This window comes from Natator depressus, chromosome 2, assembly GCF_965152275.1.
Source record: "Natator depressus isolate rNatDep1 chromosome 2, rNatDep2.hap1, whole genome shotgun sequence".
Taxonomy (NCBI): domain Eukaryota; kingdom Metazoa; phylum Chordata; order Testudines; family Cheloniidae; genus Natator; species Natator depressus.
Genome location: NC_134235.1, coordinates 46,194,118 through 46,482,475, shown reverse-complemented (window position 1 = coordinate 46,482,475; position 288,358 = coordinate 46,194,118). Strand labels below are relative to the sequence as shown.

Sequence of the window (288,358 nt, the reverse complement as noted above, 5' to 3'; positions counted from 1 at the left end):
GAGGAAGGGCAGACCAGAGAACCTAGAGGTAGCAGGGAGGCCCAGACCATGAACGGCAGGAAAGCAACCCAGGGGAATCCGACGGCGGACCGGTGAGTAAGCCGAAGCCTTGAGTCAGCGTGTTTCGGTAGGAACCTTTCCACGCTGACTCAGTGGCCCATGCTGTGGCCACTACCAGGGCCGTGGGCTGGGATACAGTGGAGAGGGAGGACCCAGATCCCCTTGCTGGGGGGCACAGAGGCTGCTAGACCTTACTGCCCTGCAAGCAGGGGCTAAATTATTGACTTGGGCCACTAGGCCTTACTGCCTTGTGAGAAGGTGCAGGTTTCCTGACTCTGGCCATTAGGCCTTACTGCTCTGCAAAAGGGGGTGAAGTTATTGACTTGGGCCACTGGGCCTTACTGCCCTGCGAAAAGGGGCAGATTGATGGACACTGGCCCCTAGGCTTTACTGCCCAGTGACAAGGGTGAATGTATGGACTCCGGCCACTAGGCCATACTGCCCTGCTGCTAAGAGTGAGCATATGGACTCCGGCTGGGAGGGATGTAGACGTAAGATATGTATGCTCCCCCCCACTTCCGTAAAAGAGGTGGACGCACTCGCCCCACACAGGATGGGGTTCCCCCCAACCCTATCACAGGGTGCTTTTTATGTTGTGCATTGCTGATGGAAGGAACGGGAAACAGCATACAGCCTAAAGTATGGGAATCTGTCTCACTGAGCAGCACCATGTTTGTTGCTGCACCAAGGTAAGAAATCACTAAAGAGGAAGAAAGGAAGGAGATGCCAATATCCTATTACAGAAGACAATACCCTTGCAGAAGCAACATCAAAGGTGATGAGGCACCACTGTGGGCTGCAATGATCAAAAGGAAGCACATCCCCAGCTACCGAACTATGACATCTAGCTTTAAAACAAGCCTAAAATCTTCTTTGCCTTTTCAACAACAATTTCTGTGCCAGTACCTTACATACATATATTACACACTGCAGAGTTTTTCAGACATGCTAAGAAACTGTAACTGATGATATTTATAAAATCATGCGTATGCACTGTTACGTACATACCCAAAATTTATTGGGAAAAGGACATAGGGTCTGATCTTGCTCAGCCTGACATCCTTGGGAGTAGGATTGAGCCCATATAGCAGGGATTGGCAACTTTTGGCATGTGGCCCACCAGGGTAAGCCCCCTGGTGGGCTGGGCCGGTTTGTTGACCTGCCATGTCAGCAGGTTCGGCCAATTGCAGCTCCCACTGACCGCGGTTCACCGTCCTAGGGCAATGGGGGCTGCGGGAAGCAGCGGCCAGCACATCAGTTGACCTGTGCTGCTTCCTGCAGCTCCCATTGGCCTGGCGCTGCGAACCATGACCAGTGGGAGCCACGATCAGCCGAACCTGCAGACGCGGCAGGTAAACAAACCAGCCCGGCCCGCCAGAAGGCTTACCATGGCAGGTCTTGTGCCAAAGCTTGCCAATCCCTGCTATATAACCTAGTTTTGGAAATATTTTCCTTGTCATTCATAACACATCAGTGATTAAATTCTGTCTTTGGCCCATCACTCAGATCAGAAAAATGAATTTTAGAGTTCTGGATTAAATTCTTCGCTATGTTTAGTTTTTCAGTTAAAAGTATTTTACATGAACTCCTTGCTACCTCGACTATGATTTTAATTTTTAAATAGTAACAGAATTAGTTCAGGCTCTTCAAAATTATTTGAATATTCTTTGAAAATTTATTTCCAAGTTACTCTAAACTACATTCTAATTGACCTATACTCATAATAGTAGAGCCATTATGCTCGTGGAGGCATATAGTTCCTGAAGGCAGGGAGTGTCTTTATTTTCATTTTCTTTTTCTTTTCTTTTTTACAGGAACTCTGTGTTACCCAGTGAAATTCACCCTGCAGGCAGGAAATCCCCTGCAGAACAGTAGAAATTTTCAAGCTGTACATAGGTTGTTGTACCCATTCATTTATTTGTTCTGGTCTCTGATGTCATTCTATAAGATATAGAAAAAATACTTCTTGCAATATGTTGAGCTCCAGATGCACTTTAAAATTTTGATAAAAAAAGTCTCTAAACTTATCTTATGCAGCTCACTTTGGTTTACAAAGTATATTAATCTTTTATCTGTCAGAGTGTTTTTGTTCATTAACTCTAACTTCGGTTACTGTCTACAGAGGCAAGATATATCTGATTTCATTTGGCAGATATTTTATATAATGGACTTCCCCCCAATGTTAATATAATTCTCTTTTTTTTTTTGGTTTGTTTGCATATTCTTGCCTAGATAGCTCAGAAAGTGCTTATTTTAAACCATGGTCAGAATATATAAATGTTTATGCAAATAAGATTACTTATCATCCTCGACTAATTAGGTATATTTTTTCAAATGCTTACATATATCAGAGCAAACTTATGTTTGCTGCATTTTTCTTAGTCATAAAACTCGCAGGACAAAGTGTATCCGATTCCATTTTACACGAAGAGCTTTTGGTTTAGGCCCAATATGTCACAGAAGAAGTGACTAATTACTACTAAAAAGTACAGTTAATGTACAAAATGGAACAGACTCTTCCATTAAGAAGTCAGCCTGTAGTGCTAAACAAAAATTAGCAGAAAGCTTCCCCCACTTTGTTCAGTCAAGTTTTTGAATGTTTTCTATTGCAGATTTCTAGATATTCACCCTGGACAGAATCCCACACCACTAGATTCACCAGGGAGCTGTTCCCGGGCACTAAGCCCACTGGACTAGCCTGTCCAATCACACAGCCCAGCATCCAACCTCTAGCAGCATGAGCCAAGAGGGAACAGAAAATGTGTATCAGACAGGAACTACAGAATGACCTCCTACCCAGAAGTACCTCACTTTATTAACACAATTCCAGAGCCCACATGGGGGGAATATAAAATCTCCCAGAAGCCACTGAGCTCCAGCAGCATGAACAGGGTAGAGAGCAGGGTCTGCCAATATTGCTCCACTGATTCTACCACTTGACGCTCTAGGGCACTGGCCTCAGTTATCTGCAGCAACCTCCAGGGGTGGCCTGTAAAGATCCAGTTCCCAGAAGCCATTGCACTTTAGTAACTATCATTTGGAGGAAAGAGCTGGCACAGCCTCAACCACCTCCTAACTACAGTTGGGTGAAATTTTGCAGCCAGAAAGGGGGGTAGGGGGGAGGAGGGGTTTGGTGAATTCATATCAGTTTTGCCAAATTGTTCATGTAGAAAAAAGAATTGCAAAAAAGTTTAAACACTTCATTTTGACATTTTCAAAAAGGAAACATTTCAATTTTCATTTAGAAATCCCTTTTTGTGTCAACATTTTCTTCAATGTTAATGAAAAAACAAAAATGTTAACCACTCAAAATCATTTTCGGGTCAAATAAACCATTTTGTTTGACCCAAAACTATTTATATAACTTTTGAATTTACTGAAAATTTGGGAAAAAAATCATTTTTGCATTAACAAAAATGATTTTTTGAAAGGAATTGCCTGTGGTCAAGCTGTCTGAAGTGGCTCAATCATGTGAATACCAGCCTCAGGGCAGACTGTTACAAATCAGGGCACAAACTCCAAACTGGCTGTACAGTCTATACTTAGATTTCACCAACCAAGCGTCAAGTATGAACTCCTCAGGCACTACAACAGACTTAACACAGAGTCACAGACAGTCCCCTTGGGTAGTCCAGTTTATCTTGCCACCTAGGCAAGACTGCCTTTATGATAAATGGCCCCTTCCACCAAAAGTCACAACAATATTCAGGTTACTCTCAATCCCAAGGACCAGTCACTTACCCAAGGTGAATTGCACCTTAGATCTCACACCAACGACAACGCTTGTAGTCAATCCTATAATATATTAACTAAAGATTATTAGCTAAGAAAAAGGAATCGGAGAGTTAGTTACAAGGTTAAAGCACATAGGCATACACATACAAATGAGTTACAGTCTTAGGATCCATAGGGTGGTAGAAGCTTCTATGATAAGCAAGTTCTGTATGTCCGTTAGGGCTAATCCAGGCCAAGCACAAAGGATCTTTTGCTTATGCCCCTGAGAGACCAAGGAGCATGAAGACACAGTTCCTGCTTGTCAGGGATTTTCATTCCCTTCCCCCAGAGTTCAAGCTGATGGGACGAGTCCACCTGTGCGTCTCCTCTTCATGGATTTGCAGGGGAGCAATCAACAGTCTTTCTTTTTAGATGTTTCACAATGGCTCATTTAGTTTCAATGGGACTTCTTGGTGGGCAGGATGTAACCTTTTCTGTAGGAAGCCAGCATTTGAACGCTCCTTTCCTGTTCAATGACTTACACAATCACAGAAGATTACAACACAAACATGTAATATCACCTTATAACATGGGGTACAGATGTTATAAGTGAGATTACTACCTGCAGCATCCTACAAGCATTTCATAAAGTCTAAACATTAAACACATCCTTATGAACATAAGATCTGTTTCAACAATACATACACACAGGTGAGCCAAACTTGTTTCCAGCTCTTCATTTGTCACTGTTCAGTTGAGGCCTAGGAGCTTCTGCCAGGGTCGCACCAGTGAGCTGATGTCAGTTATTCACACAGCTCTAGTCCTAACAATACCTACATTTATACAAATATTGAACTTTTCAACATCTTGGCTTTGGCAATTGAGTTGAATCTATTGCCATTAGTTCCTGCATTACTTCTTCATCTCCTCCTACTGCCCCTCTGTGACAGATCCTCCGCTGTGCCGCCTCACTCTTTTCTCTTCCCTGAGCATCACAGCCTCCTCTTCTTTATTGCTGCCTCCATCCAATCTTGCCCATATGCTCATTGTTCAGCTGATCGCCATATTTACAGTCGGGAAGGAATTTTCCTCCAGGGCAGATTGGAAGAGACCCTGGAGGTTTTTTGCCTTCCTCTGTAGCATGAGGCACAGGTCACTTGCTGGAGGATTCTCTGCTCCTTGAAGTCTTTAAACCACAATTTGAGGACTTCAATAGCTCAGACATAGGTGAGAGGTTTTTTGCAGGAGTGGGTGGGTGAGATTCTGTGGCCTGCATTGTGCAGGAGGTCAGACTAGATGATCATAATGGTCCCTTCTGACCTAAATATCTATGAATCATCCCCTCCCTTACAGTTCTCTGCCTGGCTACTCTCCTCCTCCTCCTTGCCTCCATCTCCCCTTTCCTCCCCTCTTACCGTCTCCTTTTGTTTCCACAAACCCAGTCTGACCCTCTTCAATTCCCTGCCCCAATTTACACAAACGCCCCCAAAAGGTTAAACAGTCAGTTACAGCATCAAGAGCGAACAAAGGAAACCACAGCAACTATTTTCTTACTGTTGTAACCCTCCTCTCTCTTGCCCTTGTGCCTCGCTGTAGTCGCTCACCAAACTATGTCTCAGTTTAGACTGTAAACTCATCAAGGCAAGGGCTATTTTTCATTTGCCTAGAAAGTGCCACATCCGCCTATTGCAGCAGATGAAGATTGGCATACATGTTCAGAAGTGACTACTCATTTTCTGCACCTCGGTTTTCAGGTGCTCAGCTCAGGACAACTTAAAAGGGCCTGATTTTCGGACGGTAGGTGCTCTGCATTTTCTGAAAATTAGGGCCCTTTATGATAGCTCATTTTGGGCATCCAAAATCGCTAGTCAATTTGAAGTATTGGGTCAATAATAACAGTAATCCCCTGCCTTTAGCATATGCAAATCCCACTGGAATCAATAGACATTTTTTGTGAGGAAGAGGGGAGAGGTAGGAGGAAGAGCAGCCCAGAACTGGGAAAGAATTCACCCTCAAACAGTAACTGCATAAAAAAAAAAATCAAATTTGAATTATTGATCCTCCAACTGGTAGTAAATGTCTTGCTGGGAAGGAGCATCATTTCTCTTTCGAGCAAACACTGGAGACCACTGACAGGGCCTGTAAAGCAGCTTCAATAATGTGTTACCACTTTAAGGAAATGTTTAATTTGAAAACATTAGATGCACTGATTGTTAAATCAGAATAGAAACTACAGTAAACTATTCTCTCTGACACTGAGAGCCCATTAAGAAGATGATAGAAATGGATGCGATGGCACTTTATAGAAAGAGAGCTGTCACCACGGCGGGTGGAACATTCAGAAACGGTGCTGCCACAACAGCAAGTTGGTTTGTTTTTAAATCGGCTACAATTCAGAATAAAATATTCAAGATGGAAAGTGATTCTCACCATGAGAATTTTCAGAAAGCTGCACAGAGGCAGAGAGGTAATGCTTTCTTTTGAACAGATCCAAAATAAATATTTTACCCAGAGACAAGCAACAGCATACATACGCCAAAAGAAGTGCAATTCTCAGCAAGTTCAGCAAATGCTATAATTACGTCTGCATCCAGTAAATACACTAACTGCAAAACTCGAGGAGACAGTGCCACTGCAAATAATGCAAGCTTATCTAAAATGATAAAGTAGGATTACTCCATGGACATTGTCCCTGAAACTTTATAATCTTAGGTACAAGAGTTCGTTCGGATAGTTTTACACTGCCATTTCATTAACCTGATTACTCATAGTTTTGCTGAAAACTGGACAAAATATTTACTCTTTTATCTATTTGAGACCCATCCTGAGTCTTTATAGGTTTTAGGTTTGTTTGTTTTTTTTAGTTATAGTTTAATTATAATAATGAAGTAAAGAACAACCATATACCTTAGGGTTAGATGATGCTTGTTAGGCACAGGGACACTTTGGGAGTGGTGCAGAGATTCACTACTTTGGGAAAGGTTTGAGGAGTGTCCTCCCCTTTCTCTGAGGGATCAACTCCCTGGCATCTCTGATTCCCTCTTTTGGGATTGTTGTCACTTCAGTGGTGCTGAAGAAGAAGTTCTTAAACCCAGGAAACAGCAAGGACTGCAATTGTGACTGGCCCCTGTGTAGGCCAAGAGTGACCATTCTTCCCCTCCCCCCCTGCAAGTGTAAGACAATCTGTCTCTTTTTGCTTTACAATTAATAAGATTTATCCCATATAAGAAGCTCTGTATGAAAACGGTGTGGAGAGCTAGGCTGCTGCTTGGTGGCACATACGAGATAAACATATCATAGACTTTAAGGTCAGAAGGGACCATTATGATCATCTAGTCTGACCACCTGCACAGTGCAGGCCACAGAATCTCACCCACCCACTATTGTAACAAACCCCTAACCTATGTCTGAGCTACTGAAGTCCTCAAACTGTGTTTTAAAGACTTCAAGGTGCGGAGAATCCTCCAACAAGTGACCCATGCCCCACACTGCAGAGGAAGGCGAAAAATCCACAGGGCCTCTGCCAATCTGCCCTGGAGGAAAATTCCTTCCTGACCCCAAATATGGCGATCAGCTAAGCCCTGAGAATGTGGGCAAGACACCCAGGAAAGAATTCTCTGTAGTAACTCAGATCCCACCCCATCTAACATCCCATCACAGGCCATTGGGCATATTTACTGCTAATTGTCAAGGATTAATTAATTGCCAAAATTGGGCTATCCCATCATACCATCTCCCCCATAAACTTATCAAGCTTAGTCTTGAAGCCAGATATGTCTTTTGCCCCCACTGCTTCCCTTGGAAGGCTGTTCCAGAACTTCACTCCTCTGATGGTTAGAAACCTTCGTCTAATTTTAAGTTTAAACTTCCTGGTGGCCAGTTTATATCTTTTTGTTCTTGTGTCCGCATTGGTACTGAGCTTAAATAAGTCCTCTTCCACCCTGGTATTGATTCCTCTGATATATCTGTAGAGAGCAATCATATCTCCCCTCAGCCTTCTTTTGGTTAGGTTAAACGAGTCAAGCTCTTTGAGTCTACTTTCATAAGACAGGTTTTCCATTCCTCAGATCATCCTAGTAGCCCTTCTCTGTACCTGTTCCAGTTTGAATTCATCCTTCTTAAACATGGGAGACCAGAACTGCACACAACGTTCCAGATGAGGTCTCACCAGTGCCTTGTATAATGGTACTAACGCCTCCTTATCTCTACCGGAAATACCTCGCCTGATGTATCCCAAGACCGCATTAGCTTTTTTCACGGCCATATCACATCGGTGGCTCATAGTCATCCTGTGATCAACCAAAACTCCAGGGTCCTTCTCCTCCTCTGTTACTTCCAAGTGATGCGTCCCCAGTTTATAACAAATTTTTTGTTATTAATCCCTAAATGCCTGACCTTGCACTTTTCACTATTAAATGTCATCCTATTACTATTACTCCAGTTTACAAGGTCATCCAGATCTTCCTGTATGATATCCCAGTCCTTCTCTGTATTGGCAATACCTCCCAGTTTTGTGTCATCCGCAAAATTTATTAGCAAATTACCACTTTTTGTGCCAAGGTCAGCAATAAAAAGATTAAATAAGATTGGTCCCAAAACCGATCCCTGAGGAACTCCACTAGTAATCTCCTTCCAGCCTGACAGTTTACCTTTCAGTGTGACCCATTGTAGTCTCCCTTTTAACCAGTTACTTATCCAACTTTCAATTTTCATATTGATCCCCATCTTTTCCAATTTAGCTAATAATTCCCCATGTGGAACCATATCAAATGCCTTACTGAAATTGAGGTAAATTAGATCCACCACATTTCCTTGTCTAAAAAATCTGTTACCTTCTCAAAGAAGGAGATCAGGTTGGTTTGGCACGATCTACCTTTTGTAAAACCATGTTGTACTTTTTCCCAATTACCATTGACCTCAATGTCCTTAACTACTTTCTCCTTCAAATTTTTTTCCAAGACCATGCATACTACATGTCAAACTAACAGGGCTGTAGTTACCTGGATCACTTTTTTTCCCTTTCTTAAAAATAGGAACTATGTTAGCAATTTTCCAGTCATACGATACAACCCCTGAGTTTACAGATTCATTAAAAATTCTTGCTAATGGGCTTGCAATTTCATGTGCCAGTTCCTTTAATATTCTTGGATGAAGATTATCTGGGCCCCCCTATTTAGTCCCATTAAGCTGTTCGAGTTTGGCTTCTACCTTGGATGTGGTAATATCTACCTCCATATCCTCATTCCCATTTGTTATCCTACCATTATCCCTAAGCTCCACATTAGCCTCATTAAAGACTGAAGCAAAGTATTTGTTTAGCTATTGGGCCAAGCCTACATTATCCTTAACCTCCACTCCATCCTCAGTGTTTAGCAGTTCCACTTCTTCTTTCTTTGTTTTCTTCTTATTTATATGACTATAGAACCTTTTACTATTGGTTTTAATTCCCTTCGCAAGGTCCAACTCTACATGGCTTTTGGCCTTCCTCACTTTATCCCTAGATGTTCTGACCTCAATAAGGTAGCTTTCCTTGCTGATCCCTCCCATCTTCCATTCCTTGTAGGCTTTCTGCTTTTTCTTAATTACCTCACTGAGATGCTTGCTCATCCAGCTTGGTCTACAACTCTGCCTATGATTTTTCCCCTTTCTTGGGATGCAGGCTTCTAATAGTTTCTGCAGCTTTGACTTGAAGTAATTCCAGGCCTCCTCCGCCTTTAGATCCACAAATTCTTCAGTCTAATCCACTTCCCTAACTAATTTCCTTAATTTTTTTAAAGTTAGCCCTTTTGAAATGAAATAAACCCTTGTCACAGATCTTTTTTTGTTTATCCTTCCATTTAGTTTGAACTGAATTAGCTCATAATCGCTCGAACCAAGCTTGTCCCCTACAACCATTTCTTCTATGATGTCCTCACTACTCACCAAAACCAAATCTAAAATGGCATCCCCTCTTGTTGGTTCAGCAACTGCTTGGTGAAGGAATCCATCAGCTATCGCATCCAGGAAAATCTGAGCCCTACTATCGTTACTAGCACTTGTCCTCCAGTCTACATCTGGAGGACAAGTCTCCCATAAGGATTAAGTCTCCCATAATCACACAATTCCCATTTGTATTTACTTCATTAAAAACATTAAAGAGGTCTCTATCCATATCCAGATCAGATCCCGGTGGTCTGTAGCACACCCCAAGCACTATCCCAGGGGAGGCTCTAGTAGCTTTCTTCCACAATGTGATTTTTGCCCAGACAGACTCTGTCTTATCCATTCCATCACTTCTTATTTCTTTACAGCCTACCTCATCATTGATATACAATACTACTCCACCACCTTTGCCTTTATTTCTGTCTTTCCTAAACAGCACATACCCTTCAATACCTGTAGTCCAGTCATGACTACTATTCCACCATGTTTCTGTTATCTCTATAATATCTGGTTTCATTTCCTGCACCAGTAGCTCTAGTTCCTCCATTTTGTTACCTAGGCTCCTCACAGTGTACAAACATCGTAATTTTTGCTGTTTGCCTTCTCTCACATTCTTTACCTGATTGGGCATGGACATTCTACCACGAGTATCACCTATTAGACTGGTATCTACACTACCCTTCCTCCTTATATCCATTCTCCTACCCTCGGCTGTATCTTTTCTTATTTCGTTTTCTTCCCTTCAATGTTAAAATCCGGCATGGAGATTACATGGACATCTCCCAACCATCTCCCCCAAATTCCTAGTTTAAAGCTCTCTTAATCAGTTGTGCCAGCCTCCATCCTGGAAGTCTATTTCCCTCCCTACTCAGATGGAGTCCATCCTGAGAGAACAGACCTCTGTCCATGAATGCTTCCCAGTGGCCATACATCCCAAAGCCCTCCTTATAGCACTGCTGCCTGAACCATCTGTTGAGCATCATAATCTTGTCACACCTTTGTTGCCCTTCTCTAGGAACAGGCAGAATCCCTCTGAAGATCACCTGAGCCTCGATTTCCTTAAGTGTCTTCCCCAGCCTTGCATAGTCTCCCTTGATACATTCCAGTGAGAATCTAGCTGTATCATTTGTTCCCACATGAAGGACAATCAGTGGATTCTTTCCTGCTCCCGTTAGGATCCTCTTCAGCCTCAGGTCCACATCCTGTATCTTAGCACCCGGCAGACAGCACACCCTTCTGTTCTCTGGATCAGCTCTTGTTACAGGCCTGTCTATTCTTCTCAGTAAGGAGTCTCCAATCACATAGACCTGCCTTTTCCTGGTGATGGTGCGATTCTCCGCTCTGTCCCCTGTTCCCTCTGGCTGCAAGTCCTCACAATTCCTATTGTCCCTTGCAATTCTCTGCAACCCATCCTGTATCCTCCTGGGGCTCATATTTGGTGTTAGCTCCATTGACTCTTCCCCTCTTCCTATAGCACTAGCTGCTCTTCTCTTCTTCCTTGCCCTCTCACTTTCAGTGACCACCTGCTGTGCCCCTTCTTCATTTTCCAACTCCACAAACCTGTTCCTGAGCTCTATTTCTCCTTCACTAGCCTGTCTTTTCCTCTGCCTGGTTCTCTTAGTCACATGCTTCCACTGTCCACTTTCCTCACCCAGCAGTCTCCCCTCAGAGTTCTTTGGTCCTGCTTCTATCTGCAAGTCTGAGCTTTTCCCTTCAGCCTCCTTATGTCTTTGCTCCAATATATGTTAAGAGCACTCATATGCTTTAATGGTGGGTGCTTCAGAAATGCATATAAAAATGGTACACAAATAGAAAACAAAGTAATTCTAACATTTTAGTATTATTAAGTATTATAATTGTATGGCACTCATTGTGTACATGTCATTTACTTTTCTCAGTATATTTCAGCTAATGGTATTTGCCTATATTCTTGTCACTAGGCCCTTTCAGAGGTGGAACCATTTTGAGTTTTATACTTCATTTAGTTTTTCTGCTACCAAAATTGATATTTCGCTATCTTAACATCAGATTATTTTACTTACTTTTGAGTAACTTTTCTGTTTATGCAACTGCATGCACCCAAAATGTATGTCTAGTGCTCAGGTTAAATGCAAATGCAATTGTTTGCTTAATTTGTGTGTGCAGTTATTGTAGCAGCAAACACAAACTGAGCCTTTACATATGCTAATGACTCATTAGATAACTAGAGGGACATGGTCACATGGAACTGAGTTTTCCAGTTTGTTACTCAATTGCAAGTACATTTCCAATGACTCTCTAGCCCTATGAATAAATTTGCTTTACAGGCAAATTTTACAGGCAAATTTTAGTCCCTGGGCCCAATTCACTATTGATTACATCAATCTAACTATTAATTTCAGTGACCAGCATAATACTGAAGGAATTCAGTAGTCATGTGTCACACAACTATGTAAATCATCAATTAGTCTGTACCAGAGACTTCTATCGGAATAGCATTTGCTTATACCAGGCATGTGGTGTAAGAATGTGAAATAATCGCTTGTCTGAAGAAGAGAAATAGTCTGAGTTAAAAGATGCATAGGGACAATGCAGGAAAGTGCTTCTCTGCTTTTAACCAGAAAAAGGTCTTTAGACTAAAGCCTTAAGAATATTCCAGCATATTCACTGTCCCGTGAAGATAGAATAGTTTGGAGCTTGTTCAAATGAGATCCCTAAGTCTTTTGCTCTCACCACTCTCTCAGGAATGTTCTTTTCACATATACATGTTTTTTTTCCAGGTTCCTCTCAGCCTACAGCTAAGAAAACAGACAGTTTCCAGGACTCAATAACACTCCATAAACAGCTACTGGTAAAGACAATTAAGTTTCAAATATGATCTTCTTTGGTAAGGATTTTGAATGGAAAGCCTGTAGTCAGCCAAAGTAGTAAGCTCATTTTTTATATAATTGTCAGAGGCTTCTATTCCAGATGAGCCAACCCCATAATAAGTGCTCATTCTTATGAGACAGCTTCAAGCCTTTAATGGATGCTTAGGTTTACATCACAATGATGTAGGCTTCCTTTTTGATCTTCAACATAAAACATGGGGTTGTTATTAAAAACAAAAACAAAAACCCTCCTATTTGTCCTGCCTAAGGAGGACTCCCATAATGAGCATTCACTGGAAGTGAAGAATCATGCCAAGCATAACCTCCCTGAAGTACAGTGCAGTCAAAAAGGACTTTAGACCTGGGAGTCTCATTCTACACAGTGCTGAATGGTCTTGAACTTCAAGGGGAGGGGAGAGGACTCAGATCCTGGAAGAATCAAGCTCATAACATTTATTTTACACTATTTTCAAGATCAAAGCTGTCAAAAGAGAATAAGAATAAAAAGGATTGTATAAAAGACAATCTCTACTGAAAAGTAACTGAAAGGTCACGCAGATAGAGGGCCAGTTTCCACCAGCTGAGTCTATGGCCCATTTATGGCCCAGGATATTCTCATTAAAAAGGAGAGTTACAATCTTTGCAATCTCATCTCTGTAAAGGTCAGGGCATCTAGGGGAGAGAGCAACACTTCACCAGATACTGGTGGGGACAAATGGTGAGCAGGGGAACTGAACATCTGACTTTTATTAAAAGGTACAGCAGAGAAGCTGAGGGAAAGAATTACAGAATTTATGTATTGAGAAATAGAATCAATCAGCAAATCAATTAATTTGGGAGATAAAAAATGATTTCTGTGTGGTGTCAGAAATACTGCTTTGGGGCACAGATACCAGCTATCATTGGCTCTATGGCATTAAGTTAAGAAGAGTTATTGCCATTGTAACAACATTAGGCCAAATGATGTCCTTAGGCACATTTATGCAACTTCTTCTGCCAATATGGGGAATTGAGAATGTTCATATGAGAGCAAGATTTGGATGTGTCGACCTGCAACAATGTTAGATCCTGTGGTGTGTTGAAAATCACTCTTTTTCAGAGAGAGAGAGAGAGAGAGCATACTATGATGGGATCTATAATGCAGTGGCGATCCATTCAAAAAAAAAAGGGTCATTACATCTTCACGCTGACTTTTGTTGTTCGGTTCTGTACTGCCAGGCTACCATAGTGCCTAATATTCTCTCATCTTTTCTTTTCCTGCTGTTGACTAATTCCTGCAGTCTCTGCTTGCAGGAGGATGGTTTCTAATGGTAGAAAGAAGCAATTCCGTTTTTACCTATATACTTCTTCTCACAGCTACAGTACTTATCAGCCCAGAGTGCCCCCCCCCCCTTCTGTGGAGAGTTTATCAGGCATTACATTATTTCAAGTTTCTATTACTGGATGTTTGAAACTCTTTTAAAGTTTCTCCTCAGCATATGATGCAATTCAGCCACATATTAAGGGAAGTCCACGTTTCCAGAACTTTCCAGCAGAGCTGCGTTAGCCAGTGGCCATGACTAGCTTTGTTAGTTTCCACCTTCAGGTTGATGGATTTTATAGTCATGAGAAACAAATTTACAAGTAGGAACAAAAGGCTAAATCCACAAAAGGACTTAGGCATTGCAATGCTTAGTGTTGCAGTACCTAACTTTTAGGTACCTAGCCACCCAGTAAAATCCACAACCCATGGATTAGACACTTAGGCTCCCTATACAATGCATGGAGAGAGATAGGCATCTAAGAGTGGGATCTACAAAAGCCAGCATGCTGAGTGGGGAGCTGCCTAAGTTAGCCAACAGCAGAGGGTGAGAAGAGGAGTGGGTCCTAGCACCACCTCTCTCAAGGCAGGTTGGCACCTACATGTGAGCCTGAGTGAAGGGCCTATCTCCCTTGAGATGATCAGGTGCCTCAGCCATTTGTTGCAAAAAGGTGGTCATGCATGCCACCTAAGTCCACACAAAACAGCTCAGGGAGGATGGGGGGGTGCAATATCCTCCCTCATAACCTTTTGCCTGATGGTTAGGGAACTCATTCAGGATATGGAAGCTTTCACTTCAGTTCCCACCTCCACCCCTCCATGTGTAAAAGGGATTGGAACTAGGGTTTTCCACTTCTCAGGTGAGTGCCATAACTACAGGATGATAGAGTTATTCTGACTAGGCTTCTGGCCCAGTGCATATTTAGTTATTTAAGTATTTCACAGTGGAACAGCTTCAAGAGAAGAGACTGAGAAAGACTCATGGCAGGCTGTCCCATTGCCCAGTAGTTAGGATGCTCATTTAAGAGGTAGGAAAGCCTACTTCAAATCCCTCCTGAAAGGGGAATTAAACTGGAGTCTCCTACATCCTGGTTGAGTGATCTAACCATTGAGTTAAAAGTTACAATAGTGGCTTATTCCCCACAATCCACTCTGTGTGGGTTCGGCATGCTCTGAATGGATTAGGCCACACAAGCAAGATAGACATGGCAACACTTTTAGTTTGAGGATCCTGCTGGGGCTTATGCATGAGACGAGTGCCGAGCTCTTTGGCAGGGTCAAGACTGAACAAGCTATGCATACGCCCAGGCACCAAGGAGAATTTTACAGCACGGTGGGAGGTGCCAAGGGACTTTAGGCTCCTGTCAGGTTAGGCAGCAGCTAAGTATTGGTTTTCAGGATCTCAGTGGCACCTACTTATTTTATGGACCTGGCCCAACTGCTCTCAATCTGGCACTAGCACACTATGGCATATACTAACCTTTGTCTGCACTGTGACATGCAGGGTGAAGTTCTGATGCCATTGAAGACAATAGCCAAACTCCCAGTGAGAAATCTTTCCAGAATGCAATTCTGCAAGAGTACAGTCCATTTTAGCTGTGAACTTTGCTAACATGCTGTAATTATTTGGAATGCATTCTTAAGGACTGTCTGCCATCTGGAACAAAAATTATCAAGTGTTTGCTTTGAAAATTCAAAAGGTGGCAAGCTGGATGGGAAATAAGAACAAGATTTGCCTTCAGCTACAGTGGCCTTATCCAGGCATCAGTGAAGATAGTACAGGCAACACCCAGTTATTTCGAATTAAATGCCCTGGTAACCATCAGCCTCGTGTTACCAAAACCTGGGAGAAGCAAGGTCAGAGTTTCCTTTTTGACTGATTTGTTTGCTCATCACAAACAACAGTTGAAGGAGGGATGTGGTCATTTTTTGTTTAAAGTATTTTTCACTGCCTCTCTCCTTAATTACAGGTCTCTCTTCCAAATTCTACCAGCTGCTGCCCTGCAATGGCTAAACAAATCAACTTGAGAAGCTGCTTAGCAAGATGGGTTCTGAAAATATATATGGATTCTAAGGTAAGAAAAATCTTACTGTGAGGAGAGTTGGTGGCTCCATTTTAGGAAAGGTTAAGACTGCCTTTTTTTAAACAGATGTAGAACATTAATATATATGACAAAATCAATACATGTATGAAGTATTACTCATTATTTATTCTCATAGGGCAAAGTACCTTAAAGTCACATCAAAATGAACAGTAAATACAACACATGGGAGTTAATGGCCAGCAATCTTCTTCCACATTTTGTGGTCTTCATACAGCCTTGAGAAGTGTACCATACCACATCCTGCTAGTCAGCCAAATCATCAGATCAAATTCCCCATCATCGCCCTTTGCCTCTGGCACCTGGAAAATGTTTTTCAGCCATCTTCCTCCAGTGATCTGACCCACATCTCCCACAAACTCAAGATTTCTTCTTCTGATTCTCTTGATGATATCAAGTATCACTCCGGTTATGCTGTAAATTTGGTTGATTACCTCTTTGTTAGTTGTGTGCAATGTATAGCTAATGCACAGCAAACACACGTACCATTTCAATTTGGAGGCAGAAAGCTTCTTTATGTCCTGTTTCCTTAGCATCTGTGTCTCACATGCATATAGTAAGATGCTGAAGACAAGCTGAAGTAATTTAATTTTACAATTCATAGTAATATCTTTCTTTGTCCAAAGGTGGTTGAGTGTTGCTAGGGCAGCAGTCATGAGTCCAATTCTCTGTTGGATCTCTAAGTGATCTTTAGCATCCCTTACATTCATGCTACCAAAATATTTGAAGTACGCAACACACCCCAACACCTCCTCAGATTTGAGTAGAGATATCTTCACCTTTTCAACAATCTTAGATGTCACCATTTTCCTTATCTTTTTGTGTGATATCATTAGAAGTATAAATTGATAAAACCCTGCATTCTATAGATACCACAGATTAATACTCAAAAAGTGATGTTCAGTGTCTAGCAGTCAGTTGAGGGTCTAACGTAGAGATACTAAAGTTAAAGAGCCAGAATTCAGTACTCTCATTCATACTGAATAGCACTTCTACTCCACAAGTTGACCCACTTGGAATCCATACAACCTGTGACACAATCAACCTGTACTCCATATCTGTTTTACAAATGGCACCCCCCATCACACCCAGACCTCCAGTTCTTAGCTAGCTGTTGATGCTCTGCTGAGGTGGCTAAACTGTCAGCAAATATAATTAAGTAATAGAACAGCTGATATGAGACCCAATTAAAAAAAGAATTAAAGTGGGGTCATATAAGTAATCCCAATCAAAATGGATTTATGGAAAATCAATCTTTATTTAGCTTATCAAAAAGAAGATTGAGAGGTGACTAGATTAGTGTGTAAGTACCTTCATGGGGAGAAAATACTAGGTACTAAAGGCCTCTTTAACTAAACAGAGAAAGACATAACAAGAGTCAGTGGCTAGAACCTGAAGCCAGCCAAATTCAATCAGAAATTAGGCACAGATGTTTGTCATTTATGGTAATTGGCCATTGAAACAACCTGCCAAGTAAAGTGGTTGATTCTCCATCTCTTGATGTCTTCAGCTCAAGAGTGGATGCTTTTCTGGAAGAGATGCTTTAGTCACACACCAGTTGTTGGGCTTAATAGAGGGGTAACTGGTGAAACCGAATGTCTTGTGATACACAGGTCAGACTAGATGGTGTAATGGTCCCTTCTGGCTTTGGTTTCTGCACAATTCTGTGAAATACTGAGTCACAACTGTCCCCCACCCCCATTCCAGAGTTAATCAAATGAATCCAATGGGAAAAATCTTCCAGGCCTTCTCAGACTACAAAACTCTTCCCCTGTTTGCTCAAGGATTATCCCTGCAGAGCTACAAAATATCAACCTTCACTGGATACAATTCCTCTTCTGGACTCCTCCTTGTCTTGCAGAACACTTGCCCTGATGGCAGAGGGCCAAAGAAAGAGGAAATCCTCCCACCATTGCTGACAGTCCCAGTCTGGACCCGTAAATAAATGAAGTGTCAACTCCATTCAACATCCCTCTACATTATCTTGCCCAGACAGACCTATATAGATAGCTCTTCCCAGGTTCTCTCTAACCCTAGGTCTCCTGCAGGAGCCTGCGTACTCCCTGCAGGTCTCCCTCAGTGAGTTACTTGTCCACCTGCCTTCCTGCCTCTTTTCTAAAGATCAGGTGACATACAGGGCTATCACATGACCCATGGGAAGCTCATAACTGAGCACAGGTGGCACTGATACTAACTCTCTTAAAGGACCAGCCACCCTGTGACACTATCCATTGTATTGAACTGGACCAATGTGATTTAAAACCTGATAGTTTGATTAGTTCAATTTACATATAGATAGTAAACAAGTTCCTTGGGAAAGCAAGGGTTAAGGTTAGATACCAAATCCAAAATATGTCCATTGATGTCATTGGGAATTGAGGGGATTCAGCATTGTGAAAGTTTGGCCCTTAGTTGTCAAGGAGTTTTACCTTACTAGTACATCCTGAAGTCACACAATCAACACAACCTAATGTTATTACATAGTAGAGTTGGCCAAATAATGCAAACATTTGATTGTATATCATTAGTAGGAGAAAAATGCCAAAAATCCCATTTAAGATTATTGTCACAATTGTTATACTTAGACTGTAAACCATCTAGATTGTAAACCTTCTGTTCTGTGTTTGTACATCGCCCAGCACACTGAGGTGCTGGTTCATGACTGGGGCTCCTAAGTGCTATGCTAATACAAAACTAATAATTAATAATAATAATAATTAATAGCTCTTATACCCAGTTAACATTCCCCCTAATCAGATACACTCTCCCAGATCCTTTCACATGTACTCTACCAACTTCCCAAATACCAACATAACAAAAACTCAAAAGACTAATAATACCCATCCCTCCAACTTCTTGGATGCTAGATTATGACGTTCCTGCCTGGGTGCTTGTGGTGGCGGTGTGTATGAGGGAGCGGCACAAAATAGAGATTTGAGAGTGCCTTCCATCTTGTGCCTCCCCCACCCAGTGCCAGGGACAATTACCCTCTTGTGTGGTAAGGCAGGGGCTGCTTCCTCATAGCACTCCTGGGGTACAAAGCAACCCTCTCACCACGCACCAGCTGGCACTGCTGGCCTGACTTTCAGAGGTGCTGAGCACCTGTCCTTGAGGCCATGTCTTTGGGTATTTCTAAATAGGTTTAAGCACTCAATTTTGAACACATTGGTTTATTTTCTAATTAAGTATTATAACTGGGCCAAATCATGTAGTCTTTAACTGTTCTACCTCCCACTGAAATCAAGAGTAAGGCCTGCATAAAAACTGAATAGGCCTTAGAACTTGGCCCATTGTTGTTATTACTAGGGCGTTGCACACTTAGATGCTTTTGTAGGCTGAGCTCATTGAACCCACCAATGATTTCTCTTTCCCCCATACCAGTGGCCCCATTCTCTCCCCCCATGCTAAGAGTTCTGTGTGCTCCCATTCCCCCTTTCCCCGTATGCCCCCTGCAGTCCCCCCACCCTCAACAAGCTTCCAGTGTAACATCTCTATTTCAGGGACTTGCAACAACCCACTCCCTTCTTGTGGGTCAGGGGCTCTGTGTGCCCCCCATTCCTCCCTCCCCTCTACCAAGTCCCCCAGCTCCACCTACCCATGGAGGTTTTTGCGCCCACCCCCAATTCCTCCTCCCACTACATGCCAGGGGCTCTGTGTGCCCCCTAGTCCCCTCCTTCTCCTAATGCTAGAGAATCTGTTTGCGCCCATTTTCCCCTGCCCCCATGCCAGTGTCTGTGTGTGCTCTCCACTCCATACCAGGGTCCCCCATCCCCCCCATGCCAGTATCTCTGTTTGCCCCCCATTTTCCTTTCACTACATGCCAGGGGCTCTGTGTGTCCCCCACTTCTCTTGTGGAGTGTTCCTTTCAGCCTACCCATGTCTAGAAGTTTACACAATTCATTGCTTCAGTAGGCCGACATCCCTGGACACACCAGAGGCTGCTTGCATGCCTCCACTCCCCCTACAATTTGTAATTTATGATTTTTTTCCCTTTTTGTCTGGGAGATAAATCATTCAGGGCATCAACATTTTAAACTTTATTGGGACAACAGACAGAGCTTAAATATGGGAAAATGGTATGCTGGAGGTGTCAACGGCTGCCATCAACTGGTTCTTGGATTTACAGACAAATATATAACTGGATGAAGCTGCTTAGTCTGCTAATCAGAGCTGAGGGGCTCCATATAGCCCCCATTTCTCCCTTCCTGTTTTCTGATTTTCTCCCAGATCAATGAGAGTCTAGGGCTGACACCTAGAAATTCCCTGAAATATTGGAATTGATTGGATGCAGCATTCAAAAGTTATCAAGTTACATCCAGACAAACAAGTCAAGAAATGCTGTTGAGTTGAGTATAAAGCCTCAGTTCACTCGACCACTTATTAGATTTTTAGCTGTATTATTTTATGGTTAAAGGGAGAATTGAAGGGGGATTTTTTTTTAAAAATCAGTCATTTAAAAGGAAAAAAAAACTGGTTGCAGATGCCCATTAAATGGGCAGGTTATCCTCTAACATCTGAAAATCTCTGTTTAGAAGGAAAATGTTGACACACTCTAAATAAAAGCTGTAATGCAGTTAGGTAACTTCAGAGTGTGCAGGTACATTGTTTTTGATTTAATAGAAGGCTAAATGATTTATGAATGAGACTACTCAGGCAAGGCAAATATAAATGGCTTCCTCAACAATCCGTAACATCACAAAGTCCCAGACTTTACTTTAGACTTGGAGATTACTCTACTCTGTGGTGAGATGCCAATTTTCCACCCTAGAGATATGATCTGCAAAGGATATTTTTTTCAGCTTTTTAGGATGGGAAAATATATTTGACTATAACCCAGATGTCTGAATGTATTTGACATTTCATGGCCTTGGCCTTTCCATGTTTTCTCCTCCTTGCTGGATCTGTCCCTCTCTGTTTAGCTGCCAGAGGAATGGAGCTGATATGTCTAAGTCGTTTCCTTGTTGTATCATAACTGCTCTGATTTACGACTCACTACTTTACCTGATGAGATCAATCTGCCCTTTCCATAGACACAAAGTAACAACTTTTCCCAATATGCTGGAAGCAAAATCATTCCAGCTTCTCAGAAATGCTTATTGTCGGCTTCTTTTCGATAATATGCAGCTGCAATGTGTTTGAACTATTTTCGTTTGCATTTACCTAGCTAATCCACAGGTTTGTTCTAGCCTATAATCCTAAAAACCTAGCTCTCCCTCATTATTGCAGTTAGCACAGGGAAAAACAAACGGAACATCCTGTACCTTTGTGGGTGTTCTAAATCTGGTATACTTTACGCAGATGTCAGCTCATATTTTCTGTGCCATTTAAGTGACAGTGTCATGGAATATGCCTTTCTCATTTCAATTTCATGAAACTGTTAGTCTTCAATTCAGGTTATTCCATGTTACCCAGCTCATATTACATTACAGTGAAAAGAATTGCACCTGAAAAGAAAGAGGGATCAAGCCAAAAGGAATAGGATTGGACCAAAAGAGCATTTTATACACATTCTCTCCCTGGAAAAACAAGCTGTATGCCAAAAAATTCCAATCCTGTAAATTAATGTTGACTCAGGGCATCTTTACCTTTTGCAGCCCTTTTGTTACACTTCATAATGGTGGAGCAATTCCTTATTTTTTCATGAACAGCTAGTAATCTCTCTAATCTTAAAGGAACAGTCATAGACAATCAAACATGCAATCACTCACACACTCCTATATAAATAGTGCCAATAAAAACAACATAAAAACATGTCAGCTACAACCGTTTTGTAATCCTAAATTCAGCTCTAAAAACATTCTTTGAAATGAAGTACTCCTCTCTCTTCTAAAAAATAACCTGTTATAAAAGCAATAATGTATATTTATGCATAATATCATGTTAAACTGCTACTTTCCCAAGCATAGGGATAATGCCAAGCAAAAATATAAATTATTTTCAAGTCCAATATACTGTATCATTTGGTTGTGGACTTCAAGGGTACTACAGGTTCAAGCCCCTAACTCTCTCTGGATTCTTCCTCTCCTTCTGAATTTCATAAAACAGAACAGATATTAAAGAATTTGATCCTGTCTCCACAGAAGTTTGTGTGTTGCAATTCAGTTCAGTGGGAATATGACCAGGCCCTAAGATATTACTGGAAAAAGCAGTGACACAAAGAATGGCTACTTACAGACAAAGTGTAAGACTTCGAAACAATGGTAGGAAGAATTTTCTTATCTAGGTTTCTTAACCAGAGGAACTTACTAACATTACTTACTATTAGGGTCTGGAATTGTTGATTCTAGCAGCCAAAAGGAGAGACAGATTTCCTGGTTTCAACTTTTTTTTCTGGTCAGGGGACCAATAGCATAGGTTATGATGAGACAGGGAGGAAGACGAGGTGAGTCAGAGATGGTTTTGGCTTTATTACTCTTGGTACTTCTGTCTGTCTTCTACATGACATAATGAAGTACCATTTGCTGTCATGATTATGCATTATGGCTCAACTTGGAAAGGTTAACAAAGGGTGGTTCTGGGCTCAATCTATACTTGGATGAATACCTAAGGGTCTTAGCGATCCTACCTGCCATTAGAAGACTATGGGTAGATATCTGAATCTTACCCTCACAAAGAAGCCTTCTTCTGTTCTAACTGGACCTGAGGGGCTGATAAGGATCTTACTTGGAATGATGTAACTTTGGGGGAACGCCACATAAATTACTAGAATGCAGCCCCATGGCACCATCGGGAGAGAGCGGGGAAGAATTGAGAAGAAATATTTTCACCCCTATTTCGGATTCATTATGTTCTCTTAAGTCAAAAACCTGGCAAAGCTCTTAACTTTGTGCCAAATAGTGATCACAAGAAAAGAAACAAGCAACAACAGACATAGAAGTTGTTGAACAAAGCCAAGCTGAAAAGAATTATCTGGGCTACCCTCCCTCATAAACACACTTCATGCTTACACGGCACACATTCCAGGTGGTTTTGCTCATGCAATTTTGAAAACTATGTTTACTATGAAATGGTTTGTTGTTCGTCTGTTTCAGTACTGACCAATCACAATACAACAATTACAGTGGGAATCCTGTTGACCCTAATTGCCTGATTTTTCAGCACCTCGGGCACATAACACAATTGCCTGTGCAAATCATATAACTCTGTAAATGATTATAGTGGGTCACTTGTATGAACAATTACCCAGTCTTTACCTATAATCACGGTAATGGCACATGCACATTTAGATTGTGCTTTTGAAAAGCACAAAGTCAGTAGGAGTCATGTGCCTACCTCCCTTTATCTATGCACCTAACTTGTTATTAAAACAATCAGATTCTTAATGTTGTCCACGTTACTAAATTAACATATATGTGTGACACAAGGACCACGCTATGTGGATTTAATTATGTTAGCAACAATGTTTTCTAGAACAGTGTCAGGCAAGATTCTGCTTTGGTGCTCTTTGACTCACAGCTGATTTCCAAACTGGGTGTGGCTGCTATGAATGTGGCATGGTTTCCCTGTCCAGTATTGGCAGATATTTTTGTAAAGAACAATGCTAGTTCTAGCTATGCTCTACCCTCCATAGTTACTCATGGGCATCATTATTCGCTCATTCATGCTATGGTTTATATGTTTGTTAGGTGTGGATGGAAATCAGGTTAAAACTCTGTTACGCAAAGGGCAAACCAGGTTTTAGATATTTGTTTGGCATTTAAGTTATCAATCAATATCTATCTTAAGGTTTTCTACTGCTGCCCACCACTGCAGTCTCTGAGCACACTCACACTTTGTGACATCCTATCTTAGGTTCACAGATAATGCAAGGAGATAAATTCCTTTTTAAACTAAGCCCTGAGCTGTTTTGAAGTCACCACTTTCTCAGAAATACAAATTAAGCTAGTTTAAAGCACATGCCATGAGACTCAGTGTCACAAATGCCGATGAGCGAGCCTCTTTATGTTGTTTGTAAATCCTTTTCTGCTGCCATAGTGATTCACGTCCCTTTAATTTATACTTCGCTTGGTTTTTCTGGCTTTCCTCAGTTTGGAGGGAACATGCACAGCTGATGTATGTGTCATCCCCCCCAGGGCAGCTTTAAACAGGCAACTCAGGACCCATTAAAATTAGTTATCCTGTTCCTTCCAGTCTCAAACCAAATTGACATATTTGTTGGATTTCCTGTAATTCATTTAACAAACAAACAAAAGAAAAAGTTAACCTGTAGGATGAAGACACCAAGCAATTGAAAGCTGATGGCAGATGTTCTTAGTTGACAATCACAGCAAAATTTCACGTAAACCAAAAGCAAAGTTTTAGGTTTACATGAGGTGCCTCTGTGTCAGTTTTATATTTAAAGTGCAAAAGATTAGGGTTGAACTTGTATTGCAAATCTGCACCTTTCCAAATAAAAAGGTGTTCTCAACTTCCAACTTCTCTGTATGGATATATATATCTTCTTACTATATGTTCCATTCTATGCATCCGGTGAAGTGGACTGTAGCCCATGAAAGCTTATGCTCTAATAAATTTCTTAGTTTCTATGGTGCCACAAGTACTCCTGTTCTTTTTTGTAACATGAATGCTGTTCACCTTAGGGCCTGCCTACATTTTTGTGGCTTGTGAGACCCAGGTCATCAGTATGCATATAGATGAGGCTGACCCAGGCAGATTTATAGGCCTGGCATTTAGATTAACTTTTTTCAGGATGACAAAGCATAACCTATTGTTACAATTAGGTAAATAGAGTGGCTTTATGTGCAAAACAAATTTTTCATCCTTCTGGTATTTGTTATGAGGTAAAATTCTTCAGGCTACTGAAGAACATTCCGTAACTTGCATTCAGCTGTCACTTTGGATTATGTAAGAAGACTTTCACCATTACCAACTACAGCCAGCGATTTAAAATCAGTATTGTGAGCTGTGCCCGGTTCAGCTAAATGGAGTCTAGAACTATGTACACAGCATAGCAAGCTTGCATCGTAAGCTAAAATTTGGTACTGTCATCTTGGTGATGCCATCTGTCTCCCTGAAGGACAGCCCTATTCAGTCTGCTGAGCAAATTTAGAAATTAAATCTAACTTCGAGGAGAGAAGCATTCAAAAGGATCCACAAATCATCACATGCAAAAATACCCCAGAAACTTCAGGGCCTATTCTTTCAGGGCAGGATATAAATAATTTGCACTGAAAGCAGTGGGAGTAACTCTTGAAGCCTCCTTACCGACTGACCATCTTTGCCTGAAATACCTGACCCAGTTAGCAGTTGTTGATCTGGCTCTGGAACAGTAAGTGGGACACTCTGAGGCAGATGTTTCAACCAATCCTGATCTAAGGTGAATGGGGGAAACAAAATGCAAAGGGAGAATTGGCCAAGGATGGGTATAAGGTTTGAGCTAAACTTTGTGTTATAATATTTGTTTTAATAAAACCAAACCTCAGGAAAGGTAGGGATTGGAGCCTACAATTGGCTGTTTTTCAGAGAGGTTTGCAATGGTACCTCCTCATAGAGGCTTACCTCTTTAAACTGGAATTGAAATAAATGAATGTAGCCTGAATGCTTTTTTAGGTCCAGAGTTCAGCCTCTAAAATGCAGGCTGAGAAATTTTTTTTCTCCTAACTGACAAACTTAGGCTTTTCAGACCAAGAACAGAGGTACATTCACATGCATGACTGACTTCTCTCTTAATATTCCAAATCTGAAAAAAATACCCTATGTTTACTGACAATAGATTCATTAGAATTTCTATCCTGATGCTAACAGGCACAGGAAAAAAAATAAATTTCTCTGGCTAAATATCTTGGCTGCTTCTAGTGTTGACGGAAAAACTGAAATGTCTTTCAATAGCATCCATGGTAAAAGGAGATCTTTGTTCTCTGTTCTGTTGGGTCTGAAAACATTCATTTTAAAACTCAGAGGTGTGTATTCTAGGAAGTCTTAGGAGACATTTGTTAATATAGTGTGCTCCAACAGGGGAAGTTAGGTTAACTGTGTCACCATTAAATTTATGATGAGTTCCAGAGGCCCAGAGACTTTTCATTTCCATGGAATCTTGAATTAGTGCCGAAAAATTAAGGAATTTTTTTTTCATGCACTTCACAAAAGTAGATTAATTGGCTGCACACTTCTACCTGAGTACAACTTTAAACTATACAATTTTAATTTTGAATATTAGGAGCACCATATATATCCAAAGTATAGCTCACAATGGCTCTGAAAGGATTTTTTTTCTATTATTCTACGAGACCCCAATCCATGTATGGTTATGAATATTTCTTTGAATTGCTTGCAGAAACTAGTAAATATCTCCAAGTATTGCAGCTTTTTTAATCTGTGCTTGCGATTTGTGCTTTATTTTTAAATTGATAATGGCATGGTTTAAGGAATGGTTTTCATGGCACAGAATGGCTACCTATTTTGTTTCCAGATCCATTTCAAGGTCTCTGAACTAATTTTTAAAACCCTATATGGACTGATTATACAAAAAGTTATAGTGTCCTCAACTTCCATTGACTTTAATCAACATTAATGGGAAATGAGGGTGCTTAATACCTCAAAGGAGGTTCCCAGCACATTGCAAGCCTTAGTGCAATAGGATGTAGAGGACATAGCAGTTTTAGAGATTGTTTTGTCTTCTGTGACTCACTGTAACAGCTACATTTGTTGGCTGAAACTCTCACGGGTCAGAAGGCCTGGGGGAATGGGTCTTTTTGGTATGGGGATCTCAGCTATCCTCCTCACCATGAAGATCAGGATGAGCCAGAGCCAAACAATCTTCAGACCACAAAGCAAGGCTACTCTTCCTGAGCAAACCTTCTCAATCACAATGGCAGTAGAATGGCAGTGTTTCTCATTTTTAATAAAATAAATAATAAGTGAAAATAATAAAACATTGCAGGAAAAAAGTCGGTGAAACAAAGTTCAGTGGATTCTATGTCCTTATTGGAAAAATGTATGCTTTGGTCTAATTCTGCATTTAGTACTCAGTGGTACTTAGTACCACAATGAGAGGCACACTATAGATGGAATCTGGCAAGGACATAACACAGTTCTTTACCAGATATTTGGCATGTTTCGCTTGTCTCTCAAACGCAAAAGTTGCTAAACTGTGTAATACTGTATTACCTCTGGGTGATGTTTACAATAAATGCAATCTTTGAGAGATAACAGTTTGTGATGACACTAAGAAGAAAACAAAAAAATTCCAAACTCAATTAAAGTTTCTGATATATATAACTTTTAGCAACAGTATGATGATAATCAGCATTTGGTGTAGTATAATCTTCCAAGTGACATATAATTTCCTGCAGTTAGATAAATCAGTTTTCTGTGAATAAAATCACATCACACTACAGGTTCATGGTCAAGATTAAGAGGCATTGTAGAATACAGATATGGATTTGTATTATTGACTAATCCTTCTGCAGTACAACCAAATACCAAAGGCAAATGGGTCACAATTCAGCAGTCCATCCCTATTCAGCAAAACACTTAAGCATATAAGTGCTTTACTGAATAGGGATAGATTTAATCACTGGCTTAAATGATTTTTGCTGAATTGGGGCCATAAAGGGTCAAAATAGGTGCATATGGATTATCTATCTATTCTCCCTTTACTATGTGTGTATGACTCATTACCCCTTCAAAATCAGCTACTGCTTGTGTGCATAGCTATTTAAGCACACCCCTTTTCCATTCTATGATATTTTAACTGGTTTCAAAATTGCAAGTATATAGCCTTAATGGGTGTTTTGGGGACCATTACTGAAATCATTACAATGGATTCAGTTAATGAATGAGGGTTTCATATGCAAGAAGTCTTGTTTTGATAATCAGTAGTGTTGGTCTATTTGGTGTTAACATGGAGGCATATATACATGTCCAGGAAATAAACCATCTTTAAATTAAATAAATGCTTACATTATTTCTCATTTAATATTTAAAACTTTTGGGATGCCTGTTATTGACAAGAAATGCATGTCTTTTTATATTCTCCAATGCTGACAAGAGAGGAGAAGGAACTAATGCTGGAGCTATTTGTCAGCAGTGTCTTTGGACAGACTCATTTTGTTTTGATTTTTATTTTGCTGTTATTCTATTTCGTATGTAATATGTAGTCTACTGACAAAATCAATTTTTCTTGGCCTCATTCAAAGTACTGGCAAAAATATGAACCATCGGAACAAATGCTGCACTTTCACTCAAAGAAAGACTCTTTCAAATTTGTTGACAAAGTTCATTCTTTTAGGATTAAAAATGTGTCACCCACCACCTGCGTCTTTCTTGGCTCTTTTTAGTGCATCTGTCCGTGAGAACATGTCAAATCACTGAACAGCCTTTAACTGTTTAAAGCAGACACTCAAGACACCCCCATGCAAAATATGCTACTGTTATCATGGAAGCTCCCAAGGGCCAACATGTTTTTGTGGCTTATTCCATGCTGATCAGAGTGTACCACCATTATTAAATCCATTGCAGCGTCTCTTTGAAAAGTCAAGGACTGAACTCATAAGGGGATCTTGCTCTTAAATTCACATCTAGAATGAAGGACATTGGTAAAACTGGGTGGGAGGAGCTGGTCTGTTCAACATTTTTATACATCATGTTATCTTGAAACATTTTGTATTTATTTAGGGGAAAATCCTGCCTTGTTCTTCACAACTCTGAAGAACAACCCTCCTCCAGTGGAACTGGTGTGGTTCTCTGTACCAAGGAGAAAGGGTTCACAGAGATAACACATAGGATAGACACCTCTTGCACATAGCTGTACAGCTGCAGTTTAGGTGGGGTGGGGTGGGGATGGGGGTGGGCTGCATGAGGGGTGGGAACTGGGTACTAAATGAATCCACCTGCTATTACCCCATGTCAGGGATGTGCAAATAATATGGAGGCCAATCTATGTATTACTATTGATTTTTATTACAGTAGCACCTGGGGCGGGGGCCGGGGGGGGCGCTCCTTGTGCCAGACACACAATATACATGGGACTAGATGTTCAAATATACCTGGGAACAGTTTTAGATACCCATGGTCTCATAGAATGTTACTTTATAGCAGGCCTGTTTCCACTGAAGTCAGTGGAACCACTTGTGGAGTAAGGGCATCCCAATCTGACTCATAGTAAGAGACAATCCCTGCCCCCCAAAACCTTACATTCTAGACAGACAAGATGAATAAAGCAGAAAGACACATAGATATAAAGTGATGTACTTGAGTTCACACAAGGCTTTTGTGGCTGTGCTGGGACTTGAATTCAAGTCTTCTTATTTCCAGAGTTAGTCGAGTGCTTTACCACATGGCTAGCCTTCCTCTCCTAGTTCTCACTGCACTCCCAAGGCTGCAGAAGCAGCTGTGGAGAAGCTTCAATGCCACATAGTCTATGTGGAGGGAAGGTTCTTAATCCCCAGGCCCAGGAAATCTCCCCAGCGTACAATCTGGCTGCATGGCCTGTGGACCAGGACTTTTGCTATAAACACTATAAACAGAGTTTGAATGGACAGATAAGTGGAGGGAGCCTGATTTCCAATGTTAAAATAATAAGTTTAATATATAAGGAAAGGAACCCTCCATGTAATACCATTAAAGGCATATTTCCATAAATAAAGAGGCACACATAATTAAGCCCCTATAATTTAGAGCGAGATGTGACTTGAATCTCAGTCCCTTAAGGAGCACCTTCTCTAGCCCAAGCCAACAGAGACTCATACATAATGCACAATTCCACACACCCTGACCGGTCAATGGAATAATTTAATCTTTAGAAATTTCAATTTCTTGTCTCTCTGAACCACTTAAATTCAATTCTTTTAATTAACATTTAAATGAGATTACAATTCCCAGTTTGAGTTTTCAAAGGCCAGTAGGGCATTACGGCATTTGGCAATGTCGCTGTCGTGGCATAGGCTTTAAGCAATCTCACACTCAGTCGTTTTTTGACTTTCCCAATAACATTGAGCTAGATTATATTTCCCCCCTTCTTCTTTAACTGCTGGATGTACTTGCATTTAATAAATAGCCTGTCTGGGGGAAAATTGCATAGAGTACAAAGTCTCACTCAAGGGAGGCATACAACAGCGTCTGCTCTCCGAACATCTTCCTGCAACGATGAAACGAAGCTAAAAAGCTTTATTTCTACATAGTGCTATTCTATGCTTTGCCCACCCTGCCCCGTTTTTTGCAGAATGTTTATCACTGTAGCATTTTCATGTTCCATTACTTTACAGCAAGATCGGTATTCTCCTTCATGTGTCCACACAATTGCAGTGGACTGGTGACATGCAACATAGCTGTATTTCTTTATTTGAGCCTAGCGAAGCTGTAGGTGTAGGCTAAGATGGAGGTGGTGCAGAAACCCGCTGCCCTAGGTTGTCTCCATGCAAAGAGTTGTGCTCACTGAGCACATTCATTCCTACACCCTTTATGCTCCCCCATTCACGTGTCCAGCTCTTCGTGATGGTGTGGGAAGAAGGCAGGCTTATGTCCCAGGCTCCACCTTGCCCTTACTGTAGGGTTGCCAACCCTCCTGGTTTCACCCGGACTTTCCTAGAATTGGACTCTATCTCCCGGAAGCTACTGAAGCCAAACTGGGAGATTTTAGGCCACTAGAAGTCCAGTGGTGCAGACGGCTAAGGCAGGCTGCCTGGGGCAGGGGGGATCAGAGGGCTCAGCATGCTCTGGAACAGGGTCTCTGCGCGCTGCCCTCACCCTGAGCACTGACTCCATAGCCCCCATTGGCCAGGAACTGTGGCCAATGGGAACTGCAGGGGTGGTGCCTGCAGGCGGGGCAGCACATGGAGCCCTCTGACCCACCCTGCAGGGGCTGCAGGGATGTGCTGCCTGCTTCTGGGAGTGGCATGTGGAGGGGGCAGTGCACGGAGACCCCTGGCCCCAGTCAGCAGCACAGCCGGCCTAAAGCAGGCTTTGCCCCGCAGCTCCCATTGGCCGCAGTTCCCGGCCAATGGGAGCTGCGGAGTCGGCACTCGGGGCAGTGCGACTGCTTGGAGACTCCTCCCACCCCGGGGCCACAGAGACGTGCTGGCCACTTCGGGGAGAAGCACAGGCCAGGTGAGGCAGGGAGCCTGCCTTAGTCCTGCTGTGCCACCAACCGGGAGCTGCCTGAGGTAAGTGCTGCTGGCCAGAGCCCACACCCCAACTCCCCTGCCCCAGTCCTGAGTCCCCTCCTGCACCCAAACTCCCTCCCAGAGCCCACACCCTTGACCCCCTCCTGCACCCCAATCCCCTGCCCCAGCACTGAGCCCTGTCCCGGAGCCCGCACCCTCTCCCACACCCCAACCCTCTCCCCAGCTCAGAGCCCCCTCCCTCTCTCTGAACCCCTCAGCTCAGCCCAGAATCCGCACCCCTTCCCGCACCCTAACCCCCTGCCGCAGCCCGGTGAAAGTGAGTGAGGGTGGAGGAGCACAAGCAATGGAGGGAGGGGGAAGAAGTGAGTGGGGCGGGCCTCAGACAAGGGGTGGGGCTTGGAGAAGGAACAGGAAAGGGGCGTGGCAACGGTGTTTGGATTTGTGTGATTAGACAGTTGGCAACCCTACCTTATGGTGTAATTTGCGGTCGAGGAGGTGCTAGGAGGAAGAGATTCCCATGCTCAAGAAATTTCAGGGGCAGCAATTGTACCTCCCCCCATCCACCCAGGCATGGTCCTTTCCCAGTCTGGGCACTGAAAAACCTTGAAAGCCCTTAAAGAAGAAGAGGATATAGCGCAGGCTGCTAAAGTGAGGTGAAGAGACAATATGTATCTTGGCTGAAGACATCTGAATACTGAGATCAGTTTGCTAGTACCAAAGGCACCGTTTCTAAGAGCGCAATTCAGTGTAATATTTACAAGAAGCTTCACTGCACAAATAATTTTCAGGACATCATCATCTGCGTGTAGAAGTAAGGTTGACATAATATAACCTACTTAAAATAATAATTATGGCCCTTCGTATTTACAGCTAGATTTTGGAGGGCCCTAAGACAAGGCCCTTACTGCTGCTAAAGCCCCAACAATGCAATTAATTAACAACGTCTGCAAACGGACACTGCAACTGATTCAAACAAACAAAGTGGAGAAAAGAGCACATCTGCACTGGGAGGAAGTGCTGCATCTGGAAACATCACAACATTTCCTGTCTCTGTTGAACAGGAGACTCTGGGTGAAATCCTGGCTCCATTAAAGTCAGTGGGAGTTTTGCCATTGACTTCAGTGGGAACAGTATTTCACCCCAGTGTCCAGCTGAGTTGCGTTAGCATAGTGTTCCAGTGTATTCAGGCAAGCAGCTAGATGACTGATATCCTAGCACTGAAAAATGTTTGTGGAGGTTTCTTCCTTCCTTCCTCTCTCTTTCTGTTATTCTCTTTCACTCTGGTTATTCTTTCACTCTCTTTCACTCTCTTTCTGTTATTCTCTCTTTCACCTAACCCCCGCATTCCACTAGTATTCCTGACATTCCTCATTCCCTTTATCTCAATTACCATGAGGCATGAAGCAGGATCGTCTAATTCTGCTAGTGTAGTAGCTGCTTCTGTTGTCCCTTTGCTCCCATGCTCTTCAGGGATTCACTGACTACAGTAGACTGTTGCACTACAAGGAAGAACTGCTAGGGCTGCAGATTTGGGGGAGTTCCAAGTTTGAAGCCCCAGTGATATTTCATTGAAAGGCTGTATTTTAAGAAGAAACCCCCTTATTCAGGCAACCTTCAGTTGAGCAAGCCACTAGGTAGTGAATATAGAAATGTCTTACAAAATGAATGAGGCCAACAGAACAAACACTGTTTCATTATCTTCTAACCTGAATCTATGACCCAAGGGGAACCTGATAAAAATGACTACGTGCAAGGACATGTAGAAGGATGATGCCAGGTGTGACTAAGCTACAGTTTCCTAATTTAAAAGCAGAGGACATGCAGGCACAGGTGTCTGTTGTGATTGTATGGACAACCTGTTCTGTATCAAAAACTAAAGTGTCAAATACCCAGAGACCTCAGTGCAACAGGCAGAATTAAACACTGCACAAGGACTCTTCTATCAGTGATCAGACAATAGACTAGCAAGTCATGGATAACAAGGTTGCCTCTACATGTCTCTTCAGGGGAGCATTTAAAATAGAAGAGTGCTGGAAAACAGAAGAAACATAATCAATACTGTGATTAATTACGGTAATTTTACACAAACAGCTTGGCAATTAAGCATGCTCTTTAGGAGGTGTTTCTCACAGTGACTCGTGAAAGGATGAATGAGTTTCAAACCAAACTTCACATCAGTATATTGAACTGTGCAGCAGTAAAGATGACCACCTTGGGTTGGAAACTTTCCAGCAACCAAATATTCATTTAAAACATCTCTGAAAAATTGGGGCTCTTGAAGTGCTCTTCTTTCTTGGATGCTATTTTACCTTACAGGTTACCCACTCCTCTCTCCTAATAATTGACCGCTTTTATAACAGCAAAATTTTGGACACCAAATAAAACAGAAGACATGCACAGGAACATGATACTTAAGTTACAATGGTCTACACTCTGGGCCTGACCCAATGCCCGCTTAAGAAAACAGAAGTCTTTCCAGTAAGTCTCACTGTGATCCAGAAGGTTGCATGGAAAGTGGTAAACTACACTTCCCTAAGCCTGAAAACCTCCTCACTCCTTGGGGTTTTCCCTCTGTCGTCCTGCCTCAGGTTTTCCACTGAGGACAGAAGTAGCTTTACCTCCTGGCTGAAGCTCGGAAGGGGGCGGAGCTGTAGAGGGTAGGCATTGAATCAGTCCACAGCCATCCTCCTTTCTGGACTCCACCACCTGCTTCTCAGGCAGCACTGGCCACCTACGGGGCATTCCAGACACATGGGAGGTTACGGTGTTTTGTCACAATGTTATGGATTATCCAGTGTCAGATCTGTTTACTAACAAAAACCCATTATCACTACTGTCCACACTGTACAGCCAATGTAACGGGGGGAAAGCATGCAGCCTTGTATGGGTTTTTAAATTTGGAATTGGATACAGTGTTTGTTAAAATGTGTCCCACTTAAATGAGCCATAGCTCAGGCAGGAACACACAGTTTTGCCATTGCGTTTAATATCTGACCTGCAAAACACTCCTGTCATCCCAGTCCTAGGCTTCCCCTCAGGAGAAGTCACCAGTGTGCAACTAGATGCTGCATAAAGCTGGAGAAGCAACTAATAATAAATCATTTACTCCATAAATTTAGCCTCTTTGGAAATGATTCATGAGCAGGTGTGGTTTTTATTAATTTAGTTACGGTTTGTAATTGTTCGAGCAAGTTGTTTGTATGAACAAATTTTAGCCCGTGGGTTGCTGGAAAACTGTTCTATAAATATTTATTATCACAATTTATTATTCACATAGTCTGACTGGTCACCTAATTCTTATGGTGTTGCTTCTTTTTCCTGATTGGGAGACTTAAGCTTTAATTTAAAAAAACAAAAACAAAAAACAATTCCTGAAGAAATCACACACAGTTGTCCATACAAAGCTCAGTAGCAGTGTGGAATGGCCAACTTTTCCCAGTAACACTGGACAGTGCTCCACATGCACGCTAAAGCCCTATTATTAAATGTCGATGCTTGACTGCCTTTCCGTTCACAAAAAGATTGAAGACTCCTAGGAGCTGAGGGCTGCTTCTTCAGTGACAGGTGCTGAATAATTTGCTTTCAACAAAAACCAACAAACAGCCCTTTGCCAGTGCTAGATGGCTACATCCTGGCATCGTCTGGAGAGCAGTGAGAGTAGGAGAGTGCTTTTGCCTACTGATACGTAACCTCATACTAAAGCCACGGATCATCAGAAGTCTGTTGGCATATACTATATCAGGCTGTGCAGCAGTAGCAGCTCACAGCATGAGTGAGGCCCACTGAGACAGGCTGGTGGACTTGGGCAAAAGACTTGAAATCAGGTTTGGAGATGGAAAGGGGAGATAATGGATCCCAGATGACTGGCATCCTCAAATACATTCTTAACATTCATCAGCATACACAATAATAATTAGACATTGGGCGGTGAGCTGCCAATTATGAAATACCAGATCACTTCTTGTCCTCTAATAGCTCAGCATGAACTGGACCCAAACTGCTTGAGACCTGAAGGCAAGCAGCTATAAAATCATCCAGGTTCTTCCTCAGTAAACCAACCATAGCCTCGATTTGATTAGGACACTGGATGATCCGTCAGTGTGTGCGGGCATTTTCTTGGATAGAAGGGAGAAAAATTGAGTGGGGATGATAGTGGTAGTGATGAAGTCTGTGAGGGAGATCATGCTGGTTTGAGAAGGTGTTCTGTGAAATTGGTTTAAAGATTTATTTAATGTATTTTTTAAAAGTATGTGTTTTTAAATATACAAAGGTCAACTTGAAGGTTGGGACACATACAAGTAAGTGCTAATAAAATTAATTATTTTACAAGTCAAATAATTTGTTTTTCTTTTTCTTTGACTGAACATGTAGTACCCACAGGTCTCAAATGCGACTGGGGTCTCATTATGCTAGGCCTGTACAAATGCAGTCTCTACCCTGAAGAGCTTACAATCTAATTAAGGCAAGACACAACCATTGAGTGTAACTCAGAATAGCAGGGAAGGAGTAGGAGGGTCAGAATAATGGCAGCAGCATTGGTAACAAAATAAAACATAGATTTTAAAAAGAAAGTTTAGTATTTTCAAAATATTGTAGGATGCAGCAAAAATGCGAAGAGAGGCGACATCAAATAACAGGCTACTTAATTTTATCACTGATTATCTACTGTCATGTTCAAGGAAGGTATTGTTGGGAGGATTTTACTCTGTTTTTATGGAGCCACTTACAATAACCCAAAGGCACCTTGCTCCAGCAACGTCTTAAGAACAACAACCAAATCCCCGGGTCAATCCAGGAAGGATGGGCATTTTGATATCACAAAGGAGCAAGGTCACATTAGGCTTTGCTGAACTCTTCACAAAAGCCAACTGAGCATGTTCAGAAGTGATTTGTTTCCAGTCTCGTGATATCTTTATTTTTAATACTTTTCTCTAAAGTTGAGAACAGGCTCGGCTTTCATCCCGAACAAGGGAAAGTGTTCTTGCAATCTCAAACTTTTTTTTTCTGTTTGCTCTGTTCCAAGAAGCATGGCTTGATTTTTTTTTTTTTACACAATAGGTAAATTATTTCTCTTATTCTCCCTACTGTAACTCAAGTACATCTGAAGGGATTTTGCCCAAACATTAAAATAAAATCCCATACCACCTGCAGGCATACTCAAGTCTGCCAAATTTCATCATTAAAAGATGACTGTTTTGGAACGTAATAAGCATATAAAATAGGATTAAACTGGAAACTGTTTTGCAACCTTAGCATGATATAGTGCGCCAACTATGGATCACTAGACATGTAACTAATAAGGTTTTCCTCTTCTGCTAGTGTCCTAAACTAGCTAAAGGACATTTTGTTTTTAACAGATTTGAGTTCCAGCAACTTCAGGGTTGATTTATATGATCTCCATAACATTCTGTTCAGACTAAGTTGTCATGGGATAAGAGGGAAGATCTTGTCATGGATTGAGAACTGGTTAAAAGACAGGGAACGAAGGGTAGGAATAGATGGTAAATTTTCAGAATGGAGAGGGGTAACTAGTGGTGTTCCCCAAGGTCAGTCCTAGGACCAAGCCTATTCAATTTATTCATAAATGATCTGGAGAAAGGGTGAGGTGGCAAAGTTTGCAGATGATACTAAACTGCTCAAGATAGTTAAGACCAAAGCAGACTGTGAAGAACTTCAAAAAGATCTCACAAAACTAAGTGATTGGGCAACAAAATGGCAAATGAAATTTAATGTGGATAAATGTAAAGTAATGCACATTGGAAAAAATAACCCCAACTATACATAATATGATGGGGGCTAATTTAGCTACAACTAATCAAGAGAAAGATCTTGGAGTCATTATGGATAGTTCTCTGAAGACGTCCACGCAGTGTGCAGTGGCAATCAAAAAAGCAAACGGGATGTTAGGAATCATCAAAAAAGGGATCGAGAATAAGATGGAGAGTATCTTATTGCCCTTATATAAATCCATGGTACGCCCATATCTTGAATATTGCATACGGATGTGGTCCCCTCATCTCAAAAAAGAATATACTGGTGTTAGAAAAGGTTCAGAAAAGGGTAACTAAAATGATTAGGGTTTGGAACAGGTCCCATATTAGGAAAGATTAAAGAGGCTAGGACTTTTCAGCTTGGAAAAGAGGAGACTAAGAGGGGATATGATAGAGGTATATAAAGTCATAAGTGGTGTGGAGAAAGTGAATAAGGAAACGTTATTTACTTGTTCCCATAATATAAGAACGAGGGGCCACCAAATGAAATTAATGGGTAGCAGGTTTAAAACAAACAAAAGGAAGTTCTTCTTCACACAGCTCACAGTCAACCTGTGGAACTCCTTGCCTGAGGAGGTTGTGAAGGTTAGGACTATAACAGGGTTGAAAAGAGAACTGGATAAATTCATGGAGGCTAAGTCCATTAGTGGCTACTAGCCAGGATGGGTAGAATGGTGTCCCCAGCCTCTGTTTGTCAGAGGGTGGAGATGGATGGCAGGAGAGAGAGAGATCACTAGATCATTACCTGTTAGGTTCACTCCCTCTGGGGCACCTGGCATTGGCCACTGTTGGTAGACAGGATACTGGGCTGGATGGATCTTTGGTCTGACCCAGTATGGCCATTTTTATGTTTTTATGACTTTGATGTTTTACGTGTCAAACTGTTCCCAGACCATCAGTGAAGCTTTCCTCTCTCTTCTAGCCTGGTCTAGGCTAATTCTTATGCTGGATCCATAACTGCAGCATTTTTGTGCCTTCCAGTCATGTATTGAGCGACAGGCCTAGCACCTATCACATATGGTTCTTCCTTCTCTCTCTCTCTTCCCCTCTCTGCAGGTGGAAAGTCATAGTTGGATTTCTTGTTATGATGCTTATGTTTATATACTAGCAAATGCAAAGGTCGGAGATAGTTCAGAGCTCTGGAGGCAGTTTGCTTTAGAGTCTTGGACCAGCCCCCAGGAAAGCTCTGTCTATGATTGTCAGGCATTGTCATGCTGCAAAAGCACCAAAGCCCTTCATGTTATTTCTAATTTGTTTTTGATATGTTCCTGCTTTCCACAGTGAATGTTTTCGAATGCACACACGTCTCATCCGGTGCAATACTGAGATCTTTCTGCTGTATGAATTGGGGAAGGCTCAATATCTCCTGACACAAGGGGAGCTTAGAAAATGGCAGTAATTATACACACTGAGTAAAACCACAATGCCTTTACGAAACTTTTTTTTTCCTGTTCTCTTATTTATTGACAGATTTTTTTTTTAATTACAACACAATGAAACAATGGTAAGTACATAAGATGCAATAGTATAAAAAAGCCATTTTAACCCTTCCCTTGGTTAAGACACTTACAGCAGACAAGAACTGCCCCACCCCAAACCCCCCCTCCTCAAATGAAAACAAAAATAAATATAAATTAATAAATATAAAACAAATCACTGCACAGCCCTTAACTCTTTGATTGCCATGGCAAGAACCATAACGATTCTAGCATGTGACTTTTTTTGTGGTTAAAGGTTGCCGCAGCAGTCAAAGGGTTATAGTGTTGTAAACATAAGTACTTTGTTGAAAATGTTCAGTTATGTTAATGGTCTACAGCAATGAGATTAATATCATGACCCCTTGACCTTTAATGACGCAATGTTATAAGGAGTTAAAGAGATAATAGCTTGGTGAGCTGTTACATAGAGTAATTCACCCATTTTATTTAACAATGCACAATGAGGCCTTGATTTACTAATAAAGAACAACTTGTGTATAATAAAACACTGTCCAATGTATTGATCAATAAAATCAATGAAAAAATCAGTCTAAGCACCACAAAATTTTGCCTGATTATATCTGACAGACATAATACACTTTAGCACCATTGAGTCAGCCTTGCATTTGCACACAAACTCTGTGTTTGTCAGTAGACGCTACCTGAAAGAATAACATATGTCCGTTATAAAAAGATTACGGTATAGAATGCTGTGTGAGCAATAGAATAAAATAAAATAACAATCATGAAAAGAAAGTTAGTTAGAGAAAGCAAGTAAAAATGCTCCAGTTATTTTGTTGCCAATACAGAACATAATGAGCAAAACTCTGGCATGAAATGCATGTGGGGCTATGCAGCAAAACCAGAATAAGGTGGGAAAATGCACAGCACACACTGAGATCGTTACACCTATATTCTGGCTTATTTGTAGGGCTATCTAAAGTCACATGACCAGTTGCAGTATGTGGTTCAGGGTGCAAAGCTTGAAAAGAGTTTTGGTTTCTCCAAATGTGGATTATGTCATGCCTAAAAACCCATCTAACATAGTCTAAGCCTAAGTATTGCACCAAAAGCCATGTATGCACATGAAAACCCCATTCATACATCGTATTCTATCTCAAAGGTGGAGTAAAGCGAGCACACAGCAATGTGGAAAGGGCCACTAAGTTGTAATATGCACTTCATCACATATTGGGACCAAATCAGTTTCTACAGCAAGTATAGAGAACAGCTAATGGCAGGAAGAAGTGGTATTTAGATGGAAATCTGAAAAGGCTATTGAGATCAGAACCAACATAGAATCACTCGAACCGAAGCAGCAGTTGAGTTATTGCAGCTACTAGGGCACAAAGCACGGAGAGTAAGCAGGACGCACGGCATTCAGGAGAAAGAACAGTTGAAACAAGATCTGTGTGACGCATCAAATACAATGGACCCTGATCAGTGTATGCTTGCCAACATACTAGGGAAAACAGCCCCAGAATCAGCTTTAGCAACAGACAGCACTAACCACAGACCTGGCAAGGAGCAGACATCCCCCCCACACCACTCGGCAATGGCTTCTGTGTGAACAAGCACATCTCACTCACACAACAGACCTACAATGTCCAAACACGTGACTCTTCCTGAAAGCCATAAGTTACACTTCCAGGGTTTTAAACCCTGTGCATGGTAGCATATGTTACAGAAACCTGTGCATAAATGTGCTATGAATAGGTATGAGTTAGTGGAGATTGGAAACAAGATAGTAACATGATGCTTAGGAAAGGGTCCCACTATTTAATAATGTTGGCTCAATAAATTATGATACAAGGCTGGTGGATATGTGTGAATGAACTGAGGTGTCGGAAATAAAATACCCCAACACCTCAATAGTATAACTGTAGATTACCTACTCTCAAGAAGAAAAACAACATTAGAAGGAGAAAATGTTAGAGCACAACGTTTGCAGCTGCCAAGTATTGGTAGCATGATAGAAATGATGGGCGTATGTGCAGAACAATGCTAGCATTGTTGAAATACAGCCTCCTGGACAGCTCAGCCATCACAGCATGAACACATGTGGACAATGCACATGGGCTGACACCAAGATAATACACTACCGCTGTAACACCATTCACAAAAGATGTACAAAACCAGACGTGATAATCTGAGCAAGCAGTTTGTGATGCTTACTGCAGGCTGTGCAAACATTTTTATCCACAGTTTAGGAAAGAAGCAATGGGCAATGGTTGAGGGAGACTTTAAAATTCATGCCTGAATCCCCGGAAACTTGACTGTCCATGTGAATATATGGATGCAGCAAATCAACCCTGTGGATAAGAAAGATTGAAATACTAAAATTAGATGTGTAAAAGATGTTGATGTCTAGCGTCATTTTAGTGAAAGGTGTGCACAAGATGCCTCAAGTATGCACATGGAATGACTTAAATAATAGTAGCCACCATCACATCAGCAATAGACACAAAAGGGGTGGACTTCCTTGTGACTGATTGCAACTCTGGGTGTCTGTGTCAGAGTGACCAACGAGACATGGACAACAACATTTTAACACCTGCTCCCAGTCCGCATAGTTCACTTGTTACTGCTTGCTAGTCTAGCTAAAGTGGAGAACATTAGGCACCACCCTTTTCAGTAGGAAACTCACAATGAAGAGAAATGATGGATCAGAGGCTTGCATCAGCATACATGGAGAAACAAGCAATTCATCCAGTAATTGTAGCCATGCTTCTACCTATCACCGAAACATATACGCTGTGGCTGTCATGGAGGCAAAGAAGTGTTTCTTCTCTTCCATCATAACATCTGAGAAGTCTTATCCAGTGGAGCTTCACATGGCAGAAAACACAAGTGAATCTAGGATGCCATCATCTGAAAATAGAGTTGAGTACTTTTCACTGTGACAAATTGGATTGGATTCAGAGTGGTTTTACCATATCTATGAGGAAAGATGAATGCTAAGTTATCTCCAGTAGGTTTTCAGTTGGTTTTACTGATTGAGAGGGCAGGGTTCCAGTGTCACTAAGACAAGCCATCACTAGGCCCTTGCACAAGAAACCTTTGACACTGATTATCTCTCTCTCACATTTTCTCTAGCCTATTCTTTTTGGAGTAAGGTTACTGAGACTGGTTGAAGGCAATTCTGGCTGCACCTATAATCCTAGGTCTCCTCTATTCCAGTGAAACTGCTTTCAGGTTTGGGTATAGAGACTGACCTGTTCTCATTTGTTATTGGTATCTCCTCCTAGAGATGAACAGTGGTCAAGTGCCTATGCATATATGGTTATATCTCTCAGTAACCTTTAATCAGGAGGTTGATTCAACTGTGGTTACTGGCAGTGGTGGAAGGGACTCCTCATGAATAATTTTAATTATTTCCTTTATAAGAGATGTAAGTGGGTGGTGCTGGGTAACTGCATTTGTCCTCACTGTGAGCCAAGGAATGCCTCTGGCAAAGCCAACATATACAAAGAAGGTGAGAGCACATATATCTTGTGCAATGTGAAGAAGACCACAGACACAGATATAATCCAATGCGATGGTTTTCATCCTTACACAGTAAAACAGAAATACTGAGTTACATTACGACTCAGATGTATAAATGGTGAATTGAGAGGAGATAGCCTCATGGCACTAAAACTATGCACTAAAGATGGTAGTAAATGGGTGCTAGACACTTAGTTAATAGAAGATGTTTTATCAAATGTATTATATAGAGGAAAAGGTGAAGAATGAATGTAAATGATGTATAACTGATTGACACTATTACAGGCTTGTTGAGTACTGGATTCCTTTCCTAACTAAACATGCATGCTCAACATGAGGATGATGGTTGCATGGGTATAACTTCATATCCGTCTGATATTTCAGATCACCATGGATATTGACAAGCAATGAACTCTGACAGGACTGGCCATGTAGAGTTATACTAGTGGTATCATCTAGCTTTTGGCACGTGGCCATGCCATAATTTGGTAGCAATTGTTTACCTGCATACAGTAGTTAGCTGTCAGGTATGTTGATAAAAACCAGAATCTGTATCATACCTAGCAGTGAATATCAGAGTTTGACAAGATCAGTTAAAACGGCAGATGATCATGGCAACACAGCAGCACTACCAGCTGTTGGCAATGCCTACTGAATGTATCTCATCGAGAGAGTCTTCCTCTGAAAGCATTTATCCACGTACACCTCCAGACAGCTGACAAAAAGGGAATCAAATCTATTGGTGGTGCCAATATGTAATCGAGAAGAGCATCCACTGTTCTTATGCCAGTATCCAAGAAGCGCACATATGCTGGGCATAACCGTTTGCATTCAGATTCACCACATGCATAGATTTGGGATTGTCTCAAATTATTAGTCAGGATATGCGGTCCTATAATACTGCTTGCTGGGATATGCCCAAAAAGCATGTAATGGTGCACACTGGAAAACTCAAGGGCACTATCAGCAATCACTTTATATTGCTGACTATTCTACCACAGCTCATACCTGAGCATAGTAATGGCAGTAGTGGATTCATAATTTGTTCATATAGCACAGGAATTAGCTTGACATGCACGTATGTATGTTTTTAGGGTGACTGTCAGTTCATCACATGGATACAAACTCGTGGTTTATGGGAGTATAGGCAAATGTGTCTCATCAGGACAAGAGCTGCATTATGCGAGCACACTGGAATGATAATGCAAGCAGAAAATTGTTATTATATGACTTCACACCCCAATGCTTGCAAGTGCTTAACCATTATGGGAATGGTACTAATTTGCAGGGATACATTATGCTTTGCCTGCTGAGTGAAAGATGAAGTGCTTCACCCAAGTCACTGATAAATGTGGGTTTATACTGGTGAGGGTCAATGACCAGTTGTGTATAGAATTATGTGACTATCTGACCTTGGCATCATGTTGAAACAAAAGGGAACCATAACTGACAACTGTATTGTGTAAACCACGTGTGAGGAAGGATGTTGATGAACATACCATTTGAGGCGTGTCATGGATTCAGCACGATCACTATCTCTGCACTTGTATCACATGATGAAGTATGGCAACTGATCACTCTGCACTATTGTAACAGCGAGAGGTGACTAGGTGACTAAGATTGTGAATTCAGGTTTGTCCCTGAATATGGGAAAAAACAGAGACTGGCTGGTGTGCGACCATGTGCCACTGCTGGTGACTGAATGGGGCAGCAATTATGAAGGAGGTGGTATGTGGTTTGATGGGGACATCTGGTTCAATGGGTTTAGGGTCATTGTTGACTAATCAGGGCTTCACAGTTAATATGGATCACTCACCATGATAATAGTTTGTGAATGCTGTCATTCTGCATAGGTTTATGAGTTCATGCTGCCTGACTGCAAGGCTGATGTATATCATCAATAATGGCTACACTGTGTAACACTTATCATGTATGGGTTTTTGCTGTGATGGCAATTCACACTATAGTGCATACATAGAGAACTGTGGATAGCTTTTTCTTTAGGATGTCATCCTTGTTTCTGCAGCTATCACTTGCACAGGTTTCATTATTCTGTAGCATTCCCTTGACTGTCTACACATTACAGCAGTGTACAGTGGTGTCTACAACCACGTCTACACACTGTATATGTCATATACTCATCCCATATACTATGGGATGAGATATCTAGTATACATAGCATCTGTGAATGCACACATAAACATTGATGAAATGAAGACAATTGGTGGCTGATACGCTACAGCTTATCTACGTTAGGAAAACAAGAATTTTATATCATGTATCCTTGGTTAGCATAGTGTTAATCAATACTTTGGAACAATGTTCTAAGGTAGTGACAACATTTACTTGCAATGATCATGTATTAATGTTACTCAAACATCTGGAACCCTATTTATTAGTGAGCTATTCCTTCTACATATTCATCTATAAAATAACATTGTGCCATATGGAATCTACATTGTATGATACTAGATGGCCCCAGGGTCAGCTGTTGCATGGGGTCAGCCATTGCAGTCTATGATGGTGATAAGCTGATTATGACTGTTATATGAGCTCAGTTTCTTTGTGCCAGCTGGTAGGCAAAGCACAAGAGTGGATTAGAGAAATAGGAACATGATCATGTACTGCCACGGTATTTTGTCATGAGAACTTTGAGGGATACTGTGATGACTTTCATGGGCATACACAGATTGTTACTTTTATGTATATATGATGTACTTTGGCTGTGTTTTTGCCCCTGACATGGCTCCATGTAATCAGCCTCACCTCAAAATAACATAACCACTGTTTTGGCCCCACAATCAGCGTGCTATGAACGAATAGTGTTGAGTGTTACAACAGTGAGGTGCCAGTCATGCTTTTATCGCTACACTATCTGTGCTCTATCAGTTCTTTAGTACACACAGAGGGACTATTTGCTTTACAGCACAGTTCAACACCCAACTAGACAGGTGGTCATTTGCACCTTCCACTGATGAAGGTACCATTCTCTGGTGACTGTGGTGCTGAAATCATTCATTCAAGGGGCTGGAAGCACAGCAGCCAAAAGGCAGACAGGGCCACAAGCACAGATAAAAGGCAGATACTGATCCCAGCCTTGTCTCCTTCCCCTCTCCTACTGCCTGTATGACTGAGGCGGTGCTGGCTGTGCATAGCTTCCTCCACCTCTGAAGCCACTGCCAAACTAGCAGATAGGTCAAGCCTGACTTTGAATGGGAGATAGGACCCACAACAAAACAAGAATCCTGGAAGCTGTTTCCTTGTGCTTCAGTCTGTTCCTCTTTGCATGGTTCCAACTTGTGCTACTATGTGTGTGGTAGTTTGGGTCCCTACTTGCTTTAATACATAATGAATGGACCATGCTCTGTTTGATCTTCACTATTTGATGATGTGTCTTTTCAAGCCATGCCCCCACCAATAATACAAATGTGAAAAGCTAGAATGAGAGTGTAACGTTCCACTGTTTATAGGCACACCTATTTTTCTGCTCTATGCACTTTTTCCTACCAACAAGCCAGAATTTGATTCCATATATTTAACTAAGTACCAAAAGCTGCATTTAACTAACATCAGGACTGCATCATAAGCCAACAAAAGCCAAGGAATTCCGAGTTAAGTCTTACACTCTGTTCTTAACCCACAGTATTATAAAGTCAGGGGTTCTGGGATGGGCGGGTGGTAGAAGGGATCCACACACACACTGCTGTGGGACAAGGGAAGTTTGGTCCTCCATTTTGAAATTTCCTGGCTTTCATCAGTGTTTCACAATCTTAATCTTTTTTTTAACCTACTCCCCAACTCAACTCCCAAAAAAAGAAAAGAAAAAGAAAAATCGTTTACAGGATGTTACAAAATGTGTATTATATTTATTCAGGGGATTTGACAGGGCTCATTTGGAGCCATCTGAGTCTCTCCATTTCAACCTATCAAGTAAATATACAAATACATATTCTGTTAAATTTATTTTCTGATAAAATTTAATTTAAATGTTTTTCTGTCTATAGGAAATAGCTTTTTGTTATTCTTGACTTACACTAAACCTGTATAATCAGCTTGCCAGATTTTAAGAGACTGATGAAATCCATATTTAGTATTGTATATATTCACAGTGTAGACTGCGACAATACTAATATGGGATTATTAAAAACAGTAGGAAAAAAGTTACTGCACATGAGCAGAAACCAAACGTTCAAAACATAGTTCATCTGTTTTATTCTATTCTTTGTTGACACCAACAATTATTAGACTCTACTGAGGAATAACTGTTTATCAAATTTCATTTTCTTAAATCATAAGGTGTTTTTGATTTATATGAGTTCAAAACTGAACCTGGGAAAATACCTCATTTATTTTGAACTCCTATAATTTAAAAGCAACCAAATATACATTTTTGAAATTAGACTGAACATAAACTGCTCCTAGATCTTTCAGCCTAAAGCAAATGTTAATGGCTGTGTTATAACCTATTGAAAATAGAAATGTATAATAATAGAAATGCTGACACAAACTTAACCTGCACGGCATGAACATGCCATACAACACTCTTTTTATTCTTCCTCTCTCTGTATATAATATATGTGTACTTTTACCTAAAAGAAAATAGATTAAGAATCAAGTTATTATGCATTCATGTATCTATGATGTACCATATATCAAGCACTAGATTATCACACTTACCTTCCAGCGTAATTACTGTAAGTTAAATTCTCCAAATACAAACATTTTTTGTTACCTTATCAATGAACAACAGTCAACATGCTGAGCACTTCATTATTCTCAGGGAAATAGTTGCACAAAAAGTCAAAGCTGCCATGAGAGAGACTTTGAAAATGAAGTGAAATAGTTAAGTGAGTAAGAAAACAGATGAGATGCTGTTCTGTTTTAAGGATAATATCAAATTGTCTGGTTCTCTTGTTGCAGAGGAAAATCAACTGCAGGTTAAATAATTTTGTCAGTGGTTTCCACCAACCATCCAAGGGACAAAATCAGAACAAAAACATGAGTCCTTTTGTTCTATCTGTTGCAGAACATAATTTACAGTTGTTTGTGGACAACAAAAGTCACCCGGTGGATTAAAAAAAATGACAGGCAGGCATAGTATTTTGAATTCCCTAAATGAGCTGATGTGTAGTAAATATTATCCTATGCTCTGTAGTTGTGAATGCACTCTTTACATTTTCAGCAACAGCTGAAATGAATCTACTGAAGAAATGCTATGGGCTGATACTGGTGCACTTCTACCATACAGCATACAGTACCTCTACAAAACATCTCCAAAATGCCATCTGCATTGCATATTTGCTGTAAAACTATACCTTTTTTTCTAACTGTTCTTTTTTGTTAGCCGTACGTATATATATTTCTGTTTGTGTTCTAAGAAATAACAGTTTGCGATGCTTTATAGCATGCCACACATGATCATAAAATAAGTCTTCAAATCAAAATCAAATCATGTAATTGAACAAAAAAGCATACTAATTTTTCATGCTAGGCTCAATACAAATATAAATTCAAGGCAGTCAAGCTATCCATTACCAAAATAATCATAATAATCATCATAATATATTTATATGTATATATATACCTACACTCTCTAAAAAATGATCCAGTAATGTATATTAGGAAATCCGTAAGAAATCTGTTGAATCTAGTATAAAAATCTTGTTTTATGTAAAAGCCAATGCTGGCTGTTTCAAGTATTTAAGTACTTTTCTCATAACTTTGTCACTAATAACTAGTTATTTGTAGAAATTACTAATTTTATATTGAAAATTGTATTCAAGTTAAATAAAAATTCACTTCTACTGTAGTTCATTTTTAGAGTGTGCATGTATACATAGCAAAATGCCCATCTACAGATCTACCGTAAAATTTTTTGTTGCTGTCACTTCTTTCCTAAGAAAACACTTCAATGCTTTCCTGTAATCTTGGATAATGAATATCAGGCCATTTAAAAACAAAAACTAATCCAAACGGATTAGCAACACCAGATTATCTTCAGTTTGTGCCCGTTTGCAAGTTAAAGGTCAAAGAGCGAAGACATAGGACAGTGCAATTTAAGGAAATTCAGACAGTGAAGCTTTTCACAGAAGACAATGTTTAACTTGGTAATGACAGTCAACAGATCAATAATCGAATTCAAGGCAAGCTGTTCATTATTTCAAAAGCGACTCCCCTCAAATCCTGGCTTTCATACAAAGCCAGGTGTCTGACTCATGGGGTGCATTCATTCTGACCATCTCTAATAAGTTCACAGCCCAATGACTGTAAAGCCTATCACTGCAAGAAGCAGCTCCTAAAATCAATAAAGAGGTCTGTCAGTTCTGACTTTTCTCTAGGAAAAAAATATTGATACAAACCTGCTCTGCAGGTCACATGAAGATGACAATACTGCTGTTAGCACAAATTACACACAATGACAAAATGCTTTGGTGGTCCCTTGGCTCTGTCAGTGATTTAATGTACAGCTAAATGCCAGAGATCTGACTAACCCTTTGAGAACTATATTAAACATGCAATAGGTAATTCACCCGATATTCATGCAACATCAGAGTCATCATTTTAACTTTCCTTTCAAACTGTAACACTATCTTCATGTATTCATGTACCAAGGCAAATTGAATTATCATGCAACATAGTTTAAAACAGAAATTCAATATGTCTAAGATAAAAGGCTAAGTAGTAAAACTATAGCCAGTTCAAAAAATCCTATGTGAGTGCTACAAGTTATTAAAATAAGTATTTATTGAACCAGAAAGTAGCTGTTTCTGTTCATTTGTTATAAATGCTTTTTATCAATAATGCAAGTAATTAAAAGCCCTTACTTACACTTACAGGATATCTGTTTTAAAAACCTGAATTTCATTAACCTGTATTTCCACATACCGCTTCTGCAGTTCTATACTTCCATGGCAACCAAGATTAGCGTCCTTCAGACTCTAAAAGCTAATCCTATAGTTCTCAAAGGGTTACACCAATGTAATGCTAGTGTCAATTTTCTCTATAACATGACTGTCACTTTAGTTCATTGCAATCCACTTCAGAAACATGCTTTTTTCGCTACGCTTTGGAATGAGTGTTCCTGACAGACCTATGAAAGGCCTGGGGCAGTTGGCCTGGTACAGCTTGGGAAAAAAATTGATGCAGGAAAATCAACAAAAGAAAGAAACAATAAAAAGGTTCCGTTTGAAATATAGTAATGAATATAAATGTGTTAAAACATTGAGGACGTAGCTCAGAACAGCTGTATAAAACACAAAATGAATGTATCATTAAGGCTGTTACTATATTGCAGATATTTTGGCCCCTTGTTTGTTGGAAAATGGCTGTCCGAACAGTCTGAAGTCCTGCATGTCATCCTGGTCTCCCACTTGACAAAAATCGTGTGTAGGAGTATATAACTATATCCATTGCAGACAGAAAGCAATCCTCTTTGGAGACAAAGCTGTTTGGGTCTTCACACTTTCCTGAAAGTTCAATGTGGGTTGTTGTGTTGTTTTTAATTAAAAACAAAACAAAACAAAACGTTTACTTTCAGCAAAATTATTTTCAAAGGGGAACAGGCTTTAGGGGAAAAACAGTAGAAACACTGGATTTTTCTTTTCTTTTTTCCTCTTCGTTCGTTAATCCTGATAGTTTATTGGGTATTGAGCGTGCAGAGGAAAGGCCTGGAACCGAATGACAAAGAAAGACAAAGGACTGAAGAAACGGCAGATACTGTCTATCATGGAAGCTTCCCAGTAGAGTGAATCCCCACTCATGTGCAGGACAGGCAACCCCCTGGGTTTTAAAGATCAGCTCTGATTCAGGCTGACAGATTCCTGCTCCTAGCTAGGAAACCACACAACAGCTCTTATGTTGAATCTCAAGTTACCACAAACTCCTGGGAGACAAAAAACCCCCTACATCACACCCACTCTTGCATAGAGCGTTTGCAGTACAGTATGTGACGGGGTGTTCCTTTCCTCTTGAACTGGAACACAGTGTAAACCAAGACAAGGAGGCACAAGGCCAGGATGCAGGGAATGACAATGGCTATGGCTTTCACAGTGCTGGCTGTGTTGTCCAGTTTGATGACAATGTCCACGTCATCTTGAGGGCTGTGTCGGTCTTTGTCCCGGTCTGTTGGTCCATCACAACCCATAAAATCTTTGAGGATGGATCTGGGATATCCAGGTTCCACCCTGAGCATCTGGTTATTGAATTTCCAATACTCCTTTCCTTTGTAGAAATATGTGAAGCCTGGGAAACAAAAGTGCAGTTATTCATGGTCATGTCGACAATCTGCTTATAAAGACTGAAGTTAAACAGTATTCACCAAATGACACTGAGCTATTTTCTGAACACCGGAATCTATAAAGTTAAAGTAATATAGGTTATTCAGGTGCAGACCAGGGTAGGAAGCTTCCAGATCTTCTTGGCACTAGGTATATGGCTCCTAAGAAAGCTCTTGTCCAAACTAGCCTCCAAGGCAGAACTTCACTTCCTTCTTGTCTTTAAAAAAACCTTAAACCTCGAGTTTCCCATATGAATAAACTCGGATCTAGTCTTAGTCTAATACTGTGACTGTGAAGAAATGCTAGAGAAAAAGAATTGAGGAATTTAGGGGCCTAACGAGTCAACCGTTAATTGAACACTTGACCACAATTAGAATTATACCACAGTGCCAGGGCTGAGTCCCAACAGTTCAAGGAGTCAGAGTCCCTCTCAGGATGGGAGATCAGTTTAAATGAATTCCAACTCTGTGCTAGACCAGGCTGAAATGAGAACTGATTCTCTTCAATGCCATTTTACCTTGCTGCTGTTCTTCAGATGGAGGAAACACTATATGAACGAACAGCAGCCTTACCAAGAGAGAACAGGTGTACCCAGCTTCACATTTTCTTCAGGGAACTGGTATTTGATCATTCAGATGCAATCCAATATAAATTATGAAATATGCCTACATGAAGAAATCCTAGTATCCTGCCAAAAACCTAAATTATGTTGCTATCCCAGCTGAAAAATGGCATTGATCTGGCATGAAACAAACCACAATGGGTGCACTTCCTCCTATTGTTTATGACCTGAATGCATACAGTTGGAGGTTTCCTGAGCTTTACTTGATAAGCCTCATGTTCTTTCCTACAGTGCTAAAGGCCACTACAAGCACTAAGACAGATTGGGTATCACTTGTCATACTAATAATGGCATACTAATAATGCTTGCTGGAAAGATTGGTGGACCAGATATTAGAGAGAATATTAATAATCTCTTACTCAAACAAAGGTCAGGCACTTTCAGTTGTGCAGAAGAAGACATTTTAGTCTAGTTCTTTTCCAATTCAGAACTACACACAAAAGCCTTTGTCCCTCCCACCTGCACATTTATCAATGTGAGGAATTAAAAAAAAAAACTTTTTGCAGTCACTATTTATTTCATTCTAATTATTCTGCAGACAGTTGAGTAGGTATTATTTGACATTGCACATGGTTCCCTTCAGTTTTATTGTCTAAGACTATGGGCGTATCTGTATTTCCATATCTATAGGTCTAGCTAGAAAGGTATATGATTGGCTGAAAAAAAGAAAAATAGTGAGCTATATCAAAACAACTGTTAGGACATTTGGTCATGAAATGCCTTCCATTCATTGGATCAAAGCATAAAACATCACTATTGTTAATTCTGTGCCATCAAATTTGAGTTGCAAATGGTGAGATTTTCAATAGATTAAAAAGATCTGAAAGGAATCTGTAGTTTAAGCTTTGAAGCAAACAAATGTGTTCATTAGCGAATGGAAAATTACAGGTGTCTAAACCATAGTTTACAACAGGGAACTACATTTATGTCTTCCATAAAATAATGTGTTTTTTGAAAAGCACGGCACGTGTTGACTCTTAATAAGACTCCACCTTTGGCAATGGTAAACAATATGGTTATTAACAAACTTTATAGACTTGCATGATCAAATGAGAGGGGATAAAACCACAGGGATTCAGGAATTGCCATGCTGTGTCACACCCTAGGTGCATCCAGTCTAGCACCCTGTCTCTGGCAGTGCCCAGAACCAGATGGTTCAGAAGAAAGAGTAAGAACCCTGCAGTATGCACCTATCGACAGTCTGCCCCCCCTCCCCCGACCTGACTTTCGGTCTCATCCTGATCTCTAATCGAGAATGGCTCAAGCCCTGATGCCTGAGGTTTAATATCCCTTCCAGAAAATTCTGGTGACAAGTTTATACCACTACTAGTCTGCAAAGACAGACAAAGCTATAGGCCTTGGCAAAGTTATTACTCAAGAAGGCTAAAGAACTTAAACAGAAAAATAAAGATGTACCACTCAGAAAACTAACTGGCTGCAGTCCTCATGGCCCCGGCATTAATTGCTTGAACCTATCCAGCCCCCACTCTTTGCCATCCTTCTGAATCTCTCTTCTCTCCAGCTACTGCCTGGCTCCTCACCCACGCAGCAGGGATCTCTGGGGGCAGAGGTGCTGTGTTGCACAGGAGGCAGAAGGAGCAGCAACTGTATGTACTCCGTGGGGTTGAACAGTTCTTGTGAATGCAGGCCACGTGGGAACAGAGAAGGAAAGTTTGCTGCTTGCCGTGTCTGCTCCTGCCTGATAAGGGTTCCTGCTGCTGCACTAGAAGACAAGACCTCAGTGCAGAAGCAGCAGGGAAAGCTTCACAAGCATCACACATGGCTTACTGAGCTTCTAGATCATCAAATGAGTCAGAAAGCATTCAAAGTGCTGAGCTGGCAACAGCAGAGGATCTGAGATTGCCAGCTTTTACACACCCCATCTTGGTGCGATTCTACTCAATTTATTGTTGTTGTTTTGTATAGTTTTTTGGAGGAGTGGATTTAGCGCCACTCATCTGCCATCTCTAGCAAACCCAACTCCGTTTTTAATAGAAACTAAAAGAATGAGGATGAAAAAAGATACATTCTTTCAGATGATATGGGTTAAGTGGCAGAAATTCTTCCTAAGTTTTCTCCCTAAAGCAATCTGGTAAAATTTCATGTCAAATCTTTATCTAAGCAGTGGAAGGAAAATGGTTTGGGGCAAAATGTAATCAGAATTCTTTTAAACTAAGCTGTGGTTTTTCTCTTTTGTATCTTTTCTAGTTTCATTATCTCCATGTGCAATCGCCAATGTAATCATGCTCTTTAAAGAAATATCTGTTATCCTGTCTTCAGGGACTTTCCTCCGGGTCTCCTCTAAGGCTCTCCAAGAATCCTGAGCATCTCTTATTTTCCCTCTTTTCCCTACCCCTCCCTGAAGAACTGATGCCATGTTTCACTGCTCTTCTGGCAGTTGCATGCTAGGGGAAAGTTAATCAGTGCTATTCTTGAGATGGGCAGAGGGTTTGATGCAGGGTGACTCAAAGAGCTCCCACTGCTCCAGGGATAAGCGCTTTGTCTCTGCAGCACTTTCAGACCGCATCTGTCTGTGTGTGAGGGGAAGACAACTTTCATTGCTAATAGGAGATACATGTATAATCCACTGAGCACAACACTGACACTTTACATGTGATGGTGAGTCTACTCTATCCAGAAAAAAATATGATTATAGTTCCATGAAATAAGCAAATATTAAGAAGCAAGTCTAAATGATCATTTGTTTAAGGGAGCAAAGACTAAACCCATTATGTATATATGTATACACACAGAGAGCGAGCTATTGAGTGTGATATATGCAGAATGTCATCCTGCCTGACCTACTTTCCTGTTTAAAACAAAAAAAATCTAGCCAAATGCCAGAATCAGGAGAGAGTTTCTGTTGATGGATGAAACAGAGACAAAGCAAGGAAGTGATTTAGCATATTTCCCCAGCAAATTATAGTTCATCTAGTTATAGGAAGAAATGAAGACTCTGAAATGAACTATACCAGGAAAGCAAGCTTTATATTTATCTACTAAAGGGAAATGAAAATAAGATAGCAAGAAATATGTGCACTGTCTGAAAAAACAAACAAACAAAAAACCGCAACCTTCCATCACAAATAAATTAATCCCACATGTAGTAATACTTGAATACTTGCAGCAATGAAAAGTTACTGCAAGTGCATATTTTTGTTTACATCAAGGACACATCTAACTTCATGCAGCTGAGGGCTGTGCTGGCAAATTGCCGTTAGCCTGAGGGCAGCACTTAATTTGCATAAAATGGAGCAGATTTCAGCTGCTCTCCTTCATATGGAGGTGCGGCCAGTTAGAAACTATGGGTTGCAGGATGAGATACTCCATCTTGGTGCAGGTAATACCATGGCATGCTGAATTTCAAAGTCTCTGTGAGCTGCAGCTCTGCAGTATACATTTACGCCATCCTTGATTTACAGATTCTTCAGGATACTTCTATTCACATACCAAAAGAGCCTGGTTCTGGACTACAGTACAGCAAAGTGAATGTAAAAGCTTTTATCCTATATGAACCATTAACAACATGGAGATTCAAACAGATGCATGTGGATAGGAGACTTATTTTATGAAGTACTAAAATCCTGCAAAACCAAAACAAATACCCTAAACCCAAATGAAAGCTTATTCCATAAAAATTAAGAATCTTTTCTCTCCCTCATTGTGATTTAAAATAGACTAATCAAACAATTATATGCAACGATTTAAGAAGAGAGTGAGTTCCACAGCATGAAACATCCCCTGTTTGCAAAATAATGAGAGGTCAGCCAGCCCACCAACCTGATTAGCCAATCATTTCTAGACATCTCTACATCATGATAACAGATGTTAGGAAATGACTAAGCTAGGAAAGTGCTTGCATACCATTTTCTTTGTGGACAAAGGCTCCCTGAGGAGATTCTGGGATACCTTTCCAGATCGTGATTGGTTTGGGATAACCAGGGTCCATAGACCTCATTTCTTCACTGTATCTCCAGTACCTACATAAAAAAATACAATAAAAATAGATAACCAAATATGCATTTATAAAGATAGCTGAGATGCTAATTGCATGCTGTGTTCTTCCTAACAAAGTGCTGCGTTTAACAACTGAAACTGGGGCAACCGGAGCTCTCCTGTTTAGCAATACTACCCGGGAACAAAGAAATGTAATCCTGCTTGCTGATTGGACAGCTGCTTCAAGTATGTACACCGAAGATAAAAGACTTCTCCAGCTTGACAACTAAATCAACATGCACCTTATTTATGATCAGAGCAATTCTGGTGCCTAGGGCCTCTGCACAGCAACACAAGGAGATATAATATATGCAAAAAACTACATTATGTTTCAACTGAGTCTTAATCATACAAAAGCCAGTGAATTCAGAGTTAAAGCTCCCACAGCAAGCTTAACTCTACTCCTTTAGTGTATTCACTACAATAGTCTTACATTAAATCTATGATCATATAATATGTATAAAATAATAGAAAATGCCATGTACTTTGTGTGTCTCTTTGGTCGGAAGGAAAAAAGTTCAATGTAGAAATCAGAAGCACACACGTTCAAGGCAATCTGAACTTGTGAGAAATACGAATAAATAATTGATCTTATTTACACTGACAGAGCAGTGTTAATATTCAGCGTATGTTTGGAGGCAGCAATACAAAATAATGTATGTGTGCATCTTCGGTTATAAAAATATGTGGTTTCATGGTAATACTGTATCATATCATAATAACAATGGCATCTTATTTTATGTAGACCTCCCTCTGTTTAAAGATCTAAGCTTGTTAGGATGTATTAAAGCTTGCTGTAGGATCCCCAGGTCTGAACTCCTCTTCCCTACTCTTGAATAGTTGCTGTTTATGTAAAAGATCAAATATCCCCTCCTGAACATTTGGAACATGGCACTTTTGTGCATGCTATGATCATTAAGAAAAGTTCAGTGATTTAATGCACATGCTCAGTACACTATAGCATTTGTAAGTGATCATAACATTGTTATTTCTAAATCAAATTATCTTATGCAAAGTTCCTACAGTTTAACAGAGAATCATCCTATATATATAAATATAGTTTAATGTATTATATTCCAACTATATAATTCTATAGGCTGATTAAATAAAAAACATTAAAAAGGATTCTCTTTTAAATTCCATGAGTTTTTGAATAATTTAAATATTACATTATTTCCATACATTTTTCATATCTTCCAGAGAGGCATCCAGTCTTGATTCAAAGACATCAAGAAATAGAGAACCCTCCACTTTCCTTAGCAGTTTGTTCCCGTGATTAATACCCTCGCTGGTAAAATATATACGTAATTTCTTATTTGAATTTGTTTGGCTTCAGCTTCCAGCCATTGGTTCTTGTAAAGCCTTTCTCTGCTAAATTAAAGAGCTGTTTAGTGCCTGGTGTTTTCTCCCTGTGAAGGTATTTATACACTCTCATCAAGTCACCTTTTAATCTTCTTTTTGATAACTAAACAGGCTGAGCTCTTTCAAACTCTCACTGTAAGGCTTTTTTTCTAGCTCTTGGCAGTGAAATTAAAAGGTGACAAATTTAAAACTGATAAAAGAAAATAAATGGCGTTCATAAAAATAAATTTTCTGACTGTGTCATAAAATATTTTTAAAAGCCTGATCCCTTAATCTAGTTACATATTCACCAGTAATCAGACTCCAACAAGTCCCATTAGCAACATCATTCTGTCCCCTCATATTAACAGAGCTTTTGCATATCCTTCAGAGCACTATAATAAATAGGGAAAACAACATATAGAAATAATCAACACACATCTAAAATATTAAGTGCATCAAACCTTTTTTCCTTCACCATTTTAATGGTGCATTCCTTAGTTTTCCATTTTCTCTTCCCCATTTTTTTTGACCAATCCGCTTTTCTCTTCCTTGGCTTGCTGTGTCTCTGAGTTTAACATTGCAATTTCCTTTTTGTATTCTCTCCCTCCTCCCTTCTATCATCACTGGCTGTCTGACCTTTTCACTTTATTCTATGTTCATTTTTTCTTGACCCTCTTTTTTCCCCTCTTGCTTCTCTTTCCTTGTTCTTCCCTGAATTCTTTGTTGTCCTCTCTGCCTTTCTTCCTCCTCCCTCACTACATAATTCTCTCACTGCTTCTGTTCTTTAGTATTCCCCCTCCTTGGGTTCCTTGTCCTTCCTGACAGGATGTCTGAGATAGGTGGTCAGTCCTCTTGAGCTTTCAAAAATAGGTGCTCTGGTTAAAATAGGTTTCAAAAATAGGTTCCGCTGGAGCACCTAGCTGGTGTAGGCCTGGCAGCCCTGTGATTGCTGACTTTTCTACATTGCTAGGAACTCTCATTGTATATGGATTGATTGTAGTTATCTCTTAAGGTCTGTATTGGAGCAGGGAATCTATCTACAGTGTGAGGAATAGCTCAGTCCAGGTCTTCCTCAATACTCAGTGGCTCTCTAAAATTTTAATATTTTGATTTTTTTCACCCACAGGAATTAAAAATAAGTTTTTTTCTTTTACAAAATCAGAACCTCTGAAAGAAAACCCAGACTTCCCAAATTCCAATAGGCAGACTCCCTCCGCCAGTGCCAATTACGTGCCTTGATAACACAGGACAGGCTGGGGCTCCTCAGTGAATGGTGGATTAGCAATTATGGGGGTTCACTTAATGGAATTCGAAAAGGGAAAAGACACGCACAAGGTAAAATAAAACTGCACATTTGCTAACGTACTTTATATAATGCTGGTTATTTAGGCATTCAGCCATTTCGAGTAACGTTAAGATTTTTAAAAGAAAAAACAGTTAAACTTTACAATGCAGAAAAACAATACACCTGAGTTACTGTACACCTGAGTTACTGTAAACAGGGTCATGGGTCAAAAGGTGTCAGCCTGTCATCACCTGAACAGACACTGTTGCATTCCAATACAAAAGAAATAGTTCATTGAGCTGTACGCTTTCCCTCCTCCTAGCTCTCTTATTCAATTATTCAGGAGCACTATCTCCCTTATCTCCATGGCTCACTTAAAAATACATGTTTATGGCAATCCCTCTCTCCCCACACATAGGTTAATTTGGACATGTCTTATTCTATAGATGTTTTTTTTAGTACATACGTTCTATTAACAATTTGGGTTTAAAATAATCTTCAAGTTGTCAAAAATTTGATAGCTGATGTTTAAGACCTCATAAGCTACCATCCTTCATACCTTTTATTTATATCACCGTCTTGGGACTTTTAAAACTATGTCTAGATTCTCTTATGCAGCACATACACCACATATTACTGTCAGGACAAAAACCTAGAGCTCCTTGTAATACATAACTTGGAGAAACATACCTTCCTACTTTGACATTGGCATAACCTCTTGCCCGTCTTTTCATTCCTACCTCATGCTACAAAAGAAGCAATATTGTGTTGTACCTAGTTCAGAAAAAAAAACTATAACAGGCTTATATATACAATTAAAACCAGCAGGAGAATTCAACCCTAACATTACATTAAGAAAAAATTGTGATATAAACAATACATACTGAGAAGCTTAGTGGGATACGGGTTTATTCCCACTGGTGGTCAATATCCTATAATAGCTCAATTATCTCTGCAAGGCTCATGTTCTTTGATTTTCTCCTTACATACTGTACTGCATTTTCTATCCTGCTGAGCCTCATTATGCTTGTTATGGCTCTAAGTAGCAACTTCTCCATCAATAGAAGTTTCCTTTGATAGTTCTCTGGTTTGTGTTACTGCTAACAGGATTTTTAGGAAGGTCTTGACTTGAACTAGCTGTCTATGCATGGAAATCTATTATGTAATGTCTCTTTTGAGTAAAGCCGAAAGAAAGTATAGCTCACATAAGACTCTTAATGTACATGTTTTCCCAGAAACATGCAGGTAGAAAACTATTAACTGATAATAAGCTTAAATAAAAAATCTTCTCAGCCACAGGATGCAAATTGTGGAACTGGTTTTGTTCACAGTGGAGACTGATTGTTTGGAATACATTTGAAAGAAAACATATGTTTCAAACACCAGAAATTTGGTTCAGTTGCCTGCGTCCTTTCCCATGAATGCTCCAGAAATATGAAGATTATCTATATATTTTTTAAAAATTGTGGTGTTCTTTAGTATACTGTTAACCTAGTTCCACCAAAACAAACAAACAAACAGAACACCAGTATGGTTAACAGCAGTATAACTGACATGCTATACAGCATATTAAAACATATGTCTTAAGATACCCAACAACACTTTTAATGTCCTAAAATACTGAAATCCAAATGACACAGAGTAATAATAGTAGTAGTTATAATAATTTGTTTTGTGAAGCGAGATGCTTCAAAGAAAGCAACAAACACAAATATAATTTTAATAATAGTAATGTGTTGTATGTCTACAAAGTCACATCACTTAAAGTGCTTCACAAAACAATTACTCCTCTCGATAAATATTCTAAGCCTAATTTTATAGATGTAAAAAGCCAGGCACAGAGTCGTTAAATAACCTGCCCAAAGTCACATAGCAAATCTGTTTCACATCTGGAACAAAACACATATCTCCTACCTCCCAGTTCTGTGCTTTATTAACCACAAGAACATGTCGCCTCCTGTAAAGGGACTGTAAAATTTATTTAACAGTAATTCAATTAAAGCATGATCCTAAACTGCTCAAGAAGTTCTCTGACTTTTTTCCCTTTCCAACCTCATTTCTAAACAGTAGCACAGAAGCCATTTTAATGAACTTCAACAGGCTTTGGATCAGGCCCTTCCTGCTTACATGGTAGGGATTAGAAATGAAGGGAGGGGAAGCATGAGGAAAATGGAAGTTAAGATTGAAGATCAGAGAACTATGATTGAGAAACTGAAATTACATTTTAATTACATTACTTTGAATATTTAAGTTTAAATTAGTTGAAATTCTGAATTTCCTGCTGATTCTTAAAAAAGCTTGCCCAGCAAAAAAGGAGACCCAACATTTCAGTGAGCTCATACAAAAACAAAAATTTCTCCTGGAAAATTCAAAGAACAATATAAAAACTCAGAGAAAAATAATCTGAAAAGAAGCCTCAAATTTGAAGTGATTTCAAATACCCCCGTCCCACCCCCAATCCCCCAGCATTTTGGTGAAATAAATTACAGACACTGAAGAGGAAAACATATAGAGTGAAACTCAGCCCTTTGTAGAAGGATAGCACAAGTAAAGGCACCACTTAAGTCCTCACAATAGGCGTTAAGTAATGCATATGTTTTGTTGATGGCCCTCTGTACCAGGGTGAATTTCACCCACACTTCATATTTAATAGTTTAAATGGATCAAATTGTTTCTTTGGGGAAATATGAGGAAACAACAAATATGTCTTGGCTGACATTAATCAATCAAATAACTTCCTTCTAGGATTCCTCTACTAACCTATCTCCTTTGAAGAAGTAGGTTTTCCCAACGTCCTCCCACCAAATTGCTGAATCAATACCATGGGGAGGAATTCCACTTCCAAGTGTTATCAAATCATGAGGGTACCCTGGCTGGAGAGTGGTATCCTTGAAGACCCAGAACTGGTTACCTGAACAAAAGCAGATATATAAGTTAACTTCCAGAACTTTCAGTATTACAATTAAAATACTCTAAGGAAATAAGAAAGACACTCAAAGGAATAAAGCAATATGCTGATTCTGCTAAATATATTAAACTGGAAAATGTTTTATTAATGAAGACACTGCAAAATAAAATGAGGTATGGCTGACAGACATCTTATATTTGTACAGCATTTTTTATTCAATAGTACCCCAGAAAATTGTGCAGACAATCCATACTCAGACTGAAAATGAAGTCACCTCGGGAGGTGGTGCAATGTAATCCATTTTACAGGAGCAACACTACACAACAGATTTGTTTTTCACAAGGGCAGCAGGGTGAATTTTAGGGTAAAATTTATATTTTTTTAAAAAAGCATAACCCCTAGAAATTCTGATTTTCCTAGACACCATATACTCCTATTACCATGTGCTCTATTGTGATACAGAGAGTTAAAATGTTTACACATGATATACTAGTTCATTTTTAAAGTATTTTAGGAAAATATTTGAACATAAAATCTATCACTTTTCTTCCATTGGGCAAGCAAAGAGAGGAAATGAGGCACTAAAGACTCTGGGGGACATCCTGGCCCCATTTAATTCAATGGGAGTTTTGCCACTGAAGTCAATTGGAAGAAAATTTTACCCTTTGAGAAAAATTTTCAGATGCACGAAAGTGACTTGGGTGCCTAAAACACATTAGCACTTTTAAAAATATTATAATCTGTGCTCCTTTTCCTCACCATTCAATCTTTTCCACCAGTCTACAACTCCAGCTTCCTCCATGCATCTATTTCCTCTCAATCTCCTCCCAAGTCATAGAAGTCTGGAGAAGGTCCAGGGAGGATACTGACTTCCTCCACTACAAAATTGCCTTTTCTTTTTTGTCAGATAGCTTTATTTCTCTTTCCTGATCAACTTCTACAAACCCCCCACCTCTCCCTGCCTTGTCAGGCCCCTTCTGAGTTTTTTGGCTCCCTCTGAAACTTTACCTCTAGCTAGAACATTTTCTGCAGGTGTGGCTGGGCAGGGTCTTTTGGGCCCAGAATTGCTCCTTAACCTCTTCAGTTCTAGTGTGGGGTTTATACACAGGGCTCTTCAATCTAGCAGAGAAAGGCATAATATGATCCAATGACTGGAAGTTGAAGCTAGACAAACTCAGACTTGAAATAAGATGTACATTTTTAATGGTACGGGTAAGTAACCATTGGAACAATTTACCAAGAGTCATGATGGATTCTCCATCATGGGCAATTTTAAAATCAAAACTCTTTTCAGAAGAGATGCTGTAGGAATAATTTAGGGGAAGTTCTATGACCTGTGTTATGCAGGAGGTCAGACTAGTTGGTCACTAGATTTCTTACCACAGTCACTTCAATAATGGCTCATATTCTCATGGCAACCTAATACAATCTGTGTTAATTTTAAAAGGTCGGGGAGGAGTCCTAATATGATGCATACCTTAGGAATAGTAACATCCCAAAACCTTAGTTTGTTCAGTGTCTTCCCTTTTCCTTTGTCTTATGTCATCTGTCCCTGTGTGATGTCATATTGTGGGTATGCTAGATTGTATGCTCCATTGGGTAGGGACCATGTATTTATCCTCTCTCTATATAACATTGTGGTCATGCATGTTGCTAAAAATGTTATTACTAATAACAATATTAATCTCTGAGAGGAGTAACTATTACTTAGAAGGCCTGTCAACAACTTGACAATCCTTTAGACTGGCATAATAGAAAAGGTCCAGAGAAAGGTAATGAAAATCATTAGACCTCTTGGGCCTTCCCGTACAAAGAGAAAGAATGAAGACCAATGGTCAGGGACCTGGCATAAAACAGGTGGAATCCATCTGAAATTCATTGCAGCTCCCCACAATAAGACCCTCTCAGGGGAGCTGGTGCATCAATGGACTTGCCTGTGTTGAACTTTATTTCCACCAGTATCTCCCTTTCTGAAGTCATAACAGTCCTATTCATCACTTCTAAGTTGCCAATAAGTGGAGTTTCAACCATGACCATTAACACTAGTGTAAATTTGAATAAATCAGTGGTGAATCTGATCCAAAAAATGTAAATCAAAAATGGGTCTCTCCCAACCCACTATATCCAGAAACACCCTTATTTATGACCGCCAATGGAAAAGACATTTTAAAATGCATTTGCCTGACTACACGTCTACGCAGATAGCCCAGTGGCACATGACAGATATAAGAGTGGCAGTACATACTATTCATTGTATGAGCTATGTGGCTGGGCAGGCTGCTTCACAAACACTTATCTATCCTTAGGCATTCTCTTATGTAAATATTTTATGAGGAAACTTAACTTTGCCCCACAGACCTAGGATCAAGTCTATGCCAGAGTCACTGGGATGGAAAAACCAGAAAGCTGTATTCACAGTTTGTTTTATATTTTAGTTATCCCTCTGTGGTATTAAATAAGGGAAGTCTTAAAAAAAGTAAAGGAAGGCTTTATCCTGTCACCTGTACCTCAGCAATTTACAGCATGCTTTCCTTTTCATCACATTTTTAATTAGGAAAGGGGATACAGTTTTAATCCCTCCCATGTGGGTTTGCAAAGTAAATCTTTTATCAGTGTCTTTGCAGCTGCTTGTCACCCTCACTATCAAGCAGAGGCATTCCAGCTTGCCTGAGGATACTTTTCCTGGCAAATCTCAGAACCATCCCTTTTTCACATGCAAATTTCCTATCCTTCCATCTTCTGCCCTATCCCCAACACTACTCTTTAGCATCCTTCAGGTGACACAAAGTCCCAGGTCAGTAGTGGTGCTCAAGAAGGCATTTATAGAAGCCTGGTTCAATACATTTTCCAATGTATCAGACCAGAGGAAAGAAGTGTGAACATATGAGATTTATAGGTTTCAAGAGTAGCAGCCGTGTTAGTCTGTATCCACAAAAAGAAAAGGAGTACTTGTGGCACCTTAGAGACTAACCAATTTATTTGAGCATAAGCTTTCGTGAGCTACAGCTACAGCTCACGAAAGTTTATGCTCAAATAAATTTGTTAGTCTCTAAGGTGCCACAAGTACTCCTTTTCTTTATATGAGATTTATAGTTTCTCTAGGAAATTCCTGTCATTCTACCTAGTTTTCTCATATTCTCCATTGGTGTGCTCCTATACTGCGAACCTAATACTGCCTTCCAGTAATGAAAAGAAAGACTCTCTGAAAGGTGTCTTACAGAAGATTCTCATGGAAAGACTTCCATTCATTTCATGTCTGGTGGAGAGACCTAGGCACATATAACCAGACTCTCTCTCTTCTTAAGCAAAATGTAGAAAACTCATCAGGACCATGTACATTAATGTGGCCTTAAAAATACTGAAGCAGCTATTAGCACCTTTGCGCCAAAAGAAATCATAAGGAAAAGAGTGGTGAACCCACTTGTATGTTCATCATAAAACTTGAACTTTTTACTGAATTAAAAAGATAATAAAGATAATTTATGTTTAATTTTCCAATATGCAATAAGACAAGAACCACAATAAAACTCTTTTTGAGTTCAGATGTTCAAGCTGTCAACTGCATAATTTGGTGTTTTCTCTAGAAATTTCCTAGAAGGAAGTAAGCCATGATTACATTTCCATTTCAAGCAGGGGCTGCTGCTCAGTGTAAAACAGGAAGGTGTGGTCAACTCTCTTTTCTATAGGTTGTTAATGTGTATTTATTTGGAAGATGAGGACATGAAGGTGATGTGATACAGGCAATCAAAGACACCAGATTTGACATTATACATTGAGAAACACTGATCCTCTTCACAGTTATTGCATGTGCCAGGCAGGAGGAAGAAAGTGTTCAGAGAAGACCTACAGGGAGCTTTGTAAAGTACAGAAAATAAAGAAGTGCTAGCCTATGAAGAGTGATCCTTTGAAATGCACAAAATATTAGGTCTGTGATGACCTAAAGGCCATTACATTTAATTTAATTAGGGTGTTCTACAAAACTTAATCCTAGGGAAGATAAGGCTCTATCCTGAGGGTTTCAGACGTTCATTTCAGGTGGTCACACCTTTAGTATTTCACAGTTCTCCTTCTCAGCTGAATTATACCTCTGAGTCTCAAAACTACTGGTTCACTTGGCTGTATATAAATAGATGGCTTCAGAAAGGCATCATAGTTGCAAGTTCAATACTGAGAGAAGGATCATGCTTTTTGGACCCTTCCAGTTGGTACTTATGGTGCAAACAACAGATGGTGTTCAATGACCAATATTGTGCCAGGTCATTTCTGTTGTAGAAGATCATTCAAAATGACAGTTGCTGGGCAGCATGAAGAGGCATGTTCTACAATGTATGCAATATTACTGTCTATTTCCATGTCTCACAAGGAATAAAAATAAAGGAAGTTGTTAGGAAATGATATTTGCCAGCTGTATCCAATGAGTCAAATTTTGCCCTCACATATGCATGATCAACCATTGAAATAACCAGGCTGAACATGAATATTATAAAAGGACAGCATAACTGAGCCCAATATCTTTTGTATATCCAGGGGGTGTTGGAGCAGGAGCACATTTGAAAAAAGTGCAATGTGTACCGGGAATGCAAGACTAGACTGAGACTCTTAATTAAATCCTCCTTAGCAAATTTCTTACTTCTATTTAAGCAAGTTCATTGTTGAGGGTAACTGGAGAGAACTTAAACCTGAGACTGCAGGACACTGAGCACTTTAGCAATTATAGGCAAGACCGCTATTGACTGTAACTAGACATCATTTAATTTTTGCATTCTGAGATATGTTTAGTCCGCTTTAACTGTGACCATTATTAAAGTGTTCTGTCTGGCTGCAGCTTTTTGTTGTTGTTGTTCTTCCCTCACATGGAGAAATGATATTGGAAAGTGGTTGACTGTTGGTCAGGGAAGCATTTTGTGGGAGGAGGACTGCAGTTCAGAAGAGTCTCAGCAAGAATCTGAAGCTTTCACACTCAGAACTGAATACTAAGGGGAATTTAAGTTACAGATCAGAGCAAAGGAAGCTTGATTGTAACTAGGATTAATTCCGTCTATTTCTAGTTTTAGCGAGCTAATTTGAAGTGACTTAAAAATGTATCCAAAATGAGGACTTAAGTCACATTACTCATTATTTGCTTTCATTTAGTTTATATCTAGTTTCTTTAATAAGTTATAAGAACAATGTATTGAAGACCTGTTTATTCATGATGATTATAATAAAAATAAGGAAAGAAAACCAGACATTATTTGAACGATAATGGTTTGATCCTTCTTCCAGATACATGGTCACTCATATAATAATGCAAGTGATGCATCTCCTTGGCAGCAGCAAGCACTACATTTGTTTTACAAAGTTGTTCCTTTCAGGTCTGGTTTGTGGATTTATTATTCTCAGATTTTAATAAATCACCATGTTTCATAAAGTCCGGTCAATTTTCTGAATGTTTCATTTTTCACCATCTATTCCCTAATATAACAACAAGCAGGATGGCAAGGTCACAGGCTGAAAATGAAGCATGTGATAAAGTCAAAGTGTTTTGGTTTTTTTGCGATAATGGTTAGCTAAATACCCAACACCACAGGGAAACAACTTGAAAAATATGGACTGTGATTGTAACTACCTCAAGTCTTTGAAAATCTATTGTTGACATTCTGAAAATTGGTGAGAAATACAGGACACACACAATGAGTATATATGTTTGCTGTAGCATACTGAGGTTTTGATAGTAAATATTGGTTATTTTGGACTTTTTAATTATCTACTGACCATTACAACCAACCACACAGAAGATATCAACTATACTACATCCCCTTTTGTATATAATCAGGATGTAAATTAATCAAAGGTTTCTTGAGTTCTCAAGAACTAAGTGGAGTATTCTGTTCATGTTGTCATTATGCAAAAATGGAATTATGGTATGTGCATTTTATAAGCACTGTGTACAGTATTTAAAGTATTTAATATAATAAATATTAAGAAAAACTCTACTCATGGCAATAAAATCCATTAAAAAACCTACTCTCGTGTCTCTTTGTCTTCCTCATTCACATTCTGGAACTCTCTTCTCCCCAATATTTAAATATTTTGGACCTCAATCCCAGTATGTTTTGTCCTCCTCCCTTTTTCCTCTAAGCTTTTCTAAGTCCTCCTATTTATCTAGCTGGCCCCTGTCACTTCCCTCTTTACTGCTTCGTCATGCCGCACTACAAGTAAATTTTAGCTTTCAAAATGAAACTGTCAAGTAGTGGGATAAGAATTACTGAGAGTTATGGTGGCAGTCGTAGTATGAATTTTACAACAGCTTTGCCACTGCTACATTTGGCTGGCGATAGGTTTCAACAATGCAGATGTCTTGACAGTTTCATTTTTAACACTATTTAAATTCCAAAAGGTACACAGAATAAACTTTACTATCTAGATTTTTGCCATTTTAAAAATATATATGTACCTTTCTGGTGTTATTTTATTATTATTATTCAGTGTGGATGCCAGTACTGACTAACAATAAGAATATAAGCATCTGTTTTTTATAAGCAGCCTTCTATGTTATACCACATACCTTGCGTGCATTATGAGCCACAAGAAAGAAGGCTGACTTCAACTCCCCAAAACAACAAGCATTGCTTTATAGCCATACTCTCCAAGTGTACTACTGAATTTTTACAAATGTTTTTCCTTGTATAAATAAATATTAATGTAAATTGAAGGGACATAAAACTAGTTCACATTGAAAACCAAAAAGTCTCAATGCTCTTCACAGAAAGGGAGACTTGATTCCACAAAAGCAGCAAATTTTTTACAAGTAGCCATAATTTATTAAATATGCCCCTAAAATCAGTGGTCTCCACAGACAGACAATACAGAAAATATACAGATGTGGTGGTAGGATTTATTAGTATGAATTTGGGATAGCAGAGCTATAAATTATGAAGATTGTCCTAAAGGAATGAGAATAACACTTGCATACCATACCACCATTACAGATCATCTGCATGTGCCTTGTATTTAACAGCACAGGTCTGCTGGAAAATGTAAGCTTGTTTTAAAGATTTTTATTTAGTTCCTCTTTTATATTTCTTCTTCTTTAAAGTAGAATTGCCTTAGTGCCATTAATCCAATTGCACAGCTGGTGGGAGAGATGACTGAGTATGAACAAATAAAACCAAACCCTCAAAACCTCAAAAAATTATCTTTTTTTCTAGGTTTTTCTAGGTTTTTTTCTAGGTTTTCATAGCTGGGCTTATGAAATCCACTGGGCCACTGTTAGAGAGATGTTCTAAATAACACAGTGATGGGCAACCCTATAGAAACCCAGACAGAAAACACCTAACCAGGGACCTAGATAGAACCAACACCCTACAACAACATGGCTAGGCTGAAAGGTGGGGAGAGGAGGAGTTGATATGCAGCACATTGGTCGATTCCTCCCTGATTCCTTGGTTCCTGGATGGAAGCAGAGGAGGTAAATCTCTCTCTTCTGCTGCTTTACTCTCTGTGTAACTGGGGCCCTGGAGAGAGCAGACACGGGAGAGTTGATGTCTCTTTTGTGCTGCTTTTTTCTCCCTTTCCCTTTATCCTTGCTTCTATGCTTCTTCATCTTTTATTGGGCTAGAATAGGAAAAGAATGAATAAGGCAGAATGAAAGAGAGCACAGCGGGTGAATTCGGAGACAGCTGTTGCTCTACCCTTCCAGCATGCAAAAGGCAAACAACCAGGAAGAAATGGGTAGACTGGTGCTTATACACTACTTGTGACTGACAGATCTTTGCCTCTTGCTCGCTGATTAGTTCAGTCATAATGCCCTCCTACAAGTGCTTTATTCGGAAGGATGGGAGTAGAGGGATGCATGACAATTTTTTTGTGGTACAGTACAACCTTTATATTAGAAAATGCCAACTGTTGCTTGGAGGTTTTGAACATTGTTCATAATGGAGAAAGATTAGGAGGCAGAGTGTTATTGAGAAGGTTAAAGTGGAAAATAAAATTCAGTTTATCATATGGTATACATTTTATGAGCTGGCTCTAGAATTTAGCACATGCATGCATGCAGACATAAAAGGCATGTGTTGTGTGTTATCATATGGTAAATAATATAAATACAAAGACCTGTAACTTCTACATCTCAAACAAGGTGCAAGTTCTTTTTATTAAGTTAACACACTATTCATCTTCATTGCCTGTATTAAACTGTTGTGTAGTATTTCTGCACAATTACAATTACCCCTTCACACTCCAGAGGTGACCATAGTTCTACTACATTACAGGTGGGTCCATTTTTTGACCTGATAACTTTGTTCATATTTTGAAAAAATGGCAGGGAAAATGTCTGCATTGTTCTTCTGCCTTTCCATAGGCACAATTATATGAAAAAGGACAGAGCCAGTTACAATCCAGATAGCTAACTCTAATAGCTTCACAACTGGATTCCTCATTCTCAAATCACATTCTCCTTTGTTTTCACAATTCTTACCTTATAAGTAATTACATTTTACATTGGTTTCATTCCCAATGAACAGGTTCCAATGATAAACTACTATTTATCTAACATAAAGTATAATTTTCGCATTAAATCTAAATTAGATGCATATTTAAGAACTTTCATTTTAAAGAACAGCTGATGCCTGGAGTAAAACTTTAAAAAAAACCAAATTGCTTAGCAACAATTCAATCCACATAACCTTATTTTCTGGGATTTTTCCTCTTCTTAAAAAATGACTAGGGACATTTGCATGAAACAGGGATATCTGTTAATAATTCATTTCCCACCTCAAATTTGTAGCATCATAATTTCCAGACCAAATAATTAGAACGTGGCACAGATAACATGATAAAATATATGCAGCAGGAACAGATGCCACTTAGAAATATGCAAATACCCTAGTAATAAGAGAGATGAAGAAAGAGAACTAGAAAAAATATAAAGAATCTCACTCATTCGTATTTTCTTAATCCAGACAACTTGTAGTTCACACACACAAAGTGTGAGCAAAGACTTAATAGCAGATCATTGCTGTATGGTCTTTACTAGTAAGACTTCACTAGTTTTACAAAATATACCCCAAAATTACAAATATGAAGCATTATCATTAATAATAACCATAGTTGCCAAGTGTGCAAAGTATGTTAGATGCTTGTTTTTTTATCTGTTCACTTATTTGCTAATTCTCTACATTCTGAATTTGCAGTGGGTATGACAAGCCACTAGTGAAAATAAATAAGATTTTACTTCACTATAAGAAGAAAGTTTTAAAATGTTTCTATGGGGTGTCGGCAGGCCTGTAAATGTCACCTAGATTTCTTGCCCTTCTTACCTTTAAAGAAAACAAAATTCCCTTCGCTGTTTTCATAGACTGCATCGATACTTGGAGGCAAACCCCTCCAGAAGTAGGTAATCTGCATGGGGTATCCATCCATCACCCTGTTGTTTCTAACACGCCAAAACCACTGATCCTGGAAAGCAAACAAATGCATCTCTTAGCACATTGGAGGCCTCTATCCTTGTTGATCTGTTTCTGACAGATGGAAAAGCCATTCAATGTCAGTTTAGGACAACAAACTTTCCTATTTGTCTAACCATATTTGTATTAATATTGAAGGAGCATAGAACTGAGTTTTCCCTCAGAGGAGAAAAGGAAGGAAAAAAATGTCCCTGTTAAAGAGTGATCTAATGATTTCTTAAAAACAAAAATAAACAAAGCAAAGGTGCATTCAAAGGAGAGGCAAAAATTTGGTGATAATTCTTACCAAAGAGCTGACAGTCCTATAACAGATGTCCATTTTGCTTAAAGATGAAATGTAGGAGAGTGTGTGTACTGCAAAATACCACTGCTCGAATTCCACTCAGTTACACTGGTAGAACACAATGGAACTATTTTAGGCTTACAATGGGGTAGCTAAAAGCAGATTTGGGGTCTACGTTTCCATTGAATTACAGCATTAATTTTAGAATATCTGATATATTTTCAATGTCTAAAAGTAAGATGTGCATAAAACACCCAAGTCCACTCTAGTTAAATTTGTTGTTCTGTAGGAAAGCCCAGTAAATTTAACATAACCAGTCCTTTGTCAGGCATTTGTTTAGGAAGAGTTTATAATAAAAACCCTCTTGGTCTGTTTCTTTTCAAAGTCCCTAGTTTGAGTGAACAATCAAGGCCAGATTTGAGCCCTCAGTACTTCACTGCATATTTCCGAATCCTGTATTAAGTTATATGAGTGAGTGCCTGGCAGCAGCCTCATCATATATTTGGCAAACAATCAATTTCATGTCATCTTCCAAGACTGCAGATACCCAGATCTGTATGTTCCCCATGATGTGAATTTATTATTAATCTGAAAAGTGTCAGATGGACATCCCTGGAGACTGAAGCCCTCTCTGCACAGAACAGATACAGCCTAGGAAGAATCACTGTGATCTGCCCCACCCCATCCTTACAATGGGCCTAAAGCAAAGCTCAGGGCAGTCAGTGGAATGAAGCCTGCCAATTCTAACTGGATTGGGCTCAGTTATGGTGTGCGAGCCCTGGTATGAATGGACTATTTCCAGGGCTGTGTGTATAGTTCATTCTGCAATGTGATTCACTTCTTCTCTGCAGTGACTGAGAACAAGGAGACCAGGATCAACATTTGTGATAGGAGATTTGGAATGTTGTAGTCTTAGTTCAGTTCTTAGTGGACTGGTGTCCACATTGCAAATCTACCATCAAAACTGTTGGCCCTGGCCTCCCTGTTAGCAGTCATTCCACTAAGAATTGCACTAAGACCATCAACTCACAGCACACGGATCATCACGTGCAAAGACTTTCTGTCCGTATATGTGATAATAAACAGCATCCGAGCTGGTGAAAGGTTATGTTTCCCATGGCACAGTCAATACTGTAGACTCTCAATTCTCTTGTGTTTTCATTGTTTACAATGGCATATCTTTATGGGCTAAACCAGCGTTTCTCCAACTGGGGCTGGAGTGAAGTGGGGGTGGGGCCTGGGGCTGAGCAGGGGGGAAATTTTTAAATCAAAATGGGGTCCTCGGGTTGCTAAAATTTGAGAATCACTGGGCTAAACTATGGCTGCTGAGTGACTGAGCCAGGCTGAGGGTGCACTGCCCAAGCTGGGGAATGTATAGAAGTCATTTTGTCAGCCTGAGGGGAATGCAGGAAAAGCTGCCCTTGCTATATCTCTTCAACACTGTAACCACAACTTCTTCCAGTGCAACCGTATCAACATGCCGAGATAGGGGCCCTGATCAAGTGCTTACCCCTTTTGTGTGTGGACTGCAAACCTAATTACTCTACGACAGATGATAGCCCTGAAATAATGAACACGCTGAACCACCTTCCTGGGACAAGTAAAGGTTATCCCTCTTCTTACCCTTTATTATGAAATCCCAACGGTATAAGAAATAATACAGAATTAATATTACTGGTGAAAAAACGCAAAACAAAACAGAAAAATATTGCATCCTGTCACATCTCTGTTGCATGGCAGCCCAGACATTCTCTCTGAATAGGTCAGCCTGTCAAGCAAACCAGATCTGTAGTGTTCTGGGAACTGGTGCAGCTTTGAAACCAAACTAATATTTTTGCTGGAGCAGGCATACAATGGGTTGTATTCATCATCCTTCTCAAGCATAAGTTACATCTCTCTCTAGTTCATTTTCCCACTGATGCAACTATTCACAAATTTGTGAAGAAAATATTAACCTTACATAGACACTGCCTAAGTGCATCCAGAATAGAAAGGGGTGTTTCATTGTACAATGCAGGAGAGGAGCCAGTGGTCATAACACATGTAGGTACCAATGATATAGGGAAAGGTAGGAGAGAGGTCCTGGAGGTCAAATTTAAGTTACTAGGTAAGAGATTAAAGACAAAATGCTTCCAATTCCACACACAGAGCCAGTTAGATAGGCAAAACTACAGGTACTGAATGAGTGGTGTTTGGAGGAGGGATTTAGGTTTATTAGGAACTGGGAAAACTTTTGTAAAAGGAAGAGCCCACACAAGAAAGATGAGCTCCACCTAAACCAAAACAGAACCAGATTGCTGGCATATAAAATTAAAAAAGGCTGTAGAGAAGTTTTTAAACTAAGGGCTGGAGGAAAGCCGACAGGTGTGAAGGAGCACATGGTTTGGACAGACATATCCTTTAGGGGAGGATTTACTAATGGGGATTCTCTATATCCTAGTACAGAGGAGAAGATAAAAGTTGATAATGTGCAGATAGTATCTGAAGAGAAACAATCAAATGAAAACGAGTCCCACTCACTTTCATCACATGAATGCAGACAGCTAAATACTGACAAATTTTATAAGCATACATGTAAACTATACGTAGAAAATGATGGGGTCTAAATTAGCTGTTACCACTCAAGAGAGAGATCTTGGAGTCACTGTGGATAGTTCTCTGAAAACATCCACTCAATGTGCAGCAGCAGTCAAAAAAGCAAACAGAATGATGGGAATCATTAGGAAAGGATAGATAATAAGACAGAAAATACCATATTGCCTCTAAAAAAATCCATGGTATGCCCACATCTTGAATACTGCATGCAGATGTGGTCACCTCATCTCTAAAAAGATATATTGGAATTGGAAAAGGTTCAGAAAAGGGCAACAAAGATGATTAGGGGTATGGAATGGCTTCCGTATGAGGAGAGATTAATAAGACTGGGACTTTTCAGCTTGGAAAAGAGACGACTAAGGGGGGATATGATTGAGGTCTATGAAACCATTACTGGTGTGGAGAAAGTAAATAAGGAAGTATTATTTACTTCTTTTCGTAACACAAGAACTAGGGGGTCATCAAATGAAATTAATTGGCAGCTGGCTTAAAACAAACAAAAGGAAGTATTTCTTCACACAACACACAGTCAATCTGTGGAACTCCTTGCCAGAGGATGCTGTGAATGCCAAGACTATAACAGGTTTCAAAAAGGAACTAGATACATTCATGAAACACAGTTCCATCAATGGCTATTAGCCAGGATGGGCAGGGATGGTGTTCCTAGCCTCTGTTTGCCAGAAAGCTGGGAATGAGAGACAAGGAATGGATCACTTGATGATTACCTGTTCTGTTAATTCCCTCTGGGGCACCTGACATTGGCCACTGTTGGAAGACAGGATACTGGGCTAGATGGATCTTTGGTCTGACCCAGTATGGGTGTTCTTACGTTCTTATAAGTGTTGTATACAAATGCTAGAAGTCTAAATATTAAGATGGGTGAACTTGAGTGCCTGGTATTAAATGAGGATATTGATATAACAGGCATCACAGAATCTTGGCGGAATGATGATAATCAATGGGACATGGTAATCATAGAATCATAGAAGATTAGGGTTGGAAGAGACCTCAGGAGGTCATCTAGTCCAACCACCTGCTCAAAGCAGGACTACCCCCAACTAAATCATCCCAGCCAGAGCTTTGTCAAGCTGGGCCTTAAGAACCTCTAAGGATGGAGATTCCACCACCACCTTAGGTAACCCATTCCAGTGCTTCACCACCCTCCTAGTGAAATAGTGTTTCCTAATATCCAACCTAGACCTCCCCCACTGCATTGCTCCTTGTTCTGCCACCTGCCACCACTGACAACAGCCGAGCTCCATCTTCTTTGGAACCCCCCTTCAGGTAGTTGAAGGCTGCTATCAAATCCCCCCTCACTCTTTTCTTCTGAAGACTAAACAAGCCCAGTTCCCTCAGCCTCTCCTCGTAAGTCATGTGCACCTGATCATTTTCATTGCCCTCTGCTGGACTCTGTCCAATTTGTCCACATCCTTTCTGTAGTGCGGGGCCCAAAACTGGATGCAATGCTCCAGATGTGGCATCACCAGTGCAGAATAGAGAGGAATAATCACTTCCCTCGATCTGCTGGTAATGCTCCTACTAATGCAGCCCAATATACCGGTAGCCTTCCTGGCAACAAGGGCACACTGCTAACTCATATCCAGCTTCTCATCCACTGTAATCCCCAGTTCCTTTTCTGCACAACTGCTGCCTAGCCAGTCGGTCTCCAGCCTGTAGCGGTGCATGGGATTCTTCTGTCCTAAGGGCAGGACTCTGCACTTGTCCTTGTTGAACCTCATCCGATTTCTTTTGGCCCAATCCTCCAATTTGTCTAGGTCACTTTAGACCCTATCCCTATCCTCCAGCGTATCTACCTCTCCCCTGTTCAGTGTCATCTGTGAACTTGCTGAGGGTGAAATCTATCCCATCGTCCAGATCATTAATAAAGATGTTGAACAAAATATCAGGTTATGCAATATATAGGAATGACACCATACATCATGCTGGTGGGGAAGTGGCACTATGTGTGAAAGAAAGAATAGAGTCAAATATAGTAAAAATCTTAAATGAATCAAACTGAACCATAGAGTCTCTATGGATAGAAATTCTATATTTGAATAGCAATAATAATATACTACTGACCACCTGACTAGGATACTGATGGTAACTGTGAAATGATCAGGGAGATAAAAGAGACTACAAAAACAGAAAACTCAGTAATAATGGGGGATTTCAACTATCCACATATTGACTGGGCAATTGCCACTTCAGGACAGGATGCTGAGATAAAATTTCTAGACACCATTAATGACTGCTTCTTGGAGAGCTGGTCCTGGAATCCACAAGAGGAGAGGCATTTCTTACTTCAGACTTAAGTGGTGCACAGGATCTGGTACAAACTGTGAATATAGCAGAACCACTTGGTAATAGCAACCATAATGCAATTAAATTTAACATTCTTGGGGATGGGACGGAATACTAAAGAACCTACCACAGACTACTACTAACTGTGATATGTAACCTATTGCTTAAATCAGCCTCTGTTCCAGATGACTGGAGGACTGTTAATATAAAAAGGCACTAGAGGTGACTTCAGTTCCAGGGAAATTAGTTGAAATGATAGTAAAGAACAGAATTATCAGACACATAGAAGACCACAATATATTGGGAAATAATCAACATGGCATTTGGAAAGGGAAATCATGCCTCACCAATCCATTCAAATTCTTTGAGGGGGTCAATAAATGTGGACAAAGGTGATCTAGTAGATATAGTGCTTTTGGACTTTCAGAAAGTCTTTGACAAGGTCCCTCACTAAAGGCTCTTCAGCAAATAATGAGTCATGGCATAAGAGGGAATGCCCTCTCATGCATCAGTAACTGGTAGGAATAAATGATCAGTTTTCACAATGGAGAAAGGTAAATAGTGGGATCCCCCAAGGATCTGTACTGGGCCTAGTGCTGTTCACCATATTTATAAAAGATCTGGACAACAGTGAGGTGGCAAAGTTTGCAGATGATACAAATTTACTCAGGTAGTTAAGTCCAAAGCTGACTGCAAAGAGTTACAAAGGAATTTCACAAACTGGGCAACTGGGCAACAAAATGGCAGATGTAATTCAATGTTTATAATTGCAAAGCAATGCACATTGGAAAACATAACTCCAATTGTACACACAAAATACTGGGGGCTAAAATAGCTATTAACAGTCAAGAAAGGGATCTTGGAGTCATTGTGGATAGTCCTCGGAAAACATCTGCTCCATGTATAGCAGCAGTCAAGCAAGCTAACCAAGTGTTAGGATCCATTAGGAAAGGGATACATAATAAAACAGAAAGTATCATAATGCCACTATATAAAACCATGGTATGCCCACACCTTGAATACTGCATGCAGTTCTGATCATTCCAGCTCAAAAAAGATATACTAGAATTGGGAAACGTATAGAGAAGGGCAACAAAAATGATTAAGAGTATGGATCAGCTTTCATATGAGGAGAGGTTAAAGACAGTGGGATTGTTTGTTCAGCTTGGAAAAGTGGCAAATGAGGGGTGATATGATACAGGTCTATAAAATCATGAATGGTGTGGAGAAAGTGAATAAGGAACTGTTATTTACCCCTCATACTCCACATAACATACAAACCAAGGGCCACATAATGAAATTACTAGACAGCAAGTTTAAAACAAAAATATTGGAATAATACTTCACACACTGCACAGTCAACTTGAGGAACTCATTGGCAGGGGATATTGTGAAGGCGAAAAGTATAATGGAATTCAAAAAATAATTAAATAATTTCATGGAGGATAGGTCCATCAATGGCTATTAGCCAAAATGGTCAGGGATGCAACCCCCTGCTCTGGGCGTCCCTAAACCTCTTACTGGTAGAAGCTGGGACTGTATGACAGGGGATGGATCACTCGATAAATGCCCTTTTCTGTTTATTCCCTCTGAAGCATCTGGCACTGGCCACTGTCAGAAGACAGCATACTGGACTATGTGGACCATTGGTCTGACCCAATATGGCTAGTTTTATGTTCTCCTGTTAATCCCAGATTTATAGGAGGAAGTTAACCTAGCAAAAATTACTCAAATAGATTTCTCAGTATGAAAGGTTTTCTTCTGAAAAAATTATGGTTGGCTGGAAATAGTTCTATTAAAAAAATCCTTCTAATTTCTAGCTGTGTCATCGCTCATGCAATACTATTATACATTACAGTTTCACTATGCTTGTCTGACACTAGACTACTATTTTCAGCGTTAGCCACTTTATATTGTAAGATATATTACGACACTTAAGGAAGGGCAGCAAAACAATTTTTAGGATTAATTGCCTAAATTCCAGTATGAGAACAGGCAAAAGGAAAAAAAAATGAAATGGTAACTGAGAGAAACAAGTATGTAGGAAGACCTAATTGAAGCATGTGTTCTGAAAGCCAGTGCAGAGAATGTCAGCTTCAGTTACTTTTTCATTATAGCACAATGCTGAGACAAGAAAGCTTATTGTAAGTAAAAGTTAAGGAAAAACATCCTCAAAACAGACTTTAGGAAGCACTTTTTCACTCTGACAGTAATAAATGCTTAGAATAGTTTTGCGGGCAAGATTTCTGAGGCATCATCAATCTAAGAATGACTAGGTGCTGTTTTGGGACAAATGATGTAACGATAAGTCTCAACAGGCCAAATGGCTTTTCGTCATGCCCAAATTTTCTATAAAACCCTCATAACACAGACAATTTCTCAGAGATCAGTTATTAAAGAAGAAGAAGAAGAAGCAAACAAGCAGCAACAGTTTGGAATTGCTATATTTCTAATATCTTTTGCCACATTTGCTGGATGGAATTTTCCCACCTTGTCATTTTGCCTCACAAGCAAGATATTTCAGATTGTTTCTCTGAATTTAGTAGTAAAAATAAATCTTAGAAAAATATTGTATTTACACTACAGGCCTGAGCCAACTTCCATTAGCTCTCCCAGAAATTGGTCCATTGACTTTAATGGGTATCGATTCAGATATAAGCAAAGCACATCAGGTTAAGCAAGTGCTTAAAGTGCTTTGCTAAACAGAGATGGAATTAAGTGTGTACTTAAGTGCTTTGTTGGATTGCAGGCTCAGTGAGGTCCTCAGGCTTCCAGCCGTTTCCCAATGGGAGCCTCACATTTAGCAAAGTTTGGACATACCTTTACAGGCAAAACTTATAAAGTTTTAGGGTAGCTAATAAAGCTAGAATTTCAGCTGGTACGCTAAAGCATATCTTGTAAATCATAGTCATGCATTTTAGAGAGGACTTTACATAGCTCTAATCTCCTTTTGCTTGGACTTAGTCTGTAGCGTCAAGCTGCCAAGAGATACAATTTACAAAATTCCAAATATATTTTAATTTTAACAGAGTTTAAAAAAATAAGTATGAAGAAATTCAGTCAAAACATTGGGGAATGGTGAAAGGTGACTCTACTGCAACAATTTCTATAAATTTCTGTTATAATAGAAAGGGAAAACAATCCTTTTCCATAATAATAACAACAACATAAGGGCTAAATACTATGATGATGATGATGACTGAATCCCGTGGCAATTTGCAAATATTCAGTGGAATCATGGCTCAGACAGACAATGTTCTATTTTCTTTTAAGATTCAAACATAAAGAGAAATATAGATAACTCCAGGCAATAACACAGTCCTGTCCAGCACCACTTTCCAGACTATAGGGGACAGTCTAACTCAAATGAGATTCTTCTGGGATCCATATAGGCCGTTGTCAACAAAAAAAGGGTGATAGTTCTTTGCCAAATTGAACATTTGCTTCTGACAAAAAGGGAAGGATGGGTCACAGAATTTCCACTGGCCTACAGAATGCAGTATAAGTAATTGCCAGACTCCTGGGGGACTTTCTGAGTTCAGCACAGGGACGACTCCAGTTGTTGCCATATCTGGGGGGACTTGCACTCGTTAGCACTACTTCATTACTTTATAGCAGTATATTTAAAAAACAAAAACAAACCTACCACTACCCGAGATTGTTTTGTCCTCTTATCTAGCTTATTAATTTTACAGCTTGGTTCAAGAAGGTCAGTGTGCTGCTTTCTACCCAACATAGCACACTTTTGTAATAAGAAGAAATAAAGAGCAATCCAAGCCTTTAAAATAACACTGACAACCTATTTAGGCACCTGAAACTACCTTCCATTAGGTAAATTGTATTGAACATCACTTATAAAAATCTTAATTATAACCATCTTAGGACCTGGCCTTGAGTTTCTTCTCCAGCAAACTCCCACTGACGTCATTATTATTTTTTTTTTAAAAAGATAGGAGTACCCCTTACTCCACTCAATATTCCCTGAGTTTTCAAGCACTAATACAGCTGACTGGACTTGCCAGGTATAATTTTTTTTTCTAATTTTGCACTGGCTACTGGCTTTTGTCATTTCATCACTGCCGTAGTCATTTCTGGTGTAATACTACTGTAGCCAAAGGAATTACACAAAGGATTAATCTGGATCTGGTTCTTTAGCTGAAAGGGCTAGTGAGCAGTTGCCTCCCTGGTCATCACAAATGCCACAGTTAAGATCAGCTTGTTAAATCACAGAAAACTGTACTGAGCCAGGGCTTTTTTATTTTACTAGTGAAAATATTAGGCTATTTATTGTCTAAGTTATTTAGTGAGGCAATAAAGGATTATTATCTTGCTATAATGTGGTGCACATCATTACAATAGACATGATTATGGCAAAAGCAGGACAGTTTTCAACCATTTGCACAGTATATAAAATTGCACAAACCCCAGGAGGTTATATTTTTTTGTCATAAGTCAATGCGAGACATACACGCTTTCTATGTCTTTTTCTCAACAGATAATTCACTACGGTCAATTAGAACTTAATACATCCAGAGTGTTATTGTTCATAAATATCAAAACTTGATCTGCACAGAACTTTTCCCCTCAGATATTAGAGACAAATGTCTCCATTCTGTGCTAGACTTATTTTAAAGAGCTGCCATGTAAAAGAGGTGTCCTTAATTGAGTACATTTTAAAAAAAAACTTGCTTCATATTACCTGAATTGTTTGATCCAGTTTTTAATATCTCGCTAATTCTATTTAGGAGCAGAGGCTACTGCTTTTAAATAGCTAGATGTTTGCTGCTTAGTGAGTTGCACAGCTAGTTTTCTGCTTTTGACTCTTGATTTCAGAGTCAATTATCACAAATTAAAGTAGGCATCAGCAGTCTCTGAAAGCCATTAACTTGCTGTTTGTGGTGTCAGGCCTTTGTTGACTCCCTTCTTCTTTATCAGGACATTCATTGCAAGATCTAGTTCAAAATTGCTCTTCATGTTCTTTAATCCTCTCTAGAGTCTTGCTCTAACCTATCTCATATGCCTTGTCTCTTTGCTCCATTCTTCATCTCCTCTGCATATCTAACAGCAGCACTAGACTCAGTTATGTCATTTCTTACATCTGGCCACTACAGGTGCAAAACAATCTTCTCCCCTGTTGTGCCTACCATCTGGAACAACCTTCTTTGCCTCAAAGAGTATGTCTCTCTTTTCAAATCTCAACTGTAAACATACCAGGCCAGCTTCTGACTGGTGTAAATTGGTATAGCAACATTGAGTTCAATGACATCAGTGGAGCTACACCAATTTATGCCAGCTGAGGATGTGACCCATATTTTTTCCCCTGTTTCTCGTAACATCTTTCCCTGTGCTATTATACATTATTCAACGGTACAAATGTATTATTGAACTCTAAAGCTTTCTGAAACACCATTCACATGAAAGACAGTAGAAAACATCAAATTATATTGTATCATGTGGCTTAATTTTCTTCTTTGATATAGACAGATAGCTTGGTTTATTTAGAATAAAATAAACCTCGTCAATGTGGATCAGGTGATGATTCAAGTTCTCTCTCTCTCTCTCTCTCTCTCTGTTTTCCTTGCCTTTCCCTTGTTAAATGATCAAGGCTTGCACTTAAAAACTCAAACAAAACTTTTTACTTGCCTAAAAAGCATGTTAGAGTGGATTGCCAAGTTAGACTGTGAAGTGTCACAATTAAAGCAAGCTCTATTCCTACAGTCCATGTTATGTGAGAATGTGACTGGCACACTGAGGTCTATGCTTTTTAGTAAAAGCTATCTACCTACACGTTACCAGTTGTGAAGCTATCTAATCAATCTTACTGACAACTGCCCTCTAAGAAGAGAACACTCAGTGCAGAAGTAAACCACACATCTAGTGTATCACACTAAAGTCTAAGAACTTGAATCCAATTTTACCTCTCCAGGTATTTCTTCTTTAATCACCAATGGCAGTGATTCACTGACACACTCCAACAGTAGGACACTGAAAGCCTCTAATTTTCTGTTCAAACCTCTGCATTTACATCAACATTTGGTTGTGAACTAAAGACACTCGGTGTACACATCATGCTAATCCGATCTTTAGGATTATGCTTCTCTTTTATTTGCAAGAATAAAAACAAAGAATGTGCAATTACATAAAGCAGCTCTCACTTGATGTATAGTAAAAGTATTTATTTTATAGTGACCATTTCTCCCTTAGCAGCACTTCAAGGGTAGTTATGTTTAATCTGCAGTTGCCTGACCTTAAACAACAAGGATTGTGGCAAAATACATAATCATTTAAAGTTTCTTAACCTTGGCTTTATTTATTTTTCAGTTCAGTTGGATTCCAAGAAATTGCCCACAAGCAAGGGGCTTGCTGGTAGAACTCTTTAGGGAATATGGTTTACTGCTGGAGCTGGCTGCTGGGAGCAGAATTGCAACCAGAACCATTTGTATCATGGATTGCAACATGGGAAGAAGGAATACATTGTGTGTGTGTGTGTGTGTAAGTGCACACACATGCATAGACAGATACGCCTTAAGACTAATTTTTCCCTGAGAGAATACAAATCCTATGAGAATCTACTTATGTTCTCTTGTATTTGTGAACTCAGATACATCTCTTTGTCAATATGAAGAAGCTGCAGTGGCAAGCAGCAAGATGTATCTATTCTTTCTATCCTTCAGATCATTGAGTCCTCTCTGCACCCAAAATGGCTCTTTCTGGTCCAGGCATGTCATAGCTTTGGAGGGACACTGACTTTCTTACACACAAGGAATTGCTTTCACTGCACTTCAGCTCCTCCAAGGTCAGAGTTCTGTTTCTGATGAGCGCATCAGAAGGTAATAGCCTCAAAATTAATAATGGAATGACCCAATTTGTTTTAGCTTAAACAAAGTTATCTGACAAAGTTTAGTGGTTTTAAAGTTTACACAGAGGCAGAATATTCACATAAAGTGTCTTCAGTATGATTTAGGTAACAGAGAAATGGGAAAGTGATTTGCTCCTGAGAAATGTGAATGTAGTCTAGAAAAGCTCCCAAATACTAAAAGAAAGTTTCCATCTTTATTGAACCAACTTCTGCTGGTCAGAGAGACAAGCTTTCAAGCTTACACAGAGCTCTTCTTCAGGTCTGGGAAAAGTACTCAGTGGATATGTTTGCACTACAATTAGGCACCTGAGGCTGGCCAGGGCCAGCTGACTCAGGCTTGTGGGACTCAGGCTAAGGGGCTGTTTAATTGTGGTGTAAACATTCAGGCTTCAGCCCAAGCTCTGGGATGCTCCCACCTCCCTGGGTCCCCAGCTCCAGCCTGAACCCAAAAGTCTACACTGCAATTAAACAGCCCATTAGCCCAAGTTTTGTGAGCCAGAGTCAGCTGACACCTGCCAGCCATGGGTTCTTAATTACAGTGTAGACATACCTAGAGCGTCACAGCTAACTACAAGGTGGAACAACTGTTTAGGGGGAGGGGGAGAAAGGAAGGGGTAAGGAAGACAGCTTGAGGGGGCATTGTTAGTGGGTTATAGATTGTTGTAATAACCCATAAATGCAGTGTCTCTGTACAGTCCACATTTATTAGTGCCTAGCAAAATTATGAATGCAAGCTCCCAGGCTTGTCTTTTGAAATTGTTATACTTTGAGGTTTCCTTTGAGGATGAGGACTGATAGGTCATAGATAGAGTGATCACTTTGTGAAATTAAGTAAAATGCATCAGGTACAATTTGATTTGGGGAGATCAGTTATCCCAGATCACACAAAAGCAGAGTTGAAATTTTATCAGGGAAGTGGCAATGGGAATAATATACATTAGAATTGGAAGAGTGTCAGCATTATAGGAGAGAAATTCTTTAAGGTGGCTCAAGAAACAGCAAGAAGAATAATTAGAAATTTTAAGGTGAAGTTGAGGAATGAGAAATTGCAATTGGACATTAGGGCAAATGTCCTATCCATAAGGGTGGATGTAATATTCTTTTGAGAAAAGAGAGTAAAGCCTTATGGGTAGTTACTTAAAAGGAGACTGAGACAAAGACATTATATGCTAATCATCCTGCACTGGCAGAGGATGGACTAAATAACCTTAATCTGTTTCTGTGAGCCCTAATACTTAGCAATAGGGAATATGAATCAGTAAAACAAGATTCTATTGTCAGTTCTGCCACTGATCTGTTAGGTGATTTGAGGCAAGTCAATTGACCACTGTATGGCTCAATTTCTTTATCTATATATTGGGTATATTAATAACATATTCTTACCTCTCTAGAGTATTGTGAGGATTGTTTGTCAACAGTTATGAAAACCTGTGAGATGAAAGGTGTTACATTATATTGTTCACCACTAAAATCAGTATTTCCCAATAGTTCCCACACAATGGTATTAGATACCTGAGTTTCCTCCTATTCTTAGAACAGGCAAAAGGTAGTGTCTCAAAGACCATAGGTGAAATGTTATCTTTTTAGGAGGTATCACAGGAAGGGCACATTCTTCTTATTATTTAACTTTATGAACATTAAGTCTAGAGCTTTACTGAACTCTTTTTTTAAACATTTCCAAATGCAAGAGAAGAGTTTGCTGTCTTCTTTTTCTCTATGTCCATTTGCTACCTACAAATATCGCTATCTTCTCATTTTAAAAAATGAGCTCACTAATCTGTATTGCTATGAATATTTTATTTCAATATAGGTCTTTATGCTGACCCTAAACTGTCCTTCACATTCCTTTAGAGACTCATAACAATGCTGATGCTGAGGAGAAATAAAAGCCATTTGCAGATCTTTCAATTCCTCTGTAATAAAAAATCCAGTTGAGTTTTCAGGGCAAATTAATGGAGCTTTTTTGCCTTTCAGCACATCATTTTCTCCTTCTCCTCTACCAATAACCAACAGCAACAGTAAAACATTAATGTACTGTAAAATCTGTGGAGATTTGCCCTTTATTTTTTATACCTAATCAACTCTATATATAACTGTCTCTCTATGAATTGTACCCTGAATTACAGTAATAGGAAAACTACCATATGCAATAGACATTAAAACCATGTGCACAGACTTGGGGGACAGAAAGACAGGTGGAAATCTTTAGACCAGCAACTTTTGTAGCTACTGGCATTCAGTAAAAATACTTGTTACGCAGGAGCAGAGGGCACATTTACCTAATACCACATTAAGAAAAATGTGTTCACTCCCAGCACAGTGAATGGGACACAGAATGATTTTCAAGACTCAGAAAGCTGAAATTATGCTCTCAGATTTGCTAGTCTTTCAATTCCAGAGAGGAGTGCCTTAGTTTTAACACAGAGAAAAAGAAGACATAAGGCCTTGTCTTTGTTTGACTGATGCATATTCTTCATTCTATGATGCTCTTCCATGTGACTTGCATGATATTTGGTCCACCGTAAAAGACCAGTTCACAGGCACAGAGTATGCCAGCATCAAGGGAGAGAGAGGGTGCGTTTGATTTTACCACTAATTTTGTTCAATACCTGCTTTTCACCTTTGATGATCTAGAGGCTAATCCAAATGCGCTGACTGCAACAGCCCTTTCTGTTCACTCTGGATAAAGTTCACCCTTTAAAATAAAGCTTAAGGTGAATTTCAGTGGTGCATATGTAACCCAAACACCTCCTGGGTGTGGTGTTTTGTCCCATTTAGTGGCACTGAGACCACTTAGAGAGAGAAATAAAATTAGTCTGCTTTACAACCTTAGCTAAGAGGCAGTTGGCTTTTAGCTCATGCTGTAGAAGCTCATGCACTAAGCTCCAGAGGTTCCCCAGTTCAGTCCTGCCCAATGGGGTTTGTCGGTGTTACACATAGGTCTTGTGCTGCTGCACTGGGGTGCTATGAATATGCACAGTAGGATGGAGGCAGTCATCAAGCCATCTCCCACGCAAATTATTTATATCTTGTATTACAATGATAATAAATATATATGCTAATATATGCACTATATATGTACTAATAATTAATAGTATGTGACTATCCTAATAAATTATAATGATTTTGAATACCTACCAGCAGAAGCAAACAGACAGAAGTACATGTGAATATTCTAATACAAGGTGCCACACAAAAATGGACCCAATTAAGTCAATGGAAGCTTTGCCAAGTATGTTGCCAATATGATTGCAGGGACAACAACAGCATAATCCTGAAAATATCAGCCAAGGAGTAATAAACCATCAATAATGAAGTAAGTTGTCTCCATCCAAATAACACATGGAAAGCATTAAATCAAAAATGGATTGTAATACATTTGGATCATCAAAACTTTAGTGCTAAAATACGGTAACGTTTGTTCTTTCAATTATCAACTTTGAAATTATTTGTTATGAAATAAACAAAGCCAGTTAACTAGAAATAGAATCGTGTCACCAGTTTATTTTTGGCTGATGTTTTCAACTAATCCTGTTTACCACTGGATCAATGATATAAAATTAAGAGACATATTTATTAAAAAACGAATCATGATCCTACTCATCAACAAGCTGTATGGCTTATATCATAATTTTTTTATTGTCTTGCAGCTATGCTGCTTGTCCTCTACATGCTAAACTCAAACAATAAGCAGGGTAGGCTCTGAAGATTACTTGGATGTGAGATATTCAGGGAAAACACAGACTACCTCAGAAGTAATGCTGTGATTCAGTAGGGATACTCTTCCATCTGAGTCAGGACTGAGCCCGTGCTCCACCATGATGTTAGAGTGCTGCCAGAGGTAGCTTCATTCAGGAAAGATGCAAATCTCAGATACTGATTATTTGCAGCTATTAAGGGTCCCATGGCGTTTTTGTAATAGCAGAGGTTTCACTCCAGTGCCCTGGCCAAATTTGGGTAATTTCATTCCGCGTATTTAGCTTCCCGCAGTAATATCAACTCATGCAGCATTCTTCACTTCCTGTCCTGAACTGTTGTATAATATTGCTATTAGTCAACTGCTGAGTTCCAAACCATATTATTTATATATAAACATATATATTTCATACACGGCCACATGCTCCCCCAGCATCCACCTCTCGCCGTGAGCACAGGGGAGCCTATGCCAATGGAAGATGGAGTTTGCCACTGCAGCATACTCCCCTGACCCCATGCACGCTCCTCCCGTAGGCTTTGCAGAGCTGGAGGGGGCACACTGTGCTGAGGAAGCAGACTGAACTCTTCTGGAGTCTCCCCATCTGACACAGGCAAGAGAAACCTGTGCAAGTTTACAAAGCTGAAGGCTTAATACATTGTGCTCTTTACATTATTCCCTTAAGGGGATAGGAGAAAACCCAGCTGTGGATGGAGGAGCCCCTGGAAGACAGCCCCTGCAGAGATTGTGCTTTCAGGGCACCAATGGGACTAATGAAAGCCCTTATTCCCCTGCAGAGCAAAATGTGATTACTGAATTGCTTCCTGTACTTTGTGAGTGAGGATTGTCTCGAAGGTTATTAATATAATGCAAACAATGGTAAATTAGGCAAAGAGTCCTGTGGCACTTTATAGACTAACAGACATATTGGAGCATAAGCTTTCGTGGGTGAATACCCACTTCGTCATATGCATGGTAAATTAAAAATCTAGCAGCCTCCTTTTTTTCAGGGTCATATTTTTTTTCCCTGTGTAATTTTCCTCTTTATGTTCATAATCCTACAGTTAATGGGAATTTCACCAAAGGATTTCTGTGGTGGTAGTCTTGGTCATAGAATATCAGAGTTGGAAACGACCTTAGGAGGTCATCTAGTCTAACCCCCTCCTCCTCCAAAGCAGGACCAATCCCCAATTTTTGCCCCAGAACCCTAAATGGGCCCCTCAAGGATTGAGAACTCATAACCCTTGGTTTAACCAAGCTAATGCTCAAACCACTGAGCTATCCCAAGTCCCTCCTATAGACCTGTAGTGTTAAGGCTTTGTTGTTAATCCTTTCAGCCTCTCAGACATTTCTTTTGATAACTTCTATTTTCCATATTGGAAGTTCTGAACATTTAGCGTTATACTCTAAAAGGCAACAGAGCATGGAATAGGAATATGAAATAAAATAATTTTGAGTAACTAGTCTGCAAAATAATTTTTATGGGGCAGAAGAGAACAACGTAACAGCCTAGAGGGCTTAAATATAGACGACATAATGAGACAATTCCGTTATTTGAGGATTTCACTGTTCTGGGTGGTGGTGTGTGTGTGTGCGTGTGTGTGTGTGGGGGGGGTTGTGGTTCTCTTTTTAATCTCATTCAGAATTTAAAGCCTGCTCCTACTTCCACGGAAGTAAATAGCAAGGAACCAATTGACGCCAATGAAATCAGGATCAGGCCTTGCTTTATCTTATAAAATGCATGTGACAATCTAGATATCACCCAATTTAATTCAGTTTAGGCAACAATGAAATTTAAGAGTACATGGTACCCTTTTCGAGTCACTTTATTGTAAAGCTGTTTCACACTGAGGGTATTTCTACACTGCAGCTGGGAGTATGTGCCCCAGTGTGGGAAATGTACTCTCTCAGCTCAAGTTCGCACTCTAAAAATAGAAGTGTAGCTGGGGTAGCATGGAGAGAGGCTCAAGCGAGGTACTGGAATATGCAGCCAGGTGGTCTGGGCAGGTTTGTACTCAGGTGGCTAGCTTCAGCTGCTGCCCATGCTATCTCAGGCCACATGGCTAGTTTTAGTGTATCAGCTCGAGCAGAGCTAGTGCATGTCTATCTACCAGTGCAGGGAAGCCAGCTCTCAGCTGCAGGGTGGACGTACCATCACTCATTTATACACTCTAATGTACTTTAATATAACTGTAACTAGTATCAGTTCATTAACAAATCAATGTACAGTTGATTCCACATGATGTATCTAAACTGTGGAGGTTGAAAAAAAATACAGCTCTTCCAACAGGTTTGAGACAGCAGAATGTGTATGGTAGGTTAGTAAATGAGGGGCAAGCCCTGTGAGGTGAGAATTCAGGGCACTGAGCACCTCTCAGGAAGACCACAGCATCTAGTTATCTGATCCTGACCGTTAAGCTGCAGGGGCTAAATGCCCAAATTCATTCAAAAGGAAACAGGATGCAAATACGGCATCCAGAAACCTGCCATAAACTCCCACAAACACTGAATTTATTTCCCTTGCAGTCTATTAATAGCATTAGTTACATTTCTGCCTGAAAACGACTATTCAGCAGTAGAAACGGCTCAGATACTGAGGCAGTCTTCTTATAAATGTGAACACATTAAATGCATTATCTGTTATAGATTTACTTAAATTCCTAGCAACCATCTTGTGTTGTACTTGTGTTAACATGACACAAGCAGCAGAGAAACTACTGGTTTTATATACCAAGAGATGATTGGGGTAAATAGCTCCTTCAAGCACAAATGTTATTAAATGATTTTATCCAGGAAAGGCCTGTTCAGGAGCAGTATAGGATTATCAGCAAGGTCCATTCTTTTACCTGCTTTTCTACCTGAGCTGACTGAGGTACAGGAGAATCACATGGTTTTTCCAAGGCCAGAAATGGAATTCAGTAGCTTAGTTTACGTTAGAAGCCAAGGCTTTTGGGGGTCCCTGTTCCATAACCCAATCATTAGACTATATTGCCTCCTTAGCACATTTGAAATATATGCAAAATTCTTTCTCACTGCTTAACCTGGACATTTATAGTCTTCTTGAGAGCAATTGTAGAGACATATGGTTTAAATATGAGCAGCTGAGATAAGGAAAGCAGGGTTCAAAGACTAAGGAAAATGAAAACAAATGAAGCTTTTTGTGAAAGGAATGCGGTAATCCATCTCCACTTTGGCTGCCTGCTTCTTTATAAGTACAAAAGAAAGCATTTTTTGCATTTTAAATCTCTTGTATACATCTCTTTTATAAGCTCCAACAGAGGCATAATGGTAACATACACTCCTGGTCATCCAAAGTCTGAATAGCTGATTTCTATTTTGTAAGCTAGGAAGACGAGGATGTAATAGAAGACAATATCACTGAAGTTTCAACATGAGAGCCTTCTCTATACAGCAAGTTTCAAAGAATGCTCAATTAGCCAAAATTTTAACAATCCCCTGGAAACCTCTTTATAGTAACTGCAATAAAACATTATGCTCGTCACATTCCAGTTTTTCTACTTCTAGTGATATATGATATTGGGTCCAAAATACATGGTTGTACGTTCCTTTCACCATCTTGTTCTCTGCTTCCCGCTCCCCTTTTATTTACATTCTGCTCTTCTGTCTCTTATTTTCTTCATTAAAAAATGGGCTGTTTTCTTTCCAGAACAGTATCTTATCTCTGTTCTGTGCACTTCCCTGTGCCCTGCTTGTTCTGTGTTGTCTCTCTCGTTGCCTCTGTGTCCCTTTCTCTCCCCCCACCCCATTCTTTGGTCCTCTCTCCTCGCTTGCTGGTTCTCTCATCGCTTCATCTCTCTTCATCACTTTCCTGGTTCTTCCTCACTGCTTTCTCCAGTGGTTCTCTATCCCACCTCACTCTTTCATGTCATCAGGTTCCTTTCTTTGTTTTTATTTCAGTTTTTATTTGGCTCTCTCCCCTGCGTCTCTCGCCTCCTTCTGTAATTTTCTCACACGCAGGGTGCTTAGCCCTCAGCAGTGTGTAAGAGATTTAGGAATTAGAATGAAACCCTAGGGATAGTGAAGACTCACTGGATATCAGCAAGTAGGACCGCTTTTTAGCCCAAATGGCCAGGAGCTCAGCCCCACTAAAACTATCCATAACCTTCCCTAGTATGAAAGCTCTGCAGGACTGCAGATGCTCTCTCAGTGATGGGTCCTGCACACCAACTCCAGATCTGGCTTCTGGTCAGCAGAGGTTTTGTTTTTTTTAAAGAGTTTTATGAATTGTTTATCTATTAGTATTTTTCTAAACAAACAAGCAGAGCCGGATTTATATGCCCCTAGGCACAGCATCTTCATTCCTCCCCATGTCCCCCACCTATAGCAGCTTTTGTGTTTTCCATAGAAAATGAAACTTTCAGACCACTTTTAACTTTTAGGTGCCCCTAGAAGACCAGCGCCCCTGTGCCTAATTGAAAATCCATCCCTGCCATCAAGTAGAGATTGAGTTTAGAAAATTTCAGTCCCGAGATGAAAGTTTTGGAAATGCATGAGCATGTCATTACAGGAAATTATATTGTAACTAGGTGCCTGCTATGTTATGGCATAATTAGCACAGCCTCCCAAAAGTTTTTGCTCCATCCCATACTTCAAATTGCTTGTCTGGTGCATGTAAGGGCTTCACTCTTTCCCCGCTCTCTTTGGATTCTGATATAAATCTTTTCAAATCCTTTCCTGGGTGAGTGATATATAATTAACTGAGGGGAATCCCATATTGTATTATGACTTTCCCAGGAGCATACTTGGCAAGTATATGTTTATTGGGCTCAGCAGGCACAAAGACTGCACCCCTGAAGTATTAGGGAGAGACTACTTCCATTTAGAAATAGGGAATAACCTCAGCAGCTGCAAAGACCAGGAGGCCCTTGTTACTGTGTGAATAAACAAAAACTGATTAATTGACTTCACAAGGAAAATAGTGAAAGTGACCACACCCTTATGGATGTCAAAATGCTAGGCTTCGCTACTCCAAACACTCTTCTGGTTCTATGCTATCCATAGCGTCTGCCTGGTGGAGAACACCTGCTGCAGGAAACAGGCCTACCCCAGGAAAACTGATCTCTTTCCCCTTTAGACCCCATGGTTGGGAAAGGAAACACTACTACTAATTTTAGGATAACAATTACTGAGTATTATTAGATGAGCCTATGATGTGGACACCTTATAAAATCTGTATGGACAGTATTTAGCACTAGCTGGGGAGTAAACATATGTCCATCAGCTGCTATCCATGCCAGTCATAGATTTTCAAAAGTTCTTGCTTTTTTGTGTTTGTGTCTGGAATTTAAAATTCTTGGGATGCGAGTTATTTCAGTTAACAGGGGATTTTTACTATAGCACTCTTCACATCTGTAACAGTGGGTTGTGATCCAATAGAAAGCAATCAGAAATTTCTATTTCATTTACATTCAGAATGAACCATCCTAATACTATATTTTCTACCATATGGCAATCCCTATATGTATATTATCATGTACACTTCATCTAGGACACCTATATTTATATATAATACACAGATGACTGTAAAGCTTCTGGCAAACAAAATATTCAGGAAATATGCAATTCTTCAACTAAGCTCTCAGCACACCCACACATATTTAGAAAATATTCCATATATCATCTTTTGTTTGTACACCTGTCACATCTGCAAGACAAGATTATTTGTTCAGTTTGTTTTTTTCATTTTGTTGAGAACCAGCAAGACTAAAAGGACACTACCCAAATAATCTTTTCAGAATAAGAGATTGGAATGGGGTGTGAGATTTTATTTTTGTTAAATATATTGTATATAACAAAGTGTATTTTCTAAATTAGGCACACGGTACCTTGAGCCTACATTAGCTGTGCCTAACATATACAATAAAGTACTATGTGCAATTTGGATATTTGCTGATGCATATGGAAATTTGGGCATCTGATTGGCTGTAAGTGTGCACAGATACTTGAGTTGCCTATTCATATTGGGTATTTGGATGTATAAATTACATGCACAAAGTAATGTGCATAATAAATCTGAAAATCACGTCCTTAGAACAACATCCAGAAGAGGTCATTAAAAATCTTTCTTTTTTAAGGAAAATGTTCCCAGCATTTTTCATACAGGAATGTCAGAGAAATTAATGTTTTTAACAGTGGCATATTTCCAGAGAAATGTATGGTAATCCAAACACTTCCAAAGTAGAAGGGTACATCACTCACTATTTTCTACTAAATTAATCAATCAACTCTACTTAGATGTTTTTACTGCCATTAATTCATTTAGGAACATGTTCTGAAAGGTGTGCTCTCCTTGATAAGTAATCCTGGGATATTTTATCCTCCCTTTTCTCCAGACCAGGAATCTACAACAAATGCCCATTGTAATTCAACCTTTGTAATTTCAACCTTTCCTTGTACGTTACTCAAAATATTTAGTTGATACCTTCTTCATTATCAAATTGTATCTCAGCTTTTGAAAATGTTTTTGACACATTTCCACTTATCCTCGCTGGTTATTTTTTCTACATAGACTGTATCAATGACATTTATACACTACAGCACTTTTTATCCAAAAAGATTCCAAAGTGTTTTACAAACTGCAGTAGAAATATTTTCACTGGTCACTGATATACAGGCCTCCCAGCAATATTACAAAATATTTTAGGAGAGAAAGTAAAAGTGCTGTATCCAGCTGAAACTGCAAGGGGATATTAGTTACGCAGAATACCTGCAAAACATGCCACAGCTTCTTTCTTTGCGCAGGTGCTACTGGATATTGCATTTTATTTGAAAGTCAGCACATTCAGCAGTACAATGGGCCCCAGCAACATGCTGGTTCAATCCTGATTCAGAAGATTGTCACCTACTGCGTCATCAACAGTACTTCCAATCACACCTGGCTCTTCCCAAAAGGTCTTGCCTACAAGAACTCACTCAGCCTAACTGCTTAGTTTCTGAGGTCTGACAATATTACAGACTTATAGATTCATCGATTCATAGATACAAAGGTCAGAAGGGACCATTATGATCATCTAGTCTGACCACCTGCACAACGCAGGCCACAGAATTTCACCCACCACTCCTGTGAAAAACCTCTCGCCTATGTCTGAGCTATTGAAGTCCTCAAATCGTGGTTTAAAGACTTCAAGGAGCAGACAATCCTCCAGCAAGTGACCCGTGCCCCATGCTACAGAGGAAGGCGAAAAACCTTCAGGGCCTCTTCCAATCTGCCCTGGAGGAAAATTCCTTCCCGACCCCAAATATGGCGATCAGCTAAACCCTGAGCATATGGACAAGATTCACCTGCCAGATACTACAGAAAATTCTTTCCTGGGTAACTCAGATCCCACCCCATCTAATATCCCATCACAGGCCATTGGGCCTATTTACCATGAATATTTAATTACCAAAACCATGTTATCCCATCATACCATCTCCTCCATAAACTTATCGAGTTTAATCTTAAAGCCAGATAGATCTTTTGCCCCCACTGCTTCCCTTGGAAGGCTATTCCAAAACTTCACTCCTCTGATGGTTAGAAACCTTCGTCTAATTTTAAGTCTAAACTTCCTGGTGGCCAGTTTATATCCATTTGTTCTTGTGTCCACATTGGTACTGAGCTTAAATAATTCCTCTCCCTTCCTACAGAAGCACAGCCAGAGACTGTACTCATCAGTGCTATCACTTCTCTACTTACCATGTTGGTATCAGAGCACATTATTGCTAATGTCCCAGCTGTGAGAATTATCCCAAGTTTTATTTTTGCCAGCTATGTAAATCTCTCTTCTCTTTTTAGTAACTAGCTTGTTGTGTGTGTTCTCCATCCCCACAATGTAATTAAATATTTCTTTTTACCCTTGTTTTTTTCAAATAATTTAAATGACTAAATCTCAATAAAATGCTTCAATTATCCCACGCTGACCATTCAACATGAACAAGTAGACAGACACAACGGAGACACTCTGAAGGCAGAAAACCTAGGCTAGCAGCAGAGTGTCTGGAATGTTCCCATTTCCTCTAAGGCTCTGTAGATAATGGCTCATTCACCTACGGTACAAGATACAACACTTCATCAACCTGAATATCAGGAGTTTTCCGAGGAGTTGACTATTTATTTCCAAACACAGTGATTGCCTTTTTACATAAGAGATGCTGCAAATTTCGCTGAGCCCAGTTCTGCCACCTATACACATACATGTTCATGATTTCATAGCTTTACCTGGGACTATTCCTTGAAAAAAATGGCATTCAGCATGAGGAAAGGTGGCCAAACTGGGCACATCTATACTAGAAATATATAACACTTCCTCAATTAAAGTGGGAAAACTTTTTCCTGGTCTGGAACAAAGGGCCCTACTAAGGTATAAAATATATTGAGGGCCAATATAATCTAACAGTGATGCCTATGATGAAGCCACAATTTGTGCAAGCACAAAGCTTGAAAATGGGCATAAAATGGGTAACTGGAAACCTAAATAATATCTCTCTGTGAAACTGCATCTCTTGTGGGACATTTTACATTGCATTTTCATGTGCATATGCAACAGCCCATATTTGAAACTTGTGCCCATGGGCAATACACAATAGAGCAGGCCGCAGGGGTCTGGGAGCTCACTCAGTGGCAGCATACAGGGTGGAGCTAGGGGATCTAGTACTGTGCAGCTGTTCTCATCCATGGGAGTGTGAAGTGGGAGTGGGACTAAAGGTTCCCCTGTATGGAAAAGTTTAACACAGATGAAATCAACAGCATGCAACTACAATTAATGTAAACATCCCTCGGCCTAAGCCACTTCCCGCAGCCCCCTTTGGCCTGGAGCGGCAAACCGCGGCCAGTGGGAGCTGCAATTGGCTGAACATGCAGATGCTACAGGTAAACAAACCGTCCCGGCCACCAGCAGATTTCCCTGATGGACTGCGTGCCAAAGGTTGCCGATCCTTGTTGTACACTTTTAATCAGTCAAGTCAAATGAAGTTATTCAATTTTTGTTTACAAATATTCTTATTTTCCTTCACCGTTTCAAAAAGATGCCCATTTCACCTGTATTCACCATTATAGAAACCATCTCCTCAGATCAGTTATATACATACCTCTGATGTACACTTTTCCTCCTTTTTACTGGGCTTTGCTGGTAAAGGGTGTTGTGAAATGGACCCATCTGTTCCCAACCACCTCAGCGGGAAACAGGGTGGTGTTTAGACTGCCACCCTTTGGGGCTCCACAATGGGAAGACAGCTTTCATCTTTGGCTATGGCTGCATATGAGACCTGCTCTTGCAAACTTCCTGGGCTATGTGCTGAATCTGTTCCAGCCCTTGGCCAATCTGGCCTTATCCTCTCTCCAATCTGCACCTCCCATTTTTGGGTGCTGATGGTGTACAGACCCCCTGTACCATTACATCACCCTCCAGGGGAGCTTTCTGGGAGATCTAATTTATCCTATAATCACATTCAGGCCTGGGGTGTGGGTGTGTGTGTGTACAGATCAGCATTCATGTTGCACTCCTGATCAGTACCCAGCCCAAGCTGGGGAAGCTAATGATCTAACCAGCAGACCAAATTCAGTGATGAATCCACCAGAGGCACGTTGCACATACACTAGATTCAGACCTTCATGTTAATTGCTTGTTTAAATAAAACAATCATGTTGCCTCTTAATCGTGTCTCAAAACTAGATAAATCTTACTGTCATTACTCTTGTCTCATAAATTAGGCCTTCATTCCACAAATCAAATGTGATATCCTATGTTGTACTTTCTTCAAATAAAACAGTACATTACAACCTCTTTAGGGAGAAAAAGATTAGCCAGGATACGGAGATTATCCTTCTCTCTCAATGAAAAGTGTCAGAAGGATTTGAAAACCTGTGCAGAAAAGATAAAGATAGGAAAAGAAAAGATAGAAGGACATCAGCATAAAAAAGCTTTCAGAGATACACAGCCCCTAATTGCACAACTTCCCCTCAAACTACTCTGTGCTGGCAGGGCCCATATTAGTAAAGGACCTATAACAGAAACCTTCTTTCTCATAAAAAATGAGAGTGCTGCCAACTAAGGCACACTGATAATCCTCTGGAGAATGAGAAGGTCTGCCCCACTGCGTTCCTTCCATAGGTTTGTTGCAGTAAACCCTGCACCAGTAATGTGTCACATGGACATTAACTTTCATTTATCACAGCTCTTTCTTGGGTGAAAAAACTACTTTCTGAATTTCCCCAGCTGGGTCTAGGACCATTGGTGAAGCAGCTTATGTTGCAGTGCATGTCTTCTCCCACTCTTTGGCTGAACTTTTGCCACCCAGGCCCACAGCCTATTTGCCACTATAAATCAGTCTTTATATTTGAAAAAAAAATGACTTTGACCAAGTAACAGACCCAAGCTCATATAAACATAGAACAGGTTTGCACTCCTCAGGCCTACTTGACTTGCAAATGTGTCTGAGTCATCACAGAGTGGGTTATGACTCAGAGACATTTGTAGTAATAGATAAAGAAAGTAGCAGGCTCATCTCTCATGCTGGAGGTAAAGCACCACACTACAAGTGAAACAAATGATATGGGCAGACAGGTAGAGAAAACCGCAATCATTCTGATTTAGCTAGTATGAAGGTTGGGCAAAGATATCAGGGAGAAAAACTGACAATGTCCCAGCCAGCCTCCACTCGCAGAACACAGCAGGAGCCCAAAGCTACTTATCCCTACCCAAACTCCTACTGGAGGGCAATGGGGAAAGTGGTAAATCCATTTGTTGTAGAATGGCCTTGACTGCAGCAAGTTATACATAGAAAATATATCTGGTTATTGAGACATTAATGGCACACTACGGAAGGGGCACTCGGAAATATACTTTCACAAATGCAGGTAACACGATGTTCACTATTTTCTATACAACGGCCTTTTCAGCCTAGAAATTGCTATTATAATTATTATTATGTGCTATTAATATTAATGTTCATATTACTGATGTTAAAAGGAGTTTCATATTTTACTATATACACAAATACGTACATATCTTTACATCTAAATATATATTGAATATTTGTGACAATAACTGGGCTGACACAACACTCCCAAGAATGCAAGAAGAAACCATTCAAAGACTTTGAAGGACAACTGAAAGCTGTGCAATATCTCCAACTGGGAAAAAGGGGCAAGCAACAGAGCTCAGAGGAGGCCAGCAATTTCCAGGGACACCATATAATCTGATCGAAACCACATAGTACGTGTCACAAACAGAAAACAGTCCCAAGAAGAATTCCACATCAAATACAGCTCTGAACAAAGCTGCAGTTGTACCCTTTGCATTGACCTAGTTAGCTATCTGAGGGCCCACAATAGGTATGCTCTTCAAATTACATAATAACAATGGCCAGATTGATGGTTTGATAGACAACAATAATTAAATATACAATCCAAAATATATTAATAAAGAATGCTAAGAGCAGTTCTCTCTCTCTCTCTCTCTCTCTCTCTCACACACACACACACACACTGTATCTGTAAAACAAAAAGGGTTAGTCATCTAAATGGCATGAGTTCATCCAGCCATACAGGACAGTGAGGAATCCAGTGCGGGATGATTTGGAACACTGTATCGTTGTTGACCAGAAAAAAATACAGATTCAACAGCTATTTGATCAAGTTTGGGGTAGTACGGAGCCAGCTGAAAAGCTGTGGGTTTCTTTAAAAACTTTTGAAAATCTAGCTCATCATAGTTAGCAAAATAAAATAGTGGCTTCTTTGCAAACCCAACAAGACACCTAGAAACAATGTAAAGAGTTTTTTTTTTAAATTTTTTTATCTATCAACCAGAGCACAGGAAGATACTTTTATGAATGCAAATAAATAAATAAATACTTCTGCTTTGTTTATGTCTTTGTTCTATACTAGCAGCAGTGATGATCTCATCAAAGATGACAGCAGAACGGCATATCTAAAGTTTGCATGTTCCTAATTCTGTTGTTTGGCTGGCTTTGCAAAAGACATTGTACCACCATCCAGCTACATTGGCTATCTCATGAAGAATCTGGAGGATTTTAGGTTAAAGATGAAAACGCTTAAAGTTTGTTCAACCATTGGAACCAATGTACCTGATATTATAAATGACATGTAATTATACATAGAGCTGGTAGCATTTCAAAACACTAATTGAACACAAGCATTCTAAAGAGCTAGGCCCACATCACTTTCAAAACAGCAGTAGCAGCACCACCACCACACCATCGCACACTTTACTGAGAATGCTTGAGAGCTGCTAGAATACTTGGAGCAGTGAGGGTGGGGGAAAGAGCCAGGTTGGGCCAGGTTTCACCCTCTCCAACCATACCACTGCACTCAGCACATAGCCGGAGAATCCCATTCCCCTCACGAGCTACCACATGGAGAAAGAGTTCACCCAGGCCTCACTGGGGAAGAAAGCCTCCTTGTTTATATGCATCCAATATTTTACACAAGTCCCATGACCAGTTGACTACACAGGCTAGACACCAAGGGGGAACAGAATTAAGGTTGCGTGGCAACCATAAAGCTGGCATTTCCTAATTTTTCAATGCTTGACACTGCTTGGCTTTTGTTTTAACATAGAAATTACATGCAAAAAACTGAGTTTTATTTTACATAATACATGTTGTTCAAAAAGGTGTTTGCTCCAGTCACACTAAACATGTTCGCAAACAATGGGTGCAATCCAGCTCCCATGAAGCTAATGGAAGTTTTGCCATTGACTTCAACGGGGCCAGGATTTCTCCTAGAGGGCTGCACAGCTCTCCAGAAAGATTATGCGTCCATATCATTGGTACCATGTATTTTTGATTACCCCATTCATGAGGTACCAATTTCCCAACTGGATGAAGCTTCAAAAACATTTAAACCACACACATACCACTAGCATTTGGGTGAATATATATAAAGTTTCTCTGCTATGTGGAAATAGGATTTATAATAACACTCAATATTTGAAGAACAAACATATAAATATTGCTCTAAGTTACCATGTGTGACACCAAATCCTTCCAAAGGGAGAGAGACTGGAGAGGAAGATAAATAATTCAGAGGAATACATTAACTGAGTCTCTTTTCAACCCTGTTGAACAATACCTGCACTGTCAATTGCCTAACACATTGAAATGCCCCCTCTGCCCCAATAAAGAGCAAATGCAAAAAATGAAAATGTTTAGAATATAGAACTTTAGTTGTAATTTCATGTTACACAAATATTTTCAGAACAATTAATACCGCTGTTGGATAAAGCTTACATTACAAGCAATTCCAATTGTTTCCCAAAATGTTTACCTAAATTAGTTGAAAGGCCATGATTTTGTGCAACAAGAAATTTTAATTAAGCCTTGTGCTTGAAGTGTTTTTGCAATTATTCCCTTTGGTTCCATTAGACTGTAGCCCCAATTACAATGTATTGTTAATATTACAAGATAACACTTGCTAGTGGTACAAAATTGAAGATATGTCTCAGTGTAATTTTAGATTATTCCTTGCTGTGAGATTTTGTAATTATTTTGTCAATGATGCACTTTTTTGTTTTCCTGCCAACAAAATATTTTTAATCAGTTCACTCAGTTAAAAGTGTTGAAAAAAACCTTTCCCTTAGGTCCCTAAAAGAAGGCAAGTTCCAAAGGATGTAGCATCTTCTGTCCGCTAAATTTGATCTGTATTCAACTAGAAATGTTGTTTGTTCGTTAATTTCACCAGTTTTGTGGAAGTTATTTTGTGAAGAATAAATTATGCTAGCTAATTACTGTATTCCAGTAGAGAGCTGTAAAAGGATGAAGAAAAAAGTAAGGGACTGATTCTGCAACTTCTAGTCCTGTGATTAAGCCCATCGGTTGCTTAAAATGTAAGCATTACCTATGAGTGGTGGTTGCAGGATCAAGCCCACAATGTAAATCAGTTAGTCTGTATTTTAATCTTTTTTCTAACTCTTCCATAGCACTCTGTTGTATTATATCTGCTTTATTGTCTCTCGTATTTGGAATTGTGTAAAATATGCAGTTTGAGCCTGCTCCAAAGCCCTCTGAAGTCAACGGGATTATCTCCATTGATTTAAGTAGGCTTTGGATCTGACCCTTTGAGAAATGGAGAAAAAAAATAGACATGACAATGAGTAGCAACGTGAATAATTCTAGCTACATGTACCTTTATAACATGTACCGTTTTTTCCCCCCACTAGCTTGAGTCTGGAATTTGCATCCCGTCACTTACTTCATTCTGGAGTTATAGTTATGGCTTCTGGATTTTACATCTTTATTATTTCTGATTTTCAATGCTTATTTTTTCAGGTGCATAATTCAATTTTTAATCAGTATAATAAAAAGAAAATCCTTGGAATACATTAAAAAATGGGCCCTTCTGTATTCCTGTGCTCCCAAGGATAAAATGAGTTTGGGAAAGAGGACCCACCAGCCCTTCCACAAAAATAATAATAAAAAAATGAACTCTAGGAAAATGATAAATTTCTGGTATTTTGGGTTACATTTTATAAAGATCTATTCTCAGATATTTGCTTCAGTGGGGTTTATTAGCTTCAAACTAAATAAGGAACAAGGCCTTGCTAATGTGCATGTTTAACACCAATACATATTTTTAACTCACAAGACTTTTATGGACAGTAGCCCCAATCCTACAAACATTTACACATATGAGTTTCTTTAAGCACTTCAGTAATTCCATTAAGTTCAGCGGAACGACTTAAGTGTGAACGTTTTTAAAGGGCCTGTCCTATGCCTCGTTCAGGGCCGGCTCCAGGATTTTTGCCGCCCCAAGCAAAATCATTTTTGGCCACCCCTGCTTTTTTTCGTGCCCCCCTGCTCCCGGCTCTGCCCCAACTCCACCCCTTACCAACCTCTTCCCCAAATCCCCGGCCCCGCCTCCTCCCCCCGGGCGTGCTGCTTTCCTCCCCCCATTGCTTCCTGCGGCTCCCACGACCCTCCACCCTAGCTCACCTCTGCTCTGCCTGCTCCCCTGAACATGCCGCCGCTCCGCTTCGCCCCCCTCCCTCTCAGGCAAGGGAGAGGCAGCGCGTTCAGGGGAGCAGGAGGAGCAGAGGTGAGCGAGGGGGCGAGAAGGGCAGGAAGTAACGGGGGGGGTAGAGGAACTGCTCCCCGCCCCAGCTCACCTCCGCTGCACCACCACCACCTCCCCCGAGCGTGCCGCCACTCGGCTTCTCCTCCCTCCCTCCCCGGCTTGCCGCGTGGAAGGGAGGGAGGGAGGTGGGAGAAGCGGAGTGACGGTGGCGTGCTCAAGGGAACAGGCAGAGGCGAGCTGGGGCGGAGGAGGAACATTTCTAGGGGCGGCATGGCTGGCGCTGGAATGCGACCCCTAGAAATGTGCCACGCCAAGCACCTGCTTGTTTTGCTGGTGCCTAGAGCCGGCCTTGACCTTATTAATCTACTCCACCAAGGCATAAATTGGGAGCCCTTTCAGTTTCTCAATGAATCTTCCTATGATCTTCTCACTGTTGCTACTGCTGCTGGAAGTGGTTTCATTGCCTTTGTAGGTAGTACTCTCCCTTGTGAAACAGAATTAAACCAACATTTCCTTGTGGTGTTAGGAGACACAGGTTCACAGTTCATGTTAAGTTTACATTTATAAATATCTTTTAAAGGGTTAATAACTGATAAATAGATGTTTTAATACATGGTTAATCAATTTTATAGATTGTTAATGAGTCCAACAGGTTAATAAGCTGCTTATAAACAGCTATAACAGATACACTCTTAACTGTGACATTCTTATAACATCTATTAACCATTTATGAGTCCTTTTAAAATGTTTTATAAATAGAACCTTAATCTAAAGTGTGACCTGGTATGGTATTGCTAGAGTTGCCATCTCTGGTAGAGACATAAAACTGAACTCCTGGCCACTTGTGTGACTATCCTATGACATTTTAAAAAATAAAGAGTAGGGGTTTAACCTCATTGTTCTGGCCAAAACATAACTCAGGTAATTATAGTCCGCTTACCTAAATCCCCCTGAAGTTTGATATGGGATACTCCCACATTTCCTGGCCTATAGCTTTGTTGCTGGGCAGAGTGATCACTCAATCCCTTACCTGTCTCACATGTGTGTGGAAAGGCTTGAGTAATACTGGTAGTGGTGTGAGATCTTCAAATTAAAAAAAACTATATAAGTGATAAGTATTATTAATATTAACTGCTGTCCATCATTATTCCAATGCAGTTCCACCCTATTCTTCTATTTCCTGGATCCCTTACCATTTATTCTGATGCCAATATTTCTGGCACATCCCTTGTCTCTTAATTTCCAATGGTCGCCTACTTTAGATGAACTAAAGGCTAAGGTCCCTGCTGAGTTTTGTTTTGCACTTCACTTCCTCAATGCTATTGAAGCTGGGGTTACTTGAATTACAGCTGTCCTCTTCATTACTGAGCTAACCCACCAGAGTGTTCTTTCTAATATAATAAAAGGAAAAGTAGTGTACAGGAGTCTGCTGTCTACAGCTTTAACTAATCCTGACCTCTTGCTCTCACTCTTTCATGGCTGAAATGTTCAATATTTTTCCCTTCTGGACTCCAAAGTGCGCTCTGCTGAACCTTCCCAGGCTGCCATTGGCAGTCCAGACATTCACAATGCCATGTGACACAAAAGAGTTACACAGGCAACCCTGGAGACCTTTGTAAAAATATCCACTCTCACATACAGTCAGGTCCACTCTCTTATTGCTGTTGTTTCTTTGTCTCTTCTGTTTAATATTAGTTTCCCCACCCATATACTCTTTTCTTTCCTGTTACTACCCAAAAATACCAAAGGCTATATATAATGCATGGTGGATTTCTTTCAGAATTCCTCACTTGTTTGCCACAGATTGGAAGACAGATTTTCTTTTTATTTATCTGTGTTTAATAGGGTACTCTATGTAAATACACAATTCTGAAATGGAATTTTAATTATATCGATATAGTTTCATGTGAATACAACTGTGGTCTAGTCTAATGTCAAGGGGTAATGACAGCTACCACTTAATTACCAGAAAACCAAGCACAATATTGTTTATACTTTATAAATGCTTTTTTTCAATGTTTCTCAGGATGTGAAGAGTCAGAAAACATATTTCTACAAGTTGTGAAGGAGGCATTATAAGATCATAAAACACAGCCCATTTAGTCCAGCCTAAAATCCATCTTCTACCATCCACCACATCAAAATTTCAGAAGATAAGTTTCTTAGGAGTACATGATATTTCTCTCCCTCCCTAATTAAATGGATTTACACCTATCTTGCACTTGAACGGACACAAGCAACAAATGGAATAGCAGAATTTTTAACCACTTACTACAGATTCTCTCAAGGAACCTGGTACTATTATAGTAGGTAGGAGTATGTAAGGATAATTTTACTGTTTCTTTAAAGCTGTTTTATTAAGTGAGGCAGAAAGGGCTGGAGAATTGTCTAGCCAGAAGTTCTGAAGTGAAGCAGAGAGAGGCAGAATAGCATTACAAATAATAGCGTGGTCCTTATTCTGATCAAGTTCCTTTTCCAGAACTTTCTGCAGCTTCTTCTGCCATTCTTTAACACTGTCACATAGTGATGGGGAGAGGACTATGTCCCCTATATGCTTTGCAGGACAAAGTCCAAAAATATAAGTGTAACCCTAGTGTGACCTTCCCTGGTAACCACAACCACCTATTTCCAGATTGAGCTGATACAAAAGCCAGGGATTTTGTGAAAACTCATGAAACTGAGAAGAGGCCAGTGAGTACAGTACTGATGATGAGGATGAGGATGATGGCAGCAGAGCTGGTAGGCACTCTTGTTGGTAAGGAATAACCATGCTGTTGAATTAATCAAAAGCCGTGAAATTCCCCTGAGCAATAGTTAGAAAAAATGACTGGGATGGCTCCATCTGGAATCCCTGGGAAGCAATGAAATGGTACAGCTCTTTCAAGACCAGGACAGATCTGTCCTCTTAAACATTTTTTAACTATGAAATAGTTTGTCTGAAGTGATTGATCATCATTGATCCCACAGATCAGAAATACTGGACTAGCTTTAAACTCTGGCTCTCTGCTTCAGAAGACTGAAAAAGCAGAATGAATGATATAGAACAGGGGAAGTAAAGGACATTTATAAAATAACCACCTGCAATAATGGATCTTGCCAAATGATCTGAGAAAATGAAGTTCCTTTCAATGAAGCAGATAGCCCCAGATGTACTGACTGTCAGAGGATTCTTTCTGCTGAGACTGAGGAGCAGATGAGACTGTGAAATGCAGATACAGAGTGCTACACACAGTGACAGAGAGATTCTGCATTAAAGGCAGAGGGAAAATGGTGTGACAAGTTGCACAGCTTCCCCATGAGAGAAGTACCAGTTTGTTTTCTTTTGTTTTTCAACCATTTGCTACATCCCTGTGGGAGGCATAACTAAATAGGGAGGGGAAATTAGCTGAAATAAAACACTGAAAATAAGAGTGAAAGCTAAACACTCATCCTATTCAGCATAATTGTGGGGTCTAACAGGAGCTTCTGGATAAAAACTGTTGGTGCTCAAAATTCTGCTATCCCATTTGTTGTTTGTAGCTCTTCAAGAATGATTAAGCAACTCCCACAAGTTAGAAATCGACTTTGTCCATATGAAGAAACTACTTAATGAAAATGTCATCTATAAACTCATAGACTTTAAGGTCAGAAGAGACCATTGTGATCACGTAGTCTGATCTCCTGCACATTTCAAGCCAACTATAAATGTTATTCCTATGCTTCCTTTAACTAAAACATGTTTTTCCTTTTTTCTCAATAGCAAACTTCTCCCCCATGTATCAGAACTGGCAGGGGTATTCTAAGGGCAAGGGGATTCCCTAGTGTTTTGAGGAGATTTCCTTGTGGAACTATACATTTATGTGGCTCTAATTGTAGTGTATTTGAAGAATGGTAATTTGCTCTCCCCAGAAATCTAAACATTGTTACTAAAAAGGTTCGTCCACAAAATTAAGTACATTTGCTGATCTGTGGGAAGTCTTAAACAAGTGAGCTGCTGTGCTCTTGTGTTTATAGTTCGAGTCAGAGCAGGGGCAGCTCTTCTTCTTATTTGAAATCATCTTTTAAAAACTTTACAAATCTATCAAATACTGTTAGTTGGCAGAATGGTTATATTGTAAAAGTAATGATAAAACTCAATAAAAAGGGGTGAGAAAAAAAATCTTTATATTGTACTTTTCTCTTAAAAATAGTTTTATTAACTTTCACTCTGGAAATATCCAATTAGAAATTGATGTTTCTAGGATGGTCTTAAAAATTGCAAACAAAGATCATGAATTTGAACAAAAACTCTGATGCCCTTGAATACATCCTAGTAGCTGAACTTAAAAAAAATAAGTTTCCTTGAAATTAATATTGCTTGTAGTTTCCTATGAAAATACACTGTGAATCTCAGACTGTTTCCTTTTACATCTCAGTTCTACTTTTAACTTTCTAACAATCAAGCCAAATTTTCAGAAGTGTTCAAGTTCTGCAACTGTGTATCCAATCTGTATAAGCAATTCTGAGAGTACACAAAAAAAATGCGTATTTTAGTTTGCCAGTGACCAACTGGATTATTATTAACTGGCAATTTGCAAGCACAATTATGCATATTACACCTGTCATTGTGGGGGTAAAAATTGCATATACATTGTGGAAAGTCAGGCCCCAAATATGAACCTATGTACTCTGCTGGTTATTAGAATTGTTGGAATGAGCTTTAATCATGTTTTGTCACTGAGGCGCAGTAGCGTGAATAGAAATCTGCTTATTACTGAAACATAAAACCATCTTTGAGTTGATGATGATGATGAGTTGAGTTCATAATGTATGGTAAATAAAAGATTTTAAGTTAGTATGTGAAACTGAATTGAAATGATTTTCTCTTAACTGCTACAACTTTTATTTTCACATATAAAGGAAAAAAGTAGTTAGGGATTATGTTGAATCTATTTGTCTGGAAGTACAGGCTTAGCTAGACAGGCAATTCTGTATTAGTGGTAGATCAAGTCAGTATTTATTGACACATGTCCTCAATAAATGAGAGTATATTCTGTTGTTCTTGAGATGGATGATATGAGATGAAGTAGGTATTTTAATATCCTGTTTAATGTATTTCAGAAAATTAGATTCTTCCTTAACCTTTTCGTTTTATTCACAAAGATTGATGGTATAGCACTTCCAAAAGAAAGGCACACAATGTTTGAAGAGAAGCCAAATATTCAAATGATAGGTTATTTCCTTTTTTCAGAAGGACTGACAAAATCCTCAGTCTTTTATGGAAAAATAATTCATTTCTTGCCCTTTGCTTGTGTAGAGAACCCAATAATCTGAATGAATTAACATAAAATAATCAGCATATAAGTAAATTATTTTTAAAGAAGTCTTAAAGCAATTCAACGGCTGTTGAGTACTGATAAAAGGTTCTTTGGAGAAGGTATATAAGGGAAAATGTGTTGAGTATTCTATCAATCTCTGCAAAGACAGGGCACAGAAGAAAAGCAGACAAAAGCTATGGCAAAATATTGGATTTGTGGACCAGAAGGTCAATCTGATAGGACAACTTAATCCTGTTGCTAATGTTTTCCCCTAGGGCTTGGCAGAAAAACTTCATGGAGGAAAACGCCTGTTCTCACTAGGTATAATTTTGAAATCAAGAAGAGTCATAACATATATTTACAAAACAAAAATCTCACCTAGTCCATTGTTCAGCCAAATTTAGGACATCTCAGTGGATTCCAAGATAATATACTACGTTAACATTACCTATCACTTATTGCTGGCAATTTGCACAACAATAACTGTCAGCAAATTAATTTACTTAAAAGACTGAATAATGATTCTGTTATTTCTGTAGCCTGCAGTGCAATTTGGAAATTATACAAGGTGCTCTGCTAGATCATTCTTCTAACAAATGGCTTTGCTTAGATTTGTCGTCTTTGAACCTTTAGTGAAGCCGCTCCATGAAAAGGCTAGTCCAGTTGGTGAGAGATGCACCATATATACGCAGCTCCAGACAAAATCATGAATTGAAATAAACAGTAAAACATCTGCAAGGAAGTTCTTATAGCAAAGACCTTTACTCAAACATGTATCAAAGGAACCACTACACTATGACAGGTTTCAGAGTAGCAGCCATGTTAGTCTGTATTCGCAAAAAGAAAAGGAGTACTTGTGGCACCTTAGAGATTAACCAATTTATTTGAGCATAAGCTTTCGTGAGCTACATGAAGTGAGCTGTAGCTCACGAAAGCTTATGCTCAAATAAATTGGTTAATCTCTAAGGTGCCACTAGTACTCCTTTTCTTTTTACACTATGACAAACATCCCGTATAAATGACTGATCTAATTATAAAGTTAAATTACAAGGTCCTTGTAAAGAAGTGTGTGCTGAAGACACAATAACTGCAATGTGACTGGAAGTGGCTAAGTTCCCAACAAAATCATTTCTATCAGCTTCTATTCATGCCTTGAATTATGCAGTATTTTTAATCTGTGCATAAGATGCTGCATTTATTTACCCTTAAATTTTGAGGCATTATAGCTTCTGCTGACATGAATGTATTCCAAAAATAGAGCATTACAGCAATGCTCTGCTAGACATTTAAGCCATTTGTATGTTTATTCTTTAGTTTCTTTTCTTGAACTTTCTAACTGTGAGAAGGCTGGGAAAGTGGAGTCATGATGAATGAAAGCTTGTTTCCTGAAAAAATTAGAAATGCAGACACTTGATGTAACACTAAAAAATTCACAGTGTCCTACCTTGAAAACAAACATTTCCCTGCGAAGAATAGCTAGCGTGTTGAAGTTCCCATCACAGATGTTTGGTTTGGCTCCAGGATAGGAAGGTTTGTCAGCAGTGGGCGGCCGAGGTGGTTTAGGCTGCCTGTCATTCTTCCGAGGGTCTGCTGGAGGGACAGAACGATGCGGGGGCACTGTTGGCAGAGGTCTTGTTGGTGGTGGGATCTTGTCAGGTGGACCTTAAAAATGTCAGCAGCAGGACATTGTTTAGATCACTGTAAATTGCACTGCAGACAGCTCTACAAAAATATACCCCAAAGAATACTCCTGCATTGGCAGAGGAATGGCTTAGTTGGTGTAATATGCTCTTTTCCAAATTCTGATCTGTGAAGATATATATATAAGTATAACAACGTGTGCTTTGGATCCGTAAAGTCAACATACTTATGAAGAAAAAAATGACTGCTGGAATTCTGATACCTTCCTCCTTTATTCCCCAACAAGCTTTCAGACCACAAAATCCACCACAATTTAAGATTACACATGGTAAAGAGTTTGTGCTTCAACAACAGTGTATAGAACTGTTTTGGTGAGAACAAAACTTTCATTGGTTATATAAAATGTGGGAAATTTGTCCTGACAAATGCATTTAATAATTCTACCATCAACCCATGTTTTTGAACATTCTAATACCTACATCCATCCATCCATCCATCCACACACACAGCACATGTCGTGGTTATGTGATTAATGATACAGGCATGTGATAAATTGCATTTATTATGCACCTTTGACAAATTAACCTGCTGTCTTCCCACTAATCTATCTTTTCTTGAACTACTTCTAATAGACAATGCTTCTGAGCTGCTTCTGTAGCTGCTTTTTGTTTTATAAACCAACCAGACTCAAAAATATTTCCTTCTTAACCGCAGAGGTGGAATTTCTCTCCCGACCCCTCCAACTATACTGACCTAAGTTTCCAGCCCAGAAAAACTGAGTTCTGCACTAGTGATAGGCTTGAACCATCAGGGATACAAAGAGAAGGTCACAGGAAAGGATATTTTCCCAGCTCCTGCTGGGGCACAAAGCACCTTTCTAGCTATGGAAGGTCTTGAGATTGGGCTTTAAATGTTGGGCATTTATGTATATAGAATGCATATTTAGATTTTTTTAAAGAAATGTTTGAAATTAATTGTTAATGTTTTTCCCTATGAATCCTGTAAAGTTGGACTCATGGCAACCCTGACATTTGATTTTACGGGCAAATGTATTGAAAAGGTTGTCCAAACTTAAAAATAGTGCAACATAATAACAATAAAAACCCTCTGTGTAACATTTCTAAAATATCTGTGCTATAAACTATTTGACATATACAGAATAAATCATGATGTGGTGCAATACAAAGCTTTTAATGGCACTCATTTAGGATGATCTGATTAGTCCATTCATAGTTTTACTATTTGTAAGTAATACCGTCATTCTAGGTTCATGCTGTTAAAAACCCTTATGTGTAATGGGCAGGCTAAGAAACTTCATTCCAGTTCTAGAGATATTATTGGGTCTAGTGATATTTTCCATTTTAAATATATGACATCTCTGTAGGACCAGTAATATCTCTGGAAGTAGGACACACTTTTTAAGTCTGCCCATTCTGTGTAGCTATCTATCTAGATCAGTTTAACTGCAGTGTCTATTTGTACATGACAAAACAGTCTGCTTTAATTCATCTGCATGACAGTAGGTTAAGGAGCATCTTTGCAACCTGAGACAAAATTAAATCTAACATAAATGAAATCTGAATGTCCAGTACTTGATCAAAGAAAGTAAATTAACTAGGATAAATGTTTACTGATTGAATATTTAAGGCAACCCAAACTACCATCAGTGAAATTTAATAAGACATTTCCTTCATAATTTTAAGGAGCATGACATTCATAATTTACAGTTAATTAGGCTGTGATGAATAGTGTAGCTCAACATAGTTACTTTCATAGGGGTAACATTTTTTTCAGACATTCAGTTCAAATCACCTTTTGATTTTAGTACAGGCAGCAAAGAAATTAATTTGCAATGGATAATATTTGAATGATTCTAAATCCAAACCAAAGTTTCCACATGCAATTTGGTAGTGTTGTCAGGCATCACTTCCCAGGAGCAATAAAGTCAGCATACAGCTGTTAGAGCTTATTATTTAGTATATGGGCAAAATGTCCTTGTCTAGACTACCAACTTATGAGTTCATGAAAAACAACCTATTTTTTTCGGTTAACCATATACAATAAATTTTAACAAGCCAATCACTTTGTTCCCTTTCTGGAACATCCAGAGTATAACATCACTTAATATAATATTTAGCATAGATGTATTTGGTTTCTAATCAGAGGTGCACCATTATTCTTTACGAACTCATCCGGCTTTCCTAACAGCAAAAGATCAGCAAGAAATGTGACCTTGTTAAAAGTCAGTTTAACCCAGAGAGAACACTTACCACTTAGACATTTAAATTGGAAAAGCAATGAATGCAAAACAAATTAGTGAACTTAAATGACATCGTTTGCACATGCAAATGATATCTACCAGTCACTTAGCATTAACATACAGATAGAACAGATTTTTCACTGTAAGAATGTAAATGTAAATGCTCCATTAATTTAGCAAAGCAGATTCTTTAATGGTTAACTGTGTATGTCAAGCTTTTTAAAACTTATGTACTACAAAAGTTGCCTGTGGAAATGTCAGAGAGAGTCCTGTGTTACCTTAAACCTGAAATGAGTAAACTGCTTTTTTTTCTTTCCAATTATGTTTCTTTCTTTGACTGAATACAATAAAATGAGAAATTATTTACAGTGGATGTTTCTTTCATTTTAGGCCACAATAGCCAAATCTGATATATATTTTAAAGAGCAGGATTTTCCCTCTCCTCCCCACCCCCACTATGCCATGTTGTGCAAAACCTTGGGTTGTTAATAACAAGCTTTTGAAATCAATTTGCTATATTTATTGCAATAAGAATGGGGGGAAGAGGGGAGGTGCTGGGACCACAAAACTGCTTTACCAAGGGAACTGCACATTTTTATAACTGATATATTGAGAACCAACCAATCCTCCAGTTATATAAGCTGGTGCCACAGAGCACTTTGGAAATGAGCAGGTTATGGTTAAGGCCTGCGTTTCTTAATATTTTAATAGTTTGGGATCCCTTTATAGATATTCTTCACTAGCAGTTTAAATATTTAAGATTATCATTCCAGCGGAGTGCAGATTTAGAGGCAAACTGTGAATAGTGTGGGACTAAATAAGAGAGCTTCATCAAAATCCATGGCTTTCTCACAGCAAGAAATCAAGGCCTCTGGGACTACAGCTGACAGAGTGTGTGTGTGTGTATGTATATATATATATATATATATATATATATATATATATATAATTTGTCCTCAAATATGTTCTTAAGCAAACTATTTAACATGTGTAATAAAAAAATGACATACCATATATCTTCTGAATGCCCTGTAAATCATCACTAGGTAGTTTGAAGTTGTCTGTTTCCATATACTGGTAAAATGGAGCCATGATTGCAGTAGGGTCATTGGAATGCTCCAAGCCTAGAGCATGCCCCAGTTCATGCACTGCAACTAAAAATAGATCATTTCCTATGGAAACAAAAAGAGGAAATGCTTTAGAATAATATGACCAATAAAGTAATACAAATACAGAATCCTGGACACTGAATGACATTTTAGTGGGTTCAGATTTTACAACAAAAATCAAGAGCCAACATATGAAAATGAAACATAAGGGGAACAGTAGAACCGTAGTAGACTTTTTTCTTTTAAACAAGTGAAGAATTATTATCACTGTGTGATGAAAGAGATGTGGTGATTATTTTATGGATTCAAATGACTGTATTAATCTTTGTTCAAATAGCCTTGTAAAGAGTACACAGTGCAAAAACATATTACTGTACACAAGTCTTGATAGTCATGGCTAGCTTGCATGCTATTTCAAATTCTAATTGAATCTTACAATGAGACTGAATAAAAGCATTTGCATCGGGAAGTAGGCTTGAGCTCAAAAGGAGAATATTGCTGCCATAAGTGGTAAATTTCATAAACTGTACACTACCTACTTAGGATAAGTCCTGCAGAGAATTTTAGTCTCCCAACTGCTTACAGTCGGACCCCTGCTGCTGACCTGAACATGGATGTCCATTTCTGAATCATCCTAAGTTAAATCATTAGGAAGATAAAGAAAGAGGTGGGTGTCCCATTATCTCTCTCAAACCAGGATGCTACCTCTATGTATATATTTTACAGTGGGGTATTAATAGATTCCTCACTGTGTGATCTGTTTACAGAAGTAAGTGGTTATATAAAAATTAGAGCTTTTTATTTTAGGTAGGTCTCAATAATACAATTATATGCAGTATTTTCACTTAGTAAAAAGAAAAGATTAAAATCAGTTAATTGATTTGTTGCATATCACCCCTTGATTAACTCAGACGGTGTTATTTACTAGAAAACAAACAGGGAAGCTCACGTTTTGTTTGTGCATTTTTGAAAATCCACAAAAGAAATCAGAGATGTGTGAACTGATTTCACTTCTTAAAGTCTTTCCCTCTGCATAGCAACGTTCCATTTTTATTGCAAAGAGCTGAGAATAATTAGAAATGCTGATCTCTGCAAGTATTGCAGCCTTGCTGAAAACTACAAATATGGGCCCTAATTCTGCAATTCCACCACAAAGTATATTGCAGTATCAGGACTATACATTGCTTATTGTTTAATCATCTCTCTCCCCCTCCCTCCAATCCCCCATCCACTCAAAAAATTACTCTGTGTTTCTTCATGAGCTTTCTTTTTAAAATAGAGACTTAAGCCCTAATTCTGCAAACTTCATGCAAATAGACCCATTGAAATCAATGAGACTACTTGTGTAAAGTAGTAGTGTAAAGTGTCCCTAGTATCTGGCTTCTTGTAGCAACACCACCACCAAGAGAGCCAGAGTAAATGTGAGATGTAAGGGCCATATTGTCCCTAGACAGGCTAGTCCCAGGTAGGGGAAAGGAAATACCCAGAGTCAGCACTTGTCACAGAGTGTAAGATCTTTGGAGCGGGTCCCTGATTCTCCATATATTTGTATAATGCCTAGATCTTCCAGATGCTACTCCAATGTAAATGATAAATAACAGAGAGACAAGGTGGGAGAGGTAATATATTTTATTGGACCAACTTTTGTTGGTGAAAGGGACAAGCTTTTGAGCAACTCAGTGTAGCTTGGAAATTTGTCTCTCTCACCAACTGAAGTTGGTTCAATAAAAAATATTACCTCACCTGCCTTCTCTCACTAATATCCTGGGACCACCATGGCTACAACTACACTGCAAAAATAATAATAGTAGAAGTTCCTTTTAGTTTGTCTTTGCCACCTGCCCAAAACATTGCTGGGGGGTTAGTCCCCAAACTTAGTGGCTTTCCATCTAAAGAGACCTGTGATTCCACACTGCCTCCTAAATTTCCAAGTTTCAAGAGTCTGTCATACCAGCTGCTGTTCTTGGAATCCTCTTTAACAGGAAAGGGTTTCACATCATGGAGGGGGAAAGAATGTTATTGCTGAACCTGTTAGCATTATCTTTCTGACTAGTCTGAAGGCAATGAGGGGTACACTGCAGCAAAGAACAACCACACAATGGAACCGGTGAAAAGTCTTCTTCAGGGACAGGGATGGGGGAGTAAGAGTGATACCAAGGAAAATGCTCTTCTCTGTCCCCGTCCCCCCACCTTTCTTTTCTCTTCTGCCAAAGGAAAAGGAAATCAGAAAGATACTGAATCTCTACAAAGAAATCCAATCAAGATGCAATACTGGTTTTCAAAACAACATAGCAAAAACAAAAAAACAGACAGACAGACAAACAAAAAACCCCAACCACACACATGCACACAAATTAGAATGAATAAGAAATATTTCTAAGTATCAAGTTGATAGCACCTTCAGTTTTTCAAATATTGTCTACTGCTGCCATGTAAAAAATAAACCTTATCCTGAGTACCCATGACAATATGAACACTTAACGCTAAATACCTTCCTGATATATGGAGCTATTATAGAATCACAAAATCATAGAAATATAAGTCTGAAAGGGCTCTCAAGAAGTCATCTAGTCCAGCCCCCTGAGCTGTGGAAGGACCAAGTAAACCCAGACCATCCCCGACAGGGGTTTATTCAAGTTGTTTTTATAAACTTTCAAAGATGGGGCTCCCACAACCTCCCTGGGAAACCTGTTCCAGAGCTTAACTACCGTTGTAGTAAGAAAGCTTTTCCTAAATCTCCTTTGCTGCAGATTGAGTCCATTGCTTCTTGTCCTATCTTCAGTGGGTCTGGGGAACAACTGATCACCATCCTCTTTATAAAAACACTTAACCTTCAGTTTTTTTTTTCCTGAGACTAAACATGCCCAGTTTTTTTAACCTTTCCTCAAAGGTCAGGTTTTCTAAAACCGTTGATCATTTTTGTTGCTTTCCGCTGGACTCCCTTCACTTTGTCCACATCTTTCCCAAAGTGTGGCACTCAGAATTGGACACAGTACTTGAGCTGAGGCCTCATAAGTGCCAAGTAGTGTGGGACAATTACCTCCTGAATCTTGTTAATATACCGAGTTACAATAATAATAACTATAATAATATAGTAATATATAGTATAATAATATAGTAATAATATAATAATAACTAGCCAGTTATTCCCCCCTTCTAGTTGTACAGGTGCTTTTTCCTTCCTACATGAAGTACTTTGCACTTGTCTTTACTGAATTTGATTCTGTTGAATTCAAATCAATTCTCCAATTTGTCAAGGCCAGGCTAATCCTGTCCTCCAAAGTGCTTACAAACCCTCCCAGCTTGGTGTTATCTGCATAGTTCCCACTCCATTATCCAAGTCATTAATGAAAATATTGAATAGTTCTGGACTCAGGATGATCCCTGCAAGACCTCACTGGATATGCCCTCCCAGTTTGACAGCAAACCATTGATAATTACACTTTGAGTACGGTCTTTCAACCAGTTCTGCACCCACCTTATAGTAATTTCATCTAGACCCCATTCACCTAGTTAGCTTATGAGAATGTCATGTAGGACTGTGTCAAAAGCCTTATTAAAATCAAGATATATCACATCTATAGCTTCCCCGGTACCCAGTAGGTCAGGCAAAGAAGGGAATTAGGTTGGTTTGGCATGATTTGTTCTTGACAAGTCCATGCAGGCTGTTGCTTATAACTAAGGATACGATTTAGTCATGCAGGTCACGGCAGTCACAGATACTGTGACTTTAACGGACTTTTGGGATTTCTTTGGCTTCAGCTGCCAGTGGCTGAAGCCAGGACTGGAGCCGGGGCTGTGCACCATCATCCTTCCCCCACCCCCACAGCTGCCACCAGGGCTGTAGATGGGACTGTGTGCCCCTGCCCCGTGGCTGCAGTTGCGGCTGGAGCCTGAGCTGTGCACCCTTTCCACACAGCTTCAGCTGTGGCCGGACCTGGGGCTGTACCCCCCTCCCCCCATGGCTGGAACTGGGGCTGTGCCCCCCACAAGGGCATTGGGGTTCGAGCGGTCAGTCCCCACCCATGGGGCTCCAGCTGTCATTCCCCACCCCCACCCACCCTGGCCACCAATTATTTTTAGTAAAATCACAGACAGGTCATGGGCTCCCATGAATTTTTGTTTATTGCCCGTGCCCTCTTCATGACTTTTACAAAAAATAACAGTGACAAAATCTTAACCTTACTTATAAACCTATTAGTTTTTTGGTGCTGACAAGCTGATTATTTAATAATTTGTTCCATTATCTTTTCAGGTATTGAAATTAGGCTGACTGGTCTATAATTCCCCATGTCCTCTCTGTTCCCCTTTTTGAATATCGATACTATGTTTACCCTTCTCCAGTGCTCAGGGACCTCACCCATCCTCAGGAGTTCGCAAAGATAACTGCTAGTGTTTTTGAGATTGTGTCAGCTAGTTCCTTAAGTACTCTAGGATGAATTTCATCAAGCTCTGCTGACTTGAATACATCAAACTTATCTAAATAGTCTTTAACCTGCTCCCCCTCCCGCCCATTTTGGCTTGCATTCCTTCACCCTCATTGTTAATAATAATTGTGTTCAGTATGTGGTCACCATTAAACTTTTTAGTTACGACTGAAGCAAAATAGGCATTAAATATCTCAGCTTTCTTGCTGTCATCAGTTATTAGCTCTCCTTCCTTGCTAAAGAGAGGACCAATACCTTTCCTTTGTCTTTCTCTTGCTCCTCATGTATTTAAGGAACTACTTCTTGCCCGTTACATCCCTATACCTTTTATGTAACTCATTTTGTGCCTTAGCTTTTCTGATTTTTTTCCTACGTGATTATGTCATACTTTTGTACTCCTCCTTAGCAATTTGTCCAAGTTTCCACTTTTTGTAGGATTCCTTTTTGATTTTCTGGTCATTAAAGAGCTCCCAATGGATACATATTGGCCTTTTACTATTATTTTGGTCTTCCTTCACATCAGGATAGTTTATAGTTGTGTCTTTAATATTGTCTCCTGGAGAAACTGCCAGCTCTCCTGAATTAAATTTCCCTTAGATTTTCTTCCCATGGGATCTTACCTACCAGTGCTCTGAGTTTGTGAAAGTCTGCTTTTTGGAAATACATTGTCCTTATTCTACTACCCTCCCTCCTTCCTTTCCTTAGAATCATGAAATTTGTCATTTCATGATCGCTTTCACCAATGTGCCTTCCTCCTTCATATTTGCTAGCAATTCCTCCCTTTTGGTCAGAATAAAGTCTAAAATGGATGTCCCATTTAGTTACTTCCTCCATTTTCTGGAACAAAAAGTTGTCCCCAGTGCATTTCAAGAAATTATTAGAAATGTTGCGTTTTGCCATAAAACTTTATCAACAGATTTCCTAAAGTAGTTTAAAACTGAATTTTAGCCAGGTCAAGATTCATTGTTTGTACCCCAGTGCAAACAGGACTTAAGTGGAGATCATAGGACTTTCATTAGTGGCTTCATTATCGGCCTCTTTTTCCTCTATATAATCATTTTTTTCTAATCTGTAGCAACAGTTTTTACTTTCATATTCACCCTTTTGCGAGCAGACAGTCACTTCCAGAGTCACATAGTCACTGTGACTAGCTGACTAGCCGATGAGAGTGCAAAAGGATAACAGAAGCTCTGCTCTTTCCTCTTCTCCAGGCCAAGTATCACTTTCCAAATGTTTCCAGCCTCAGCCAATCTCAGAAGAGTGTCCCAAATCACTTAACTCCTGACATGCATCAATTGGAAGCAAGTACTTCAGTCCACTTGCTGATTGTCCACTTGATGTTCACTGCTCAACTATTGTATAAGTATTTGCTGGAGGTTGGAGAAAGACTGCATAGCACATGTTCTCCCCTCCAAAGCAATAATATTATTCATCAGCATTGCAGGGACTGGAAATATTCCTGCTCTGAGTAAGAAAGCCCCCCAGATTAACAGTACTGACACTTTTCCTTCCAATGCACTGTTCTCTGAGACCCATCGTGCTCTCACTGCAACTGACTGGAATTTTGCATTGACTTCACTGTGAACCACTACAGGACCTTGAGAAGAAACGGTACATAGGCCTCTAAGTTTTCCTATAATTAGTGATAATGTAATTAAATTGTACATGCAATTTCATAACAGTACACACACTGTTACATGTTAAGTAAAGCACTATCCTGAAAACCGTAATTTTAATAGGAGCAAAACTTGTCAACAGGCTATGAGTACCTGGGAATTAAAATAAGCAGGCTACACAATGATATATAATCAGTGCAATATTCTCAGTTATAGCCACTGTTCTTATCCTACAATCTGTTGCAAAATATATTTCAGAGATCAAGAATGCATGTGCCCTCTGCCCACTGCAGATTTCTTATGGTATGAACTTTAGCTTTATACTATTAGATGCCCTTCTTATTTTCCCTATGAAATCAAATCTATACAAAAAATAAGAATGTACCTGTATGCAAGTGGTTGAGACAAAATGCTTATTTTACATGGATATTCTTGTATGAAATTATATAACATTGTAGGCTTTAAATCTGCTTTACTTTACAATTACTGACCAAACTCCAGATTAAAAAAACAAAATGAAAAACTATTCATAATATTACCTCAGTTGCCAACACCGTGTGGGATTTGGGCCTGACTTTTTTGTTTGTTCCAATAGCCATTATTTTTGCAAGCCACATGATAAAACAAGCTTGTGAATGTGCGAGCAGCAGATTATTAACCAACCCCATCTCCAGAGACTAGCTGAGGAAGGCAGTGAGCTTGCTGGTGTAACAGTCCCTGGATTCATCACCTGGACTTCTTTTTGGAGCAACAGTAAACCTCTCTTCATGCCCTCAACTTTCCCCAGTTTTCCTGAGCTATCCTGGCAGGATGGCTTGGTCTAGTGTAAAAGGCTACCATTAGCTCTGTTCTTCTCTTTGGTAGATGAAAGTCACCCCTATAGAGATGAGCTCAAGGACTATACATCGCTTAAATCCCACCTAAACTCTATTTTAAATACTTAAGTGGTTCATAGGTCTTGCATTGATCCTCTGCATGGTGCGGGAGGGTGGGAATTTTACACTTTTGGGAGTTAGTGAAAATTTTTTATTTTAAAACCCAAAGGAAGTTGAAAACTAAAAAAATAGTACCAGAAAAAGAAGCTTATCTGGTAAGAGATCACTAATCTAAAGGAAGCCCTATTTTTAAGTGAAATGCCTTATTTTTCATATGCCTACATTGATAATTTCAGATTAAATCCACACTGTGCTGAAAAGTAAATCTGTACAGGACAGACTTCTACTGCATTCCCTGTATTTAGCAAACAACACCCCAAGTAATGTGTTACTACACTGAAGAAGGAGTTTAAAACTCAGAGCACTGTGAACCCAGGTTGGCAACTTTTTCAGCAAATATTATGTGTGCTGACCAGGAACTTATATTTTGATATATTTACTGCTTTAATTTTCATTGTTCACTTCATTCTCACTATGGAATGATCAGATTACGGTTGCCGAACTCCAGCTGGTTTAGCTTCTGAAAAGCTCACAATAGGATTCTTGCTTTTACATAGCAACCAGAAAAAATGTTATAAATCTACAGTATTAATATTTCTGGTTATTTCATCAGACAATAATATCACAGATGTTCTCTCTCTTTATTAGATTAACTTTTGGACTCTTTTCAACATTGAGAAATTAAACATGTGTCTGTCTGTCTATCTATCTATACACACACACACGCACAGAGTGGACCTACATATAAAACAAGAGTGGCACAAGCAGAAGCAGCAGGTTCACATGGCTGTGATGTAGCCATGGTGGGGCGTGAAAAGGACTCCCATCTTGAATGATCCCTTGCAAGTCTTCTTTCTTCCACAAGGGTCAGTATGGGAAGATTTAGGCTTTGTAAATCCCTAAACATTGCATCTTCCAACCTCATTTGTGGCTGACTTCATGCTCTGCTTCCTTCAATCTCAGATCAAAACTGTTTCAATTGCTTATTAAACTATTTTGGTAAAACATAGGTAGACAAACACCTATCGTGAAGGTTTCACAAGTGTTTTCAATCTAAGATACTGTTTTCAATTATTTGTAACTCAAATTTTTGCCACTCTCAGTGAAATCTGGCAGCCTCGATATTAGTCTTGGAGCAAATTTTTGTGGAAAGTGAGAGTCAAAATGTTTCAGCCATTGGGAAAAAAATAGAAGAGTGAACTGACTCCCCTCCCCACTTTTCCCATCATGTATATATTAAAAAAATAACTATTGTTTTAAAAACAGGCCAACACGTCACTAGTAGATACCTGAAATTTGGCAGAGACATTATTTCCTACGTTGCAGATGTGCCTTTCAGTGATGATTGTTTTTGATTTGTTACAGCGATACGGGTTTAGGAAAAAAAACATGTTTTACACATATGCACTAGATATTTTAAAGTGATTTTTTAACTGTCTGCCAATGTTCTGTTGGTTCTGCACATGACTGCATCTATTAGAAAAGCTCATTAGTATGATTAGTAAAGCTTCATATGAAAAGAGGTAGACATTTGCAAGGAGTTCACCTTCTCCCATAGGTGCATGTGTACTCGGCTCTTCTGAGTGGAAGGCTAGTGTCCTAACCTGTGGACCATCCTTCCACTCTTTCCTGCCACCACGTTAATTACATTTATTACACAGTGCAGAGCATTCCAGTGCTGCCTAGTAAATAGTTCAAGCATGGTGGTATTTATTTGTTTCTTCATTTTTTATTTTCCAAAAGCACTGATGCAAAGGTCTTCTCCTGTTGTCTCTCTACAATCACAGTCATTGCACATTGAGAGTCTAAGGACTCGTAAGATTGGTCCCTAAACCAACCTCAACCTGCCCAGAAACTGAGAGGTGAAGCAGAGCTGATACCATGAGGGAGTGAAAGCAGAGGTGAAGCAGTGGCTGTGTGCCCCCTGCATTTATGGAGCTCTGGAAGCATTGCACTTGCCTTAGTCTCAATGTGTCGAGGAACCCTCGTTGGGGTGGCAAACCTTCAAACTGATCCTAGTACCAGCTCTGGCTTATGTATACTACATAAGCCACCTGCCACACATATATAGCCCAATCATCTGGAGTCAAATTGCTTACTATATAGATCATCACAAACAAAGGTCATTACTGTTTAACTCATGCTATTTTTGTTTGTATATTGTGCTTGTAAGAGACGTAGATCCACAGTCACTGTAAACTTCCAAGATTAGCAGGTGCACTATGCAGAAGATCACTAATTCAACGAAGCATTATATTTTATATGTTTTCCTGTGACTCAGTTGCAATCATGCTGTAAATAGTCCAGAGGCTAACTTCCTCTGTAAGTACTGAACTTTTAAAGTCCCATTTATATTCTGCTAGTAATAAAATCTTTTCAAAGAATAGTTTTTAAAGGTACTTCTTTTATTCCAATACAGCATAGCAATGGATATCTTTAGAAACTGCAGATTTAAAGTAGAACTGGTTGAATTTTTTCATCAGACGTTTGCATATTTATGAGGGAGAACCAAGAAAAAACAAAGGAGATTTTCATGAATTCCCACCTTTCAACAAAATTACTTTAAAGTGCATGCCTTTAAAAAAGACTTGGAAACACACTGGTCTCCCATATAAAATTACAAATGACTAAGTAACTAAATAATGTTACCTCTCCTCTTGCAGTAGTCTCAGTGCAACAAGTATTTCAAATACTGTAGCAATCGTATCTAATTATACTCTCCCCCATCTTCTCTCTTCTTTGTTGTTGGTTTTAGTTGTTGCTGTGAGAATGCTAAGCCAAATAAGTGAGTTTTACACTTCATTCTGAAGGCCCTGAGAATGAATTTATGCTGGGATTGAAGATACGGACATACATATGAAAAGAGCATGCACCACTCAATTCTCTGCTGTCCTGCACTGTTCTGTTTTTGAATATCACTCATGGGAATGAAATGGACAAATTATCAGTTCCATCAATACAAGGCTACTGGAGCATGCAAGAAACTTTAAGAGTTCCTGTGCCCCTGCTAAAATCAAGCTTTTGACTTCAAAGCCAACAAATCTAGGCTTGTTTTTAGGTCACCCAACTCAAGTACTGGGATGTTAAGATTCTGGCAGTCCTTGTTTTAAAGGGATGACTTTTTTCATTTAATATCCAATGAATCCTACTATATGGAGAAATATATGTAATTTTTGGCAGAAAGGTCAAACTTCTGCTGTCAACCTTCACAGTGGGTGAAATTCACCCCTACACAGAGGACCAGTATAAGGCAAAGGGATCACCAAAGTCTCCAAAACTAAGCGGAATTTAATATGCACACAAGTCTTGTGCTGGTCCTATGCACTGAACTGAATTTCATCCACTGTTTCTTATGTTAGTCTTCAATTCAAACAACACCCAAATCGTCAAACATGGGTTTCTCAAACCTGCTCTATGTAATGAAATCTGACTGCCAATTGCATATTAGCTAGATTTTTTTAAAGTTAAAATAATATGCTCTAATAAATATTATGGCATTTAATATGATCAGTCCTTTTCCTCCATCAGTTCTATATTTCTTTAATTTCCTATTCAATTCATATTAAAAAAGTGTCATGATGGAATTGTCTGTATTTTTCTTTGCCCTTGGCCAAAAGATAGGAAAACCTGGAATTTAGCTTCATAACAGGCAAAGTGTTTAGAAAAAAAAATTAAAAATACTCTAGTCTGAAAAATAGATACATTTTCTAAGTCTGCTGACTTCAAATAAAATGGTACAAATATCTATAATGTTCTAAAATCTAGGCAAATAGATTGAATGACAAACCTATTACTTTTGTTTTCACTGTTTTATAATTTATTAATGTATTGAATGGTGTGATCTGGTTAAATGTACATGCTAAATTTGCTCCTACCAAAGACATGTGAGCTCATGAAACGAAGGTTTTTTTTAAACAAATGCTGTAATACATTTATGCTGTAATACATAAACTATTCTATTAAAACAGGGAATAACACAGGCTAAGATTCTGAAAAATAGGCACCTAAGGGCATGTCTATACACAAAAACTGTATCACTTTAACTATGCTAATATAGTTCAAGTGGTTCAACCTCCTTAGTGTGGATGCAGATCTTCCAGTATAAAGGGGCTTAAACCAGTATATCACATTCTCATATGAGAAAGGGAATAAACTATGCTGGTATAAGGCACCTTTAAATCAATAGAATTGTGTCCATAGTAGTGGTTGTGTAATGCCGACAGACCCCAGTTGCCATTGGGCGGGGTCGAACCTGGGTCCTCAGAAGCTTAGTGTATGAGTCTCTATTGCATGAGCTAAAAGCCAGATGGCTCTTAGCACAGATAGCACAATGGTTAGCAAAGATAGCACAGGGGTATACGTACCGCTGGGGGTACGCAGAGGTCTTCCAGAGGGTACATTGACTCATCTATATATTTGCCTAGTTTTATAACAGGCTACATAAAAAGCACTAGCTAAGTCAGTACAAACTAAAATTGCATACAGACAATGACTTGCTTTTACTGTTCTATATTCTTTACACTGAAATGTAAGTACAATATTTATATTCCAATTAATTTATTTTATAATTATATGGTAAAAATGAGAAAGTAAGCAATTTTTCAGTAATAGTGTTATGAGACATTTTTATCTTTTTTTGTCTGATTTTGTAAGCAAGTAGTTGAAACTTGGGGTATGCAGGACAAATCAGACTCCTGAAAGGAGTACAGTAGTCTCGAAAGGTTGAGAACCACTGCTATAGCAGACTCATCCATCTCTAGATGGTCTAGGTGTCACTAGAGGGTGGCAGAGCACCACACAAGCAGGCATAGGTTACAGTTAAACTGATAAAACTATTTAAGTAAAAATCATGCCTCTAACTTAAATAGTTTTATTAGTACGAAATCTGTGTGTGGGTCAGGCCTAAATGTTGGCTTCTAAATCTATATTTAGGTTTCAAACTTAGGGCTTGATCCTACACTCATTTAAATCAGCGGCAAAGCTCCTATTCACTTTAAAAATGCAGGATCAGGGCCTAAACAACCTGATATTCAAAAGTACTGTGCAAGCATCAATTATCTGAACTGGAGTTCAGAACATGCACACTAGCAAACCGTGAAAGGAACAGCAATAATGCAGGAAAAGTGTTGTTTTTCAATTACCTTGTTCTGATCTCCCTGCTCTGATCTTCCTAAACTGCTGGTTTAGTACTAGATATAGTCAGGCAGTGATGCCAGGTGCTCAGAATTTTTGAAAGGTGAGCCCCTTGAAAGTCAAGACCTGGTATCAATCAGGAAGCTCGAGCCCTGCAGGGATCTCAGAGAATTTATGGGTTTGTGGTGCTAAACCTAATGCTCATTCCAAACAGAAACAAATGCCACTTCCCCCCATAATGAAACAATCTGGGGATTCCTAGAGATAGTTTCTCCCTTTTTTGTGCCCTCCCATTAGATTGAACCATCTTTTAGTTACTAGTAAAGCTGCCTGAACCATTCATTTTAAACAATTTATGTATCATGTCTTTTAGTTGTGAACTGATCATGATTGTTATGAGTGTGTTCTAATTATAGAGGAACTTTTTTAGCAACTTATCTGGGTCTTTCACAAGCTTTCCTTACCTAATAATTAGGGTTGCCAACCTTACAGGATGGCCTGGAGTCTCCAGGAATTAAAGATTTATCTTTAATTTAAGATTATGTCATGTGAGGAAACCTCCAGGAATGTGTTCAGATGAGGAAAGATAGAAAATGTTACAACATTTAAAATAATTTCTTTTCCTTTTTCATCTTAGCCAGGGCACTATATTTGCCTCTGTCCTGTACATGAACCCAGATTTCAAATTAGCTAGGTCCTTTAGGACTGAGGGAAAGGTATGATACAAGCTACCTTTATTTATAGGCAGTATAGTAGATTGGCCTCGCCATCCAGATCACCTTAAAGACCCTAGCCAGAGATCAATACGGGGGGCTGCTCAGTCTGCTCAGAGGCCATGCTCATGACAACAGCATATAGTAGATTTTCCATTCATTTTTCTCTTGTTACATTTTCACACCGTAATTGTGGGTATAGGGCCACGTAAGATCATGAATATATTAATGAAAACACCTGTTTACGTCACATATGCTCATTCATTCTTTGCGTGAATAAAACCCCCTTCCCCAATGGTTTTTCAAGCAAAAATCAGTCACAGACATTTTTGGAGAAAAGCAAACAAAATGATAGAAACGTGGTTGGATTCAACCAAAATTTTGATTTACCAAACGTTCCAAATAAATCTTTCCACTTTTCTAGATATTAGCATATGATTAAATAAAATACAGAGTTTTACAAGGCAGGGTGGTGAAGTCTCCTCTTCCCTATAGTACATCCAATTATGGGACAAAGAAGTATTTGGAAAAAATATGTTATCTGCTCACAGACACTAGAAAGAACATTCAGAGTATTGGGTCAGGTCTCTCTACCTTTCTGGTGCATTGCCCTGATAGTGACAATCTCTGTTTGGCAATTAAGCATCCGCATAAATACCACCTGGCTGCTAAAAAGGCTAAATGCTTAGTGTGGGATGACCACAGCAGTTTACTTTTTTATTGCTTTAATTATATTATTACAAGTTCCATCTAATTCCTGACATGTTCCATTTTAGACCAGGAAGGGAGCAAGGGACCAGGAAGGGTTGCACATTGACAGACCCTGGGATACGTTAAAAGCAGCCAACTAACTAAACATCTAGAATACTGTACTAGATTCATCCACAAGACTCCGCCTTCGCTGACTGTTGGTGTTTAGCAGATGTTTTTTTAATGACATGTAAACAAAAGCACTTTTCTCAAAGCTGGAAGAGCGTTCCATGAAAGGGAAAAAAATCAATAAAAATGAGCTCATACCTTGCCAACTCTTAATATTTTCCATCGTCTGGCTTCCTGACAGTAAACAGAGTCTAGCAGACAGATCCTCTTCTGACTGTACAGACCTATGCCTAATGACTGAGTCCTCACAAACCAACCAGCATAATTTTTTTAACAAGTTTTCCATTGCTTGAACGGCTGAAGTGGTGTTTCTGTTCGCAAGCATAGCTTTATATCCCAGTGGTAATATTCTCAAGGAGGAATTTTATGCAGCAGACACTGAACACTTCAGAGTCACCATTTCAAGTTAGATCTTAAGGTATTTGGACACTGAATAAATGGAGGCTGTGTTCACAATGTGTAGGAAAATCCAGCCAAGGGGAGACTCAGGAACCTTGTGAATAGATTACTCTATGAGGAAAGGAGTACCTGTGGCACCTGCCACAAGTACTCCTTTTCTTTTTGCGGATAAAGACTAACACGGCTGCTACTCTGAAACCTGTACTCTATGAGGGTGCATCAGCAGAACTTATAGTTGCTGTGAGAGACTGATTTGCATTTTCATTTCCATCATGCAGGTCTCATGGGTGCATTTATTGCCAAAATTGAATTTTAGTGACAGAAAATATTGTCTCATGGCATGAAGGGGTTCAAACTTTGACGGAATTGGATAGTGACTATCAGCAGGATAAGAAGAGGTGAATTTTTGGGGAAAGGTATGAAGAGAAAAGAACTAGTAACTCCCTCATTTCATCTGCAACTTCCAAAGTCATTTTTCTGTTGGTAAGCAGCTCATTGAAATATTAGCTTGGCATCATCATCAACAAATGTCATTACTGTAATAGCCAGTTTTGTTTTTCACATTTGTACAGTATCATCAATAGTTTAGCATTACACCATATACACCTTCTGTTCTAAGTGTACGGTACATTTTTTTGACCATGCCTTTTCTAACAAACATATAGCAAGGTGCATGTATGTATATAATAAAAACAAAAACCCAAAGCAAAGCACTCCACTGCACACCTCTCCCTTTGGGGAGAGGATGGGAGAACAAACTCTTGACTGATGTTAGACACATAGCTTAACCCATTACTGGAAGCTGCTCAGATACTATGCTGCAAAGTATGGTATAAATACCTATATAGAAAAGGACCAATTAAGTAAGAGCAGCATGCTATATGAAATATCAGGAGTGCAGATACTGTAATTTAGAGCATCCATTAATCTGAGGTCCTGGCTCTTATTATAACTGAACACTGCACATGACATGACCATTACTGAGACAGAAAGCCCCCTCAAGAGACTTCTTTTTCAACTCCACTAGTTTGTGTTTCCAGCAGCACATATCTGCTTCACTGTGCCAACCATGCTGGCAGCAAAGTGAAATTTACTAGAAGCTGATCTCTGCAGTTCAGAGATCAGGATTTTCATCAATTTCACTTGGCTGCTAGCAAACTACCCAGGGCAAACTGACTGTGTGCAATCTATGTACTAAATAGATTCTAAGTATGTTTCACTTGACATTGTATTTACATCATGTCTGAAAAGCCTTCGCTTGCGAATCTACAAACCATAGGCATAGGCAACTCATTTTTGTGGCTAATAGTTTGCAAAGGATCAATAATTTTTCAGAGAACTGAAGAGTTAACAAGGAATAACCTAATCCCTGCAAAGGTTTTCCCATAAAACAAACTTTATGTACATATAGATTGCAAATGTTCTCTCCTAATGCAAGCCCGTTGCAAACATATTTTCCTTGTATTTCAATGCAAACAGTTAGCAAAACATCTATTGCTTATCTACTGTTACTGTTTAAAAAGTCTTCACTGTTGCTACTTCTCAGTATCCTAGCTGTATCTTGAAGGATGAACTGACTTCTGCAGGGCTTCATTATACTGCAGTCACGGTATTGGTGAATCTGCAATAGGACAAATTTTTTTTCCTCAGATCCACATATTCAACTTTGACTCCAAGATTCTGGTTCTTCACAGGTAAGAACTGCACACAGCGAGACTAGATTAAGAGAGCTGAGACCCACCATATAGATCTAAGCAGAGATTTGAGGGCGTCTGCGCTCAGCTTTTGCCTACAGTTTACCATCATTGCTACCAACAGTAGGAATGCTAATGTAGACAAGTCTCCAGGCAGCAACTGACATTTTAAGCACTATACCTTGTTGTCTAACACTGTTCAGCTAACAAAATACAGGAAGGGAAGGTTTCCCTATTTTCCCTGAGCAAGGTTTCTAAGGCCTTGTTTATATTAAAAAGCTACCCTTGGGCGACTAGACCAATTTAAAATTGACCTAGTTAAAGTGGTGCACATCTGCAAGGTGTATGCACTTAAAGTGGTTTACATAAATTAGGTAATTTACCAAAGCAAATTAAACTGATTTCAACAAAGGTTTAAAATAGTTTAAGTGCATCTACATTAGGGACATGAACCAGTGTAATTAGGTCAATTTTAAATCAACTTAATTAAACCAGTGCAACTTTTCTAGTAGAGACAAAGCCTATGTTTGAAAGTTAGAGGCTTTTCTTTTCTGGCAGAGAACAAAAAATATTCAAATTCACATTGCTGAAGAGAGGAAAGCTATAAATTAAAAAGGCAAAAAATGTAAGATAATGTGAATTAGTGATGGGATTGTATCCAGAAAGGCATTTCTAATGTAAGTTTCTTTATTAAAAGTTTCATGGTGTGTAAGTCTTTATCCATGATGTCCTGATCTATAAACATCTTCATCTCTCTTTTGCTTACATTTATCTTTAGGATTTTACCTAAGAACTTGTCCTATTTAATAGGAATTATGTTTACAAGAAAACATGCAATCAAGGTAGAAAAGAGATAGATGGAAAAAAAGATGCAAAAAAGATGCAAGAGAATAGTGTGATGGGGCAAGGCCAGATGGCTATAGAAAAGTAGTGGGAGATAGATATATTAGCTCCAGGCTAAACAAATCCCTGCTACCAGGATAAGTGAAATGGCAGCTGCTCCAGGTCAATTAAGACACTTGGGGCCAATTAAGAACTTTCCAGAAGGCAGGGAGAATGCTAGGTTGATTGGAACACCTGAAGCCAATCAGGGGCTAGCTGAAACTAGTTAAAAGCCTCCCAGTTTGTCAGGTGGGTGTGCATGTCAGGAGCTGTGGGAGGAAGTTGTGCTGTTGGAGAGGCTGAGTAGTACACACCATATCAGGCATGAGGAAGGAGGCCCTGAGGTAAGGGTGAAGTGGAGCTTGAGGAAGTGAGGGCTGCTGTGGGGGAAGTAGCCCAGGGAATTGTACATGTCATGTTTCTAAAAGGTCAGCTACCATAGCTGATACTATTAGGGTCCCTGGGCTGGAGCCTGGAGTAGAGGATGGGCCCGGGCTCCCCCCCTTTTGTCCCCTGATTAATCACTGAGACTGGGAGACAACAGAGACTGTGCAAGGAAGGATAACTTCTCCTCACCTCCCTCGCTGGCTTATGATGAAAATGGCTCAGTAGACTGTGACCCTTGTCTCTAGAGAGGGAAGGGTTATGTGGAGGGTCACAGTGACCCTCTGAGGCTAGTGAAATCCACCAGGAAACGTGGGACCCACGGAGGCAAGGACAGAGCTTTGTCACAACAGTAAGGAAGAGAAACTGACAAGAATACTGTCAAGAATACTTTAAATTCATTTTTGGCTATGATTTTAAATACACAGAATCTGTTACCTATAACTGCTATTTCTGCATCTTAGTCATCATGACAGCCCCACCAGAAGAGGCTACCTATAATATGTGCTGAACCAACATATTTCTTGTATGTCCTGGTTATGCTCCTGACCCAATCACCACTCCAGCATCTCCCACATTCTGGGCTGCACTTAATGGTTCTTGGACCACTACATCCCTCTCCCTTCAAATGACTTTTTGTCACTGTGGGCACTAGATAGTGAAATCAAGCCTAGTGACCATTGAAAATAATATCTGGAGATGATTAATGGAAATATTTTAAAATATTTGCATTATTCCAAGTGTGTATGTGTGTGTCTAGAGGAAGACGTAGCTACTCTCAGTACTATCTTTGCCAACATATTATATTCTCTTAACCGGGTAAAGTTGAGAGATGGGTCTCTGTCCTAAGTTGTGCCACTGCATGAATGCGCTCTTCTTCTTTTTAAAATTTATTTTGCTAATTGTAAACTTACAAGAGGGACAAATTCACAATTTTAAGTAAATGTTTTGCACAGATTTGTAAAGACTGTCCGCCCCTCGTTTACACGGACAGCACTATGTAGGTGAACAGAACTTAATCCTTCCATATCTTAAGGACATGAAATCTTCTGTGTTGCAAGCATAGCACTTGGCTTGTATGACCATACCCATGCATTGGAATATCATGGAATAGTGCTCACAGAGGTGCGTCAGGAACAGGGGGCTTTGTGATTCTCGAGCACAGCAGAGCTACTACAGAACTGGCTCTCTAGTGGCTCTACTAAGTAATCTCCTGCGACCTCAACAGTGTTGATTTATTGTGGCTCAGAGTGCGTCAGAAACGTCCAGTCTATGGATTTAACAGTGGCCAGAGGAAGATGTGTTGCTGGAAAGTCCTTCTAACAAGAAACAAGACATCAACAAGAAATATGTGATCTTCCGTTTCAATGTGAAGACTGATAAAAATCTTCAAATGTATTAAGGGCTGTTAAAGAGGATGGTGATCAATTCTTCATTGTTCTCCATGTCCACTGAAGACAAGACAAGAAGTAACTGGCTTAATTGGCAACAAGGGAGATTTAGGTTAGACATTAGGAAAAAAGACTTTCTAATTGTAAGGATAGTTAAGCTCTGGAGTAGGCCTCCAAGGAAGGTTGTGGAATCCCCATCACTGGAGGTTTTTAAGAACAGGTTGGACAAACCATCTATCAGTGGTGGTCTAGGTTTACTTGTTTCTGCCTGACATTAGGGTGGAGGAAGACCCACTAGATGACCTCTGGGGGTACCTTCCAGCCCTACATTTCTATGAATCTATAAATACAGGGAGCAGTGTACAGTAGAGGATTTTTCTGACAGCAGCAGGAAAATTTAGTTCTTAAGGCACCTCTTTTTCTTGTCTTGTGACTTTAAATTTCATGACTGCAGTTTGATATTTGTATAATTAGATGAATTCTTTGAGATGGGCTCTTGTTGGGGATTTTGACAATAAGAACATAAGAATGGCCATACTGGGTCAGACCAAAGGTCCATCCAGCCCTGTATCCTGTCTACTGACAGTTGCCAATGCCAGGTGCTCCAGAGGGAGTGAACCTAACAGGTAATAAGCAAGTGATCTCTCTCCTGCCATCCATCTCCACCCTCTGACAGACAGAGGCTAGGGACACCATTCCTTACCCATCCTGGCTAGTAGCCACTAATGGACTTAGCCTCCATGAATTTATCCATTTCTCTTTTAAACCCTAGCCTTCACAACTTCCTCAGGCAAGGAGTTCCACAGGTTGACTGTATGCTGAATGAAGAAGAACTTCCTTTTATTTGTTTTAAACCTGCTACCCATTAATTTCATTTGGTGGCCCCTAGTTCTTATATTATGGGAACAAGTAAATAACTTTTCCTTATTCACTTTCTCCACACCACTCATGATTTTATGTACTCTATCATATCCCCCCTTAGTCTCCTCTTTTCCAAGCTAAAAAGTCCTAGCCTCTTTAATTTCTCCTCATATGGGACCCATTCAAAACCCCTAATCATTTTAGTTGCCCATCTCTGAACCTTTTCTAATGCCAGTATATCTTTTTTGAGATGAGGGGACCATATCTGTACGCAGTATTCAAGATGTGGGCATACCATGGATTTATATAAGGGTAATAAGATACTCTCCATCTTATTCTCTATCCCTTTTTTAATGATTCCTAACATCCCATTTGCTTTTTTGACTGCCACTGCACACTGCATGGAGTCTTCAAAGAACTATCCACGATAACAACAAGATCTTTCTGCTGATTAGTTATAGCTAAATTAGCCACCATCATACTGTATGTATAGTTGGGGTTATTTTTTCCAATGTGCATTACTTTACATTTATCCACATTAAATTTCATTTGCCGTTTTGTTGCCCAATCACTTAGTTTTATGAGATCTTTTTGAAGTTCTTCATAGTCTGCTTTGGTCTTAACTATCTTGAGCAGTTTAGTATCATCTGCAAACTTTGCCACTTCACTGTTTACCCGTTTCTCCAGATCATGTATGAATAAGTTGAATAGGCTTGATCCTAGGACTGACCCTTGGGGAATACCACTAGTTACCTTCTCCATTCTGAAAATTTACCATTTATTCCTATCCTTTGTTCCCTGTCTTTTAACCAGTTCTCAATCCATGAAAGGATCTTTCCTCTTATCCCATGACAACTTAATTTATGTAAGAGCCTTTGGTGTCGGACCTTGTCAAAGGCTTTCTGGAAATCTAAGTACACTATGTTCACTGGATCCCCCTTGTCCACATGTTTGTTGACCCTCTTAAAGAACTCTAATAGATTAGTAAGGCATGATCTCCCTTTACAGAAACCATGTTGACTTTTGCTCAACAATTTATGTTCTTCTATGTTTCTGACGATTTTATTCTTTACTATTGTTTCAACTAATTTGCCCGGTACTGACGTTAGACTTACTGGTCTGTAATTGCCAGGATCACCTCTAGAGCCCTTTTTAAATATTGGCATTACATTAGCTATCTTCCAGTCATTGGGTACGGTAGCTGATTTAAAGGACAAGTTACAAGGACATAGTTAATCGTGCCGCAATTTCACATTTGAGTTCTTTCAGAACTCTTGGGTGAATGCCAACTGGTTCCAGTGACTTGTTACTTTCAAGTTTCTCAATTAATTCCAAAACCACCTCTAGTGACACTTCAATCTGTGACAATTCCTCAGATTTGTCACCTACAAAAGACGGCTCAGGTTTGGGAATCTCCTTAACGTCCTCAGCTGTGAAGACTGAAGCAAAGAATTAATTTAGTTTCTCTGCGATTACTTTATCGTCTTTAAGTGCTCCTTTTGTATCTCGATCATCCGGGGCCCCACTGGTTGTTTAGCAGGGTTCCTGCTTCTGATGTACTTAAAAAACATTTTGTTATTACCTTTTGAGTTTTTGGCTAGCTGTGGTTCAAACTCCTTTTTGGCTTTTCTTATTACATTTTTACATTTAATTTGGCAGTGTTTATGCTCCTTTCTATTTACCTCACTAGGATTTGACTTCCACTTTTTAAAAGATGCCTTTTTATCTCTCACTGCATCTTTTACATGGTGGCTAAGCCAACTATTTTTTTTAGTTCTTTTACTGTGTTTTTTAATTTGGGGTATACATTTAAGTTGAGCCTCTATTAGGGTGTCTTTGAAAAGTGTCCATGCAGCTTGCAGGGATTCCACTCTAGTCACTGTACCTTTTAATTTCTGCTTAACTAATCTCCTCATTTTTCCATAGTTCCCCTTTCTGAAATTAAATGCCACAGTGTTGGGCTGTTGAGGTGTTCTTCCCACCACAGGAATGTTAAATGTTATTATATTATGCTCACTATGTTGATGCCATATTTCCCTAACAGTGCCACACTCTGGAAAAGGTATTTTTTCTGGTTTTGGACCCATTGTCCAGTATCTAAACTTTCCATTAGGAAAATGAGGTGATATATAGCATCTAAATGGCATGGAGTCATGAGAATGATCCATCTCTCTCCAGCAGAAGGCTCAAAAAAGTCATATTTCTTTTTTTAAAAGCATCGAAATCCATATGGAATGGGGGGGTGGAGAAAGGGTTTATTCTCTCTTTTGCTTTTCTCTTTCTTTGCAATTTCTTTATCCCATTCTTTTTCAGTGTTGGGTATTTTCCTTTTAATTTTTAAATCATGTTTCATCTTTTTTCCCTTTAAAAATCTTGCCTCATAGTTCCCCCCCCCACACACACACACACTTTCTGATTTGACCTCCACTCTATTTTTTACTTTCAGTGTTTCTTCTCTCTGTCACTGTCTTGCCCATCATCTTCTTCTACACCATTACTCATGTTTGTTTTAGAACCGTATGCAGAGGTTTAATTAGGGTTAGGGCCCCATTACACTGGGTGTGGAATAAACATACATGGAGTCACTGTTCTCAGCCCAGAGAACTTAAAGAAATCTAAGGCCCTGATCTGGTACTGTACAGAGAGACACCAGAAGTAAATGGGGCACCTATATGAAAGGGCCCACTCACATGGAACAACTGGAAGAATGGAGGCCTAAAATAACAAGTGACACATGAAGGATGGGTGGAGAAGGATACAGTCCAATATATAAAATACACAGACAATCATATCTCTACCCTTGGCTTCCCCCCCCCCTCGGCTCTCCACACACACAAATTGCTCTTGTTCCCATTCCTCTCCCTTAACCATCTGTTCCACAAATGCATTGCCCCATAGAAACAAATGGTCTTAGAGACATAGCTACTCTTGAGTTGTGAGAGAGGAGGACTTTGTCTAAGTGGAAAGCCCATTTGCTCCACGAGTCTCTCCTTTTCTTCCTTCAGAATGCAGGTGTGGGGAGGGTTGAGAGTGCAGTGCTCCACACAACATGTGCGACTTGTTAGCTTTGTGGTCCATAGTGATATACCAGTGGGGTGAGAATGGAGATAAGCAGCACTAAAATACAGGGAAGTCATATTCCTTTGGATGTGTCATTTCAGACTGTGACATTAATAAACCCATACAAAGTGAGCATAATGAGAACTCAGAACACCAGGACATTAAAGGGAAAAAAAAAACATGATTGTGACAATCAGGATAAAGTAACATTAGAATATAACCACAGTCAGAGCGCTGGTGCAAAGAATTAATTTGTACATGTTTCCTTCAGGTCAGATTTTGGTTTCTAACAAAACTTGATTTTTCTCGTTGTTTTTGCATTAACTCAAGGGCTTCAAAAGTAGGGGTAACCCAAACAAAATTTATAGAAAACAGAATAACAATGTATTAAGGTTTTACTAGCACTCCAAGAAGTTGTTTGTCTCTTTTGAGGTAGACAGAATTCAAATTGCCTTCATTAGCAGTGCAATATACTGTGGAAAACGAGCTTGGTACTTATCAAGAGGGTCCCTGATTTGCATTTTTGCTAAATAACCAAGCTGTTCTGGTTTTTTTTCCAAACCACTCTAGAGCAGTAGAACAGGAGAGAGAGAAAAACTCATTTAGCTAAGTAATACGTGCAGCATTTTGGGGGTAGATTTTTTACAAAAATCTGTCACTGAAGTTCTCTGCTCTTTTATTAGATTTTTAAATTATATAGACTATACTAGATAATGACTGTACTGCATCATACAGAAACTACTATATAAGCAATGAACCTTAAAAACATAAAGGCTGTCTATGAAGAATAAATTGTGGTTCAACACCAGAATATGCTTTGCACCCCTTTGCCTTTCAGCGCACTGACACTGAGTCCTGGCAAGGTATTCAGACTTCATTATATATCACCTGAACAACCAATCCAGCAGTCCACAAAATTTGGAAGCACTCTTATTTTTCTGAGAGAATTGTCTCTTTCATTTCTCACAGTACTGTGGAATCCTGGTTAACGTCACCAGCCAGTTTTGTTCCTGACAGTATGTTCCATTGTAACAGGAATATCCCCTCCTTAAATATAAATGGATACACAAAAGCACATGGGCTATTAACTGCACAAAATGCAAATTGTGAATGGATAATATAATAAAGTATACTAATTTTCAGCGATACCTACCATGGTATAATAGTTTACCCTTGATACAGATGTCACATTCTTCCCCTCCAAGTGGTCAAAGTATTAATTTGTATAAGAAACTTCTTTTTAGGGATAGTATTCAAACACCTCAGCTAACCCTTTGCTCTCCAGTCCTCTCCCACTTTTTTCTCCTTACTGAAATGTATCTCTTAAAGTCTTAGAGTTTGTCTACATAGGGATATTAACCACAACTGCTAACCCACAACAGTCATTCAGCAACAGACCCCATGTGGACGCTCTTATTCAAGAATAAGAGCGCCTTTTCCTGATGGGATTAAACTACAGGCACAGCTATTGCTTCTAAAATTCACATTTTGCCTTAATTCAAAATAACTTTCAAGTGCATATCAATCCTCAGATTCTATTGAGGGCCCAAATTGATGACAAAAAGGAAGCACACAACAGGAGGTTCTGTGCAGTTTCCTCAGTGAAGTCTGTATATACCAGGGGTTCTCAACTTTTTTCTTTCTGAGCCCCCCCTCTCCCCCATGCTATAAAACTCCATGGCCCACTTGTGCCACAACAACTGTTTTTCTACATATAAAAGCCAGGGCCGCCATTAGGGGGTAGCAAGCAGGGAAACTGCCTGGAGCTCCATGCCACAGGGGGCACCACAAAGCTAAGTTTCTCAGGCTTCAGCTTCAGCTCCTGGTGGTGGAGCTCGGGGGCCCCGGCTGCAGTCCCATGTGGTGGGGCTTTGGCTTTCTGCCCTGGGCCCTAGCAAGTCTGATGCCAGCCATGCTTGGCGGACCCCCTGAAATCTGCTCATGGCCCCCCACGGGGTCTCAGACCCCTGGGTGAGAACCACTGGTATATAAAATATTTTAATTGAGGTCTGCTTTAACAGCTTTACTATTAACTCTACCTAACTGAACTGTGTCTGTTCGTGCTGAACTGAGCAGAGATTTTAAATTATAAAGGGGGTAAAATACAGCAATACAATCCCACAGATTTTTCTGCATTGTCAAGAATTTATGCTTTCATTCAACATATAAATGAAGTTTCTGGTAGACATTCTGTTAGTTAAGGTCTTCACAGTCTAGATCAATGCATTGCTGTCTCATTGAGCCTCTGACACTGAAAGAACTGTGCCATTAGAAGTGTTACCATACCCTATATCCATAGTAATGAAATATTAACTTAAAGCCTTGTTGCTAGCACCTATGTGAAAATGGTGTTTTACAATAAACTGAGGCTCTGACTTGGAAAATCCTTAAGGAAAAAAAAAATAAAGCCAGAAATTCCCCTCAAACTGAGCAGCATTGTATGTGTGTTCTTAATTGCTTCTTTTAATTTTTTCTTGTGGATTAATGGATCTATCACTTCAGTTGAGCAGATATTTAATTTTTTCTGCAGACAAAATAAAGATTTCTAAAGATAGTTTGTCCAACCCTTCCCTCGTGAGTGATAGAGGTCCTACTGAAGACAACCAAATTCATTATCTTAATAACCTGTGGCCAACTTTAACGCAGGCCTCTTACAAGAAGCCGGTATACTCATCCAATTAACTAAATCTTATAATAAACTAACAAAGCTTAATTTCATGAGTCATCCCAACTAAGGAAGCATTAAATGGTTCTCAGCTGCTTATGAGGTATTCAAGCACTTCCAGTTTGAATTTCAAGAACGGATGTGTAGACACTGGGGATAAATGAACTATTTTCCTGAAATGGCAAATCAAGGGTCGATTTTGCCCCAAGGCATGGCATCATCATGGCAAAAAATAGCAGACCAGGTTGTAGGTTCTAATTAGCTATTGGTCCCTGTTGTTAACTGATATTTTTGTGTCATAATATCCCTGCTATTAAATGTTCATTTTTTCCTCAACCTAATTAAAGATAGTATGGTAAACAAAATGCACATGAAGGGTACATTACATAAATAATTCAATGGTTGGATGAATTCAGTAGCTCCTAAAAGGAATTTCATCTATCTCCAAAGAGAAACAATAATTATGTAACTTACATTTACAAAAAATCACTTCATGTCGAAGATCCCTAACAGACCACATATTAATTGACGTATTTCTACACTAATGTGGAATTAGTGAAACACTGACAGGTACTTCGGTGCCCCAGGATAGTATGGAAATTGTTTTTTTATTACAGAAATGCACACCACACTTGAATTCACTATTTTTAAACTAAAATCTGCTCTTACCATCATGATTAGGATTTCCCAAAGTCCATGGCTCATCTGAGTCAAAATGAGTGTCTCCCCCAATTCCTGGCCCAGGGAAGTAAGCATGGGCCAAAAATCCTCCCTCCCCGTCAAAGGGAGAACTGTCTCCATGAAAACCGGATGCAAAAATTATTGTAATATCCACGTCCCTCTTGCCATTTTCTAATTCAACATAAGGAACTTCTTCAAATGTCAGAGGAGTTACATTCTGCCACACATCAAAGGCACGGCGAATGGCTTTGCGGGTTTCGGCATCACCTACTTTTGGAGTGACGTTCTTTATGCTGAAACAAACAAACAAACAAATTAATCCGATATAGTGCTGAGTGACACAATTCACGTTCATTTTACTCTGATTACTGCAGACACGGACTTATACAGTGCTGGTAAGGCATTATATCCTCAGAGAAAAATAGCTTTAAATAAATAGGTGAGAAATTACTACATTAATCTGTGCAGTGTTTTATGCTAGATCTCATTATGGGTTAGTTATTCAATTCTCAGCAGTACACAATTCTTATTCTAAGATCATTAAAAATATTTTATGAAAAAAAAATGCTTAACAGTGGGGTAACTGGATTAATCAACCACTGGCCATTTATCTCTTGGAACACAATTAGAATCAAGCTCAGCCAAAGGACTGCATGTCATTCTGATCAAAAACTGCAAATGTTCCCAGTTTAAATGAGGTTTTAATTTCTTAGTGGTTACAATTAACAACAGAATAATACCATGCTGTGCCCACCAACCAGAACTTAAAAGGCCCTAAAAACAATTCTTGCTACATTCAGAACGACACAACTAATTCGTAATTAGAAACATTTTTTTCCATTTCATTACAGGTTAAGATGTCCTTTTGCTGTCTTATTAAGCACACAGTGACCTTCTGTTAAATTAAACAGCCCACAGGAAGAATAATTTGACAGAAAAGTTTGAACTACTTCAGGAATCCGTACTGTTCTAAACTATTTCATCAAAAGCAAGTACTCCATCTTAATTTCCATAAGAAATGTGCAGAAGTCGCAAACAATGTTGATTAAAATGAGTGATGGTGGAAAGTATGCTACAATCAGGGGTGAAAGCAGACCAGTACGGGCCAGTATGGCCTACCGGTAAGAAGCCAGTACCACCCCGTAGGCAGCCCATGTTAAAGAGCTGCCGCAGCAGAACTTTAATGTCATTTGCCTCCCCTCCTGGGCCGACAGGAGGGGGGGCAAAAGGGGCAGCTTCTCCGGGGTCGGCAATTTAAAAGCGCCTGGGGGTCCCAGCCACCGCCGCCACTACCGCAGCAGTGGCTGGAGACCCGGGCCCTTTTAAATCGCTGCCTGAGCCCCAGGTGGCGGGGGTCAGGCAGCGTGGAGGGGTCAGTGGGGGAGGTTGACCCCCCCCAGCTCTGCCCCTTCTGCCTGGGGCCCTGCCCCTTCTGCCCGAGGCCCCGCCCCTTCTGCCCGAGGCCCCATACCGGTAAGAATTTAATATTACTTTCACCTCTGGCTACAATGGAATCTTTACCAAAAATACGTATTTAAAATTAATAAACACACACACACACAGAGTCCCAAACTAATCAATTTGGAATCAATCCAGTTCCCCACTGCTATTCAGAACACATTTTTACCTGATATATACCAGCCATTCAAGCCTTACTTTGCCCCCTTTTTTGTGTCTGTATTGGAACTATTGCATTTGGATGAATACTGTTGATTTGACATGTGGTTTATTAAATGTGCAGCAAAGATTTTAAAAGAAATACCATTTCAGAGTACATTAAGTTGAGTTATATAAGTTCTCAGTGTGATGTGTTGATGGAGAAGAAAAATATTTTATCAATAAAACTGGAAAGATCTGTCTTTGGTGTTATGAAATGTGTTTGATTTTATGATGTGGTATGTTTAAGCAAGTGTAAATAGATCTTTTAAGTTTCTGTTTTCTAAATTCATATGTTCATAGAGTTTACGGGATCAGTAGATCATCTAGTCTGACCTTGTGCATATCACAGCCCATTATATTTCACCCAGTTACAAATGTATTGTACCCAGTAACTTGTCTTTGGCTGACTACAGCATATCTTCCAGAAAGCCATGCAGGCTTCATTTGAAAACATCAAGAAATGGAGAAACCACCATTTTTCAGTTTGAGTAACAGATATGGCAGTTTCTTGCAATATCCTGGACAAAACTTATTGATTTCAGTTTAAGTGTCGTAAGAGATCATTGTAAGAACATAAGAATGGACATACTGGGTCAGACCAATGGTCCATCTAGCCCAGTATCTTGTTTTCTGACAATGGCCAGTGCCAAATGTTTCAAAGGGAGTGAACAGAACAAGGCAGTTATCGAGTGATCCATCCCCTGTCGTCCAGTCCCAGATTCTAGCAGTCAGAGATTTAGGGACACACAGAGCAGAGGGTTGCATCCCTGACCATCTTGGCTAATAGACATTGATGGACCTATCCTCCATGGACTTATTTCATCCACTGGCAATGAGTTCCACAAGTTGATTGTGCACTGTGTGAAAAATTACCCTATTATTTTTGTTTTAAAACTGCTGCCTATTAATTTCATTGGGTGATCCTTGGTTTGTGTGTTATGTGAAGGGGTAAATAACAGTTCCTTATTCACCTTCTCCTCCTCATTCATGATTTATAGACCTCTATCATATTCCCTTGCAGTTGTCTCTTTTCCAAACTGAGCAGTACCAATCTTTTTAACCTCTCATCATATGGAAGCAGCTCCATACTGTTAATAATTTTTGTTGCCTTTAAAAATTTTTGTTGCCCTTCTCTTTTTCCAATTCTAATATATATATTTGTGAGATGGGGTGATCAGAACTGCATGCAGTATTAAATATGTGGGCATACCATGGATTTATATATTGGCATTATGATATTTTCTGTCTCATTATCTATCCTTTTCCAAATTACTCCTAACATTCTGTTAGCTTTTTGACTAAGGCTGCCCACTGAGCAGATGTTTTCAGAGAACTTTCCACCATGATTCCAAGATCTCCTTCTTGAATGGTAAAAGCTAATTTAGATCCCGTCATTTTGTATGTATATTTGGGATTATACTTTCCAATGTGCATTACTTTGCATTTATCATCAATGAATTTCTTCTGCCATTCTGTTGCCCAGTAACCTAATTTGCTGAGATCCCTTTGTAATTCTTCACAGTCAGCTTTGGACTTAACTATTTTGAGTAATTTTGTATCATCTGCAAACTTCACCACCTCACTGTTTACCTTCTTCTCCAGATCATTTATGAATATGCTGGACAACAGCCAGTTGCTGATCCATGAGATCCTTTTTATTCCATGACTGATTATTTTGCATAAGAGTCTTTGATGTGGGGCCTTGTCAAAGGCTTTCTGAAAGTCCAAGTACACTATATCAACTGGATCACCCTTGCCCAGATTCATAGATGCTAAGGTCAGAAGGGACCATTATGATCATCTAGTCTGACCTCCTGCACAACGCAGGCCTTAGAACCTCACCCACCCACTCCTGCGAAAAACCTCACCTATGTCTGAGCTATTGAAGTCCTCAAATTGTGGTTTAAAGACTTCAAGGAGCACAGAATCCTCCAGCAAGTGACCCATGCCCCATGCTACAGAGGAAGGCGAAAAACCTCCAGGGCCTCTTCCAATCTGCCCTGGAGGAAAATTCCTTCCCGACCCCAAATATGGCGATCAGCTAAACCCTGAGCATATGAGCAAGATTCACCAGCCAAATACTACAGAAAATTCTTTCCTGGGTAACTCAGATCCCACCCCATCTAACATCCCATCACAGGCAATTAGGCCTATTGACCATGAATATTTAAAGATCAATTAATTACCAAAATCATGTTATCCCATCATACCATCTCCTCCATAAATTTATTGAGTTGAATCTTAAAGCCAGATAGATCTTTCGCTCCCACTGCTTCCCTTGGAAGGCTATTCCAAAACTTCACTCCTCTGATGGTTAGAAACCTTCATCTAATTTCAAGTCTAAACTTCCTGGTGGCCAGTTTATAGTCATTTGTTCTTGTGTCCACATTGGTACTGAGCTTAAATAATTCCTCTCCCTCTCCAGTATTTATCCCTCTGATATATTTATAGAGAGCAATCATATCTCCCCTCAACCTTCTTTTATGCTTGTTGACCCCCTCAAATAATTCTAACAGATTGGTGAGGCATGATTTCCCTTTACAAAAACTCTGACTCTTCCATAACAAATCGTGTTCAACTATAGCTTGTCTACACTTGAAATGCTACAGCGGCACAGCTGCAGTACAGCAGCTGCACTGCTGTAGCATTTCATTGTAGACATTACCTATGCTGATGGAAGGGGTTCTCTCTTCACTGTAGGTAGTCCAAGTCCCTGAGAGGTAGTAGCTAGGTCAATGAAAGAATTCTTCTGTCAGCCTAGTGCTGTCTACAGTGGGGGTTATATTGGCTTAACTATGTCACTCAGGGATATGGATTTTTCATACCCCTGAGTTATGCAGCTGGGTCAACCTAACTTTTTAGTGTACACTAGGCCTAAGTGACTGATAATTCTGTTCTTTACTATAGTTTCACCCAAACCGCCTGGTACTGAAGTTAGTTTTACCGGCCTGTAGTTGCCAGGGTTGCCTGGCAAATGTTTATGTATTCTCGTGGAGTAGTATGCAACCTCAAAGGTGACTACTGTAAATTTAGGAAGTGTTATGAGTGTCAAAGGACTATTTGAAACAACGTACCCCTGCCAGTTATGCAAGTCCTCAGCCTTTGCACCTTCCATTATGGTCTCTCCAATGTCATATACAGAGGTAAAATCACCTGAATACTCCTACTCACCTGTTTATACATGGATAGATCACCTTAGCCTTTTTTGTCAGAGCACTGCACCGAGAGCTCACCTTCAGTTGTTTTCTCTGACCCTAAATCCTTTTTAGAGTCACTGCTTTGCAGGGTACAGTCCTCCATTCTGTAGTTATAGTGTACATTCCTGGTTCCTTGATGTGTGAGAACACATTTTGTTTGAATGGGGCCAGCTTACCAAGTGATACAGATGTCTTTGTAGGACTGCCCTGTCCTCATTATTTACCACTCCACCAATCTTTGTGTCATCCACAAATTTTATCAGCAGTGATTTTATGTTTACTTCCGGAACACTGATCAAAATGATGACTAGCACTGGGCCCAGTACTAACCCCTCTGAAACCCCAAAAGAAACACCCCCATTCAATAGTGATTCCCTATTGACAACTACTTTTTAGATCTGTCAGTTAGCAAGTTCTTAATCCATTTAAAGTGTGTGCTATTGATATCATGTACTCCTAATTTTTAATCAGAATGTTATGTGGTAATAAGTCAAACGTTTTACAAAAGTCTAAATATGTTATAGTTATGCACTTATCTTTATCAACCAAATTTGTGATCACCTCAAGGAATGAAATCTGATTTGTTTGACAAGATATATTTTTCATAAAACCATCTTGACTGGCATTTATTAATCATATTAACTATTTCTTGTAGCAACTAACAAAGACCTTGATGATAAAATGCGCTCTGTCTGAGTGGATCCCTAGGCCTTTGCAGAGCTGACTGCAAGATCAAGGCTGTATTAAGATTTTTTGTACTGAACACCATTGTACTATATGTTATTGTTAAAGTATATGGGAAGAGAATCCCTTGAATAGGAAGTGGTATTTAAAATATCCTAGCAATTTGTTGTTTTGGTAAGTTTTAGAGAGCAAATTTAAACTTGCGGGGGGTGGGGGGGCTGTATGGCAGGTGAGGTAATAATGAGTGAGGATGAATTATATGGTGGTGGGGGATTGACTGGATCCCTCAACTACTGATTTCCAGAGTTGTTAATATTTGGATTTTTTTGAAGTACAGATTGTTTTTCTTTGTAAGAGCATGCAGCATTTTTCAGAACTCCACTGAAATGCACTTTTGCATGTTGTGAAAAAGGTTTGCTTTTTATACTTTAAAGATTATTGATCAAAAGAACTTAATAGAAAATTAATTTGTCCTGAGGAGTTTGGGCCTGAAACAAAGACTATTAAAATCAACTGGGGAGGTGAAGTGGAGGGGGCTTTCCACTGACCTCAGGGGGGTTTTGATCAAGCCATTAGTGAGTGTATCAATTTGCTGAAAAATCATAAAGGATTTAAAAAAACAACAACAGATTTTAGTCCTGCTTTAACTGCAAATCTTAACACAACCTTAACAATGGAGTTTCTAGCAGCACTTCCAACATTTTTTTTAACTGTCCAAGGCTTTCGGTTTTAAGAAGCAACTTCTATTCATATACTATATTATAACTACATTTTCTAGCATACTTTGAGGAAGTATAGTGTTAGCAGAATAGTGAACCAACATTGAGCTCGTGATAGATCATACAATACTAATGTTAAACTTCAGAATGCTGGCAAGTCAGATTTTCACTCCATTCACACTGTTGTCTGTGGAATTTCCCTTGACATACAGGTTGCTGCAAACCTTAGGCACAGTGGTGTAAGTTAAATGTAGAATGAAAAGTTTAGTGTTGAAATGCCCAGCCTAAGTGAATTTGAGTGAGACCTTTAATGTTATCTTAATACAGTTTTTTTGTGCACTACATTACACGTTTTAATTTCACAGTGATTACTCTACAAAGGACTGGCACTGATTACTCAACAACAAATTGTGCAGGTCACTGTAGTATTATGCCACTTTCACAAAGATTAAATAGCCTCAGGCACCCTTTTCATCAGGCTTTAGCTATCAAGTTACTTCTGATAGTTCTCCAAATCCTGCCTTTCAAATTCAAGAAAAGTCCATTATTTATGGCTCTTCCACAACATACACTTCACACACTAGAACAAAAGACATTCTTGGTTTCCAAAACAGCCTTGCAGAGGGGTGAATTACATTTAAACACATAGCATATGAAGAAAATAATATAAACTATTTGTTTATAACAGAATGTCTTTTGAAGTTTTCTTTAATAGCTACTGTGTTTTGGAAAACTCCTATAATAATTGTGTATTTTAAAATGTATGTAACACTAGTAAATGTGTCCATGACTGATTAAAAACGGGCAGATTTTCATCTCGTTGACACTGGTGTAGATCCAGAGTAGTCATATCAAGAATCTTGCTTAAAACATGCAACAGAAGAGGACATGGAAAAAAACGTGTCTGCATTATAGGTATTATGGTGGCAAATAAACTAACTGGGAAAACAGTTGTCCTATTGGAGGCAACAAGTTCATTATAGCAGTAGTACACTGCATTAGCACAATGGTGCCCCCAACCCTTGCAGTCTAGGTGTTACTGCAATACAAACAATGATAATCTCTTAAAAGACTCCATTTTGAACATGTCACTGAAATAGCAAATTAAGAAGTGAAAAGGCCTAAGGACTGCCCCATAATACCTGAGCTATAAGTATATATCTCATAAAACCACTGCTCACCTTCCCTCGCTAGAAGAGAGGGACTGTTGACAACTACACACATAGAGGTACAAGAAAGCTTATTCACAATGTACCAAACTTACAGATGCAGGAGCAAACAGTAGGTTAGGAATATACCAGTGGGGGAGCAGTTATACTGTATGTCACCATAGTATACTGAGGGTTTTCTTAAAGTAGGGTTTTCCAAACATTCAGACCTGGCAATCTCCTTCCAGAATAAGATGTGTTCTGGGGAGAGAGTTATGAAAATTCTAATTCTAACCTTGAGCTGGTAACATTTTGTAACTGTAACTAAATCAGAAATAACTATGAAGATTTGAAACAGGAACTTTAATCACATAGAAGGGACACAATTATAAGCACAGTCAAAATTCCATGTGATGGATGAGGCTTTCTTGTTGATGAAAGAGGTTCCACAGGAGGAAAAAATGAGGAAATACACAGTTCCCATAATTTTTGATCAACAGGTAAATTGCTAAATAGTCACCTTTTGTCAGTTTTGAAAGAAGTTGTTCTCAGACATCCATGGCCATATAGCTAATAGTATATCCCATCATGGAACGGGGCACCCAAATACCCCAAGAGAACCTGCTTCAATACAGGGGGGGAAAAAAACCTCCAAACACACACCCATAGTTGTCACCTACCACTCAGCACTGGAACCCAAAGGGTTATCATTAAAGAATTATAACCCATACTCAATGGGGACCACCTGCTGAAAGAAATCTTTCCCAAACCCCCTCTTCTGGCCTTCAGTCGACTCCCAGGCTCACCAAGCTCATACTCAGAAGCAAGCTCCCCACAGACCAGGCCACATGAACTCAAAAGTGGCATCAGACCCTGCCATAACAACAGATGCAAAACCCACAGACATATCTCCACTGGTATGATGATCAGCACTACCCACAACACACCTTTCAAGAGCCATAGGTCCTACAGATGCCTATCAGAACATGTGGTGTACCTCATCCAGTCAGTAAATGCCCCAATAACAACTATGTGGTGAAACAAGACAATCACTACGCTCTTAAATGAACTCACACAGAAAAATAATAAAAGTGGGCCATGGGCCAACACTTTTCACAAAACCATCATCCAATATCTGACCTCTCAGGCCTCATCCTGAAAAGTAACCTGCACAACACCTTCAAAAGATGAGCATGGGGGCTTAAATTCATAGCTTTGCTAGACACTAAAAATCATGGTTTTAATAAAGACACTGGATTTATGGCATATTACAACAATCTGTAAACCACTAACCCCTCCTTTTTTGTCCTATAACTGGAGAGGTGTTAATCGGTCATTTCATCTTGAATAGTCTCTCACAATATGCGCTGTTTATGCTAAACAATCTGTTCCATTTTGTACTTAGTTGCGATACCTTTCCCAGATGTGAAAATGAGTTCTGTGTAGCTCAAAAACTTGTCACTTTCACCAGCAAAAGTTGGTCCAATAAAAGATATTACCTCATCCACCCTGTCTCTGATATATATATATAATAGGGAAGAACTCAGTGTTTTCTTGTTGTTGTTCTTTTTTGACACAAACACTATTTTCAATTTGTTACTTGCTTCAGGCACTAGAACTTCTGAATCCATGTCTTTTGCCCATGAAAGAATACAGTTTTCTTCAGTGGAATGGACTTTTCATTGCTATATGATTTCTACAGATATCAAATACCATGTCTAAAGGGCTTTCATGTTGACATTGCTAGTCTGAGTAATTGAATCTTGTTGATTTTATAAAGGTCTCAGGTTTTCTTCTCCCCCCTGCCACCACCCCAAGAAAAAAAGAAAGAAAGACCAAACATCTTCATCCTTCAGTAACAGATGTTTGTTTTCTAAATGTCGCAGCAAATTTGGGGGCATCATACACTCAGTAACTAGCTCTTCAGGACATATCTCACCTGATGATTTGAAATCAGTCAGCATAAAGCCAGATGTCATATATTTGCCATCATACTTTGGCATTTTCTTTTTCTTCCTTCACTATCATTAAAATAGTTTCCCGCTGTCCGTATGCCAATTGCCACTGAGTTTTTTATTAAATGATCATCCATCTTTCTGAACCAACCCAATCCCAGAAGGGAGTCCCAACAAAGCCTGAAGGATGCCCGTAATGTGTGCATGTGAAGCTGTCACAGCTCAATGACATGTTTTATCATGATCTGTGGGCATGGATACTTGTAGTGTCTGTTGTACATAATAAACAGACGTTTTTAATGGGGTTTGTACTGCTTTACCTAGGTTAAATTCAGTATACCGATTTAATATTTTATTAGCGGGGGCTCTAGTGGCTTGCTGTACTGATCTCACTGGATCACTAGCTAGAGTTCTCAGGGCTATGACAAACCCCAGTTACCCAGGGATGAGGTGGTGTATCCATTTTTAAAAATAATTTTAACTCTACAGATTTTTCCCCTAAAGATTTATATTTTTATTTGATTTTCCATGACTCCACCCACAGCATCCCCAAACACAGATCTCCTCTGAGATCTGCAAACCATGGGTTGGGACACTCTGTTCTAAAGACATGAAAAGCACAGGATAACAGTGTGGGACACTTGTCTGAATGGGTAAAAAACTCCACTCATCAATCCGTCATAAGCGTCAACCAATTCTAGATTCATACTTGATATGAAAAGGTTAACTTACAATGAAATTTAAACAAGGGCTAATCTGGGTAACTTATCTTCTATGTTAAAACCTTATCTTCTCATTGGTTCTGCCGTCAATCAAAGCTAAACTGAGATGAATACCTTTTTTTGCTTCTCCTGTCTGACTGCTTGTCTTATTGAAACGAATGGATTGCCTCTGGTCAAATACAGATTTCATTTTATGCCACTCTTTCCCCAGAGACACTCTCCATCAAGTTACTTCATTAATCTGTCACTGGTTTGGGTTAAGTTTTAGCTTAAGCGTCTTTCTAGTGTCATTTTGATAACTTTTTGTAGCCTAAAAACCTTTTTCAAGTAAAGTGTGATCTTGATTCACACAGTTACAGAATCAACTGATTAAACCTAGATCAGAGATACTGTTTGTGGTTTTCTTATTTCACAACCAACAGTACTGTCATATTGGATAGGGACTATAATTCTTTTGCCTTTTCTTCTCCAAGGATGATAACTCATTAAAAATGAGAAAGAAAGGAACAATTAAAGGGTAGGTTTCCAGGATCCAAACCCAAGAGTAACAAAACACATTACAGACAAATACTTTTATTGAGCAGATGTTTTATGAACCCTGAAATCCATAACTTACTGGCTTGTTTAAAATGTGTAAAACTTACAAATAACACTTTTAAATTGAATCTATGTTCCAATATTTTATTATTTCAGGATTGCTGAGATAGGTAATTATTAAAGAAGTGAGAACTAGTGTTTCACTATGGAGGTAAATTTTAGATGAAATCAGCTGACTTAAAAAAAAGATGTGGTAAAGAGGAAACATTTTTCTTTGTTAATTAGCTATGCTCTTCCACAATATAATCAGCTTAATTGACTGTTATGCATGGATCCTCTTGGATGTACAGATATCAGGCCTTTTTCCATAGCTCACAGTTTACTGTCGGCATGGTGTAACTGAATCACCTTTCTGGGCATACAGGGTATATTTTACCCCCTTATTAACAGGTTAGAAGTGCTGAGGTATAAAACAATGGATCCTCTATTGCTAACACCGCTGTAATACAAAAAGGGCAAACATCACCTTTTAGGAAATCTCATTTTAGGTAACCAATATGCTATAAGGTAAGGGAAGTTATGCTTAATCAGCACATTGGAATTGATAACTATTCTATGATATTCAGATTCTTATATTATGCCCAGCACTGTGGTATCTTAGGCCTAGTAGACCCTAGAAACTTTTGCTAGTATAGTATACTTCCAATTATCCGAACCCCATGGGGGACATGGATTTTATTCGGATGAGTTTGGATAATCAAGATGGTGGTAGCATTCAACAGCAGGGTGGCTTCTCACACAGCCGGGGGTACGTCCTCTTCCTTCTCACAGTCCTGGTTGGGATCTCTACTCTGCCTTGCACACTCACTCCCATGACAGCCAGGGTGCAGGAGGCCCCCTGCATTGTCAGAGGGCCAGTGACACCCAATCCCTGCAGACTCAAAGTGCAGAGCAGAGAGCCCCGGCCAGGACTCTGCTCTGCCCCACCAGGACCGCAGTCAGGTGCAGGGATCACTGGGGAGTCGCCGGCCCTTCAGGGAGCCCTCTGCAGCTCCTCTGTTATGGCCCTGCTCACTCACTTCTGGACAGTGGGGTGGTGGAGGGCTCCCATGAGCGCTACTGCAGGCCAGTGACACCAGATATAACAGAGAAGTATCTGTCGTGTGGTGGGCTGTCCATTCCTCCACTCAGAGGGAAATGCTGTGTGTGTGTGTGTTTGTTTAATTATATATCTCAAAAAATTATGTATTATATGTTGCTTAGCAGGAAAGGAGGGTGGGAGAAGTGAGTATCACATTTGAACTGAGAAATGGTGAGGTTTGTTGTCATTCTAAGCAATATGATGAAAACAGAGGAAAATGTTACAGTGTAGCGTTGCCATAGCGATATTATGTAATATAATGCAACTTCATTTTGTATAGACTTTTTCATATTCACTATGTCCCAAAATGCACTAAAAAGTCAAATAATGCAATTGCAAAGTTAAAAACAAATGAAATCAGAGGGAGAAATAAATTATGAGTCCACGGAAAGAAGAGAAAACCTGTTTTCTGACAAGAGCAGAAGTGGACATTCTAGAAGACACACATACAGAGGAAGTTGCTCGAGAAAGTAGGAATTGTGCCAACAGTGGTGAGATTTTTGTAAAGAGAAGAAGTCTTCAGTAGATAAGCAGATGAAGAGTGCAGAGAATGTAATGCATGACTCATGAGGTAGTCTGCAAGAAGTTCACAGAGGGTTTTTACAAAGAATAAGGGCAATTTTGTACTGCATACTCAAATGAGGAGTAATTGAAATTACCTGAGGATGAGGCTCATGTGTTTACCTTTGTAGATGTGAGAAGGTAGGCCACAGCATTCTACAGATGCTGGAATATGTTGAATTGGGACTTGGGGAGGCCACAGAGATGGAAGTTGGAATAGTCAAGGAGATGAAAACATGGATGATGACTTCAGCTATATCCAAGTAAAGGCAGTGGCAACATGCACACTTCTTTGTTGTTATGGCAGTTTAGATAGGAAGATTTGAGACAGGAGCTGTGAGAGGAAAAGTGAATTTTAAAGTAAGAATGATACAGGCATTACAGACAGTTAAGACAAAAGGGAGGTCTGCATTTTGGAAAAAGTTGTGTTTGACCATAATTGTCTTGCCCGATAAAAAGGTTCTTTTTCCTTTTGAGATTTTGAGGTGAATTAAAATGAAATAAAGCCATAGATTTGTTTGGTTAAGCCAGGAACAAGAGTGAACCTGGAGAAGTTATTAAAGAAACTGAACGATATACACAACTGTGAATCATCAGTGTAAAAAGAGTAGGTAAAGAAAGAGGAGATAGATATCAGATAATTTAATGGAAAAAGTACACAGGAAGAGAACTCAAACTTAAAACTCCATGTAGGAGAGGTCTTGGAAAACAAGAATTGTTTCTCTATAGACAGAGGGAGAATGGCTTGATAAACAGGAGACACATGACAAAAGGGCCCTGGAGATATAGGCATAGCTCTGCTGGAGGTCCTGGAAGTTAAAGCCACAGAACTCAAGTAAATTACGTAGTTATTGTAATTAAAGGAATAAGGAATAAAGGAGTAAGTATATTTCAATCATTAGAAGAGAAAGGAAATCACTAAAGGGCAAATCCTAAGGTCCACTCAGTTTTATTTTGTCTTCACAGGCAAAACCTCCACTGACTTTAAACATCACAGTGACTTTAGAGGGAGTTTGCCCAAGTAAGCACTGAGTAAAAACAGAGAGGGGTTCAGAATAACACACTAAAATACCCCCAACTTAAATAAAACAAACAGTAATTAACAATCCAACAGGAAATGGCCATCTTGGTAATTTTGGTGTAAAATGGGCCAGAAAGAATTAGCTTTGCCATTATAACACACTGAAAATCAAAAATTTAGTTATTCTAAGACATATTATTAATTTCTTTAAAAATTGTGGAGAAATTTAACAGTCGATTTAAAAATGCTAGATTTCCAAACCGTTCTAGTGGCAACACTGTTTCTTTCAATCTTACTTCACGTTACAATCCATGACCCTGGTGGGATATATTAAAATTCAACCTCCACTAATGGGAAAACAGTCTCATTCATTAACCGTAGAAATGAAATAGTGACCAGAAATTCAAAAAGAGATTTGAAAACTCTCTCTTTTTTGGATTCTATTCTTATCTAGTAAATTATCATAAATGGCCGAATTGTGCAACCTGCTCTCATGATGGTGAGCCCTTAATCATGTGAGTAGTTTATTGGCTTCCATGGGATTACTCACATAAATAACACTCACCAGTATACTGGTGGCAGGATCAGGTCCTACTGAATGTTAATACTGCTTAACACGAAGAGTTATCTCATTGTAGTCCCATTAGTTCTTAAGGATCAGGCCCTATAGTAGCATAACAATGCATGGGAGTTTTCCTATAGGGAATAATTAGTATTTCTATTATAAATCTCTATTTTCTGGAGTCTTGATATGCTTTTTCATTTAGAGTCTGAAGTAATACTGTCATGTCCTATGACAATAATGCATAGCATAAATTTACAGGTGTCTGTAGCTGTAAAAGATCACTTCAGTTCTTACAACACACATAAGGCTAGATGCTCATAGAGTCACAGGCAAGTAATTTTGTTCATCTAGTCCCAGAATGTATTTTTTGTTGCATCCTGGCACATACCCAGATCGTGTAATCAGTTTCAAAGGATGTAAGAGTTCCCAAGTGTTTGAAAATCTGTTTATCTGCCCACACAGAGGTTCATGACCCTGAGGTACTAGAAAACAAGGCATTTTCCAAGTACTACATTTTTGTCTTTCAGAGAAACTTCAAAGCTACATATGTAGTCACACCTCCTTCCTTATAAGCTCTTAATCACTCTCTCCACATATGGAGATATCACTACTCAATAGCGTATCTCTAAGCTCTTTTTCTGTACTATTTACAGAGTATGCTCAGTGACAGAGTAAACTAGATAGCCTCAAATACTTAGGGCCTGAGCGTGGAGCCCTTATTCACACTAGCGAGCACTTATTCAAGTATTCCCAATGGTTTCAAATGAGGTGTCCTCAACCTGGCACCAAACAACAACAACAATTAATATGTATGCATGTAAAAGTAATGTGATTATGAGATGTGGCACTATACCCTACATGTGTTTGGAAAGTTTCAGTAATACTCTTAGGATATAAATGAATACAACTGAATTACAGCTGGTTGTTTATAGGGAATAGATCTATAGACGTTAAGGTCAGACGGTACAATCATGATCATCTAGACTGACCTTGTACACATTGCCGGCCACAGAACCTCACTCACCCACTCTGTAATAGACCTCTGACGTCTGGCTGAGTTACTGAAGTCTTTGGACCATGTTTTAAAGACTTCAAGTTACACAGAATCCACCATTTACATCAGTTTAAATGGGCAAGTGTCCCGTGCCCCATGCTTCAGAGGAAGGCAAAAAAAACCCAGGGCCTCTACCAATCTGACCTGGCGGGAGGGCGAATTTCTTCCCCAAATATGGCGATCAGCTCAACTCTGAGCATGTGGACAAGGCCCAACAGCCAAACACCTGGGAAACAATTCTCTGTACTAACTCATCGTCCTCCTTTTCTAGTGTCTATCAGGAGTGATTTCCAGAGTTAACAAGTGCCCACAACTCCAACTAACTTCAGCACTCAGGACTGCTGAAAAAAATCAGTGGTTAACATTTCCCATCATATCTTCTTTTTATTTTTAAGAAAAGATGTTCATATCTTGACCTGCTTTTTTCATTTGGAGTTTGAAATAATACTGTCATGTTTAATGAAAACAATGCACAGTTTATCCTTACAGTCTGTTGTTGACTGCTGGTGTGTATTAAAAGTCAATATGCAGGCATTAGTCCCCCTGCAATCATCATCTATAAATTGATGTATTTATGCTTTGTACATTTAAGTGCAATCTGTCTCTATGCAAATTCAAAATATTTGATTGTTTTCCTGCATATCAGTTGGGCTTCATGGAACGTTTACTTTTCAAAGACTTCAAGCCCAATAGCCTCTTTCTATATTTCTTCGTTTAAAGGGTGTTTCCTGAAGATTTAGCATGACATTCTCTCCCCCGTTACATCCATTTAGGGCTGCTCAGGCAATGCAAGGTAGCAGAATCTGTTGCAAACTGGCCAGGGGAGAATTTCCCTGCCATAGGGTAGCTCACATCTGTCAGTAAGCGGTATAACTGGCCAGCATAAAATGCCTCCCTTCCGCCATATTCTGAGCAGAGCTCACACAGAAAGAAATTAATCTGGATCAGTGATAGAGAAGAGGGTCGCTTACCTGGGATCTGATCCAGTGCCCAGTGAAGTCAGTGGAAAGATCCACTGATTTTAATGGGTGTTGGATGAGGCCCCTCACCCACCCACATCAGTTAAATATACTTGAAGATGAACTGAATGATACATCTTGCAGAACTATCAAAAACTGTTTTAAACTCGAGACTACAAAACAGAGAATGGTGTTTAATATATTAAAATAATTGTGAGTAACCCTGCTTTAAAAAGTAATCTTGAGTTTTATATAACAGGCTTTGTTCAAGATACATCTTTACCTTTTGATTAGCATATTGCTACTTCATTTCTAAACATTTACTACAAGCTGAGGGCTCTTTGCAGACTCCCCTTTGTCTGACTCCTAATGCTAGAGTTCAAATTATGAATAGTAAGATTATCTTTCTGATTATGGAGATTTTATGGTCAATAATTCTCTAATGTGTTTTTCTAACCAAATCCACCTTGATAGTCATTATTATAAAGATGACAGTTTTATTCTCATTGATTTACATCATGGTATCATGTTCAAAAAGTTAAATGGTTTATTTCCTGAAGCCATAAGTGGAGGTTGTTATTGTGACAAGCTCACAAAATATTTTCATGTGAACTGAACATTCTATTAAAAAAAAATCCTCCCTAAGTATCACAGACTTCTTCCCTGACTCAGTATCATGTTCATTAAATCACTGGTTATATAACACAATCCCAAACTCTAAGACAAAATCACGTTGTACCACATTAGTCTCTGGCTTGCTTTGGAATGGAAAAATAGTTTTCTAGCACTCAGGACCAGTGGTTCTCAACCAGGGGTACATGTATCCCTGGGAGTTCATAGAGGACTTCCAGGGGGTACATCAACTCATCTAGATATTTGCCCAGTTTTACTTACAACAAGCTACATAAAAAGCACTAGCAAAGACAGTACAAACTAAATTTTCATACAATGACTTGTTTATACTGCTCTATATACTATACACTGAAACGTAAGTACAGTATTTATATTCCAACTTATTTATTTTATAATTATATGGTAAAATGAGAAAATAAGCTATTTTTCAGTAATAATGTGATGGGACACTTCTGTATTTTTATGTCTGATTTTGTAAGCAAGTAGTTTTTAAATTAGGTGAAACCTGGAGTACGCAAGACAAATCAGACTCCTCAAAGGGGTACAGTAGTCTGGAAAGTTTGAGAGACACTGCTCTGGACTCTCAGTTTAAACACATACTCTCCTGCCAGATAACATGTTCAACACTTCTCAGTTCATAATGGACTGATTTCTCTCTTGGGTAAAATCCCTCTGAGTGTTGAGCACAACATTTTAAATATGGTACCAGTACAAAGAACTATGATTACAGAATGTATTAATATTATGTACAAGGCAAAACTACTGTAACACAGACTGACCCTGGTCATTGGCAACTAGGATCAAACCTGGGAATCTCTGGAGTTTAATGCATGAGCTTCTACTGCTTGAGCTAAGAGACACATCTCTTTTAGCTACCCCTGTAACAGGCTCATCAATCTCTACCTGGTCTAGCCGGGGACAGAGTGCCACACCAAGCAGGCATGAGTTCCATAATACATCACAGGGACATATACTGTATCATCCATATAGAAACTGAATTACTAAAAATGTCCAGTAAATACATTTATGTAATTGGAAAGTTATGTTACAGAGGAAGAAAAAGGGAGAATTAATAAAAATGGTAAATATTAATTCTGTGCTAGGGATTGACACGCATACACTTAGTCAGTGAATGCAGGAATCATCTTCCTTTCTTGTGGTGTCATCCTTACCCATCTCCTAAAGACCAATAACCCCACACTGTGAAGGACTGGGAGGCTGGCTTCATCTCGATATAGGCATCCTATTTGGTTCACACACACATGATTGCTCTCAGTCTCTATTTCTTTAGAAGTTCACAGGAGACAATGTGGGTGCTCAGATCATCTTTCTGAAATGACGTAACTTAATCCCATGAAATAGATTGGTTTCAGAGAAGCAGCCGTGTTAGTCTGTATTCGCAAAAAGCAAAGGAGGACTTGTGGCACCTTAGAGACTAACCAATTTATTTGAGCATAAGCTTTCGTGAGCTACAGCTCACTTCATTGGATGCACGAAAAGCTTATGCTCAAATAAATTGGTTAGTCTCTAAAGTGCCACTAGTACTCCTTTTCTTTTTATGAAATAGATTGTGGTTCTACCACTGTTCCTATGGCAGCCAATCATTTGAGCCTCAACAGCCCATGTGAAAGATCAAAAACCATTTTTCCCTCTGGAGTTGTTAAAAAATCGCCATTATGATTCAACACGGACAGTTTTTAAAAATTATTTGCACAGCTGAGATACTGGCGTCTAATACCACCTCAGTTCAAAATTTTAGTATTCGGCAAAAAAGATACACCTACGCTGAGAGAAAATTATTCATATGAAGTTTCACTGAAAATGTGTCAAGTTTCATTGAACATTTCTAAAGTTCAATGAAACTGCTTCAATTTTAAGAACTTAAAATTGAAAATAGGCAAATTTACAAATTAATACATTTTCATGCAAGTCTTTTGTCTGGCTGAATTGATATTTTTTATTCACCACTGAAAGGGTATCCTGCCATGACAAAGCAATGGATGAGCTGTGAACTTAAGTGACAACTTAAGTATAATAGCTAAAGTAGCCCTTTGACACCCCAATGCTCCTCTTCTACAGTAGAATGGACCAAAGGATCCATTCAGCAGTGACTCAATTCTATTCAGCTTCTGATACTGCACTCATTCAGTTTTTGTAAACTGCAGCACCTAGATGTCTAAAATTATAGTAGATAAAAGCAAAATTGTTTTAGTGGTATACAAGTTCAAAAATGATATAATACCATTAATATTTTCCACTGTTACTTCTCCAAACCTACCTGTCTGAGCTTGTCTTCCCCGCTCCTTGTTTCCAGTTGCATTAATTTATTTAAATTCAACATGGGTGCCAGAAGAAAGTTCCAAAAGTTTGGCCAAAAGTTCTTGGGGCCAAAATAACAGTGACAAAGAGAAAATACAGAAAGAAAGACAAAAGACACAGGTAAACATGTCCAATAAGTTCTTGGGATGTATTGGGGACAACTTCTTGTTTCAGAAGGTGGAGGAAGTAACCTGTGAGGCCGGCCATTTTAGACTGGATTCTGACTAACAGAGGAATTGGTTGAGAATCTGATGGTGGAAGGCAATTTGGGTGCAAGTGATCATGAAATGACAGATTTTGTGATTCTAAAGACAGGAAGGAGTGAGAACAGTTGAATAAGGACAATGGGATTTCAAAAAAGCAGACTTTAAAAACTTCATAACTCGTAGATCCCATTGGAAGGTAATTTAAGGGAAAAAAGCAATTCAGGAGACCTGGCAGTTTCTTAAAGAGACAATATTAAAGGTACAACTGCAAATTATCTGAATGCAAAGGAAAGATAGGAAGAATAGTAAGAGGCTAATATGGTTCCATCAGCCGCTCTAACGACCAGAAAAATCAAAAAGGAATCCTATAAAAAGTGAAACAGAGAAATTACTAAGGAGGAGCACAAAAGAATAGCACAAGCACATAGGGACAAAAGAAGAAAGGCTAAGGTACAAAATGAGTTAAACCTATCAAGGGACAAAAAAGGCAATGTGAAGAGGTTCTATAAATATATTAGGAGCAAGTGAAAGATGAAGGAAAGTGTAGGTCCTATACTTAGTGGGGAAGAAGATCTAAAAATGGATACTATCAAGAAGGTGGGGGTGTTTAATGCCTATTTTGCATCAGTCTTCACTAAAAAGGTAACTTGTAACCAGATACTTAGCACAATTAATATTACCAGGAAGTGGGAAGGAACTCAAGCCAAAATAGGGAAAGAGCAGGTTAAAGAATGTACATATTGAAGTTGGCAGGGCCTGATGAAATGCACCTTAGAATACTTAAGGAACTAACTGAAGTAATCTTGGAACCACTAGCAATTATCTTAGAGAACTCCTGGAGTAAGATCCCTGAGGACTGGAGAAGGGCAAACATAGCACCTATCTTTAAAAAGGGGAGAAAATAAGACCTGGTGAATTATAGACTAGTCAGCCTAACTTCAATACTTGAAAAAAGATACCAAAACAAATTTTTAAACCATTAATTTGTAAGAATTTAGGAGTTATTAGGGTGATAAGTAATTACCAACACAAGATTTTTCAAGAATAAACCATGCCAAACAAACCTAATTTCCTTCTTTGGCACGCTTACTGGGATAGTAGATAAGGGGAAAGCAGCAGATGCAACATATCTTGATTTTAATAATGCTTTTGACACAACATTGTCATACATAAATTAGGGAAATGTGGTCTAGATGAAATAACTATAAGAGTGGGTGCACAACTGGTAGAAAAACCATACTCAAAAGAGTAGTTATCCATAGTAGCTGTCAAACTGGGTAGGACATATCTAGTGGGTCCTGCAGGAATCTTTTTTGGGTCCGGTAATAGTCAATATTTTCATTAATGACTTGGATAATGGTGTGGAGATTATGTTTATTAGATTTGCAGGTAACACCAAGATGGGAAGGGTTGCAAACAGTTTGGATGACAGGATTAGAATTCAGAAGGGCCTTGAAAAAATTGCAGAATTGGTCTGAAATCAACAAAATGGAATTCAATAATGACAAGTGTGAAGTACTACACTTAGGAAAGTAGAATCAAATGCAAATGACAAAAGAGAAATAACTGGCTAGTTGGTGCTGAAAAGGACAGGTAGGTTATAGTGGATCACAAACCTGATATGAGCCAACATTGTGATGCAGTTGCAAAAAAGTGTAATATCCTTCTAGGGTGTATTAACACAAAAGTCATATGTAAGACACTTGTGTTAATTGAGGTAATTGTCCCGCTCTACTTGGCACTGGTGAGGCCTCAGCTAGCATACTGTGTCCAGTTCTGGGCACCACACTTTATGAAAGATGTAGACAAATTGGAGAGAGTCCAGAGGAGAGCAACAAAAATAGTTAGAAAACCTGACCTATGAAGAAATGTTAAAAAAACTGGGCACATTTACACTTGAGAAAGGAAGACTGAGAGGGGACCTGATAGCAGTCTTCAAATATGTTGAGTGCTGTTAAAAAGAGATAGTGATCAACTGATCTCCATGTCCCTTTAAGATAGGACAATAAGTAATGGGATTAATCTGCAGCAGGGGAGATATAGATTAGCCATTAGAAAAACTTTCTAACTATAAGGATATTTAAGCAAGGAAATAGGATTTTAAGGGAGATTATGGAATCTCCATCACTGGAGGTTTTTAAGAACAGGTTGGACAAACATCTGTCAGGGATGGTCTAAATCGGGGTAGACAACCTATGGCATGTGTGCCAAAGGCAGTAGGCGAGCTGATTTTCAGCAGCACTCACACTGCCCGGGTCCTGGCCACCAGTCCGGGGGGCTCTGCATTTTAATTTAATTTTAAATGAAGCTTCTTAAACATTTTAAAAACCTTATTTACTTTACATACAACAATAGTTTAGTTATATATTAAAGACTTATAGAAAGAGACCTTCTAAAAACGTTAAAATGTATTACTGGCACGCGAAACCTTAAATTAGAGTGAATAAATGAAGACTCGGGACACGACTTCTGAAAGGATGCCGACTCCTGGTCTAGGTACATTTGTTCCTGCCTCAGTGAACTGGACTAGATGATCTCTCGAGATCCCTTTCAGACCTACATTTCTATGCATCTACATATGATCTCAATTATATTTTACTATTAGAAAATATCTGACAATTAAAAAAAACATAAATATTTGATTTAAACACAGCACCTGAGGATATAATCTAGAAACCACTATCCAGAAAGTTAACAAGAATAAATCCGGTCCTCATCTCTGCGGGTCAGGGGCCCTCTTAGCATTAGAACTGATGCAGTTCTGCTGCGTGTGGGTCAGAGGCTGGATCTCAAGAAGAAACGCACATTAGCACAATGTGGAGCCTAGCCAAGCTTTGGACTATAATGTTTTTAGATGTCAAGGACGTGACGATGGCCTCATTCTGCTCCCACTGAAGTCAATAGTAAAACTCCCAGAAGCTGAACACTTTTGAATGTCCAATCTATAGCAATTATGTTCTGTGAACTCATGCTGATTTTCATTTGAAAGGAAAGTAGTGCTTCCTACTAACAGTGGAGTATTGAAATTTTAGAAAACTTCTAGCAAAGTTTGATCTGGAGGTTAATGATAAATGGCAGAGGCATATGATAAGGTGACACAGCAGAGTGAAAATTTTGGAAAAAGGGCAGGAAGCAAAGAACAGCCATAAATTCTTCAAGCTAGAAAGGTTACTAGAGGGTTACCAAACAGATTAATCTTGGGATCCCCCTTTGTACTGCTTTCATGATTAATGTCTTGGGTGGCAGAACGATGATATTTCAGTTGCAGGACTTAACAGTGGTATCAAAATGGTGTAATAGGGTGGAGAATCAGGCCTACTGATTTGAGATTTGGGATTACAAATGAAGAGGAAGAATGTTAAACACACACACACACACACACACACACACACACACACACACACACACTTCCCATTTAAATCCCTAGATTAAGAAGTTAAAAATGTGGATAAATGTAAAATAATATATTTAGACATACTCCTGCTAGGTGCTAAGCACCTTCAATTCCCATAGACTACAATACTCAGCAATAAAAACACGAGTTACTTATCTACTGGAACAACTCACTGATGATATGGGGGATTCCCCCATCACTTGAAGTCTTTAAATCAAGATTGAGAATGCTTTTTTGAAAGCCATCCAACCAGAAAATATGGAATTGATAAAGGAATTACTGGGTAAAATTCTATGACTCATGTTATGCAGGAGGTCAGGCTAGATGATCATAAAGGTCCTTTCTGGTCTTAAAATCTATGCATCATATAGTACTGTAAATAGCTGGTCAATGAATTTTATCCCAGAGAACATTCAGTGCCATGGTAGATCCCATAATCCTGAACAGATTATGATAAATTTCTAGAGGACTACATACAAATCTATGCTTTGCTGACAATTTTTTGGGCCACATACTGTATACACATGACGCTTTTTGGCTGACAGCACTAACAGCAGGTACATATTTTTGCATAATATATATTATTTGCCAAGCCAAGGTCAGCTTTGATACAGCATGCAACACGTCCTGTAAATTGCAAGTCAGATTGAGAGTTTCACTGATACATACATGCCCCCATGCCTATTACTGTGTGAGCATGAGACGGCTGTGTAACTGACTCACCAAAATTTAATGAAATTCATTTATATTTTGAAATAGACCTGCAGGCACCTGCATTTGCAGTTACTGCCTCCCTCCAATGAAGGAGGGATATTTGCATATTTAAATTAGAGCCCCCAATTCCATTAGACTGTTCCTGCATTCAAAGTGACTTTTCCTGAGAAGTTGCCAAGTGGTTTGAAAGGTACAGTTAGGGGGGACATTGGAGGTTAATTTGGTGCTGCAAGCTTCAAAGAACATTCTGTTTAAATGCAGACAATTTAAATCCAAGAAACTCATTCTGTGCTTTTGCAGCGTGTGATTAGTTACTCCAGGGATACTGAAATCAATATTTTTATACCACACATCAACATCTGGACAATGCATAGTACACATTTAGAAAATAATATCTTAAAAAAATTTGTTTTCTTTTAATAAAATGCTTAGTGATATCACCGAAAGGTTTATTGATTTTTTTGTACCTGTAAGTGATATGTTTGTGTTGCCACTTCTGTCCTGTTAATGCATATCGTTTTCGACGAATGTTAAACTTGGAGCTACCTCTTCTCTGGTCAGGCACACCACATCGAGGCTTCTTCATCCAACTGCAAAAATCAGTATTGCACAGTTACACTATCTTATCAGCCATATTCAGGCCAGAAAGCAAATTGCAACAGACTTATCCAACAGACGGCAATATCAACACCTCTTAAAAGTTATACATTGTTCGCTTTTACATTTACTCACAATAATGATCACAAATATGAGAAGTTGCATGGCTAAAGAAGTTACATGGTTGGTGGGGGGGGGCGAAGAATAACATGGGGCAACAGAGCTTCGCCACCTCCCATGCCTTTCAAATATAAATTCCTCTCCCATTATTTTTTAAATTTGTGTTCCCTGCAATCACTGCATAATAGTGCTTTGCCATCTCTCAACTGGCCAAGTCTTTTAGCATTAATAATTTATTCTGACTCTAATGAGATAACCAGGATCTATATTATAGATTATTGACTATAGGTGAGGTTAAATATTTACATGAAGATTTAAAGTCTTGATTCTTTAATCATAATTTTTCATTTCATATTCTTTCTTTTCTGTCACAGCGTCTTTATGTTTGGACAAACCCAATTCCCTTTCATCAAATGGTCCACTCCAAAAACATAAGGGGATTTTATCCAAGAGTCTGGGACTGTTAAAGTAATTATATCATTGAGTCCCCATTAAATATTTGACTGCTCTACTGCCCCTCTATATTAGGAAGAAGAGCCACCTTAAGTAGTCAATGTAGCATCTCAAACTCAAAAATTTGCCTGAACATTTTGAATGTGCTGTGTAGCATTAACTTCAAAGCCTCTGATCCACTTTTGCTATGTCCCACAAGTGTTCAACCAGCTAGTGCCAACTGGTGAAAAACAGAGAGCAACACGAAAGTGTGTTGAAGCTCTAGTGTTTCTGTGGAAGGTGTTTACTTGGAAAGGTGGGTTTCAAATATTTTAAGTTTTAAGAAGTGTATGTCAGAGTTATAGATTTGGTTTGATGGTCTTACTTAGGTGTACACAAGAAAGTACCAGATTCTGATATTCATGCTCTAGTTGAATGAATGGTTTCTCACTTGTGGAGTAAGGGGTTATTTACCATGAATAAAAGTATCAGAATCCAGACCACAGAGATTATGCAATAGAACTGAACACTCACAAAGTAATTGTCCAATGCCACCACACACATAATAAGACATTTACTTTCTAAGTGGAAGACATTCTGTGGCAACTTTCTAGTCCATTTACTTGATTTCTATTATGACAAATAATTAATGATGTAGATGCTGTAGTTTTATCTGCTGTTTTCTCATACCATTGTCCTTACTATACCATTACTGAAAAGCTGTATTCTGATTAGCTTGGAGAACAGATTTTCATTTCAGGCAAGAGTTTAACCACCCTTTCTACAAATTGCATTTATCTATATATAATGTATACTGTAAGTATACATATATACATATGCATTTTTAAGTCCCCACCCTTTGATTGGCTGAGAAAATTCACCTGACCCATCATCCGATTAATATTTAAATTACATTTACTATATCAGTCCCCAACATACAGAGATAAAAAACAGACTTTCATTTGTCCTACAGAAGCTCTTACTGCAGTACAACTGAGAGAGATACAGAAAAGTCTTTGGGGTTTGTCACAGTGGAAACAGTGCATGCTATTGTGATAAGGAGCACTTTTATAGATGTGTTCCAATGACACCATTGAAGTGCTAAATGAAACAGATCTTGTCAGACAAACTGCAGACAGAGGTTTAACAGTACTAGTGATGTAAATTTTCAGTCCTATGCTCAAGGAATTAAGTGTGCATTCTAATTTTTACACACATTAATACAATGCAAATCATATGTTAGATTAGCTAAATATTTAAAGACAGGAAAATGGAATATGGTGCTCTTCTCTAACATAGGTCATGCTAACTTCCACATTTTAGATATTTATATACACATAAATTCACATCTATGCATGTCAGGCATTATATACACCAGAGACATGCATATATATATATACAAGCTATTATTTATGTGACTACATATGAGTTGAGGTGCCTAACTTTAGGCAGTTTGAAAAGTTTAGCTTTTATGCTTTTTACCACATAAAGGAGACATATCAACATCATCTGTATATGCTGCTTGATATGTACAGGCATCTCCTGTAAGATATGATCCTTCAAACACGGAAGTACGTTCAGGGCCTACTCATTCAGTAAGGGTTGTAGGGTCAGGTCAATCTTTCCAAAGACCTTGACTGGTTACATCTCCATAATGTAGCATAAGTATAGGAGCCAAAATTTTCAAACTTGGCTGCTTAAAGTCAGACACCTAAACCATAATTAGGCACCTAAATAATAGCCTGATTTTCAGAGGTAGATATCACCATCTATTTAGGTGCCTAAATATCGCTTTCGGTGCCTAACTTCTGGCAAACAAGCCTGAAGTTTTGGTCAGCATGTTTAAAAATTACTATTATAGATAAATTACAGAATAAATATAATTCATTTTCTTAAACCTAACTACAGATTCATGTCTTGCGTGTGAGGCAGTTGATGATCATCAATATTTTCAGAAGGATTCTGTAGCCTCTGCAAAGATAGCCATACAATCTGTACTCCTTTACTTTCCCCCGACCTGCTAAACTATTCTTCTGGATTACAGCTGGTTTCTCATGTCTTTAAACAACTCAGATTACACAAAGCAGATGTCAACAATTTGCAGGGATATATTATGACTGCCAGCTAAAATTTGTTCTAATAATAAAATAATAATAACAGAGGGCCAGTGTGACATTATCTGATTAAAATATAACCATGCAAGTCATTATTGCTATTACTGTCATATAATTGCAACAAATCTTATACAAAGTGTGACATGTGCCCAGAAAGGGTTAAACATCCTGCAGGCTAATTGACCCAGAGTCAACCTGTTGAGCCATGTCAGAAATGGTAACGAGGGCCATTCTATGCTAGATAGGCTAGAATTTAGAAGTGCAAACCTGTATTGTTAGAGAATTAGAGGTGATATTAATTGTGTGTGTTTACTTATATCCTAAATGCTAGCCATGTAAGCATACAGTTCCTGTCTGTCACTATAGCTATTGATTCAGAGATCAAAATGGAATAGTAACATTTAGATGACTCATTGTTTATATATCTCGTTAAAGTTTGTGATAAACTGCTTAATGGATAAATTATCTTATGTTAATCCATGTAGTTAATTACTGGTGAGATATAGGAAACAGAAGGTTACATCAAAAGCCTATTGTTCACCCAAGACTGTATGGTCAAGTGGCTGCTAGAAAACTGTATAAAAGACCCTTGGGTCCTGATCCTGTCATCTCAGACATGCTTGATGTTTCATGCAGGGGAAGCTTAAGTTGTAAGGCTGAGATCCCAGTCCTACGCTGGAACACCCTGAATATGAACATTGGTCTATAACCCATGGACTAATTATGAAAGAACTCTTTGCAACTACAAAGCTCACCATCTCTGCTATTGATCTGAATCTCAAGAATTATACTCATATCTGTATGTATATTGATTTTATAACCAATACTCTCTCTTTTTTTTAATGAATTTTAGTTCAGTTAATAAGAAGTTGCTGTAAGCGTGTATTGGGTAAGATCTGGAATATTCATTAACCTGGGAGATAATGTGTCCGATCCTTTGGGATTGGTAGAACTTTTTTATATGATGAATAAGATTTTCAGTAATCCTCATCATATTTGACTTGAGTGTCTGGGTGGAGGCCTAAGGCTGGGTTACCTCAAGGGAACTGTGTTCTTGTCTTCTGGGTAATTATAGAAGCTATTTTGTGCTGGCTTGGTCAATCTAAGTATTGGACCAGCTTTGGGGATTGCTTGCCCAATTCTTTCAGTTCACCCTGATTGAGTGACCTCAGCTGGCTCCCCTAGGACTCTGGTCACGGTCAGTAATTTGCCAGCTAAAATTTGTTCTAATAATAAAATAATAATAACAGAGGGCCAGATTCAAATTTCAGTCACAACAGTGGAGATAAAGGGGAGTACCATTCTTCTCAACGGAATTACCTTGGAATTACATCTGAGTAAATGAGATTAAAAACTGGCTCAGAGTTTTGCATGTTTTTATATATACACATTGTCAATAAAACTTATTCTGAGTAGATGTTAGATCAACATGCAGTTACCATGCATTTAAATTACAGGACATATTTACTCTATGTAAAGGAAAACACACCCACACAAACATTGTAAAAAGCAGACATATAAGTAACAAAAGACAAGTTCTCTCACCTTAAGGTGGTATCACTACGTCAAATGAAAGAAGCAGGGAATAAAGCAAAAACCACAGAACTATTAATATTTTGTTAGAAACACTGCACAGAAAAAATCAAGCTCTGGGACACATTAAGAAATCTCGTGGAAACAGAGTATGTTAACATTGCTGTCTTGAAATCAGTTGAATTAGTCCTAAATGAAAAGATGCCCAGTTTTAAATTAGTCAGCTTAACTGATGGAGATCCGTACTTAATAACAGGGTTGGCTCACCTGAAAGACACTGGCCTGATAAACACTGTAAATATCCAAAGCTGTAAATTGGAAAATGAATCCTTAAAGCTATTATTGGAATGAGCTCTGAAGTTATGTAAAAGTTTCAATATTCTTGGAGAGAATTTTGTTAGCATTGTAAAAGGCTTTATACTCAAGAGAGGGATTTAATATAAAAGACAAGACCAACTCGTAGCCAATGGGAATTCAAATTTCAGCATTCTATCATTTCACTTCAGGTTTTTACAATCTAAATAATTTACCAAATCCCCAAACACCATGATTTATTACATCTTTTTTTTAAGTAATTACTTCTACTTTAAGGTTTTAAAATGTCATAAATCTGTCAAAGACATTATGCTTGTATCCTTTTAAATTGGAATGGCCAAATTATGACCTTCATAATCAGACCATGTTCCCGACCACTAACCTTACGTTAAAGGGAGAAGTGTGGCCCACACAGACTATAAATCCCAGTCTAATTCAAACTGAGGCCTTTGCACATCACATGTTGGCTCTCTAGCCTTGTATCAAATCATACCTCTCTGTATTAAACCTGAGAGGAGCTGCAATCTTCTTATTTTAGTGCACATTAAGGATTGGACTCCTAGCAAACTGACAACATAGCCCTCAGCTCAGCTATTTTTGGTACCTCAAAGTTTTAAGTGATTTCTTCAATGTCCAGTGTCAAGAGTCCAAATGCAAATCATCAATGCACATCCTCTTTATCACAAGAGTAAATGCAGATTATAAACACTTTATGGTATACAAATTCCTCTGGGCTTTTTTATTCTTAAAATGATGTAGTGAATATTAACAACTCTATCCTCCCATTGATTGCAGGGAAGCTTCACATGGATAACACAATTGATGGTTATTAAATCTGTGTATTTGGGGTATATTCTTTCCCTCAATCTCCCTATGTATCAGTAGGTGAACTGACAACTATAAAGCACATTGACTCATGCATTTCTGGTCAATTTGGAAACAGCGTAAATTGACAAAAATAGAAATGAACTTTCAACAATAAAATATTTTCTCAAGCAACAAAAGGGAAACAACTGTTGTTGTTTATGAAAACAGAGGCTTTCTAGGAATGTCTTTTTCCTTAGTTCATTATTTACACTTATATTTGAGCCTGTAGAACTCATCTGTGTAACAGCTCTTCTAGAGTATTATTTTAAGTGAATTCAGCACTTAAGAAAGGTGCCAGATTAACAGCACTTGTGACTGAAGTCTTTGCTTTGGCTACAGGATACTGCACACCAAATTCTGCTCTCAGTCCATCAATGTAAACAGTGAGGAACTCCACTGAAGTCAATGAAGTTACACCAGGGTGGATCCAGAGTAAATGAGAGCCAAATATGACCCAATATATATCCTGAGCAGCCCCAGATTCCATATAATTCCACCCTATCTTTGTAAATCTAGAGAACCTTGTACTGAATATGTCCATGATTATTATTCAAGCTAAACAGAGCCCTAGATAGGCTTTGCTTCACAAGTAGGGATGGTGAGCAAATTTTGAATAAACTTTGAGTTGGAAAATGCCAATTGTCAAAACCAAAACTTTTCACAGACACAGTTTTGAACGTAGATCACAGATATCCAAAGAGAGTTCCCTAACCACCAAGCTATAAAATCAGTCTCTCTTGTGCTGGCCACATGAATATTTAATTTATACAAAATGGAACAGTTCAAACAGGAGAAATTGAGACCGGCTGAGTCTATAACCTAGTGGGTAGGACACTGGGCTGTGGGACACAATGATTCAGGTCCCTGTTCCAAATCAGGTACAACAGGACTAACATCAGGTCTCTTACTTTGCAGGTAAGTGTCTAACCAATGGACTATTGGCTATCATTTGCCAAGAGGGGAAAGAGTTCCTCTTTCTCTCTCTCTCTCATTTTTTATGGACAATTTTGAAAGGTTGCATTTATGTTCTGATGTGGAATAAAAACAAATTTTAAAACTTCAAAAATGTCCACTAATGGAATTCTTGTTTTCTGGCCAGCCCTATTAACAGGTGCTCTCAGTTGTTAAGGTTATTTAAGATAAAAAAAAATATGTGAGCATCAATATCTACATTTTTCAGAAAGAAATAGAGAAATGATCTGGCCCATTTTTTTTAAAGAAGGAACAACCTTGGCTACCAAAACAAGAAGAGGCAAAACTGGGAGAGAGAGTTGCAAAGACTAATGTTAGATTCAGCAACTGAAAAAACAACAACAATCCATTGACAATTTAAGGATCCCACTGAAGGGTATTTTTTTTCTTCAGGGTTCCCTTCTCTTATCCTTTATCTCCTTCCCAGCCCCCCAACCTCAAGGACCCCACCATGGCATTACATCATTTCCACAAGAGTCTGATTTCAAGTCCATTAGTCAATGGAAATCTTCAGCAGTCTCTGGATCAGGCCCTTAGTCAGCAAAGATGGATGTGGTTCCCTTCCCTCCTTGTGTTAGACAAAGGGAGTCTCTGGAGATTGATGTAAGATGTTCCATTTTATGCCAGGGACTGCGTGCGCTGCCTCTGTAATAGCTCGTATCCACAGCTAGTCTAGGGAACCAAGTTCAAGGCTTCAGCTCAGAAAATGTGCATGGCTAATCCTCATATGTTGTTTTCATATCCAGCGCTATGGCAGCTACTAAAACAAACCACTGTTTTTGATTTAATAGCTCAAAATTTCTGCTCATTATCATTTCTGAGTATTAAAAACTGACAATTAATATATAAGCAGCAGAGGCCACAGAGAAGTGGAACTCCACCATATCCTAATTGTTTCTGCTGAAACAGGCTTGTAGAGAGCTCCTGAAAAGAGTATTACTGGAAGCACGCTCATTATTTGACTTAAAAAACATTACAGAACATTTCTTTCATGAACTTTGTCAAACATCACATTCTATTTAGAAACTTGTGAACTATAATGCTATCACTGGGGCAGGCAATTTTCTACACTAGAGCACTTATTCTAGGGTATCTGTGTTTTAATTAATACAGTTTTGGCAGAAATATACATCAGATGATTGCAGAATGGCATAGCTACTCTTTTTACCGTAGACTGCTACAGTAAGCTAGACTTTCGTTGATTTATTTCAGACAAGTGAAAATGTAGAAAACTGATCAAATGCGTTAACTTTTGAAAACATCATTTCTATGAAGTGTTGACTGAGGTTATTAATATATGGATGTCATCATGTAAAATACTAATGAAAATGCCAAACAATGTTCTTACTGGATACAATCTCCTTCCTGTTGGCATGTCATTACAATGATTTCTTTCTTTTCCACCTCTTTCTCCCAAGCCCCATCTATAAAACAGTTATCAGGTTTCTCAAGTTCCCTGATAAACAAATTCCAAAATACATCAACAAGGCCATTATGGAAATAGCATGTAAAAAGGGACAGGTGAACTCCTATAATATTTTTGTATGCCAAATATTCCTTAAGGGATATTTTGTTTTATACAAAAACAAAGTCCTCCCAAGAGACTTTTGATGATGCTGTTGCTGCATATATTTCTCTACTAATATTCCCAAAGTTGGTTCCTGTCAAGCAACTGTATTAAGTTCTTTTAATTGGTTTGTCCTCTGATGACTAAGTGGTAATCTCTTCTCAATGCATGGGAAATAGGCAGGTAAAGCCCTGTGCAACAAGATGAGAACAAACTCTATTTCTACTAGGTCCTCACTGCAGTATTTATTTTGTACAGTGAGTGTCGTCTGTTGGTTCCCAAACTTTTATTACCAGGTTTATTATCCACAAAGGAAGAAATGTAAAATTGTCAGATATTTCTAGCTGAAAAAAAGTGTTTCCTCTCTCCATATCAGACTGTTCCAAAATATTACAGTATCTGAATAATTTAAAAGGACCAATTCTGTTGTTAGTTACATAGATGGAGCTTCCATTGATTTCAAATGTCAAATGGATGTAACTGAGGGCCAGCTTTGGCCCTGTATGTATGCTCATCTCTCAACATAAATGCCCGATGGGCCAGATTCTGCCTTCAAATTACTCTCATGCAACCTAGTTGAAGTCAGAGGAAATGCAAGTGTGCAAGTGAATGCAGAACTCACCCCAAGTGGCTTACATGTGCCTAGGAGAAAAAGACAACATTCCAGAGTTTGTACACTGTGCTTCTGGGTGTGAACAAGCACATCAAGCTTTACTACCTACATTGAGGAAGACAGATGGTCAAGTATACAAGAGAACACAAAACAAAAGATTGGAACTGCTGTGTAAGACAACTTTACTTGTATCCCATGTGGCACGGAAATAAGACAGGCTTGCCAATTTTCTAGCTAACGTGCCCACTTTAGTTTAGCTTCGTTTGAAATTTCTGGGCATGTCCAAATATTTTTCGTTCAGACAGAAGCTCTTTATATCTGCTGCTTGACACCCAGTAGCAGAGAACGGCCACTACCTTTCCCCTGCTTTGCCACGTCCTATCCTTCCCTTGCCACCAACTCACAACAGATTCTTTTCCTTCCAGCAGAATAAAGGGGCTCCTCAAAACCACCACAAATGCAGCTTTTAAAAACCCAGTAGTGGGTGGCGCAGCTACACTCTCCCTGCAAAGCTCAATCATTTCAGCTCTGCAAGGAACCTTATCTGTAATCACTACTCTGGAGGCTGAATTCAAAACATGCTTCTGAACCTGGTTATTTCACAAGGTAGCATTCACTTTCTGTTTCTCTTCCTGCTGCATTATCAGTTACAAGGTCTTTTAAATTCCTAAGTCCAGGGACGTCTGACCCCCTCATCTCCCCTTAGGGCTGCCCTAAAAACTGCTTCGCTTTATTGCTTTTCAGTGCAATAATGCATGTGCTAGTGGGATACAACGATTTTTCCATCCTTCTTTGGCATCAGCAGTTTAGGTAGACCCTTTCCTAAACTGCCAAGTGATTGAAAAATCATTCCTGTCAGCTATTTTACTGTGAAAGAATAACAACATATGCCACACTGGGGGAGGGCTGGGCACAAGAGAGAAAAATTCTTTTCAGAAAGCTTTTTGTTAATTTTAGAATAAGAGTATGGATTCATTTGCATGTAATAACCGGTGGATATATTGCCATGGTGCTATATTTTTCCTCTCTTGATATTCAAGCAAAGTAACTTATCTAAAAAAAGAAATAAAATCCCCGTTAAGTTTCCACTGAGAAAAGGCAAGCAAGCAGTTTATTTGTTACAAGTGTCCAGGTTCGTTTTCTTAAGCGTGCACTACTATCCTTTTATGATTATTCTTTTTCTTTGACATTGCTTTATGTCTTTGTACATGAATTTCAACCACGGTGTTGCACCAAGTTAGGCTGTGTACACCAATATAAAACGCAACATGGCAAGGAAATCATACATTATATGCTCCACATCACTCACATTTCAGAGAGCTTGCAAAACTAAAAGATCTATTTTACATTAAAATAATCACGTGTGTTTATGGTACTGGAAACCATTAAATGAATGGACCAGTGGACAGCCTGAAATATTTTTGCATTGAGGAAGAGAAAGGAATCTTCCCTGACGATTTTCCACCAAAGGGAGAGTCACCTTGAAATTTTTATGCCCACCAGGATACTTTTTCTGACATTTTTCTTATCCATGATCAGCTGGCTTCTGCATCGCCTTCTGTGTTATCTATTAGCCGTTCCCACAGTTAACCCTCCAATCCTTTATTTTTAATCACACTTCAAAAGCAGAGGGCAAGGGGCTGACAGTAGAAATTTGCCAACCGGCGAGTATGAAATAGAGCAGAAAAAATGAAAACATTTTCATTCCCCCTTTGAAATTGCTGCACTCTTTGGATATCCCAGTCATTGCAGTTCATGTGCTTTCAAGTTCCTACAGTCCTACTTTATTTTGTTGAAATATAGAAGTTGAGAGCACTTCAGTGCCAGTTACTTACTCAATTGTGTTCCTGTCCACTTTTCCTGTCATGTTAATGCCATAGAACTGCTGCATGGCAGCTATAGCTGATTGCATGGTCTCTGCAGAGCGTAACACCGACATGCTGGGGTCAGTTGGTGGAAGGTAGCCATACTTTTGTAACCATACCTGCAATGACAAGTACAGTTCCTATTACATAGAAATTACAGTTAAGTAAAATATTACCTAGTAGTTAACCTCCATGTCATATCTGATGAAGCTTTTAATTCACCAAACATAAACCACGTTAGTTAGTTTGTAAAGAAGAAATTCTTTGGGGCTTTTATCTCACCAACTTTACTAAGGATTCTGCTGTTTTAAGACCAAGAGCAGTTTATATTCTTGAGACAGTTCTCATTATTATCTGCAAGTGCCGGCTTCAATTATTTACAGTATTTATTTATTTCAAGTAACAACTGAAGCACTTGTCCCTGGCTGTAGGCACTTCTACCAATTTTTAAAGCACACAAACTATAAAATCCACCACACATGTGTCAGATATAATTGACTACCCACATGGTGCATAATAATATTTGCCCACTATAACAATAAATCCACAATAGCTCTTACACACAATAACACTGTTCTTATTTCCTCCTCAAACAGTCATGAAGAAGATGGGTTTGAAACATGCAAAGAAGGTTAGCAAGTCCTTACTCTCATAGGCAAAAGGGTGGGGAGGAGGGGCATGAGGAAGTACCAGAGTCAATGCCGATTCCTGGTGAAAAACCTGCTAACAGCCTCCTCCTTTCTAAATCAACATGAATCTAGCTTAGATGCTTATGATGCTCCTAATTGTGATAGTATGGTACATGATCAGAGGTGATTACTCCTGGGGGAGGGGCAGGTCCCAAACCATTTAAGGCTTTATAGGAGGGGTGGCTAAACTGACTGACCCTCCAAGCCACATACGACAATCTTCAGAAGTTCAAGAGCTGGGGTGCACCTGCTGGGACTTCAGCCCTGCGTGAAGAGGAGTCTTGTGGCCAATGGAAGGTGCAGGAAGCGGTGGCCAGCACATCCCTGCAGCCCGTGTCGCTTCCCACAGCTCCCATTGGCCAGGAATGGCAAACCACAGCCACTGGGAACTGCAGGGGGCCGTGCCTGCAGATGGTCAATGTAAACAAAATGTCTTGTGGCCCTCCAGCAGATTGCCCTATGGGCTGTGTGCCTAAGGTTGCCAACACCTGCTCTATACCAAGGGTTCTCAACCTTTCTCTTTCTGAGTCACTCCACCCTCCCCAACAGCCTATAAAAACTCCACGGCCCACTTATGCCACAATAACTTGTTTTCTGCATATAAAAGCCAGAGTCGGTGTTAGGGGGTAACAAGCACGGCAACTGCCTGGGGTCTCATGCCACAGGGACCCCCCCCCCCGCCCCATAAAGCTTCATTACTGGTGGGGCTCAAGACACAGGTTTCAATCCCATGCAGCAAGTCTTCAGCTTTCTGTCCTGGGCCCCAGCAAGTCTAATGCTGGCCCTGCTTGTTGCCCCGCCCCCCCCCAAAACCTTCTCACAGCTCCCCACAGGGCCTCGGACCCCTGGTTGAGAACCACTGCTCTATACCCAAGGTACCAACATGGCCTCCATCACCACAGTATCTGAGATGCTCACAATCTTTAATGTATTTATCCTCACAATATCCCTGTGAGGTAGGAAAGTGCCATCACCCCCATTTCACAGATGGGGAACTGAGGCATAGAGGGCTCTTTCGCTGCAGCCCCAATTTGTGAATTCGAGGCTCTCCCCTTCACTCATCTTATTCATTAATCCACAGCTCTACCTCCAAGCAAGCTTTTCTAATCAGTGAATTTGGCGCTTCTCCACCATAAATGAATTTCAGGCTTCTCTCTCTCCACCTAATCACTGAATTATGATCCTTTTCCAACCTTCTAAAGTTGGGGTGACAAGACTAGATCCTCTGGCACCCTGAATGAAAGAACACTTAGGACACGTGAGAAAGAACTATCCTTTACGACCTCTCACATAAGCAGCCACCGTAGAGCAACTCCATCCACCCTCGCAAGGGAGCACAGATATGTAGCAACACTTTGTGGTCAACAATATCAATACCAAATGAATCAGATGAAAAAAGTACAGCCACACCTTCTCAGTCCTACTTGGCCTCATGTTAGACCATATGCCTGGCTGGATAAAAATGTACCAGCAGAGGTCTCACTGTGTCATTCATCCAAGTCTTGGTTATACATGCCAAGTTGAAAGCCTTATTGTTCACCAAATCATTGATGGTGATAACTTTATTAACCACCGACCATCCAGAAAAGATGAAGACATGGGTCACTGCCAACACAGGAACAAGCCTATTATATATGACTGAAATGAAATTCTCATGTTTATCAGCAGCTCAGAAGTCTTAACTCAAGTAGGCTTAAACTGTACCTGCCTACCACATCCACAGTTTGTGTACAATCAGAAGGACGATGCTGTGCTCATCTGGCTCTACAAAAAGGGGAGGTGTCCTACCAAGTCAGTATTAGCAATGCCCTGCCCACTGCTGCCTCAACATACTAACTCAAAGCACAGATGCGGCTTAGCCCAATAGCAATGTTCCATGCAATGGAAGAGATTATACTGTCAGGTCCCATTTGACTCCAGCTTCCTCATTTTGGGCCAAAGTTCATTTACTTTATACACTTCTGCTCTCTGGACACCTTCTGGTTGATCAGGTCTCTGAATTTCAAGACTTTCCGGTAATGTTTTCAAATAATGAAAATCCTACCTGCTGCAATGCCCTCTACAGGAGGTCCACATCTGTTTTCATTCTTGGAGTCTCACTCCCTAGGCTGGGGCCGCAGGAGCAGTGTGAAATGTGAGGTGGAGAAATGGGGAGCAGAGTCTCCAGCAGATTAAACACAGAGTGGATGGGCTTTAAAGGGAATAGGTACGGCTCCCATAAGCAGAAAGTTGATGGTGACACTATGGAGACCCAAGAATGAGGTTATTTTCTGGGCTCACACTTATCACCTCAGAACAGAGCAGGTGAGGGGAAACAGAGACTTGCAGAGAGTGAGAACTATGTAGGAAATGAAAACAAACCAATTAAGTAAAGTGTGAAAGAAAAATCATTCTTGACAACACTTCACTGTTGCCTGAGACAGTACCAGCTTCTTCCTCTGGTATTCCAAATATGGATTTGTACCCTGTGGAGCAGAGACTGACCTTCCCCAGTACTAAAATTAGATGTATCCTCTGTTCTAATCCAATGCAGTGTTATCAGGGAAGTGCACTTTCAGAACCCATCTCATACTCTAGGGAGCTCATCTATCATGAAACAAGAAAATAGTGAAGTACACTCCTCATACATGTAATGACTGGGGTTGCAGTGAAGACTGCATCAACTCTGTTACCCAGTTAACAGTGACAAAGTGTGTAATAGATTTCACTCATTTATGAGATTAATATAAAAAGATGCATGTTATCCCAAGTACAGTTTTCCAGGTAGAACTTTCCCATCATGCAATAATCTGTATGGGGTAGTTTTCATATATATGTTTTTTACTCACTGTTCACAATAACCTCTTGGAAACCTGAAGTGTTTCATAACCAGTTTCCCCCCCTCCACTGCATATGCATACTAGTTTCCTACTAGGTTACCAATAAGCATTGGGCTGTAACAAAATGATTCTGGGATTATTTTAAGAAGAAATAAAGCATTGGGGCTGAAGCATTTTACATGAAAAAATAGAATCCCACAAATTTTAAACAAATTATATGAGTGACTTAGGAGGCAATTCTTATTTTCAAAAAGGGGCAAAGGTATTTAGGTACCTGAGACACATTGAAAGATAATAGGATTTAGGCACCTAAATGCCTATGTCACTTTTGAAAATGGGACACAGGCTCCTAAGTCATGTAGGCACTTTTGTAACTGTTACCATATGTCTATGTGAAAATGTACACCAATGGAGTTTCTTGAGTTACACTACTGTCCTTCAACCGTTACATGGCCTTCTTAGGGCTGCCCCAATAGTGCATGTTGTAAACTGGAAATTGGTGTATTCTAATTACAAGCCTACCTGCTGTAACAAACACTGACGACTTTTCAGTGACAAACTGTTGAGGCAGATCAGAAACTATTGTTTACAGAGAACAGTACAGGGCAGAGGTGGGCAAACAACGGCCTGTGGGCCACATCCGGCCTGCGGGACCCTCCTGCCTGGCCCCTTAGCTCCTGGCTGGGGAGGCTAGCCCCCTGCCCCTCTACTGCTGTGCTCCCTTCCCCGTTGTTCCCTCCTCCCCCACAGCCTCACCTCGCCGCCGGCGCAATGCTCTGGGCGGCGGGGCTGTGAGCTCCTGGGGCAGCACAGATGCAGAGCCTGGCCTGACCCGGTGCTTTGTGCTGTGTGGTGGTGGTGGCAGCATGGCCCACCAGCCTCCAGTACACCAGGCAGCGAGGTAAGGGAGCAGGGGGATAGAGGGCAGGGGAATTTGGGGTGGTGGTCAGAGGGTGGGGGTGTGGATAGGGGTCAGGGTGGGAACAGGGGGTTGAATGTGGGCAGGGATCCCCGGGGGGCAGTCAGGAAGGAGTGGGTGTTGGATGGGGTTCCGGGGGCAGTCAGGGGACAGGGCGAAGGGGTGGTTGGATGGGGCAGGGGTCCCGGGAGTGCAGTCAGGAATGAGAGGAGGGGTTGGATGGGGCATGAGTCCCGCGGGGCGGGGGGGAGGGGAGGGCCACGACCTCCTCCTCTAACCGGCCTTCCATACAATTTCCGAAACCCAATGCAGCCCTCAGGCCAAAACGTTTGCCCACCCCTGGTATAGGGTAATTTCTGCTCTGCTTCCCGCCCCCTATATTTCTGATTTCACCAGTCCTGTACTGAAGGGCTCTTCCTCTTTTTAATGTCCTGAGAAACAGCAGGGCCCTTCGAAGAGCACCGAAATTTTGAATGCTTTCTGCAGCATAGCTATTCAGTATGAAGCTTCCCCAGATGACAGTATAACAAGTCTTGTGGATGGGAGGAAGCAGTAGATATCATCCTATCTCAACTTCAGTAAGGCTTTTGACACTGTCTCACATGACTTTCTCATAAACAAAGTAACACAATATATCCTAGATGAACCTACCATAAAATGGGTGTACTACGGGCTGGAAAACTGTACTCAAAGAGTAGTTATCAATGGTTCACAATTGAGCTGGAAGCGTATATTGAGTGAGGTCCCACCAGTTCTGTTCAATATGTTCATAAATGATTTGGCATAGAGAGTACACTTATAAAGTTTGTGGACAATACCAAGCTGGGAGGGGTTGCAAGTGCTTTGTAGGACAGGATTAGAATTCAACATGATCTTGATAAACTGGACACATGGTCTGAATTAAAAAGGTTGAACTTCAGTAAGGATAAATGCAAAGTACTCCACTTAGGAGGCAACAAGCAACTGCACACATACAAAATGGGAAAGGACTTCCTAGACATAGTACCGCAGACAAGAATCTCGGGTTTATAGTTGATCACAAACTAAATATGGATCAACAATGTAACACTGTTGCAAAAAAAGCAAACATCATTTTGGAATGTTTTAGCAGGAGTGTTGTAAGCAAGACATGAGAAATAATTCTTCCACTCTACTCAGCAGTGATAAACCTCCATTGGAGTGTCATGTCCAGTTCTGGGCACCACACTTCAGGAAAGATGTGGACAAATGGGAGAAAGTCCAGAGAAGAGCAACAAAAACAATTAAAGGTCTAGAAAGCATGACCCTGAGGAAAGATTGGAAAAAACGGGTTTGTTTAGTCTGGAGAAGAGAAGACTGACTACAGTCATCTAGCATGTAAAAAGTTGTTATAAGGAGGAGGGTGATAAATTGTTCTCCTTAACCATCGAGAATAGGACATAGGCTTAAATTGCAGTGAAGTAGATTTAGGTTGGACATTAGGCAAAGCTTCCTAACTGTAAAAGTAGTTAAACACTGGAACAAATTATCTAGGGAGGTTATGGAATCTCTATCCCTGGAGTTTTTAGGAACAGGTTAGACCAGTGGTGGGCAACCTGCAGGCCGCATGTGGCCCATCAGGGTAATCTGATTGCGGGCCACGAGACATTTTGCTGACATTGACATTCCGCAGGCACAGTCCCCTGCAGCTTCCAGTGGCCGCAGTTCGCCGTTCCCAGCCAATGGGAGCTGTGGGAAGCAGTGGGCAGGGATGTGCTGGCTGCCGCTTCCCGCAGCTCTCATTGGCCGGGAACGGAGAACCGCAGCCACTGGGAGCTGCAGGGGGCCATGCCTGAGGATGGTCACTGCCAGCAAAATGTCTGGTTGCCCGCAATCAGATTACCCTGATTTGCCGCATGTGGGCCTCAGGTTGCCCACCACTGGGTTAGAGAAAGACCTCTCAGAGATGGTCTAGATAATATCTAGTCCTGCCTCAGTGCAGGGGACTAGACTAGGTAACCTGTCAAGGTACTTTCCAGTCCTACATTTCTATGATTTCTAAAACTTACCAAAGATAACATGTTAATATGTCATAAACAACAGCAACATAAACAGTGGGAGAAGGTATCCGAGCCTGTTAACAGTATCTATAAACATGGATAATAACTATAGCAATTAACAAATGAACTCAACAACTCTGACTGGTGTGTTTGGTGGAATCTGAGATAAAGGAAACAAGTTAACAACTAAGAAATCCTGACTCCTCAGAACCCACTGACCTGGATCTAATAAGCAAGCCCTTTCTTTGAAACCTCATATTGGGATGGAAGAGAACTTAATTGGAAACAACCACCCTCAGAACTTCACAAACAACAATCCTGTCTGCTAGTACAAAGATGTCAAAACAAGTGTTTAGATGGAACAAAGGAGGAACCAAACTGTTGGCCTGCAAATTTAACAGATGTCCTCTCTTTCCAGACAGGAAAAAAGGTGACTGAGTTCTTGTCTAGTGAAAATACTGAAATAAACTGGATTGCTTTCTGAGCCCCACTGCCAGTACAAACGATCATTGTGACAGTTCGGGGATATGTCTGTGTCACGTTATGAATTTCAAGTTGTTTTATGAATGTCATTTATGATTGTAACCTTCATTGTGGATTAGATCATCCATCCTGAAGCAGGGAACTGACACCCAGTGGAGACACCTATGTCTGGGAATCCGTGACAGAGCAATAAAGGGCCAGCAGCACTGGAGTGGAACAATAGGTCTGCAGCTAGCAGGAGCCATTTACATTGAATGACTTTCTACCCAGAAGCTGACTAGGTAGGGAGCTAGGGGCCAGAGCCTGGAAACTCCCCAATACAATTTCCTGGGCAAGAAAGCTGACAAAGGCTTTTCCGAGCAAGAAGCCATTCCCTCAGCAGAAGCAAGACAGTTACCCCAATAAGGACACACGGGTTGCCTAGTCCAAGGATTCAGACCAAACCCAGGACTGTCAGAGATAGTCACAATGAAGAGGGATATGTTCAGAATAGTTGCTCTCCTAAGATCTAACACTGTACTGTTGTTTAAGAGTAAAAGTGTTCAGAAGGGCTGTGGCACTGGTTCCAGGGTCAGGACAGCTGGACTGTGGGGTCTCACTTCTTAGACCTGGGATCTGTACTGAGGAGTGCAACTGAAAGTCCCAGTCACTACCCAGACCCAGGGTACTTGGAAGCACATGGGATTCAGCAGTTGGACCCAACAGCAACAGACTGCTGTCCAGCTAGAGAGCGGGTTGGGACCAGTTGGGACATATTATGACCAAAAGCTTGGCCCTGGGAGACATGATTCAATTATCCACAACAAGAGTGGATTTATTACTTTATTACTGACTGAAGACTGAGAACCTACTTCACAAATTATTCAGGACAATGCTCTCCAGTCACTAACAGAAATCTCTGAAGAAGTCTATTATGAAGCCAGGCCCAGGGAAGCACGTCCAGATATGAAACTAACTGTCCAAATAGATGTAAACACTCCCTCAGAGAGCATATGTTAAGAGACGTTATCCTCCTTATGGCTTGCTGGATTTTCTGTAGCCTCTTAGAAAATGAGAATACGTTTATGAGGAGTGTGCTGTATGGAAGAAATTGGCCAGATAAGTAAGATGCTGGAAAAGGTGAAGAGAAACTCTTGAAACTTATATAACTAAGTCATAGAAAGCCTGCAGAACCCTGTTTATCCCTAATTTGATTAATCCACAGAGAAGTCCCTAGAGGGGTCAGACTTCCATGTACACAGTTAATGACATTCTTTTTACTGAGGGCTGCTGCGATATCTCTGTCATATCTCTCCAGATCTTCTGTGAGATGGCCAAACCACAGGCAAGAGCTATTGTGCACAATATATCCAGGGTGAAACAAAGATAAATCTGGTGGGACAGGACAATGTGCCTATGAAAATCTGTCCTGAAGCCAGATAATTCCATACAATAACAATTTTATTCACACCAAAACTTAACTCTGAAATCATAGAATCATAGGACTGGAAGAGACCTCAAAAGGTCATCTAGTCCAGTCCTCTGCACTCATGGCAGGACTAAGTATTAGCTAGACCATCCCTGACAGGTGTTTGTCTAACCTGCTCTTAAAAATCTCCAATGATGGAGATTCCACAACCTCCCCAAGCAATTTATTCCAGTGCTTAACCACCCTGACAGTTAGGAAGTTTTTCCTAATGTCCAACTTAAACCTCCCTTGCTGCAATTTAAAACCATTGCTTCTATTCCAATCCTCTGAGGCTAAGAAGAACAATTTTTCTCCCTCCTCCTTGTAACAACCTTTTATGTATTTGACAACTGTTATCATGTCCCTGCTCAGGGACATATGCTCCTGAATTTACCTGAGAATAAATCCTTTGCAGTCTGTGTTCCTGCTGACCCAACAACATGAAAAAGCAATCCCATGAGAGTACCCTTTTATTTTATTTTAACTGGAAAGACACTGGGACAGAATTATCCAGGAGAGGAGCCCATACTGAGTACACTAATCCTTTATTATTTCTGTCATGACCCACACATGTGCAAAGTACCACTCCAAGTCCTTTGAAATGGGATAACCTATACTCTAGGAGCAAAACCAAACATGCTCCTGAATAGTCACAATGTTTCCCCATCTCTCTAATCTTAGGTCTGCAACTGTCTGCTCCTACCATGAGGATTAAATAAATGATTCACAGAGAATCAGGAAACTGAATAGGTGTCCCATTTTATTATTTTTGGGGGAGGGAGGCTCTAATTGGGAAAGGGCCCTATTGTGCTAGTCTGAACAAACCCAAAATAAAAGATAGTCCCTACCTCTTTCATGACGAAAGAGTATTTGTGCATTTTCATGATCATTTTCTGAAGTTTTTGCTCAATGGTTTCTGTAATGCAGCTTCCAAAGTTATACAGTCAACTTCTACTCAGCTAAACATCCCAGTGGGTTGGATCTTTATATAAAGTTGAACAGGCTCACCCTAAAACCTCACAATCTTCCATCTCCAAAACAGGCTCACCTTACCTATAGATATTGTCCTGGGGAGAAGCATTCTCAGAAGGATAATGGCTGGTCTACCTCCATCTTGACCTACCTAAGAGAGGGAGATACTGGGGCTGTAGGGTGTCCCCTTTCTCCAGGGGACTTTCTACAGAGGGGACATAGGCTTCTCCCCCTTCTTTCACACACAGGAGTTAGCCTCAGGCATCTGCTAAGGGTCCCCTCTTCCCATTTAGATCCCGCACAGCTCACCTATTGAAATCCTGTTTCTCTCTCCCCCTTGCTTTGCCTCACTTCTCCTGTGAATGATATCCATCTGTCTCTGTGTGCTCTCCGACAGATGTCCTCCATTTGTGTACCACTTCATGCACATCCTTTCTGTCTTTATGCCTTTCTATGCTCCACCACCTAAGCCTGCTCTGTACAGGCCTATCTAATGGCAGGAATATACAACAGAACAGCTCATTCAGCTGCCCAGGACACAGAGCACTGCTGGCCGATCAGGATAGTTGACATACATGCAGTGTGTTCTAGAGGAGTGAGCATGAGGCTGACAGTCAGGAACCAATCCTTCTACTGACTCTCTGTCTGGGTTGGGAAATTTGCTTGACCTTTCTGTGCATCAGTCTGTACAACATGGATAATATTTACCTACTTCCCTCCTCACAGGGTTACAAGGATTTGTAAAGGGCTTGGAATGTGTAAAGTGCCATATACTTGCTATCGTGATTTAATGAGGTCTCTAGTACAGCAATAACTAGAGTTCAAAGTGCTTCTTTCTCATCATTACACTACAAAGGATTACAGCAAGTTGAGGGGATAAACCCTAGCATGCCTTAGTATTAGCATTTCTTTGATCCCCATACATTTACACTACCTCACCTTCAAGCTGAATATTTCTGTCTAAATCTATCTAATCTATATACACAGGCTTTATCTGTAGTGTGCTCATCACCACAGTACTTGTGAGGAGGGGTGTTTCTTCCAAGTCATTGGCTCTAATGGTAAGCAGGGGATAGATACAGCTTGCTGCTTTCTTCCTACGATTTAACACTTTCTTCTCTTTTTTACCTCCTCTATTTTAGATTCCACTGTACAAAGACATTAAAAGATATAAAAAATGATCACAGACATATGTCCACACCATACCAAAAAAAAAAAGAAAAAAAAGAAAGACAATCTGCATCTGTTGCCACCATCTCATAAGAAGCAAAGAAGTGACTGAAGGTGCTTGTGCTAACTGGAAATCCTGCAGAATTTTCTGAGCTCTGTGAGTGATCACTGCAGCCTGTCAATTACTTCCCAAAAGAAGCACCCATCAGTTTTGCCTATGCCAGCGATGTGGGGGTAGAACTATGTTTGTTGCCTGTACAAAAATTTAGCTTCATTGTCTATATAAGAAAAATAGGAACTACTTTATATACATTACTGATATAGAATTAAATTTGCATTGCCTGGCTATTTGGCATTCCTGCTAATGTAATTTGGATATGTACCTATATATATGATATTGACGAAAAAACTGTCCTTTGTATATGTCCCAATAGATGATTTCAAATTATCTTAATAAAAATGTAGAAACTTTGTTCTAAGACATTTACACAGGAAATACATACATACATAATGTACCAACAGATGGTGGTGTGCTACTTTAAAAAGGCTCATGGGAAGGTAGTCCATTGTAATAAAATCAAAAGGTCAAGCAGCAAAGTTCCTTTGGGGAAATGATTATTTAAACCACATCTGACATTTGGTATTTGAAACTATTAGATAAAGTAACTACTATTGCACTTTCCAAGGCTTTACGTTTGCATCAGCAAATTTATGGATTACAAGATAAACATCTATATGAAACTTGTATTAGTCAACCCATTTTTTCTTGTTGGTCTCCATAGCACTTTTATTTCATTTCTTGTTTCCTCATAATTTTTTTCTATCTTTTTACAGACCTAAGCAAAAACAAATTTTGAATTCTAGAAATATATCCTTAAAATATAAATACAAATAATAGTGTTCTCATATTCCAGTAGAGATCAGATCTGCAAAACAATAAAAACCAGACCAAAGCAAATTAACAAATACCATACCACACTGCACACTCAGGCGCATACAGTCAATATGTAAAATTCTACAACTGTAGAGAAAAAGAATCCAAACTTAGTCCCACTGAAATCAACAGCAAAACTGACTTCAATGACAGCAGCATTGGGCCCCAAGGTACTTCACTGAAATGGAAGTTATCTTCTCTTCTTTCCAGGGCCAGCTCCAGCTTTTTTGCTGCCCCAAGCAGCGAAGGGAAAAAAAAAACAAAACCAAGCCTGGTTGAGCTACCGCCTAAGTGCCACCGAAGAGGAAGAGAGGGAATGCAGGGCTTGCCGCTGAATTGCCGCCAAAGACCTGGATGTGCAGCCCCGATGACAGACAGAGTGCCACCCCTTTCTATTGGCCGCCTCAGGCACCTACTTCCTTCGCTGGTGCCTGGAGCCGGCCCTGCTTCTTTCTCTTCCACCCCTCTTCCACAAGTAATCCTGTCCCCACTCCTTGCAATACATATTCTAGCAGCTCAGGGTTCAGTTCAGATATATACTTTGGGGATGTAGAGACAGTAAAAGGTTATATTAATTGCTGTTCGGTATTTTAAAAAGCTTGTGATAGAAAAACTTCAAATTCTATAATATTTGCAACCAATTCCAAGCTTGTGTAAGGGAATAATTTTGAATCCCATGATCAAAATAGCCTTTTACAATAAATTCACACTAAAACTACTTTTAAACCTTAGATTTCTCATTTCTGCCTGTCTCTTCTTTTCTCAGAAAAAGTCAGCTGTTTGAGACCTAAACTTTAGAGATGCTGTGGTTCAAAGCTGCCTATTATTCTGCTAAACAAATTCTTGTAGTTTAGAATCAGGCTTTTTCTGATTATTTCATAAAATTATAATATTTTAAGTGTTATAATGTCCCTTTGAGAAACTTTACTCCTGTTTTTCTTTAGAAGCCTGGAGAAGTTAGATGGATTTGGATTTTATAAGGAAAGTAAAGCATATGACTATAACCAAATCATAGCCTCCTATGGAAATACATGAAAGGGTAAGAAGAGGCCATAGAAAATTATGCAAGGGTCAGTCTTGGGAGTTTCCATCATATCTTCCTCTTTAGGTGAGGCATTAGGGGGTTAGCGGAGGAGGCAAGGAGTGCAATCTCCCCAACCTACGGATTTCCTAGGGGAAGGAACCCCCAATCTTGGGAGCAGTTTATGTCTTCCATTTAACTAGTCTGAACCCCATTTTCCCCAGGCAGACACCATCTGCAGCCGTGAGGTAAGTGATGATTGGATTTCTAATCAGAAACTACAGGAGTCACCAGGAGATGCTAGTATGAAAAATGGCTAATCTACTACTCCATCCCCACCTACCCCACCTTTGCAGCCTTGCCTCCAATATTGGAAGATTGCTAATCCTATAGTGCTCCAGCAGAAGAATTTATATTCTTACCTGCAACCGTTCTCACTGACGTTCGCCACAGGTAACCCTTGTTTTATTTTTCTTTGCTTTATGTGTGATTTACATGGAGACATGCCGTAGCTCTGTACTGTAAACAGCAGCGGTGACAATGCCAGATAAATACATTGATATTTTTACATCCCTTTAACAGTTTCCATTTCCTTCATGTTAATTCTGGTCCAGTAAATATGACAGTTTGTTAATAGACTGGCTTTTCACCATGGTTCAAATCCTACTTAGGTCACACATGAAAATGAGTTTAGTGATTCATCGTAGTGCCTTGTTCGACATTTGCCCATACTTCAAAATCGCCATAAAACGTGTCACAACTGGCTTCATGACTAGATTAAAAAGTATGTTACAGATGAAGTACATGGACAGAACAATGTGCAGAAGATTGTACAGCTCCTGCTTGCTAGCCTGCTTGCTGTACTATGGACCACAGTCAATTCTGGTACAAAACATCCATTGACTGATGACAGAGTATGACCACTGTGGCTAGCTGTACTAGACCCTCACTTTCATGAACCTACAAGCCATCAAATGTGTTCACTTTAAAAGTAACTGAATCCCATTTACTTAGCAGATGTATGGATTCCTTCCACAATTAATAGAAAGGCAACACGCATTTCAGTGCATCTGCAATTCTGCTTTTTATGTCACTTTCCAAAATTCCTTTTGTTGTTGTTGTTAAAGGGCAGGAGTACGAAAGTAAAAGTGGTGAATGGCAGATTCATGCCAGTGGGTGATGTGACAAGGTGATTCCTGCAAACAAGGAGGGATACACAGGAATTGTTTCAAAGCAAACCAGGAGACTGTCTCTTATTAGCTCCCCTATGGGGCTACTGTCATCATTACTTCAACTTAAAATGCAGTAGTGCAATTTTTGCATAGGTTAATTAGTGGCCTGATCATGCACATTGCTGAGCTTTCTCAACTGTCAGAGGTTGCAATGGGAGTTGAGGGGGCTCAGCACCTTGTAAGGCTCAGCAAGAGGTGCCCAGTGTCCAGCAAGAGTAGAACTTACATCTGCATTTGTAATTAGAAAAAAATGGCTCATTAAAATTGAGACAATAGTTTTCCTTACAGTAAACTTGGGTAAAATTATTTCATTTTATAACAATGTACGCATTGTGTTTTTCTCTGTGCATGCATTATCTTTCTAGATCAAAAAATACAGCTACATTTAAAGATGATGAAAGGGGAATGAGAGAAACATTTTTTTTCTAAGAAGCATGATCTTCCATACAATTAAGGAAGATAATATGCAAAACAATGCCATCTAATGCATTTTAGAAACTGCATTTGTAATGATTAAACATAATAGGTTCTGTATTCTTGTAGCAATGTCATTAGCATGCTAATCCTGTGAACATTATGTTTAAATACTTCAAGCAACATCTTATTAGATACTCATTTGTGTTCAATTTAACATAAGACATTTTGACTTGATCTACTATAAACCACTGGCAAATTAGAGATGGGCCAGCCCTATCATCCAGCAGCTTGGTCCATCTTTTCAAAAGGGTACATATATGTTTGCATAGGCCCAACTTGCTAGTGTACAATTTCTGATACACAGGCACAAGCTGAGGACTTGTACGTGTGCACCCTCCCACATTGTGTGTGTATACTGCTTGATGTGTGCACTGAGAATTGAGTTTAACACAGAGGTACACAAACTTTTGCAATTTTGGCTTTGAAAATAAGAAACCAGCTTTGGAAAAGTGGTAGCGTTGTTAAATATAAATGTGTGAGCTGAATATTTGATTCTCCGGGTCTTTTATATATACATATGAATAACAACAAACATTGGGATTAATCACAGGGGGATAGAGCCAAAAATATGGAGGTTGGGAGAGTAGCAGTGACTTTTCCCTTTTTGCTCCTCTCAGGAGCCAGAAGATCCAGTGAAGCAGTAGTGGAGACCCTTCCCTCTCACATGAACCAAGAGATGCTTCATGGGAGAAGAAAAACAAAGCTCTTTCTCCTGTCCTAAGGGTGGAGCTTCATATTTATTAGTCATGTACTAGTGAGAGGAAATTTTGAAAGCTGGAGTCTTTGGGCAGGGCCAGAGACATCACTCTCCCAGATTTTTCAACATCCTCTCCCTTTCTAGTCAATATTGTGGTTTACAGAATCACTGAATCACCTCAGTTCTGCTTTCCACAAGGTCCAGTATTATGATTCCTGGGAATCTCGGTCTCTAGAAAAGAAATATCAGCACATGCCTCTCCCTCCAGTCCCATTGGTAAAAAGTGAGATATGACTAGGCTTGCATTGGCTGTGAAGTTCCACAAAAGAGTCTCAAGCAACAGGGATTTCTGAAGACATATCAGATTCCAGATGGAAATAGGTTTTTTTGGTTCCCTCACTTCTCTCCAGGGATTCTCTTATATATTTCCTTTCCCAGGTGACCTCTCTTGATCTAACCAATTCTCCTTCTCCCTATACTCCTCTCACTGTCCTCCCACCAGAGCAAGCAATTTGTCTTTTGATCGGCCTGTTCTACCTGCACTTTGTGCTTTAGGGATATGCTTCCAGACAGTGGAAGCCCTTCAGACTTCCTCCTACTGTAGGACTCCTCCCGCAGTGCACCCTGAAGTAATGTCCTGTGCAGCCATGCTTAAACCATACCTGTCGAGCAACCATTTGATAGCTTCTAAAACTTGCTTCCCATGGTAGATTACTACTTCTATATTAGTTTTTACTAGGTATCCAGCACACTGAATCAATATTTAAACTAAGGGAGGATGTTCATGGTGGAAGCATACTCTAGCCTCAGCCTCAAACGGCTTTCACAGATTACTGAAAAACAAAGAAAAGCTGAAGCATTTGATAACTGCAAAAGTCATTAATTGGCTGTACATGACAGTATTGGGAATATTATTCCTATAGCACAAGATGAGAGGAGATGAGAGATTTGAAGGTCTGTGTTTCTACTTTAATAAAATAATAATTTTAAAATGAATAAATAAGAGCAACATGGAAACTGCCACAAAGGAGTATATCAGGGATGGTCTGTCCAGATCTGTATTCTGTCTCTCACAGTAACCACTTCCTCATAGAAGCAATCATAGAATCATAGAATATCAGGTTGGAAGGGACCTCAGGAGGTCATCTAGTCAACAACCTGCTCAAAGCAGGACCAATCCCCAACTAAATCATCCCAGCCAGGGCTTTGTCAAGCCCGACCTTAAAAACCTCAAAGGAAAGAGATTCCACCACCACCCTAGGTAACGCATTCCAGTGCTTCACCACCCTCCTAGTCAAAAAGTTTTTCCTAATATCCATCCTAAACTTCCCCCACTGCAACTTGAGACCATTACTCCTTGTTCTGTCATCCGCTACCACTGAGAACAGTCTAGATCCATCCTCTTTGGAACCCCCTTTCAGATAGTTGAAAGCAGCTATCAAATCCCCCCCTCATTCTTCTCTTTTGCAGACTAACCAATCCCAGTTCCCACAGCTTCTCCTCATAAGTTATGTGTTCCAGACCCCTAATCATTTTTGTTGCCCTCTGCTGGATGCTTTCTAATTTTTCCACATCCTTCTTGTAGTGTGGGGCCCAAAACTGGACACAGTACTCCAGATGAGGCCTCATCAATGCCGAATAGAGGGGAATGATCACTTCCCTCGATCTGCTGGCAATGCCCCTACTTATACAGCCCAAAATGCTGTTAGCCTTCTTGGCAACAAGGGCAAACTGTTGACTCATATCCAGCTTCTCGTCCACTGTAACCCCTACATCCTTTTCTGAAGAACTGCTGCCTAGCCATTCGGTCCCAAGTCTGTAGTCGTGCATAGGATTCTTCCGTCCTAAGTGCAGGACTCTGCACTTGTCCTTCTTGACCTCATCAGATTTCTTTTGGCCCAATCCAATTTGTCTAGGTCCCTCTGTATCCTAACCCTACCCTCCAGTATATCTACCACTCCTCCCAGTTTAGTGTCATCTGCAAACTTGCTGAGGGTGCAGTTCACGTCCAGATCATTAATGAAGATATTGAACAAAACCAGCCCCACGACTGACCCTTACGGCACTTCGCTTGATACCGGCTGCCAATGGAGCCATTGATCACTACCCATTGAGCCTGATGATCTAGCCAGGTTTCTATCCACCTTATAGTCCATTCATCCAGCCCATACTTCTTTAACTTGCTGGCAAGAATTCTGTGGGAGACCGTATCAGGGGAAGATGTTTGAAATCCCTTACTGGACAATTAGGGAATAACTTGGCCATGGAGGAAATTTCTTCCTTGCCCCAATAATTTAATAGTTGGCTTTTGTCCTAAAGAGGCAGGGATTTTATCCCCCATACGTTTTTATTCTAACACAACCATGGATACAATCATTTTCAAGTCTTTTTTTTAAACATCCTACTAGGCTCTTGGACTGGGTATATTGTGGCAGTGAGTTACAGAGGTTAATTATGTTCATATAAAAAAGGGTTTCCTTTTTCAGTTTTAAATTTGTTCCTTTCCATTTTTATTGATGTGTACACACATGTCCGAGGAGCCTGTTTCAAGGTGATCAAGGGTCATGTAACAGCTTGAAGGCAGGACATCCTATAAGAGGAACTTGCTCACTCAGGGATGGAGACACGGGGTCAGAGGAAGGACCTGGGATGCATCAGCCCAGGAGAAGGTCTGAGAGGAGGTAGCTGCAAGAAGCAGGCGAGGAAGTTTAATGGAGAGAAACTGTAGGAAATGCCATGCAGAATGACCTGAGTTTGGGGGAGTTAAAGTGGACACTGAACTGGTTTGTTAAATAAAGAAAACCATGAAGAAAGGGACTGAAATTCTGCTGCTTTTGTGAACGATATGTGATGTATTAGCTGGTGAGTTGGCCCACAGGGTGCATGTGCAAATGCTTTACTTGCCCACGCAGGGCTAGAAAGCTGCAGGGATGTGTGCCTACACATCCTGTGGCTCCTAAAGTATAACTGAAAATGTTTGTGTCATGTCAAAATACATTTGTGTTTAGGTTCAGAACAAGCTGTTTATTTTATTTATTTCTATAGGGTGCCTACAGAAGCTGAAATGTCAAGTTCTGTACATGAAACTCTTCATAATAAGAGACATGCATTAACCCTTCTAAAATTTTTACTTCTCATTATTATACTACAAAACATATTGAAATTACTTTCAATTCCCCATTCTTGTGAAGGTTCTGAGATGTTTCAGACACCGTACAGTAGGAACAGAACCCAGCATTATGTTAGAAAACCTTGGAAAGATTGTTCCTTCACACTAATTTTCATGTTCACCTTTCTATCTTGACCTCCCAAATCTGAAAACTACCAGTGCTGGAAAAACAGCTGAAGCTGCTCAGAAAGACTGTTTTGACCTTCTTGCCAAAGGAAGATTATTTTGTGAAAAGTCAACTTAGATCTCAGACTCTTCAAATTCAGTGAGGATGTAGCACCTTTAAGGAACTACTCTTGCCACTCAAAAGTCTTCCAGAGTGACTGCTCTGTACTTGAAAGGCACCATGGCTAACTTTGAAACAGACAAACTCAAGTGCAGAACTGAGTTTCTGCAAAAGATAGGGCAGGCTGCATTTTGTGGAAGCATGGGCCCCAATTCAGCAAAGCATTAAAGCATATGTTTAAGTCTATCCCTATGTTATCAACAGTATTTATATGGTTTCTTTTACCATAATATCTGAGCACCTCACAATCTTTAATGAATTTATTCTCACAACACCTACGGTAGGGATGTAGGAAGTTATTGCTATCCCCATTTTACAGATGGGGAGCTGAGGCACAGAGAGTTGGCCAAGTGACTTGTCCAAGGTCACATAGGAAGTCAGACACAGCTCACCCTGCTGCTCTGTCCGTGCTGCACTGAAACTCCCAGGCCGCACTAAGAAGGTAAATTTGGGGGCTGGGCCCACATGAGCCCTGATAGCGTCAGCTCCCATCTTGGGGCTGTGGTGACCTCCCTGACATTACAGCACTTGCTGAAGGGAGGACGTCATGTGAGATCACATGCTTCTTTACAGAGCTGAGATGCACAACTGACCCAAAAACCTCTCGGGAAGATAACAAACCAACATTAGCAGCCTCTGCAGAAGGGACTAGACCCTAAGAAAGCCATTTCCCACTGGACTATCCTTCCATAAATCCCTTTGAAGTCAAGCGGAGTTAAGCATATGCCTAAAGTTGCTTGAGTGTTTAGCTGACCACGGGATGGCTGAGTTGGGGGCTAACGAAGCTTTTGGGCCAAATTTTTAGTTTTCTGCAATAGGGAGCCACACAAATGTGTGCACATCTGTTGTTCAGCTATACCCCACCGCATTTATACACAGGGATTAACTACACACTTAAAACACATGATTTAGTCTGCACATGAGCATGTACACACTTGTGTAGTTTCCCACTTGGTCCAGACTTTGAAAACATGCCCCTTTCTTTATCAGACTGAACATCATTTGTATTGAGGGTCATCATCGTACAAACTAGCCTCATTATTCTGCCCTTTACGAAACTTCACATTATATCATTCTTTCAAAATAAATGTCAGCCTACTTCTCAGCAATGAAGATTCAATATTACTAAGACTTCATTGTCATTATAAACTATACTGAATTAATTAGCACATGATGGATTATTATTATAAATAATTAAAACCAAACCACATTTATCAAAATAAATGCATAAAGTACTTTATAATGACATATCATTGTTGTTCACCTTCTAATTCACAAAAATTAGTTCATTACAATGTCTCAACGTTGACTGCAAATTAGCAAAAATTCTATTCTTACTCATTCAACAACCAGAAAACTTTTCTATGAAAGTTGATTTGACAGTAACTTTATAAATTCTCATTATGTAAATATAGATCTTTCCGGTCTTTAAACTGATATACAAATCCTAGTTTTGATCTACAGCTTTTTTGTGTATATTTATAAAACAAAAATGGACCATCAAAAAAATCATATTCAGATTTGACAAAAATTCCTCTCCAGAATTCCTCTTCAAAGAATTTCCCTATATAAGAACATAAGAACAGTACTGGGTCAAACCAAAGGTCCATCTAGCCCAGTATCCTGTCTGCCATCAGTGGCCAATGCCAGGTGCCTAGGATTGTCAGGCATCTGGTTTTCAACCAGAACGCCCTGTTACTCAGGATTCTTTCAACCCAAAGCTCTTGGTAACTTTTACTCTGTGCGAGGTGGGGTCGGGAAATAAATCAGGGGAGACACGGATGGCTGGCACAAACAGGACAACACAAGAGTGCTTTCACTGAAAGCTAAACTTTACTTAGTCTCAAGCACTTATACACAAGTCTGCAATAGGTTAGTAAACCACCCCAACCCTTGATAATTACCAAAGCTGAGTGTGGCTCTCGAGTGGCACAGCGGCAGCTTGTCTGCTAGTGGGGAACACAAGATGCATCCAGAGGGAGAGTCCAGTCCTGAAGAGTCCCCACCACCTCAAACTTTTCCCCCTTATTTATACATTAGTAATAGAATGACATGTCCCTTAAAGAAAACTTGTTAAGCAAACAGTTCCAGTGGGCAAGCAAGAGGCTCCTTCTGATTATCGATTAACCAGGTGGGGGGGTTTTCCAGAGTTTGCAGCCTTGAGGCCCCAATAGACATTCCTGGGGAAAAATCCTGCTCTTCTAAGATGCATGTATCAGCAACTTCAACACAATTCTTATCAGGAAGGACACGGGGTCAAGCTGCCCTCTCTGTGGCACCCAAAAACCCCTCCTCCCCTCCTGCCTTGGTTAAACTGAGACTGCTGAATGGCCAATTTACAGCCTGCTGACTTGGCTGCTTTTAGCAATAAGCCATAGTGGTTTCAGGCACTTTACTGGTTTGCCAAAATCTTCCTGTACAGCCCAGTTCAAAAGGGACTCTGGTGACTCCAGTCAGGACTGTTGACCAGGCTGTTAAAAGTTTGGTCAGCAGCTCAGCAGGGCTAAGGCAGGCTCCCTGACTGCCCTGGCTGTGCATGGCTCCCAGAAGCAGCCAGTATGTCCAGCTCCTAGGCACAGGGGCAGCCACAGGGGCTCTGCGCGCTGCCCCTGCCCTGGGAACTGCAGCCAATGGGAGCTGCGGGGGTAGCACCTAGAGGTGCAGACAGTGTGCAGAGCCCCCTGGTCCCTCCGCCTGGGAGTTGGACATCCTGGCTGCTTCTGGAAGCAGCCTGATGTAAGCACCAACCTGCTAAAGCCCACACCTCAAACCCGCTCACCTGAGCCCAACCCCCTGCCCCAGCCCTGAGCCCCCTCCCACATCCAAAATCCCTCCCAGAGCCTGCACCCCACACCCTGTCCCGCTCCCCAACCTCCTGCCCCAGCCTGGCGCCCCCTCCTGCACCCCAAACACCTCATCCTCAGCCCCACCCCAGACTGAACCCTCAGATGGAGCCCTCACTCCTCCTGCACACCAACCCCCTTCCCCAGCCCGGAGTCCCCTCCCTTACCCTGAACTCCTAATTTCTGGCCCCACCCTGGAGCCCACATCTCCAGCCAGAGCCCTCATTCCCTCCAACACCCCAACCCCCTGCTCCAGCCTGGTGAAAGTGAGTGAGGGTGGGAGAGAGTGAGAGGGAGGCGGGATGAAATGAGTTTGGGGGGGGGGGCGCCTTGGAGAAGTAGAAGGGCAAGGACAGGGCCTCAGGGAAGAGACGGGGCAAGGGTTTCGGTTTTGTGCAATTAGAAAGTTGGCAACCCTACAGGAGCCCCAGAGGGAATGAACAGAACAGGTAATCATCAAGTGATCCATCCCATGTCGCCCATTTCCAGCTTCTGGTAAATAGCGGCTAGAGACACCCTCCCTGCCCATCCTGGCTAATAGCTATTGATGGACCTATCCTCCATGACTTTATCTAGTTCTTTTTTGAACCCTGTTATAGTCTTGGCCTTCACAACAGCCTCTGGAAAAAAGTTCCATAGAGCTGATCAAACTATTTTCCAATTTCAATGAAATTTTAGAGTTACAAAAATGAAAAAGAAAAGTAGACAAGAATTTTATGGGATATTTCCCCCCATTTTTGACCAACTTTAGAGATGGTTTAAATTATTCAAATTTCAGAATTTTGAATTTCCACATTTTCTAAACACCGAAAAAACCTCTTCAAAAACCATGATGAAAATGTTGGCCCTGTCCCCCCTCTGCCAACCAGCTCTATTAAATATCACATCAAGGCAAATCTACGAGTTCTCCTAACCAAGAGCAACACTGATCCCAAAGTGTGGGGTTTATTTCAGAACCCAGGTGTGCATGGTGTGCCAGTGGCACAAAATAAAAACAAAATGTTATGTCTTACTTCAGATCTACCAGACTAGCAGGTCAGTCTCCCGGCAGGAAAGAGAAAGCTTAATGTGACATTTTCACATAGGGAATAATTAGGCATGTACTAGAGACTATACTGAAACTTTTTGTTACCTGCAGTAAGACATTTGTTTTAAAGGAGAAGAGTGAGAGAAGTTATAATAGAGGTATGTAAATTAAGGAATTTTATAGACAGCTAATGGGGGCCACTATTTGGCCTTGGTAAAATTTTCAAAAGCACCTAACTGACTTAGGCGTCTAAGCCGCATTAATTTTCAGTTAGGCTCCTAAATGCATGTCACTTTTGAAAACGAGACTTAGGATCAGATTTTTAAAGGGAGTTAGGCACCTGAATCCCTTTAAAAATCTAGATTTTAGACAACTTTTGAAATTTTTATCCCATGTTCCTTAATAAGAAATAAGGGGGACTCTCTCTCAAATGGGTAGAATCTTTAAACTGGAAAAAATATTCTAAGACGGACCATGGTACTGGATTTGCCAGGTACATTATGGAGTTTTTAACCTTTTGGCATAATCTGCTCTTTTTTTCACTGCTGGAGTTAGGATACTGATACTAAATAGAAACTTGGTCTCTTCCATATGGCATCTCCTAACCCTCTTCCTAAGAAAATTTCATAAAGCAGATTGCATTGCTTTGCTGCAAGCTAATGAAATGTAGTAGGAAACATGAATAATTTCATTATGGATGTACTGTATGCATGTACAGATAGTGTCACTCCTGGACAGCTTAAAAGGGCTTTTCTAAGACTATATGCATCATAAGAAACTAGACACTTTCTAAAAAAAAATTCATCTTTGCTTTCAATATTAATTTTATGCAAATCAGAACTATTTGTTCTCTCTTCAGTCAACACGACACATCCCTCTTATAAAGGAAATGAGCAATCTAAGGCGATGTATTTTATACCCAGGAAAGAGTAATTTGGAAAAGCCAGCGGTACTCAGATGATGCTAGTATTCAAAGTAATGCCTTCCGTGGATGATTGAATTTCCTCTGAAGATATAATTGTCGTCATTTGATATCCTGCTAGAAAGCTTTGATGGGGTGGATTTTCTGTGGAACCAGACAGAACTGGAATGATCTCTTCCCTGCTCAGACAGTTTTGATTAAGTTTATTCAAATTAATTTCTCAATGCAATCATTTATTATTTTGTAACTCAGCTCATGGATTCTTTATTAACTAATACTCTAACCACAACAGAATTGGGGGGAGAGGGAAACGAATGCTGAGCATGAACATAGCAGGAGCCAACAAAATAATAATATTGAACGTGCTCCAGGCCACACACTCTGTGTCACAGCAGAAACTGGAAGGGAACGTGTTCTGGTTCTCAGCTCCACATACAGCCGACTAGACTAAGCTGTGCACACTGTGGATCCTATTTCCTTACATTCTTCTTCATGCCCTCTTTGTTCAAACCAAGTCATTCATTTGAAGTCTGCCTTTGTATCTTCTTTCATGTGGTGCTGAATGTCTGGATCCCTCCTGACCCTACCTAATACACCATCACCCACTCTTCCGTTAAGTCCCTCTTAATGACTAAGTTCTTTGGAGTGGATTATACGCTACGGTATATTTTATTTGATGTATATATATACACATGTGCATGTGTAAGCTGAGAGAGAGAGAGAGGCCCCTTAAAACACTCAGAAAGCTGTTCCAACATCACAATGATGGGCATAATAATACAATCTGAATAGAATACTACCAAGTGATCCCTTCATCCTTGTGTTGCTAGCCAACTAACTCCTCCTTTCATCACTGCCTCCTGAGCCTTAAAAGGTGAGTTTAAGAGGCATCTTCCTTAGATTTGTAAAGTGCCATGCTATACAAGGAATAATAATATGGATGAAAAAATGAGGCGTAAAGTTTTCAAAAGCTCCTATGTGAGTCACTAAGACCCATTATCTCAGCTGCACATGTATGCTGCCACATATCCTGATCCATCTGCTGGTAGGCTCGCACACATGAGCACATTGGCTTTTTAGCCAGGCATGAGATTATAGTCTAAAATTCCTAATATTTAAAATCAAAACTCTGAACAATTAAATCAAGGAATGCGATCCTCTTTAAAAACTGATTGCTGGGTCAGGCATTATTGAGCATGGCTAATACTTATAAGCATTTATGGGTGAGTGCCACCTGTTTAACTATTTCAAACACCCAGAGGTTCAGTTATGTTATGAACAAATCTTTTACCCACTGAAAATAATTTCTGGAACAGTACAATATCCATTTGAGAAAACTACTGTTTGGAAGGATCATAACATACTGTAGGTTATTGAACCATGTTCAACTTATATGAAATTATAAAAAGAAACATGAAGAAAAAACAGGAAACTTCCATATTTCAACTGGAATTACTGATGAAATTCTGATACACTGTTTGATTAAACCAGTGAACTTTACATGACAAGGATTCACTCTACTTGCAGCTGAGTAGCAGACAGTTCATAATTTCACAATGCATTTGCTTTTTAATTTTTACTACTATTAAATTAGCTCTCTCTGAGTTTGGAAACACTTTAATGATTAGCACTTGATTCTGTGGTCAACTCACTAACCTTCACGGGTACTTCTTTTGCCTCCATTGCATTAAAAACGCCTTTTGTTTGATAAAATGTGTTCACATTCCAATTTACTTTGACATCAAGTTTTATTATGTTATATACTTGGGAGTTATTTACTAGATAAAAAATGAAGCAAATTGACAGCAAGGCAAGAAGCTTTAAATTCAGTTAGGGAGTCTCCAGGAGCACAGTTCTTACCAGACATTATTCTTGCCCTGTTATCGGTGACAAGACCCATAGATTCATGTGACATCTTAAATACTATCATTTTACTGTAACTGATCTTGGCAACAACAGCTCAGTTTTCATTTCAATATTCTCTTTCTTTGGAACAAAATCTGCAGACACTTAAGAAAACCACAAGGTCCGCGCTCTGCCACACTTTAATGTATCAAAGTAATGCTATTGATACTAACCCCCAAGCTTCAGTTGCTAACTATGCTCCAATTAATTAAATGAATCGCAAACCAATTTAGTTTTTACAAACCCTTAAGTTTACTTTGTTTTTTCACTGTTCAGCTGAGGAAACATGATATTAAATCCAGACCCAGATGTCCTCCCTTGTGTGTTACAAATTCCTGCAGACTTGCACATGAGGAAAGGCTTAGGCGTAATGCTCATGAAAGTCAGAAGTTTATTATCTAAACTGGATATTATTAAAATTGGGATTAAAGTGGCCTCACCAGATGTTTTGCTTTTGTGAAACCTGGTTGACAGGAGTGACACTGAGCTAGGCTATGAATCAGCTTCTTGATTTTTATTTTGATGAAAAATTGATAGTTATTTAGCTTTAAATATTTAATAAACTATGACAGGTGTTTTGGAAAGATGGTTCTGATTTTACTGACCACATTTTTATAAGCTTTGCTATTTGTATTTGTAAGATTTATTATTTTTAGAATTATTTTCAGATAATGGTGTAGGGTGAAACTTAGATTTTCATTTTACATTTTTCCAGAATATATTATACTGATCCCATATTCAGAGAGACAGTCGCGGTGACAACAAATCTGACAAAGAACCTCTGAGCAATGCCATCTGTGTTGAGAATCTCACATGTTCAGCCATACTAAGGTCAGTACAGAGGCACAACTTAGCTTGCAGGATTCTTAACAATGGAATTCAGCTGCCTGGATTAGGTGGATACTTTCCTCTAGCCTGATCTATCGCACGGTACCAGGGCCACTTCCTGAGTACCAAGGATCAGCACTGGGATATTTCAACACTGATTTCACTTTTACCATCCCATTCCGCCCCACAGTGACAATGGTCTTAAGCATTGTGAATAAAACCTTTTCAAAAGCCATTGACCAGCAGTTGTCAGAAACATGAGCAATACTGAATGAGTGAAAAATCAGTTTATAGTGTTCCTTATACCACTGACCCAACTTGAAAGCTAGAAGTTATTTGCAAACATATCTTAACTTTGATTGAAAAACAGGCACTAAATTGCTGGTTTCCCTAGCTACCCTTTAGAATAATCAAACAACCTGCAAGCCCGGTCACTGGCCTCTTAATCTAATTCTGGAACTGTTGCTTCATCCCTCACAGGTTATGTGACCTTCTCTGCGTCCCCAGTGGCCCTCATCAGGCATTCTGCCACACCGGTTTGCAGGAACACTGTGACCATCTCTATGGCTCTTCTCTGTGTTGTGATACCCAGGTAGAATTACCATCATCGTGCTGTACCTCCTCTGAGCTCAGAGTTCAGTTTTCCCTAAGTGTGCCAGGTAGCTACAGCCCTCAGATAATACATGGGTATTCTGAGAGGGTTTTGTTGTTGACAATTTGATAGAAGTATAGAGATAAGCATAACATAAAAATGTAATAAATAGATAGCTCTGTATAGAAACTAAGGGTGGTAGAAAGGAGTGCTAGAACAACACTAAATAAAGTTACAGCACAAGGACCTGGGAACACTTCTACTAAAGTCAGAGTAAAAACTCCCATTGATTTCAAAGGCTAAAAATGTAATTCAGATAACAGATAAGGTGCCCAGATCCTATGGTGATAGGAACTAAACCTGTAATTGTTAGAAACACCAATCACAAATATTCACAGAAAACTAACCCATTAAATGAATATGTACAAAGACGGATTTGGTAACCTCAAAAATGTTCTCAATCTATTAGCTGCTTCAGTGCTGCCTAATGAACAAAAGGTGCAAAATTCACCTCCAGTTTCTTGTAGTATACTTGTTATGACCTCTTTTAATTGCCTTTCCCACATACAATCTGTAGTGCCATTCTCCAGAGTGTCTATGTGATGTGGGTAAACCCGTGCCAGCTCTGGCCAAGACTGTAGGTGTTAGCTAAGAACTGAGAAACTCATAGCTGGAAGCCAAACCAGCTCACCTGTATAGTAGTTTTGTTCAAAATAGGTATTAGTCTTATAAGAATGTATTTAGTGTTTATACACTACTAAATGCTTGTACATTGCTGCTTGTATTAATCTCACTTGTAATGGCTGTATTATATGCTACAAGGTCAAATATAAGTTTGTTTTATAATTGTAAAAATGCCTGCTCTGAACTTGTGAACTCAGATGGGAAGAGTATCCCTCTCCACCCATCCAGGAGGGCTATCAAAATTTAAATGGACCATTATAAGACAAAAAAGCTTTGTTGATTGCCCCAGGACTAGAAGTACATACAGAAGGCCTTGTCCCATCAGTCTGAATGCTGGAAGAGGGAAATAAAAATAGCTAACATGACGATTTTTCATCTCTTTCCTGTTTGGACTCTCACAAGGGCTGGAGCTAAGAAACAAAAAGCAGAGATTCCCCAGGCCGACCTGGGTTAAGCCTGAAAAAGGCATTCAGTGGTCACAGATTACTACATCTGTCACCTTTTGAATCATAGACAAACTCATTTGTGCATATATGTTTGCTTTAACCTGTAAATAACTCTCTTAATTCTTTTTCCCAGTTAATAAACCTTTAGTTAATTTATTCCAGGATTGGCTAGAGGCATTTTCTTTGGTATAAGACACTGGTTCTCAAACTTTTGTATTGGTGACCCCTTTCACACAGGTTTCAGAGTAACAGCCGTGTTAGTCTGTATTCGCAAAAAGAAAAGGAGTACTTGTGGCACCTTAGAGACTAACCAATTTATTTGACCATAAGCTTTCGTGAGCTACAGCTCACTTCATCGGATGCTGTAGCTCACGAAAGCTGATGCTCAAATAAATTGGTTAGTCTCTAAGGTGCCACAAGTACTCCTTTCCCTTTCACACAGCAACCCTCTGAGTGAGACCCCCCTTATAAATTAAAAACACTTTTTTTATACTTAACACTGTTATAAATGCTAGAGGCAAAGCAGGATTTGGGGGTGCAGGCTGACACCTCACGACCCCCCAACGTAATAATCTCATGACCCCCTGAGGGGTCACGACCCCCAGTTTGAGAATCCCCGGTATAAGATCTAAGATACAAATTGATCTGGGGCAAGTGACTGGTCTCTTGGGGCTGGAAGCAACATGAATATTTTGTGAGTTTTGGTGTAAGTGATAGGCTGGAGAGCCCAAGGGGACTGTCTGTGATTCCATGGTAAGACTGTTACAGTGATCTAGTTCACATGCGTCATTGCGTTGGGTCAATCTAATTATAGAACATACCACCCATTTGGGGTGTCTGCCCTGTTTTTGACAGTCTGCCCTGACGTTGGCACTCTCCGTCATGAGCTACTCCAGACACACTAGCATGCATATTGCTTAAGAATCTCTAAATACTAATGGAAGGAGAGGAGAAAGGAGGGGAGGGATGGAAATCACCTTAAAGGTGACCTGCTACAAAAAATTATGAGTGTACTTTAGTTCTTCAATTTGTGCAAAGTTCTTCCCTAATCAGATATTAAGTAGGGAACTGAGCATGCAAAAATCTAGCTAGCAAGCTAACTATTGTTAACATTTATTTTGAGGTCTTCTGAAGTTCTCTGGCTGCTTCCACTTTGATATTTCAGAGGATATTATTCTAGGTCAGTGTTTCCCAAACTTGGGACACCGCTTGTTCAGGAAAAGCCCCTGGCAGGCCGGGCCGGTTTGTTTACCTGCCGCGTTCCGCAGGTTCGGCCGATCGCAGCTCCCACTGGCCGCGGTTCGCTGTGCCCGGCCAATGGGGGCTGCGGGAAGCGGCACGGGCCGAGGGTCATACTCTTTACGAGAGGTGGGGTGGTTCTGCACTGCATTGTGTTTCAATTATTTATACCACAGTGCTGTCCAAAGGCCCTAGACAGGCTCTGTTGTGCTAGGAGCTGTATTAACACATAGGAAGAAAAGGTCACAGTCGCAAAGAGTTTACTATCTAATTTGTGTTTCCTAGATTTCCTGCAGAGAACAACAGCTGTGCAACCCTTTTCAAACGTGCAGTGAATGCTACCCTCCAGTGTGTGGACAAGTCTCTGTCCAGGGCCACTGGTATCCTTAGCCAGGATGAGTGGTCAGGTGAAAGGAAGCACAGCCAGGTTGTCCCTGAACCCTGGTAATTCCCAGCTCTCCTAATGAGGTCACAGACAAACAGAGCAGCATATGAGGTGCTCTGACTTGCAATCACTTGTGTTTAGGGACCAGCCCAGTGCAAAGCCAAGATGGCTTAAAGCCATTTCTGCCCATGAATCCCTCAAGATGTCCTAACCCTGCCCTAGTCACAGCTGGGGATTTAAACCAAAACATCTCTAATTTGAAAAAAACAACCAAATTCATCTTTGACTTTCAAAAGACAGGAGCTTCCAGATATTACAAGTGTCAAGGTAGATCAGCTTCTGACTAAATTCCAGCTACCTTGACAGTATCACTTTAACACAGCTGCAGAAAGAAAGTCAGACAATGGAACAGGACAGATGAGATTTGATTTTAGTTTGACATTTATCTAATTGCAATGATAGCAGGAACTTCTTTTTATGATTGTGTAATGCATCTACTTTTTCCTCAATATAATAAAAAAGGCACATTTTGCGAAGGGCACTTTGATGACAGAAAGTAACATTTCACTGCATATCCCAGATAATACACAATTTCCTACCATTTCAAACATGAAAGCCAAAACTGATCCAGCCTGTGTGTCCCAGGAAAGCTCACATCTGTAATGCCCATAAGCTGATTTAAGTCAGCTAATGGAGAATCCACAATACCCAACAAAAGGAATACCCCACTGATGTTTCCAGTTTATAAAGGAATTTAATAGGAGACAGTGATATAATCTGGTAACAAATAACGCAAACCTTAGCCCAAGGTTTGATGGAGACAAACTGGATTTTCTCACCATTGTTTCAAATTGGTTCCTTCTTGAGCTCCAACATGGCTCCATCTCTTTCAAAAATCCCTCAGAGTCTCGGCATATCTAGCAATCCCTGCTAACCTGGTTGCTGCCTTCCTGCCTCATGAATTTTGTGGGTTCTCTGAAGATGGAGTGGAAACATGGATTTGGGGATGTCACTCATCCAGAGAAACTCCACTATATATGATATCTGAGCAGAGTAGGCAGAAAGATCCTAGTAGGGAGAATGCCAGTTCTAAGGCCTCTCCACTGGCCATCTCACAGGGTTTTGGAGGTGTGGGAGAGGGACTTGGTGAGTGGGGTCAGAGGTAGAAGAGAAGACTGTCATTGAATTCGGAGTAGAATGGAAGACACAGAAGAGGGATGGGAATGGAGAAAGAACACCCATAAAAGTTCACATAAGCTTTTCACAAACTTCCACACATCTGGGGGTTTATTCAAGTCAAGGACTTGAACTGGTCCAATATATACCAGTATATCATTGTGGCCCACTTTTGCCAACATGCCCACAGGGGTGCAGTGTACCAGCATTCAAACCTCTCTCAAGCTCACTTTCTAATTCTCCATCTTACACCTTCACAGAGTACACAAAAAAGCCTACATAGACCTTACAATATGCACTGCTTAGGGTGCTGTCTTTCCGTCAGATCATTTCTGGTTTTATATACATTTTCCAGGTTAGTAAATATTGCTTAATTCATTTGGATAAATATTTTGTCTACCCCGGCAAAAATTGGGGAGCTGAAAGCAAAGAGAAGGGTCCATCATAGTTCCAGAAAAGGCAGGCACGGGGAGTGCTGGCAAATCACAGGCTCATCACAGCTCTAGAAGAAGACAGCAACATATCAGCACTTTTATTTTTTCCATTCCAAACACAGATCCAATCTCTTTAGGAGATTTGCTCATGACTAAGCCTTAAACAGTGTGAAAATCAGTATGATATTTCAGCCATCATGGCCCTTCTTCAGGGGTGTTATGATTTATGTGGAAGGCAACTTATAATTTAATGTTCATGGTCTCTAGCAAATGGAAGTGGAGTCCTGACATCTTCAGGATCCCTTGTGAGAAAGAGTTCCCCTGCACAGTTTCCCAGTAATATACCAGATAAGTGTGAGCATAGATCATGTATAGCTATATACTCTCACAAACATGTCTGTCTTAAATGAAAATAAAAATTATTACAGAAAGATGTGCATGGATTTTCTCAAATAAAAGCACAAAGAAGGCCATCAGCAGACCAAAATTCACAGAGAGCTCTAAAACAGCTGTGTGATGATTCTGCCACACTGACAGACAGTGCAGCTTGAGAAATCTTCAACAGCTTCACATCTGTCCTCTGATTACATATGCGGAGTAAAAATGCAGTGATGTGCTGAAGCCAATTGCACCTCACCTCACCAGAGATTCTTTATGCATTTAAACTATATTTAACACATTTTCAATAAAAATAATCAGCCTTCCCCTAAATCCAGCTATTTTAAATACTAATACCAATTTTAAAAGTGTGTACCACATTTTAGACTCTTGTTTTTACACTCAGGGTTGCTCAGGACCTCTTGGACCTCCATTTCTTTGCTTGCTATCTCTTTTTCACACCCCAGACTGACGTAGTTAAACCAACCTAATTATCTAGCGTAGACCAGGCCTCAGCATAGGTGCTGGCACTAGGAGTGCTACCGCACAGCCTGGCTAGAAGTAGTAATGACCACCCAGATTTGGGAGACAAGGTGTTCGGTTTTTGACCAGAACACCTGGTCAAAACCAGATCCTGGTGGCTCCGGTCAGCACCGCTGACCAGACCATTAGAAGTCCGGTCAGCAGTGCTGCAGAGCTAAGGCAGGTTAGTCCCTACCTGTCCTGGCACCGCACTGCACCCCGGAAGCGGCCAGCAGGTCCAGCTCCCAGGCTGGGGGGCCACAGGGCTCTGCGTGCTGACCCCGCCCCAAGCACCGGCTCTGCACTCCCATTGGCCAGGAACCACGGCCAATGGGAGCTTTGGGGGCGGCACCTGCGGGTGAGAGCAGTGCGAAGAGCCACCTGCCACGCCTCTGCCTAGGAGCCGGACCTGCTGGCCACTTCCAGGACGCAGCGCGGAGTCAGGACAGGCAGGAGCCTACCTTAGCCCCACCATGCCGCTGACTGGGAGACACCCAAGGTAAGCCTGTGCCCCGACCCCAAGCCCCAAACCCATGCCCCAGCCCTGAGGCCCCCCCAAACCTGGATCCGCCTTCTGCATCCTAAGCCCCTCAGCCCTGGCCTCACCCCAGAGCCTGCACCCCCAGAGCCCTCACTGACCCTGCACTGCAACCCCCTGCCCCAGCCCAGAGCCCTCTTCCCACACCCTGAACCCCTCTGCCCCAGCCTGGAGCCCCCTCATGCACCCCAAACTCCTTATCCCTGGCCTCACCCCAGAGACCGCAACCCCAGATGGAGCCCTCACCCCCTCCTGCACCACAACCCCCTACCCCAGCCCAGAGCCCCCTCCCTCACCCTGAACCCCTCATTTGTGACCTCACCCAGAGCTCGCACCCCCAGTTAGAGTCCTTACCCCCTCCTACTCCCCAACCCTCCGTCCGGGCCCAGTGAAAGTGAGCGAGGATGGGGGAGAGCGAGTGACCGATGGAGGGGGTATAATGTGAGCAGGGGGCAGGGCCTTGGGGGAGGGGGCGGGGCAAGGGGCATGGCCTTGGGAGAGGGGCTGAGCTAGGGTGTTCGGTTTTGTGCAATTGGAATGTTGGCAACCCTAACCCAGATACATGGTTTCCACCTTCAGCACCCCCACTATAAAAATTGTTCCAGCACCCCTGGGCCTCATTTTATCACTGTCCCATTTCCCTCAGCCCCTTTGTCTTTAAGACACTTGAGAAAGTGGTCTGTTCCCAATACCTTTGAACTTTTCTTTCAACACTCTCTTCAACTCTCCCGCAATCTGACTTCCTTCGACTGCACTGTACGGAAACTGCTCTCATCAAAGTTACTGAAGACTTCCCCTTCACCAGTATTCTCTCTATTAATTCTCTTTGATCCATCTATTGCCTTTGACACTGTTCACTACTCCCTCCTCCTTCTCTCCTTTCTGAGCTCCTGAGACAGAATGCTCCTGTGGTTCTCTTCTAACCCCTCTGACTGCTCCATTATGTCCTTTGGAGACACTGCCTCCTCCCACCTTGGACAGACGCCCCTAGGGCTCTGTATGCAGACCTCTCTTCCACCCCCTTCCCCCTCTCCCCCGGCTTTTCTATACTCCAGATCAGCATCATCTCATTCTCTCGCACAAGCTGAGCTATCACCTCTACACTGGGGACTCACAAATCTGCCTACCTATCCCTCACCTATCCACCTCTGATAACTCCTAATTTGTGCCTTGCTAATTTATGACTAAATCTTTGTTTAAAGTGCTCCTTTTATGGTTCTCCCACACCAACTGTAATGAGCACAGTTTAGACACAGCCCAGGAATTAGGCTCTCTGCATCAGATTGGTACTAAAGTTCTACTTTAAAGGGAAAACACACAAAATTCTATTTTTTTTTAAATTCCTGCTTTATATTTTGTAAATCTAATGTGCAAAGAACTGGCCATAAAACCTCAAATCTCCTAACAATAGGCCTGGTCCTCCTCTTATTTATGCTGGATTTACTCCTTACTTGCATCACTGTAATGGTCCCTTATCTTCATGTTGTAAGATGAATATACAGGATTTGGATAAAGAAGTACTGGGCTTTCTATTCTATTTTTCTCTATCATATTTTATTACTATTTTTGGAATGCCCCAAAGTGAGTGTCAAACCTGGTTACATATTAACTGTATTTCTACTTTATTGCCAAACATGCAAACTGACAAAGAAAAACTTCACAGAACCCCCATCTGTCTTATTGAGATTGGCTAGATTCAATTAAAGATAAAAAAGAAGCAAATAAATAACTGATTAAATTACCAGCAGTTCCCCTTTACTAAGGGGTGTGAGCTGGTATAAAGCTTTCTGTATTAAGATTTTATTGCATCACAAATCCAAAACAACAAATGTAATAATCATCCTGCTCCCCCTCAAAAAAAATATGAGAAAGAGAGAAGGAAAGAACAAATGGCACTAGAAAATTGGTTCTCTCTCTCCTTCTGTTATGTAAGCATACAATGCCATAAAATTACACAGTGCAATACAAAAAATACATGTACTGAATGGCCCTGAAAAGTTTACATTCTAAAGATGTGGCCTGGAATACTAAAAAGCAACACACAGCAGAACAGATACAGTTTTGTATAGGTGGCCTCACCAATCCCTACTGAGACTGGAGTTATTGTTGCCTTATCATCAACCAGCAAGTCAGTCTGCCCATCCACGTACTTATCTATGATACTGCCTATCACTTTGGTATCTTTGTCCGTCCCCACTCCAATTCCTAGCAGCACTCCACTATGTAATGAAAAAAACTATTTAATGAAAGAAAGAATTAAGCAATCAATTTGCAAACACCTAGAAGATAATGAGGTGAAATAACAGTCAGCATGGAATTGTCAAGAATAAATCATGTCAAACCAACCTGATAGCCTTCTTTGACAGGGTAACAAGCCTTGTCAATGGGGGGAAGTGGTAGATGTGGTATATCTTGACTTTGGTAAGGCTTTTGATACTGTCTCACATGGCTTCTCATAAACAAACTAGGGAAATACAACTTAGATGGAGCTACTATAAGGTGGGTGCATAACTGGTTGGAAAATCATTCCCAGAGACTAGTTATCAGTGGTTCGCAATCATGCTGGAAGGGCATTACAAGTGTGGTCCTGCGGGGATCGGTTCTGGGTCCGATTCTGTTCAATATCTTCATCAATTATTTAGATAATGGCAAACAGACTACATTTATAAAGTCTGCAAACAATACCAAGCTGGGAGGGGTTGCAAGTGCTTTGGAGGATAGGATTAATATTCAAAATGATCTGGACAAACTGGAGAAATGGTCTGAAGTAAATAGGATGGAATTCAATAAGGAAAAATGCAAAGTACTCCACTTAGGGAGGAACAATCAGTTGCACACATGCAAAGTGGGAAATGCCTTGGAAGGAGTACTGCAGAAAGGGATATGGGGGTCATAGTGGATCACAAGCTAAATATGGGTCAACAGTGTAATGCCATTGCAAAGAAAGCAAATATCATTCTGGGATGTTTTAGCAGGAGTATTGTAAGCAAGACATGAGAAGTAATTCTTCCATTCTACTCCGCACTGATTAGGCCTAAACTGGAGTATTGTGTCCAGTTCTGGGCGCCACATTTCAGGAAAGATGTGGACAAATTGGAGAAAGTCCAGAGAAGAGCAACAAAAATGATGAAAGGTCTAGAAAACATGACCTATGAAGGAAGATTGAAAAATTGGGTTTGTTTAGTCTGGAAAAGAGAAGACTGAGAGGAGACATGATAACAGTTTTCAAGTACATAAAAGGTTGTTTCAAAAATTGTTCTTCTTAACCTCTGAGAATAGGACAAGAAGCAATGAGCTTAAATTGCAGCAAGGGTGGTTTAAGTTGGACATCAGGAAAAACTTCCTGTCAGAGTGGTTAAACACTGGAATAAATTGCTAAGAGAGGTTGTGGAATCTCTATCACTGGGGATTTTTAAGAACAGATTGGACAAACACCTGTCAGGGATGGTCTAGATAATACTTAGTCCTGCCTTGAGTGCAATGGACTCGACTAGATGACCTCTCGAGGTCCCTTCCAGTTCTATGATTCTATGAAACACTGGGCCAACATCTCCCTGGACAGGGCAGTAGCAATGTCTCCACTGAATTGCTTTAGTAAACAATGGTACTTGAATCATTCCAAATTCTGGGGCTTACCAAATTATGCAAAATAAGGATTAGGGACATCTCCACTGTGCGCCAGGACACAACCAATCAAAATGATGGATGAGGGCTCAGAACAGTGGCAGATGAACTTAGAGGTCATCTTTAAGATAGTGGGAAGGGAGGCAAGGCAGCCAATGGGTGAGAAGAGGAAGAAGCTCAGAAGCTACCAAGCCCCCTCACAAACCCAGTGACAAGCACCCCCATCCTCCAACATAACCCTACTCTAACTTACCAAACTCCCTCACAGTTCGTACCACAACTTAACCTAAGACTAAAGTATATTGCCTATTAATTCCTGCCCCGTTATGAATCAGGTTGAAGCTAGCGTCTATTTCAGAGTGCCTAGTACAATAGGGCCTCAATTTCCTTAGGCACTTCTGTAATATAAATATTAGATAAATAAATAATAATAATAATAATCCAAATTAGTGCCACATATCTGGGGTGGATCTGAGCCCCTTTAGCCCTTAAACCACCTGACTTTCCTCATTTAGTGCATCTCTACAACTACCTATTTTATATAAGGTTACACCATCCATCAAATATAATCAAAATCCCATCATCTCTGCAGAAAACTGGCACTACATTATGTGCCAGGGTCCCCCGGCATATGAAGCAGAGCTGCACCGACTCTGAGAAACAGGGAATTATACAGCAATAACTATATACAACATCATCATTCAATAAGCTTTCATTTTAGTAAAATAACTCTAAAAATGCACGATAGAATACAAATATGCCTCTAATGGATATTATATTCAAGTCAAACAAAATGACATTTTATTGACTCCAGATACTGAGAGGAAGTATACAAGAGTGAATTAATTCTAATGCTTAGGAGTTAATTCAGAGCTCCTACTTAGCTTATGTATCCACAGAGCAGTTGTCTAGAAGAAAGTCAGTCTAGAGGTTAGGGTGATAGCTTGGAAGGCCTGGGTTCACATCCCTACCCAACCAAAAATTTCCTCTGTGACTTTGGGAAAGTCACTTAAGCCTGAATGGCCACAAAACTAGTGACATGCCTAAGCCCCAGTTCTGGGACCACTGCAATGCACAAAACTCCTGCTGAACCCTGTAGGCCTCTAAACTCGATTGGCACCTGAGCATATGCAGTAAAATTTCCTCAGACACACTGCTGCCTCCCTCTTGGTGCTCAGATGCCTATCTCCCACCTAAGCCCCAGAGTAATACACATACCAGGGGAAGATAGGCATTTGGTTACCTAAGTTGCATGTGGGGTCTGATCCAGTAGGTGTGCTCAGAGGATGCTTACGGGATCAGGTCCCTTAGGCAAGTTCACACAAAAAGGCTGGGGAGAGGGCGCGGGAAGAAGGACCAAGAAGGAGAAGGAGAACCTTCCTCATAGCTTTTAGCTCAGTGGGTAGGATACTCACCTGGGATGTGTTTGTGTGCTCTCTCTCACTCTCAAAGAGTCATTTGGGAGAGACAGCCCAAGCATGAGACTGATTCTATAGCCTGGTGGTTAACTCACGCACTCATCTGGGAGGTTATGAGACACCCAGGATCCAGTTCCCCAGCTCCAATGATTCTTTCATTATTTATCCAAAGTGTCAACAAGAGGAGAGACAGAGGGAGCCCCACATCAGAAAATCTGATATATAACCCAATGGTGACCAAGCTGAGAGGTCCCTGGTCTAATCCCTTTTTGCCATCAGGTGGATCAGGGACTTGAATTCGGGGGTCAACCACATCCCACTTACCACTGGGCTAAAAGTTAAGAAGAGGTGCTCCTCCTTGCTAAAATGACATAGGCCCCTACTGCCAAGAGAGGGTTTGCAGCTGAGAATTCCAAGCAGAGACAGGTGTCTCCCTGGACTTAGGAACCTATCTCAGAGACAAAGGTGGAGTGTAGCACCCCCACCTCTGGTCAGCATCTCCCATTGCCTGGCTTAAGCAGTTCCCCACCTAGTGTGCTGGCTTTTGTGGAGCCCATCTCAGGTGACTATCTTTCCTCATTCCTTGTACAAAGAGCCTAGGCACTTAACTCAGCTTTTTGAATCACAGTGATTTTCTAGGAACCTAGAAGTTCAGCATTATGAAGCTGAGAGTCACAACAACAAAGTCCTTTTGTGCATTCACACCTTGTCTCCCTCCAGTCTCAGTTCCCCATTTGTGACATGAAGATATCAGCACTTCCCTTCATAGGTGCCAGAACTAGGGGTGCTGGGGGTGCTGCTGCACCCCCGGCTTGAAGTGGTTTCCATTATGTACAGGGTTTACAGTTTGGTTTAATTGCTCTTGGTATCCTGACTAAAAAAATTGTTCCAGCACCCCTGCTCCCCTACTTTTTTTTTTTGGTGGGGGGGAATGCCATTAAGATAAATACATTAAAGATTGTGTGGCACTCAGATATTTCAGTAATGTCTACAGAAATACCCTTGGTTTTAATGAGAACTGGATCAGCCCTAGATGTGCACACTCTCATGAGATTTAAGAGAGCCACAAAACAAGCACCTCTTCCTGCACCGGTTCCCCAAAAGGCAGTGTTTTATCTCCTTTCACACTTATTCTCCTGAATTGTGAAATCTCTCTCCTCTTGCCTCTCTGGTTTTGTCCTTTAAGGGCTCTAAACTCCTCCTTGCATGGAAAACAGAAAAAACATTGTGACGGAAAAAGAGGGCAAAATGTTGGGTTGACAAGCTGAAGATCTTGAAAATGGCTATTTTAAAAAAAATGCAATATAAAGAGATTTGATACATAATCACTCATATAATACATGATGTGTTATGTTTTAAGATTAGTTATATTTAATTTGTGAGATTCAAATGTTAGATTTTGATTTTAGGTTCTCACTTCACATTTGTAAATATCTCAATCTTGGTGTGATATGCAGTTAAATGTAGATTGGATTAATGCAACAGAAGGAAACAGGGATGCATGAAGGCATAATTACAAAGTCAGCATTAATGTACATATCCAAATTTGGAATTAAAATTATTGAGCTGGAAACACAAAAATCCTTGAGATTATTCTGGATTATATCAGTATAACTGAGAACAAAATTTGGCCCATGATCAGTCTCCCAATTTTTGTACAGCACCTACAGGTTTCCTGGAAGACAATATTTTCCTAATGGAAGAACGACTTGGTTAAGTTATGAGAGAACTCCTGAAATTAAACTTTAAAATATTGGTAGGAGGATAGAACCATGTAAAAACAAGATATAAGATTGCTGTCCTCCATGTGTTAGTACCAGATCACATCATAATAATCACAGATAATTAAATATAAAAGAAAACACTAACACATAAATCTAACAAAGAGACAGTCATCTAGTGTGGCATCAGTGCAACTCACTGATGCACTGACGTACAGCAGACCCTGGTATAAGACTGACTACGAAAATTCTACTCTTGTGAAGAAGACTTGGTCTCAAAAGTGAAGTCAAAAGCAACACTAATAAATGAAGCACAATGAATACTGATTTTAGGGGAAACTGCACACTTCGTTATTTTCAGCCACAAGTGAAACTTGTTGATAGGGCCAGGAAATATATATATATTTAATGGATAGAAGTAAAAGCTCTGCATGTGGTAGATTATATTATTTACAAAACAGTGAATACTTAAAATGCTTTCAAGTCTAAACTTACAGCATTAGTGAATTTCTGTTAAAAAACAACATTACCTGGAGGCCTGATATTCATTTTTCAGAACCATTAAAGTGTTACCAGCAGAAAGTAAAGTATTAAGAGGAAAATGTCACTGTTTTGCAAGAAGTAAACAAAGCCTTTTACAAAATCACTTTAACTGTTACCAACAGAAAACTACTCTTACAGAACTGGCTTTCACATATCATCCGTCAACTGTGTAAGAACAAATTAAGCAGAATGTAATGTTACACTGCTATAACTATTGACACATCTTTCCTTACTGCCATTCAACTTCCTTTTTCTTTTAACTTTTCTTTCCCTTTGTGCGACATTTTCAAATGAAGATTGGGTTGGGTATGGAAATTCATTTATCATTCATAACAACAAAACATAACAACATATACTTTCATACACGCCTCCAAGAGAGTTGAACAAAGTCAGAATGCTCATTCAGGAGCTTCTCTCGTGGTCATTGATCTTTGCAGAATTTAAGCTTTTGTGGGTGGGGGGGAGTTCCTAGCAAGTATTGTTGCAAAAGAAATCCTTCTGAATATGAAATGATGCAATATATTCTTACTGAATCAGTCAGCGTGAAACAACTGGCCTCATTCTCCTCTCATTTACACAGGTGTAGATCAGGTCTGGAGTAACAATTAATGCCAATGGAGTTACACTATTGTAAAGTTTGTGCAATGGAGGAGTACTTTAGTATACTAAACAGGGGCAATCCAGCAAATGACTCCATCTGAGCTCATTCAGTGCCTCTGTTCCCTGCCTACTAGATATGTGAGCCTCTTTGGACAATGCCTTATGCTACACACCACATTTGCAATCCTCCTCTTCCCCCCCCCCACCCCCTCCATCAAATATAAGGATGTAATCCTGAAACGTGAAAGTGAATGGGAGTTTTGCCATTAACTTCAATGGATGTGGAAATCAGTCTCTAAATGCACAACTGTGCATGTGTATTCCCTTCCCAATTGACAATGATATTTTTTTTACATCAGAAAGAAAGTAAAATATCACCCAAGGAGAACAATCAAATGTTTACAAAGTGCATGGAACACAGTACCATATGTAATGTAATGAAATCCTTATAAATCTTTACTCAGAGTAAATAAACAATGTAGCAGTAAAGGAACAGACGGAAATCTAAGTACTGGATTTCTTTTTTTAGGATTCAACCTCCTTCACTTGGTATTTTGTCAGTGCTTTAGGTAGTTGGCTGCATAACAGCAGCAGAATGCCAAGTGCCTTGTCACTGCCTTAAAGTACAAGGTATTAAGTGAACATCTGTCAATCATGGTCCTTGACCAAATTATGACAAGAATCTTAATTTTGATTTTCTACAGTAGCAGAAGAAAATTATGGATCACAAAGGTTACAATGAAAAACAAAATATCCTCATTCCTTACCAAATTGGCTACAGTAAAATTACCATGGGGAAGTACACAGAACATAAGACCAGTTAGGACCAAATCCCACTTGCCTTAGTCAGTAGAGACATCTCAGGGAAGCCCATGGCGTATGACACAAGGGTTCCTGGCACTGTTTCATGGCCTACTGCACTGTGGACATTTTTCACACTGGATCGTAGGATACCTCCAGAAGTATGCTTGTCTCCATGTGAAAGGCTACAGCTGCGCCGCTATGGTGCTTCAGTGTAGGCGCCGCCTACACCTACAGGAGGGGCTCTCCCATCTGTGTACGTAATCCTCCTCCTCGAGAGGTGATAGCTAAGCCAACAGAAGAATTCTTCCATCGACTTAGCACTGTTTACACCAGGGGTTAGATTGGCTGAACTACATTGCTCCCTGGTGTGGATTTTTCACACCTCTGAGCAACATAGCTGGGTTGACTTAAGGTTTTAGTGTAGACTAGGCCTAAGTAAAAATTTAATGCCAATAGCACAAAACATTTGCAGAGGATATCAGTTTCCTGCTGCTACATAAATGCTGATGCAAAGCAGAGACATTAATTGAAAATATTAATACTGTGACAACTATTACAAAGACATTATTTCCAATACGTCAAATACATTTCATCGTTGTATCTGACGGATGCTGCTGCAGTATCATGAGACTATTTCAAGTGTGCAAGAGTGTACATGCTCAAATCTGATTGGCTTATGAAACAAATGTATTGCATGCTTCAGTCAATAAGGGAATAGCTTAATAAAGCAAGCTATACTGTTAAGAGCTAGTTTCTTTTACTCACTGTCACTGAAAAATGGTCAATGATTTAGCAATCTAATTGCAGTCTAAACATTTACAAAAGTGCCAATCACTCCAGTATTAAGTGCTTAGAAATATTTAAAACTTCCCCAGTGGTGCTAAATTCAGTTCTCTGCCCTCTTCTGGGTTCAGTTAAAGTCTTTTATTATTGAGAGTCAGACTATGTTTTCTGTGTCTTACAGAATGGCCTAAAAATGGTGAGGCAAAGGCTCTTCCTGATGTCCCATGTGGGCCATTCCAAGGTCTTAAGTCTGCTGTTCAGAAGGCTCTGTTTCCTGCTCCCTCCAGTCTGTAGTCGGGTTCTCTTAGATGTAGTGAGCTGTGGTTGGTTCCAGAAGAAGAGGTGAGCTTTGAGGTAATTTAGGCCGAATCTATGAGGGCTTTAGAGGTCTGTTCAAGAACCCTGGATTTGATTCATTACAGCACAAGAAGCCAGCAATGTGATTAGCTACCTACGAGATTGTAAAGATATATTTACCAGATTACATGATTTGGGGCCACAGTTTCAAAGGGGCCTTAACTTGGCTCTAAATTTGGGATTACATAGAGTTCCCCAGGGGGGGACTGAATTAGGAGGAAAGAGGGAAGAAATGTTCATTAATTAAAATAATAATTAAAACTTAATATTGGGTAACACACTGAGATGAGGAAAACAAATACAAATTGAGGAAGGGAGGGAGCCGTGAAATTTTAGCCACTGAGCAATGCCATCAGTCTTTGTTAAAAACAAGTCAAATAACAGTCAATAAAAGTTAATAAGAGTTAATAACAGTCAAACAGTTAATAACAAGTTAATAACAAGTCAAATAATAGTCAATAACAGTTAATAACAGTCAACAAGTTGTTGGATCTTGACTGACACACACACACACACATTGGACAAGCCAAGAAGCTGAAGGCAAACTCCACTCCTAGCCACCTAAAAACAGGAGAAAGCTCATTATGTCAAAAGGTTCACTGGCTTCAACAGGATCTTACATTCCTCAGGAAACAGATACATCACTTTGCTTTAATGTTCTAATTTACTAAGAAATCTAGGTCTGAAAACAAACCGTAGTTGCAAACCTAATGAAAAGAAGAGGTGAGGACGGCACTGGAAAAAGTGCTTGTACTGTACTGACATGTCTGTAGATTTATACAAGTTTCAGGAGAAATCCACTCTAAACAAAAGAAGGGAATAAAGGGTCAGACATCAGGGTGAATCAGTCTTAGATTTCATAACTAACAACTTTATCTCACCCTTGATGTTGAAAAAATAAGTTCTCTCTGGTCTGTTTCTACTAGTCCAGGGGTCGGCAACCTGCAGCACGTGTGCCAAAGGCGGCATGCGAGCCGATTTTTGCTGGCACACTGCTGCCAGCCTGGGTGAACAGAACCCTGCTGGGTGAACAGGGACCCCGGCTGGCAGGAGCCGGTGGACGGAACCCCTGACCGGCGGCGGGCTGAGCCGTTCAGCCTGCTGCCAGTCTGGGGTTCTGTCCACCAGTGTAGTGAATCAAATTTCTCCCGGTAGGAATGTGCTACCCGCAGAGCACCATGACTGGCAGCCATAAGTAGTACACCGTAAGTAGCACTTTCCTTCAGGGAGACATTTAATACACTACACCATGGAAGGGAAGGCTGTGTCTCCCCAGACAGCCAGCCCACTTCCCACCCCCTGACTGCCCCCCTCATAAGCCCTGACCCATCCAACCCCCACCCCCTGCTCCTTGTCCCCTGACCACCCCCTCCTGGGACTCCCTGCCCCCTGACTGCCCCCCTCAGAACTCTCCACCCCTCTACCCCCCCCGCTCCTTGTCTCCTGACCGCCCCCTCCTGGGACCCCACCACCTTATCCAAGCCCCCCTGCTCCCTGTCCCCTGACTGCCCTGACCCCTATCCACACCCCGACCCCTGACAGGCCCCCCAGGATTCCCATGCCTATCCAACCAACCCTGTTCCCTGTCCCCTTACCATGCCGCTCAGAGCATCAGGACTGGCAGCGGTAAGTAGTACACCGTAAGTTGCACATTCCTATGGGGAGCAATTTAATACACTACACTCAGCCCCGCTCAGCCCACTGATGGTCTGGAGTTCTTAAAATATGTTCTCTCACCCCTTATCAAAAATTACACTACAATTAGCTTAAAAACTTGAATACTTTTTTTGTATATTACAATAATCCTTAAAAAAATGTATAATGTTAATAAATACATGTCCTCCCGGTGCTGGGGCTGCACTGCCCGCCCACTGCTCCGGCCGCACCGCCTGCCCGTCCGCCCTCAACACTGCGGCTGGGGGTGCTCCAGCCACACCACCTGTCCAGTGCTGGGGCTGGCAGCTCGGCTGGCAGTCACCTTCAAGGGCGGGGGGGCCGGTCAGCCAGGGGTCTGACCAAGTGGTGCGGCCCGGGGTGGCTCAGGCATGCTGGCCAGCGGTCAGGTCTGGCAGCATGGCCCAGGGAGGCTAGGGCATGCTGGCTGGGGGGGTCAGGCTGGGCAGTGTGGCCAGAGGGAGGATGAAGATGTGCTGCCCGGCTTTCTGGGTGGGACTGGGGGCACTAGCCTGGGGCAGGGGCCAGCGGCCACAGTGGGGGGGGCTGGGGGCTGGGCATGCTGGGCAGGGGCCAGCGGCCAGAGTGGGGGCTGAGCTCCTGTGGGCATGGAGAGGGCGGGGCCTCAGTCAAAAGGAGCAGGACTGGGGGCAAGCCTCCCCAAGCCAGGGGTTCACCCACCACCGATGTAGCAGACAGTGTGGTGTGCTTACAAATTGTTATAATGAACCATAACACCAGTGTCCCCGTTAAATCCATGTCTTTTAGTATCTAGGAGAGTTATGAATTTAAGTTCCCATACTTGCCTTCTTATAGGCATTGTGCAGACATCTCTTGAGGACCAACATGGCTACAACAACAGTGCAAATATTCTATTATTGTCCAGATCCTTCTTTTTGCTTAAAGAGGCACAGATATACTGGGCTAAATTCAGCGCCAGCTTACACAGGCTGTGGAGTGGAAAGCGCACAAGGGAAGAAAGGAGTCACAGCAGCTCAACCTTTCTGCAGCACATTAGGGGGATCAGAAACTGGCCAGTGCAACTCAGAAAGCAGATAGCCGTAAACTGGCTAAGCCTTCTTCACAATTGTGTCCTTTCTGTAACACACACTCATATTCCCTAGTATGTGGTTGTACTTCTGTTATAAATACAAAGGGAAGGGTAAACCCATTTAAAATCCTTCCTGGCCAGAGGAAAAATCCTCTCACCTGTAAAGGGTTAAGAAGCTAAAGGTAACCTCGCTGGCACCTGACCAAAATGACCAATGAGGAGACAAGATACTTTCAAAAGCTGGGAGGAGGGAGAGAAACAAAGGGTCTGTGTCTGTCGGTATGCTGCTTTTGCCGGGGATAGACCAGGAATGGAGTCTTAGAACTTTTAGTAAGTAATCTAGCTAGGTATGTGTTAGATTATGATTTCTTTAAATGGCTGAGAAAAGAATTGTGCTGAATAGAATGACTATTTCTGTCTGTATGTCTTTTTTGTAACTTAAGGTTTTGCCTAGAGGGATTCTCTATGTTTTGAATCTAATTACCCTGTAAGGTATCTACCATCCTGATTTTACAGAGGTGATTCCTTTAATTCTATTTACTTCTACTTCTATTAAAAGTCTTCTTGTAAGAAAACTGAATGCCTTTTCATTGTTCTCAGATCCAAGGGTTTGGGTCTGTGGTCACCTATGCAAATTGGTGAGGCTTTTTACCAAACCTTGTCCAGGAAGTGGGGTGCAAGGTTTTGGGAGGATTTTGGGGGCAAAGACGTGTCCAAACTACGTTTCCCAGTAAACCCAGTTAGAGTTTGGTGGTGGCAGTGGATATTCCAAGGACAAAGGATAAAATTAATTTGTACCTTGGGGAAGTTTTAACCTAAGCTGGTAAAAGTAAGCTTAGGAGGTTTTCCTGCAGGTCCCCACATCTGTACCCTAGAGTTCAGAGTCAGGGAGGAACCTTGACAACTTACTTGAGCCAAATGGTAACATCCAAAATGGCCTACTATAGTTCATTTTAATTTTCTTACATCAGCTGGGTTTGAGGGTCTGTTTTAATGAAGTAGATATGTGGATATCAATCCCCGCCTTCAATTAGTTCTTTGTTCACCTAATGTCCCTAAGGTTTATATTTAATTCTCAAACTAATTTGCACCTATGTATTTCTGTCTAGGCAGAAGAGTTATTTTTAGTAATTTAATTTACCTTTTTTATATTGTCATATAAATGAGAGAGACGGAGATGGTTTTAGAACCCTAAGAGTAAAAAATTTGTCTCTAGCTCCAGTCTCCAGCAACAAAACCCAAAATGTTACATAAAAATAAAATGTTTTTAAGGGAAAAAAACTTGTTTTGTTTATTTGGCTTTGGTTAAGTTAATTTAAAATGGTGAATAATTAAGAGCAAGTGTACATGCTGTAAACCTCACACTCAAATAAACAGGAGTCCACAGCAACCAATTTATCAATAACTGCTAGCAAACGTCTAGAAGTTAATTATACTAATTTCACACACTAATGACTTTGCAGTGCACCTAAAAGAGCCTACAGCCTCTTTTCTGAAAAGTAAAAAACATTCCACTAGTTACTGCAAGAGTGAATTTGAACAACATTTGTATAACTCCTGTTTATATCTCATTGCAATTGTGGGGTTATATTTGATTTAAATTCTCATTTAATACGGCAGCTTGTCAAACTATGCTTTCATTAACACTAGATCTAGTTGTATGAGACTTTGCCTGTATTATTTAAGGTCAAAGAGACAAACTCTATTGTTAAACTCTGGTTCAAATGGAAGAGACAAGATCAAGTCTCATTTTCTAAATGGAAGAAGCCCCATTTGGCAACTAGGCTAGGTCCATCAGCAGCCTATCAGAAACAAGTTTAAAAAAGGTAATGCCTTACACAATATTTGGAGATTCTACTCCAAATAGTAAGAAGTAACTACTCATTCCTAAGCAAGTTTTCTTTTTGACATATTTTTGACATATACTTGTAACACATTCATGACAGTGTGCTAATCAATGCCTAGATAGTTGCTATCAAAATTCTAGCACTCTGTAAGGGCCTCACTCTGTTCCCATCCAAGTTAATTGGAGCTTTGCCATTGATTTCAAAAGGATCATGATAAGGCCCTTTGCAGACCACTACAGCCATCCACTTAAAGTTTTGGGTCATGCCTATCTGCAATGAGTATGGACCAACTAGCCAGGCTTTGTTTGCGGGTTTACTTCTGTCAGGTATGTGGCATCTTCAGTGGACAAGATTCCTTTCTGTGAATTCTCTGCTACACAGCCTGCAAGCCCAGAGCCAATGCCACATGTGTCCCTTGGCATGCAACAGTCATGCAAGATTTGCCAGTTTGCCTACTTTTGTATACAAGGGATTCATATAATGACACTTCAGCCATACCTATGAACCAGACTGATTGCCATGCTATCCATTATACTCATTCTCCTCAAAAATCAGTCTTTGAGCTCATGCAAACATATTAAAATCATCACTAACTCCCCACTAGCTTCCCCACGCCCCAGCCCCCATGGCTGCTAAAAGAAAACATGCTGGACTCAGTCCTGGCAGTGCAGTTTCCAGAGGAGAACAGTAAGAAAGGGCCAACAATATGCATCTTGTGATAAATAAGAAAGCCACAAAAGGGCAGTTTAAGGTTGAAATAATGCATTTCTATGAGACTTCGGCGGTACATAGCCATGGAGAAACCACATTTACATATCAATACCATTGGGGAATGTATGACACAAATAGCTTATGCTAGTAATCAGAACCTTAATTATGGTCCCCTGGACAAACATGTGCAGGGGATCAGACCTAAATCAAATATGGGGTCCTGGATGTGTGCAGGCTTAAAGAAAAAGGGTATATAAGGAAGGTCAGACCAACCCCTAGTTGTGAACTCACAATGATAGGAAAGTGGAAACCAGATGGTCACTGTCCACTCATTCTCCACTCACTATCCTCTTCAACTTTGTTTCTGATGGCCTCCCTATGCACAATGCCAGTGTGTTGGGTTAGACCCCCCATTCTGGGATGCCACCTGATGTACTGGGATTTCACTGAGCCTCCCCTACTCAATCAGCCTGAGTTCCCTCTCCCTGCTTTCCTGAATTAGGCTCTCCGACCTCTGGCAGCGCGCACACACAGGTAGGGACCACCCCGCTGCAGACACAGACTGAAGTCAGCTTTGTGTGAGAGGACTCCCCCGGCACTCACATGCACACCCCTTTTTGGGAGATAAACCCAAAATAATACTGTCTTGCGCTGTACAGAAAAATCTGTGCAACACAAGCTCATAAAAATCCTCCCCCTTCCTCAATGTGAAGAAAGATGTGCACACTCCTTGTCCCCCCCAGTTAGAAATTGCATAAACTGGGTTTTATTATAAACAAGAAATACGTTTATTATCTACCAGTGGATTTTAAGTGAATAAAAGAGATAACAGACAGAACAAAGCAGATTACTAAGCAAATGAAACCAAACACTTACTAAGCTAGTTTCACTAAAGAAACTGGTTACAGATAGTATTTCTCACCCTAGATATCGTTGCAGGCAGATTACAGAAAGTCTTGAAAGGCAGCTGCACTGGTCTTCCTCTTGAGACCTCAGGTATTATTACTCACAAGCTGGATGCCCTTCCAGCTTGGGTTCAACCCTTCTCTCCTCAGTTCATTTTTTTCTTCCTGGTGTTTTTCCTGTGTCTATTTGGGTGGGGAGGCAGAGGAGAACCACAATGATGTCATTCCCCTGCCTTATATAGCTCTTGTGTAAGGCGGGAAACCTTGGTCTTATAGTAGAAAACCACTGACATTCCAAAAGGGGAGGTGGGGTATCCAGTACCAGGTGACTCAGACTCATGTCTCTGTATGGCACTGGCAGCCATTGCTCGTAAGCTGTCTCCTGTGTCCACAAGAAGACTAAGCTCTTTCACAGTCCATTGTCTCTGCTAACGGCCCATGAGCCCTGTCTGGTTTTGCATTGTTGTACCTGAAGCGCTGGTTGGGGGTGACACCCAAAGTAACACATTTGAAATACAGATACATAGTTAATATTCCTAACTTCAGATACACAAATGATACAGGCATACAAATTGGATAATCACATTCAGTAAATCATAATCATACCAATAGTATCTCACATGAGCCATCTTGCATAAAGTATATCTCAGTTATGTCATATTCATATCATAAGCATATTTGCATAAAGAATATGGAGTGAAACATCACAGCAGGAAACAATTTTACCGTACTTATACTGATTTTTCTGTGATTGCAATTATATTTCCTTGATTGTATCTGAGTATTAAATACAGTTTCCATGTTCACTCATCCATTTGTCCGACTCACGAATCTCATCTCCTATAATAAATTTACTTAGCTATCTGAGTACAAGAACCTGGTATTAGTGACTTGTACCATTTGCACCCTAAACTTATTCAACGGTACAACAGCCATTTATACAGAGATCTAGTAACTTCCTACAGAGATCTAGGGGCTTCCATTCCCTTTGGATCCCCTGCATCTGCAGGACTGAGAGGTCTTGTTTCCTGCCCAATCTGCTGCCCTGCCCACTTTATGCTATCCAAATTCTTTGCAATTAGAAAGGACAATTCCCCCAAAAATCCCTCTAGTTTTGGTTTTCAGACCCATCAAGGCCATTTCTATGGGTTTCTCTACAACAAGCAAGATAATCTGTCCCTAAGATTTTGGATCTTCACAGACAAGGTCAGCTCCCAGACTGCTGCACTGGGCAGCACAGTATGGGGGCGGGGGGGAGAGGTGAGCAGCCCTCAGCGGTGAAATAGCAGGTTAAGGACTATTTAGAAAAGCTGGATATGCCCAAGTCCATGGGGCCGGATCTAATGCATCCAAGAGTGCTGAGAAAGTTGGCTGATGTGATTGCAGAGCCATTGGCCATTATCTTTGAAAACTTGTGGCGATCGGGGGAGGTCCTGGACGATTGGAAAAAGGCAAATATAGTGCCCATCTTTAAAACAAGGAAGAAGGAGAATCCGAGAAACTACAGACCGGTCTGCCTCACCTCATTCCTAGAAAAATCATAGAGCAGGTCCTCAAGGAATCAATTTTGAAGCACTTGGAGGAGAGGAATGTGATCAGGACCCGTCAACATGGAATCACCAAGGGTAAATCATGCCTAACTAACCTGATTGCTGGTACATCACGATAACTTCTATGATGAGATAACTGGCCCTGTGGATATGGGGAAAGCGGTGGACGTGATGTATCTTGATTTTAACAAAGCTTTTGATACAGTCTTCCAAAGTATTCTTGCCAGCAAGTTAAAAATGTATGGACCGGATACATGGACTATAAGGTGGATAGAAAGCTGGCTAGATCGTCAGGCTCAACAGGTAGTTAGTTATCAATGGCTCGATGTCTAGTTGGCAGCCAGTATCAAGCAGAGTGCCCCAGGGGTTGGTCCTGGGGCCAGTTTTGTTCAACATCTTCATTAATAATCTCGATGATGGGATGGATTGCACCCTCAGCAAGTTCACAGATGACAAGATCTGGGGGCAGAGGTAGATACGCTGGAGGGTAGGGATAGGGTCCAGAGTGGCAGACAAATTGGAGGATTGGGCCAAAAGAAATCTGATGAGGTTCAACAAGGACAAGTGCAGAGTCCTGCACTTAGGACGGAAGAATCCCATGCACTGCTACAGGTTGGGGATCAACTGGCTAAGCAGCCGTTCTGCAGAAAAACACCTGGGGATTACAGTACACGAGAAGTTGGATATGAGTCAACACTGTGCCCTTGTTGCCAAAAAGGTTAACGACATATTGGGATGCATTAGTAGGAGCATGGCCAGCAGATTGAGGGAAGTGATTATTCCCCTCTATTCGGCACTGGTGAGGCCACATCTGGAGTATTGCATCCAGTTTTGGGCCCCCCACTACAGAAAGGATGTGGGCAAATTGGAGAGAGTCCAGCCGAGGGCAACGAAAATGCTTAGGAGGCTGGGGCATACGATTTATGAGGAGAGTCTGAGGGAACTGGGCTTATTTAGTCTGCAGAAGAGAAGAGTGAGGGGGGATTTGATAGCAGCCTTCAACTACCTGAAGGGGGGTTCTAAAGAGGATGGGGCTAGGCTGTTCTCAGTGGTGGCAGGTGACAGAACAAGGAGCAGTGGTCTCAAGTTGCAGCAGGGGAGGTCTAGGTTGGATATTAGGAAAAACTATTTCACTTGGAGGGTGGTGGGAAGCACTGGAGTGGGTTACCTAGGGATGTGCTGGAATCTCCATCCTTAGAGTTTTTAAGGTCTGGCTTGACAAAGCCCTGGCTAGGATGATTTAGTTGGGGTTGGTCTTGCTTTGAGCAGGGGGTTGGACTAGATGACCTCCTGATGTCTCTTCCAACCCTAATCTTCTATGATTCTATTATAAATGTAATTATCTGAACTAAATATTATTCTTACTAGAAAACTGACATTTTTCATAAACTACACAAATATCCTCCCTTTTTTTGGTAGTTGGCATTTTGATAAGCCATGATGGTGTATTACATAATGGAATTCCTGTCAATGTAACAATGAAACACACCAGATTAACAGGAGAGCCACTCAAAGTAATACTTCCTGGTGTGTGCCTTAAATATTATGACTGATTTGTCTTTCGTATAGGAGAACAACGATCACTAACTGTTTTGGAGTTTTCTCAGACTAACAGACTGATTTTTGTAATCAAGTTTAAAATATCTTAACGTTCTGCAATCCTCTTCTGTCCAATCAAGCACCACACAATTGTCTACACAAAATGTAATAAATTAATTAAGCTTTTTTTGAGATCTTAACCTGGAATTTGAGTCTTGCTACCCACAACCGAGCTTCAGATCCACACACCATTGAAGGCAATAAATTACAGCAATATTTAATATAGACCTTTTCATCCATAGATTTCAAACAGCTGTATAAAACAAGGTGTCGCTATTCTCCTTTTGCAAATGGGGAAACAGAGGCACAGAGAGGGGAAATGACCCAGCAGTCAAGCAGAGAGAACCCAGATTTTTTGATTCCAGTACTCCGTCCACTGGGTCATGCTCTCTCAACATGGAATTACTTTTCCTAAGACAGGATTTTTTTAAAAGAAGTTTACTGCAGTACAGAAACTGACTAGATTTCGGCTTAATAGTGTCCCTTTAAGGGAGAGAAAGATTTTTAAAATGCAAAAAAGCTTAGCAAGTCTGTGATTTGCAGCTCTTATAAATTAAGCCTACTACAGCAACAAGCCATTTTAAATTCTAGCTTTGTTTAATTACAACTGATCGTAAATCTCCTTTGCTTGTGCTTAGTGAGAAACATTGATATCTATGGCAACACCCCGAGTATAATCTATTGTTACCTTGTTCAAAAACACTCCAGTCTGTTTAGCTGATTGTCAAAACCCTTTCAAGAATGGAACCAGCCTTTCCCATGGTGGAAGGAAAAATAATGAGTCTACAATAGCTTCCATAACGGTGATCTCTGTTTTAAAGAGACACAGTCAACATGACATATAGTGGGATAAGATGGTCGGGGTAATATCTTTTATTGGACCAGTTTCTGTTGGTGAGAGAAGCTGGTCCAATAAAGGATATTACCTCTTCCACCTTGCCTCTCTAATCTACTGGGACAAATCTGGCTAGAACACCACCGCATGCAACATGACATATAGTCAATTTCAAAATATGAGTTAACAATAGTTGCAGGTTCTATACCTGCCCATAAATCCTGCATGAATTTTTGTGTCTCTATAATCACATTTTCCTGTTTTTAAAACTCTCCCCTGTTGCTGCATGAAAAACCCATATAAACAGTTACTGGCACCATTTTTAAAGCAGAGGAGAGCTAATGGCCAAGGATGTTGTCTGGAGTTACCTGAAGGAGTAAAGTAGCTCTGCAGCACATTTATCTCCTTACCCTTGTTCATGAAAATGTCTCTGTACACTAGAGATATTGTGGGTGTCGGGGCAGAAGCCAGAACCAGGGAGCAGCTACTGTATGTAGCTTGCTCCCCTTGCTAGGGGACTTGCTTCACCCACTATTGTTGGTCACAGCACATTAATTTCTGGTATTAACTCCCTACAAAGGGGTAGCAACACTCAGAACACTGAGAACTTAACTGTATGTTTTGAAGAGGACACAGCCAAGCTGTCAGAGGGAAAGGTCTTCCTCAAGGACACAAGGAGAACAAGTGCTCTGCAGGTCTGGTTGAGGGTGGGGCCTGTGATTTTTTTCTTATCTCCAGTTAACCATGATTCTTTCCCCAACAGGCCTGCCTTCCCAAATCACTGAAGGAATGAAGTATCACCAACACCACAGCAAGCCACACAGAGTATGGCTTCCCTCCTGCATGTTCTCTGTGAGGGGAGTTCATTGGTCCAAAGACAACTTCCAAACAGCTCAGAAACTATTTACTACATGTGGTCATTCTTGCCTTTGGTAGCAGTCATAACTTGTTGCTCTAATGGGAGGTAGAAGATATAATACTTCTACCTGTGAATTGTGGAAATGCCATTCATAATTTCTGCCGGTGCCCAGTTTGCACCCTGTTACTGTAGGTTGCATAGCTACAAATAATATTGGTGGTCAAAATTATCCAGCCTTCTTTTTTTAAAGCCAGACAAAGAATTTGGATGATAACCTCCTGTGAATTCCACTGACTTATTAAATACTGCCTACTACATCTCCTTTGCTTGGTCCTAAATTTACAGCCATTCAGTTCCATCCACTGTCCTCTTGTTCTTGTGCTATGCAGCTGTTTACAATGAAAAAGACTGATATTTTCTCTGTAGTCTCAGGAAGCTAAACAGCACTGCTTTCTCCTTCCAATGTTTATCAACAGGCACACATCTATCTTAAGCTGGTTCATTCCTGTTATAACTCCATTAAATTGTTGGCACAACCCGGTAATGTGGCACAATCTGGTCCAGTTCCACTCTCTCAATGGACACCAATCTGTTGTGATGGGATTCAACCATTGAATCCCATGCACTGCTGTGCTTCATGGGTTTGGGTAATGACTGATCTCTGTTCCTAGCTCTGGATCTCAGGCACACCTCCCGAGGTGCAGACCTCATGTTCACCTCTCTTGGGCAAAAGGACCTTGCTGTCTAGCCACCTAGGCTCTGGAACCCATACCTCAACCTTCCCAAGTCTCTCAGTTGCTGAGACACATTCCCCCAATAAACCAGCTGGCTGTGGGAGTTCTGGTTTCTAGTTAACCCCTTCAGGGACAATGTGGCAGTAAAAGGAAGGAAACACAGGCTTACCAAAGATATAGTGTCTATGTATCAGAGTTATCTTTAAAAAGCACAAGAGAGATGCAGATCTACAGAGAACAATAAACTCATGAATGCATTTCTCCTGTGTGACTTCACATCCCTTTGTGAGTCACTAGGATTCATCCAAGTCCTTTAAGGGAGGCCAAGTCCTGGCAACAAAAGTCCTGGCTCTCTTTGGTTAGAAAGCATGTCTCTCTTAAAGTAATTCTGTCACCTTTTCTGCCCCTGCTCTGCTGCTGGGGATTTGCCATGCAATAACACTCCCCACCCCCACCCCACACTCTCAACATTCGGCCACAGGCCTAATCATTCCAAATCAGTAGCCGAGCCCTTACAGCCCACATTGCCCGAGAGGGGAAGAGTCATTCAATACTGATGGCCCTTGATTGCTCCAGCACAGCTTTCCACACAGTCCTTCCACCAGGTGTCATGTTCCTGCTACAGCAAGCCAGACACAAGATTGCATTCAAAGCAGAGGTTCAAATACAACTGGCATTGACAAAACAAAAGTGGAATTCATACACTGGGAGACGTATCACCCCAACCGTGCCAACTGCATTTTTCTGTAGCATAATAAAATGTTAGTTCTCAAATTGATGACAGCAGTCAATTCTGAAGGGAGGTTCCACTCTGAGAGGCATCATTGTGAAAATGGCATCATGGGGCTCAGTGTTTGTTGTTTCTCAATAGCCTTTCTCAGTTTACAAGTAACAACATGGCCAGCAAAAAAAGATGGTTCCCTAACTGCCAGCCCCGCAGCGAAGTGTGGGATCCAAACAGCAAGCTGTTTTCTTTTGACATCATCCCCAGTAATCTTGACCCAGGTGATGTATATCACCGTTCCAGTTAAGGTGCAAAAGAGGAACTGATGCACTCTTGCTGTAGCTTTCGGGCAGATTCACTTAACTTTTCCTCAATTTCCCCATACGTAAAATGAGGACACTAATACTTATATGGGTGGTGATGATTAATTGGTTAATGTTTGCAAAGTGCTACATTAATGCTAAACTGCACCAAAATTCACCCCAAACTCTCCAGTACCCAGGAAGCTACAAGACCCATATGCCCATCTTATTTGAAGAATTGTCCCTTAAAATCTTTGTTCATGTTAGCATCAACACAAGCAGTTGGATTCCAGTTCTCTGGTACCAGGAGACTGGGGAGGACCTGAAAATATCCTCTCTCTTACATAATGAGACAATTTGGGAGACCCTCAAAACAGCGTCTTCATGCTTTCCCAGTACATAGTGTGGTGATCACTATGGACAGGAGGCTGGTATGTTTAGGTTAGGAAAAAAGGGGGGAAAGGGGCATAACATTTTTCATAGAGCCACTCCAAAATGCTAAGAGTGGCTCTCACCTGAAAAACGTTTTTTAAATTAATGCTCAGGGACAGGTTTCTTAACTCTCCTTAAATTAACTGTAGATGGATTGTAAGCAGCTAGGGCAGAGACCACATCTTTGTATGTGTTTTTGTGCAGTGCCATTTCAACATATAAATCAAATAATTCATTTGAAATATCTAAGGGTAAAATGTCAGCTACGTTAACACAGAGTTTGGTTTCAGCACCTAATCGGTTTGACTGCATGAAAGAACCTCCACCTTTCACTATACTTAACATAATCAGAGGTTAAATTCTTGATTACCTAATCAAATAACTGCATTTTGCAGTCCCTGGCTGTGTAATTAAAGGTACAGCACTATGCTGCAGTGTCCAGAGTCAATAACTGAAAAATAATTAATTTAAAAAATAAGCCTGGCATTCTCCAAACCATCCTTCAGCTACACAGTGTTTTTAAGCAGATCAAGAGGATGACAAGGTTAAAAAAAAAGTAATATTTCATACTGTCATACATTTTCAGAAGTTTAATTAGAATGTAGGCTTGAGACATCTCAGTATGATAGGGCTATTAAGACCACATACAGGTGTAATCATATGATTACTGTTCTGCTAAGAATACTATTTAAAATTGTCTTGGCTTTCCAAGATTTGATATTTGTTGCAATTTAAACACTTCTCCACACAGACTTCCAATAAAATATTATATTCATTAACTGTATAGTAATAATCCCCAGAGCTGTGTATACTGTAGGCTTCATTTATCCTGTCCAGTAAGATCCTGATTTTTCCAGGTACTTAAACATTAGCTAAGCATGTGAGAAATCCACTGAAGCCAATGGAACTACTCTCATGTTTAAAGTTAGTCACATCCTTAAGTATTTTGCTGAATGCAGGTGTCCAACTTCAGTTTTAAACCTAGAACTCCTCTACTCACGAAGAGCAAGATTCTGCAAGTCTTTCTCAGGCAAGACTCCCACTGAATTTTAGAGGCATTTTGCATTAAGAAGGACTGAGCAAGGCCTGTAATATTTGACCCAGAGTTCTGCGTGGTGAACAGCCCAAGTGCAATACTGTGACATATGCAGTAATGAAAGCAAATTCAGTGAATTACTGAATTTTGTGATTCAGCAATTATATACTGAAAAGCAACACAAAAAGTACTTTGTTCATTTCTTTCACACTTGTTATTAGTAAATGCTCTGCAAGATTTTTCATGTAACCTCACTGCACAACTCTGATAATAAATCTATACTGGAAATCAGGAAGACACTGCTGTGTTCAAATTTTCCAGATTATGGTGGTTCACTATAGAGAAATGCCAGCTTGCAAGATTGTACTGTGTACATACCACAAATGCAACAGTTCCTTCAATGTCGGATTACTACTTATCAAAGAATCTAGATTAAACAAAAGCCAAATGCACTCTGTTTCCAAAGAAGACCCTTTAAAAACATATTGAAATAGAGGAGATGGGCTGTGTTGCATCATTTTTACATAGTTGTTATGCCGTTGACTGCAGAATTATAGCCATATGAATCCAGATTCAGGCCCATATGTTTAATGGGTTAGATCACAATCTTGAAGACTAGAACACCTGCTGACTCTGCCTTATATTTTATATATGACCTTAGAGAAATCAAACACTGAACTCAGTTTACCAATTATAAAATGGGAATAATTCTAGTTATGAAAATTGATACTCATGTTTTTATTATTTTTGATAAAGAAGTAAAATATAATAGTTTTTCCATGATCATCAATCATCCAGGGAAAAGTGTCATAGGAAGAACCAAGCATATTTTGTACCTGAACTGGACAATTTTTGTCACAGTTTTCCAAGGCTATCTCACAAAGATGTATTAATTATTCTAAATTAAATTTTCCAAAGCACTTGAGATGCTTTTATTTAGTGATTTGTAAAAAGCATCCTTCTCTGACATTCCCTAAGATAAAAATTTTCAATTCCAGAAGACTGGAGGAAGTAAACACTTCTGTGCTTCTTTACTAGATTTCTAAACTGTATAAGCCCTGACCCAAAAACCAAATTACACAACACAAAGCATGATAAAAATACATATGAAAACAAAATGATCCTATAATTTGCCATGCTTTACAAACAGTGTCAAGTGTGGGACATGCCAAGGTATCCAAGAGGGATGTGAAAGGTATTCTTTGTAGTTTCATGTATAAATACATAGGTCACCCTGCTACTCTTCAATTATGGTTGCTCTGGGGCAAATAGAGGCCTCAAGTTTCATGCTTGTTTAAGGATAAAGAACAAAACTCCTCTCCTTTGCACAAATCTTAGATTCTTTAAAAAAATCATGTCAACTACAATGACTGTTTAACATTCTATGCTTGTTATCTGAACTGTACTTTTTGTACCCATGATGCCTTTAGAGGGAAATCCATTGCATTGAAGCTTCATGGTGGAGTTGTTTGTGTAGGCAGAGAGAGAGGCTCCACGCTACAGAAAGGGACTCCATGCTAGCCACAAATATGTGGGGGCAATGCTGGGAAGGGACTACATGACTGGTGATCACACAAAACAAGTAACTGACTGACTCCTTAACAGCAATTCCAGGCTACAGCAGTGACCATAGAGAGCCCTTGACCTGCTCACAGAACTGTAGGTTAAATTCCATTTTGCACAGTACGAAACCCCAGTATTTGCATTTAATGTGGGAGGAGGGACTTTTACTCTTAGACTACAAGTTATCCAAGCCAGACACCTGTTCTTTTTCATGAACTACAGTGTATGCTAGTCATGCTATATGAATAATGCTTGCCTGCCTGAATTCCCTAACACCACTGAAATCTTATGTCCCTGTTTGCTTTGAGATCACTCTTAAGTCCTGTAGTTTGTCTCCTGTGGTGCTCAGTTTTAACTCCTCCTCTACATGTGATGTTTCAAGCTCACAAAGGAGATAAACGTAATGGACAATTACATTTCTCATATTATAGTAACTAGTACAGTTAATGGACAGTACTGTTCTATTACCCTTGCAAACATCCCATACAGCCCTCAATCTGTGTGCTACTATAGAGAGCAGTACATGAACCAAAGTATTTTATTCAATTTCTCTCGTCAAAATTGAAGAGGGCCCTCAGCAGTTCAGTATCATAGTCATGCCCAGTCAAGAATGAAGCATTTTTCATTTTCAACAGAGATATATGTTGGTTTCTGTACCTACCTTTACCCTGAGCTCTGTCTCTCCTTCCAGTGCTCCCATCCTAAGCCACCAGGCAAAGATGGACATATTAGAAAAGAAGTTTGGGAAAAGTAAAAGTATAACACAAAGTTAAAGTTGAAATGTAATCAGTTTTTTAAAAGGCCATTTCAAAAAAGTCACATTCATCAGCTCTTTTACAGAGAGATGGAAGAGCTGGGGAAGGGTGCAGGAATTTATTTGTATGATTAAACACTGCAAACACGGTTAGGTGGTGTTAAAATTTACTTCCCCAATAAAAAAGGGGAATCAAAATGAAAGAACATAGATTGCTCCATGGTGACTAACGTAACTTTTTATGGATCAAATCCTGATGAGCACTTACATGGCTATACTGGCCAGAGGACTGCAAAATTTGAGTGTGCAATGGGCCAGCTAGTCCTGAAGACAGTTAGCCCTAAATTAAAGGAGCACAAAGGAGAGCTGAACCTACTTCAGAGGAATGCTCCTGTGCCAATCTGAGGAAGGGTACAGAAGCAGGTTGGCCAAACTACTAGAAAAATGCACTATAAGGCACAATCCTGCCTGGGCAGGGACAGGGACTCCCTCAATTGGACTCCCTCCCATCTCTAAATACTCCTGGTCCCTCTCTCTCTCTCTCTCCTTGTGCAGATTCTGTGGAGTTTCCTGCATAGACCTAGGACTGCAATAAGCATCTTGGAGCTGATGTAGAAGGAGAGAGGAATTGAAAATTAGCTCTCTTCAAAAAACAAACAAAAGTCCTATTTTGAGTGGATGGTTGAGTGGGTTGATGAGCCCTCAACTGGTTGCCCTCATGAAAGCTACGCTTTGGACCCACCAGACAGAAGTGCTGAACTAGGGACATGTGGTTTAAGATTCTTCTTGGATATGTGTAAGATTGCAAGTATTATCTCCTTTATCCGTTTTAATTAATTTAGGCTAGGACTTCCAAAGGGCACTAGAGAGTTAAGTGCCCAGTGAGAGTCAATGGGAGATGGGCTTCTAATTCCTTAGGCCCATTTGAAAATTCCCAGTCTTATATTTGATTATGTTGGCATGCAAAAGATGGTCCCTGTAAGGGAATCTGTGGAAGGAAATGGGCATTGAGAAGAGATTTGAAGGAAGAATGGAAGGTCGCACAACAACATGTGTTCAGGTAGCACGAACACTATGTGGAGGATGAGAGCTGCACCCTTCTGTCAGGAAAACATTGATTTATCTTCTCGTGTCTTGAATGGAGTTGAAACTTACATGTTTGTATTTGTTTAACAAGAAGAATAACTTCAGCTTGTACAGTTCCTTGACTTTCCAATACATCTTTGTTTGTGCACTAGCATCATTGATTAATATCACCTTAGCTCTTGGAATAGTGATTGCTTTTTAACTGTTCCTGCATAGCTAAGAGAGGGACTAAAATATTTTGGAGAGAGCCACAAAAATTTTAAAAAAAGCCCACAACAACATAGGCTGAAAAAACCAGGTTTAAACAATGGTAATCTGAAGAATTTACCCCAACAGAAGACAACATTTAAAAGGCAGGTCATATTTAACTTGTCAACTACAATATTTTATTTCTGGAGAAATACTGGGTGCCAGAGGCTCAACTTGTATGAACTGTAGTAGCTCCCTTGAAGACAATGGAGCTATGAACATTTACACCAGCTAGGATTCTGACCCTAAATTATTATTGATTTACAGGAGTTCCCACAATGCTCTAGGTATTGTACAAACACAAAGAAGGCACAGTCCCTTCCCCAGAGAGCCCATATTCCAAAAAGATAGACGAAAGGTAGTAGACAGGGGGACAGCAAACAAACATGGAGGCCAAAGTGGTGACTGGCTACATCCTGATAATATAAAATTTTAGTAACACAATGTTGGCTGTTTTTTTTTTTATTATATGACACATACAGACAATCTCAAGTTCTCTTATAACCACAGTCTTATAGTTGTAGGAGTCACAACAGAGGTGGGTCTTCTGGAGGGAGTTGAATGAGGGGAAGGGAATGGCCTTGAGGACAAACCCAGGAAGTGCTAATTTATTCCATATTCTCTTATCGTCTTTAATTAAAGATAAAGATGCCTTTCAAATGACTTCTGAATTTTTGGTGCTTGTCCAGTGTGGTAATATTTATTTTTCAAGTAGAGTTTGTATAAAAAAAAGTATAATGTTCAGAAATGGAATAAAATTTCCCTTTGTGAGAGACACAAGCTTCTGAGCTACGAAGAACTCTCTACAGCTTGTCTCTCCCTCCAACAGAAGTTGGTCCAATGAAAGATAATGCCTGACGCACCTTGTCTCTCTAACATCTTGGGACCAACATGGCTACATACTAGGGCTGTCAATTAATCGCAGTTAACTCATGCGATTAACTCAAAAAAATTAATCATGATTAACCGTACATATAACAATAGAATACCAATTGAAATTTATTAAATATTTTTGAATGTTTTTCTACATTTTTATTACAAATATATGCACTGTAAAAATGATAAACAAAAGAAATAGTATTTTTCAATTCACCTCATACAAGTGCTGAAGTGCAATCTCTTTATCATGAAAGTGTAAAATGAGGATTTTTTTGTATTACATAACTGCACTCAGAAACAAAACTGTGTAAAACTTTAGAGCCTGCAAGTCCACTCAGTCCGGCGTCTTATTCTGCCAATTGTTAAGACAAACAAGTTTGTTTACATTGACAGGACATATCGCTGCCTGCTTCTTATTTACAATGTCACCTGAAAGTGAGAACAGGCGTTCATATGGCACTTTTGTAGCCAGCATTGCAAGGTATTTACATGCCATATGTGCTACACATTTGTATGCCCCTTCCATGTTTCGGCCACCATTCCAGAGGACATGCTTCCATGCTGATGATGCTCGTTAGAAAAATAATGCGTCAATTAAATTTTTGACTGTACTCCTTGGGGGGAGAATTGTTATGTCTCCTCTTCTGTTTTACCTGCATTCTGCATCTATGTCATATTATAGCAGTCTCCGATGATGACCCAGCACATGTTCATTTTAAGAACACTTTCACAGCAGATTTGACAAAACGCAAAGAGGGTACCAATGTGAGATTTCTAAAAATAGCTAAAGCACTCGACCCAAGGTTTAAGAATCTGAAGTGTCGTCCAAAATCTGAGAGGGACAAGGTGTGGAGCATGCTTTTAGAAGTCTTAAAAGAGCAACACTCTCATGCAAAAATTACAGAACCCAAACCACCAAAAAAGAAAATGAACCTTCTGCTGGTGGCATCTGACTCAGATGATGAAAATGAACATGCATCAGTCCGCACTGCTTTGGATCGTTATCAAGCAGAACCCATTATCAGAATGGACGCATGTTTTCTGGAAAGGTGGTTGAAGCATGAAGGGACATATGAATCTTTACCGCATCTGGCATGTAAATATCTTGCAACGCCAGCTACAACAGTGCCTTGTGAATGCCTGTTCTCACTTTCAGGTGACATTGTAAACAAGAAGCAGGCAGCATTATCTCCTGCAAATTGTAACCAACCTTGTTTGTCTGAGTGATTGGCTGACCAAGAAGTAGGACTGAGTGGACTTGTGGGCTCTAAAATTTTACATTGTTTTATTTGTGAATTCAGGTTTTTTTGTACATAATTCTATCATTTCTAAGTTCAACTTTCAAGATAAAGAGATTACACTACAGTATTTGCATGAGGTGAATGGAAAAATTTTTGTTTTTTTGTTTTTACAATGCAAATATTTGTAATCAAAAATAAATATAAAGTGAGCACCGTGCACTTTGTATTCTGTGTTGTAATTGAAATTAATATATTTGAAAATGTAGTAAACATCCAAAAATATTTAAAATAAATGGTTTTCTATTGTTGTCTAAAAGCGTGATTAATTGTGCGATGAATCATGATTAATTTTTTAATCATTTGACAGCCCTACTGCATACTTAAAATCTTCCCTGTAATTTAGCTGTTCTACCAGGAAACTGAAGCTGACCCAGACTCTGTTTCATTTGTCCTGGTGAAGCAGTTAACCACATTTACAGAATTTCTGTATATCTCTAAACTGTATGTATTTGACTCAGCAATCAGGTACAGATAGAAAAGTATATTTTTCAAATGGCAAATATTACAGTAATAGCTTTAGCAACCTGGTACTGTGGGATTAAACTTCTTCAGTAGCTCATCAGCCACAGTTTAGCCTAGTCAAGTAAAATTAAGGTCAGAGGTTCAAATACAGCTGCCTTTAGCTGATGAGTTCTGGGATAAGCAGGGCTGGTTTTCTAATGCTATAATAGGCCTGGAAAATGTTTAGAAAAGCATGTTTCCATTTCAGTTTATTTCTAAAACAGTACAGTTTACCACAATGGAGTTTTTCCACTGTAAATTCACCTCAGTGGAAGTTTGCATGTTCCATGTTTTAATTTCATATCAATGTTCTAATTCACCAGTGAAGTATATTTTGCTATCCCTCCCTATAATGGGCTTACTTTTCTTAGCCTTTTCTCTGTTGTACTTTGAAACCTGCTTCACCGGTTATCCCTAGAGTCAACTGGAACAAGAAGGACACCAAATACTGAAGAACCAACAACCCAAATTCTCATTTTTGAGGTTAACAGAACTCTCTCAGCTGGGAATACTTTTGTAAAGGTGAAAGAGAATGAGGTTGCTTGTCAGGTGGGGCACAATGGAAAGGACAGAATGGAGGGAAAAGAGCACAATGGGAAGTAAGTATGGAGAATCAGTGGGAAACTGGAGGTAGGACGGTTGGACACATGGGTGGCACAGGATAAGTATGAAGGAATACTGCAGGATGGCACCTTATAGTGTGGACACTGGGACAAGAGTAAAGAAACATGCACAAAGACATAGAAGAAAAAATAGAGAATATGAAATGGAACTAAAAAGAAAAACTAGGAATCCATAGTGAGGTGTTTTTTTAATTTTTACAACAAGGATATCAGGTAACAGTGGGATGGCTGTGTCCATTTTGAAAAAGAAAAGATGCCCAAGTCTTTGTAAGGAGAGAAGGCAAAACCTTTCCTGGACCTTTGGACTCAAGATGTAAGTGTCATCTCTTCACTGACAAGTAAGTTGTCTGATTTCAGTAGGCATACTTTGGTCAGGCTATTTTCCTTCTGCATGTGGCCAAATGAGAGCACTGGAAGGGAGGAGTTGTCAAAACTCATATCCACCCTGGAGGAAATAACCTCTATTCTCCCAGCCAAAAAAATTCACTCCACTTGTGAGAAATGACACCAAAAATGCACTCTTCTAAACTTGGCAATTATATTTAACTTTAAAATAATAAGCAGTAGATAAATAACTGAGGGGCAGGGGGAAATTGCTGGTTAGAATATTAATGAAGTTGTGGGAGTCATTTACAAACCTTCTCTTCCCCTCATCCCCTTGAAATCTCAGTAGACCTGGCATATATAACAAAGTAGAGTACTCGTCATTTTTGATGAGATGAATGAAATCAAGCAAAGCACAAAGATTTTTTTTATAGCGACACGGTTAATTAAATAGCTTTCTCCACCTACATCAGCCATTGCAGAGGGAATGAAAGACAAGTTTTAGAGAAAACAGGAAGACATTTAAAACTCTAAACTATCTGAGCTGGATAAGTCATCACAACTTTTTGACAATGTGGTCAAACTAGTACAATTATAAGAAAATAAAAAGGCAAGCATAGCAAAGCCAAGAACATTCTACAGCAAACTATTTTTGACTCCCCATAATTTAGAATTTTTAAAATCCTCGCTAGTAATCAGATTCTGAACAATCAAAAATAAGCATGAACAGTTAATTCTGGAAGCCTCAAACAATCAAACAGGGAAGAGCTATCCAAGAGAATTAAATTAAATTCTCCAGCTGCAGTCATTTATATGGTACTAGAACAAGCTTTTCAAGAAAGACAGAGAAAATGAAATGTACAGTAACAATTGAACATAAAAACTCAAAACATAATCAGCGTGGAATAAAAACACACTGTTTAGAAAAGACTGCTATTTTCTGCAGCTAAAATACACATATATTTTAGAATGTAAGGGATATGTAAGAAAGAATAGTATGGAATATCTTAATAAGAGACTTAACCAAAATCAATAGCTAATCTGGCCATCTCAAAAGGTAATAAATTGTAAATCTGTAATAAATGATTACTCAGGTTTAACATTTACATTCACTCACAAAGAAATGCAAAATACAGTGGGCATCAGCATCAGTTTAGCTTACCACAGACCATATGGAAGGATGTCCCAATAGATTCTGTATCTTGTATTGGCATGGCATCTGGTGTACATAGCAACACTTTATCTGATGTAATAAGGCCTTCTGCTCTCAGTCATTCTAAGTTATAAAACAAATGATTAAGTGATTTCACCATGAGCAACCTCATGATATACTCACAAGGTGGGATGGAAATAATGGATTTAATGTACAACATGCTGCCTGCATGTCGATACAAAGTGTATTTGGAGGTATCTCCAAAGTTCTCTTTTTGTTATAAGTATATATTGTTTTTCCATAAAACCTAAAACTGATATTTGTCAACCAGCCTGATGAGTGGAAGCTCCTAGAACATTTTATTTTGTGTTTTGTTTATAGCATACAGCCATTGCCTAAGCTTCTGAGTGCATTTACCTAATTAAAACACAATTAAAATCAATGTAAACGACATGCTGTCAACTACTGGCTGCATCAAAACCAATCTCCAGAATTATTTCTATTTAATACAATGGAATAGTCCAGACAACGGCAAGTTACCCAATCTGTTCCTATGAATACAGCATTCCTTCACAATCAGCTTTCCATTAACAAAAAGGTGAGAGCATTGATGGACTTTGAAGGTCATCAACCCCAGGCCAGGGCAAACTGAGAAGAGATGTAATCTCCAAAACAGAAGACCTTCCAGTGGAGTGCCTTTCCCCTGCCTGCCTGCCTACCTACCTACTCCCTTCCCTTCCTGCTCTCCCCTCCCACTGCCAACCCACCAATCCCTGCCTTGTTTCCTATGAAAATCTGTTAACAGAAGTACCACAAATGAAATCCACTATTGGAGGAAGAAAGTGAGCGAGAGCGAGAGAAGAGAACCTCTATCTCAAACAGGCACCAGAAAAGGAGAGACTGCATCATCAGAGTCTAATGAATACCAAATATTTGAATTCCTTCTTATTGATGCACTGAAACCCATAATATCTTTTCTCTAGCAGCCATCTCTCTTCCTCTCTCAAAGGAATGGAGATAATGAAGAACAACCCCATCCATTACTGCGAGAGTTCACAGGTGAATTGTGTTATCTCATGGGCAAGTGTATCAAAGAATGTTGACAGATGATAATAGAATCAATGTGGGAGAGCTGGTCTTTATCACCAGAGAAGCTAACAGGACAAGATAACACCAGATGTCTCTCTCATGGCCATGCCTAAAGCAGACTAGTAGAGATCGGGGACGCGAGAGATATTTTGTCACTGGTCACCACCACTTCAGTCATCTGGCTCAAAAGCTGAAAGTTCAAAACTCAGTGATGATAAATGAGACTGCCAATGACAGCACATGGTTCCTGAGGCACAAGGACCCAACAACCACTTTGTGGAATCCTTCAGGGAGGCATTGGTTATTTGTGTTAAAAATGGATTGGACCCACCCAATCAAAGACCTTGGTTTCACTAGCCATTCAGCAGCAAGAGTCTATCTTGTAGTTTCGAGACTGCAGTTTGTCCAGTACTCCTGGAAATTCCAGAAGGAAGAGTGGTCAAAATTCAACCACAGAAGGTGTGACATTTATTCCTCCTTGGTACACCCATGCACCCATGAACCTGGCCAATCCTCTCTTAAATATGTTCACCCAAGATTTTTTTTAAAATAGGTGCTTGAAGTTAGGCTCCCAAAAAAGTGTCCGGTCTCTTTATATGCTAAAACTGCTGAGCACCCCGCAACTCCCATAGAAGTCATAATGTCAATTATGTAGATTCTTCTAAGGGCTTTGTGAACTTATTAATGTTTAAAATCATTATATCACCAGTCACTCACAGAGCTGTCCAATATTTCTCCCTCAGAGATTTCTGAAATCAGATGAGAACCATCACTCTCTAAGGGTGAATTAATTAAATCTGTCCCCTGACTTTATGTACCTCAGTAAAAGGTCTAAGTTCTACTCCTCCCAAGGGAGCATCATAAGGGCTTCTGTACTGGAAGTCTTGTGTTGCATGGCCTTTACTGATAAGTGATAGTCATTTTGATCAATTTCTCTGTCATTTCTATCAAATATTTGTATGGCATTTTTTCAAGAATCTTAACAGAATGAAATGGACTGCCCAGAATTCCAGAAAGTCAGTATGAAGTCTGCTTTCCCTTAGGGACATTTGGCTGTAAGCTCCTTCACACTCTGAGCATGTCCCTTAGCAAATACAAAATCTGCATCCCAAGTCACAGTAAGCCAAATGCAGTGTAGCAGGGGGATTCCTTTCATCATTTTCTCTCTGTATAGCTACCAAATCAATGTCTCTTATTAATGGACAAGAAAAGACCTTGATTTCCTAGCCCCTCTAAAGTCCACAACCAGAATGAACAATTAAGGAACCTGTAAGGAACTTTGTAAGGAACCTACCCCACATAATGAGATCTAGATATGAAAACACCAGGTCTAGGAAAAGCATGTACTGCAAGTCATAATTTTTACCTCAGGGATAGGTTTGCCTAGGGTTAATCTGACTAGGTCTTGAATCTAGTGCAGTGTTTCTTCCAATAAGTACTCAATTCCCACGTCATATCAATAAAGGCACCTAGGTAGCTCATCTTCACAGGTATCAGAATGCTCTTCTCCAAGTTGACCATGTATGGACTAAATTCTGCCCTGAGTTACACCAGTATAAATCCAGAGTAATGACACTGATAACAGATTTACACTTTGACTTACTTTAGTTAGCTAAGGGCACAATTTGACCCTGGAGCTAGTATTTCTGTAGAAGAAAAAGGAATATATGTTTTTTATTAATTGTTGAGTTTCTTTTTAGGAAATCACAAAATAGCTTTTCAGCAGATAATTCAGAAACAAAAGCTCTGGTGATGCTAGACAACCTTTCAATGCATTCATCAAAGTGCTTGCAATTTACATTTGAAAGCAGGTGAAACAATTATAAACACTGGACAGAAAATGTTAAGCAGTGCCCAATGCATTTTAATAAAGCATTTTTTCTCTTTTAAGCATGAAGCATATCAATTGTCTACCGCCAACTCTTTCCTGTAAAATAATGAGCCAAAGTATGCTTTCCTTACTCAGGCAAAATTGCCACTTACCCTGTTAAAATGAATGGGAGTTTTGCTCAAGTAAGGGCTTCATAAGAACTGCAAAATGAAGTAATACATTTTTACCCTTTAAGCTTCCTTAAATAGGTGATACATATAGGAGAACAGATTTCAAAATGCCATCAAGATGCCTACAGCAGCTTCATTAATTTTTAGAAAATCTTTTCTTTTCAGGAGGAATTAATCAAGTCATACATATAATTCAGCTTTGTTCTTTGTGTTATAGTTGCTATCTCTTGTCTTTCTCTCACTGCAACTGTTTCTACTGTCAGGAAACCGGAAATTCAAGAAATGGACTAAAATACTATGGTGCAGGCTATTCCTGCTCATGGAACCAACTTCTCAAGGGACAGACATGTTAGCGAGCACTATGCTTGGTATTATGTTTTTGCAGGATCTGGCCCTATTATTATTAAAAATAATAAACAGGCTTTATATTCTTTTAAAGACAAATCCTAAATATTTTTACATCACATTTCCTCCCACCCATACAAAGAGCTAATAAACAGTTCTCAAACAGCTGAATAGATTGTTATTGTGTTTGTACCTGCTTTATTTTGATATACAGCCCCAACTAGCACCCAAAATATCCCTTTATCTATAAAAACAGCACGTGTTACTTTCTCATACCATGACTAAAATCCTGAACCCATTCATTCAATTTACCATTGAAATGGAATGAGATGTGCCTCCATTTCCAGATATAATTAGCAAAGAAGCAACCTAATGGAACCTCTGAGATTAAAGTTTGCAAAAATTCTTCAGCGGCAACCAATATTTCAGTCATAGCTTTACTGCACTGACAAACATGAAATGTTCCACATGCCAGAGCAATGCTGTCTCATAATAACAGAGAGAAACTGTACAATTCCACTATAAGTGAAAAACTGCGGAAGTCCAAAAATAATTACTCAGGATATTTCAGATGGGTTAGTCAGAGTATATTGGGATTTATAATCCAGGAGGTTCAAATAGACAATATGATAGCAAAATAAATGTAAAAATATGTTATCCAAAACACAAGCCCCGTATTCAGTGATATCACCAGAGACTTTCTCATATTCCCTTCTAGGTTCTATTATGTACAGTAACACTGATTAAATATGGCAAAATGTAGTAAGAGTACAAATGTATTAGCAAATATTTTCGATGTAGGAACCTCATTCAGTAAAGGTCCCATATGCACGGGCATAAGAGCCCACACTTACAGATCCCTATATGAGACTGAAGCTTGACTTTGCAGCTGCTGGGGCCTACGTTTGCAGCTTTGAACACACACCTAAAGAAGGTTGTGCTGCTGATTGAAAAGCATACGTATGGCTGCTGCTGACCAGAGCTTGGTGAATAGCTGATTTATAATTTCAGAGCCTGAACTGGGGGAAAAGAAAATGAACTCCCAGGCCAGTCTATCTCGGAGCCACAGACCATGGGACACCATTCCAGGAACTTATGTTTCTCAGCTCTACAGCAGTTAGCCTGCAAACCCTGACTTGAGTTGGGGTTCTGAAGGCTTCCAAGCTCCCTGCTGTGGAGCCAGGAGCCAAGCCCTGGTTAGAGTCAGAGTGCCCAGGATTTCCAGGCTCCGGCCCGGGATCAAGCTGAGTCTCCCAAGGGATTCCAGGTCCTGGGTTATACAGCAAGGGGCCCGGAAACCCAGGAAGACTTGCCATATGGTCTGCCCCTGAGCCACAGGCCCTAGAGGCACTGGAGTCCCCAGTACAGAATCTGTCCCCTGATGTGTCTGCCCAAGCCACAGACCATAAAACCACCTGACTCTACCACAGCCCGCCAGGATTCGGGATGCACCAAAAATTTGCTGAACACAGGTGTTTCAGGCTAATCATTTCAGGCTTGACAAACTGAAATTTTCCAACTAAACTTTGTTTTGTCTGAAAATTTCGGACCAGTCCTACCACTGACCAAGGGCCGGCTGCAGACTCATGCAGGAGTAAGAGCCTGCAGTCCCACCACACACACTCATGTTCAGCCTGGCTCAACCCTAGGATCCATAGGTTTAAGTATATATCCGTTACTCCCTCCCCAATAGCAGGTGGATGAGGAGTGATGGGAGGAGATGGTGCCTTGACTACACACCCATTTGTTTCAGAGTAACAGCCATCTGATGAAGTGAGCTGTAGCTCACGAAAGCTCATGCTCAAATAAATTGGTTAGTCTCTAAGGTGCCACAAGTACTCCTTTTCTTTTTGCGGACACCCATTTGTGTGATGTCCAGTGCATCTGAGTAATGTAATACATCTGGGTATTGTAATATTAACACCTCTGGAGCAAGAGCAAGGGAGCAAAAAGAGTCATGCTTCTCATTCCTGATTCCTTCCTTGCACTGCTCCTGGAGTGGCACAATATAGCTTTCAAATGTTAAAATGCTTACCTGAGAGAGGAGGGAGCTTGTTGGATATAAAGGTCTGTCAGTAAAGACATTGGACTTTGCACCATTCTAACAAGAAATTACTGAAAGGATAAAAAATATGACAAGATACTGCACATGTGTATCTCAGGTTCCAAGAAAAATGTACATCACATTGCATGCGAGATCATGCAATTAGACTGTTTGGTAATGAGTATTTACAAGAGGGCAGAATTAATGTCCAATAGGCAACATTCACTTTGTCATCCCCTGAGCTGTGTGTGCTTTTAACACTTTTTCAAAAAGTGTGATTTCTAAGGGTTTTATTTTGAAAGGAAAAATATAACCCCAAAATTTTCTGTAATGTGGAATTATTTGGCTTCACATCACATACACATAAGGTCCCAAAGATTTTGGAACAAATCTTCTTCTGCCAACCTTAGAAACTCTGCAGAAGATTAACAACCCTAAAAAAATTCAAAGAAAGCAAAACGTATCTTGCTTGCTCTGTTCAAAATTCTCAAGAGTTAAAGAAAATTATTGTGCAATTTTCCCTCCAATCCCCCTACACTCATTTACCTACTGACCACAGCACTCAGAAAACTCATCTATGCTGCCCTCCCATGCTTATGAATTAATATAAAGTGATTATTAAAGATATATTTTTATATTTTTCTGGTTAAAACCTTTTAGTATTTATTTTCTATAACTACTGCTTCCAAAAGAGAAATGTAAGAATTATAGAATCATAAATATCGCCCTTCCCCTTCTTATGTAGCAATCATCTTCAACAGCTGAGCAGTACTGCTGGTGAGAGGTACGAATGTATTCAAGGAATTCTCTTTCTGCTCTATTTGGCTAGGAGAGTTATTCTATTCTAGCAAATTTGATTATTAATGTGTAGCAGAATATTTCATTTCAGAAAAGTGGTAGGATATATACACCATACCAGTGTGTAGACAAGCATGAGGGAAAAAAACATATTGTATACACATATGGTGGATCATCTATTATTGCTAAAGTATGAACAGTTAACAGTCCTTAGCTACTTTCACGGCTGCCTCTCTGATTTCTACTTCTCTTCATAAAGTATGGCTGCTCCATAACTCACCACTAGCAATGAACCAGGAACACATTTCCTTCATTCGAACAACTGGTGACTGACTTGGTGTTAAAATGACTCACAAATTATCTTTTCCTATACATTTCATAGTTTAGTTTTCTAGAATGCCGAACCAAACCCAACCATAATTAGCCAGCACATGCATGATCATTGTAAAATAAGCAACCCACATTTTCTCTGTTTCAGCCACTTATCTAGGGCCCTAAATCACATTTTCAAAAAGTGTGAACTTGGGTCCTGCTGCCTCTTGATCTGAGTTCAGAAGGACTGAAGAAGGCAATTCCAACATCTTCTCTGCCAGGAGAGCCGTTGCTTCTTGGGCGAAGTTTCCTATATTTTCTTTCCTATCTAAGGTTTTTCTATAGTGCCAATCACCATAATAATTGCTCCCCGCACATTTTCCTTCTAGACTCAATGTCTGGAGGGCACAGAGATGGGGGCTGAATTGCTTCACACTAAACTCCCAGGATCCCAGAAGTCCACTGGACTGAGCACCCCTAAAACCCTTTCCCTACTCTACATGAAGTGCCACAGGAAGGACAAATTGTGGCCCCAGCCCTTGCTGGGAGGTGGGAAAGAAGGAGAAGGGAAATGAAGATTGGACCGGAGAAGATAAAAGGAATGGAAGGAGGGAGAGAATGAGAGGAACACAGGGAGAGTAAAGAATGGAGGGCAAAAGAGGGCAGAGAGTGGAGTGTGAACACAAGCTGCAGTGAGACTGAAGAGAAGAAAAACAAACGAGCTAAAATTCTGAGGAGAATCTCTCTCCCCTTTCATCTAAGGGAGTCTACCATGGAGCAGATGGGACAGTCTGAAGCTCCTCTCTGAGGTGTCAGAGTCACACTGAGATGACAGGTTGCAGTGTGACTGTCACATCTGCTCCACAGGAACTTCCATACAGGAATAGAGAGAAGGCCCCTTTAAAGTTTCATCTTGGATTGTCTTGTTTCTCTGTCTCTTTCCCGAGATATCATTGGAATACGTTTGCACTGTTAGTTTAACATACTGTTGAAGGATATTGTGTTAAGTATGGTATAAGAATCAATGTAGACTAGAATAGAACAGAATAGAAAAGTGAGAGATTAATTTATTTCTCAGTGCTGACAAAGGAACCTGACAAGAGCTATCCACCACACCCTGCCCCCAGCTTGCACCAGATTTTGGGAGAGAACCAGTGTTTGGAATAGATAGGAGCAGGAGAGCACAAGGACTACAGTATGCCCAGCTCAGTATATGGGCACAAAAGGGTAGGAGGCTCCTTGCATCCCCATCAGAAAAGCCAAAAGGAAGAATGTATCCAGGAGTAAGCTCCCACTATGATTAGTGCTAATATTCACTTACTAGCTCCATTCTCTGTAAAGCACCTAATGCAGAGAGCTCCTCCCAACTCTTGTATGTCAGTGGAGCTACTTTGCATTAACGTTGTTGTAATCATAATATGGACCACAACAGACCTGCAAGCATTTACTATACTAACCAGTGCAATATTTGCACATGGTAGTAAGCATCATGGCCCACAGTTAAGTGTTTGCAGGACTGGGCCTTTCATATACCTTTCTTACCATGAAAGGGAACAGTTTTGTAAGGCACATCTTTCATTCTGGGCTGTCAGCATTCACAATTCAGAGTGAGACAGACAGTAATAGATGTTCCCTTTAAACTCCACTTTAGCTGATAAGCAGTGATGTAAAAAAATGTTTGAGAAAATCAGAGTTTATGAAACCATATAAATTCATCACAAGATGTTTGTGAAATCAACAAAAGGAACAAACGTTTCAGAGGTAAAGCACATGGATACAAAAATGGAGTGCAAACTGCACTGATGAGCCCCATCTCAGCAAAGCACGTGCAGAGCTTTAAGCCTTTCCTTAAATCCTCTGGAGACAAAACTTTAACCACTTGCTTCAGGACTTTCCTGAATCGGGGCTATAACAATCCACAACTGAGTGGAAGATGTGAGTCCAATAAGCTTTGCAAAATTCATATTCACCTTAAAAACAGAAAGAATTCAAATACTCCTGCCAAAATGAGAGCTGTGAATTTTGAATTCACAAATATCTATCATGCAATATTAGAATTGCTACTGTTATAATAGGAGGCCAAGGAATACTGAAATCCAGCATTTGACAAATATTGACTATTTTACTTTGGCATTCATCAACTCACCCCCTCTCTCATGGAGACAAAGTGGCCACCCCAATCAAATAGAAGTTCTCCCTCCACAATGAGAGTGAGGAACAGAAAGAACTCCAACAAGGTTCCCCGGACACTGAGCCCCCAATCCACAAGGGGCTGAAAGACAAATAACTTTCCAATATGAGATTTCCACTTGTAAATGTGATCACCTGTGCACAGAAGTGTCAGACTCCATCAACTGCACACACAGATGTCAGTGGTCAAATAGGGCAGGCTCAGATATCTGCACTGAAGAAATTGTATTTTCGCTAGTGGGAGCTGGACTAATGCTTTTAAAAAGTGCTCCTTTATGTGCACACAACTATTTGAAAAGCTAAGTACACAGTTAATTATCATATTATTACTACTTACACACTATCAACAACAACAATAATTGCAAACAATATTTCTGGACGAGGCTATATATTGAGGAACAATTTACAAACAGCCCCCAAATTATCTAGACCTTCCCCCTAACCCAGAATGCAGAAGAAATATTTTCAGATGAAACCAAAGATCTGCAAACACCACATGAATGGAAACAAACAATTGCCAACTGTGCACTCAAATTCTGCACAACAGGAAATAAATATTTCTTTACATAAAAACCTAGGTATCTTACTAACACGTTTTGCAGATTATTGCAAGGCACCACATTTTTCATCACAACTGGCAGATTGTGCTCAGGGAAGACCCCAAGGCCAACAGCTTTTGCATCAGGGTAACTATTTTAGTGGGGCGGCGGAGGGGGGCAGAGGGGGTTGTGCCATTTCTATCAGAACAGCTATTCTGGTACAGCCCCTGGTGTGGATAATCAGTATAAAAGTGTCTTATACTAATATAGCTTATTTCCCTTCCTAAACAGGAATATCTATACTGGTTAAAAGCACCTTTATACCTATATAACTGTGCCCATACTAGAAGGTTGTACCACTTTAACAATATTAGTGAAGTCAAAGCAATACAGCATTTTAGTGTAGAGAAGCCTTTCTAGAAGTTAAGTCCTGCAAGAAGAATAGTTTCAGATATATCTGGCAAAGCAGAAAATGAAAAAACAGAAGACAGCTACCCATATTACCTCTGGCTTCTGAATTGATGACTTCAGTTTCCTATTCAAGGATTCAAATCCAGTAGCCCTCATCTCATCAATTATGCTCATTAACAGCTAAACATATATGCAAAAAAGCAAAGAATACAAAATATCTGTAAAGAGGAGTTGTACAACTGAATACAAACTAGCAGCTGGAAACAAGGAGAGTCAACATCAGATGTCCAGTCTGCTCCCTGTGGACTACTGTCAAGTACTCTACACACTACCAGTGTGGTCCATGAACCAGAGCTTGGGAACTTCTGCTGTAATATCCCTTTATCATTTATATTCTTTACACCATTTAGCTTTAAGGAATTTCAAGCCAAACCTTTACAAATGCATTTTTTAGTGATCAATATTCTTGCAGTTAGTCTACATTTATCCATTTCAGGTTTAATCGTGATGAGTAACTGAGATATGTGGATTAATTTAAACTTTAACACTTCCGTTTAGGAAACAGCTAATAAGAATATTTATCATAATGACAACGATCGGTAAACAGAATGCTACAAAGTGCATTGCCACAACTATTTTCGACCTAGGCCACCACAACTGAACATTGGGCTGTTCAGTGGTACAGAATGTGGCCTAAACTTTGTTTCCATTCTAAATACCAGTAACATACATTTAAACTTTGTATGTTCATCCTCGAATTGACCCCACAGCAACTTTTGCCTCATGTGCTCATCCTCCTCAAGGAATAATTCTACAGTCTTTACAGAAGCTTAAATGAGATATGAGAGTAATTCTATGCTTCCTTTTCTCAATTTTATTTATGCAAATATTCAACTCAATCTGATAGAAAATTCCAGACGAGGATTTAGCTAATCAGCGTTTAAAGGAGACAAGGTCCACTGCACATAAAAATAAAAATTCTAAGTGCCCCTTTTTGAGTCATGATTTACAACAGAAACTTTTTCTCCCACATTCCAACTGCACTGGGTTTTTAAAGGCTAGCTTACCAATATGCAATGTATTTCTTAAATAACCTTGTTTTTAATTGCCTAAAACTAAAGAGACTACATTACATGCTCTTAAATTATGGATTGCAGTCTTCTGCTTCAGCAAAGCTATGAGATCATGCAGTTGGTTAAATGTTAATTAGCGTATTTTCTTTCAATTCACTCTTAAATTTAAGGACATTGGGCCAAATCCCATAGAAGTCAATCAGGGCAAAATTATCTTCTTGTGTACACTGGTGCAAGTGGCAGATATAACAGTATAACATTCTTATTAAATAAGAGTTGTACCTGAGTAGGAACTGACAGTTTTTAAATGCTGACTTATAGAAATGCTCTTTGTTTCAGAAAGTATATACGTGATGAGAAAACATTCACCAAACAATGTTCTCTACAATTAGATATTTGGTTTTTTAACTATTATGTTGAACAGAAATTTCTCTTTATCTTACAGGTAACTTGAGTGTTTTTGAAAAGGAATGTATTTATTTAATTTACTGGAGCCCAAAATATGTCTGCTTTAGAACAAGTAAAAAAGTAATTGAATCCTATAGTAACTCTTAATTAAACTTTAATTGAAAACTAACGATGTGCAAACCTCATGTTTCTTTTATTACTATCCTTTGTTCTTGTTCCAAATATTTGGGCTGAAAATAACAACAGAAGAGAACAAAGGAGAAAAAGTAGAAAACATTGTAATTCAATACTAAATTATACTTTTTAACTGTCTGCACATCACTTTTTAATTATTGGTATATTACATAAGAAAATAAGAACGGCCACACTGGGTCAGACCGAAAGTCCATCTAGCCCAGTATCCTGTTTTCTGACAGTGGCAAATGCCAGGGAATTAACAGAACAGGTAATCACCAAGTGATCCATCCCCTGTTGCCCATTCCCAGCTACTGACAAACAGAGGCTAGGGACACAATCCCTGCCCAGCCTGGACCTATCCTCTATGAACTTATCTAGTTCTTTTTTGAACCCTTTTTTGAGTTATAGACTTGGCCTTCACAACATCCTCTGGCAAGGAGTTCCACAGGTTGACTGTCATTGTATGAAAATATTCGTATGATTAGTATTTTAAGGCTGTAAGAATTTCTGATGCCACACCCCTGACTTCCAAAAACATATGAGCCAGTTAGCAATACATTCAACATGTTCACAAAAGCATTAGATCAAGATTCACAGGTGCCTAACATAGAGAGCTGCTTGAACATGGAGTGTGAAGTCCTGCCTCTACTGAAATCAAGGGAAAATCTCCTATTGACTTCAGTAGGACTAGGATTTCATCAGGAGACTTTATTCAAATATTCTCTTCTTCCTAACAGAAATGCTGATTCACCGGAGCCAAAAACCCACCTTATTCATCTGCAGAAATAATTTTTAGAATTTCATGTTTGTCCAACTCTCTGAGTTGGAAGAGACGGTCATCCTCCATACCATAAACATGGTTATTTCTTGGTTAATAATCAAAAGTATTGAGGTTGCTGTGATATCAGCTCATGTCTTTTGGACTGAGGCTTTTGCCAGGTCAACAGCCTTGAATGTCTGTTGCCAAAGATTGGTGCAACACTTCAGGACTGTTAAAGAGATACCACCAACTTAAAAAACATATGTTGGAACAAACATATTTTGTTAACTGTATTATTAACAGAATATTAAAAGCTCAGTCTATTTGTTACCCTTTAGGCTCTTTGATTATCTTCTGGATTTTTCTCAGATTATTCAATGAAATTCAATCAAACCAGTTTCACCAGTGTTTAAAGTCACTTTCACATTCAGATTCTCAGTGTTGCAGTTGAGTTTCTGTAAAATATTTATTGTATTTTACTTTTGCAAACAATTGTTTTCACTGGATTCTAGAAAATGTATGAAAGCATTTCAATTTGATTTAAGTTTTTTATAAATTTTTTGCATAACACTTAAATGCTAGGCTAAATTTAAGATGACAGTGTCCACCACTGACAATATAGCCACCAAAGTACTTTGTAAATTAAATATAATCTTTGCAAATATGCAGATCCTCCATCTCCTCAAGAATGACCAAAAGTACTTACTGGCTAAAACAAATGAATATGGAAGCTACAACAATTAGCTTTCGCAGCATCTTATAGCTCCATCTGTTTGCCCCTTCCAGATTTAAAAGGCAGCTCCTACAATAGAGCATGCTGGGAAAATTTCCTATAAAAAGGAGAGAACCCAAATTGAAAAGCTAAGTAGTAACGAAAAAATCAAGGGGACAGTGCCTGTGGATGATTGAAGAGAAAGTAGTGGAATTTTAGTTTCCTTATAGGTCAGATATTTGTATGCTTCTTTATGTACTGAAGATATTTATGTTCCTGTGCTGTAGTGTTCAACAACTGTATTATGTTTATCCAATAAAAATTACATTTCTTTTCAGTATCATTAACTGTCTGTGCTCGAAGTGTACCATGCATCTTCACACTTATTTTGTAAGCTGCTCGAAGACTTGTATTTATTAGCTTATAACTGGGCTGTGTATTAATTGATTTTTATTTGAGGCTGGCGTCTGCAGAGATGTGAGACATGCTAAAGAGATTTTTGATATGTGACTTCTTGAAGTGTTTAGGAGCTAAAAAATTTCCTTCACCAAATTGCTGCATGTTTTATTTTCACTAATGGCCCATGATTGAACCAAAATACAGAGTGTGATTATTAGATTGACTTACTTCATATCAATATACTGATTTGGTGAGCTCCTTACTCCTTATGTCCTTCCATGGATACGACCTTACTTTAGTTAGTGTTATGCATAATATATAAAATGGGGAGATTGTTTCTTTGTTCTATATGAGCAAGAAAGAAGATTCTTAAACTGGTGGGAAATCAGCTCAGAATACCATTTTCACATTCATACATTGAAATTGACACTGATATATAGACTGATTCTCTGACATGACCACACTAATGCAGAGTGATACCAGTTTCAATATGCAAAAGAATACAGAGTTTGAAGGAAACCTTGCAGCTCATAGAAAGCCATACATGATCGACAGGAAGATCCTACTGAAAATAAAGTAAATACTTCAGAATTTTGAAGGGTTACATGAAGTGTGCATCTGCTGTTTTTAATGTATATGCTTTATATGCACTGTGTATATTATATATGTCAACACATAATTGCACTGCTGTTCCATAATCTCATTTGTATGCATTTTATCCCATTTTTATAATATTAGATCTCACTTAACTTTTAATTCCCCCTCAGCCAGAGTCTACTTGTCTATGGACCAAGGAACAATAAACTGAGAATGATGCAAAGATGCAAAGCAAGATGCACTTGTAAGCTGATGGACTGGAACAACAGAAACAGAACAGAGAACGGTCAATAGGGCTTTCTTCCAAGGGTAATGCATATAATCAAAAAAAAATGACATAAGCAACAAACTACCAGAGCCTGGATTCAACCGAGAGAATGCTACTTTCCCAAAGGCTGTATCCCCCTCTGTCTCTCACACAGCTAATTTATAATCTTTTCAGGGGCGGATCCTGCAACCCGTCACATCACTACTGTAAAATTATAGAGGGATAAGGGAAAACGACCCTTAGCACTGATCACTTTTTGCAAATGAAACAGGGATTTGTTTAGCAGCAGCATAAAATACACAACTTTTCCCTAAGGAAGTAAACCCTCAACTCCCTTTCCACATTGGGTTTCTGAGTCTGTTGGAGATGACTATGGCCGGGTACTGCATACGCTTATGGACATACGTAATTCTTTGCACAATCGCGGCATAAGACAACATTTTGAATCTGACCCAAAAGTTCAAAAAGTGCATCCACAAAATTTGTGCGCAAGTCAGGAGTGCCTTCACGCACACAGTACATGCAGTTAAATATATGTATTACCTTCTGTCTCTCTTCCTCCCCCAACCCCCCGTGTTACTGGTTTGAGCAGATATTCCCTATACTTATAATGAAAGCTCAGTGAATAACTGTTATTTCAGTTCATCGGCAGTTTTAAAAAGAAAACCCACTGATTTGGGTCAAACCAAATCTGAAAATTTTAAAAAAAGTCAGCAAATCAAAAAAACTCCTTTGGGGTTGAATGAGACATGTTGTTCAACCCATAACAACTGACTATTCATTGTCATTATGAATGACTATGAATGCCATAATGAATGACAATGAAGAGTCAGGAGACCATAAGCGTACTTTGAGAACAGCCTAGTGGCCAGGGTGCTCACCTGGGATGTGGGAAAGCCAAGTTCAACTCCAAGGACTAGTTATTATTCATAAAGGTATAAAAGCTTCAACAGGAGAGATTAAGGCAGACCCACACTAGATTTTTCCATAGCCCAGTCTCTCCTGAGACTTAGAAGACCCATGTTCAAATTTCTTCTCTGCATTAGGCAGATGATAGAATTAATGCTATGCTTTCCACATCCCAGTGAGTACGTTAACCACTGGACTAACAGTCATAAGGTGGGCCCCATTACCTCCTATTCCTGGTGCCATTTTGCCAATGGCATCTAAATCCTGGAAAAAAATGTTTTTGCCAAAAGTATTTGATGAATTCCTGTCAAATTTGTGAATAGCTTCAGGCTGAATCAATCTACATGTTTTGGCAAATAAACCATGAGTCCAAAAAATGTTGCCCAGCACTACTTATAAGAGGGAATAAGGCTAGAAATAATCATATCTTTCCTATTTTGTTTTATTTTAACTCTACTCACTGTAGGCAAATGCTTCAACAAATCCTCAGCTTGTGCATATGCATTTGGGATTGTGCACAAGCAACAGAGCATGAACAAAATGTGGGGCAGTTACTGTGTAAGGTTACTTCAACTAATACAAAATCCTTTTGAAAATAATAAAACAATTATTTAAAAAAAAACAACCCGCAAACATCCGACTGTGACGTTGCGCACTATTAATTTCTGGATCTCCCCATGCTGTATGATACACAAAACTCTGCCTTCATCATTTGGTATAATCACGGTCTATGGTGACATATCATAAAAAAAGATGATCAACAAAATCATTGAAACCGTTCCAAGATAATTATAAGACTAATATCAAAGAAAGAAGACTGACAGGCAACAGAATGAATATTATGCAGTCTTCTATTCATTCTCACTGACAAAATATGGGGATACTTCATAGATAAACACAAACAGTGAAGCTCTAATAAAAGCAAAAGCAAACTCATCATCCTGTTAGCTGATGAGAACCCCAGAACACATCAGCCTAAGCATACTGATGTCACCTTACTGTTCTCCTCAGTCACTCGCTAGGAGCCTGTTGCTATATTTTTCTCAGTAGAGCTAAATAATTCATCAGGGCATGGTGTTTTGTGAGCAGGCCACTCTGCAGGCAACTGTCCAAGACCAAGGTCGCCATGGAGACCCACAGGCAGCTTCATACACATTGACCTCCCGCTAAAGAGACATATACAAAATATGGCACACTGAACAGCCTGCCTTGTCCCTTTTCCCAATGTACTGTATGTCTATTTTTAAAGAAACAAAATAAGTGTATAAAAGGGCCTTCGTTGTGATCAAGACAAGAGGCTTAACTGAGGACAAATGACTCATGAAATAGGCTGTATTTGCACGGATAGAAGCACTATTTTACAGGGGGGAATGTGCAAAAAAGCACATTTAAGAACCATATTATTAACAAAAGCTTTCACTGCTGCTCTTCTAACAAAACATATCAACCCATCAAACCATCCTATATATGAGCATTTGTGGTTAATAATCGTATTATTTAATATGCAATATGAAATCAAACACATCTCTTTCAATTCTTTAAACAGAACTATTAGTGATTGCACAAATAAAGAATTCCAAGATTAAAATAAAATGTAACAAAAAAGATAGCTTATTGACACTGACCTCATCCACACTTGTCTTATACATACTTGCTCAAAAATAGTAAGTCAAAATTCTGTTGTTATTCTTGAAAAACCAATAGTCATATTCACAGAAATAATATTCACATATGCAGTAAATTACATGAAAGAGGAAAAGATGCTTTTGAAATTTTTACCATCAAAACTTCCTGTTATTTCTCAAGGAGTTAATGGCATATGACAATTAAGCAATAGCATGTTTATATCTTTTATCAAAGACCAAAAAGAAAACCTGTGCAGAAGCACTCATGGTTGATTAAACTCTAACTTAACTTTTTACCCTGAAGTCCTTTCTTCATGCTAACATATTTCTAAGATCATTTTGCTTTTCTTGCAACATACAAAGGGATAACACATTACTTCTATATTACAAGTCTACTTCAAGAACCTTAAGGTGTTCTACATTCTTTGATCATCTAGAACAAGAGTTAAACTTCACCATATTCTGCACCATGTTCCAGAATACTCTACAAAATTACCACCTCTTTCATGATTACCCCCCTAGCTCTCTTACCTATTTGCTTATAAAAGGAACTGGTTCTATAGGATATTAATAGCCTACTATTTCAATAGCAGGGCTATTAATATGTATTTTGCCAGTGCAGTGATGTGCTGTGTGTCACAGTTTCAGGGTTACCTGCACCTCTGACCCCTACCTCATGTCCTCCTTTCAGGACACTTACTTAAGGTTTCAGGCTCAAACCGCCACTTCTCCCATACAGACATGCACGTCTCTCTCCCTTCTGGTCTTCTGGGTTTTGGCTTGCAATCCATCTTGACCTCACTGTGATTTCCCCAACAGGTCTGACCGTGACCCACAGTTGCTGGTCCTCTTTCTCCAGGGGCTAAAACAGTGTCCACCAATTACCAACCTGCCTTCACAAGCAAATTACAGGTGCTGGCTATTAAACAGACTGATTTCTTGGAGATATCACAGTGTATGGCAGAGGCTGTGCAGCCTGAAAACCCTCAATCAGAAGGGAGAGGGACACAGGTTCCAGTGCCGAGACAGGTGATGGCTGGAGGCCTAAAAAATTTTCTGGGTACTTCTGGAGTGGACCACAAAGAAGATACAGGTGCAGTTACAAATACATAGTGTCACGGTTTCAAGGTATCAAAATTGAACTCTGAATCACACTGCCCCAGCCCATTCTGCAGCCTCTGTGACTCATATACATTCACCCAGCCAGCCACACTCCCTTAACTCTAACAGCTGCCAGAACCTAAGCCTGAGGAGCATATGCCCTCAAGTGTCCTCTTCAAGCTAGAAGAAGAGTTGATCATCTGGGTGCTGAGCTGGGGAAGAAGTCTGTAGGCCCAGAGAGAAACTGTTCTGGTAGGCAGTAGGTGCGGGAAGGCGACTGTTTGAAAGAGCCCCAGGATTAAGGCCTGGTTGACACTACAGAGTTAGGTCGATGTAAGGCAGCTTATGTCGACCTTACTCTGTAAGCATCTAAACTAATTCAATAGCTCCCACCAATGTGACTTGCCCATGGCACCGACTTAATAACTCCACCACAGCAAGAGGTGTAGCACTTAAGTCATTGTAATTAGGTCGATGCAGTGTCAATGTAGACACTGCATTGCTTACATCAACTGTTGCTGCCTTTCAGAAACTGTTCCACATGGGCAGTTAAATCAGTGCAAGTGTTCCTGGTTAGAACATGCACCGCTGACACAAGGAGTATAGTGTGGACACGTAAAACCAATTCAAATCCTGCAGTGGCCGTATGTCAACATAACTTAGGTCGACTTCATTTTGTAGTGTTGACTTGCCCTAAGAGGACCTCCTGTTAGTACTTGGAGCTACAAGAGCCCCAGTGGCCTAGGAGGTCAGGTGGGCTTGAGAGCCCAAGCTACAGCCTCAGCCGTGGTGTCCAGACTGCTATTAGCCTGCTAGCTCAAACCCCGCAAACGTGATGCTGTCTAACTGGGCTGGGAGGCTCCCAGATCCAGTGTAGATGTACCATGAATGTCTGAGCTGCCAGGCCTAGACTGAGTCCATCTTGAAAAAATTCAGGAATCTGTGGTACCAATACAGAAGCGGAGATAAGACCCTTGCCCTGGCCCCAATGGATAAAAATTCAACAAGGGCCCTGACTCCACTGAGTTCGAAGATTTATTTCTGGAAGCTAAAAGTGTGGCTATTTCCTCTTCTGCATAATCACTTTGGCTTAAGTGACTCTGTTCAAGACCCAGACAGGTAGGTGCAGATTGTCTGGATTCTGATGCATTATTGGCCCTTGTAATATCAGATCCCTTCTAGAATGAAAGCAGATGGGAGGTTTGAGAGTCATATCAAGGAGGTCAGAGAATCAAGGCCTCCTTGACCAGAACGGGACTACCAGAACTACCAGTGCTGCTTCTCTCCTGATCTTTCATTGTGTTCTGGTGTGGATAGGAAAAGGGAATTCTTGTATGAGTCTCTTTGACCATCTTTGCAACAAGGTGTCTATTCCCTGGCTTTGTGAACCTACAGGCAAAAGAACACTGAAATCCTCTGATTCAGGTGGGAGGGAAACAGATCTATTGCTGGGAGACCAAATTCCTTTACCAGTAGATGGAACATCTCCAGATATAGTTCTCATTCTGGATGATCTAATTTTTGCCTCCTGAGCCAGTCACCAGTACAATTGATTTTTCCTTGGATGTGAAGGGAGCTAATTGACTGCAGATCCTCCTCTGCCCAAATCATCATGAAGTCAGATTCTCTTTGAAGGACTGTTGACCTTATTCCCCCTTTGTCTGTTGACATAGGACATGGCTGACATGCTCTCATGATCAGCACGAGGGGAACTCGGATATGGGAGCAGAGCCTTGAGACCATATAGGATGGCCCTGATCTCTCGCCAGTTAATGAACCTCTCTGTCTCAGTTTCCCCATCTGTACATGTGTGATGGACTCAATAAGCACCCGAGGAAAATTGTATTTGATAGCAAAGTGACAAATAATCTTGTGGCATGTGAAATTTCCGCATAATATTATGGAGTGGCGTTATTCACTTGTACAGGGAGGAATGCTGAAGTGGAGAGCTAGACAGGCCTAGATGGATGATCAGTGAAGGCTATACGCTGAGGATTGAGAAGGGACAATCAGGATCCTGGAATAATGATTGGAAACTGTGACTGGAGTGATTATTAATATTTTCTAGTGAGTATACATAAGGGTGTCATAAATGTGTGATAAAATGCTGCAGGGACTGCAGGAGATACTGCTGTTTCACAGTATAATTACCATTACTGGGAGGATTTTTAGCTAAAGTTTGCCAAGCACTTTGACAATGTAAAGTAGTTTATACATGGCAAAAATATGTCTAGCTTGTGGTTAGCCCCTCCTTGACCATGAAGGGGTGTAAGACTCTCCACCCAATTCCCCACCACATTTTCCCTGAATCTTGACACCCAGTATTTCCTCCTAGAGAAGAGAGGAGTGGGTGGATGTTTGGTTCTATGCCCAATGTATAAGCCAGCCTGGGGGGGGGGGGCCGTGACGGGGAGTAATCTGCTACTGATCAGGGGCAGTAGAGATTGCTTTTTTGGATGGCACACGGAAGCGATTTTGGGTCTGAGACCCAATTCCTTCCCTACCTACTCCCTAGGGCAGTGCGCCTACACTAAAGGCACAATCTAGTTCTTAATTAATAGTTATTTGCCATGATACCAGCACAGCCTAATTACATCATCTTGTAGATTTGACCACCCACCCCCCTCAGTATTCAAACAAATCATGCATCCTGCCACATGCACTGTCATAAATATAAAGGGAAGGGTAAACCCCTTTAAAATCCCTCCTGGCCAGAGGAAAACTCCTCTCACCTGTAAAGGGTTAAGAAGCTAAATGTAACCTCGCTGGCACCTGACCAAAATGGCCAATGAGGAGACAAGATACTTTCAAAAGCTGGGAGGAGGGGGAGAAACAAAGGGTCTCTGTCTGTCTATATGCTGTTTTTGCTGGGGACAGACCAGGAATGGAGTCTTAGAACTTTTAGTAAGTAATCTAGCTAGGTATGTGTTAGATTATGATTTCTTTAAATGGCTGAGAAAAGAATTGTGCTGAACAGAATAACTATTTCTGTCTGTGTATCTTTTTTGTAACTTAAGGTTTTGCCTAGAGGGGTTCTCTATGTTTTGAATCTAATTACCCTGTAAGGTATCTACCATCCTGATTTTACAGAGGGGATTTCTTTACTTCTATTTACTCCTATTTCTATTAAGAGTCTTCTTGTAAGAAAACTGAATGCTTTTTCATTGTTCTCAGATCCAAGGGTTTGGGTCTGTGGTCACCTATGCAAATTGGTGAGGCTTTTTATCCAAGATTTCCCAGGAAAGGGGGGGTGCAAGTGTTGGGAGGATTGTTCATTGTTCTTAAGATCCAAAGGTCTGGGTCTGTAGTCACCTAGGCAAATTGGTGAGGCTTTTTACCAAACCTTGTCCAGGAAGTGGGGTGCAAGGTTTTGGGAAGTATTTGGGGGGAAAGACGTTTCCAAACAGCTCTTCCCCAGTAACCAGTATTTGTTTGGTGGTGGTAGCGGCCAATCCAAGGACAAAGGGTGGAATATTTTGTACCTTGGGGAAGTTTTGACCTAAGCTGGTAAAGATAAGCTTAGGAGGTTTTCATGCAGGTCCCCACATCTGTACCCTAGCGTTCAGAGTGGGGGAGGAACCTTGACATGCATCCTTTTTCCTGTGCAATCTTTTCACCCTTTTTCCTGTAGGTATATCTCTGATCCAATAAGTTTCAGGGACTATGAAATGGAGTTGTCGAGTTCTCTGATCCCTGTTCTCTTTTTCACAAATCACTTTTTGGTTAAAGAATTAAAGTTAATTCTGGGAAATGAGCACACTCTCCTTTGGAGAGTACAAGTGAAGCACAGCTAGTGTAAAGCCTCTCTCTCTCTCTCTGGCTATATTTTACTGTAGGCAGAAAGATACTGTTATGTATGGTGTGCTGTATGTCATTATCAAGGCAGGAAATAACAAGCTGAGTTTGGTCCTGGAAAAAGGAAAGCTAATACACCTGCAGAAAAACAATCCGCAATACAGATATTCAGTGTAAGGGAGACATTTGATGAAAAGGACCTAAAAGGGCGATAGAAAATGAGACTGGATGTAATGAGAGGAAGGACCCTCAACTCCCTGGGGTGAAGCAACAGCAGGTAAAGCCAGTTGAAGAGTGCCCTGAAAAAGATCTGAGAATGCCCCCAAATAAGCAGAGAACTTTCCAGGAGAAGACCACTGCAGTAACTCTAGCAGAGAGCTAAGTGCAGTTTACATTTTGTTGTAGTGGTGGTGAGATTTAGTGGCCACTCTGAGGAGTTCTGGGAGTGAACAGTTTTGAATTTAAGGTTGAAATTAGGTATTTCTTATTTCAGGGGGGAATGTAAAAGCATGTTTTATCCTTCATCTTGTGCACCTGGCATATATATGTAAATAAAATATACCTTGAGATGGACTATAAGCCTGTTATTGCAAACTGTTTAAAGTGCAGCTATTCTTTGAGCTGGGACTATAGAATGGCACCTTCATAATCAGCATGTTTCTTGCATATATTTAGAGTCAGATCTGATTACTTTAGTTGCAAAAATAAGTTTATTGATTCACTCTTATTTTTAACAATCAGTAATATACCTAAAAAAATTGTCAGGCATGAACTTGTTTATGACTGTCCCACTTTTAATACAATTCTAAATATTTTGCAATCTAGGACATCAGAATTTCCAATTTCTACTCCCAAATCAAAGTCAAACTTACTGGACCATAATTCTCTAGAACATCCGTTTTCCTCTTGTAACTGTGGTAACTACAGTCTATTATCTGGTATTACCTGACTCCTTTCCCCCTTTTTAACTGTACTTTTTGTATCCTGAGTAAAAGAGATGACAGTGAAAAGTCAGCCAGGCTGGCAGTCACAAATTAAAACCCTTGGGTGAAATTCTGGTCCCGTTGAAATCAATGGGAGTTTTCCCATTGACCTTGATGGGACCATGATCTCACCCCTCAGATTTCTCTTACAAAACCAGCAGAGACATAGGCGAAACTGTGGAATCTTCTGTCACCAGTTAGATTTTTGACCTTGCTTTCACTTTGTATTCCTTACTCCTGGAATTACAGTTTACTCTCATGAATGGTCTCATTTGAAGTCAATGGAATTATCTGCATGCAAAAACAACAACTCGGGTGAGTAATGGGTGCAGGATAAGTCCCATGTAGATAAAAATGCCTGATAAGCGGAAGGGTAATATTCCAGAAATATTGTGAGTGTGATTGGTAAGGTAATTATAAATCATTATCTAATTCTGGAATTTTGTTTATAAAATTTCAACAGGCACTTGGAGATGGGAAAGGCCTTGGTGGGCCATTTTATCCACACTCCTGTCAATGTAGGATTGTTCTTGGTATGGTATATTCTTGTGTGTATTGTTTAGGTTAGTATAGTAGGCTTGCACCTCTTCTTTGGGAAGTTATTTCATATTCTAGTAGATCTCCCCATTAGAACATTTTTCATTTGATGTTCAGACTCAATTTCCCTTTTAAAAAATTGAGTATTTGTTGACAGTAATACACCATTTGGCAATGTAACATAAGCCAAAAATAGAATTCACAACATAAAAAATATTGCACGCACATTGGATTGAATTTCCTCTATCAGTATCTTTTTTGTTATTGTAGTGACCAGAAATAAAACCAGTGTCCATTGCTGCTTTAGAGAGTGCTTATCAGCAGTGGTCTACGTGACTTGATGCCTCTTTCATGCACCCTGAAAACACACAGGATTTTTCCCATCCACATTATACTTTTTGTTAATTCTAATTATTTATTGTTGGCATTTTAATTTGTAAAGGCAGAGTGATATGACATAAATGGGACTTCTCACGTGTCAGGCTGTCTGGAGTGGCTCATGAGCATGAGTGTGAACCTCAGGGCAGATGGTCCAGGAACAGGGCACAAACCCCAAACTGGCTGTAAGATCTATATTTAGATTTCACCAACCAAGTAACAAGTGTAAACTACTAAAGCACTATAACAGCCTTAACATGCAATCACAGACAGTCCCCTTGGACACTCCAATATATCTTGCCATCTGTCTTTGTGACAGATGATCCCTTACACCAAAAATCACAACAATATTCAGGTTACTCCCAGTCCCAAAGGACCAGTCACTTACCCCAGGTCAGTTACACCCCAGACCTCTCACCAAAGACAAGGCTTGTAGCCAATACTGTAATAAACCAACTAAAGATTTATTCACTAAGAAAAGAAATGAGTTATTTACAAGGATCAGTGAGGCCTGGAGCCTTGCATGAGCTGGCATTTGGTCTGCCAGTTACACAACATGCTTAACTTTAGGCATGTCCATAGGTGCTTTGCAGAAGTGGGCCAGTGTGCTCAGCACTCAAAGTATCCCGTGACAGCATGGTTTCTTCTGCCTTCCTTCCTGGCAGCACCAGCATCGCTCCCCTCCCCCCTGTGCAGAAGGTTGGGCAGGCTTCCACATGAGGAAGGAACTCTGTGTGGGTTGTGCATGTCGGTGCAGGGCACAGAATCTACCCCTCCAATTCATGGACAGGCCACAGGGCTGCATTGCAGCCCTTCCATGGCTGATGACCTGCCTATGGGCTGGAATAGCTGGCATTATCCACCCTTGGCCCCTGTTGTTGGGGTTTGGGGCCAGTGGGTCATAACCATAAGCTTAGGTCCTTTGGCTCTTCCCCTAGTTTCCCCCACCCAGCCTGACTCTCGTGCTTCTCTCCAAACTAGTCTATTTGGAGCCAACATGGGATCATCTCTGCCTAGCCACTACTCATACCCCTCCACAGTACTTGGAGGCCTTCTACATCAGCACTGGGGTGAATTTCACCCTAATCACATCTGTGTGGTGTGATGAAATTAACTTTTCCACTTAAACAAATAAGGAAAAGAAACATCAAAACTATCTTATAATTACAGCAAATGGCTACTGATTATCAGGCTAGCATGGAACTTTGAGGCCTCAGATCTCTCTCAGCAATTCCTACAGTTTGTTCATTTGACATCCTTTGTACTTTCTTCAATAATTTGTGGTTCAAGTCTCCTCCCAGAACTGAAGTGTTGTTAGCTGGGAGTAATGCATCAGCTATTCAGTGGGATTCAGCCCAAACCTACTGTTGCACCCTCTGTTTTCCTATGTGTCCTTGCTGGGCTGAGCACAATTTAGCACATTGTCTTCCATGTGGTTGCACAGATGTGGTTTCAGGAAGAATTTAGTTCTGCAATTCTCTTGATTATGCACAGACCAGAATAGAATCCCACTTACTTTCCTATAACAGTTGTGGTTCTTTAGGGCTAACAAGAGAGAGCCATAGAAAACCTTATTTATCTTGATTTCAAAGATGCATTTACCACTGTAGAACACAAAACATTTTCACTCAAGGTCAAACAGCATGTTATTGGGGAAAAAACTGTTCAAAGGGATTAAGGATTGGATTAGGAAAAGGGAACAGAGGGTGCCAATAAAAGGAAGCCATTCAACTTCTAGTGAGGTAACAAGCAAAGTGATACAAAGGGCTGGCATTAGTCCTGCTTTTGTTTATACAGTAAATGAAACTCAGGAGGATACCAAAAGAGGGCTAATTATACTAATGACAGAAAATAGGCACACTGGGCTTCATTCTGCAAGAAACTGGGCACTCTGGCCCTGATCTAGCCAAGCACTTCAACATATGCATTGCTGGATTAGGGGCAGCACCGAGCAGGATCGAACCAGAACAGTGTGAACACATTCAAATGTCTTTGGATGGGGAACTGAAAGGCTCGGGTAACGGGATAAAGAGCTTTTTCCATCTAAGCATGTGTTCTAAATCTGGCCCAGGTAGGGAGTGACCCAATGTCATTGCTGCTGAAGGATGGGAGAGGTCTGCTGGTATGTGATATGAGATGGTGGCCTCAGTACATTTCAGGATAAAGAATGAATGTGTCTTAATTCTAAACTATGTACTCACCCTCAGATTAGGTATGCTCCTCCAGGTCACTTTTGAACCACATTAGCAGGGCACAGTGGGTAAGCTTTCATTGCCATTGTTCGCATTGGGCCGATCCTGAACATAAGGACTTCAGTATCCAGTATGGTTAACCCTGCAGCTCTCAAACATGTTAAATTCACTTTTAAAAAGAAAACAATCATAGAAGAAATAGCTCACTGGGAAACATAATGCAGATCAGAGACACAAACAAGATTTTCGGGGGGATGACTGTCAATCTATTTTACACTGAAATTATTGGCATGATTTTGGAAAAACTGAAAATGCAAACAAGGGGTTACCATAGAGAGAAGAACTGTATGGAATGTATATAGCTAAAATGTAGTACGTCACAATACACAGCACTAGTAAGTAATAAGATCAGAGGTCTTATTCTCTACTGCCTTTACACTCGGTCTGCACAGATGTAAATGGCTACACAAGATGAAAGGCAATGGAGTATGAGGCTCTAGAAGTAGAATGCTGTTGGCAATTCTGGTCACTTGACCTTAAGAAGGACATTTTTGAAACTGAAATGATGTCCCAGAGGGCAACAAAACTATGGCAGGATTTTGAAGTTTAGATTACGGATAAACTTCAGCCAGAGTCAGTGAGCCATTGCACACTGACTCTAGAACAGGAGGTCCTGGGGGAGGAAAGTTTTCCAATGGAGTTACGATCCAAGGTGCAATCTTCCCTCTGCTATGAGATAATGGAGGGAGGGGGGAAACACTGTTCCAAAAACGGATGGCATGGTCCACAGAGGATTTGTGGTTAAAGCACATTAAATATATACCTGTTCAGTGCACTGCTGCTGCAGCTTCTTCTGCCAGGACCTGTATGGAGTCCTGGTGAAAGGTAAAACTGCCTTCAGCTGTGAATAGCTCAAAGAAGTGCCTGCCATCCCCTGGAGTGAGAAGCCTTGTTGTGCAGGAGAGGTGAACCTGGGCCAGATTAGTTAACTTAGGCAAATGTTAGCAAGAATCAGTAGATTTGATACTGATTTTTGTTCCTTCTGATATATCACAGTTAGCTTGAAAGTTAACTTGTCAGCATATGACTCAGCTTGACATGGGATTGATATTTGTCATCACAAGAGCAGTCCTTGAAAGGACTGAGGCTGAGCTCTGGTATGGATGCTTATCCAAACACTTTGGTTCAGAAATTGTGCTGGAAATGTCTTTAGAACAATTTTTTAAATGAGATTTCCAGTAGTTCTGGTTTCAGTTGGGTCAGTAATGCAGTAAGCACAACTTACTTTGTGATATATCAGCATTTCTACACCTGGTCGGTCCTATGGGAAACCAGCACAAGGTATTTTTATTATTTAATATATTATATGTAACATAGACTTTTTTCAAAGATGCCTCAATACCATGTTCATTCAGCATAAAGCCACATTCAGCAGTAACCAGAAGCTCTACAGTGCACCCAAGGGACAACCTAATTGTACAGGTTTCAGAGTAGCAGCCATGCCAAAAGAACAGCAGTACTTGTGGCACCTTAGAGACTAACAAATTTATTAGAGCATAAGCTTTCGTGGACTACAGCCCACTTCATTGGATGCATAGAATGAAACATACAGTTAGATATACAGATATAGATATAGATATATACATACACACACAGATAAGTTGGAAGTTACCATACAAACTGTGAGAGGCTAATTAGTTAAGATGCGCTATTATCAACAGGAGAAAAAACTTTTGTAGTGATAATCAAGATGGCCCATTTAGACAGTTGACAAGAAGGTGTGAAGATACTTAACTTAAGGAAATAGATTCAATATGTGTAATGACCCAGCCACTCCCAGTCTCTATTCAAACCCAAGTTAATCGTATCTAGTTTTCATATTAATTCAAGCTCAGCAGTTTGTCCTTGGAAGGATTCTGCGTGGACTCCTCCTGAAGCTAATGGGATAGGGTCACTCCAGCCACAGGACATCATGAACTAAATTCATCCCAACTTCTTTAGAGACACTCTTAAAGGATACAGCTCACAGGCTGAATCTGACCATATCAAGGCTAGCAAAGAATCATACCTAAAGATGTTAACTCCTCTGGGTGACAAGCAGAATGCCGCATGAAAGCCAGGGCATTCATAGACAATCACCTGGCCTTGCCCATCTCATGGTCCCTGCGAGAGACCAATCATTAAGGGAGTTTTCAAACTTTTGATTACGTGGTTAAGAGTCAATAGTCCCTCCCCTGTATCAACAACCTGTGTGAGTACTCCTGTTACAACCATCTACAAAAAGCACTACCTGGGCAGTTAATTAAATAAACGCCTATTCCTATACTCAGAGTAACTGCAAGTTGTTTAATTCTCAAAAGGCAAATGAAAAAGGAAAAGGGAAAACTGAAGGGAAAAATTATATCTCCTACGCAGAAGAAATGTTTCACGTTAGATACATAGGGAGAGAGCCACAAATATTATAGCCTAGAGCTGCTCAAAGAACAAGTTTATGCTGTGTGGGAAATTCCAACATTCTGAAATTTGTTGTCATCCCAAAGTGCGATGAAACAGTTGAAATTTTTCACAGAGCAGAAATTCTGAAATATTTAGATGTGACATCAAAATGATCTGGAATGTTTTGTTTCAACAGAGTCAAAACATTATATCATCTCAAATATTAAATATGGATATAGTTGATTATTTTATATCAGTTGGAATGAAACAAAATAAGAAAATGAAAATGAAAGTAAATGAAAATTTCATTGAAATCAACATATTCCATGAAACAGTTCAGCTTCAACAAAACAGCATTTTCCAACAGAAAAGTGTTTCTTCTAAATTTTTCAGCCATCTCTATTTTAGCTTAAATTACCTATATATATCCATCTTTTAGGTAGGTTGGAAGAATGTTTATATTATTATCTGAATCAACTCCTGTCAAAGTCATTCGTAAGATATAATCAGTTTCTAGTTGATGGTTAAACGTAGAACATGAATATAAACAGCATTCATGATCGCAGCCCTAGCTACAGAGCAATGAAACATCTTCTTGCTCCCTACTCCCCCTAGGGTTGCCAACTTTCTACTTGCACAAAACCGAACACCCTTGCCCCGCCCCCACCCCCCCCCCCCCGTCACTCGCTCTCCCCAGCCTGACTCACTCACTCACTCACTTACACCAGGCTGGCTCAGGCTCTGTGGTGGGGCCAGAAATGAGGGGTTCAAGGTGTGGGAGGGGGCTCTGGGCTGGGGCAGGGGGTTGGGGTGTGAGGCAGTGAGGGCTCCGACTGGGGGTGTGGGGCTGGGGATGAGGGGTTTGGGGTGTAGGAGGGTGCTCCAGGCTGGGACCAAGGGGTTCAGAGGGCGAGATGGGGATCAGGGCTGGGTCAGGGGGTTGGGGGTAAAAGGGGTTGAGGGTTCCAGCTGGGGGTGCGGGTTCTGGAGTGGGGCCGGGGATGAGGGGTTTGGGGTGCACGAGGGTGCTCCGGGCCGGGACCAAGGAGTTCGGAGGGCGAGAGGGGGATCAAGGCTGAGGCAGGGGGTTGGGGTGCGGGTGGGAGTCAGGGGTGCAGGCTCTGGGTGGCGCTTACTTCAAGCAGCAGAATGTCTCCTGGAAGCAGCAGAATGTCTCCCGTCCGGCTCCTAGATGAGGCTGAGGTTCCTGGACAATACGAGCTGCAGAGCCAGTGCTGGGGGCAGGGGCAGTGCACGGAACCCCCTGGCTGCCCCTACGTTTAGGAGTCAGAGGGGGGACATGCCTCTGCTTCGGGGAGTCACACAGAGACTGCCTTAGCCCCACTGCGCTGCCATCCAGACTTTTAATGGCCCGGTCAGCGGTGCTGACTGGAGCAGCCAGGGTCCCTTTTCGACCGGGTATTCTGGTTGAAAACCGGACACCTGTGAACCCTAGCTCCCCAAGCAATCACAAGCCCTGATGGCACAGCGAGTAAGAAGAGCTAAGTACAATGTCTCCACCACACTCCCAATCCCTGCTGGTGCAGAGAATTGAAGGATGAACCGGGGAATCAAACCTCAGTCTCTCTCACAGTAGTGTAGAGCACAGGCCAGCAGGCAGACCATTTTTAAATACTTTAACAAGGCTTTGCAAATTGTATAATTACAGTGGTTAGCAGAAAGCTCTTTGAAAATCAGTGTTTGACAGTACTGAAAAGAAGCACTTTAAGCTTTTGAAGTGGCAAGTTTTAATAGTGCCAAAATAGCACCGGAGAAAGTATCAACACAGAAAAGGGGGGACTGGAGCAGAACTGGTGCTGCATTTGGAGAGCCAGGAGTGAGGTCTATGTTGTTAAGGAATCATCTGAAATGGAGCTGGTACTGCCATGGCAGGACCGATAATAAGGGTGGTATACTTCAAACAAAGGAAAAAACAAATTTTACAATTTCTAAAGAGTTAAAAGGAGATATCTATATCTGCTCTCAAGAGTACATGAAATTATACAAATGCTCCCAAAGGTTCTACCTTTTGACATTAATTGGACACTATCAACTTTAAAATCATATACCTCAAACAAACAATTTTCTATAAATGTTACTAACAGCACCCGAGGTTATTTTTTTTAACCCAGGGGGCTTTTCGTCATGATGTTTGTTTACCTCTTGCATTTCTCTTGGTTTGGACAATTAAAAACAAATTCAGTCTGTTTTGCTGTTGTTTATAGTCAGATTTGTTTTCAGGATCTCAATGCTGAATTGCTTGGGTTGCAAATATTTCATGGATATGCTTAAAGTGTTGCCAGCACCTGAGATTTTATTGTGACTCTTGCAATATTTCTTGTTTTTCTTAAGACATCAGATTCAGGAGTGATTCCATTACATCAAAATCTCAGCTTTCACTGAAATTAAAAAAAAAAAAAAATTATCCCTCATGGTTGTAGAGAGAACCTGAAATGTGAAGGCTAAAAAAAAAAAGCAGAAAACAAAATGCTCCCAATACCCTTTATCTCTCATGATTTGATGCCAATCTCATGTTTTTCTAGGATCTGACTCATGATTGTTGAATGACTGGCTGGGGGGGGGGGGTGCATGGCAATACCATGCTTAGTTGTTTTTAAATGACTCTTTTCACTGGAAGCTTTTTTTAAAAATAAACATGTTTTTACACAGTCTAAAATTTCGGGTCTACATTGCATCGACAGTGTCTCTTTCAAAAACAATCCTGCAAATAGAGAAAAATGTTCTCATATCCATTAAAAACACATCTAAGCAATTAATCTGTGAGGGACTATGACTATATCTCACAGCTGAGACATAAAGCAAATTCTCTTTGGGAGCACAAAATAAAGATTAGATTATTCACAAAGGGGCTAAAATACTGTTTTCCCCATGCAATGAGCCTGCCAATGCAAAACAAGAGGAAAGAGCTAAATATCACAAAAGAAGCTTTTCTGCAAAAAAAAAAAGGTTCAGTAGTGTTACTGTGTCTTGCAAAACACCGAGTTTACTTATGAACAATCTGGCAGTGCTGAAATCACAAAATAAGGTCCATGAGTAAAAACAAAAGGACAAATACAGCAAGTAACATCTTCAGGTTTTTTTCAGATGCTGGATTTTGAGCTATCACATGAACGACAATTCTCCTCATTTTGACCCAGTTGGGTTTAAGATCCTGTTTCTGCAGTCTCAAAGCAAGTTGTCCAACTGACATCAATGAAACTACGCACTCGAATAAGATGAACAGCAATTGAATTTGACCCCTGACACTATTAATTATGAAATTTAAATTTATATTGAATCAAAATTATTTTACGCTAATAAAATAATTAAAAATAAAAGAGTTAACTAAATCAAATGTGTACTTATAAGTAGGGGTGTCAAATGATTAAAAATCATCACAAATTATTCGCAAGATTAAAATGTAGTCGCCATTAGTCACAGTTTTAATTGCACAGTTAAACAATAACAGAATTCAATTTTAAATTTATTATAAATTTTTGCATGTTTTTCTACATTTTCAAATATATTAATTTGAATAACACCACAAAATACAAAAGTATATAGTGCTCACTTCATATTATTTTATTATAAATCTTTGCATTGTAAAAAAGATTTTAAAAAATCTACAGGTCAAAGCATGAAGGAGCATACGAATGTTTAGCATATCTGGCATGTAAATACCTTGCAACACTAGCTACAACAGTGCCATGAGAATGAATGCCTGTTCTCACTTTCAGGTCACATTGTAAATAAGAAGCAGGCAGCATTATCTCCTGCAAATGTAAACAAACTTGTTTGTCTTAGTGATTGGCTGAACAAGAAGTAAGACTGAGTGGACTTGTAGGCTCTAACGTTTTACATTGTTTTGTTTTTGAGTGCAGTTTTGTAAAAAAAAGAATTCTACATTTGTAAGTTTCACTTTCATGATAAAGAGAGTGCACTACAGTACTTGTAATGGGGGAACTGAAAAATACTATTTCTTTTGTTTATCTTTTTTACAGTGGACATATTTGTAATAAAAATAATAATATAAAGTGAGCAGTGTACACTTTGTATTCTGTGTTGTAATTGAAATAAATATATTTGAAAGTGTAGAGAAACATCCAAAATATTTATAATAAATGTAAATTGGTATTCTGTTGTTGTTTATCTGTTCAATTAATCGTGACTTTTTTTTAATCTTGATTTGTTTTTCGTTAATCACGGTGAGCTAACTGCAATTAATTGACAGCCTACTTATAAGCCTCAAAATAATTTAAAATGTAGACAACATCCTCGTGGAGTTACTTAAGCCATGTCATACCATCATAGAGAGATACTGCTTTTTTGTTTTGGCACTTTGTATACTGTTTTAGAAGTTAAAAAATGTCAATTACAGGCATTGTTTCTACATATTAAATAGAGAAAATGTTTTGAATGGTGTAGGGTATTTTCGTTTTATGCATTTTCCCTCTCTGTGGGCCTGTTGCTAAATAGTGAATATTTAATGATCTTTAAGTCTTGCATGTTCTTAGCCAGTAAAATGATTAAAATGCCATTTTCCTTTCTATCTTCTTGGGGATTGTCCATCAGGCAACAGACATGTAACTAGCTTATTCTTCTCAAATATTTTTTCTAATTAGTTAATGTTTACTGAAATGCTTACCTGTCTGTTCTCTCCTCCTCTGGGGCAATGCATAGATGTTTAGAATTTTGGATGTTGGCTAGTCTTTTTTTAAGGCATCCACCTAACAAGGGCCCTGAGTTCTATTGTCAGTTTTGACACAGACATCCTTTGAGACTTTGGGCAAGTCAGTTAAGACAAAATCCTGATCCCATTGCAGTCAATGGCAAAAGTCTCTTTGATTTCAATAGGAGAAACACTGGCTCCTTTATACCCTTAGGTAAAGATTTGACTGTGAAATTCACCCAAGTGCAGGGAGCCAGCATCAGACATCCTTGTGCTGATGGGGACATGCAGGTAGTGCTGTGTACATGGCCATGAGAGGGTGCCGCATAGCAACTGGGGAACTGGAGACCATTTTGGGAAAGGAGGAGCCTATACAGGAAGGATGAGCTCTACCTCAACCAAAATGGAATTAGACTGATGGCATGTAAAATTAAAAAGACTGTAGTGGAATTTTTGAACTAAGGGCTAAGGGAAAGATGCCAGGTGCAGAGGAGCACATGGTTTGGGCAGAGACATCCCGAAAGAATGAATTTATTAAAGAGGAAATTATATATCCTAGTAAAAAGGATAGGGGAAAAAAGATGGTAAAGTACAGATAGGAGCTAGTGACAAAGTACAGGTAGTAAAACATAACAAAACCCCATTTAAATATAACACATGAAGGCAAGCAACTGAATATTGACAAAATGTACAAATGCCTATTGATTGAATATATGTCACCTCAGAAAGAGATGCAAAGATAAAATTTGTAGACACCATAAATGACTTTTTTTTTGGAGTAGCTAGTCCTGGAGTCCACGAGGGGAGAGGCAATACTTGATGTAATCCTAAATGGTGCACAAATTCTGGCCCAAAAAACTGAACCACTCGGTAATAGCAACAATAAAGTAATTAAATTTAACATGTGTGTAGGAGGAAAAGACCAAAGAAACCCACTACAGATGCATTTAACTTCAAAAAGGGGAATTAAACAAAAATGAGGAAGCTAGTTAAATAGAAATTAAAAGGAACAATTACAAGGGAAAAATCCCTGCAAATTATATGGAGTCTATCTAAAAACACCATAATAGAGGCTCAAACTAAAATGTATACCACAAAGAAAAAAAATGCCAGCATGGCTAAACAGCAGAGTAAAAGAGGCCACTAGAGGCAAAAGGCATCCTTTAAAAATTGGAAGTCAAATCCTAGTGAAGAAAATAGAAAGATGCATAAATTCTGGCAAGTCAAGTGTAAAAGTAAAATTAGGCAGGCCAAGAAAGAATTTGAAGAGCAATTAACTAAGGACACAAACACAAAATAGGAAAGCAATTTTTAAGTACATTAGAAGCACAAGGCCTGCCAATCAGTCAGTGGGGCCACTGGATGATCGAGGTGCTAAAGGAGCACTCAAGGAAGACAAGGACGTTAAGGAGAAGCTAAATTAATTCTTTGCCTCGGTCAGCACTGCAGAGGATGTGAGGGAGATCACCATACCCAAGCCATTCTTTTTAGAGGAGGTTTTGAAACAAACAGATAAGCTAAACAGTGATAAGTCCCTATGCCCAGATGGGATTCACCCCAGAGCTCTGAAGGAACTCAAACATGAAATTGCAGAACTACTAACTGTGGTATATAACCTATCACTTAAATCAGCTCTGTACCTGATGACGGGAGGATAGCTAATATGATGCCATTTTTTTAAAAGGCTCCAGAGATGATCCCAGCAATTAAAGGTCAGGAAGCCTGACTTCTGGACTAAGCAAACTGGTTGAAACTATAGTAAAGAACATAATTATCAAACACATATATAAACACAGTATTTTGGGGAAGACTCAACACTGCTTTTATAAAAGAGAATCATGCCTCACCAATCTATTACAATTCTTTGAGGGGGTCAACAAACATGTGGACAAAGGTGATTCAGTTGATATAGTGTAATTGGACTGTCAGAAAGCAATTGACAAGGCTCACTAAAGGCTTTTAAGCAAAGTAAGCAGTCATGGGATAAGAGGGAAGGTCCTCTCATGGATCAGTCAGGTTAAAAGGTAGGAAACAAAGAGTAGGAATAAATGGTCAGTTTTCACAATGTGAGAGGTAAACAGTGGGGTCCCCCAAAGATCTATACTGGGACATGTGCTGTTTAGCATATTCATAAATGATCTGGAAAAGTTGGTGAACACTTAGGTGGCAAAATTTGAAGACGATACAAAATTACTCAGGATAGTCCAAAACTGATGGCGAAGAGCAACATAGGGATCTCACTAAACTGGGTGACCGGGCAACAAAATGGCAGATGAAATTCAATGTTGAAAAATGCAAAGTAATGTACAATGGAAAAAATAATCCCAACTATATGTACAAAATGAAAGGGTCTAAATTAGCTGTTACCACTCAAGAATTTGTGTCTTTTCAATTGTTGAGACACCAATAGTGTCATGCAAACATGTAAAATTTCCAAAAGATTCTTTAAAGAGGGGTGATAATGGGTTGTCTATCTTATTAATATTTATTTAATAAATTATATTTAGCTTATAAAAGAAATAATCATGATGCATCACCCTCATCAGACGAAACTTTTCTTCAGAATACACAGTGGCACAAATCTATATCTGCAACTTCATTTCCATTTAAAAACAAGACATGAAATTAGATGCAGGATTGGAGGTGGCCATATGTTAAAGTCATTGGACTGGGACTCAGGAAAACTAGGTTCACATCCCAGGTGACCATGGCAAGTCTTTAACCTCTCCTCACATCAGTTCTCCATCTATAAAATAGTAGGCTAAAGTCATGGGTATTCATGAATGAATTCTAAAAAAAAAAAACTTTGTCAAAGGTGCCCAGAGCATTAAAAGGGTTCTCTTGTATTGTATTTCATAAAAATCCAAATAAATAACAACACTAATAGGGAGGCACTCTGATACTGTAGAGATGAAGCCATATACGTACCCACATTGAAATTAAAATAACATTGTTTCCAATTTTTCTTAGAGTGGAGAATTTAGGTCTGTTCCAAAGTCCATTAATGCTAATATAGGGGTCTTTCCATTGATTTCAGTGGGCTTTAGATCAGGTCCAGTATTTGTTTTCACCCTTGGATTATGCAAAAGTGAAACTGAACAGATTTTACTCAAATGTTCCCAGTAAAATTCATCTCTGGGCTGAAACTAAGCACGAAAAGTTTCAATCCAAAAAGGAGACTTTTAGATTGTTATGGATGTGGAATCTGGAGGATGTAAAGCAAGTTCCCATGTAAGCTTGTTGCAAGCATTCGCTACTATGTTACAGCTCTAATTTGCACATGTTTGTGGGTTGGAATGTTGTTGTGGAAATTGTAGTCGCTTTTTCTGTTCTGTCACTTGCTCTTGAGAAAACTGCCTAATTAAAAGAAATTATGTTTTGGTATTCTTGTTGAGATATGTAGAAATCTGCTAGCACAGCTACCTAAAATTAAATATAATTTACATATTAAGTATTGTATTATTATTACTATTGTTCTTTGTAGAAAGAAAGAATTCTTAGCTCTTTTATAGCACTTTTCAGCTGTAGGTCTTCATGCACTTTAAAAAGGAAGGGAAGCAACAGTGTTCTCACTTTACATATGGAGAAACTGAAGCACAGAGAAAGGGAAATTGACTTGCCCAAGTCACAGAATGGAACAGTGAGAATAAAAACCAAATCTGCTGCCTCCTAGAACAGTGCACTAACCTCTGGACAACACTGCCTCCCCTCTTCCATTTGAAAGCATATGGAAGATTCAGAGGAAAATAAATAAGTTTATTTATGTTGTAGAAAGAAGTTATAGTAGCATCAGAATACAGCACTTCACTGTCAGTCAGGAAACTAAAAAACAGAACACATTTTTCAAATTATAAAGAAGCAATGAGGAACAGCCCTGTCTGCAGTGACCTGAATCATTTTGTATATTTAGCTAGTTTAATACTATTACTAATTATAATACCGGGTTCGGCATGCATGCCTGTAATCCCAGCAACTTGGCAGGCCGAAGAGGGCAGATTGCTATGCGGTTCTGGGCTGCGATGCATTATACTGATGGGGAGTCCAGTGCCACTGACAGCCTGGCCAGCGGGAGGCTGAAGGACTGGCTAGAACAGTGGTTTTAAAAAAACTTTATTTTCTGGCAACCCAGTTGAAGAAAATTGTTGATGGCCGCAACCCAACGGAACTGGGGATGAGGGGTTTGGGGCATGGGAGGGGCTCAGGGCTGGGGCAGAGGGTTGAGGTGCAGGGGTGAGGGCTGCAGGGTGGGGCCGGGAATGAGGGGTTCAGGGTGTGGGAGGGGGCTCTGGGCTGGCAGTGCAGGCTCTGGCGTGGGGCCAGGGATGAGGGGTTTGGGGTACAGTAAGGGGCTCAGGGTTTGGCAGGGCTCAGGGCTGAGACAGGGGATTGGTGTAAAGGGTTGGGTCAGGGCTTACCTCAGACGGCTCCTGTCAGCGGCACAGCGGGGGTGCTAAGGCAGGCTTCCTGCCTGTCCTAGCACCACGGACCGTGCTGCACCCTGGAAGCAGCCAGCAGCAGGTCTGGCTGTGAGGCGGAGTTGTGCAAGCGGCTCTGCATGGCTCTCGCCCACAGGCACCGTCCCCCTCCCAGTGCCCATTGGCTGGTTCCCGGCCAATTTGAGTGCAGAGCCAGTGCTCAAGGTTGGGGCAGCGCACAGAGCCCCGTGGCCCACCAGCCTAGGAGCCGGCGTGCTGCTGGCCGCTTCCGGGGGGCAGCACAGTTTCAGAACAGGTAGGGACTAGCCTGCCTTAGCCGGGCAGCAGCACCAATGAGACTTTTAATGGCCCGGTCGGTGGTGCTGACCAGAACCCTCATGACCCAGCGCGTTACATTCCGCGACCCAGTATTGGGTCATGACCCACAATTTGAAAACCACTGAGCTAGAACAACACGAATGACTTGTTGTGATTGGCGCTCTCTCTGTGAGGGCTAACGGACTGACTGATCAAGGTGATATCAACTAATTATAATATAATAGTTTTATTTTGTAGACAGATCATTAATTTTACTTACAGTTAACAATGAAATTTCATCACAATAGATTTGTGCAACATCCAAACCACTGCATGTAAATAAACTGCTACAACAACCTCAGCTTCAGCTTCATGGAGAAGACAGAGGGTTAAAAAGCTCCTCTAACAGCACATCAAGCAACCCACAGCTAAAGCTGGGAAGGGCAGCACAATAGGATTGTCACCCAAGGGACAAGACACAGCACAAAAGTGAAGACAATTTCTCCCTGGAACATTGCATGAAAATCCATTGAGACCTGTCAAAGAAGGGTGTTCCCTTCCATAAAAGGGATGCTTGTTTTTCTGTTGTATTACCTATCCATGTTCTAAGTATTTGGTCATTTCCCCTTTGCCCCTTAGCTGCCATTTCACCGGAAGAGGAATCTTTCCCATTGTCAGCCTGCATCCCCCGCTGGAGGCCGGAGATGTGTTTGTTGGCCAACGAAAACAAACAGGACCACTGAAACAAAGAAGTCGACTTTTCCTCCAGAAGGTGAGGAAATCATGAAAGGGCAGATTTGTCTGAGGACAATCTTCTACACAAAGGTGTGAAACTAGCTTGATACTTTGTAATGCTAGAAGATTGGGGAGGGGAGAGGAGAAAGATGAATGAAGTCATCTTACTGAAACAGAATCAACTGTGTCATATCAGGAAAAATGCTGATGGGACTGCAGATGAGGTACATGGACTTATCCTACAGCATCTAGGGTTAGTGTGTGTGCCATATAAGCACAGCCCTTAAGGAAAGGATGGGATGCAGTGGCACCATCCCAGGGGAATCAGAGGGAGGGATTATTCCTCAGGGCACAGTCCTTCTCCCAGCTCTCTGATGCACAGGCTACACCATCTGCAGGCCAACTGGGTAGTGAGGAAAGAGACAAACACGCCTCCTCCCTGTGGCTTTGGTGTGCTGGGCATCCTTTAGAGCACATGTAGGAAATAGTCCTGTGTTCCTGACAGTATGCAGGGACTGAGCGCGGGGGTGGGGGGGAGAGATCCAGTCGCAAGCTGGCCCATACAGAACAACCAGAAAACTATTCAAAAATAATCTTCCTCCACAATACAAAAATCACATGTTTTATTCATCTGTTATCATGCACCATAAAGAAAGTTTTCATTGTTTTCCACTGAATCTTCTACAGAAAATATTGTGGCTCATTGTTTCAGCCACACCTCCACTGTAGTAGTAATAAAATTTATTTACTGCTTTTCAGCTCAGGATTTTAAAGTACTTTTCAAACACCGGACCCAAGCCTGCAATACTTGAAATCTGAGGCCCGATCCTGCAAGGTTTCTGACTGCTTCTTTTTTAATGCTCAATGCATTCAAATTAATAGGATCCTGGCAGGATCAAACGATTAAACCTGCCTGTGGAATCAATGGGAGATTTGAGTGTGCAAAAAAATTTAAGATTAAGCCCATTAGTTAATTAAGCCTTACAACACTCCAAGAGGTATGAAAGAATTACTTCACCCATCACTAAAAGGCAGTCACTTCTTGAGTGGTATAAAGCAGCTGTTGTCAGTACACAGAAACAGTACACAACAGTTTCAATCAACAGATAAAATTATATAACTAAGTATTTCCATTTCTACAGTTTGTCAATTGTAATTCTTCCTAGAAATAAGCTGTTACAGTGTAATTGTTATTACTGTACAGTAAAATATGCTTAAACGAATGGTCATAAGCAGTAGCATGAATGAATAGTTGCCAAGCAACCAATAAATAAACTAAAGGTTCCAAATAGCATGACCTCTCTTTAAAAGATAAAGCTCTAACCATAATTATTTTTAAAATCCATTTCTGCAGCAAGCAAAATCATGTTTGGAATTCCAATATAGGTCTTCTTAATACAAACTGAAACCAAATCTGTCATCCAACACATCAGAGATAGCAAACCAAGCATAGTCAACCCACCCCCTCACATTATGGTGAGTGGCAGGGAGTGGAGATAGAAAATGGGCCAGGCAATAAACTGTAATCCAATATGGAGGGGTCAACCGCATTCATGATTAAACAAGAGCATTAAAAAGATTGGTTATATTAAGTATCTGCAAACAACATCAAGAAGAAGTCTTCTAGGATTTTAACACCATAAACCAATCATGAGTAAAGGTAAAAGAAGGGGAAAGACTTTAAAACTGAGAGGACAGATACAGATTAAAATGTTTTGAAATCTATATAATTCACCATTTTATCTTTATAAACTCTTACAACTGAGCCTTGCTGAGTGAATAAGCAGAATTAAGGTGCCTAGAGCACTGACCTTTTAGATGGATTCACATAAAATTGACAAAGAGAGGCATAAATCTTAAACCACTTAAAAAATAATATACCCACTCTGAAAAAACAATGGATGGTAATGTATTAATTTCACAATATTTTACTGTAGGATGGCCTCTTGGGTGATGGAAGCTGAATTTTTAAGACAATAAATTCAATAATTATTATATAAAGATATTATGAAATAAAAGATAAATACACTGCAGTTTGCTATGTTTATCTTGCAAAGTTCACAAAATACTTCATTTAACCCAACCTCTTCTTTTATAAAACTGAGAGCTACTAATGGATTTGATGTTCAAATACTAAAAACGGACTATTTGTAACAGTAGATGAGATTCATTCCAATTCTAAACAGTTCCCTCTCATTAAAACCATAGAAGCCCTAAAGAACTAACATATGACTTGGATCGTGTAAACTCCTTGGGAAAGGGACCATCTTTGTTTTGTGTTTGCATATTGCCTAACACAATGGGGATCGATCCAGGACTGGGCCCCTGCATATTCCTGTAATACCAATAATAAATATTTCACTCCAGTAGTACATTAATCTGTTGGTATTCTTAAACACAGGAATTATGTTTTGAATTATAGCAGGTAATACAATAATCCAAACAATAATCTCCATGCATATTTCATAGTCACACGGAAAGGAAGGCCAATTCATTGCATAGTACCATCTGCTTTTTATGATGGAAGAGCGTGAAAAGCCTTCCGTTAGCTACCAGAGCTGTAACTTTCTGATTAACATCCATTTATATTAATGCTGTGGCACAATGCTAGATGTATAGATCTGTTTGTCTGAAGCCTTCACAGCTAAATTTCTTTGTACCTGCTTTTTCTAATTAAGTACAGGCTACACTACATTATATCTAAATTCTCTACTGAGTGATATACCTCATCCAGCTAGCTACACCCACAGTCAATATTAACAAATGGTCCTTCAGCATCCTTTTATAAATATACCCACAACTTCAGTGAGTAAGGAGTGCATGACTGGGCCCTTAAAATACTTGAATGTAATGTATAATGCTTGTACATAAAAACAATATGAAGGGCCTGTCAAGTTCCTTTCAATACAACTGGCAGTGTGTAATGTAAGGAATACCTTTAACTCCTTCTTTACATGTATTTTCTGGGCTTGCTCTGTAACACGCTCTCATTACAATACCGCATAGCACTTGCAATTCTAATTAAGTATTCCAGTTGAAAAACATATAAAGGTGAAGAGGCAGATATTTTTTTCTTCCCAATTGTTTATTCTCTTACAATTACAGGTTGAAGAGTTAAAATTATCAGTTTTTTAAAGTTTAGAAAAACCCAACACGTAGGGATGAAAAGGTCATGTATCACCATTCAGCAAGAGTAGGACACTAATTGTAAAGTTTGTTAACAATGAAAACAAAGAGGTTCTCAGCTGCTTGTTACCATGGAAAAATGCTACCAGACAGTATTTCTCTGAAGTTTTGATTCCACTGTATTTTGTTCCACAATAAGCAATTTAACTGTCACACTTACTTGAAAGGAGGGGAGGAGAGAAAGAAGGTTGTATTGTTTTAAGGTGTTGCTCATACTAAAATAGGACTCACTTTAAAATCCCCTTAGGGACCCAAGCATATATATTTAGCAATAGAAGATGGAAAATATAGCATAACAGTCTGCTTTAGAAAAGAAATGATGAGCCATACTTTTCCCTCTAGTATTTCCCCCAACACTGATGCTTTTAGGGAGACTAGACATGATCCTGCAAACACTTCTTCACCCAGTACTCCTTACTTAAATGTATAGTTGCATTAACTGGGATGGGGCTACTCTACATGAGTAAGGGTAGGCAGGATGAGAGTTGGGGAGAGGAATGTGCTGTATAACTCCTACCCTGTCTTTTGATATAGGTAATTTGTTTCAATGGGTTTTGATTCCCCCCCCCCGCCATCTATTAAAAAGGTGAATCTGTTCTTAATGCAATATAAATAAAAATCATTACAGAAATTCTTAAACTATAGAAAAATGTCAGCTTTAGGAAAATAGTTATCAACAAAATTACAAGTTTAAGGGTCACATTCTACACTTTAATCTTTGTAACTACCTATGAGTGTTAGAGTTCTGCTTGTGGTCTTTAACAGGGAAATTGCCTATAAACACTAGAAGTATTTAGCATCTAGTAAGGCAAGAAACAGTTCACACAATGAAGAACCCAGTGGGAAAAAAAATTGTTTGTCTGGCAATTCCATTACCCTACATAGATTTTCAAAGGAGAAAATCCAGCCAGGTCATTACAGGAATTCTATACCGAAAGATCTATCAATTAGTAGCATTAAAATCTGAATTTTAAATATCTTGTTAATACCTAGTATCCCATTTACTACCCCATTGATGCATCTGACTTGTAGAGTAAGACTGAACTAAAAATTTAGGGAAACGCTGAAAACCTCTGGTGAACAATCACTCACACAAGTAGACCTCAGACTTTGATGGCAGTACTTATGTGAGTAATGTGGAATTAACAATCTGGACCTTAATCCTAACCTTTGAAGGGGATGACCCCTTAGAAAGTGATCTCCAAAACTCCAGTGATGACCACGAACCGATGAAAATAAAAGCTAAAACTTCCTAAAACTAGTCTTACATGAATTCTAGATCTCAAATATTGTTACTCAAATCACTCATGAATACTTGAAATAAATGGTGGATTTACAGCCCTCCCTTAGCTAAATCCCTTGCAAAATTTTCATTGACATCAGAGAGTGTAGGTGTGAGAGCAATACTATGGTTAACACAATAAATAAATGACTGTCATTTACATTTCTCACTCTGACCTACATCATACTCAGCTATGTCTAGCTATTAAAACAATATGTACCATATGAAAGTCATCAGTGACATTCATGTTTCAGAAATTACACGTCAGCTATCATTGGAAGCAGGACCTTCACCCACTTCCATCTGGATGTTTAGCAAGAACAAGTTTTACAAACAACCAACATGATTTTAAAAAAATTGTCATGCCGATTATGAACTTCAGGTTCCTATTTTGTTGTCTTAGAGAACGATACCTACATTTAATCTCTTTGAACTTCAGTAGTATCCCTTGAGACGTGTTTTGGCTCAGTCTTACAAACTCAAGTTGGAAGCCAAGAAAGCCAGCATTTCTATACAAATTTTATTCAACACCTAAAATGTTAGACTATATGAGTCAGAATTAGAATAGCAAATAGATTGATCCCATGTTTTCCAATGCTGAATAGCTTTCATCAGTATTTCCTCCAAATTTTAATATAATCAGAGAGTATAAAAATCAAAAAATAAAATTCTAAATTCACATGAAACCTCAATTAGTATAAAAATAATCACATCACAGTCTGTTTTCCAAATACATATATTCAGTAGAACTGAATTCAACAGAACTGGCACTAGTTTTTTAAGGCACCCTAATTTCTATGTGTATTTTAATGGATCTTGGAATGAATTTGTCATATTCCATTTTACTGATTTATTATAGAGTGTAAGTGTTTTATGGGTCTGTGCTCTCATACAGAATTGTATGGCACAGTGTCACCACATTGTTGCCAAGTCCTTTGCCTCACATTCCCTTCTGCTTTGAGACTGTGGCACCTTTCAATATTACAACAAAAGACAAATGCAAAGCTGTGAGGAAATGAAAATACCTTGGAAGTGCTAGCATGGAACACATTTTCTTTCAGGGGCAAAGGGAGGGGATGGGAGACGGGACACCTTTAAAGGAATAGAGAACCTGAATGGCATCTCATGAGTTCAAGCACTTTCCCCCTCTCTTCGGCTTTTCTTCCTTGTGGTACTGTTCTTTCCCCTCAAAATCTGCTATTTTCCATACAGAAAAGAGAGGAAAAAATAAATCGGCTTCTCCTCTTTCCCCTGAAAACCTCCCACATGCTGTGGCTGGCCTCCCTTTCGTGCCCCACGAGATTACGACATTCTCTCTCTCTCTCCTGGCACCATAACTCCATCTACTGCTCATCTCTCCAGCAGGATCAGCGGCCAGCAAAGAAGTCTACAGGGGGAGATAGAAGTCCTTCTGTAGCTGAAATTTTTTATATCCCCAGCAGGGGGCCACTAAGGGAAGACAGGAAAGGGTACACAAAGCTGTCTCCCTCTCTTCCTCAATGATTCCTTTTATATTCACCAATGAAAGAATGAAGTTGAGAAAGTATCAGTATAGCAGGGGACATGGTTGAGAGAAGAATCTAAATGTGCACGTCAGCTTGGAAAGGTGGGAGAAACACTGGGAGGAAGGAAACAGAGCAGCATTGCATGTGAGGAAAAATACTGAGGGAAATGAAGAAAATTACTAGAAGTGAGTGTTATTATTTATATTGCAGTAGCCTCCAAAGGCCACAATCAGGATCATGGCTCCATTGTGCTACACATTGTACAAAAAGATGGAAAGACATGATCCCTGTCCCAAAGAATTTACAATCTAATACAAGAGGTAGGGAAATATTGGGGGAAAGAGAAAAGGATGTGTGTGTGTTGGAGATATTGGTGGTGAGGAGGAGTGATCAGAAATGGCAGAGGAAGAGATCTTAGAGCAAAAGAGATCAGGAGTTTTGAGTGGGGAGGAAATCTAAATGATGGCATGGAGAGACCAGGATTACATGGGGAGAGACTGATGTGAGGAGACCACGAGTGTGTGTTGGGAGATCTTGGGAAAGTGACTCCAGAAGAATGTGTGGTGGGGGGGAACTTTTGGTGGTGGAGAGGGAGAGACTAGTACTGGATCAGTTGGAAAATCTTGGGATGGGAAGAGACCAGAAGCGGGTGTGTAGAAGAAGAGAACTTGGGTGAGGAGAGAGAAAGAGACCTGTATTGTGTATGGGAGGAGATCCTGGACGAATAGACCAACAGTGTGCAGGGGAAGACTAGATTCGAGTGAGTGGGGGGGGCAGGGGGACATGATGGGGAAGGAGACCAGGTCTGTCTGCGGGGGAGATTTTTGGGGGTAGACCCAATGTCTACCCTGGAAGAGATTTTTTGTGGAAGTACAGATGTGTCTGGGGTTGAGGAGATATGGTACAGGGACAGAGGGGTGTCTGAGGGAGATTTCTTCAATGTTGGGCAGAAACGTGTGTAAGTGGGTGAGAGCTAGGGGAACAAGAGTTTGTGTAAGGGAAAGAGGAAGTGTGTGTGTGTGTGTGTGTGTGTGTGTGTGTGTGTGTGTGTGTGTGTGTGAGAGAGAGAGAGAGAGAGAGAGAGAGAGAGACAAGAGTATGATCCCTGTCCCAAAGAATTTGGGGACAAGAGTATGTTTGTGCTAGAGAAAGAGAGTTCAGGGAATACAAGTGTGTGTGTGTGTGGGTGAGAGACAGTCTGGAGATAGGAACAAATGGTCTGTATGGTCTATGGGTGCTGCAGAAAGTTCAGAAAGCGGGATGGACGGGAGAGAAGCAAGTGAGAAGTATGGGCAGATAACAAAAGAATGGAATTATAGTGTGAGTGAGAGAATGAAAGAAATGTGTAAAGTAGGGAGACACACACAGGACAAGAAAGAAAGGAAGGTGAAGGACCGGAGTGGATGGGAAGAAAAGAGAGGGAAGTATTATACAGTACTGAAAAATCAGATTAAAGGAAACCAAACTGGGAACTATGCAGAAAAGGATACATCAAGATACACCATGAAAGGCAAGGGGAAAAAAAGGAAGGAAGAATATGCACAAAGGAGACGTAGTTAGTAACAATATTTCTTAATGGAAAGCATAATGTAAAAAATAAAACTGAAAAGTGGGGTGGATTAGAATAGGGGTTGGAAATGGGGGGCATACACTGAAATCTCACTATGGCAGCAAAATTCCTAGGGTTAGCCCTGCCTGGGAAGCTATTCATTTTAATTCGCTTTTCTACATTTAAAAAAAAAAATCTCCTTCTTGGCTCTCCCCACCCTCCAACTTTAGTCGCACCTAAATGACATTTATTTAGCCATTTCTAGTAACAAGCATTCAGTTAAGCTTAAATGAGAAAAAGATCAGCTTTTGTGCTTAAATATTTAACATGGAAATATACTAACATAGCAAGTTTCCCTCCCCCCCTTCTTCCACATTCGACTCCCTTTCATTCATTCTTCCCCTTTGTTTAAAAAAAGAAAGCCAGGAAGACATCTGAAGTCAAAGGTATCCCTGCAGCTTTCTCCGAGCTGTCTGGGTATGATCTACCCTAGCGCCTTTTATTATGCCACTGGCTTGTGTTTAGGGATTCGTATCTTCCCTAGAAGAGAGGTATATCCCGGCCACAATGATGTGGTCTAGTTCTGGGCTGCCGAGGATAAGGGGATTCTCAGGCTAACAGGCATCCATCAGGCAAGGGAACTCGGCTCCGAGAGCTGGCTGCTGCAGGAAAGCAAAGCCAATGTGCATGTGTGTCTTGGCTGCTCTGGAGACATGGCTGGGGAGCTGTTTTGCTGAAGCAGCCCAAATATTGGGGAACAGCCTTGGGAAGAAAGAGAAGGAGGGAGGAAACACACACACAAACACTCACACATACACCCGGCTGATCTTACCTCCACATTGAAATACTGCTCCGCTGTGCACACGGGGGCACATAAAATCCAAAGCAAGGTTTGCAAGAAAAACACCCTGGGATGATGTACGAAATCCAACCGGCTTCCAGCGCTGAATGCGAGTAAGAGCATAGTGAACTGCGCCTCAGTGGATGGAAGAGCCCTCTTTCCCTCCGCTCTCTCTCCGTCCCCTCACACAAACAAACAGTCCCCAGTGTTGGTGGAGAACCCTTAAGACAGGTTCACCCACAACAGGGGAGGAGGAGGAGGAGAAGAAACAGACACTTCACTCCACAACACAGATAGCAGCAGCAGCAGCAGGGTCAGCTCTTACTCATCTTCGGTCCCGTAAGGGGGGAATGTGGCGTCCAAGTACAGCTGCAGCTCCTGCAAGGCTTTTCCCTTTGCACAGCAGCCGCCTCTGTGTCCTCCTCCTCCTCCCCCTCCTGCTCGGCAAGGCCTTTGCTGCCTGTGCTCCCCTGCCCTGCCTGTGCTTGTGCCTCTCCTCTCTCTTCTCTCCTCCACTCCAGAATGTTCATCTGTAATCTACATAACTCCTCCTCCAGGGTCAGCCTCCTCACAGACATCTTAAAGGAGACAGTCCTGGAAGGCTGTCTGTCTGTCTGTGCTGGAATGGACCTGATCCCCCCTCTAGGGCAGGAGCTCTCTTACAAGCTGCTAGAACTGTTTGAATGAACAGATTTCCAAGAAAGGGAGTGGGATGAGTGACTTTAACACACACACGATTAATCCCTAGTTAGGAACTCTCCTGCCCAATGAAGCTTGACAAATCTGTAAATTCCTTAAGTCCCTCAATTCATAGGAACGTGTTGGAGCCCACTTCTCCGTTTTCATCAACTGCCCTGCTTGCCAAATATACTGTGACACCAAATTGTATGTGAGGGACAAAGTTAGCTTCTGTTTATATACTGCCCTCCCTGTTAAGAACACCTCTACACAATTCTCTATATGCACCTTTCATATAAAGCTCTCTATACATTCCCCTATGTCCACTTGTAATATAATTATCTTTATATATCCCACATTATACACTACCTTTACACAGCCCTTTTTATAGACCTTTGCTGTACAGCTCTGGATACACTTCTCATTATGAGCAACCTCAAGACAAGACTGATTTTATGGAAAATTGGTTCTGTCAAATTAACTTGATTTTTTTTTATTTTATTTTTTTTTTGTTTTTGGTAATGAGATCACAAGTTTGGTTGATAAAGGTAACTCTTGCAATAACAAACTTAGACTTCTATAAGGTATGTGACCACACATCCTGATTAAAAAAAAGCATTATACAAAAGCAATGCAGTGCACAGTAAATGGATTAAAAACTGGGTATAGCTTCCTGATGAGCTCCCAGTGCAACCGTGTGGCCAAAAGGAATAAAGTGATCCTTGGATGCATAAACAAGGATATCTTGAGTAGAAGTAGAGAAGTTATTTTACCTCTGCATTTGGCACTGGTGCAACCACTGCTGAAATACTGAGTCCAGTTCAATTCAAGACGGATGTTGATAAATTGAAGAGGATTCAGAGAAAAGACAGCAGAATAATTAAAGGATTGGAAAACATGCCCTTTAGTGACTGACTCAGGGAGCTCAGTCTATTTAGCTTAACAAATAGAAAGTTAAGGGGTGACTTGATTACAGTCTAAAAGTACCTACATGGGGAACAAATACTTGATAATGGGCTCTTTAGTCTAGCAGAGAAAGGTATAACCTGATCCAATGGCTGGAAGTTGAAGCTAAACAAATTCAGACTGAAAATAAGGCATAACATTTTTACAGAAAGAGTAATTAACCGTCGGAACTGATTGCCAGGGGTCACACTGGATTGTCCATCATTGCCAAATTTTTAAATGAAGATTGGATTTTTTTCTGAAATATATACTCTAAGAATTATTTTGGAGAAGATCTATGGCTTGTGTTGTACAGGAGGTCAGAGTACATGATCACAGTGTTCCCTTCTGGCCTTGGAATCTATGATAGAGATCAGAATGTAAATGTTAATGGGACATGGTCATTAAATGGGGGTTACTGGGGTCCCACAAGGATAAGTTATTGGCCCAGTGCTGTCTATTATCCTTATCAGAGTGTGACAGACTGACAATATCCTGTAATATCCCAAACAAACTTTATGGGATGAAGATAAAGTTTATTTAATTAAACCTTATTGAATGAGGGTTGAAAAAACTGGAATGGTTCAGACTAGGAGTGCATGAGTATGTATGTATGCTTGCGTAGAAGAGGCCCAGGAGTGTGTAAGGCAAAGGAGATCTTAAAGAGAGAAATACCATCCGGAGTGTTTGTATGGGGGAACAAACACTAGAAGTGTGTGTGGTGGAGTAGGATCACAACTATATATATAAACAAAACAAAAAAACAAACAGCTACCACAAAAAAGCACTTAGCTGCACATCCTTCTCCTCATGTGGAGAGGGCAAAACACCAACACATGACAGATGTTAGTCAAGCTGCTTAATGCGCTACTGGAAGGCACTCAGATACTACGATGATGAGCACAGAATAAGAACCTATATACAACAGAACACTGCAAACTGGAGACAGGAATGTGTGTGAGTGCCTCTCAGAGAATGGGGGAGCTGTAAGGGACTAGGATACAAGAATCTGCGTCAGAGCAAGAGGCAAGAGAAAATGTGTTTGTGTATATAAGGGAGAGAGATTGGGGACAACAGTGTATTTATGTGCGATTGTGAGACAGAGAGACATCTGTCTTGCATATGTTGGACTTTCACCATGTGCTCTTCATCCACATGAGGATCTCTGCAAAGTACCAAGATAGCTGGGATATGGTGGTGTTTACATCTTATGTCCAGAAGCTGTAGAGCAGAGTATTAATGCTGAGACTTCAGCTGTGTTCTCACCAGCTCCACCAAGACTTCATGGAGAAATTGAAGAAGATGAGGGCTGTAGAGGCAGAGGAACTGTTGCCCATCATGAACCTCTAACTCTAACTCTGACCAAAGAAGAATGACTCAAGCTATTTCAGGTTTGAAAGTTTCATTCAGAAACAGGTTTAGTTCCCAATTCAGCCAGACTTCCTCTGTGACTTAGATTAAGAGACTTGCCCATGCCAGGTCTCACTTCCCCATCTGCAAAATGGAGAGAGTATTTCCCCTATCTCACAGTGGTTTGTGAGGCTAAAATCCATCAATGACATTATGGTGCTTAGGGCCATTTCAGTAGCTAGTAAAGGTGTTTCCCCACAGCCTCTTGGAGGCAAGAAGAAGATGGCTGATGGGAGAAGAAAAAGAGGGAAATGACTATACAATGCTGAAATTTAGGACTGGGGAAAAACACACTACAAAAGATAGAGAAAAAGATACATTAACAAAGGAAAAATTTCTGAAGGAAAAATGTGGTAACAGTAAAAATTAAGTACTTCATGAAAACATGTTTTAAAAATTATTAGAATGGAGTTAGAAATGGGGTGTCGCTATGGAAATCCCACTGGTGCATTCAAATTCCTAAGTCAGGTGCCACTCACCTCGTCTGCATGTATCCTCACATTTAATTTTATTTTCTAAATTTTAAAACACAATTATTCCTCTTGGTTCCTCTTCCCTCCCCGCATAATCTCCACTCTTCAGCTTTTGTTATGTGGCATTTTACCTCTAAAAATAGGTGCTCCTAACACAGGAGAGACTCCTTTTTAAACATCGGATCTCCCAGCAATTTCTCCACATTCATGACTTCAACTCAAGGGCTCTTTATGCCTGTGCACTCACAAATGAACCAGATGGCACTGGGATTGTGACAATGATTACTCACTCAGCTTGTGGTAATGCTGTAATGCCAGTTCAATAATGATTGTAAAATCTTAATAGTTTGTGTTGAATATCATCCCTTTAATTTATGTGAGGCACCTTGAGTATGAGATAGGTGTTGTTAAAAGCTAAAGAAAGAAACAAATAAAAATAAATAATGCTCAGTAGCAACAGGCGACTCGTACAGAAGCTGAGGAGCGAACAGCAAGGAGACCTGAGAGGATATTCCTGCACAGCAGAACAACTTGTGAAAGGACAAAAACTCCTACAACTCTTCTAAGAGCATCAACAGATCTCCCAGAGGATGCCAGTTGGTCAAGAAAGAAGCAAATAGGTAGCTATTTAGGATAAAAACAAAGGGTGGGATGTCCCATACATGGTTTCATGGGACAAGGATAAGACCCCTATAACTTTGTGTCAAGCTGCACCTAAATTCTGAGGCATGTTTCCTGCATTTTGTGGCACCCAGGTGCAGAGGAATGGAAATTCTGCAGAAGCTTAATTTAAATTTTAAAATTGACTTTTTTTTAATGAATGAATTAAAAAGTAACAAACAAGCTTACCATGCTAAGTTCCTCCTGTGTGGTTTATTTTGTTGTCAAATTAAATTCATTGTACACTCCCCCCCACCCATTATCAGCTTTCAGTGTTTTTGTATTGACACTATAACCACATAAAAGAAGTTGTTGGTGGAAGCTGAGGTTTTGACAGCTAGCAGGACAGTTTTGAAATTTGGCTACTAAAGAGTTATTTGGGGACTATGGTGTGAGTCCTTGAGCTGGATGCTTCTGCCAAAATAAACAGCAATAAAGTAGTTAAAGTTGACATTTAAGTCAAAATCAGTAGATTTCAGTTGATAGCTAATGAGATGAATGGTTTGATTTGCACCTTTCAGAGCTGTTGTGCTGTAAATTTGGGAAGACAGTGCATCAGATTGCACTTGCAATCGGGCAATATCAGATATCCTTGCCACCATGACAGCAAAACACTTTTGTCTAACGCAAGCTTAAATTCTGGAGCAAAGTTCTACTGCAAAGGCGGCCCAAGAGGTGAACTCACTGGCCTCAGAATCACTGAATACCTGGGGCTCCTGAGTAAGACCATCTTAATTTACAGACTACTTGTGAGAGATTTGGGAGCAATGTAGGAACTATTTAAAGAAGGAAGATTCCACACTGTTCTGGTAAGAAGAGAGCACCATTAATAACAGGAAATGAATTTGAAGAGAGTCCACTTGCAAAAAAACATGTGAAGAAGCCAACCTGCAAGAACCAAGGGAGAGAACCCACCTAAGAGAGTGGTACCTATCTCCTAGAGATAGGCCTGCAAGTGACAAGGGAAAGGCCTTCTCACATAGAGGGTTCATAGTGCATGGCTCCAAAATTATGTGTTTTTATTGTATTGTTTGAGAAATAGTAGGTGATCATGTAATCAATGACTGTATAGTAATGCATATGCACAAGGGAGCAGCATTAATTTCAGACCTAAAAGTTGCAATTCTTCAACGAAAAAACTTCAAAAACAGACTCCAATGAGAGACTGCTGAATTGGAATTAATTTGAAAACTGGATACAATTAACTTAGGCTTGAATAAAGACTGGGAGTGGATGGGTCATTACACAAAGTACAACTATTTCCCCATGTTTATTTCCTCCCCCCTCCACCCCCCCACACCGCCTGCTGTTCCTCAGACATTCTTGTCAACTGCTGGAAATGGCCCACCTTGATTATCACTACAAAAGCCCCCCCCCGCTCTCCTGCTGCTGGTAATAGCTCACCTTACGTGATCACTCTCCTTACACTGTGTATGGTAACACCCATTTTTTCATGTTCTCTGTGTATATAAATCTCCCCACTGTATTTCCCACTGAATGCATCCGATGAAGTGAGCTGTAGCTCACGAAAGCTTATGCTCAAATAAATTTGTTACTCTCTAAGGTGCCACAAGTCCTCCTTTTCTTTTTGCGGATACAGACTACACGGCTGCTACTCTGAAACTTCAACTTTGTAAGTTTTTGAATTTTGAGAGCTTAAACAGTCAGTTTTAACATTCTCACAATTTAGTTTTATGATGGGATACGTATAGGTATTATATGAGAGAGAGAAAGGTGACAAGAAAAACACCATGATTCACATAAAACATAAAAGAGAATTACAAAAATATTACACATTACCATATACAAAGAGAAAGGAATAATAATAATAAAAAAGAACTCCACCCCAAGCAGACACTACATAAGGATCACTGAAAGAACTGCTCCAGCCCATCTGTGCCATGGTAACAGCATGGATGGAAGACAGCGAATTCCCTTATAAAGGGCAACAGGAAGCTGCCAAGAAGGGGGAAGGCTCCTACCAGGAAGACCCTGATCTTAAGGGAGTTGAGTAGTCAGAGCCAGGAGGCTGGACTTCAGCCAGAAAAAGCCTGAGAGTGACTGTGATAGGACCCAGCTCTAGGAAGGAAGGCTAGGAACTGCTTACTTAAGGGGAGAGAGAGACACTGAACTGGGTTGGGTGGCCGGAAGGGCCAGCATGTACAGAGAACTGAATAAATTGGACCCCCCAGAAATGATTTTATTACCTTTGGACTGAGAGAGTTATTAGGGGCTCTGAAGAG

The 288,358-nt window shown here is 40.1% G+C and overlaps 1 protein-coding gene across 3 annotated transcripts; it reads right to left on the bottom strand.

Moving 5' to 3' along the window:
- Positions 1 to 46,176: 46,176 nt before the first annotated feature.
- On the bottom strand, positions 46,177 to 282,483 carry MMP16 (matrix metallopeptidase 16). 3 transcript variants are annotated; one of them, XM_074944142.1, is made up of 11 exons: positions 281,941 to 282,483; positions 170,547 to 170,695; positions 164,390 to 164,404; positions 160,049 to 160,171; positions 136,382 to 136,686; positions 110,575 to 110,736; positions 107,108 to 107,325; positions 69,475 to 69,613; positions 60,028 to 60,178; positions 54,507 to 54,622; positions 46,177 to 49,985 (listed from the first exon to the last, which is right to left on the bottom strand). In XM_074944142.1, the coding sequence occupies exons 1-11, from the start codon at positions 282,070 to 282,072 to the stop codon at positions 49,651 to 49,653; spliced, it is 1,845 nt and encodes a 614-aa protein (XP_074800243.1). In that variant the 5' UTR covers positions 282,073 to 282,483; the 3' UTR covers positions 46,177 to 49,650. The 3 variants fall into 3 exon arrangements, with proteins under 3 accessions (XP_074800243.1, XP_074800245.1, XP_074800244.1); XM_074944144.1 differs by lacking the exon at positions 281,941 to 282,483 and adding an exon at positions 235,380 to 235,493; XM_074944143.1 differs by lacking the exon at positions 164,390 to 164,404.
- Between the last annotated feature and the right edge of the window lie 5,875 nt (positions 282,484 to 288,358).

Coding starts and splice junctions, on each gene's coding strand:
- MMP16 (XM_074944142.1), bottom strand. CDS start 282,072: ATGCTCTTACTCGCATTCAGCGCTGGAAGCCGGTTGGATTTCGTACAT. Junction 136,687..160,048: donor CACAAACATATCACTTACAG/GTACAAAAAAAT, acceptor TGTTTGTTTCAG/CATAAAGAACGTCACTCCAA. Junction 69,614..107,107: donor GGGAAATGTTTGTTTTCAAG/GTAGGACACTGT, acceptor TTTGCTTTCCAG/GATCAGTGGTTTTGGCGTGT.